At 40.2% G+C, this 254,347-nt stretch overlaps 4 protein-coding genes and 1 long non-coding RNA gene across 20 annotated transcripts; 3 read left to right on the top strand and 2 right to left on the bottom strand.

Annotated features, from left to right (window-relative positions):
* The first annotated feature begins 3,366 nt into the window (after positions 1–3,366).
* Positions 3,367–34,991, top strand: LOC146761442 (uncharacterized). Its single transcript, XR_014944861.1, has 3 exons — positions 3,367–3,497; positions 7,694–8,602; positions 34,869–34,991. It is a non-coding gene; the product is annotated as an uncharacterized LOC146761442 (long non-coding RNA).
* QRSL1 (glutaminyl-tRNA amidotransferase subunit QRSL1) lies at positions 28,669–40,802 on the bottom strand. 3 transcript variants are annotated; one of them, XM_085543665.1, is made up of 11 exons: positions 40,685–40,802; positions 40,395–40,554; positions 39,967–40,065; positions 38,444–38,540; positions 36,312–36,488; positions 34,327–34,389; positions 34,114–34,226; positions 31,947–32,139; positions 31,475–31,592; positions 29,378–29,583; positions 28,669–29,087 (listed from the first exon to the last, which is right to left on the bottom strand). In XM_085543665.1, exons 6-11 carry the CDS (start codon positions 34,379–34,381, stop codon positions 28,876–28,878), a joined length of 897 nt encoding a protein of 298 aa, XP_085399791.1. In that variant the 5' UTR covers positions 34,382–34,389; positions 36,312–36,488; positions 38,444–38,540; positions 39,967–40,065; positions 40,395–40,554; positions 40,685–40,802; the 3' UTR covers positions 28,669–28,875. The 3 variants fall into 3 exon arrangements, with proteins under 3 accessions (XP_085399791.1, XP_015714140.2, XP_085399790.1); XM_015858654.2 differs by having other exon boundaries at positions 34,327–34,502; XM_085543664.1 differs by lacking the exons at positions 36,312–36,488; positions 38,444–38,540; positions 39,967–40,065; positions 40,395–40,554; positions 40,685–40,802 and adding an exon at positions 34,794–34,921.
* Positions 40,803–40,876: 74 nt separating this feature from the next.
* On the top strand, positions 40,877–57,552 carry RTN4IP1 (reticulon 4 interacting protein 1). The gene is made up of 9 exons (XM_015858656.3): positions 40,877–41,148; positions 41,645–41,796; positions 41,989–42,057; positions 42,305–42,429; positions 44,914–44,962; positions 46,563–46,699; positions 48,160–48,343; positions 49,858–49,950; positions 57,420–57,552. The coding sequence occupies exons 1-9, from the start codon at positions 40,905–40,907 to the stop codon at positions 57,534–57,536; spliced, it is 1,170 nt and encodes a 389-aa protein (XP_015714142.2). The 5' UTR covers positions 40,877–40,904; the 3' UTR covers positions 57,537–57,552.
* Positions 57,553–58,111: 559 nt separating this feature from the next.
* On the bottom strand, positions 58,112–151,790 carry CRYBG1 (crystallin beta-gamma domain containing 1). 4 transcript variants are annotated; one of them, XM_032443287.2, is made up of 24 exons: positions 151,222–151,790; positions 121,040–121,169; positions 99,164–100,632; positions 94,101–94,151; positions 92,239–93,697; positions 91,975–92,151; positions 89,690–89,737; positions 89,478–89,596; positions 87,939–88,095; positions 86,824–86,963; positions 83,538–83,664; positions 83,194–83,229; positions 82,191–82,333; positions 81,386–81,512; positions 81,147–81,292; positions 74,123–74,249; positions 73,900–73,932; positions 72,083–72,192; positions 71,668–71,797; positions 67,913–68,052; positions 65,935–66,058; positions 64,885–65,043; positions 62,560–62,722; positions 58,112–59,685 (listed from the first exon to the last, which is right to left on the bottom strand). In XM_032443287.2, the coding sequence occupies exons 1-24, from the start codon at positions 151,755–151,757 to the stop codon at positions 59,597–59,599; spliced, it is 5,940 nt and encodes a 1,979-aa protein (XP_032299178.2). In that variant the 5' UTR covers positions 151,758–151,790; the 3' UTR covers positions 58,112–59,596. The 4 variants fall into 4 exon arrangements, with proteins under 4 accessions (XP_032299178.2, XP_085399788.1, XP_085399787.1 ...); XM_085543662.1 differs by lacking the exon at positions 151,222–151,790 and adding an exon at positions 150,288–150,441; XM_085543661.1 differs by lacking the exon at positions 94,101–94,151 and having other exon boundaries at positions 151,222–151,788.
* A 13,548-nt stretch (positions 151,791–165,338) lies between these two features.
* On the top strand, positions 165,339–228,943 carry ATG5 (autophagy related 5). Of its 11 annotated transcripts, XR_001554279.2 has the most exons (9): positions 165,339–165,400; positions 166,187–166,347; positions 170,836–170,963; positions 174,889–174,967; positions 180,527–180,689; positions 190,347–190,441; positions 205,471–205,588; positions 213,863–214,014; positions 226,627–228,943. XR_001554279.2 is itself a non-coding variant. In XM_015858736.3 (8 exons), exons 2-8 carry the CDS (start codon positions 166,240–166,242, stop codon positions 226,761–226,763), a joined length of 828 nt encoding a protein of 275 aa, XP_015714222.2. In that variant the 5' UTR covers positions 165,339–165,588; positions 166,187–166,239; the 3' UTR covers positions 226,764–228,943. The 11 variants fall into 11 exon arrangements, 10 of the variants coding, with proteins under 10 accessions (XP_015714222.2, XP_085399799.1, XP_015714221.2 ...); XM_015858736.3 differs by lacking the exon at positions 213,863–214,014 and having other exon boundaries at positions 165,339–165,588; XM_085543673.1 differs by lacking the exon at positions 213,863–214,014 and having other exon boundaries at positions 165,339–165,588; positions 170,836–170,947.
* Positions 228,944–254,347: the final 25,404 nt, after the last annotated feature.

Below are 254,347 nucleotides of genomic sequence, written 5' to 3' on the forward strand. Positions count from 1 at the left end.
CTCTTAACTGTGTGGGAAAGGTCTCTTAAGCTATTCTCTAAACTCTCTACTTCTGGTTAGTGAGGCTGGGAAATGAATACGAATCCACCAAAATATTTGCTTTCCTTGAGTTCTTGGGTAGTACTGGTGTTATTCAAGTGACCTTGTTCCAGCCAGTTCCTGGCATTGTATAGGCAGAGCAACCTCCATGGCTCACTAGATGGGCCAGTAGTTAAGGGAAGAGTTGCCAGCTATTGGAAGGCAAGTGGCAAGCAAATTTCTGTAGTGGAGAAGTAGCTCCTGTAATCTACCATCACATGCCAAAGTACAAATACAGTGACACACAGTCACCTGTCTGCTAAAGTGTAACTTCTCTGTCAACAGTTAGGAGACGTATAAATTAACTTACAGCAAATTAGCAAATCTGTCATTAAATTAGCGTTGATCAAACTTTGTACATCATCATAGAGCGTCCTGGGGTCCTGTGTATGGTTTCTCAGGTCCTGGCAATACTCGATGTTCTGAAGTTCTGATCTTTAGTTTTCTCCATTCAGTTCTCCCAGTCTTTTACTCTTTACATACTTCTGTGTACAATGCAGAACTGATCTTTCTTACATCTAGTCACAGGTTTAATTACATCTGCTGCCAACATCTGATGCTCAGCTTTTCTTTTTAACTTGTTACAGTCTCTAAACTGCCTCCATTCTTACTGCACAAGGTTAAATGCAAGCAAAACGTTTTCTGTGACAAGGTCAGCTTTTTCTCAGATTCTTGCATTGAAGCTTATCTAGTCAGGTTGTTTTGGGACTGATAGTACTGTCTGAATAACAGAACCTCCCATTGCAGCTTGTGATGTACTGCAAAATCTTTAGGAATCTCTAGGTACAAACTGCCTGAAGGACCGTGTTTCTTTGGCTAGACAGAGTAACAGACCCACATCTCCATGAAGGGCAGGAAAACACTTCGTGCATGTCAGGGGATCTTTCAACTTTGTTTTGTCTGAAAGGAATCTGTTCACATAGACCAAAGCTGTGCATGGTACAGCCCAATGCATAGCGAATGGGAATGATTAGAGGATTAATTTTCCAAGTATGGTAGGGTTTGGAAAAAATAGGCTAAGGAAATGGCATCCTTAAGCCTATTCCAGTAGCCAGCACTTGGGCCAACACAAATGTAAGCCGTTCTCCATCCTGATAATGCTGCTTCTTCAGGCCAGCAGGCAATACACCCAGCTCCTCCACTTTACACACTACACATATAAACCTTCCCTGGCACACTCTCTGGAACAAGGCTCATCAGCAACCTTCTCTCTCTTGAATAAGAGCAGTTTTCTCCTGCTCTCACCTTAGTTGTCTGTGTCTCTGCTGCCCACCCCTCTTACCTCACATTCCACTCACAGGCAAATGAGCCCTATACACATCTAAGCTAAGCTGTAGCCTGCACACAATGGTCTTACTTTAGTTCTTGAGTTTTTCAGCATCTGGCTGTAAACTTTGAACTTTGCTGTCAATAACCCTATTCCCTATTAAGCCTGAAAACTGAAGTTAAATCTCCCACTCTCCAGGCTATTCATATTGGTTTCTCCTTACCATAAACCAGACTTCGTTCTCTGCTTTGCTAAATACTAACTCTAATCTTAGCCCTAATCCTGGTCTAAGCAGTAATCCTGTCACTCCAGCCTGAACTGGTGCTGGCTTTATGCCAAATGACATTGAATGTTTTTGGAGCCTACTGCCTAATTATTATTATTTTTTTAAAGTACACTGACTGTAGCTCATTGTACTCAGTGCCATTTCTTTTCTCATTTGTTGCCAGTTGTCTTATTGATGCTAATGGGCAACTAAAAATCACACCTGGTATGGCCTAGCAGTCAAGTTATGGTCATGACAGTGACTAGGATTTGGGGTGCATTAATGTTCAAAGCCAGCAGAACTGGAATTTGGGGATATAATTTTGTGTCAAAAATAGGACTGCCATTAACTGATGCCCAGACCAAATCCCATTCAGGGAGACAGTCAGCCTGACTTGGTGTCCAGGAAGAGAGGCCTTCCTCCCCTCCTAGCTTCCATTTCCTCCTGGTCCCTAGCAATCTGAAGACTTTACTTCACCCTTTCCTAGGTTTTGCCGAAGGAATGGGATGGGTTGGACAACTCACAGAGGTGTGCTACCAAGGATGTGGATAGCCATTACTCCGGAGAGGCCAGATAGATGGAGAGGGATCCTGTTCCCCATCGCAGCAGCTCACTTCAAGTCCCACCACTGCATTTGTTTTTATTTTTTCTTATCTGAGAGTAGATGAAATGAACACTCCATTAAGAGACACTGCAGACAAAATTTTAACCTGCAGAGAAATAATATTTATGCCACGGCAGTGTCACAGGCGAAAGGTAGGCCTGAACAGTCTTCTTTACAATAGGTAAGGTACAAGGACTTCCTTGGTCATCTATGTTGGTTCAGCTGAGCACCTGGATCATTTATACTCATGACAAAGATAAACTGTCATTTGCAGTAATGGAAGCCACAGAATTGTAGAACCACAGAGTGGCTTGGTTTGGAAGGGACCTCAAAGCCCACCCAGTTCCAACCCGCTGCTGTAGGCAGGACTACCACCCACCAGATCAAGATACCCAGGGCTCCATCCAGCCTGGCCTTGAGCACCTCCAGGAATGGGGCATAATGCTCCCCACCTCTGCAGGGACCATTTGTGTATTAAAAAAATTATACAAACATATTACCACGATACCTTTAAAACCTGAATGCAGGTCTGTTGAAACATGTCATGTTGGCAAGCTCAGAAAATGAATTCACCAGTTCTATATGACTAGCAGCAATTTATTTACTGCAGCTCACAATGCAGCCTGTGTGAAGGCTGAATTAATCGAGGTGGGCTTAAAGGCAGCTTGCACACATCTCGGCAGCAGTGCGAGTTTTCTGAGTGATGACGAAACCAAGGGTTTAAAAGGCAACTTCCATTCCCTTTTTCTTTCTTTCTTTTTTTTTTTTTTTTTCTATTTGCACCTCAGAATCCCTGTGCTGTTACCAGAGAGGGGGCAGAAGGCCATGCTGTGAGGCCAGGTTTCAGACTGAGACATTACATACAGTGTCTAATCCTGTAAACCATAAAAATCTCACGTGAATAGTGCCATTGATAAAGCTTGCAGGTAAGGGGCTGCTTGTGTGAATGACTGCTTGAAAGGCAGAGCCCTCTTAATTTGGTCTATAGGAAACTTTCCTAGCTGTGTTTTGTGTAAAAACACCTAAAAATCAGATCCTAATAACACTCTTGGCAGAGCTGCGCTATGGTGTAGGAGGTCCTGCTGATAGCTGTGTGAAATGCAATGAAGTGATTAAGGGCTCTGCCAGAGCCAACACACTGCACCCAGAGCAGAAGCTGCTCCTGAACAACAGTGGGGCTGGGCACCAGGCTGGAAACATGAGGCAGAGACCACCCTTGAAAACCTGTGAACACAGCAAAGCACACCTTCCAGTCCCCATCCTGGATTCAGGGAAAAAAGAAGGTGGGTGAGAGGGGGTGAAGGGGAAAGAAACGCTGCTGTTAGTAAGGCTGTCTGTTAATGACATGAGTCATTCCTCCAGTATCAGCAAAGAAGCACTTAATTCATCCGCCAATTATAAATTAACACTGTAACTGCTTTGCCAGTCTAATTACCTCGTGAGCTGAGAGGAAATGAGGGCTTGTTGTTGTTCCTTAATAGCATTTTCTTCAATGAACTGCTTTAAACATTGGCACTAAAAATAGCAGGGATGCGGAGGTGTGTGTGGAACGAGACCTGTGTTTTGCTGTGAGCAGCAGGGCTTGTTCCTTCTGACGGAAATTGGAGGGAGGAAAGTTTTATTCTGTAAGCTAAACAGGTACATCAGGTGTACGTGACAGACAGCCGTCTCTGGGTGAGACCCTGGAGATAAGCATATTCCTTGCCAAGACTTCTTTATTCCACATAAGGAAGATTTTATTTTCCTAAATATTTTAAATGAATATGAAATACTGGTCATGCAAGTTCACAGGTACATATGATTTTTCTTCTTTTTTTCTTTTCTTCTTTTTTGTTTGTTCGTCTGTAACTATTTAATGACCTCTTCTGTGCAAGGCATGAGTACAGAGGTAATTCACATAATCATTGGGTTTCATATTACAGTACAGCTCTAAAGTTTTTCATCATTGAACACTTTTTCTAAATGTTCTCTGCACCTAAAGAAGGGAATGTGAACAATAATGTATTCTTGAAAGGATGCTTATGAGGGGTCCAGACATCCTAGGCTCGATTTCTGTATCTATTATTTCTTTTCAGGATGCTTCAAATGATGTCACAAATGTGGTTGCAAACACTATGGAAAGTCCCTGGCTATGGAATATGCAGTTGGATTTGAGGAAAGTTGAGAGGTAGTTGTTTATCACACAGCAATCTCAGTCCTCTAGGCTTCTCTGTGCAGAAGCAAACTCTTACGTAGGGTTATAATTATGATTATAAAGACCTATGAACACTCTGCACACAAGTATTGTGGGTGTTCTAGGCTGAAAATGTCACGGAACTAAAATGTTATAGTGTACATAAAGGAGAGATGAGCTTATTTGAAGACAATTGTTGAAGAAGAAAAAAACAAGAAACATCCACTGGGAATATTTGTACCTGCAACTACCCCCTCAAAACTAGTATTTACTGTGAACAGGCTTTCAGAGACTGCCTAATGCGACAGCTTGTTGGGTTAAGTGCCAATTACTCATTGCTTAGTCACTGAAATGTCTGACAGTACATCAGCTTCTTAGCAATTGTACAGCTGGTTAGGAAAAAAAAATCAATAGAACACCTACTCAACAAAATTTATTGACTTTTGTCAAAATGAAAACATTAGGTGGAACTGCTCCTGATTCAAACACATACTTTCTCCTGGATGATTGTGCTTCGTGAAAGGGGTTGATGTTGTTCCCCTGTCATGTGTTGTCTCCTAGCAGAGCTGCTGGCCAAGCACACCCTGATACCCTTCCTGCACCATCACTTTTGGCAGATAAAAGGAGTGGGTGGAGATAATGAGTTTGATTGCTTATATTTGGTTTAAATGAATGAGGGAGCAGTTGAGTAGGATAATCCAGAGGATTATTCTCCGAAGAGGACTCCCAGAGGCGTGAATGTGTTTGAGTCTCCAGGTTCCCTCTCATCCATAGTCTGTTTCTACATGGCCTATTTTCCTGGCTCCTCTGGCAGGTATGCAGCACCTGGGGGTTTCCTGGGGCACCCAGCCAGCTAAAAGCTGATGGCAATATTAAATATTTGGTTACTAACAGAAGTTTGAATTCTGCTAAGGGTAAAACCATTTTGAAAGGCTGAAGTTTTCCGCATGTAAGTTTCATGTTTCATGATGTCTCTGTTTCAAAGGATAAATGATTCTTTTGGACTGGAAGTATAAGAGAAGGCACACTCAAAAAATGCTGAAGACTATATAAAAGTTGTCCCCATGCAAAATGGGCTATTCCATCAGTTGATGTGGGGCTGCAGGAAACTGTAAGGATGGAGAAATGAATTCACGAAGATCCAGTATGTAGCAGTCTTCACAAACCCTACATGAAGAATATACTTTGGACTGAAAAATTGGGCAGAACTAATTTTCACTGGAGTGGCTGGAAATGTAGTTGTGGCACTTCTCAGAACTGCTCTTACTGAAAAAAACCTGTTTGAAATATGAAGCCTTCCTGTGCTATGACAGTAAGGCAGAATGACAGTAAGACAGTAAGTCTTCTACACTAGCGCTGTGGGGTGGGGAGGTTGCTTAGGAAAACGGCACAGTGTCTCGTCTTTGGAATGTATGGATTCTATAAGAAAACAGCAATTTATCTTTACCTTCTATCAGAAATGCAATGAGGCTAACAAAAAATTTTATCTGCCAATCTACTATTGGTGACACGAGGTAAGAATGTTAGATGTGCAAATTTTGCAATTCAGATTGATGTGAAATTCTGAGTTTCAGGGTAAAATTCCTTGAAGCTTGTAAACAAAATATGCAGAAAGAATGATGTGACTGATTGTTTCAGACTGGAATTGCAAAATGTGTTTAAAAACATTACATTTTCTTACCTAAGAAACATGTTAGCATCATAATTGTGTATTTTGAGTAAAATAATGGTATAATTGTTTCACTACCATTCATTCTCTTTCCAATTCTTGATTTTATGTCCTTATTTAATATGTTTTTACGGACTTTTTAAAATTGTTTGTTGTTTTCAAGGTAGTTGACCAGCTGAGAGTAAGGAATCATAGGGCTGGGTTTTTTTTGGTGGAGTTAAAAGTTGCCCATGGAAGGAGGGAAAGAAAACTTTTTGTTGTAGTTTCAATGACAATGTTCATTTGCATTGGTTTTGTTTCCTGGAAAGTCTTACATTGGCCAGGTATGGACCAAGGTATCTCCTATTGATGTTGAATACAGTAATTCTCTTTTTTTTTTTGGTTATCCTTCAGTTTTGAGGTGAGGAGAAAAACTACATTTTTAGAGCATTAAGTTACATCTGAGCATGAATGTTTACACCTATATTTGTTTTCTTTGTTTGTAATACGTTTTTCTCCTGGCACAATTTGTCGTATGTGCTGAGATGTTAGGAAGGTATTTGTATAGTAGTTATAAATCTTATTTTAATCCAAGAGAAGGGAATGAATAAGTAATACCACATCTATCTTAACTTTTTATATATCCCCCTGTTTACTGAGGACTTCCGTAGAAGGTTAGATCTTTGTATACATCAAAGATGTGTAGGTGTGTTGTACTTTTAACATTATCTGTCTCTAGTACAGGAATAGGTGTTTAGTAGTGAAAATCATGAGCAAACATTTTGAATGTTGCTCTGCAATCCTTAGATCTTTCTACTGATCTGTGGAGCTGCTGTTTTTGTATGTTCAGGGCCTTGGGCGAAGATGTGCATCAATTAATCAGTGCTCCTAGGAGAGTGTGGAGGAGTAAACCAAGAACTGAACAAATTAAGAACGTAACAGTAGTGAAATTCATCAAAATGCAGTAATTCATTGCTACTCTTGGCAATATTTGGTGGCATTGCACCTGGCACACTAGTTTTAACAAGTGTATCAGCTGGAATACCTCACTACCTCACAGAGAAAAATTGTCCTACAGAGTTCTTCAGCTTAGAAGGTGGTCATAGGCAAGTCTAGTTTTGAAACCAGAAGAATTAAATGAGAAATATGATGTATAGAGTCATTGAAAATGCTTACATAAGCACAAGTGGTTATTTAATTATAAAAAGTCTTTAATTTAGTAAACTACCTGCTGTTTAGGAAGGGCTGGAATTCAAATAAAGGTTGGCTTGGGACTTAAACTCTATTAAAAAGACTTGTGAATAATTACCTGCAATAAATGTTACTGACCTCAACTCATTGGGCCTGATGTACATTGGCTAAATGTTCCTAATAACAGGTCTTATAAATTCAAAGACTTCTACCATAAAATCTTGAGAAATTAAGTTTTAAATTAAGGCCTCATTGGATTAAAATAATCCAATACAGGCTTTGAAATCTGCATTACTCTTATGCTATATGGTTGGGTACTTTTTATTCAGAAAAGCAATACAGAAATCTCATTTTAAAATGTGGAAATTAATGCTATATTTTGGAAGACAGGAGTAATTCTTACAAGCGTCTTATTTTCCCATGATTTCTAAACAGTGGATTGCTTTGTCTTCTTTTGGCTTTTTCAGAGGACCATTAAGGTTGGAAAAGACCTCTAAGATCACCCAGTCCAACCACAGCCCATCCCCACCATGCCTGCTAACCACATTCCTCAGTGCCACATCCACACAGGCCTTGAAGACCTCCAGGGATTGTGATTCCACCACCTCCCGGGGCAGCCTGTGCCACTGCCTCACTGCTCTACTGAGAAGACATTTTTCCTAATATCCAACCTGAAATTAGACTGTGAAACTCTGGCAAAGGCATGCTATAGTTACAGGCAAAGGATTCATCTTCAGTGTGAACCATCTTCTCTGAAAATTCTCATAGTCAGTATGAGGAGCAAAGTTTTGGATTAAAAAAGGGGAAATTTGCTGTCTCCAGGAAAAAAGATACTAAATAATGACTGATAGTTTATTATGTTATTAGGTACAACAGGGGTCATGCCGGTGCCCCAGATAAAGAAATCTTCTGTGAAGGGGAAAACTTCTGAAAAGTTACATTTGTGCCTATGTAAATGGCAAACATAATATGCCTTATTGCAAAAGTCAATTCAGTATTTCATGAAGGGTGTTGCACTTAAAATGGATAGTATGCCAACTCTGGCACAGTATGGAAATTTCTGTGCAGAAGTCATAATAAGGCTCTCTGGAAATGTTCGTTTCACAGCCTATAAATAGCAGAGATCTCCATCCCATAAAGAGTTATGATGTTGCTGGCACTTTATGAGCTCTAAGGGAAGCTGTAAAATGACGCTTTAACAACTTCGTCATGGAACTGGAAGGAGAAAAACATTACTTTCAGACTCTGGAGTAGAAGGGAGCAAGAGTTCAGAAAAGACATGAGTGAGAGGGTATCTTCAGCAGACCTGGAGGGGAGGCTGCCTGGATATGGTCTGAAGACTTGTGTTTGAAGGCTGAAGACCCCGGATAGCAAAGGTAAAGATCTGAAAAGATAGAGAAGGCTTTTATTTCTCTGGAAAAGTTGTTCGTCTGTCAGATGGTGCTAGAAGGCCAGGTCTCCCTCCTTGTAGTGATTTTGATCAAATGACAGTTTATGTTGCAAAAGGGTTTGAAACTTCATTAATCATAGAATATTTGAGTTGGAAGGAACCTTTATAGGTCATCTAGTCCAACTTCTCTGCAATGAAAAGAGACATGCATAGCTAGATCAGAGTGCTCAGAGCCCCTCCAGCTCGACCTTGAAAGTCTTCAAGGTCAAGGCACCCACCACCTGCTGGGGCATCTTGTTCTTGTGCCTCACCACCTTTACTGTAATAAAGCTTCTTCCTTATGTCCAACATAAATCTCTCCTCCTTTAGTTTGAAGCCATTTCCACTTGCCTTATCACAACAAACCCTATTAAAGAGTCTGTCCCCTTCCTTCTTATAGTCCTTTTAGATACTGAGAGGCATCTTTAAGGTCTCCTATGAGCCTTCTCCAGGCTGAAAAGCCCCAGCTCTTTCAGCCTGTCCTCACAAGGGAAGCATTACACACACTGGAGCGTTTTTGTGGCCTTCTTCTTGATTCACTACAACAGGTCCGTGTCTCTCCTGTACCAGGGATGCCATGTCTGGATACAGTACCCCGAGGTGAGTCCTCAGCAGCACAGAATGGAGAAGCAGGATCCATCTCCCTCAACCTTCTGGTCACACATCTTTTGATGCAACCCAGGATACTGTTGACATTCAGGGCTATGAGATCACATTTCTGGCTTATGTCCAGCTTGCCATCTACCAGTAACCCCAAGTCCTTTTCAGCAAGGCTGTACTTCATCCTTACATATCCCAGCTTGTAATGATGGTGGGGGTTGCCATAACCCAGGTGCAAGACCCTGCACCTGGATATGTTGAACCTCATAAGGTTCACCTGGGCCTGCTGTTTGAGCCTGTTAAAAGTCTCTTTGGATGGCGTTCCATCCCTAGGGCATATTGATCGTATGGCATAGCTTGGCAGAGGCTTGTCATCTGCAAACTTGCAGATAATACACTCTGTAGAGGAAATGCTAAGTCATGGCTTGGAACAGCCACTGAGGTATGAAGGAAGGGCCAATCCAGGAAAGCTCGGGTGAACTCAATGCACCTGACTGACTGGAAAGAGCAGAGCCAGAATCCACTCCTTCCCAGGCCTCGTTTAAGGGCTGGCAGTTGGGATGAGAGTATCTTGCTGGAGATCCCTGTGTACCTGAGGCCTTCCAAAGGTAAGTAGCTGTTTTGTTTTGTTTTTGTATCCACAGCTGCTGCATTTGGGCTTGTCCTTATTTGCCATAGTCAAAGGCTTTGTTATCCCACTGTTATTGCTGTGCTTTCTGTAATGTTATAGTGTTATGTACTTGATTGCATTGTTGATGTCATCATTGAAGATATGAAAGGGCACTGGTCCCAGCACTGACCTCTGAGAGATACAACTTGTCACTAATCTCCATCCGGACACTGAGCTATTGACCACCACCCTCTAGGTATGCTCTCACAACCAGTTCCTTATGTGCTGAACAGTCCAGCCATCAAATCCATATCTTTCTGATTTGGGGAGAAGGATGTTGTGGGGGACTGTGTCAAAGGCCTTGCTGGAGTCCAGACAGATGACATCAGTGGCTCTTCCCTTGTCCACTGACTTAATCCCATGCCAAAGTAGTTTTATGCTTGAATGCTTGAGCTACAAGAATCTAGAGATTATTTTAATTCTATTTCTTGAGACTTATGTATTGACTTAGTACAGGCTGATTATGAAACAACCATTCTGAAGAATCAATGATATGTCACTGGTTTGACTGGTCTCTGTCTGCAGTTACTGCAGTAGTATTTCCTCGAGCATTTCCATTCATGTTTGTGTGGGAAGAAAGGCTCTGTACTACTTAACAGATGCTCTCCCTGAGAGGAGAAATGACTTGGCAGTTAAAGTGCATGGACATTAAGCTTATCAGCACCTGTAGAAAATATTTCTTCATTGCTGCTGGGGTCTTTTTAGATGTAAGAGAGCAGGAAAATGGAATAGATCAGAAAAAAAATAATTGTAATAGCTTCTATGGATAAAACAACAGTTTTATTTTTTTAGAGAGAGAACAAAAATAAGCACTGTAAAAGCGGCAAATGACAATAGTGCTCTGCAGTCATTCATATAAATCTTCTGATTATGACAGCAAATTCAATAACATTTTCTACTCATTTCTGAAGCAGACTTGCATCTTTCAGAGTGAGAGCTCCATTTACTGTGAATAACAGATCTTCTTTCAATTTAGAAAACAATTAGTCTGTGACTACTGATGCCTCAAAACCTTGGAAATATCCAAATGTTTTAAATGCTTATTGTTGGATAGGTAGAAAAGAATGATTTATTCTCTAATTGAGTGTTTTCAAGACCTCAATGAAGCAGCATTATGAGTATCTGGAAAAATTAAAGATGCACTACAAACAGATGATTTAGATTTCATTGATGTGCCATTGCTTGCATTTGCTACAGCTAATGTCTTATTTTGAAAACACCCTTTTCCTTGCAAATTAGCAGAAAGCAAGAAGCATTACTTGCTTCCAGCTACACTTCTACACCATAGGCAGTCTAAATCAGAGGGCAGACTTGCTTCTGATGTTGATATAGGAAAAACCTTTTGATTGCTTGTCTACGGGTCCTTAGGGAAGAAACATAAGGAGTCATTCTGTCAGCTCTCCATCAATGCATGGCAGTAGTGAAGCACATCCTAGTAAGATGTTTATCTCTAACCTGCAATTAATGGTATTTTAAGATATTTTACAGCTCCATTAAGTTATTTCTGCACACTAGGTAAGGCTACAATGATTAATGTTTGTTTATTAAGTATGATGGAGAGCCTCTTTCAGTGATTGTATAACGCCTCTATTTAACAGCACACCCAATGTTTTGTGATTAAAATAACTGTCTATGTTAAAGAACTTCTATAAATACATTAGGTCATCAAAGAACCAATGACAAATATTTTGGGTATAAATGTACTAAACACATTTTATCTGATAGCCTATGTTAGCTCTGAAATTCCTGACTTCTTTCTGGTTTCAGAAGACAATTGTCTTAGCTGAACTCAACCGCTTTCTCTGCAAAAACAATCAAGAGTATAGGCAGCTCTGTTGGTTGCTAATGTGTACAGACTTGACAGAAGGCTGGATGCTGTGTTTGTGTGAGGGGTGTAATGTGCTGAGAGACTGAGGAGCTTGTGTTTACATGCTGTGGGAGTATCGACTTAGGAAACTGCATAATTTTTTAATCTTTAAAGCCTTGTTTTCTTTCTTATTTAATAGAGTTTGTAAATAGTGCTCCTGATCTGGTAGCTCAAAGAATATTTCCCTTGTGTAAACTAAATTTGAACGTACTGTGGAAACCTGATAAATAATGATTGTACTGAGACTAACTTGGAAAAAAATTGTATTGTGTGTAGGCTAAGAAAATATCAGCGGTGGATAACTGTTACTTTAATATAAATCTGTGTTTTAAGGTACAGGGTGTGCAGTAGTCAGAAAGCTACTGACCTGCTGAGACTTGTTTTCCTAAAATCTCTCTGAAATAGTCTTTATCATTTCTGAAGTTCTTTTGCAGAACGGGAGCGATTGGTTTTACTTTGTCTGGGTGAGATATGGCAAGAAATGTATCTTGCATGCCATGAATTGAGGCAATGGGGAAAGATTTCTATAAGTTAAACTAGAGAAATATTGGAGCATTTGACATGAAAAGTCTGTCAAAGACTCTAGACTTCCATTTCTAGAACAGAAAACTAAATATGAGGGCTGCTCCAAAAGTTATGCCTCCTATTTAATTATGTTGACCCACAATGCCAGAGGCAGATGTTGGTGGTATAACAGTAGAGGCTGAACTTTCCTACCTGTGTTCTGTCACATTTTGTCACTGTGTGATAAAGGACAGCTGAGGGGCTGTCTGACAAAGTAGCATCTGACATGGAAGTGCAGAAGAAGCAAAGGTGGAAATGAAATGAAAATATGGAAAGAAAATGGCCCCTATGATGTATGTTAATGCTTGCTGAACTTTGATAGAGACAAAGCAGTGGATGTGAGCACAGTGAGGTGGTTGTGTGTTTCACCACTGGTAACAACAACATGAAAGAAAAGGCACGTTCCAGATAGTTATGTAGATTTTTACTAGAGCATCATACAGTCTCTTGTTCATTGTTGGCACAAAAATGCAGAGCAAATGACAGTGACTATGTTGAAAAGCAGTGTTTTAGGGCAAATTCTCAGCTACATCAAATAGCATTGTTTTATTATTTGTATCTGTTGTGGTTTCTGTGGAAGTTAATAGGAGGCATTACATTCAGAGCTACCTATGTATGTACTCCAGTCTTCCCATGTTGAAACTGTGCTGATTGACCTCCAGCTTTCTCTGGTAACACCTGGTAGTCTTCTTTAGCAATCAAGTAATTCACTTGCTTTCTGAAACTTCTGAGACTGCTTTGTGCTTGTCTAAACAGTGATATCTTCACATTCCTCAGACTTTGTTTTCATTCTTGATGTTGCCTTGTTGCTATTTATGTGGTATTTAACTAGTAAAGCTTGTCTTTGCTGCATTACACTGTAAGTTACTTAGCCATAGTGCTAGCAACCTTACAAAGAAAGAAAAAGGACAGTCTCTTAGAAAACACCAGAGTAAGTTTATTTTAATAGCTTTATGAGTGGGGAATTCAAAGTTATATTGTAACACCCTGCTTAATTTCTAACTGAATGTAGGCAGTAACTTTCTTATAAGCACAAATATTTATTAATATGAGTTTGTAAGTCTATAACAAATGTTTGGAGATTTGGTCGTCAACCAAAATATATTTTTTCAATTTGGACTTGAAACAGATAGCAAAACAAGCATTTTATAGAATGGCACAGCTGTAGGACTCTTGATGATTGCAACAAAGTGCTTAAACAGATCAAGGGAGAAGATGCTTTTGCTTTCAGACTGGCTGCTGGCTGTGGTGTGGGTAATGCAAGGACTTTGGCAACTACTGCCAGTGCAGTCTTAATGAGAGACTCTACTGAAGCAGAAATTCAATTCTGTTTGGATTTATATTGTTTTCCCTCCCTCCTGAACATCCATACTGGAATCTGGCACTCTGTCAGGGAGGACAGACTCTGAAGGACTCAAAATACACAGTAGGGATCAATCAGATTAAATATAGGATGTGGGAACAATTCAGTGAAAATTAGTTATTTGAACCACAGCCACATCAAGCCTTTCCCCTTCCTATAGGCAGCCATAAATCCATAAAAATTAAACTATCCTCCTCCTCTTCTCAACATTTGGCAAGAACTTTGCCAAAGAATGACACAAATTTTCCTGATCAGCACTTTTTCCCTGATGCTTTTTGCAAGTCTTGATGTTATAAGTTATCTTTATGTATGACTGGAACAGTGCCAAAAGTGGAACTGAAGTATTGTACCTCAGACATTTCAAGAGCCAATGTCTGACTCTTGGTCAGTGCAAAAGGAAGACTCAGAAATGTTACTTGCAATGATTAGGTAATTTCTTACAACTGCAGGTGTAATGCTACGGGTACAGAGCCTGCTTTCCTTGTCCTGTGACTATCAGATCACGTAAGAAGTCTGTTTCCCTCCTGTTTATGAAGCTCCCTATAAATACTGGAAGGCTGATGGCAAAGTCCAGCTTCTCTTGTCCTCTCCTCTACCACCTCCTGCAGGTGTACCTAGATCTGCTGACTTTCTTAAAGTGAAAGGGTGTGCTTTGCCTAAGATTTTCTAGTCTTCCTTCATGGTTCTTGCAGGTCATCATTGCTAAGACTGATAACTGGGTATTCCCTGGTTTCATCTCTCTGGATCAATACAATTGCATCGGAGATTGCTGGTGCAGGGAGTGGGAAGCTGTGTATGGTACTGTGCCAAGCTTACAATACTAAACAAGCTGTGTGACCAGAATACAGCAGCATGGTGTGTTTGCAGTACACAAACCCTCAGAAACAAAGACCAGTAATGTTGAAAAGGATCCGATTGTTGAAAAGTACAGTCCAAACAGCTCTGCAGCTTTTTGGAGGTCAAGTTTTCAAGCCCTTGTATTTTGAGTGATGCTTAGGCACAGTAGAAGTGGCCAGGATATGAAAAGAACAAATAGTTCAATGTCAAAATCAAATCGTGTGACTGCAAGTCAGCTTGCTTGCACTAGAAGTGCAGCCAGCTTACAGTTGGAAATTCCCATTTGAGACACTGAGAACTGCTTTGCCCTCAAAGCAGCAGGGTGGCATGGAGACAGCTGTAAGACTCTCACATTCTCATGAGGGCTTCAGAAAGTCAGGTTTCAGGCAAAGCAGTACAACTATCTCGAGGCTTCACTGCAGCCCATTGAAAATGCTGAGTCTGTCACCAAGGGCATGGCTCCAACACAGCTCCAGGCTCCTCTGAGTGCAGCCCCTCTCCTGGCTAGGCACCCTTTAACACACAGCCCTGTCAGGACTGGCTATGGAGACATGATTTTCATTGCAAACAGAAGGAAGCCACAGAGGCCTGGGCAGGGTTTTTGCTGTAGATGTGCCCTCACTCTTCTTGCTATTTTTTTGGCAGAGGTGTCTCCTACTATGCTCTCTTTAGCAGAGGATTGATGACTTATAGCAAAGCCCTTCTGACGTTCCCAGGGAAGTGAGGCTCTCCCTCTTTAACAGTAGAAGATCTGGGAAGAGAAGCAAGGGGTAAGGTGACATTGGCAGTACTGCAGCTTGCGGGGCAGGTGGGCTGTCTGTGGGAGCTCAGACCTGCTCTGGAGATCCTGGTGCTCCCTGGGCCTCAGGGATCCCCGGTGGGAGTATTCTGTGGTAAGAATAGGGCTGGTGCCCCACGGGGCTTGCAGTGAGATGCTGAGCAGGCCAGGAGCTGTTCTGCTCTTTAAGCAGAACAGTTAAATAAAGGCCTGCACTATGGATCAGATCTTGCTGCTCTCATAATGCCACTTATAGCATGATTTGTTTTAACATCCATGCTCCTGTGGTGAAATCCCCAGTGTAAACACAGCTGCACTGGCACAATGAGGTGTATTGGCAGGGCTTAGGCTGAGCTACTGTGAAGCTGCTGTGAGATGCTTCCCCAGAAGCAGCCTTTAGTACAGGCTCCTAGAGAAGCTCTGGCCCAGTGTGGGTTCAGTGTTGGTGTTTTTCTTGTTAGTAGCAGTGAAGAGACAAAGCAGCAGCACGAGCCACCCCCATAAATGCTTTCTCATTTCTATAAATGTATTGTTTCCAAAAGTAGCTGGTCCCATTGCATCTTTTATCTTCAAGTAGTACTGAGGTATGCAGGGTATTTGCTTTGAAAACTATTATTGGACAAGTCTTTTTGGCCATCCTGGACTCTCAAAAGATGCCCTGTCAGAGAGAAAACTACAGATGTTTGTGAGCTGTAGAAGTGCCAGCTGCTGTTTTCAAGTGATCAATGTGTCACAGCTGCTCAGGTATGAAGAATGTCAGCAATACAGCAGGGTGACAGGAGCAAGGCACTCTGCCTCCTGCTCTGGATTAAAACACCATGTTAATAAGTGTAGCTGTGATTATATTCTCATCCTTCTGTTTGTAGCTGAGAGCAGGATCAGAGGTGGCAAGGAATTGCATTTCAGTTTTACACTCTCCGATATATTTCTAGTGTATTTATATTTCTGAATTGGGTAAATGGCTTGGAGATGCAAGGCTGCGTTTCTTCTCTGGATCCAAGTAAATGTCTTAAAATCTAAAAATAACTAAAGGGATTAATAGTTATTTACTTTAAAACTCACAGTAGCAATGTTATTTGGAGAGAGTGAACTATGTTTTGTTGGCTTTTAAGTTTGCAGTAGAGAAGATGAAGCTTTTCCTGCTCAAATTCTTGATATCACAGTACAAAACAATAATGATCATTGCATCACACCAAATAAATGTTCACAAAGCCAGCAGCTCAGTTCTGCTTGGTTTGCAGCATGCTGTGGGCATTTCAGGATGCTTTCTATATTTGCTGGTGTGATGGAGGTGTTCTGCTTGGCAGCGTGCTGTGGTACTTTAGCCTGGAGATAACCAAAAGATAACTGCATGGCATTTTCAGTGAGACCTTCTCTATTTGTGCCTTCAGCCCCATTATACACGTGTACTCTCAATGCTTATTATTCTGTTGTAGTGTCAGTCTTGTTCTTGGCTTGTTGTTTCTGGGAAAAACAATTCTACTGCATATATATATATATATATGCAGTATATATATATATATGCAGTGTATATACATACATATATATATATATATAAATATATATATATACACACACACAAACACACACACACACACACACACATATATATATATATATATATATTCAGATGGATGATTTAAAAGAAAAAAGGTCCCCAGGCTGTAGAAAAATGAAAATGTTGTTGGTTCAGGTGCTTCGTTTCAGAAAGGTGAAACCACAGCAATTCTGACTTTTCACTTTCCCTTGTCTCATCATGTGAGACACCTTAGGTCAGGTTATTTGATCTGGAATGGTGTGGAGCCTGCACAACCTGCTGTCACGTGTTGGAGAAAGCAGTGAGAGCTGTCTGTCCACAAGGACACACAGTGAGAGCTGTCTGTCCACAAGGACATACAACAGCCTTGGGGAAGGAAGGACCTGGGGGTTAGTAGCTCTTTTCTAAGTCTTCAAGAGCTTTAGGATATAAATCTCCCTGTCTGTGGGCTGCCCAAAGAAGAGGAAGGGAGTAAATTTTGATTAAAATGTAGCTCTGAAATGCAAGAACCTGTTTTAGTTTCACCTGCTCCTTGTGACATGCCTGCAGAGTACAGCTGATTTTGCCACGACTGCTATGTAGATAAAATGGTACAAGGTCAGTGTGAGTATAAAATGAAAGAGCAAAATTTGCAAAGAAAAGTCACGATTCTCATCATAGAATCCCTAGTGTTGAAAGGGACCTTTCAAGATCATCTTGTCCAACTCCCTTGCAGTGAACAGGGACATGCACAGCTAGATGAGGTTGCCCAGGGCCTGATCCAGCCTTGTCTTGAATGTCTCCAAGGGCAGGGCATCAACCACACCTCTGGGCAACTTGTTTCAGTGCCTCACCATCCTCACTGGAAAAGTCTTTTTTCCTTATACCCAGCCTAAATCTACCCTCTTTGAGTCTGAAACTGTGTCCTGGTTTAATTTATTTTTGCTGACAGACCAATTTACTTGTTGCGAGTACACTTGGGTGCCTGGCAGCAGATGGGATCTGAATGTTCTTTCTGGACTCCTGGCTGCCATTTTAGACCAGGTTGGGGTGGGCTGGGAACTCCATGCAGCTTTGCTGGTAATTGATGAATTTCTTTGTAGATGTGAAAAATGTATTTGTACTTTTGCTACTTTCCATCTTCTTGTGTATTGTTTTGTGCTATTTAAAATAGTCACAGTGCTCATTCATTCATATACTATAGGAACTGTGCAGGATGAACCTTGGGTCAGGATTTTGACCAATGGCTAGAATGCAACTGGCACATAGAGAGGATAGAGATGTTCATTGTTTTAGCAGCAAAATCAGTGACAAAATAGCTGAAAAACTCCTCAGTCCAAATAGTTGTCGGCAGTCCATTGAAATGCATGAGATGGTTCATGTGTTCTGAGCACCATTGATCTAGTCTAGCTGTCAACTTTGGGAATTAACATTGTAGTGATTTGCACTTGTTTAATGTTTCCATAGCCGTAGATGTGGAAACAGGTACAAATCAAGACCAGGCCCCTCAGTTTAGGAAGGTTTGAGGATCTACAGCTCCATGGACTGCTGATGATGGAGTGTAAATAAAGAGTCCTGAATGTCATGCAGACATTCTTGTTTAGTGCAGCCAGTACCCTTATTCTTAGTGGCTATTTTCTAGTTTGTTATTTTTCTTTCTCTAGGCAGAATTGCAAGGAAATCCTTGAGACCTGCAATATTCTAGTGGCGGGATTGGCCTTGAGTTGAATCTCAAGTTTCTCGAGGCTCTTGAAGCAATATGGAAGCCATTAAATGCGAGTTTGTATGGACTAAGCAAGCAAAGTAAAGAGTGGTTATGGAGAATGCAATAAACATTTCCTAAGTAAGAAAATGCTTCAGATGTGGGATGGGAAGAAAGTCCCAGCTTTTAAAGTGACAGCAGTTTCTCCAGGACACCCCCACAGAAAAGTTGTTTATTTGATCTCAGCTGATGTAAGATCTCCCAGCTCAAAATGCTGAGCCATTAGAGAGAAGATCTGGATTAGGAGGGAATCATTTCTCTTTTGGGAGTAAGGGAATACTGCAGCTGAGGTTTTTATTCTATGAAGACATATAAAGGGCTGGAAGTAGAACGCTGCTACTGTATTGGCAGGACGACAAGATCTGAACGTGGCAAACACATAAAATGAATAGGTGGAAGCTCAATTACTTTGAATAAATTGCCTTTTCTCTCCTTTTCTTTCACCATTTTTCTCACTTTCTTTCCTTATTGCTGTTAAGTAGTAATTACAGTATGATTTGTATTACGGTCTGCAAGAATAATTGCTCCTGGTTTAAAGCATATCCTGTGAAAGAACCATTTTAGAAGGCATTGATAGAAGACTGCAGAAGCTGTTCTATTTCAATGTCCAATAAGTCTCAGACAAGACCAGGCACGAATTCCAAGAAGGAATATTTGTGTGGTGTAACCACCCTGATGCAGTTTTGTAGTCTACTAAAAATCAAAGGGCTGAACTGCACTCATTAATGCCTGGGGTTTATGCAGAATGTACCAGTGTTAACCTTTAACTGGGCTCCAGTGCTTTTAACGTTACGTTTCCTATAGAACAATTAAAGCTGAGCACAGCAGCTCATGGATACATGATAGATTCAGAGAGTGATTGATTTTTATATATAGCTTTAAAGACTCCTTTCTTTTTGCCCCCTTCTGAGGCACAATGCTACTCATGTAGTGAAGTTTTATCTATTTATTTTTAAGGGGAGAGTGAGAGGCAAAGCATCACACTGTCAAGTATTAACCAGAGTAACAACAGGAACCACTTTGTGCACACCTCAGGAAGCCTGCAGGCTTCTTACTGGGCAGGGTGAGCACCTAATGCTTCCAAAAAGGAAAGTTTTCAAGCAGAGTGTCAGCATGACCCCCAAACAAATGTAGTATTATAGTTGTCTCCTAGATTTGCTTGAGGTTTATGGAGGAGTGAGCAGCCCCTAAGCAGATCAGGGGAGACTGTTGCTTCTTCCCTTCTTGGGAAAGGGAAGATGCAAGTGTGGGATCTCTGTGGCTTTATAGGAAGTGAAAGCAGTGTGTGTGTGGGGGGGGGACATACCCTGGTCCTTTAACTACGTTCCAGTGAAGAAAACCAGCCCATTTCCCAAGGGCATGAAGAGGAGAAATTATTTAGCTGCTTAAACCAATATGAGGATCCTAAAAAATAAACAGGCAAAGTAAAGTTGCTCATTTATGACCATAAATTCAGTAGAGGTGGCATTGCTGAAACTCTGATGGGAGACTTCTTGTGACTGAAGTCTTTAAATCACTGGTTATGACCTCTCGGGAAAGGTCTGGTGGGCAGAAGGAGATGAGAAATGGTGCACTGTAACAATAACAACAAGGAAAAAAAAGGGCCTGATTTATTTACTAGTGACAAATGACAAAAAGAAAATGATCTCCTGGATTAATTTCCCATCATAAAAAGCACAATATGCGGTGTTAGTTACTGTCTGTGAGACAGTAGCAGTACTTATGAAGGAACAGGCGAATGGCTCCTTGAGCTACTACTCCTAATGTATACGACGAAAAGGAAACTTGCACCTTCATGGGAGACCTCAATCCAAGCGATGGATGCTGGCAGTTTCATTTGGCCAGGACTGAAGTATCTTCAAAATTACTAAATAATTCTCTTAATTTTCATGCTTAAATAATACTGCACCATAGACCAGAGAAGCTATAAGAAAGACTTTTGACTTAACAGAGGAAAGGTATCAGGATAAAAAAAAATGCTGGTATAACAAGGAAAAATGTTTGTAGTGCCGTTACGTTTGTTGAAGGCAAACTTAATTCAAGTCAGTAACTTTAGCTGATATAATTCACAGAGGAAAAATGATTCTGAGCTAAGTCAGCTGCAAGGGAAGAAAAATGTAAATGATAATTGGGAAGTGTCAAAGGGTATTTTACAGGTAATAAAGCTGTAATTGGGGGCAGGGGTGGAGGGAGGGTGAGGTACAGTGGTTTCAACAAACACTTGACTAAAGGGCAGCTGCTAAAATAATGCTTCTCCTCTTTTTGAAAGTAGAATAAATAGAAGAATGGGGAAACTGATATTGGAAAAACATGAAATGGCCACTTGTAACTGAAAAAAAGAAATTGATACCTTCTTTCTGTCAGATGAGGTAATAAACACTTGAGATCAGGTATGATATTAGATGCTTGAGCTCCTAGCTTTTTTAAGAACTAAAATCAACTTTCTCAGCCTAACTGAGCTCCTGTTTGCCACACAGTGCCATGGGCAAAATGGGAGCTTTGTCAGCAAGAGCAGAGAAAGGACTTAAAAGTATTGTCAAATGCAAAGCAAGAATGTTATAGCTTTGTTATACAAGCGTAGAATATCTTCCCTTTCCATAGTAATCTGAGAAAGTACTAAATAGCAGCTGAACCTGCTCTGTGAGGAATGACTGAAGGAATTGGGGCTGTTTAGTCTGGGGCAGAGGAGGCTAAGGGGAGACTTTATTGCTCCCTTCAAATACCTGAAAGGTGCTTACAGCAAGAACAGGGTTGGTCTCTTCTCACTGGTGACAGGGTGAGGGGAAATGGCCTCAAGCTGAGCCAGGGAAATTTTAGGTCGGATATCAGGTAAAACTTCTTTACAGAAAAGGTTGTTAAGCACTGGAGTGGGCTCCCCAGGGAGGTGGTTGAGCCACCATCCCTGGATATGTTTAAAAACACTTTGGATGTGGTGCTCAGGGACATGACTTAGCAGAAGGTTGTTTGAGTGAGGGTAATACAGGTAATGGTCAGGTTGTGGTTGGACTCTATGATCTTTAAGGTCTTTTCCAACCTGAGCAATTCCATGATTTTATGGGAATGTGCAGTTTCCAGAGCACTGTGAATGACTGAGAGGCTTTCATGAGCATCACTGTAGGCACTGAGGAAGATGCAAGGAAGGAAGGAAGCTAACATGTTAGTGTTAAAGTGGGAACAGCCTATCATGAGCCTATTGGATCTTTGTTCAAGGAGAAATAGTGGAAGGTGTGATAGGGGGACTGGAGAGACAGCACTTCAAAAATTATCAAAAAGCAATCAAATACAGCTTCCTGTCCATCTAACCTGAGGCCTTTGTGATCTTGTTATGGAAGGTGTCTAAACAAAAATGTTGCTGTATTACATTTAGATTTGCAGAGGGATGTTTTTCTTGAATATCATTTGCTACTTGTTCAGGAAATAGGAGAGATACAAAATCAGTATAATGCGCTAAAGTAAGCACGGCCAGCTGGCCTGCTTCAGCAGAATAGTAAGAAAAGCTGTTCATCACAAAGTAATGCTAGTGAGGCTTCTGAGTGCTGGCCTTGTCCTTCTGACGTTTTCATCTGGTTTCTGCAAGGCAACTTCAAATCTGACAGCTGATTGAGCTTTCCAAAAAGATGCAGTAATGATGACTTGAGGAAAAATTGCAAACAAGCAGTTACTTTCATTTTGTTTTTTAACCCAAATGAACTTAGATACAAATTCGTTGTGAGGAAATTATGTTTTCACAGGATAATGGGCTATGAGAGGCTGGTTGGTTACACAGAACTGCTTTCATAGGGAAGAGAGAGCAGAAAAGCACTTCTTTCACAACTTTATCACACCTCAAAGCAAGAAAAAAATATGGATCGTTTTTCCTGTTTACTGAAAAAGGTAGTCCTGGTAGTCCTAGTAGTCCTAGCTTTGACTTCAGTAACGTGTCTCAGGGTGTCTAAAAAGAGGTAAAACAAAAGTTGGGCACAGAAGTCCTGCTAAGAAATGTCACAGTGTTGTAAGTGAGGCAGTGCTGCACCAACACAGGGCTTCTAGCCTTCTAAAACCCAGTCAATAAGGAAAGAAGCAATTAATACAAAATCTTAGTGCCCTTGTCTGGCTGCTCTTGCAGCTTGTAAGGCGTGTGTGCCAATGAATGAACAATGTACGAAGTGCATGGAAGAGATCAGATTTGGACTTTGAATGGCAGGTGGTGAGCAGATGCTTGTGTATCGCTTCTTTTGTGCATGTCTGTATGTTTATGTATTATGTACGTACATAATTATCAATATATTTTCCTCTTTCCTTTCTTAGTAAATAATTTTTTTTTCTCAACCCACAAGTGAGGAATGAGTGGATGACTGTGTGCTGCTTTGTTACCTGCCGGGTTAAACCACATTGTTTAGCCTTACTGAAATAGCCCCAAAGGCTGCTTATGACCATTTTTGCATTTCTGCTTTGTTTTCGGAATTTACAATTTTTCAGTATTATTTACAGCACCATTTCCTACCAGTGCTCCCTAATGGTAATTACATGTAAAGGTTACAGCTCACAGCAGGTCCTAGAAAGAGACTTTAAGTAAGAAATAGATCAACAAAGTAATCAAGTGCTGCTTGGTTTTCTGTTCTCTATCCATCCACTCTGCTGTTACTTAAGGCAATGACAGCAGTTTCTGACAGTGAGAAATGGAGTTTGGAATTAGTTATGTTTTTTACATCTTAAACAATGTTGAAATAAGTGCGTTCAAAAATGGCTTAAAGTGTTGTTAATTCATTAGCACATTTACACTATTAGGACTGGAGAGCGTGGAAATATAATATCCATTTAGTGAGTGCGGTCATGAAAGCCTCAGGTGATGGTTTAGGGAACGTCTGTGCTTTTAGCAAGAGTGGCAGGATTTTGGATGCCTGTGTTGGGAAGTGTGTACATTGCTATGGCTACTGACTGTGAGATGCTGGATCTTGACAGCAACACATCCAGTCTACTGACAGCAAGTAGAATCAGGTTTGTCATTTTCTCACTCTTTCTCCATCATCTCCATTCTGTCAATGGATTCCATGTTGATGGGCCAAACTCATTAGGATGTCTTATTTTTAAATGGAATGCATTTGGTACTGAAGGGGAAGAGCAGTAGTCACAGATGGGTTGCTTTCATGGCGTTGGTATCACCCAAAGCAGAGCAATTGTTCCATGAAGTTCCTCTGTGTTGTAACTTGTCAAAGGGTCTCACTTCAAAAATAATAATAAAAAAAATCCTTAGTATCTACAGTATGTTGAGCTGGGATGCGAGCTCAGTGCAGGCTCAGCTGAACTTGCTGTTAGCAGTTCATCTTAGTGACAAGGCTTCATTCTATCTATTCAAGGCTTTGTTTTAGTGTTTCAGCATTTTTCCATTGTCTGCAGTTGAGAGCAGATCATTCAAGCTCTTACATTTCCAGTGCTGTGGATACAAAGCAAAAAAAGGCAGCTCTTGTTCAAAAGAGCTTATTATCCTGGGTGTTTTGTTGTTGCTGGGGCCTGGGGGGGCTTTGGATAGATGCACAACAGATGCTCTTTCAAGGGACATGTTCTTTATATTCTTCAACTGTGTTTGTCACAGGAGGGTTGTTTTTGCTTGTAGCCTTCAATATAAGGCAGTATAAAACTGGGGTTTTGGTCCCCACTCTGACTTTGTTAAGGGTAGTTGGAGCTCCTCAGGCTGTAGCCTGTTGTCAGTAGGCAGCATGTTGGCCCAGTTAATCGATGCACTGGTGACAATTACAGCGACCACTGGGCGTTACTGTCAAAATGGTGGAGGGTTGGACTCTCCAGGAAAAACAGGAAAATGCTGGTAACATGAACAGCATTAAGGAAAATGAGTGCAGAGTCATGAACCTAGAGGTTTAATAATGAGCTTTCAGCTCATACCAGAAATTCTCATCCATTAAAACGCCATGGCGACAGAGAAAACCTTGAGAGTATTGGTTAATCATAAATTAGCCTTGGGCTGCTGGTCTAGTATGAAGTGTCTGAGTAAAAGCTAAGTGCAATTCCAGAGTGTTCTGCAGAGGAATTCTTCAGGAGAGATGGGGAAGTATTAAAGCAGTTCTGCTTATAAAACTGCACCTGGAATTGTCTTTACAGTACTGGTCACCCATGCCAGAAATATGAATTCAGCTGGGGCAGGTGCAGTGAGCAGCTGTGGGGATTAGCAGTGGGGCAGTCTAATATAGAGGAGTAAACTGGAAGAGTTTACCTTATTTGTCCTAGTGGAATAAATGCTAAGGAAGAATGCAACGGTAATTTATAAATACAATAGTGAATTAAACACAAGGAGTGAGAAGGCATATTTAAGCAGAAGTATTGCCTTGAGCAAACAGGTGTGTGTGGCTTGGCTGCAATCAGTTTTTAACAAAACATTCAGAGTGGGAGAAAGAATCCAGAATACTCCATAGATGAGACAGATTTTAATACATTTATAGAGATGATTGTGTGCAACTTGTTACCTGTAAAGAGAGATCTGGATCACAAGGTCCCTTTTGCTGTGCATTCCTAAGCTTCTTGTTGTTAATGTTTTCATTTTGATGTTGGTTAGGCAGATATTGTGTAGCAGCCTCAGATTATGGGACTCCCTTTTGAACTAAACACTTGCAAATAAAAGTCTTAACTACTTTGATCTTGGACTAAGTCAAGCAGACTTTCTAGTTCAGAGAGGTACAAGTCAAAAAAGACACACACTTTCAAAGGTTTCAGCACAGGGACATGAAATTGGGGGCCCTCTTTCACCTCACTGCCCCAATTGTGTGGCAGCCCCCTGGCTTGCCATTTGTTTCTCCAGGTGCCCTACACTGCTGAGCTGAAGAATCCTTTTACTGCTGTTCAACAGCAACCATGGGAGGATGCCCATGCTAGGTGGGAAAAAAAAAGTCTTGTTTAAAAGCAAACAAGTTAGCTTGGAATTTCTTAATTGCATCTAGACATTAATCAGCCGAAGGAGTGGTAAACTAACCGCGATAATAGTGTTTTTCTTTTCATGCCTCTTTGTAACACTGGTGTAATTGGATACCTTTCTCTTCATTTGAGACACAATGAAAGTAGGTACCCTTTCTTGCTCTTTCTTTCTTGCTTCTTTTTTCCTAACTTTTTGGAGTGCTGGGCAAACTGATCTTGTGGTTTGCAACCCTGTCTGTGGTGGGGAGGTTGGAACTAGAAGATCATCATTCTCTGATTCTCTGGTAGTTTTTTAGTCACTGGATTAAAAGAAAGTTTGAGTGCCATATAACCCTACCAATCTCAGCTCTTCAGACATGCTCTATACACCTCTCTGTCCAATTCAGTTGCCCACATCTTGTAGGAAGGCAGCACTACAGCTCACAGAGGAAATGTTCTCTGGGGCAGAGCTTAAGGGCAATGCTGGGATGCCCCAGGCAGCAGCACTGGTATTTTCTATTGCTTCCCAGACAAATTAAGTCCTAGCTACATCTTAAAAGTGAAAAAATGGCTAACAAACACTATGTAATATAAAGCAACAGTGAGGCCACAGTCACTATTAAGTGACCTACACCTGAAAACTGAGAAATGTGGTAATAGTGAAGTAGCTGCACTCAAAAGCTTGCTTTGAATTTGCTCTCAGTGTGAGCCCATTAAGGAAGATGAGAACAACATGTGCACAGAAAGTATATGAACACCAGAATGCAGTTGTATTTAAAAACACCTTATAACAAAAGGTCTTAATTTTCTGTTCAAAGTAACTTCTCCATTACACAATACCCTCACCACTTCCCACTGCCTGGAGAAAAGATACCACACGCTCAACCATTTGAGCAGATTGCTTGTTTGTTAATGTTCTAGCTATTGTTTCCTTCTCGAAGCACTGGAATTATCCTCTAGCTACAAATCAGAGCTGCCTGTGTGATAGGGTTACACCTGGCCACCTGCTGTGGCTGCATTACAATACCATAAAAGTTTCAACTCTATTTCAGAAATAGTTTTTCAAGACAACTGTACAAAATGTTCATATGATTTTTGCCTTTTTTTTTTTTTTTTTTTTCCCTCCCAGACTTACTGCTTCTGTAAGAAAGATTGTAGAGCTTTTAATAATCCATCATGTAAACTTCTGCTGTTTAAAATTCTGGAGCTGTGACTCAGCACTAGTAGCAGCTGCACAAAGATCTGATTGGAGATAGCACTCACCATCCTTCTACCATCACGCTAACTCAGGAACTCCTGAAGGGCTCAGAATCAACTGCAAAGGAGAAATTTCTAGCACAAAGACAGCAAAGCTTCCTTAGACATTCTTGCTTACCTCCTGAAGTTGCTCAGCCACACTGATTCTTAAGCTCTAACCTCAGGCTTGGTGAAATTCCAGCGTTCAGAAAGTGCAGAAATGGCATCTGGTACATGGTCCCCCAAACCACAAAACAGCACAGAGTAGGTGGAGGACAGGAACCTTGTCAGGGCTGCTTTCAACTGACTGACCCAGAAACTTACTAATCTAACCTGATGTTTTGTTTCCAAATCTTGTCATCATGTAATTCAAAGGTGGGTCTCGATCACTAACAGAGTTTTTAAACACCATGCTACTCAGGGCTGTAGGATAGATATCCGTCTAGTTTCCCCTCACCTACCTCTTGCCTGGCAAATGTGCCTTGATCCAGGTTTTCCATCATATTTGTCTCTTTGTGCTTCCCCTTCTGTTAAGACAAGTTGTCTAGCATAAGTAGGCACTTTCCTCTGGGCCAGCAGTCAGTCCAGAACTAACTTCTGATGTAGAGCACAATCTTCTATTTGCTTGTTCTCTTCCATAATACTCTAAAGCTCTTTATGCTTAAGGAATGCTCTCCACGGTCAGGATTTTATCTCTATCTCTCATCAAAACACACTGATCCTTACTTTAAGAACTGCTAAGCACATGGGAGATGTGGACTCGAGACCTGACTGCAAATCAAGAAGTAGGGATTTCAGGGTGGATACTGGATAATCACACTGACAGCTCTGGCTTGTAGGCAGCTAGAGCACAAGGCACACATGGTGACATAGAGTATAACTAAATTATTAAGCAAGACAGTAGTTAAAGTAAAGTAGTCTCCTGGGACCACTATTTATCACCATCCACTAACAGTAAAACCAAGTACCCTGAAGACTGTTCTATGACAAGAAGATAACACCAGACTAAAACAAGGCATACCTTGTCTTATATTTACAAAAACAATACAATTAATTGTGCAGCACTTAATTGTGTGGGAAAGGTATCGGTACATCTGACATCAGGCTGAGGGAGATTATTATTTTGTTATAGGTGACAGTATGGTCTAAGACATGAAACATTCAGGAAGATTCTACATGTTACTGTATCACAAGTCTCCCTTCACCCTGCACTCCTTACATCTGCACACACTGTAAACTGTGACTGAAAATAAACCTGATGTTTTAAAGTCTGTAGATTTGATTTTACAACTCCATGGCTTTTTCCAGCTTAAGAAAGACAGAAACTACAGCAATAACAGCTTCTCAGCTGTTTAGTATGTCTTCCAGTGTACTAATATCATAGCTAGGAAACTTATCTCAAACTGCTTTTGTTCTGAATAAGCTTCCATGATGGAAAAGATGGCATTACTTGTATAGAGAGGTACACTGCAGAAAAAAATAAAAGAAATTAACTGCAGATTATAGAGAGTTATGATGAAGGCAGGAAAGGATTAATCAGCATCTTTCCCCCAAGAAGCCTGAAATTCATCCTTCTGATGACAGATGTAACCAGAGATCTGCAAGATCTGTACGTGTAAAGGTACTTCATCTCCTGCTATGAGAGTCTGTTAGAATGAGGATGGGGTAGTTGTTTGTTTGCTTTTAAAATCAGTTATCTATATGCCATTTTCTTGATTTCATTTGTATTTACTCATTGGCAAATGGACTCTCAATAACTTTGTTCCATTACAGCTTGTCTGGTTGTTTCCATTACCAAAGCCTATGTTCCAGAGAGAAACCAAGCTCCCTGGTAACCATGCAATTTTCACATGAAAATTCAGGCTAGTTCTTTAGTAGCCAGATACCTCACATGCCCTCTGGGGATGGAAAAAAGCAGCTCCACAGATGAAAGACAAATAACTTCAATCTGGTGTTTTTAATATCAGTAAGAAGTGGCTCTTAGTAAGATATACATGTTTACTTAATGATTTGCTCTGCCTTAATTACACAGTAACAGGCTCTCATTATTCCATCCTGTATTACTGCATATTGTCATCTTAAACTGTTTTGAACATTAAACTATCCCAACAGCTTTCTTGCTTTCACTGACCAGCAAATCTCATACTAGGAATAAGAAGCAGATTCCTGATGCTGAAGGACACCATTGTCATATTTCTTCACTTCTTCTAGCTGAATCATTGGGAACTGTACTTGTTTTTCAAACCATTTGGCTACTGTGAGCAGCTGCTTCTCTTGGAATGAGCGCCCAATGAACTGAAGCCCAATTGGCAAACCTCTTCCTGAAAGAGCTGTAGGAACATTTACGGCTGGCAGTCCTGAAACAAAAGAAGTTATGCACACATTGGCTTACTATTAAACAAATCCAGTTAGAGTCATTTTTGTAACAATTCTGAGAGAACCAGAGCAGCTCAGCAGCATTTTAAAATCTAGCCCTACACTGTAAAGCATTTTACAAATGCACTGTACTTATGCATAAAGTTGTTAACTTACAATAGCAAGTTAATGAGAAGGGTGAGGTATCTCATTTCTGCGTATGAGATTAAAAAGCTGAAGGGAATGAATGGTATAGGCAGGAGAAAACAGCTGAATTCCTATTCCTACTCACCAGCCATGTTTGCAGCCTGTGTTAGGATGTCATCTTGTGTGCTGCGGGTTCTGTTGTCTTCTTTGATGAATTCCACATACGGGACTGCATCGCTCAGAGTGGTAGGAGTGAGTAAAATATCAATACCACTCCCAAAAACCTTCACAAAGTCATTGGCAATGAGACGTCTGACTTTCTGTGCCTTGACAAAGTAATCCTCATAATTCCTAGAAAGAAATATGGGTGTGAGGGTGAAATGCTGTAATACTGAAAATACGGAACAATTTCTTGGTTACTATAGAAAAGATAAGCTCCATATTCCTCCTGATTAAGAAGCTGACATGTATTTGAGTTTCTCATATACCACAAGCTTAGTCACCAAACACTGTGTTTATGCTCTCAGAGCCATGAAGATGTCAGAGAAAAAAAGACATAAAATTCTGTTGAAGAAAGGTGAAGGGAAAAACAAAACCCTAGTTTAAAATAGCTGAACATCAGAGTAATAATTGCTTTTATGGCCCTCCTGAAACTAAACTGTATATTGGATTTCACTGCAGAAAGGCACAGTAAAGTCTAGAAATAATATGAAGGCAAAGCAAGTTTGCAAAATAGGCATTAAACTCTAGGATTCAATCCAGCTAGTCACTTAATGGATGTGAAAAACTCCTATGACCTATGCAGACATCCAAATGGACTTAAAACCGAGAATGTGGTTCTAGTACGCTTCTTACTAAACTATTATCTTTCCTCATTTTTTTTTCCCTCATACAAGTATTGGGTTCATGGCTTTCTAAACTGCCTTTATGCAGTTCTGAAGCAGAAACAAATTAGTTTTACATTTATTGTCCTTTTTAATTTCACTTGTGGAATTGGTAAACGTGTAACAGAATTCATAACTTCAGAGTTTAATTTCTAAAGCATTCACCAACACTTAACAAAAAGAAGGAATAAAATACTGATAAATCAATCCTACTCGGTAAATTCTGATGCAATACCTATAAACAACCATAATTTCATAAACGATCACATGGCAATTTTATAGAAAGCAAGAGCAAAATATCCTGTAAAAGGCAATGTTTTACAGGAAACACAGATGTTTGTACTTTGTCTCAAGAATGCTTGAAGAACCCTTGAAGAACCCTGGATTTTGTTCCTCAAAAATAACTTACTGTTGATAGAAACAGGACTGTCTTGTTCAGGCCTGATGGAACACAATCTTATGCTCCTTCACAAAAAAAGTGAGTTGCATGAAATTTAAAGCAGTCTTTAGAAAGGTGACCTGGACAGTTGCGACCAGAATAAGCACACTTGGCAGGAATATCGGCATTCCATAAAAGCTGCTTCTTATCTATTGACTGACAACATTCCTATCTCTGAGAGCAACTACAAGTCACTTCTGATGAATGTTGCTGCTGACAGAAGGAGCTTTGTCATGCACTTGTTTTGAGACAAATTACAGGACCAGGTTTTTCTGTTAGTATCTAAACAATTTAAGTACGACTCCTGCTTTCTCTAGCATACTAGGATACTAAATAAGGAGTAAAAATGGAGATGAAAAAATGTTGAATTGATCCATTCACCACATTCTCAACACGAGTTGGATAAAAATCTACCCTCTATAAAAACATTAGTTCAGGCAGCTTTGCCTTCTCTCCCTTGCATACTAAAGCAGGGAGCTATAGTTAATTTAACTGCTGTATCATCTGCCTTGCTCTAGAAGGCCTCAGCAGAACACACCAGCAGTGTTTCTCTGGAGCTTAAATGAGATTAACAGCTACAGAACTTACAACACTGCAAGAAGGACACGATTTCAGTGTCATTCTAGAGGATACGTTTTCCTTCATTTTAACTATTAGGTGACAATAATGCTCCGTTGGGAAAAAAAACAAACACAAAAGGTGTTTCACTTAATTCAGAAGGCTCCCTGGTACTAGTAAGGGAAAACATTTTCATTCACTGCTAACTGTTCACTAGTTACCACACAGCTAAAGCAATAATAATGATAGAAGTAGCTACTAGCTTGAGGACGTATTTTTTCATGTCTTGATGAACAATTCTTTGCCATTTGCTTAACGAATTAACTTAATAAATTTGAGTTTCAAGATGTGTTTCGCTTACTGTTTCAACAAGAAGTAGTTTCCTGATAGAATTCTTCCTCTTACAACATCATTAAACCCTTCTCGTCGTGTTGCAGCATACATGCTTTCTGTGGACTTGTTCACATCAGAACGATGTCCTGGAAAGAAAAAGCAATTTAGAAATAGTTTTTGTGATCCTTAGGATTCAATAATGTAAAGGTACACATAATAGTACAATAGGCTGCAGTTTGCTGCAGACCAACATGCTGCTATTCTGGAAAAATTCACAAACCACATTCAGAGAAGATTTTAACCCCAGACACTCAAGTGTGTACAAGTAAAACAATAAAATATTTATTTCTTCAGTTTTTATGTGCACAGGGTTTTTATATTCCAATCCCACCAAACATTCAACTGTGAAATGCATACTATCAAAACTGGTAATTCTTAATGTCACTTAGCAAGGTTCCTGTTGTCTGAGAACAACAATAAAGTAATGTAAAAGGCCTTACCATATTCCAGTCCGTCAAACCTGGCCATATTTGACGCCACTTCTGCAGCGCAGAGCACATGATAGCAGACAATTGAGTAACAGGTGTGTGGTAAACTCACTTCAACTACTTTAGCACCTGCGTTCTTAAAGAGGTCAGCAGCCTTTGACCAAACAGCCAGAATTTCACTAGAAAGCCCTGGTACATGGTACTCCTTAGAGAAAATCAAGAAGAAATGATGTTTACTCTTACTGGCAACCAACATAAATACCATTTGCTAAAAATACTTTGAAACCATTAACAATACATGTTTTTAAATACTACAGCCTATAACATCTACTAAATATTTTAAAAGCAAGCAGTACTAAATAAACTGGACTCCTTTATCTGAAGAATATTATGTTCACCTTAGTAAATTATAACCCATAAAAATCCATAATGCAATTTCAGCAGTTCTCTTCTGGAGTTGTCCACTCGTTCATCTAGTCATAGAGACCACACCACATGGCTCTACAGTTCATGGGTTGAAGCTGTTCAGATGTAAGCCTTAATACTAGGGATATTTTACTGCAAGAAAGACATCGAGGCCCTGGAGCATGTCCATAGAAGGGCAAAAAAGCTGGTGAGGGGTCTGGAGCACAGGCCATATGAGGAGCGGCTGAGAGAGCTGGGAATGTTCAGCCGGGGAGAAGAGGAGGCTCAGGGGAGACCTTATCACTCTCTATAACTTTCTGAAGGGAGGTTGTAGTGAGCTGGGGGTCAGCCTCTTCTCTCACATCATTAGTGACAGGGCCAGAGGGAATGGTTTCAAGCTGTGGCAGGGGAGATTCAGGCTGGACACTAGGAAATATTACTTCTCAGAAAGGGTGGTCAGGCACTAGAATGGACTGCCCAGGAAGGTGGTGGAGTCACCAACCTTGGGGTATTCAAGAAACGACTGGATGTTGTGTTGAGGGTCATGGTTTAGTGGGAGCTATTGGTAGTAGGCAGATGGTTGGACTGGATGATCTTTTAGGTCTTTTCCAACCTTGGTGATTCTATGATATCTAGCAGTGAATAACCTATGCTCACAGTACATCAGCAGCTACTGGCATGCCTCAGCCAAACAAGCAACCCAGCAGAGAACTGCAATCACAAGGCTGGGATAGAACTTAGACAATCAACACTCCTGTTTTAGGATATCTGCTTTAGTTCAGGCTCAAAACATCTGGGTCAAAATACCCTGTGATCTCTGAACAGCAACGACTCATACGTATTATCATAATATATGCATTAACCTGTTTGGGTTAATCTGTAGCAGCAGAAAACAACTACCCAAGGGCTATGAATAATTTATCAGTACTGCTATTTTAGATTTACCAAAACGTAAACAGTATGGAGAAAATTAATTTTCTACACATACTTTTTTCTTATTTTTGCATTTCACAGATTCTGAATAATTAATTGCCAGCGGGCAGCTCTTCTTACAAAATTCAATCTTCTGGTTTACTCGTTCTATCACAGGTTCAAGTGCTGAGAATCAAACCAACAGACATTACACACTGTCTCTTTGAAGACAGAACCTTTACAAAATTATAATAGGTAATTAAAAATAGGCTGCAGCTCCAAATGTCACGCTTAAATTACAAGCGTACTTACAAGAATGACCAAATTATATGCATTAGAAGCCAAATTACTTGATAAAACCATTAGCGGCTATCACAAAATTTTCTTTCCATCCCTATTAGAGCTCTGTGAGTCACAGCTCCTTGTGCCATTCAATTGCCTTTAGAATTATGCTTTATCACAGTGCCATTTACACAAGGATTTCAAAACACTGCACAAAGCAGTATTAAGCTCACTGTTTGAGAAGTCACTAAAAGTAGCTCACATGCAGTTGTGGAGGTATCTGATGAAAAAGCCACAGAGAAGCAAGAACTGAAGCCCCCCATTTTCCCTGGAACTTCCTGGCAGCGTTTCCCACAATGATGACAAAGCAATTTAGACAAAGTGTTGCAGATGCTCCGTCTGAATCACCTACGTGGGCAACAGAGCACACACTGCTCTTTTCTGGGAGCTGCTCTTACCATCTTCACTGTTTCAAATGATGAGAGATTGAGTGGTGACAGACCAAACACAAATGCTTTATTTTGGAAGGAGTTCTATTTGCCATCCCTGTTCACAGCTGCTGATGGGATTTAAATGTTACCTTAGGAATTCCTACACAGAGCTTGCTGACATCAGTCAAACTTGGCAGTGCAAATGGCTGAAAGGTGTCTTGAACTGTGGTAGAGTCTTTAGGGTCATGTCCAGCAAGTGTACCTGAAACATGACATGACACATTGAAGAATAGGAAAACCTATATTGGGTAGATTGAATTCAGCTTGCTTTGAGCATACGAATATATATGTAGTAGTAATACCTAGCACAACTGCTGCATCATCCACACATCTGGTTAGGATTCCTGGCACATCCATGGAGTTCACTAGAGGAATGAGACCATGGCGAGAGATCAGTCCATATGTTGGCTTTAAACCTACTACACCACAGTGAGCAGCAGGGTTTCTGGTAGATCCTCCTGTGTCTGATCCTAAAGCTCTATGGTTTCAAAAGGATTGCCATTAGTAAAATGATTGAGAACATCTCCAAACAATAAATATTTATGGCTTTATGATGCCTGGACTTTAAAATGTCTGAATTCTTCCCAACTAAAAGTCTGGTTATGGCAATCTAAATGTTAGTCTACTCCCTACATCTGCTATTTTTCAGCTGTTTTCAGCATTTTTCTTAGGGCCTCTGAATTAGCCACAAGGAGAGACTGGTTCTCCCTACAAATCAGAGGTAGACAAATAGAAACCGGGCATTCAGAACAGGGCCCTAAATACCTACTTCCTGCTTCTCAGTTGGTCTGTTCCAATTCTGTGGTCTGTGAAAGATGTCTTGTGCTTATTTTATGATTTTCAGATATTCATGATTATTTCTTCACTACTGAATGATGATATGAAGTATCACGCTCCAGCATACAAAGCAGCAGTGACACAGTATGCTTTTTGCCCCAAATAACAAGGCATGCTTTTCAAAGTCCAGGTAAGAGGTTCTTCCTGTTTCCAAGCCTACAAAGTACAGTAGAACTTCCAGTTTAGTGTAGTTTCAATGCAATTCTTCTTTAAGTTGAATTCTTTTACTGCTCCTTCACAAGTGAAACCTGGTTCTAAACTGAAATTGTCACTGTAAAAATTTCAGTGGAATTTAAAGTTGCATTGAAATTAAAGTTCTCTTGTTTTTAGTGACTTTAAACTCAAAGACCACTTAAAACAGAAGTACTATAATCAGGCAAAAATAATATAACCTTAAATTTTATACATAAAAATGTGTTTTTTAAAGCAGTAATCACTGGGAGCAAAAATAGTTTAACAAGCAGACACATACAGTACAAGGGTAAACAAAGACATAATAACTAAAGATTACTTAAATCATCTCCCAGTTAAGAACACAACTGAAAATATGTTCCAAAACGTAGCTCTCAAAACTGCATAAAGTGAAAAGTGTCAATTTTTAAGGAACAGATTTCTTTTAACAGATGGGTGAGGAAGAGATAAAAACAATCAGTCAGTTTAATAGCGTGTTGCAATTCCATGCAGATAATTGTGGTTAAAAAAATATGATCTTTTTTTAATAAACTAAAACTCTTCTTCACACTTCTTTATAAACTGGCTTCCTGTTTTCAAATTGGGTATTTGAAAGCTTGTGGACGTCAAATCTCACTTATATTATCACACGCTCAGCTATAAAAACAAAGGCCAGAAGGAAAGATTTCTATACTGTTATAAGTTGACAGGTATCGTGTCATATGCTGAATTAAGTTTTCAGTGTGTACGTCTTTAACATAAAGAGGTAGAAGATATGTCTCAAACTCCATTGTTTTATTTAAGAGTATGTGGGAATAACAATAATGCTGTCATTCCTTTACTGCCATTATCACTTTTTACCTCACGCAGTGCAAAGCAGTTACATCACTACATTGAACAACATTCTAAATGAATAAGCCTAAATCCGCCTACAAGAAATCATGCTGGCTTCAAGGACAGGTTGGATGGGGCCCTGGGCAACCTGATCTAGTAATTGTAGAAGTTTGGTGGCCCTGCCAGGCAGAGGGGTTGGAACTTCATGATCCTTGAGGTCCCTTCCAACCCAGGTCATTCTATGATTCTATGATTCATGCTATGCCATAAAAAACCAATGATGGTGAAATAAATTCTCGCATGCCAGCGCAAACAATGCTCCCATCTCAGAGAAGATCAACAGCTTTTCTACAGTTTAAACTACATTATTAGAAAATTATTAAGTCAAAACCTTGCAGCATATTTCAAGGCATTTAATTAGAAACAATTCTAAAAAGCTTCTTACGCAAAACACGTGAAAGCCGATACAGCAGCTGCACTGCCTCCAGAGCTCCCTCCTGCTATTACCCAGTAAGAGTTTTCAGGCTCAGAATCAGATCTGGATGCAACTTTTTCCTTGTACTGTCTTGAATAACTCCAGGGATTTCTGACTGGTCCAAATACCCCATCTGTACTCCCAGACCTACGACAGAATGAAGACAGACAGAAGTGACAGACAACACGTTGCATTCTTCAAGTTTTTCTTTATCCAGTTCCTCATTCATTTTCAACACAAAAAGTCTGACCTATGTACAGTCTAGTACAGACAGACAACATGCACAAGTTGAGATCTTCAAAGGGATATTCATCCTTCACTACCACAGAACCTCAGCATCTGTTAGTGGGTGGTAACCCTGTCGGTGGCCAGGGGTTGGAAGCAGGTGGGCTTTAACATTCCTTCCAACATGAGCCTTTCTGTGATTCTAATGCCACTGGAAAGGACGCAAACAAAAATATGAAACAGATTTAACGTACCTAAAGGTAAAACTATCTGCTACAAAACAAAAGTACTCTGGCTTCCTGAGCCTGCATTTGGAAAAAGCACACAAAGATGACCACAGCCTTGTGGGACACTGGAGGAGGGGGGGAAAGCCCCACAATTAGTGGCAACAAGTGCTCCAATGTAAATAACCCACTATTCCTTGCTCTATAGCACTCCCCTGAGGTCACAGTTCAATGCTTCAGAGTGTTAGACTGGCTTGTTGGAATCTGGTTTCAGACTGCGGTAATCTAGATGCAGGCAGCCACCAGAAGCAGGGAGGGGCTTTCCATCTTCCTTGCAACTGCTACCTCAGGTTCTCCAGCTCCATAGTGTTGGTGTTATTAGCCAAATCAGCTGAGCTGGCAGTTGAAAATGAACCTAATTGAGACACTGCTTTTCAGCTGGATCAGCTTTCTCATCAAGCCGATGGTGCAGCCATGTTGGTGATGGCATGAGACTGTGCAAACACACAGTACAGAAATGAGAGGCCAGGGGTGAAATAACTCTTCTTAGCAGAATCCTGTGCTCAAGCGAGCTTAAATTACTTCTAACCCTGCATAATGTGTATGTTTGATGGCCCTGCCAGGCAGGGGGGTTTGAACTACATGATCCTTGAGGTCCCTTCCAACCCGGGTCATTCTGTGATTCTGTGATAATGGGGGGGTCGGGGTTGGTTGTTTTTTCTTCTCCTGTGCTTTTTCCCTGCTTTCCCTCTGAGGCACATCTCTGACATGGAAATGACTTTATCCACAATGATCCAATCAAAGTGTTTCAACCCAACCAAACCCATGCCTTTGGCTTAGGTAAAATAAAAACAAAGCCAAAACGCAACACTTAATTTTTGTCATTGGTAGGTGAAGCCCTGGACATTGATAGAACTGTTAAGATTGGAAATGACCTCTAAGATCATCTAGTCCAACTGCCAACCCATTACCACCATGGCCACTAAAGCACATCTTTTCAGTACCCAGTAGATCTGGTGACACAGGCTTCTGTTTCTGATTAGGGCTGTCCCAGGCTACTGGATGCTGCCTTCAATGATTTGTCAGAGAACAAATTTGTGACGGTGTCTTCCAATTTTTCCTAGCAGAATTCACCAATATTAGGCAACAGTACCACAGGCAAGTCAAAGTGTTGCTCTTGATTATCCTGTTCACAGCAAATCAGAGTACTCATATATGTTAGTCCTGTGGTTGGGAGAGAGTAACTGTCATCAAGGTCATAACAATAATTAGTTAAGGGTAGAAACCACTGGTAAGAGGAAAAAAAAGGCAACAAATAGCTGGTGCAGTAACCAGATCTACTTGCTACTGGATATGCAAGTCTGCTTGTCCTCTGCTTTCTACAAAGGTTATACTAGTCCTTCCCCTCAAACACAGCCATAGTTGAAGTCTATGTTCATAAAAAACTGACATTTAGATCATTTACCCAGCAGTAAAAACGTTCATGCAATATCTGTGAAGTTCAAGCAACTCTAAATTCTCTTTGCAGATCAGCGTGCGTTATTTTCTAACTTGATAGAAAGATGAGTTTAAGGATTATGGACAGATCGGAACAGATGGTGTGGAATCTGTTTAATGTGGAATCACATGTTAAAAATCATAAACATCACTCACCCCATTGCAAATTCATCTAGGTTTGTTTTTCCTAAAAGCACAGCGCCCTGATCCAGTAATTTCTGAACCACTGTAGCATTGTAAGGGGGAACATAACCTGAAAGCAAACAAAACAGTTAAGGGAGTGGTTGATGAGATACGGTTGATTTCTAGAAGTAGCTCCTCTTCCAAGCACTTCAAGTATGTCACTATTGGTGCATAAAAGTCACCGCTGCACAGTGCCCAAATTTTGCTCCAATAGACAATATGGGTAATTCTCAACATTTAGCAAAAGTAAACTAAATACTGTTTTGTCTGTAATGGTATATTTTTTTCCCTTCACAATTTACAGTTCAGTAACCCTGGATTGTCCATTTCCAGAACGTGAAGTTAAACCTTTACACAAACAAGTTACCACAACGGCAGCAAATTATGGCATTTGGGCAATTTGCAGAAGCGGTCTAAAATGAGAAGAAATGAGGAACAGCTCTTTACAGACAAATGCTAAGCTATCTCAAATCATTCCCATTACCATGAGATGTGGGAGCATATAATCAGTCACAAGCTGAAACACAAGTTGGCTAACCTGTAAGCAACTCTATGCACCTTCAGCCATTTTGACTGCATATAAACTATGAGTTCTGTGCCACTTCCATGAGATACTGGGTTGCATACAACTTCTGTGAATAATAACAGTGACTTTTCCACCCCCCGCTTTCAACTGCACAATGGATGCTCAACCCTAATGGAAACATTAGAGTGTCTGAAAAATTTCCTTTCAGTGGTAATAGAAACAAGCTTCAAACATGTTCATGAATTAAAGTCATACAAGCCTGTTCTACAAAGTGGGAATATAGAGAATTGTTAACAGCTACTCTTCCTACAGCCATACGAAAGCACCACGTAAGGCAATAGATACAAACAGAACACAAAAGAATGTGTTTTGCTGGACACAACAGCAAACACTAGTGACTGCTCTCCTCTGTAAAACCAAGTACTGTATTAGTAATGGCAGCATAGCTACATGAATAAAATGAGAAAATACACTTGCATTAGAAAAAGATACACCCTTATACAGTTACAATTGTACAGTTATAAAGCTGACGGATAAATGGAGGTCATGTAATAGGAAGAGGATAAATGCCCACCACTGTTGAGGCACATTGTAAAACTCCACACAGGAGTGATCTGTAGAAAGAGATGCTACCTTAGTGGTGGTCAGCCCTTAAATGAGATCTAGGAGAGGTGGACCCAGGCTCCACCCCCTTAGGTAGCACAGCTGAATTACCTTCACCTGTGCACCTGCAGCTGATTCATCACTTGCCTCAGTTGGTTAATCGGAGGTTCAGGCTGTTTCCTATACCACCTGTAATACTAGATGATCTTGACAGAGGAAATCAGATAAACACAGCTCCTCAAATCAGCTCAGCTCATTTTTGAAAATGTTTGGATCTATGGAAAATTTCACTCCGCTAAACCTCTCAGGAGAAGAGCCAGAGCTCCGATTTCACTTTAAAAGTTCTACAGCACCTTTCATACGGTACCTTTTAGCATGTTTGATGCGCATGTTGTCTCAATGCCAGCTGTATTGAAGTTGTCCTTCACTGCAATGGGAATTCCATCCAGCTCACCCAGTGGCTGACCTGTGTTAGAAATTATCACAGTATCACACAGTATCACAGTCTGGTGTGTGTTGGAAGGGACCTTAGAGATCAAGTCCAACCCCCGGGATTCAAGCCTCCGTGTAGCAGAGCAGCACTTCTACCACTTGCGCCACAGGGGGATTCGAATTATTGCAAAGACCACAGAGGTTACATCAGTGTGCTATGTAAGTCAATTTTACCCTATGTACTGCCTGCACCCACTGCATCCCGAGAGCCAGGAGTGCCCACCCGGCACACACAGCAGATGCAATGTACAATAAAAGCGCCCTTCCACCACGATTGCCACCCTTACAAACAGCCTGACATACCTCTTCGGTATCTTTCCTCCGCCTCCTCGGCCTGCTTTAATGCAGTTTCTTCCGCTACCGTAATGTAAGCATTGAGAACCTGCGTGCTCCTGATGAGAGCGAGGCACCTCTGGCAGAGCTCGGTGGGGGTGACCCGTCCTTCCTTCAGCGCCAATGAGATCTGAAAGGGGAACGCCGACTGTCAGAGCTGCTACCAGACCCCAACCCAGCGCCGGGACACGGCAGGGCCGACGAGCCGCGGTCACCTTGAGGCAGCCCCGCAGCACACAGCCCGCCCCGAGCCCGCTAACCTGGCGCAGAGAAGCTCGCAGCATGGCGGCCCGCTCCGCTCCACCACACACCGCTACGACCCCTCTCCCGTCCCGTCCAGCAGCCGCGCTGAACCCCTGAGTGCCGCCATCTTGATGCAACACCGAGCAGCTCTATTGGCGGAGCGGCCAAGACGGCGGCCGCCCATTGGGACGTGAGTGAGAACGGGCACCGGGCTGTGGGTAGGGGCTGCTGCCGGCCATGCTGGTGCGGGGAGCGCTGCGCTGTGCGGCGCTACGAGGCGGGCAGCGGCCATCGGTACGTGGGCTCCATGGTTCTGTACGGGCACGGTCCGCCATGCCCTCGTGGGTCATCGACCAGTACGGCCGCAACGAGGTGCTGCGCTTCACCCGGGACATGGTGTTCCCCGTCATACACTACCCCAACGAGGTCATTGTTAAGGTGCACGCCGCCAGCTTGAACCCCATAGACCTTAGCATGAGAAGTAAGTGGCGGGGCACGAGCCGCCCTAACCGCGAGATGGACTAAGTGAACCGGGTCTGTTTGGCACTGAGAAAAGAAGGCTGAGAGGGGGCTTGATCCAGGTTTATAAATACCTGAGGTGTGGGAGCCATAGTGGTGAGGCTGGTCTCTTTTCAGTAGTGCGTGGGGACAGGACTAGGGGTAATGGGATGAAAGTACAGCATAGGAAGTTCTGCACTAATGTGCACAAGAACTTCTTTACAGTGAGGGTGACGGAGCACTGGAACAGGCTGCCCAGGGAGGTGGTGGAGTCTCCTTCTCTGGAGATATTCAAGACCCGCCTGGACGCCTACCTGTGTGACGTGGTGTAGGGAGCCTGCTTTGGCAGGGGGGTTGGACTCGATGATCTCTAGAGGTCCCTTCCAACCCCTACAATTCTGTGATTCTGTGAGATGGTGGGCATTGACTGGGCCTTAAATCCCACCAAGGTCTGTAACGTCTAATTTCACATTTTCTAGGTGGTTACGGTGCAACTGCTTTAAACATGAAGCGGGATCCCCTGAAAATCAAGAGCATGGATACTGAGTTCCCACTAACGCTTGGTCGGGATGTCTCAGGTGTTATCATGGAATGTGGACTTAGTGTGTCTTATTTCAAACCTGGAGATGAGGTGATACCACTACTCAGGTTTTTTTCTCTAAAAACACATAGTTAAAATACACCATGAGTTATTCAGCTGCCTTTCCATAGTAAGAAAATAATTACATTGTTGCGCTCTGAATCTGGGCTGTCTTCACTGCGTTTTGATAACGGGTTTGATGTTGTGCACAGATGTTGATAGTTGTTTTCCATTTGTTTTTAGGTATGGGCAGCAATTCCTCCGTGGAAACAAGGCACGCTCTCAGAGTTTGTGGTAGCCAGTGCTAATGAGGTAAACCTGCAGATAACAGGTGAAAAACCAAAGCTGTAAATACTGATGTTCTCTTTTATATACTTTGATGCCTAAATAGATGTCTATTTCTTGATATCTGACTTGATCTACACTCCTGCTAGACATGAATCTCCAAAATAGTTGAAAGTGTACAAGAGTCAATTTGCTGTTCAATGAAGCTGATTTAAATATTTTGGTGTCACATAGCATCCGCTGTGTGATTTAGATAAGACTGATTTTATTTCAGGTGTCTTTTAAGCCAAAATGTCTCAGTCACGTAGAAGCTGCCTCCTTACCGTATGTAGGTCTCACAGCGTGGTCTGCAATTAACAAAGTTGGAGGACTGAACCAAAGTAACTGCAGCGGGAAAAGGTAAGTAACTAGTGCTGGTGCTAAAATAGAGTGTTTCTTTGTTGTGCTGATCAGCAGCTGGTAAGATGTCTATCAGTGCTGAAGGCTGCTACACCATGGCATTCACAAAGACCTGCTGGCTGAAGATGCCAGGTTCAGACTGCGCAGCTGCTAAGGAAGAGGCTGTTTCAGAGGGAGATTCAGATGTGGAGCCTAACTGAAGTTTTACAGCCACTTGCTGGCACTGCCTCTCTTTCTTTAAATAGTGACTATATAGAAGCAGTCTAATATGCATGTGCTGTGTGTGATGACCTTGTTTAATAAGGTCTGGAAGGTAGAAGAGGAGGGGAAAACAGGCAAGACTAGCCGCCAAACAGAAAAAAATTGGCTTGCTTTGTCAGCCTGTTAGCCTGAGAATGGTGGGTGGAGGTCAGGAGAGGATAAATACTTAGAAAGTCTAGAGCAGATTTTTCACCTCATAGCGGAGATGTGTAAATAGGTATACAAATAATCACTAAAACTATGATGCTGTCTCAAAAGTTTAAGTTATAAAAGAATAATTGGGCAATAGGAATCTAGTTACCTGACCTCCTTGTGTCTGGGATGTGAACTGTTGTAATGCAACACATAGCAAAGGATACCAGATTTACTGAAGTTCTTCGCCCACCTCTTTAGAAAGTAACTGAGAGATCAGTTTTTCATCTCATGGTAAATTTCATCATAAAAATGATGAATGTGTAACATTTACTTTTAGGTTCCTAACAAGTATGGAATTGTTCTGTCACTGAAAGAACAACAATTCAAAGCAGCAACTTTGTGAGGCAAGAATTTACCTCACATTTCTTAATTTCTCATAATACTTGAATGTGTCAGTAAGAAGTTGCCTGTGTGAGTAATGTTCTGTTGGTCTTTTTGTCTCCTATAGGTGTGTGTAAATAGCTATGTAGAAGGGTGTATAAGAGTGTGTCTTATTGTGAAAGAGTACCCGTATTCCCTGAGGAAAACTCCTTCACTGGTACTTTATTGCAGTGTTAAGACAGCTTAGAAAAACAACAAGTGCTGGTGTGTATTGTTTTCTTTGCCTCTCTAAGGTGGAAGGGTGGCTTAACCACAGTACTTGCTGTCAGTGCCACAGTGCCTGTACCTTGATCTGACAAGACAACCTGCTGCAGCTGCTGCACTTTCCCAAGCTTTATTTTTCCGAGTTACCTGAGGTGTGCTCACATTGTTGGTGATGTCTCCTGCTTCACTGCGGCTCTAGTCATTTTGCCCCAGCTTTTATCCTAGGTCATTGTAATTTACGTCAGTGTTCTAGCGCAAGGTAAAAGTGAATGTGCTGGTTATCCAGCATGTTGAGAATAACCGTGGTTTTCAAGTTCTCTCTGGGTAATAACCTGATGAACTCCTCATGGGTGGGGGTCCTGCTTCAGCAGAAAGTATGTTTGTTAAACAAAAGCTGTTAAACCATCCTTGCTGTATTCACAGTGATAATCCAAGGAGTTCTGTGTTGAAAGTGTTCATGCACAGCCTAGTACAAGTGCTGTGCAGTGTGTATGAGGGCGGTGGTGACCTGCTTTGTGGGCCTGGGTCACTTGGCCTGGAGGGTGGCACATTACTCAGTTAAGCTGAGACGCGCTTAGAGCATAGGCATAGTTTGTAAAGCAAAGAGCTTTCTTTGCTTTTTCTACACTGCGTATGAAGTTCTAACAGTAGCTGTCTTTTGTAACAATAAAGATGAGCTTAACCCGGTACCTCGAGCAAAGTATTCCCTGAGACTTTTCAAGGATAATCAGATCTGAATACAAATGTTGTTTCAGACATCCGCAGTTAGAAGCACGGTTCTGAGCGTAAGTACGTTTTGGCAGGTTTCAAAGCAGCAGGCATTGTGGTTTCAAATTCTTCATCTGAACTCTACAAGTTTAGATGAGAGAAACAGGGAATAGAATCTGATGAGTTTCAAAAGAGTATCCGATTTAGAATGGATACTGTGACCAAAGCCAGGTCTCTTAGGTTACTTCGAAGAATTTTTGTCAGCTGATACTCTAGGTTGTCTAGTGCAATTTTGTGTTGTAAAAGCCCTCAGCATCCAGCACGGGGAGATACAAAACAGGAACATCACCAGCTCTTGAAAATACTGAGATTTTTCTGGCAAATACTGTGGAGAAACATGATTCTCCACAGCCCTGTGCCAAGACTTCACCTTGGATGTACCTTTGGTTCTAGAATTAGCAAATGAGTCCAAAGTTGAAACACCATTTGTAGCTTCGCCTGCAAGGCTTTCTGACTGACTCCCTGTTTGAGATGATGCTCTTAGCGCAGGAAGCAGGATGAGAGCTGTGCTAAAATCACATTATTAGGTATCTGAAGAGTTAACCATGAAGTAATACTGAATGACAAATAAGTGTTTTGCATATAGTAATTTGATTTTGGAGATGTATAAGAATAAATAGTTGCTATGCTGTTTGTTTGAAGAGCTATTCAATAAGCGTTCACTTTCTTTTACAGAGTGTTAATATTAGGAGCTTCTGGAGGAGTTGGCACATTTGCTGTACAGGTAATATAACACAGCATGCCCAGGGTGCAAAGGAAGGGAGTTGAGGGACTGAAATAGGAAGCCACCCATTGAGCTGCCAGAGCTCCAGAAGTTTTGGGACTTGCTCCTTTCTGTTTGTTACATTGTATTAGTAGGAAGAAGGGGGCTTCCACCACGATTGCCACTTTGTTACTAAAAGAACACAGTTCATAGTTTAGGTGCAGGAATCATAGAAACATTGGATGGTTTGGGTTGAAGGGGACCTTTAAGATCATCTAGTTCTACCCCCTTGCTATAGGCAGGGACACATCCCTCTAGACTGGGTTGCTCACAGCCCCATCTAGGGAAGGCACATCCACAATCTCTTACTTTGAAGAAATCTCTTAATTTGAAGAAATCTCTTAATTTGCAGCACTTGAAATTTGTCACTTGTTTTCATTTTCCTTCAGTCACTTTTGCTCCGTAAATATGGAAAGAACTTGGCATATGAGTAGGGAAATGATGGAGAATGTAGATGATTGCAGTTGTGATTGTACTGTAGTAGCAATTATAGCTGTCGTGGGTGGACAGTGATACGGGAGGCACGAGGCTTTCATGAGCAACTTGAGGAAAGCACAGTGGCTTACACTGACATTCCATTATTGTCTTTGCCTTGTTGCCTTGCATTCCTTCTTTCTAGTTGCCCTAATCTTTGGAGACTCAACAGTCTTTTACTGACCAGTCTTCTACTGAGTATCTTGAATTGTGAAACATTCTCCTTGTGTGTTCTCATTTAATTCAGGGATTTTTATTCTAATTGGTATCACCTGGTGTAGAAATAGCTTTCTCTTGAGAATATAAAATAAATATATATGTCTTGAGTGACTGCAATGCTGTGTTCTGTTTTACTAAACTGGAAACATAATGGTTTTAAGAAGCTCTCAGGAGAGTTTTAGTGGGACACCATTTGCCTGAGCCACAATAAAGCAGGTGGATAAGTTAGATCAGTAGGAAAGGCTGTCAAACCATTGACTAGTTATGATTTCTACCTAATTAGTCCTATGATTAATTAGTAATTAATCCAGAGTCAATTAAAAAAAGATAAGTGCGAATCTTTTGAATTAAATCTACAGAAGAGATGAATAACTAGCAAAAATCCTTTGCTTTAAATTCAGAAGCAGAAGAGCTAACCTGACATACTCCTGGAAATAAATCAGAGCTTATTTCTTCCTCGTTATTAGTAATTTATTTACAGTGAGATAGAGGTTTGGATTACTTAATGAGCAGATAGGAAGATAAAATTAAATCCCTGCAGTGGTTGATCTGCTGTTAGTTTTATAGATTGTTAGCTTTATAAATGCATAGGCTAAGTTGCCAGATGCAGAAGACGAACTGAGTATGTTATTTGAAGTCTTATCTATCCTGAGAGCTACTGTTCGCAAATCGCATGGGAAATCCCTCCTCACCCACCCCAACCCTGTCCTCTACCTTTTGCCTTAAATATCTATAAGTTCTAACCATTGTTTGATTTGTGATGTGTTACCTTGTGTAATGTAACGACGATATCTTTTTCTTTTTAAGTATCCCTCGCTCAACTTTAAACCTTTGCCCTTTTGTTTTACTTATTTTCTTCTGTTTGTAGCTAGTGAAGGCCTGGGGTGCCCACGTGACAGCGGTTTGTTCCCACGATGCTGACACGCTGATGAGAAAGCTTGGAGCAGATGATGTGATTGATTACAAAACTGGAAATTTGGAACAGCAGCTTAAAGCCTTGCCCTCGTACGTGTTTGCGTTGCTTAATACTCAGATGAAGGAGTTAGCCATCAGTCCTTCTGCCTTTTGGTTCTGGGCTGCAGTCTGTCAGGACTCCCTCTTATTTTTTTATGCTTTTACCCACTTATAAAGCCATATTTTCTAAAGCAAATTTCATTCCAATTCTTTTTTTTTTTTCTTAATATAATGTGCGAAGTGAGTATCTGAAGCACAGATTTCATTGTAAGATTAACCGGTTATTGGGTTTGTGGAGACAAGCTCACACTTTTGTGTGCTTGTAATGACTGTGATTTGATCAGCTTTGTCAGCTTCCATTGTAGGATCTGGAAATGCTTAAAAAGGCATGAATAAATCAAAACAAGTTTCAGGAATTGTCTGCGAGGTTCATAAATAGAAAAACCTATTTTCTACAGGGAAGAACTATGTCAAGAAGCAGCTAAGTGACTTGCCTCCAGCCCTGTAGCTACTGCACAACGTAGCTGGGAATGAATTACTGTAACATTGTGTATAGCTGCCTCTGAATAATCATGTTTATCTGGTCACAGCTGATATGTTTTAAGAAGCTTGGGGGGTTTCTTTAGAACTGAAGGGTTTTTTTTCCTTTTTGATTTTTGCAGTCTTCTGTTTAAACTTGGTCTTCTGTGACTTTCATTTGAAGATGGTATTTACATTGCTGTTTTTAGCTAAATTGAACTAATGTGGGGGGAGAAATAGAAACCATTCACTTGATAAAATAATCTTACTGTTAACTGCTCTACGGAGGTGTGTACCCTTTTATTGGGTAAAAGGTTCCTTTACAGGTTCATGTGCTTGGATAATAAGAACGAATGGTAAAAGTGTGGCCTGTTGCCAGTGGTTGCATATAACCATAATGTGAAGAAATAGTTTTAAACCCTTTGCTTTGTGAAGTACTATTTCAAATGGGGAGATGCAGTGAGAAGAACTGTCATTCGAGATAAAATGTCAGGAATTTGTTTATGTAAATTCGGCCACTGGAACTGGCTTCCATGTAAGTACAGCATGAACAGGAGACGTTCCTAGTCAGGGCAGGAGCCTAGGTCAGAGTTCTGACGCATAGTATTCTGTTGAATGCTAGGACCAGACCTCAAGGATGTTTCAGTAATTACAGTCAGAGGGATGAAGAGAGAAAGCTCTAGAGGGCTTTGAGCAAGTAGAGAATGTTATTGTGCATCTGAGAGTCTGCTTTTTGGAGTTAGGGGCCATTTAATTGTTGAAATAGTCTCTATCTTCTATGCAGTAAATGGACAATAACCTGTAATTTTAACTCCCTTTCTGTAGTAAAAGTGGGGTCATAGGGTTCGCTTGCTGCTGTCTTGCAGGCAGATTGTTTTAATGTACTGCCACGACAAGTAGAAATGTGAACTACAACCAGTTTCATGTATTAGTTCATTTATGATTATTTTCCCTGTATCGTGACTTTGAGCCTGTTCTTTACATGTCTCCAGATTTGATTTCATCCTAGATAATGTCGGTGGATCCACTGAGAAGTGGGCACTGGATCTCCTGAAGAAATGGTCGGGAGCAACGTATGTTACCTTAGTGACGCCTTTCTTGATCAACATGGATAGACTCGGAGTGGCTGATGGCATGTTGCAAACAGGAGTCACGATAGGCTCCAAAACCGTGAAGGTATTTGACAAAATCCTGTATTTTTGAATGTTGTGCTATATCCTCATGGCTTCCTTTGGGGCTTAGGCAGTAGTCATGTGGTTCATCTGGAGACATCTTTCTCATTTTCCTCATATATCATTGAGTATGCTTAGATGCGTTTTGATTCTGTCTCCTTCTGTGTTGCGCAAAAAAACCCACAACCAACAAAAACCAGCATTGTCCTCATATATACATGTGTATATATAGTATAGGGTGCTTCGTAGTTTTGATTCCTTATTGTGTGTTGCCTTTTCCTTGTGGCCTCCTAGTGAGTCCTGCTGACGCCTAGTGCTTCATAGTAACCAGAAATCCCTGCCTCATTGAATTACATGTAATTTTACTGCTTGCCTTAGGCTGGTCAGGGTTTCTCTCAAAACATTTACTGATTCTCTATATACTATACCAGCAACATGGAGTAATAAAAGTGATTGAGAGTGGCTAAAAAGTCTTTCATCTCCTCCATATTCATGTGGCTGGATGGTGATACTGATTTTTCTAGTTTAAAGCGTTCTCCCAGTGAGGCTTTTTAGATTTTGTTCTTCTCTCAACATGTGCACTTGCTATCCAAGTGATGGCTTTTCAAGTTGTTTCCATGGTATTTCTGTAATGAGGCTGAGTGAGATTCTAGGTCCAGTAATTGTGCTTTCAAATGAAACCTCAAAAATGAAAGCCTGGAAAGAAGTCACATAATATGATTTCTCAGTTTGCATATTTTCATGATGAAGGACACTGTGTGGCACACATGGTTTTGGCAGATAAAGACTTATGCCTGTAACAGCTTTCTCAGAGAGCTCTTGACTTGTGCTTGTGTGATCTTCCTGGAACGCTTTTTGTGTGAGCCGCCATCTGTCATCAGATGGTGACAACTTTGGCAAATATGATGGTGGAAAATTTAATCACTGACACTGAGGTGGAAAGTTCTAAATGTCATGTTGGTAGATTTATTTCACCCTCCTTGTGAGTGTGCATAAATGTATAGTGCCATTTTTCTTACATAAGAAATAATGCTATTTCCAGCTGCAGAGACAAGGTGGTTGTTTTTCTCAACTAGCTGACTTGTGCAACTGGACATAAAATTCATAGTTTCATAGTTTCGTGCGGGTTGGAAGGGACCTTAGAGATCATCGAGTCCAGCCCCCGGAATTCGAGCCTCTGTGTAGCAGAGCGGCACTTCTACCACTTGCGCCACAGGGGGGATTCGAACTCCGGGCCCCAGTGTTGCAAGGCGGCGTCTTTAACCACTGCACCACCGGGGCACACAGTTCACCCTGGTCCTATTGTGGTGATACAGCATCCCTGTCTGTACATTTAATCCATGTGCTTAGATAACTTTTCCTTTTTAGACACTAGCAAATAATATCCATATTTTTCCATTAAATTGTTTCCCTGATGCTTTGTCACGGGTTACCTAGATTTACCTGTGTCCTTACTTTTAGTTCCTGTTTCAGTTTCCTCTCATTATTTAAAACATATATTTGTGATCTTTCTTGTAGCATCTCATGAAAGGAGTCCATTATCGGTGGGCCTTCTTTATGCCAAGTGGACCAAGCTTGGATGAAATAGCACAACTAGTTGACTCAGGAAAGGTATGTCAGCAGTGGTTATTTAGGGTTTTGTGCTGAAAGAGATGCTTCTTTTCTCAAAAATGGTTTAATTTGCAGTTAAGTAATGTATTGCTACAAGTCACAGCAGAGGAGGGAATTTAACAACTGATGTGCTCTGATTTCTAACTTCTGCCTTTGGCATTGAGTTTAAGGCTGTTCTTTTTCCCTCTTCACCCTACTCCTTTAAAAAAAAAACCTCAATTGTAGTAAGTTGTAAGGAAAGGGTGCCCAGTCATTTGGCTCTTTGCTAGAGGGAATTATTAAGTGTAAATTCTGCTGTTGAAAATGATGAACTTTTAGAGGCCTTGTTTGGTTTATTTGGTCAGGATGAACGTGGCTGTAAGTATGTCTGCGTATGTAAATTCCATGGCACGGATGATCAGGAGCTCTGCACGTAATGTGCACAGAACAAGAATATTCAGCCTATTGCAGACAATGAGTGAACTGCATTGGTAAGCTGGTGCCTGATTATTTCAGTGCTTCAAAGTATGATTGTGGTGATTCAACACAATGACCTGAAATCTTGTGGGTGTTCATAAGCTTTTGGGGAATCTCCGAGTACCTGGTCTTTTCAGGTCTACGAACTTGTTACAAAATGCAGATGAGATTGAGAGGTCAACCACCCGTTTGTGTATTGGATACGTGGTGCTGTAGGTCCTGGCACATTCTCTTCTGGGGAACTTCATGTAAACATTTTCAGAGCACAGAATATGGACAGTTGTTGTTCATCTTTTTGCATAGTGCCTAAGTAGAGGAGTATGCCCTGCCAGCTCATCATGCTGGTAAGTGAGCTGCCAGGCCATCTTGAACTCAAAATCTGTGCATACTTAGAACAATGTAGTGCTCTCAAGGACTACTGAGTTGGGTTGCCTTTATTCTTTATGCATTATGTTATAAAGATTTGCATCACAGTCTCTGCTTGCTTATATCCTTTTTATTCTGAGCAGCAGCACTGAAGAATCTCGCTAAATTCAACCACTCCTGTGTTGTGAACGCTGCTGATACAGTCTGCTTCCTAAAAAGTTATCTACTCATTAACAAAGGCTATAGAAGCAAATAAGGTGTGGTGAATGGTGATCCTTGTTGGTTTTACACCACTCCACATTGCGCTGTGCTCAGTGCTTTATGCCTTATTTTACAATCTAGATAAAAAACCCTGGAAGATGCTTCTCATCCTGTGAGTTCAACTGATCACATGACTGAATTACAATTGACACAGAAACAGATATGTCCTTGCCTTTGTTCTTACTGTTTGTCCTGATCCTTAGCTGGTCACAACTTGTTTTCTGTTCTGCTCCTACCTTGTATGCACAACAGAAATGCAAAATATGTCCGTGAAAGCCTTTGGAAAAATGCCTGTTTATGCAATAGAGATGGGGCTTAATCAGTATGCATCTGTCTAATAATATGGACAGCTGAGTTATAGTGCCTTTTAAAATGTACGTCAGGCATACATGAATATCCCAGTGTACTTTTTGTTGTAAGATGACCATGAGGATAAAGATGTTTGCTTGTTTTTTTTTTTCCCCTTTTCTTTTTAAATCTGTGTTGACAAGACCAGGTCAAAATGACACGCTGTGTATCTGCATTGTCGTCATCCTATGAGTACTGTGCTCCACTTGGTGAAATATTGCCAACACCGGTGTTGTAAACAGTCTTGTATGTCCCAGATGTGATCCATATATACAGCTGTTACTAAGACTGAGTTTTGTTGTCAAGACCTGGGAGTTTCCTAAAACGGACAGATCATCCATTCAGAAGAGTAGGTACTTGGAAAAAGGGGAAGAGAGAGATGTGTTACAGTGAATTATGGAGTACTCCCTCCAATAAATGTGTGTTTTGGTTGGAGTGTAATAAATGAGCATTTTTGTCCCTAAAATGGCTATTGAAGTGTAGGAAGAAGGCTAGAGGATGGGTAGCAAAGTGAGCTTGTGTGGTTGAACTTAGTTTTGAGTGAGTACAGATTTGAGCATTGCAGATTCTGGTTATACTGAGATTATACTGAGATACTGAATTGTCCTTTCTTCTGTTACAAACATGCAACATGAACAGGAAAAACTGGAAAAAGGGGCATTTTTTAGCATACCCTAAGTCTTGAAGGTGGACTTAAATGAAAGAAATGAAAAAGAGGTGATGCTGTAGTAAGTGAAGCTTTGAAGAGCATATAGCTCAGATCTGTATGTCAGGTTTTCTGTAGTTCTTCTGCACCAACACGGGTCTTTAGTTCTGTTGTGTTCCATCATCTTCCTCTGTGAAAGCAAAAAGAGTCCCCATCCTTTAGTGGATGAACAGGCACAAAGCAGGGTATTTCATTTAAAGGTACTTGGTTTTCACACAGATAACCTTTGCTTTGCAACCAGGAATAGAGATTTGCAAAATGTCAGCTGTGAGGATGAGTTCTTTGAGCAGCCTTTTTTAATGGGGAGAAGAGGGAAAGAATTTGATAAACTGGTTGGGCGAAGAAGGAGCATAATATTCTCTTTGTAATTCACTGCACTTCAGCTCAGTTCTGGGGATCATAAAACCATTTTCAGCTTATGAGCTGTTTTGTCTGCCTTGCAGCACAGCGTCTTGCCAAGCGCCTGCTGTGAGACTGATGAGCTGGGAGGCTGCTGCGGCAGTGGTGGGCACAGAGAAAGCTGAGCATTTCCTTCTCAAATTTTAGAAATACCTGCTGCTTTATACACTGCTGGGATGTCCCTGTTGTGGGTTCAACTTAGTCAGTTAATTACAAGCCAGTGAGGGTTGGCTTAACGTAGGCTCCACCAAATCAATAGATGAAGTGCGTGTCAGAAGCAAGGGATCTCTTCCATGGCAGAGCATTCATCTTGAATTACAAAGTTCTCAGTTAAAGACAACCGAAATCAATACAGTATTTGGTTCAGAACATAGATTTTCTGACATACTGGTTGCTGAAAGGTTGTCACTGGTTTCTGCTGGCAGCGTTGTCATGGAACAGCTTTTTAGGAATTAGTTTGATGTATTTGTTGTTAGTGTTCCGTGTTTTACATTGATAGTCTTGAATTTTTTAGTTTTGGGGTTGTTTGGTTTTTTTTCTTGCTTGTTAATTCAACGACCTCATCCAGTTTTAATATAAACGTCTGTAGTTATAATTGAGCACTTACTTTGCCTTTTATGAAGCCTGGGGGAGGAAGACAGGCTCAAGAGACTCACTAGAGTATTAAGGGGAAGCGCTGAGGATGTTGTATGCACTTGCTGGGCCTTGGCAGGGTAAGGGTTAATGTACAACCCTACAGAAACTTGAAGGTTTCATTTTAATGAGTGTCTTTTACCTACAGTGTAGGTGCGTGTGGTATTTTGGTGGCTTAATACTTTTCTCAGAGCAAAGTTGCACCAGATGGGCAAAGCCTGATTTCAGAGAAGTCAGGCTGAAGGAAGCAGCAGAGTCTCAGAAAGAGAAATGAACAGGGCGTTCTTTGTATTGTTTCCTTTCTAGATAAACGTTACAGCACAGATACACATAAGAAAAGCAATTGCACGTCTGTAACTTGTGTAATTTCTGTGCAGTGTCATGTGTACGTGTTGCTGCAGGGAGAAGCTGCGTTGGATTTAGCGGCCTGCTTTACCAGATTGAAGGATGGGATGCTTGCTGCTCTTTGTCCTTGCTGTGCTTCTTCCTGTGCAGTGCTGTACAGGTTCATTCCGATGATCATCCTTCCCTGTGTGCTAAACTGCAAAGCTTGTACCTTTTCCATTGATTTAGATTTTGTTGTTGTTGCAGTGCTTTTGCTTGCCAGGTTGGTTGGCTAGAGCCTAGAAATATTAATCAAGGATGGGATGCCAAAGACTAATCAGTCCTTCCGTCTCTTCAAGAAAGAACCTCTATCTGCATTTAATCATAGCCAACAAAAATATAGTGATTTGAGCATGAGAGCTCATATCAACCATAATGGGGTCTGGAAAACTTTCAGCAGATGTCTGGTATTTAATCAAATGTGCTGCCTGAGCCTGATATATTGCACATTCTGTAGCAAGTTACTATGGGTCTCCTACCATAGCCAGGAGCCATATCTAGCACAACAGTGAAGTGTAGGATCAAGGAGACAGCTCTTACCTTTGTGAATTGAGTGAATTCTGAGACAGAAGACAGCGCAGGTCAGACAAATATATTTTTATACTATTTGTAGAATATATAATATGCTTTCAGATGTTTCATGCAACTGTAGTAAAGTCTGTTCTGTCTTGTTGATACGATCCTGTTGCCCACAGATCAGTACAATCACCAGCACAAACAGCAGAACGTAACTGCTAGGGAGTTCTTGAAGACACAGTTGCATTTTGCTGTACTTAATAATTTTTCAGCACAGTTCAGTAGTAGCTAAACCCAGAATCTTCCTCGCTTTTGCTGATGTAAACTTGGCCTAGCTTGGCACGCGCTGCCCCTCTGGGCTTGTTCCGGCTTCTTAATGCTCCTTATTGTGTTCTGTAGAAGCTGCTGCCAAGGCCAATTAAGGAACATGAGATTTTTAAACCTCTTCTACACTCTGAACCATAGCCTGCTTAATTGGGAATTATCTTCTAGCATTTTAATAATTGTAGTCGATACTTGCGAGTTACTGTGAGCTGCTGTTACATGTTTGATAGTAAGGAATGCTTCTTGGCTTGACGAACTAACAAAGAATGTCTGGTAACACAATTGTTTGTAAGAGGACCATGGGAGCAGGCATTTTCTTTCCATGAGATGACAATGAGGTATTGAGCAGATAACTGCGTGTTTAATTACGGGATGCAGGCTGTTCTTTGTAACGAGTTCTGTTCAAGTCTCTCATTGATGCTGAAGGGATACTCACTGAAGGCCAAAGCAGAACATCAAGCACTGCATTTGTGCGCTGGCTCATACACTGCATCTAGGCACTGTGCTCATGTTGTACCTTCCAGCTCAGCTGAGTCTAAATGGCACGCTGGTCTTTTCCGTTATGTTCTACATTAGAGAGAATGGAGAGGAGGAAAACACCTTTCAGCCCAGTCTGTTTTCAGATAAACATTTCAGTGCAGGTGTGTGTAATCCTTTCTCTCTCAGACTTTAGTTTAATCCCTTTTCCCTGAACAAATAGGTGTCCTCTGGCAAGGAACTGATGTGTGGCCGTAAATAGGCAGTGTTTGTATTATCCAGTTAATCTCCATTATTTTTTATCACACATTCAACAAACGGCAGACGCTTCCCTGCTTGTTTGTCTGTCCACAGAAAGAAATTTTATCTTAGTCAGTGGATTATGGTAAAGGCTGAGTGAATCACTGTGCTGCGACGTGGTCAGCCCTTTTGGGGTTATTCAAACAATGGGGCTGAGCAGCCAGCCAGATAAAATGTTTAATGCTCTAGATTGTCAGGATCATCAATTCAGTATTCATGTCTCTCTATAGCGTTGCCTAAAGCCAGCGTTTAAATGGAACTAGAGGTTACATCAATGGAGCAGATGGGCTTTCAGTGCTTGGTGCTTGCAGTACTTACAGCGTATAATCTGTTGGCTGGATTTGGGGTTCCTCTGAATCCCTGTGTCACCACTTTTCACACGTGATGCTTTGAACTTCACCTAAGGGTGAGTTGTGTCAGGGCTGTAAGCCACAACCCACACTACATGTAGCAGAATGTTAAAGTTTTCTTTTTGTTCAGGTATTGCATGTGTCTGAAGCAAACTCCTGGCACCCCTGTGCCTGTCAACACCGCACAGCTGAACTGCATCCTTCCTGTGATCCCTTTCCCTCATCCCAGCCCCTTGCCCTGTGAGGGTCAGCTCTGCCCATGCATTTCCATACTCTTATTTTTCTGAACTGAAGCACGTCTCTCTTTGTTGCTGCCATTAATAGTAACTGCTTGTGCAAGCGCTGCACGTGTGCTTGGCTCAGCAGGGTTACTGGATTGGGTTGTTGTTTGGTTGTCTATTTTGAAGGCTTCTGCTATGAAAGCAAGAGTTGATCTTCAGAGCAGTGGCTGAGGAGCAGCACATTCCTCCTTCTGATTGTCACAGCAGCTGCAGTTTACTCTCATGCTTGCTTTACCCACAGACATCTCATGCAAGTGGTTTTGAGGCCGCGTCCCCGACTGCTGACGTTCAAGATGTTTCCATTCTGAGTTAAACATGATTTTTGCTTGAACTTAGTTATGACCCACATCTATTTCCTAATTAAGTAGCAGTGTTAAAGAGCATCTTTCTGTCCCTTTTCTTGCTTCTTACTCCTCCCTTTGCTAGGGGTTTGGCTGCATAGGTTGCTGTTAAAACAAAGGGAAGGCATTACCCAGCCTCCTGCCCTGCAGCCTGGCAGATGGAAGGCACTTAGTGAATTTACTGGCACGATTGCTTTCTTTAGGAACCAGCTGCCAGTTCTTTTTCTTGGAGGGGATTCACTCCTTTTCTGCCATGTGACATTTCTGCTAGACGTGCATCAACATAATAAAAGGGAGAACCTCAGAAACAAAATTAAGAGAGCTAGCGCTATAATAGTCTGATTACTGATGTTTAAGAATACTGTTAAAACAACAACAAAAAAAAAAGTAGCTACCCTAGTGCAATAATTGGACTTGAAGGTAATAAAGATAAGTGAGAAGATGTTTGTATGAGCGCAGACAACTTCTGGATTGCAGTTGTGCTGCTGGGGAGGGTGCTGGATGCCTGGAGCCCAGCTAGGGGAGTGTATGTGGTGAGAGACCTTTCCTTGGTAGCGCTGTGCTCTGAGCATCAGTCTGTGTAGGTACTCCACCTTCTGGTAAAAGAAAGCTTCTGGAAGAAGGCAATGCTCTGACACTGGCACACCGGTTGTCTCATTTCCTAGCAAAGCACAAGTCCTACTGAGACTGGTGTACTGCAATTTCCAAAGAAGATGCTGGTGGGGTTTTCTGGCTCCTTAGTTGCTGATGGGCTCAGTGGATTGGTACTTTCACCTTCGTTATTAGTGATTACTCTAAAACAATCCAGAAGGCTACTCTAGAAAATTAACGCCTAAATAGCAGTGGATGCCAGCCAGCCTTCAAGATCTATGCCAGCATGAAGACACAGTGGCTGAGTTTTCAAGTGTGTCCAAATGATTCAGCAGCAGTGTACTCTCTACTGGTAATTCATTCGTAGCCAGGTCTTTTGAAGATACTCAGGCACAAACTGGTGCAGATGGGCACTAGATTCCTAAGTATCTTAAAACATTCAAACTCTTAAAAGGCTTTTGGTTTAACAAGAAAACTGTATAGATATGTGGGAGGTTAAAGTTTGCACCATGCTTTTAGTCCTGGGCTTGGGCTCTGAGCTGTGCAACTAAAGAGATTTCAAAACCCAGGGAGAAAGCAAAAACTCTTCTGCATGCAGAAGAAAAGAAGTTAAAAGGTGGTGACTGCACTGAGCAACTTCTGCCCTAAGTGCAATTAAAAGTCCTTTGTTTAAACAGTGTGAAGGTGCTAAAATGATGCCATTTCATTCCTAATGCAGTGATGATTTATTCTGCAGATTCAGCCAGTTATCGAACAAGTCTTCCCATTTTCTGAAGTTCCAAAGGCCTTTCTGAAACTAGAAGAAGGACACGCACGTGGAAAAACAGTGATCGATGTCGTTGATAAAAAATAAAGCAACTCCAATCGTTGTTGTGCCTTCAGTCACATGCTTAACTGGTAAATGACACTCAAACCTGAACCGGTATGTAGCATCTGCTATATATACCATGTGTAACAACTCAAATCTAGTCCATTCTCAGAACTTGTAAACTTCTCCTGTAGGAAATGATTGCATTGCTGTCTCAAGACTGTACTTCAGGTCAGATGTACTTTGACCAAATCCCTTATGGCACAACTAATCTGAGTAGAAGCACAGAACAAAATCAGTCTGTAAGTGATAATTCTTTCAGTTGCCTGACTCATGGTAGCAATTCAGCTGACTGTGGTGTTCATGCAGAATGAACACTGAATGTTCAGTGGCCAGTGATCAGGTCCTGTTCCTTCCATGTCCCCTGTTAAATGGCACTGGGTATAGAAGTGAAGCTGCTGGACTGTTTTTAACATTACTAGTGTGTCAGAGGCGCATGTGAGTTACTTACCTGCAGATGCACAGGGGTAGATGAAAGGAAAGTGGCATCCTCCTAATTGAGAGCTGCACAGTTCCTGCAGTGTCACCTTTCTAACTTAACTAAAAATAATTTCAATAAGTTGTTATTTAACTTATATTTATTTGTAAAATGCTATATTACATATAGCAAGAGCACGCTGGTATGACAAAGTACCGTTTGGAACCAATAACAACATATTTTCTATGAAGAACTAAAAGCAGCACATTTCAGAGCAATGAAACTTCAGTACTTCTGTACAGGAGGAGGAAAATTAGTAAGGCACTTCCTCTGGGGTGGTGACAACTCAAGCACCAGCGTCCTTTGAGGCAACACAATAGTAATGAAAATGTTACTTTTGAACAGACTTACTGTGCAAGACAAAGGCCTGGGTGCTCCTAGGTGCAGCGTGTAATAACACTGAGCTAAGCCAGAACAAAACACAGCAGCATAGTACAAAAGTTTTTTCATATTTTACTTTTCTGCCAATAATATTATGGAAAACTAACGCAGGTTCAGAGCAGGGTAACAGAACAAACAACGCTGCCATTGCTCTGCAGCACCACCCAGAATCCCAGGGAGCCTGGCATTCTCCACAGCAAGCCAGAGCATAGGCCAAAAGTTGGTGGTTAAAAGGCTTGGTAACCAGGGTGCTTAGATGCTTTCGCAGTCATGGTTGACAGTTTTCTTAAGAATTCTTCTTTTTTTTTTTCTATATAAGAAATGATTCTAGAGTTAAAGAAGACTGCACTTACTGGAGCTATTTTAAAAGATAAAATTTGTCTTGGCAAAGAAGTAAAATATATGTAACAAAAAAAATTAGGCAGCTTAGGAAATGGGCAGGCAAGTTCTTCACATTCTGATGAGTTCTTTTGTCAACCCTCTCTTTATCTAACAATCATCTACTCATTTATATCCTCGCTCTACATGAGCAAATCTAGATTATTTTTCTTCTTAATTTAGGACTTACTACTTTAGCATACTAACTATATTTGAAACCACGCGTTAAAAATTCCTTGGATCTGCTGTTTGCTAGTGGTCTTAAGCTTTCAGTAAACATAAGTTTGTTACAGTAAGACAATATATTAAGTTTTCAGTAGTGAATATTCCTCTATGCTATCAGCCAACAGGCCTAAATTGCTATACCGTATACACATTGCACTCCTGTCCTGTATTAAAATAAGCTTTAATTATTTTAGCCCTTAGTTTAAAAACAAACAAACAAACAAACAAAAAACCACCTTTAAAAATAATTTAAAGTTACACATCTTGACTGTTCTGGATTCAGTACTCACTGATCTGGTTTTATCTCTGGGGCCTCTCCCACCTCTGGTTCTTCCCTCTAATCTGAAGCATGCTACCGTTCTCTATCTCACAGAGTTGCAATGATTTAAAAGAACGTTGAGAGATACCCAAGCTTTGATAGGGATCATAAAGTTCGGTAGAGAGACAGATATGAAATCATTCTGTTGCTTGTTCTTTGTAAAGCTGAAAAGACAGAACTCTTGATCGTCCATCCTTCAAAGCTGGCAGTGCTTCCAATGTCCAGAACAGTGCCCAATTCAGACATCACCTTCCTCATTTGGAATTACACAACCACTGGTTCCCAGCACTGTGTTAACTTTTCTTCGCTGACTGCGTTGACAACAACATGATCACGATCGTATTGTGTGCCCCCTGTAAAGAAAAATTCAAAGTTATAGATTAGCACTGAACTAAAAGGCAGACTGTGCTCTAGGTTTCACGGCTACTCTAGTAGGTACTGATGATGTAGTACTGTAGATGGCTTTTCCTTCTCCTGAGGCACTGAAAATACAAATTACGTTCATTTTTATCACCACCAGCTTCTGGAATTTCTTTTGAAGCAGGGAGGTCTGCCTGCTCTTCTCCACCCCCTTCAGCCTATTCAGCCTGAATGGAGAAGGAAGAAAACACTGTAATACAGCCACATCTGACTCCTAAAAGACTGCTGCTTCCCAAAAGTCCAAGTCAACTGTTTGTTTTCCCTTCAGTGGTTGTCACTTTGTTCTAAAGTTACACTATGAAAGAAGTCCTGCTGTTAACAGCCAGTAGAAGCAAGACCATACTAAATAAATAAAAATAGAGCAAGTCAGGGGATGAGGTTGAGTCTCCTTTATTCTTTACCACTGTTGCCTTACATTTTGATCAGCTGCACCATAGGTTGCCATACACAGAACACAACCAATGCTCAGCTGTTCCCAGTGGCAGCTGAGCAAACCTGAATGTAAAATATATCAATTTCTTAGACAGGCTTAATTTACGGTACATAGTGCCAAATGTGCTCCATAGAAGAGTGCTACTACTATTTTCACTTGGACGACTCAGAAGTGGAGGAAAGTTCAGCTAGAACTGAAAGTCAGAGCTGACTGCTTTAGATCTTGGATGTACTGCAGAAGCGTAAGTTGCATGCCTTTCACGTGGTACCACACCTGCTGTAGCTGGTACATTTCCCACTGTAAGGAGCCATGTGTACAGAACATTGGGACACTCCTGTCAATGCACCCTCTCTCCCATGCTTCCCTACAACCTCCTTATAGGAGAAGATGTGCCCAGCAGCTGAAAGCCTCCTCTGAATATACAAATATAGACTCTTAACAGATCCTAGAAATAACAGGTACTTGGAGCCCTAGGTGGTCAGGCACATTTCATAGCAACTCTTTTGCACTAAGGAAATGCCATCTCAGGCACCTTCGCTGATCTCTGCTTCAGAGACCTGCGGGAGGCTTCCCAAATCAGAAAGTGTCTCTGAGAATCACAGAATCATTAAAGTTGCAAAAGACCACTAAGTAAGTTCACCTGGTCCAACTGTCAGCCCAACCCCACCATGCCCACTAACTACGTCCCTCAGTGCCCTGTCCACATGGGACGGTGACTGCAGCACCTCCCTGGGTAGTCTGTGCCAACATGATTCACACCTTCCCCATCACCAGTGAATGATTAAGAAGCAGCAGAGACACACAACATAAGTATTGGGAAATGTCTTCAGAAATGAAAAACTGGAGGAAGAATACCAGATCAAATACATCCAAAGCCATAACCTGCAGGTGCAAAAACCGATGTTGGATACATTGCTCAATTATCACTGCAGGGCAGGAAGCAGTGCTGCTTACTTTGTAAGCAGTATTCGGTACAATATAAATGTAATAATGGGAAGAGATGAGATTTTTTTCAGTGGAACCCAGGCTATTTGCTATGGTAAGAGCCGCACTCTAGGCAAGCCACTGCACCACGCCAAGTCTCCACTGGGTGGCATTGGCATTGCACAGCCAAACAGCCACAGCCATTTACTGAAGAATTCATTACTGCTCAGTATGTGGGCAAGACTGGATCAGCAGAATTGACAGAAAGAGATGATGTTCCTACTATGCTTTCTCAAATAAACGTACCTACAGAATGGGTCTGTACTTTTGTCATCAGAGCTATCCATTATGAAGTGCATCAATTTTAAGTGCAAAATGTGTGATGCACTGTTAACGTGATTAACTGAAGTCAGGTGGGTGTGCTAGTGCTCCGCTTCCTGCCGACCCAAAGTGAATTAGGACTGTCCTTTGAACTACAGTCCTTCTGATAAGTTTTACATTAATCACTGCCAGCTTTATAAGGCTGTAAAGAGAATTTATGAGCGCTTGTGTCAACACTGTATCACAGTCAGACATTACACAGCCCTTGTCTCACCGTTCTGCCTGTCCTTTTTAGTCCCAAAGTGCTGACCGGTGGCTGATAATTTTGTTTTGCTTTGTGATTGTTGTAGGTAGAGCCACAACATGAATCCAAAATCCACTTTAAAACTGCTAAAAAGAAATCAGCAGCAATAAAAATGACTATTCACCCCCAAAAGATGCAGAGTTACGTAGGAACACCTGATGATGATCACACTTGATGATGATCACTGTGCTGCTCTATCAGACCTATGAAATTGTGAAGGCAAGGACTGCTCAGAAACAGCACCTTCATGAAGCAAATTGGCTGTGACAACAAATACAGTAAAGTGTGCCTTGAACGCACACAGATATTAGTCTGCTGTGACAGAACTTCATGCTCACAATATAGGTATGGCCTAAATGGAAAAACTTCATGTGTCTTTTTACGTCAGATTACAATGCTGCCTTTGCTTTCCTAATATCCTTTGGTGATTGCATCTACAACTAATGTATAAGAAAATTTGCTCTATACAAATTGAAGTTAATGAGAAGCTAGGTAAGGAAAACTTAGCTTCAGCGTTTTGAAATAATTATATTCACATTACCCAATGCTGAGTAAAATTAACTGAGGGTATCTACAACACTGAGTGGACACTGGGAAGACAAGATAAGCCAGTACTGTGGGTTCCTAAAGTCTGTGCAGGAAAAATGCAACAAAGTCCTATGGCCTGTATAATTCAGGAGGTCAGACTAGCTCATCGGGTCTTTTCTGATTCTAGATTAAAGTAACTGTAACACCATCTTTAATTTATAGGCACGTTTAGTGCCTATCCCACTGTAAACACCATGTAATTAAGCCACAATGTAATGAGATAACACATTTGCTTACCTTTGATATCTAAAACCAGCTTAGGTTTCATCTTGCTGTAAATCCTGCCATCGGGACTAATATGCCAATACTGTTTGTCTTCATTCCGCTCAAACGACAGACCGAGTTTAGAGCCAGGAGTTATAAGATTCCCAACGATTGTCAAGCAGCAATCCTCTGCCATCTATATAATCAGAAAGGCAACAGTAATTATTCAAGAGGCCTTACTTCTAGCATGCACTATTTTTTAAATCAGACATAAGGGATGAAAGCAGGTGAAAACAATCTAATAACTCTGTTCCCCTTAAGGAATACATTTTCCCCCTAAACTCAAGGCTATTTATTTTTATATCTATTACTGTTTCTACTGACACTCTCCATTAAAACAGCCATGCTGTATCACATCAAAATGTGCAATTAGCACCTCCCTTTATCTGTGGATGATAACAGCTGCTATGGAAGATTACATTCATTCTGCTCCGTATGCTGAATGTTCCCAGTACGTTCTCTCAGTTTATAGCACTTTCTAGACCAGAGACTTCTCCACACAGAGCTGGTATCTGTAATACCTACATGTTTTCTATCCTGTGTATGAATTTGTTACTACTCACTCATATCAATACAAGCTGTTTGAACACACACCAATCCACATCATAACCCTTCTGTAGCAAGCAGGTCCACATAAATATGGACTATATAAACTACTACAACAACAACAAAAGAAAATTGGCTTTATTTGATGTTCTCTTTCCTGCACCCTGCCTTATGTTAAGGTGGCTTGTCCATACTACATGTAGTCCTGGCTAGTTAGTCTCTTCCACGCATCACCTCTGCTGTTTTTTTGTTGTTGATATTCTTTAGTCTTTTCCAGTTCTGCAATAACCTTTTGAGCTTGAGGAAGGACACAGCCTCACACTGTATTAAGTGCCGCAGTATATCACAAAGGTATTTTCCTCTTTGTTCTGTAATCCCTTTGCAGTCATCTGTCAGATGATACGATGTCAGAACTCTGCAAATGTCTTTACTGCTAAGATGACTACTGGCAAAAATCAAGCTGATTTGAAAAGAATGCTAACGTGGTGAAAAACACTTGTTTGTGCAAAATACAAAGACCTTGCTGCCATTCAACATAAAGATGGCAGAGTTTCATTACTAAGATCAGTGCTGCCCCCCTGCACTCCATGCTGAGTTACCTGACTCCTATGCAGAACAAGCTGTGTAGTTTCCATGTACAACAAAATTGCATTATCAAATACAAACACAGGGAATAGAAATGAAAGAGCATTTATCCAGAACCATACAATACCACACTGTCGTGATGTAAGAATTAGCAATGAAATGTTTGAGGGAGACAGTCATGAGAGAAGTCTTTTGTATATGATATTCAAGCTTTTAGCTTACTGGGCATAATTTCCCTGCCTGCATAAATCCTTTTTACCACTGCATCTGTCCTGTAAACACGTCCAAACAATGTCTTAGCTTATTAACAGCAAGATTCTTCCCTCCAGCATAGATGACGTGGTTATAAACATCTGCTTTTGAAGTTATACAATCCTATAGAAAAAGTTCACATGATTCTTTGCAGTCAAGCTGTTTAACAGTATTAAAGTAACTTAATTTTCTTTGGCCTGCATCCCTACCTAAGACTGTTCATGCTTAAACATTATGAACTGCAAATACCTCTGCTCACCTCAATGACAATTTGCACAATTAGTTTTATGAACTGTGAGAAAAGTAGGACCTCATTTGGGAAATTGTATGGAGGCATGGAAAAAGGATGGAACTTGGCAAACATGGAATAACCAGCAAGGGATAGTGGGGGGTGGGGGTGGAAAAAGGGTTGAGGGAAAGCAGGATTTCATCCTTAAGCTTGTCTGAATGCAGAAGAGGATACAACCCGATACTCCTCTAATGTTTTACTGTGGAGTTAAAGGAGCCCATTAAAAGCACAATAATGGTCTTCCAATGCTGTTTGTGTTTTGTTCATCCCATCCCTGGAGGCACTGAAGGCCAGGTTGGATAGGACCCTGGGCAGCAGAGCTGGGGGGTGGCAGCCCTGACAATGGCACGGGGTTGGAAATGAGTGGGCTTTATGGTCCCTTCCAACCCAGACAATTCTGTGATTTTATGTTTTAAGACAAATTTTCTTTAGGGTAAAAGTATATAACTGAATCTCAGATTTTCAATTACATTAGGAAAAAAGGACCATTTAATTAAGATGCGTAACAGTGCAACAAACAGCCACCAAACACATGCCAACCAAAAGCTCCACAAAGACTGTACTACAGCTGAAACTGAATAAACCTAGACAATCAATTAATAACTCACATTGAACTTGAATCTTACCCGGCATCTTATGAATCCATCCTGATAAACCCAGATTTGATCATCTGCCTCTACATCTTCTGTAGCCTGTATTCTGAGAAGATTCAAATTGTCCAAGTTTCCATCAGTTGACATGAACTTTCCTGTTTCCTTGTTTCGAAGCCTGAAGTACACACGTTTCTATAGAAAAAAAATACAATAAAATAAAAAATGCCAACATCAACAGAACTCTAACTGCAGTTTCTCTAGTGCACAACACACCCTGCTCTGGCAAATTTCAAAGTAGTCAGTACTCAGTGCTGAACGTGGTGCATCTCTTTCTTTCAGAAAGCTTGCTTTTCTGTTTTAGAATTGAATTACAAAGTCCCTACCAGTGTAAGCTTTGAGAACCTGCCATTCTGCATGGAGACCTAGCATTAGGCTTGTGGGATCAGCACACAGCGGGATGCTAAGAATGCTGAATTCAGAACAGCAGCAAATTTCTCTGTAGATGCTCCTGGTCTTCACAAAGGGTGCACTTGTGCAGTGCTGCTTATTTCACTAGCACTGGGTGTTATGCTTCACATTCATGCTGTGGCTTGTTTCACATACACACTTCTGTTTAGACAAGCTCTTGGACAGGGCAGTCAAAATCCATTATTCCTAGCTCTGCTTAAGGCTATACAAAGACAGCTCCATGACGGTAAGCATTTGTTACCAGTACAAGTAATCTGTGTGTAGCTAAAAGTTGCTTCCTCAATAACCTACAGCTCGGCAAGAACTTCAAAGGCTCAGGGAATTGCTGCAGCATTTGGACCAAATTACAAGGTCCCTGTCTGAGAACAAAACAAAAAGGACAATATGGGAAGTTTTACATCAGATTTCTGAATTATTTTTCTATGTATGTAGTAAGCAAGGAAGGATTTTTCATCCCCTCAGTCTACACAGTATCACTCCTATTTGAAATGATCCAATTTGTGATCCAAGCTTGTGATGTGCAGCAAGATCTTAGCATTGCTGCCATCTGTATAATACCACCTCATCCCACACCTAAGTAAGTCAGTACTTCATAGCCTCACGTCAGCTACCCACCTGCAGTAAAGGTCTCAGAGAACCTATCTGACAGCAGCCACTCAGTTTGTACCAATCTGGAATTTCATTTGGTGACAGCAATATCTGACGTCCCCTGTAATTACTATGCTCATAAATTATCCATCTATGGGGGGAAAAAAGAAAAACAAAAGTGAAAAAAAAAATAATGCTTTTGCTACTAAATTCTGCTTAATAATAATAATAATAATAAAACCAACAACAAAAAAACAACCCAAAACAAAAAGACCCCAAACAGATTTAACAGATATATAGCCCAGAGAACAGTAGTGTTAAGTATTTAAGCCAATGACTGACACTTGCACTTGGACTCCTCAAGAAGCATATACATATATGCTAAGATAAGCAGTATATGCTAGATTGCAAAAGCAGAAGTGCTGTGGATCTTAACTTGGACAGGCCTGATGTATGTGGGCAAGATCTGCTAGGGAAACAGCGCAGCAAGCACTGCAACAGAGTGAAATGATCTAGAGTACTTCGGTAGAGGTTTTATTTCAGAACATCTTTCCTCTCTCCAAATTACCCAAGAATGGAAAGAAAAAAGAAAAAAAGAAAAAGAAAAAAAAAAGAAAAATAGCATACAGAAAAACTTTTAGCTTTTCCTAGAACCTGTCCAAACATGCTTACACAGGCACATTTGAAGCAACCCATCAAACCTGACATCTGCATCTCTACCATTAGTCCAGATAGAAGAACACAACTAGACACTGAAATAGGTTGCAATACAGCAAAATCTGATCAGTTTTCTCACACAGATTTGTTGTCTGATAACCATGGGCAAATTTCCAGTACATGAACACTCAGTAGAAACACCTTCCCATTACCTTTTCTCCTCTGAGTGATTTGTCAGTAGCCCTAACATATCCAGAAGCAGCACACTCACCTTAATGTCGGAGCTTTCCCATAGCCTATTACACATCCATCCCCAGACATGGAATTAAGAGAATTATAAATGGATCTCTCTTAGTCATAGAAGAGAGAAGACAAAAAAAGCCCTTCAAAGGGGGCAGATGGTAGGGATAAGAGCAATAGAAAAAAACAGATAACCTCCAGTGGTCCTTCCAACCTAAACCACTCCGTGACCCTAGGCAGGAACTAATCCAGCAGATGACACAGATATAATGAAATCAGAGTATTCATACCATAACCTGTATTTTCACAGTGAACAACCAAAAAAGATTCGTATGTTCATTGGACAGAACATGGATGACTCATGACTCCATTATCCGGGATCGTAGTAACCACTTTCCTGGCCAAGAAACAACCCAACATTTGACTTTATGTTACTTCTTATGGGAAATGTAAACCAACTATATTGTGGTTATGGTGAGAGATACAGAGATCTCATGATACTCAAAAATAAAGTGCATGCACCTTCTGGACAGCTTTTCTCATGACCTATATATTTTAAAACTTCAGTTCAGTGAGCTAAGGAAATCCCTTGACCTGTTCCTCCAGATGGGGAAAATGGTTTGTACTTAAGACCAGGTATTAATTAGCCACTTGAGGGCAATACTGAGCTATCCAACAGCATCTCTCCTGCACATGCTTGGGAATTTACCTCTTCAAAAGAACACATTTAAATGCAAAGGAAGAGTAAAAAAGAAGCACGATTCTTCAAGGTAGAAAACCTTGGGGCAAGCATCTTGGTGGTAAAAACTAGCTCCAGGAAAAACACAAGAGAAATTTAACAGAACAGCTGAGATATTGAAAGTTTTAAAACATCACAGACTATTATTATATATATTTTTTTAAATGTAATCTTCTTGAGAACAGGGAATACAGCTTAATCTAAGTTTCTGTAAGTACAACGTGCATTAATGCACTATGTGCATTATGGTATTACAATTTTATCCTCCTCTGTTTCTACTGCCTGTATTTGTCGTAGTCCCCCCCACCCCCCAATAAACATGGAATAAATACATTATTCTAAAGATGCAAGAAGTGAATTTAAACTCACGTGCCACCAAGGACTTGTACTGAAGCTATTCGAGGATTATATCCCAGGAACTGGAGATTTAAGACTTCTGTAGTGAATTCGATTTTTTTTCCTTGGAAACCCACCTTTTCAAAAAGAGCTATGCATGGCTCAGACAGCTCCTGCACAAAGAAGACAAACACTTTAATAGGATTTTAAAAGCCAAAATGCTGACTGTGAACATCATTATTTCATACAGCCCTTTGATATCAGTGTTTTTGGATAGTTTCAACTCAAAGACCCTGAAAAAAGATTTTTGCTTTGCAATAGGATGCTTAAAAGAAACAAAAGAAAACATCATTAAAAGCCCTTACAGAAAGCACACATGGGGTCTTCTTGCACGCAACGTCATACTTCCTTATCATAAGGCACACAAAAATCTGTGGACAATTCATGCATATCTTAATTATATTTTAAAACACATTCTAAGTAATGCCACGCCTTTCTTCCATTGCAGTAACCCCCACTCACTGTAGGAATTTTCATTTTCAGATCTCAACACACAGATAGGACTGGTTTCTACAGTTTCAAATTAGGATAGTCTTGTCAGCATTGCTTATTCCTCACAGCTTTCATTTGTTTTAGCTTCTGTAGTAGACTATGATAGTAATACAAGACCAAAGTATCCAGATTCATACTTCTGAGGTGAAATTCACAACTCAGACAAAAACTAACATCTGAATTTTCCAAATGGCCCTGGGGAGATGATTCTTCCCTCCCTCTGTCAAAATGCTTCTGGTTTAAAAGGTTCCTACCCACACAGAATTCCCTGCATCACTAAATCTACTTTAAACGCTTTCTGGATAACGAACCTTGGATTCTTTTCTGTGCAGCAGGTACCTGTAGTGGATTGGAAACAGCCTCTCATCATTATGGCCCTTCCCTGGAAGCTGGGAGTCAAGGGTTTGAAATCCCTCAGGGTAAAGTTAATTAAACATGAGTATCCTGGTGTCTCAATTTATAGCCACAGATAATGAGTGGCAGGGTCATTTATTTTTTTATCACCAATCTTCCAGTCACAACTGAGTAAACTCAATACCACAGCTCCTTACTGCTGAGACGCATTTGCAGACTTGAAACATATCAACACAAAGCAAAGAGACTCTCAGTGATCTCAGTCATGAAAACAAGCCATGCCAAAACAGAGATGGCTCCGCATGCACACAGCTATGAATACCTCTGCTTCCCTGTGTTTTTGCAGGGAAAAATCTAATGTCAACCAATTTCTTGACAGTGCTGAAATCCTCCTCTAACCTCCTTTTTGATGTTTAAAGGCCCAGGTGATAATGTTACGTTAGCATCACTGTCATCTCAGCAGTAGTACAAATTATCACAAAGCAGCTGAGCTCTGTCTCCTGTTTGCATGCTCATTAGTTTGCAGAAAACACCAGAGATCTTCCAGCTTACTCCAAATTCAGAGCAGACTAATCCCACTATTAAATGTTAACACAAGTTAGACTATCAAGCATAAACATGGGTAAAGAGCCCAACATGGACCACAATTAATTCCCAGCATCTCTGAATCTTCAGCCCTTTTACAGACCCGCACCTGCCTTCTGTGATATAAAACAGGTCAGACAGCAACCCTTGAGCCACATGCAACAGTTCGGAAATAATCTACTTACAAAGAAAGCACAGAGAAAAAAGGAAATCCTCCAATTTTCAACCACACCTTCCACTCTGGGCATTTTTATTATTATTATTATTATTATTTTAAGACTCAGCAGCAACATTGTTATACAAAACATTCCCCACAGCAAGAAGTGCAAGGTCATCTTTGAGTTTTCTATCTTGTAGTTCTTCCCATGCATTACACTGTACAAAGCAGATTTCGTGTATATCTACATATAGCTATTTCACAGAGTTGCTCATTAAAAACAAGTATTTTCAGCATGACTATTCAAATATAAACCACATCCATGGTTGCATTTATATTATGTTCAAGGAAAAGAACATGTAGAAAATTCAAGAAGGAAAAACACTCTTTTCCATCTGTAACAACTACGTGGAACATGCAAAGTAAGGACAATCAAGCAAAGATACAAAGATCATGAATAAAAGCCCTTTTAACTTTCACTTCCAAGTTTATAAAATATCCCTTATGATTTTCTTTTATTGGTCCCTTAGAAATGTATCTCTGCAAAATGGAGCTAAACTGGGTAGTTACAGCAGCTTTGCATATTAAAGCAAAAGAAGGTGCTTCTTGGATAGAAACATCACAGAAGAATCATGTGGAAAGTTGTAGGCCCAGCAAATGGTGGAGAGGATTTGAGAACGTCACTGCCAAAAACCAGCCACAAAATAAATGTGACAGGTGAAACTGGTACCAAGAATAAATTCAAGCTTCCATAAAATTATGAAAAATGAACAGTACAGTATAATCACTTCCATCTAGCTTCTTACTCTCTGTACTATCATTTGCTAAAAACAACTGAGTAAAGCAAGCCATTTTTCTCCTCTCAGAGGTAAGGAGCCTCTGAAGAAGAAAGCACCAGCACATAACCTGCAGACAGCTCGTTACCACTGCTTGAAGTGTGATAAATTGTCGGGCAAGAATAATTTTCAGAAGATTTAAGAACTTCAAGAAGCACAGAACTGTCATTAGGCTGTTTTAACACAAGAATCTCCGTCACAAAGAATAAATCTTTCAGGAGAAAAATCCTACCAGTATGAAATAAGCATTTAGGGCCCAGGAGCTTGAGACTGATATGTACAGAAGGGCCTTTTTTAATGCATGGTGACCACCCACCAAGTTTGGCTAGAACAACTTCTGTTGTTTTTAATGCCATTTGTCTACAGGATAGTCAAAAGAGTTCAGAAGGGAGACATACTTTTTGGGAGACATAATGTTTGTTTGCACTGTACCAGAGACAATGCTCCAGAGACTTGAAAGAGGATGACACATTTTAATTCTCCTTTGTCAACTGCTACATTTATACTGCTACAAAATTATAGTGGACTGCAATACAGTTGCTAGATTCAAAGTGGAGAGCCAATAATGCACTCCTCCATTTTTAGAATGAGTACCATCTCTTTTGTAAAGTTGCATTAAGTTCCCAGATTCTTGACTATGTTTTGCCAGTAACTACTTTGATCGTAAGAGATACTTGAAGTTTCCACAAGTGATCCATCATAATGATTGGTTACAGGCTTGAACAAACTTGTTCCTGACCACTGAGAAGTTACAAAATATGTAAATATTGTTTAGGTTTGTATCCAACGCACAAAACAACAGTGTCTGATTTTGCTAAATGGCATAGGGTGTTCCTTTACGTTATCTAAAAGGGAACATTATTTCATGATGAACACAAATTGCATTTCCCTGATGACACAAATGCTTCATAATTTCATGCAAAGTTCCTTAGCTGAAGCTTACTCTTCTAACACGAGTAAAAAACAATGATCACAGCACAACTTCACAATGTCCTGCTGCCGTCTGTCAACTTATTTTAAGTGATCCCTTTTACTGGGAAATAAGAATCTAACACATCCTTAAGTATCTTGATGGAAGCCCTTTTTAAGCTGTTATTGAGAATAGCAACGCGAGACAGCTGCTCCTGTGAAGTCCTCTCTTTTGCAAAAAATGGTACAGAGGTACAAAACTGATTGCAGATAGGATGTTTTACAGCTGATGCATGTATCCCTAACAGTTTTTATTGTCACAAAAGGAAAAAAAATGGAAGGAAAAAGAAAGAAAAAGGGGGGGAGAGATCACTGTACTTATCTGCTTTACTTACTATATTTATTATCCGTAAAGATTTTAGAGCTGCTTGGGATGAACATCCCATTGCCATTAGATCTGGATAGACTCCCTCTTCTAACACATGCTGGTTACCAGAGAATTCTTCCTGGTCAAAAATTATGCAGCTGCAGGAAGAAGCAGAGGAAACTGTCTATTAGGAAAACTGTAGAAGTAAAATGATGGCAGAGTTGGAGTCTTCAGTAAGAGGTATTGGCAGAAACATTACATACAGTGTTTTGTCCTGATAAGTTCAATATCAGCTCTTATGTGTGTATACGACAAAGCATCTTTCTTTGTAAGTTTCCATAGGTAAAACTATTTCATATGTTAGAAAGCTGTTTGATTTTTTTTTTTTTTTTTAGACTTTTACCATTTCAGTGATTTTTCAACATTCATTTGATATAACTTACCTGCCACCTAAAACTTTTGAAGACTTCACAGTAAATGAATCAATACATCCTGTGTCTTTTTCAAGTATTTGACAGTTACCCTTGAATTCAGGCTCTGAAAATAACTGGACCTTTAAAGAGTCATAAACATATTTAAAAACAATTAATGCTTTAACCTTCATCAACACATCTCTACCATTACTTCTATAACTATAATACTATATATTCAATATCCAGATTAATTCAGTTTCATAGATTTTTTGTTACATTTTCAGTGCTGTTACTTGAACAAGGACTGCAATGCCAAAGACAAACTCTAGTTGTAAATAATTAAGTAATATACAGAATAATTCAAAGAACACTAACAAAGGTAGCGACTTTGACTGTCTGCTGGAGAAGACATAAATCCCCACACAACAGATAGAACAGGCACATGATTAGCTAATGGTGATAAACTGTTCTGTTTTAGTTTCTTAACCCATTTAATCTCAAAAATACATACTCTTCCCACTAAATGAAAACTGTTTCTCAGAGCATAAATGGTGCTCAGTCTTGGCAAAGTGTTCAGACAGCATGCCAACAGGTGTGGTAAGTATTCTTGGGGCAGATGGGCTCTATGTGCCTCTTGTGACTATAGCTGAAGTCACTTCAGTTTTTTCTTTCTGTACTCTGAGGATGAGAGGGTATGAAAGGATAACTCACCCAGTCTTTTGTCCTTGTTAAAAAGAAAGAAAAAATTCTAAGTAGCAAGCCTCCTAATTTGGTTAGGGGATAATTAACTCTGATCACACAGAAGTCATTCACATTATCACATGCCTACGAGCTTTATTCACTCTCAGCAGAGATACGAGTGCAGGCATGCACAGCATTTTCCAAAGAGGAACATGCTGACAAAGGATACAGTTTGTTGACTACAAGCCATTATTTCTTAGTTTCCTTAGGATAAGGTCTATAGTCGTAAATATTTTTTCATGCATATAGAAGAAAATAAGCAGCCTGGAGATTTCTATTCCCCAGAGTTCATACATATTCCTATACTGGATACTCCAGTAAGGCGTGTTACTAATTATGAATGCAAATTGAAAAGCCAAGACTTTTCTCCCTGATTTTCAGTTCCATGACATATTCACTGTTCTGACTGAAAGTAACAACTTCCTTAAGACAAAAAGGTTCAGAATTATGAAAGACTGAAAAAAGGCCCATCTTTAGTCTCACTGTCAAAGAACATTCTAGTACTTGCACACAGGAGAAGGTCTAGCATAAAAATTTTGTTAACCCACTGAATAGAAAGATTAACCTTCCCTTTTCCAAATACGATGTTAACTTTTAAGTCCAACTCAGGAAGCAGCATTTGTGACTAAATGAGTTTCACTTCAAGTGCAACTGCCACTAGGAGAACAGTTAACAAAGAAATTAGGTCGAAAACAAAGTCACAACTATAGAGTACAACTAACTTGCATTGCCCTTGGTTCTGCAACAGACTCAGGTAACTTCAGCTGATCACTGAAGCTCTCCATAGATGTGCATAGGCTCCAGCTCCTCAGAACAGTTCTGATACTCTCAAACAACTCACCTACTGACTCAAAACGCTGGCTTGGACCCAGAAAACTTCTGAGGACAGCTATATATTGCATCCTAGCTTCCTAGGACTTTCAGTTAGGAGGTTCAGAAAGCAGCCCTCCTTCTTCATTTAGCATGCTCACTAATGGACTATCTATGCAAATACCTGGGTATATAGATACAGATATAGATACAGTATACAAAAAGATTGATCCCATTTGTTGATATTGCATGGACCACCTCAGAGTACGTTTCCTGCACTTTGAGTAATAGCTTACCTTGACTTTACCCCTTTCACTTCCACCAATATCCTACAAAAATTTGGAGAACAAAAAAGAAAAAAATATTAAGAAGTACAAAATTAACAAACACTGAACAGTTTATTATTAATTCCTTCTTAAAGAACATATACAACAGTATGTAAACTGGATTCAATAGAAAAAGGCTATCTAGAAGTACTTCAAAGAAACTTGCAAAAGCAGCATAAAATTGACTCCTTACCATAACAATGGGTTGAACTGAAGATATTTTGCAATTCTTCCCACCCCATGCCTCAATGCTGGGATATAGTCCTTTATCCAGTATGTACTGCTCCCCTGTAAACTCAGGATTCTCATAAGCCACCCACCTAAGAGAAAGAGAAGAAAAAGGCAGTGGGTAAAAGTCATACTACTTTTTCCAAAATGCAAGACTGTATACTCATTATTATCTTAATGTAAGAACAAATCAATGGTTTATCCCTTTAAATGCAATGCCATTAAATCTCTAAATCAACAAAATTATAAATCTGATTCTCCAAAACTCTTGCAAATTCTACTTCATTTTGCTCTATTATTTCAATATGATCCAGAGTAAATAAACTAAATCAGACCACGAGTTCAAATATACCATCTGTCCTGTTCAGTATATTGAATGATGATCTGGATAAGGAGATTGAGTGCATTCTCAGTAAGTCTGGAGATGACATCAAGCTGGGAGGAAGTGCTGATCTACATGGGAGCAGGAAGGCCCTAAAGAGGGATACACTCTATGTAGCCAGGCTGAGGCCAGTGGGATGAAGTTCAACAAGACTAGATGCTGGGTCCTGCTCTTCGGCCACAACAACCCCAGGCAATGCTGCAGGCTTGGGACAGAGTGGCTTGAAGACTGTGTGGAGAAAGTGGACCTGGGGATACTGGCTGATGCTCAGCTAGACATCAGCCAGCAGCATGCAGCCAAGAACACCAACGGAATCTTGGCTTGTATCACAAATAGTGCTGCCAGCAGGAGCAGGGAAGTGATCATCTCTGTATACTCAGAGGGTACTGTTTTCAGTTCTGGACTCTCGCTACAGGAAAGAAATTGAGGCACTGTAGTATGTCCAGGGAAGGGCAATGAAGCTGGTAAGGGGTCTGAAGCACATGTCTTATGAGGAGCAGCTGAGGGAGCTGGGATTGTTCAGTCTAGAGAAAAGGAGGCTCAGCAGAGACCTCATCGCTCTCTACACCACCATGAAAGGAGGCTGGAGCGAGGTGGGGGTCAGCCTCTTCTCCTGCATTGCTAGCAACAAGACAAGAAGGACAAAAGTTGCATCATTGGAAGTTCAGGAGATCTGAAAAAAATTTCTTCTCTGAATGAGTGATCAGGCACTGAAATGGGCGGCCCAGGGAGGCCTTTGAATCACCATCACAGAAGTTGTTCAAGGAACGTTTAGATGTTGTACTAAGGGACATAGTTTACTGGGAACATATCGATGGTATGTGGATGATTGAACTGGATGTTCTTTGAGGACTTTTCCAACCTTGGTGATTCCATAATTCTATGATCTGTTAGGTATCTTAAAAGCTGTCTCAATTAAAATCATTTTAAGATGTTCTGTTGTTTTATCTAGATTAAGTTTTTCCTCTAGAGTATCAGGCAGATACGAGAATAAAACTGTTTGGTTAGAACTAACTTTCAGAGTAGTCTGAGTAAGATACATACAGTCAACATTAAAAGTCAATATTCCAAAACTTCAGATGCTTTTAAGCAAACACACAGAAATTTGCAGAAAGTTAAGGTACAACAAAAGGCATAAATGCTAATGGTGGTACACTATTCCCTATTGGGGTTCACAGACAGCAGCAGGAAGAATGTCCTTGACAGTTTAGTAATAAGGCCACCATAAATTTAACTGGATTAATGTATATAAACTGAAAGCAGTTATTAATGACTACTTAGTCAGACCTCATTCCTGATAAATGTCACAAACTCAGATTTCTGCCTCAAACCCACTACTTCAGTCTCAGCCAGAAACAGTCAACTTTTGAGAGAAACACTTGAACGACGAGAAAAGCAACCAAATCACTGCACAAGACTCTCCAACACTCAACTACCACTGCAGTGCTTTATTTCTGCTCTGAAGTACCTGCTATCAGCTGATCTTGCTGTGTAGCCTACTACACTCAAGTGAACTTTTATGGCATCCTTTCCAATCCAGAGTAAGTATTGCAGGTTCAGATAAAGTGCTCCTGCATCAGTACTCCCTTGTTTTCGTCACAAGCTACATAAATTCTGTTGCTTTTCACTGACTTCAGAACTGGTCACAGTAATGAGGGGGAATGCTTTTAAACTGAGACAAGGGAGGTTTAGGTTAGATATTAGGAGGAAGTTTTTCACACAGAGGGTGGTGACGCACTGGAACAGGTTGCCCAAGGAGGGTGTGGATGCCCCATCCCTGGAGGCATTCAAGGCCAGGCTGGATGTGGCTCTGGGCAGCCTGGTCTGGTGGTTGGTAAGCCTGCACATAGCAGGGGGTTGAAACTAGATGAGCATTGTGGTCCTTTTTAACCTAGGCCATTCTGTGATTCTATGATAGCAACTGAGTTTCATTCTTTCATTAGTTATATTTATGCGTGGTTTGGAACATCATCTTGGTTATACAAGACAAACTACTCATAGTTTTTCATTTTGGCCTGTGCATTACACAAGAAGTGCATGTTAACTTATTCCAAAACACACTTTTCATTGAGTTCTTTATACAGAAGGTCAACACCATCACCACCAACAAAAATAAAAACAACAAAAAACCCAACATCATTCCACATATTGAGCATCCATATTCCATTAAGCTGAAGTTTTAGTCCAAGAACAAAAGCCAGATTCTCTGCAGAGACAAGAAGCAGGGTGACTTCAAACCATATAAAGCTATAAAGCTAGAGCAACACATATGCGCTGCGAGTACGGACTTCCTGTTATTTGTCCATGGCAAGCACTCATAGAGTGATTCACATTTATCACTATTCACATCTCTTGGTTTGCCTCAGATATAATCAATTATTCTAAATCGTTATGCACTAATTACTTAAGACACTTTTCAAGGCACATTTCAAAATTGCCTCATGGTAATTCATCAAAGAGACACTGGTATGTAGAATAAATTAAGCCGAAAGTTCAAATGTCTCAGGTGTGTTAAGACCTGTATGCCACATATACCAAACAAAAACTAGGTTTCATTAATCAGTTTCTTGAGTGGATTCACGTTTGATTTTTCAGTGCACTAATACCAAGGTACAACTGCAACGCATGCAAGTTTAACTTAACTGACATCTACGAAAAAAAGTGTTTCTGATATTAAGTGAATGACAAAACATGCCAGATCCCTTCCAGGGGCCTCTCAATAGCAGGTATTTCTTTTCTTCCTCTCTAAAAAAAAATCTTAGTACAGAAGCAGTGAAAGTATCTTACTTTAAGCTCATATTAATTTAAACCTCATTGTTTTCAACATAAACAAGTATTGCTTTTCCATGCAAGTCAGCCCATGTTGGAGAATTCCTCGAGTCAGAGCTTACTGATGAAAACCCTGTTCTCTTCCACTTATTCAGAAGCCCACCCAGCCTTCCAGCAGCACCAACAGCAGCAGGAAGGGGAAAGCCAAATGCAGCACCAGCTGAACCTCTCAAACCTCAAGATTATCCCCAAGACAGCACAGTTTTAGTCCAACTTCTGACCAACAGGAAGGCTTGCACAGCAAGACCTAGCCTCCGTATCTAAGCAGAAGATTCACACCTCAGCATCAAAAGAACTGAAGTTTTATGCTGCAGCCTGTCCTACCCCACAGAAAGCAACTTTCCTTAACATAATAATTTAGTAAACTTCATGCCAACAAACTGCCTTAAGTAGGCCAAGCACCAGCCTCATCCTAAGTCATTGCCAAAACTGTGCCAAACTCCTCTGTATTGTCTGTCATGCTGGAATTCTGCTCTCGGTGTTGCTCAGACTCATACAATAGGACAGATCACCTGCTGCAAGGACCTGCTTCTTTCTCTGTCAGCTACAGAAGAAATCATAGAATCATGGCAACACCTTAGTAGTAAATGACATGACACAGCTGCAAAAAGTTAAGCTTTCAGACAAAGAGGATATCCTTTAGGTCTGAAATAGAATCCATAACGTTTAAACCTTAAATACCCTATGTAGACAACAGGTTTAAATTGGTCTATATGTTAATCTTATAGACCATGCAGAACCAGCCAAAGAAAACCAGCACTTGAATGACTAACAGGAAAGAAAAGGTAATTAAATTCAATTTATAGGAAAGAGAGGAAATGGGTTATTTGCCATACTTGTTTGTGCTTGTGATTTCCAGTGTCCCACAGACCTGTGAACTTTTTGTTCTCTTCAATGTCAATTCAGCTCAGTTCAGAGATGGAGGGAAAGAAGAAACTTTGTTTGAAGTGTTCCTGCAGGCAACCTAAGGGCTCTTACCTATCCAAATACCCAATGGGGGTTTGTTCTTGTACAGTGCCTCCTTTGTTCCACTCACATTACCATCCTGAGTGCATTCAGATTCAATATATTATATTTTGACTGATATCTACAGACTAACCATCACCTAATGATTTCCTCACAAAACAGACATGCACTAGAAGCAGACAAATCTGTGCCATGGACTAATTACTTGAAAATCAGAAGGAAACCAGTGTGAATTACAGGACCACAGTAAAACAAATACCTACACAGAACACACCCCTGAAAAAGTTCTTCCACCAACTTAAACAAAGGATCAACTAAAATACACGAGCTTTTTCATTAATTTTGGCAAAAGCTTCACATTTTTATGGATAAAGAAAAGGCACATTCGGAAACATGCAATTCTTGTGATTTTAATAACCATGAAATATAAGCTTGAAGAATTACTAAGCAAAGAGGAAAGCCAAAATTATACAAGGCAGTTGCTTTAAGTACTTGCTTAAACTTGTAAAGGGTGTTACCTGTTGCTATTAAATACTTTCATTTTCCACCACTTTCAGTTCTGCCAACTTAGGAGTAAAGATCAAATCCGACTTAAAAAAAAAAAGAAAGGCCTCTCCTGTTTTCAAGCAATCTAAGCTTATTTTCTCCTAAACCAAACAGTAGAATGGAATACCATGCATTCTGTGCTTGGCCAATCTCTGAAGAATGCTCGAAAGCAAAACATAAATCAAAAGAAGTCAGTACTCACTCGTCACTCCTGTATATATTTTTCAAGATGTCTTTACAATGGATTTAGCTAAGACATTAAAATATTGCTTAGAAACATTTCTCAGAAACAACAGCTGAAAATTGTAATGCAGCTACCTCTCCACTGCCCCAAAACAAAATATTCATTCCCAAAAGGAAAAGCTGGGCTGTCTTCAGCATACAGTCTAGATGATGCAGTTTAGCTCACAAGTTGTTCAATAGTATCTATGTTCTGCAGTGTCAGCCTTTCTTCTCTTTGAGATACCCTTTAAATTACAGAGCAATCAAACTCATTATGTGGGAAATACAGATTATGCATTATCTGTTACTGCTATCACTGCTTACTACAGATACCTTTAGTTAAAAAAAACCAAACACTTTAGGGAAAGGTTCAGGGATTCTTACAGTTTGGTTTTTCTTTTTTAAATGAAGTAATTTCAATATGATACCAGGAAGGTTACTTAGAAATATTATGACAAGTTTTTATTGAACCTGTAACAGTCCATTATGACATCATGTATGTGCTAGTCTAAATAGCTCTAGGAATTGCTCAATGGATTATTCATCGCAGTATGACTGATTTCTTGGTAGGAAAGATTAAAAAAAAATTCTACTTGAAATTACCTAATGCCTAAAATAAAATAGTTTTATTGCCAATCATGACTTGACATGATTCAGCTTCCCGTCACATTAGCATTTACTAAGACCACCACCCCAGAATGCTGTAACACTCGCAACCTCTTTGGAAACATAAAGCTCATACAAGACTGTAATAGTGGACTGATAGTAACTTGTTACAATCAGAGCAACTAAACAAGAAACAAGCTTATTGCTACAAATTACACCTTTAAGAGACTAGCGAGTAAGATTACAGGAGCAAGAGCAGAGTGTGTGGGACAAGGGTTTTGTCTGTAATAACTTCTAGTCAATTGTACCATCAAAGTATCGGAGTCACCCTTAATTACTAGAATACTCATGCTAAAGTACGATTCCTATCTCGGCTGCAACAGTCACATTTACTAGAACAACTACACAAAGGGCGTGATAGGCATCCCACAATTTGTTTCCCAACCTTCAGAGGAGACTCTTTCCCATGAATCTTCCTTGCATGATACAGAAGACATAAGGGCACAGTGGCTTCAAAGGTCACTATGCAGAAAAAACTGCTGTCACATCACATTTGTACACAAATCAAAAGCATTCCTTTGGAATGCACTGAGCTCGATTCTGCAGTCTTTACTCAGACAAAATTTGCAGAGATATCACATAGATAACAAGCAGAAAGGTTTAAGGTGTGGCTGGGTAAGGCAGAGCTCTCAGCAAGTCACCTGCATTCCAGGCAGAGAAAGCCTGTACATCTCAGAATTTGTGTACTTGGAGACACGGCTGCTAATATTTGTTTATATTTCCAAAATACTTTGATGCGGTCTCCAAGGCTGTGGAATTTAACTAACAATTAATGTAACCACTAAATCAAACAGTAAGATACACCAACTTATTAACTGCATGTGACAGCACAAATGGTACCAAGAAGAGGATCTGGCCAAACCAACCAACAGTTTTAGGAACCCCAATGAACAACAAAAAACCCTCCCTCCACCTTCCCCTTCCCCCCAAAAAAGCAAAGGAAAAAAAAAGAATTAAATATTAATTGTGGTATTCACTGCCAAAGCAATTCTACTCTTCAGAAAGAAACACCCACTTATACATTACTCAAAGAAAGAGTAGGTAATCTGCCTCTGGTCAAACGCAAGAAGCCCCATATAAAAATGATAAATTAATTCCATAACGATTTTGCTGCTGAAATGCTTTCTAAAATACATCCCTGAGAACAAACGATTTCTCTCTCTCTGATGCTATCTCATCCACTATCATACTTTGCAAGTCAGCAAACCAACATTTCAGTAAAGCCAACATGCTCCAGTCAAAGGCAGAACTTTTTTATCTGAAGACATCACAGAGACATTAGAAGACCAAATATGTGTTTACAAGAAAAACAGGATCAAATTCTAGAACTCTAGAAAGTGTACATGCACTATTAAACAGCAGTTAAAATAGCACTTACACGCCACTTAGCACATTTATAGATTGCGTTCTCAGCCCATATCCAGTGTCTTTCAAATTGGAAACAATTCCTAATACATTAATGTTGGAACCTTTTGATCCAAAGTCTTTTTCACTGTACATTATCATATGTGAGCTTGTAAAGTCCTGTTAAAAAAAAAAGAGAAATGCCATAAGTAGAAAGCTATGCAATGATTCAATGCACTCAGGAGATAACAACTCTATGTCCTCGGAACTTACACCAACAATAGGTCTCAGTGACTGCAGCTCTTCATCATAGCCACCCCAGTCTGTCCAGTCCCGATATTCTCCTTCTTCCAGTAAATACTGGTGGCCTTCAAACCCAGGCTTTTCATATGCGACCCAACTAAACAACAACAGAGACTGTGTGTGAAAATGGACTATTGCCACTATGCGTCGTTACGTGTGAAATTTATTCTTTCTCCCATTTTCTGTTAAAGATATAGGTGTCTCCTAAATGTTTCTCCCACTGGCATTAACATAATTACATTACAATTTCAAAAGGAGAAAAAAAAAATCTAATAAAACTACTAGCAAAACTTTCCAGAGGTGGAAGAAAGAAGTGAAGATTTACATTATGATGACCACTCTGTTTTGATACAGTGTAGTCAGGTAGAAAGACAAGGCATAAAAGAAATACATCAGCTCCTCCAGGCTTGTAATGATATAGGACTTCCAGGTTATTTTGAGAATCTTCGTATCCTTCTCTAACCAAAGTTAGATGAAATTCTGCAGCTTTTCAGTGCATGGAGTTTAAAGCAGTTAAACAATTAAACAACGCTACAACAGGTGAGAGGGAAGTTAGCAGACACAGGCTGCTTTGACTGCTACACAGCCCTTCTACCACTTCTCTAAACACTGTGAAACCACAGTTACAAAAGTATTGACTCTTGTTGTGACTATTTCCAAATTTAACCCAGATGTAAATCTAAAATAAAAAACAAATAGTTTCTGAATGTATCTAATGCAGTTAACACTTAATGCTGAAGAAGAAATACCGCTAGTGTTTTTTTCCCATACTTACACTCCTCCCAGTACTTTGATGGAACCCACTGATGTAAGCGAAAGTTGTGTCTTTTCTTCTGATTCCTTCTCACTGAGCCTAAAGATCTCTGATTCTACTTCCACATGTCTCCCTTCAAAGAAAGGCTTCTCATAAATGATTACCTGTCACAGAAACAAAATAAAAGAAAAGCTGCAAAGAGCATGATCAATTCTGATAGCGGTCAATTTCTTTTGCGTGGCTGCATAAAGGGAGAAGGATAAGATTATCTCTTTTGGAGAGGGTCCAGAGGAGAGCCACAAAGATGACTGGGGGCTGGAGCACCTCCTCTACGAAGACAGGCTGAGGGAGCTGGGCTCTCTCAGCCTGGATAAAAGAAGGCTGCACTGCAGCCTTCCAGTACCTAAAAGGAGCCCATAAACAGAAGGGGAATCAACTCTTTACAAGGTTTGGTAATGGCAGGACAAGGGGAAATGGTTTTAATTTGAAGGAGGGAAGATTTAGGTTGGATGTCAGAGGGAAGTTCTTTACTATGAGTGGTGAGGTGCTGGAACAGGCTGCCCAGAGAGGTTGTGGATATCCTGTCCTTGGAGGTGTTCAAGGCCAGGTTGGATGGGGCGGTGGACAGCCTGGTCTAGTACTAAATGTGGAGCTTGGTGGCCCTGCCTGTGGTAGGGGGGGTTGGAGATCCATGATCCTTGAGGTCCCTTCCAACTCGGGCCATTCTGTGATTCTGTAATTATGAGAGTAATTAATGAGGGTCTCTCTTTTCAGGACGTCTTCCCTCAGACATGCAACATTAGGATTTAAATGTTCATTACCTGTCTGCATCATGCAGGTAGCTGTTAATACTGTTATTTGCATATGTGATAGATACCTAAATTAGACAAATTGCAGTTTCGTGGTGTGGTCACATGCAGCATGACCAGCCACTAAGCAGGCAGTATGTGATCAAGATATACTTATCTACCCACATGTAGCTGATGTGTGATAACAGGACAATCAAATAAACACTGATTGTTACCTTTGGGTCTCCAGGACATTCTACTTTGCGGCCACCCTATTGGAGAAGGAAAAAAAAAAAAAAAGAGAGAGAAAAAAAAAATGAATAGTCTAAGTTAAGTTGTCTTCAACTCTTCATAAAAATCTGGAATTAGAATGAAACCTATTTTGTAGAATGCACATGAAAACTAGGAAGATCAAAAGCAGAAATGGATGCAAATCAAAAGTTCAAGAATTTTAAAGATTAAAATTTTGTGTTTTTTCAACTTAATTTTCTATGAGTCTTGAAAACAATTTACCACCGTAAGACATTGCTTCTAACACAAATGAAGGTCACATCGCTGGCAAATAATAATGATATTTTACCATTTTCAAAGGCCTCATAGACCTAATGTAGGCTTCCTTCTTCTCCCAGAAAGCTAAATTGGGATATTCACCAGGCTCCAACATTAAAGGGACTCCCTGGAAACCGGGTTCTTCATAAATTAGCCATCTAAAGTAAAGGGGGAGTAAAAAGCAAAAAGTAAAAAAAAAGAAAAGAAAAAAAAACCAAAAAAAAAAAAAACACCAAAAAAAAAAAACAAACCCCACAACAATAACAACAACCAAACCATAAACAACAAACCCCAAATAAAAAAAAAACAACAAACAATGATTCCTGAAATGAACAGAAAAGAACAAGGCAAACTTGATTCAGGAAAAAAAAACCACAATAATAATAATTAAAAAATAGTGTACCCCTAGAACTTTGTTTCTTTGTCTTTACCACCAAAATTTTCAACTACAAACTGGTGCACTTGTAAACTCCTGTATCTGTGCAGGGAAGCACCTTACAAATGCATGTGTCATGTCTGAACAAGTTAGAAAAATTTAATACCATGAACAGACAGTCAAGAATTTGACTGTCTTATCTGGAAGCAACACCAGTTTTGAACTGAATTTTCAAGAATTAGGGCTACTTGTATTATTTTAGAGTAGCCTTAAGATATTCAGATCAGACTTTCTAGAAGTTGAAAGATCTCTATGAACCTAAACTTGCATTTGTTGAAAAATCTACTCAATGGGGAACTCGAAACTTGTATTACAAGCCTGTTAAAAAAAAAACACCACAAAACCCAAACCAAACCAGAAACCCTACAAAACACTGATTCTGTTGAAATCTACTTCTTCATAGTCTGTATCAAAGCAGACTCTTTTTCAACATTCCTGACTTGAAAAGCAACAGTAGTTTTTCACAGCACTTTCAAGAAAATCTTAACCAGTAATCACCTGCTGGAAACAAAGAAATCTACTGCTAACATCTGCATAGAGGATCACAATGTGTATCTCCCAGTTAGATCTACCAGTCTCTCAGAAGCAGAGCATGAGGCAGGTTACAAAATGCTAAACAAAAATACCTTATACAATCAAAGAGTTGCCTGCTTAAAGATCATAATGTATAAATCTGGTGCCATGAGAAAGATAAATAATTAAATTAATCTAACACTTTAAGCTAATGTAAACTGTCACATGCTGGTCTAGCTTCACTGCAGGCACATGGTTCCAAGAAACAAAGAACTTTGCTTTTACTGATATGCTCAGCCAAACACTGAATATATTGTGTGCCCTAATAGCCACTCAACTCAGTAAGCTCTCAGCTTCACAGAAGAATTTTAAGTACATGGGAAACCAAGAAGAGAGTACAATCAGAAGATAATGGTGCATTGCCTCATTTTTGTTGGCAGCTTTTAATAAACACACTTAAGCACGCACGGTGGGAAACCTTCAGATACAACCACACCTACATGGTGAAGTGACTCAGAATCAAACCTCCCTCAGCTGCCAGTACAGTGAACTATGTCATGCTTGTAAACTAAGGAAAGAAAGAAACCTGCAACATGCAAAAAAAAAAAAAAAAAAAAAAAAATTAAAACAAAATAATAAAAGCAGTAGCAATTTACTGTATTTCTTATGCAACCAATTGGCAGAAGTAACAACTTTCCACACTGGATGAAGAGTTGGTAACTGAGAGTTACCACCAGTTGGTAACTATTTTGTTTCCTAGTGAAAACAGTAGTCCAGTTTTCTTCTAGAGATCAAAATACAGCTGAGAGAAATAAAAACTTCAAAGAGTTTACACCAATTTAGTGCAAAAATGCTCCCACAGTGATGTAGAACAGGGAACAATCAGAAGTTGGGGGCCACACACAGGTCTTGCTTCTTTTGCTAAAAAATGGTTACTTCACTAGTCCAAGAATGCTTCCAAGTAAGGAACAGAAACAATGTTGGAAGGTAGATGAAATAAATTAATAATCAGCCTCCAAATAACCTCTTATTTTATTACTCTTGGTAAACATGTAATTTGGATTGAGTTTGCAGTTCAACATTAATAAGCTTCTATCAAAGAACTATGTTGACATTTTAAGTTTTTCCTACATACCTGAGTGCCTCAATGCTTTCCTCCGAAATCAAAGTGTGAAAATTCATCAGATAAAATACCTTTATCTGATAACTAAAGCACCTCATCCATCACAAGGTGTATTTGAATATCTCTTTGCAGTGATACGTAATACCAATTCTTAGTTGGGCAATTTTCAACGGTTAAAATATACCATTAGCAAAAAGACAAATGCTACCACAGCCCAAATGTTGCACAGCTGCCAGGTCTGTACACCCTGCAAAACATTCTTCAGGATCCAGGACCACTAGAAGTGGTTACACTCCCTGTTTCTAAATGCAGCCTCCCTCCTTTGCGCACCAATTTTGCTGGTGCCAGTTTGAGGCATACTTTAAGTACTGATTTACTTATGGATTTAAGCTGCTCCAGGGGAGATTCAGGCTGGACATTAGGAAGTATTACTTCTCGGAAAGGGTAGTCAGGCATTGGAATGCACTGCCCAGGGAGGTGGTGGAGTCACCGACCATGGGAGTGTTCAAGAAACGTTCGGATGTGGTGTTGAGAGATATGATTTAGCTGGGAAGTATTGGTAATGGTTGCTCTAGATGATCTTCTAGGTCTTTTCCAACCTTGATAATTCTGTGATTCTGTGATTTCGCTATCAAAGTTATCTACAGTAACTGGCTTGTTCCTTGGTCTCCTTTGTCACAAAATTTTGCTTAGTTAATGGCACATTATACACCTAACTTATACGGCTGTATGTTTTCGGGTGATATATAGCATACGTTCTTAGTTATCAGTATAAATACATCAATTAAAATGAACAATGAAATAAAAGGACACTTTCAAGAAACCACACTTCACGTTAGGCCTTACTTCATTACAATGCAGCTTTAAAATGTTCTTTCAGTACAACTATTTCAAGTTTAGAGATGAAAGCAGGTAGGAAACGTGTTTTATCATAACAGTTTACCACCACCTCTCCCATTTCTTATAAGTTTGCCTGAATGTGAAAAAAGCAGCATAAGAAAATTCTTGCTTCTACTGCAAATTCATTTACCCCGCGCAATTAGAAGAAAAATAAAACATTATAAGGTATCATCCTAACCAGGTGTAAAGCATTAAAATGATGTAATGATGTTACAGTCAACAAGAACTACCAAATCATCTGACTGGAATAAACACAGCCTGCTTGCATGTCTGATAGATGTAATCAATGGTTTAAAACAAATTCCTTTCATAGCAGTACACGTTCACACAAAACTATGCACTTACATGCCCCAGTGTACTTTGATAGAACAAGTCTTCTGAGTGCTGCCAAACACCCCTGTTTCCTCTGTGTCGTCAAAAAAGGAAGTCACAATTCCAAGCCCTTCAGGTTCTGTATACAAATCGATTTGACTGACCCTGTAATCCTGAAAAAAATGAAGATCGCAATAATTACCCCATCTGTGCTGTAATTTATGGGGCTAACTAAAACAGCTTTGTAACTCCTGTTTGTTTTAAATTGCTTCCCCTTCTTGTCAATTACTACTATTATCAGATTCCTGTCATAAAAGTAAAACTAGGCCAGTTGCCTGTCTCTGTTTGGACCAAGACCTCAGCCAGTCAATCTTTAATCAGCATGTACATTGTTTACATTCTGCCATGTAGGCAGGAATGCATCTTCTTTCATCAGTTAATATCTCCTCCAGCAAATTAAATCCTAACACAACAAGCAAGCCATTCTTGTGAAGAACTAATTTAAACAAGAACTGTAGTTACAAGCAATATGTATTCTTCTCTTTTTCTTTAGTAGTCAAATCCCTTTATAGCTCATGGTTACTTTGGCAGTCTGCAAACATATATACTTAATGGTAGGTTAAAAGTGCATGTAGGAAGGCTGTTTCTACCACATACGAAAACCCTTGACAGGTCTGTACTCACAAGTTTTATTTTTGACTAACAAAAAGGATTTGAACTTGTTTAACACTAAAGTTTTGTTGGGTGTAAGTTTGGTTGATACACTGGAAAAAAAAAAAACAACAAAAAACCAGCCCAACAATCCATGTGTTTTCAAAATACAAGTCTGTGGAATTACTGATAGTTTTCTAGAAAGATTTTCCTCCCAAGGGATTTACCACGCCAAAAAGCATATCCATACACAAGTTTCTTTCTATAGCAATTACTGGGCTATTCCAGTGAAGAGCAATTTTCTTTCTGATGCATTATTTTGCTGCATTTTAGCAAAATCCCTATCACAAAACAATCAATCAAAAGAAAACAACAGAAACCCCCCCCACCCACTCACACTGTGATTATATGAGAAATTCACTGTGTAAGACTGATTTTTTCCTGTCAGTATAAAACACTGGGACTTATACAAGACTTTCTTTACTTATCTTACTTGCCTTAACAACATGTCTTATTGAACCAATCACCGCAGGCTTTAGCGATCCACTTTCATTTTGCTCTTCACCTGCACCCCAAATATCTGGGAGTTCCAGTTCTCCTTCTTCCAGAGGAATAGAGGGACCTTCAAAATTTGGTTTTTCATAGAGTATCCAGCTTAAAATAAAAAAAAATATATCAGTTTAAAGTGTTTTATCAAGTGTGAGTTTCAAAAATCATTTTCCCATTTAACAATTTCTTTTTTCACAAGAAACACTATTTCCTCTCCACACCACCCCAACACAGCTCATTCACCCTCCAGACTCTCCATGCCACCCCAACACAGCTTACTCACTCAACAATGCTGATGCAAGTCATTCCTGGGCTCTGTGATATTTTTTAAAGCAATTATAAAAACAAAGGTGCCTACTGCTGACTTTGTAATTTCACCAAAAACTTCTCCACCCTTTTCAAACTGATGATGTGGGGCTGCAGGAGTGCTGTTAATGTACTCCAGTCTTCTGCACGAGATACTAATCGGAACCAATCTGTAGGTCAGAAAATGTTGACACTACAGACTGCTGTGTCATGTATAAACAGACGGGCTACTTGGATACTACGAACAGCATCCTGAAGTTCTACAGGGGCTGAAAAAGATTTGCTGAAGAACGCTCAGAGGCAACTTTATTTTTAACTGTAGGTTTGAAGAAATAAGTAGATAAAAACTATACACATTCACAACTTTAAAACTCTCCCATAAAGTTCTCAGTTGAAGGGAACAAAAAAAATAATATACCCTTAGTGCAACTGAAAACCAGAGTGCTGTGATTTACACAGGCCTGAAGATTTTCATTCCTATTTTCTGATGCTAAACAGCAATCAGAACACTTCCTAGGATCTCCTACAGCAGCTAGTCCTTGTTTATTCAGCTTGCTGAATCAGGTCATTACTTTTGAGAAACTACTGTGTGACCATATTATAGCTTGGTAACAGCTTAAACTACCATTCTATCCAGGCCAGTAATGGCTGCTCTTTTAACACTATAAAGAAGGTAGCAGATGAGCTGTTTTTTAAATAGCCTCAGCCAATCCAGCTTTCAGAGAAAAATTCCTTCTAGACTCACCAAAGAAACATTTACAGTATCACATCATATCTTTGGCTAAGTAAGGAATTCATCTCCCTCATCCAGATTAACGCAGTCCTAACCCACATCAAACCTGTCTTGAAAATTCTTAGCTATCCTGTTAACATAACTCGAACACTGTTTAAGAATCCATAAAGGAGAGAAGAACTAAAGGGCAGCACGGACAGAATTTGTCCTTTTATCCCATTGAGGTGAAATGCTGAATTCTTCCAGATGGTAACGCTCACTTCAATTCGTCAGCAAAGTTAGCTAATACAGAACTTCATATTGCAGGAGGTAAAATACCACATTTCCTTTTCAAAGGTGTCTTACATTAGATTGCCAACTGAACACTGGTTCAGTTCCAATGTATGTCCAGACAGATAAAAATCTCTGGGTAGATTTATCAATGATAAAGAGTTAAAATTCATCTTACCATCCTCTGATAACTTTAACTAAGATTGTCGGTGACAGAACCCAAGAACTGCAATCCAGAACATCGTGGAAAACTTCAATAACATTCTCTTGATTGTCTGATTCACAATATATCACCAGCTGTGTTTAAAACGAAACCAACAACATGTATTTTTATCTTGCTATGCTTTTACATACGGAGAGGTACAGTGAAGAATATAAAATTGGTCTTACCTTCCCAGGCCTGGGATTGATTTTACTTTGCCCATTTCTTGAAAGTGTCTAATAAACAGCGGGGAGAGAAAAGTCACATTAAGTCATACAAAACAAACCAAACATCTATTCAATAAAGATGCTAAACTATAAGTTACTGAAACAAAATGAAAATTGCACTGAACAGTAAAAAACTCCACCTACACCTCGCTCCTGCCATAGTTCCTCCTTCTTCCAGAAGAATAATACCTTGCCATGAATACACACTTCCTAATTATTATTTCTTTTAATTATCATCTCACTGAAGACAAGTATTCCCAGGTTTTAAATGTTCTAAAATTTCTTTTGATCAGCCTTCTACTCATTCCAGGAGTTTCAGATACTGAGCGACTAAGAAAACTGACATTACAAAAGTACATGTTCTACAATTGTAACGATTTTAATGAACATGTTAGTGCCTGGTAACCATAAATAATTCAATAATTTTGAAGGAATACGTGATAAAACTGAGGAAGCATGGTGGCATATACACTTATGAACTAGATATTATAATCGAATCCTTTGTTGAACATCTTCTAACAAGGTAGGTATTCTTCAAAAAGTATGAGGGTCTGTAATAAGCAATAGACTAAAAAATGCAGAGAAGGAATAAAATACACCCAGGTATACAAAAATCTATAACACTACCTCTAAGTCCACAGCGAACTGTATGATATAAGTAAGTTATCTGGGAAAATCTGTGGCTGTATCATGTGATCTCAAAACAAATAAAGAAAGGGTTGTAATTACATGTGGCTTTCTAGCAAGGACAGGAGCATTAATTCTTGGACAGGGTCCCACTCTGCCAGGTACTATTCATACAAACCAAAAATGAGACCCTGCCCTCAAACAGCTTACAGATGAAGATAAGCAGAAACACGTGCAGGGAACTAATGAGAACATATTAGTCACCATGCAGGGCTGGTAGTGGTCTCAAGACAGAGTTCCTAACCACCACAGCATTTCTGTAGGCATCATCAAGACAAGTTGAAGCATGACTGGTCTTTCAGCCTGTGCTTCAATTCCAGTTAGAACTCGCTCTGTGCAAGTCACTGAGTGCCAGAGTTGTTTTAGGCTGCCCCTACTCTTTCCCTTCATACTGCCCATCAGTCTCTTCATCACCATCTTCTTCATCAGATGAAGATGCACACTATGTACATGTCAGACAAACTTTTTTGATACTTGTCTATCTTGAGCAAGACACTTCAGAGTCAGCAATGGTGCTGCAGAAGACTTGGAACCCAACAGAGCCTAATGAACTTCTCCCAAGAGCAATCTTACGTGTGTATATAACTCCTTGCCACATCGTGCCTCCACACTCTAATGAAATAGTGAAATCCACTCTGGCACAACAATTTAAGTGGCAAAAAGTCAGCACCTACATTAGTCATTTTGTTTTGAAATCCAAATAGGACCACTTAAAGTCAGAACTCCTTTAGAACTGGCAGTGTGAGCCAGCACCGCTGCAAGTAAACCACCTCATTTTCAACCCTACATTAATTAAAAACTTCTCATGAAAGAAAATCAACATCTTCAAAACTGTAAGGTAGAATGGATGACTTCCTTCCACAAGGTGTACACTTATTTCTACTTCCCCAGCCATTTTAGTAGAACTGTAACAGCAGATAATCTGCTGCGTTAGCAAAGAGCTGCTCAAGTTTCTCATATGCTACTTCAATCCCACAGATCACATTAATATGGCTATCAAACTTTGGAAGCTATTTCTCTTCCTGGAATAATAAGGACCAACATCTACAGAAACAGCAAATACTGTTGGTTCAAAATTCTGAGAGCAGAAATCAGTTTTTACATTGGGGTGAAATTGGCTCTGAAGGAAAACACAGGTCTACCTTCACTCTTGGTGAACAGATGCTCATAATCAAATGGAGGGGCATCCATCCTCTGTAGCAGCTCTTTCAATAAACGCTACTGTTCATTTGTTAGGAATACTTTAAAAGTAGATGATGCATGAGATTTGTTTAAAAAAAAAAAAAAAGAAGAAGCATGAAGACATATTCAAATGTATCCTTTCAATCCCTACTCGTGAAGAGTCTTGGAATAAAGGCATCACAGAGAAACATAATCATTTTAAGAGATGCCATACACACATCATATTTTCATGTGTAGCAAACATCAGATGAACCTGCTACTTCACCCATGCTCATTCTGTGCAGTTGTAATCTATGTGTAACCCACTGTGAAAAGAAACAAAACAAAAGCTATGTGCGGTAACTTTCAAGGTAGATTTTCAATGGCATAATACTTACATCTACATCTAATAAACCAGTGGGGACATTTGATTCATATCTGTTTGCCCCTAACCAGCTGGAAAAATTTTTTTCTGGGTTCCCATAGTTAGGCATTTGTAAAGTTAGCTCTTTTTTTGCACTATCTGCTTGTATGTACTTCTCCATATAACTTGGAAACTTCATATCTGAAAGAGACTGGATAACAAAAACAAAAAATTAACAGTCATTCAGCAGTCAACTCATGAAATGCAGCCACGTAAAATGTTGTTCATCTTTTATTACCTCAGGTTTTTGAGGCAGGCTGAATGGCCCAGAAGCATCCTGTTGTAAAGAAGGTATCCCTGAGGAGTCTGCCATAAAAGCTGTGTTATTTACTGAGGTCACAGAAGGATTAAGAAACTTTTCTTTAGAAGTAGATGACAGCAAACTCGAGAAGAGTGAGCTTTTTTCCAGACGGGATCTCTTCACTTCACCATCTGTACCATCCGCGTTCTCTTTTCCATTTATTTCCTGAGTAAAGGAAGGTTCCTCTCTATTACATGACTGAAGGGCTTTGAATATTATACTTTGCTCTGTTGATGCACGTTTGGGCCTGACTCTGGCTATAGTTTCCAGACTTTGTATTTTCATTTGTTGGGTTGGTAACAGATCCTGTGCTTTTTCCCTTCTCAGTCCCAAACCGAAGGTAAATACACTAGGATCAAATACTTTCTCTAAGTTGTCTTCGTGAATCGGAGGCATTGCAAAGTGGGGTGCTGGAGACTTGGGAAGCTTTGACCTTTTCTTCTTCTGTGGTAAACAAACTGAGCTGTCCAAGTTTTTTATTGTTTCAGCAAACTTCTTCATGTCGGTTGGAGAATCAAAAACAGCATCATCTTCAGCAGAGCCATTACAAGTTTTGCCTGGGCTCTCTGGAGGATTACTGCTGTGCTCCGACACCAATATACCATCAAGACTGCCATCATCATACTGCTGTGATGCAAAGGTCATATCTCCCAGCTTTCCATTTTTATCACCATTTTCCACCTTCTGAGATTCTGGTCTACAAAGCTGATGAGACTGTAGAGGATATTTATCACCATTACAGGCTGATAAGACCTCTGTGTCTGGCGGTACCTTCTCTTCATTTCTATGGAGTTCTGAGCTTGTGTTATTTTGATGGTAGGAAATATCATGAACACTTTCACTTTTAACAGGCGAGTGCAAAGACGGTTTAAAAGGAGAACTTTCCTTTTTAACTGCACTTAATTCTGGATCAGGTTGCTTCAGAGAGGCACCAGTGGCATCAATTTTGCTGCTTTGGTTAAAAAGGGATATTGCAGCTTTTACTTTAAGCTCTGTTCCTTTCCCGACGTCCTCGGAAGATGCAGAGCCCTCTTCATTTTTGCCTTTTAATTCTGCAGTGCTATCTTTCTCTGCTGTGCCATTCTCAAATAACTTCTGGCGACTGTTTTGTTTATTTAATGTTTTATCAGGCTGCTCACTTTCCTTAGGTTGTTTTCCAAATATCAGCTTTGCTCTACCAACAAACGTGCTTGGTACAGTACTATTTTTTGAAGCAGAGATATCAGTAGGCCTCTGGCTCTGATTGGCACATTTATTTTCAAACAAGGAAATTTTGTTGGCAATGCTGTTGTTAGTTTTATTAACTGGTTTTTCAAGAGTATCCTGCTCACTTTCTAAGCTGTCTTGATTTGCAGGCGCTTTAAAATTCAGCTCTACATTCTTCGGTTTGGCTGGACTATAGGAGGCAAAGTGATACACAGTTACATCTTTCAGTAATCTTGAAGAGACTTGTAACAGTTTGTAAAGCAATAAAATGCAGCATTAAAATCATTTTCCCATAGTCGTGATCAGTTTAAATTTCAGTATCTCAAAAGGAATTAAAGATGACAAAATAATCAAACACTGAATAAGGAAAATACATTTCAAATGTAAGCAATTCTTTAATGCTCAGCAAAACAAAGATGCAGAAACACAGCAGCCTACAGCATCTGCAAATGAGGCAAACTTATGACTGACAGAAATTAAAATTTAATAGAGAACAGGCAGAATAAATTATACGCATGCAATTCCCTGCAGAGTTTAGGAAACAAATCCCAATTCATTAAGGTGATAATGAGTTGGTTAACATTAGAATATACCTCTCCAACAAGTTTTGAAGACATCTGCCCAGATTCTTTTCAGTCTCTGTACTGCAGAAGCAATCACAAATCAAGTGAGAAACCTCTTCTGGATATTGCTGGTAGAAAATATCACAGTCCCTGATTCACTGCAACTGCTCATCACTGTTAGATTAAGCCAACACTGCATGGGAGGACTCTCCCATTTCCCTCAGGTAAAGTCAGCTAACATTTTAAATAGCATACACTAACTCTGCTGTTTTTACAAGAACTGAACTGGGAAATACTTTTAAAATTTTCTTTAAGAGAGTGGATAGAAAAGCACGTACTATGAGGCTACAGCACATATCACTTGAAGAAAGCTGGTGACACACAGCTGATAGTTTAAAAACCTCCTTCATCTGAGTATCTACATCCAGAGAGAAGCATTTGTCCACGTCACCTGCTACTGCAGGTATGTGAACAACTGAGAAGAAACAAGGCATGTTTTCAAAATGTATCATCCAGAAGTAAGGAGCCCACCAGCACCTCAGAGTCAGACCCGCTCTCAACAGAGGAATGCAGAGGCATCCAGCAGTGACAGATTGCACAGAAACAAAATCTTAAAAAGGTGGGAGATTAAAGAAACTCGCTTGCAGGGGCCTCACATGCTCTATCAATAATTCTTGTACTCATTGGTTTTGCTCTTCACCTACACAGCTATTCACTGAGCTGTGACACAGCTCTTCAGTCAAGTGAAGAAGGGCGAGGTACAACTGAATTAACACAAATGTAAAAACTGAATCCATTCCCTCCCTCTCTTCCTCAAGAAACTCAGCCCATGTAAGAAAGTAAACCCTGCCAGAACATCTTCATTGTACAAGCTTTTCTTCTTGAGAAAAGCACAAGGAACAAATATACTGTGGTAACACAAGGAAGCCCAAATCAGCCGCCTAAGAAACCACACAGAAAGTAACTGCTGAAATAACTATTTTAGGAGAAGACTTCCTGACAGTGCTCACTGCTTGCTCAAATTGCTCTCAGCTGGAAGGTTCTTATGAAGAACACAAGACAACTAAAAATAGCAAATAGTGAACTTACAAACACCTGACGGACTGTACCTCAAACAGAAGCTAAATACAAAGCAACTGGAAAACTGAAGTCTGGAAGCAGGAAAAGAAAAATATTCTTGAGGCAAACAAGGTGAGGAACTATTAGATAATACATTTCAAGATACCTACACCCTAGTTTTCATTTGCAGTAACTTTGGAAAATTAAGTTACTTCACATTCTTTCTTTCCTGGAAATGTAAGCAAGTTGAAAGGAATCTCTGATGGTCACCTAGTCCAGCTTGTCACTCAGCAGATGCAGCTTCAATGTTAGATCAAAGTCACTGAAGGTTCTGTCTGGCCAAGGGCTGAGCACCTCCAAGGATGGAAAATCTGCACCCTTACTAGCTAGGGAAGCACTGAAGAAAGTCAGCCACTTGCCCTATGAATTATTTTTATTTTATGTTCCATTTGAACTTAATTGTTGCAACTTGCAATCAGGCTGCTGTCCTTTCATTGAAAGATCAGAGGAGAAACTGCTCTGCCTTCTCTAATGCATCTATGGAGATAATGGTGAGATCTACTCATATCCTTCTCTCTGCTGAACAAAGCAAAGTGCTTCAGCTTCTACATGTACTTGGCATATCCCAGTGACATTCTTGTCTTAAAAGTACACTGAAAGACTCATTCCATCTTGTGAAATATCACTTGTGTTGGGGAAAGCAAGCTGAAAGGAGAGAGAGAGGTACAGGTCACCACAAAGGTCCAGCTTCTTCAAGAGCAAAAAACCCCTTCCTTCTCCTTTGACACACTGGCTGTTTCAAGCCAGTATTGCCCAGCACGGGCTTCACTGCCACTTGCTAGAAGGATGCACTAGAGGAAGAAGATACACTTTACTTCTACTTGTATTTTCAAGTGGTATCACTAGCACCTGGTAATCTTAACAGGCTCATTTCCATACCATCCTCCCGTCAGTCTGTCACTTGCACTACTACATGTGTTTCAACACAACAAACAATACATAGTTCCCTAATAAGATCCTTCTTTCCTTGTAAGTCTTGACACAAGCAAGAGCAATGGTTAACACTGATAGTTATCAGCCACACCTAAAACTTATGACAATGAGCAACTAACACCTCAAAGGTATAGTTTCAAGCTTTGCAAATTTACACACAAACAACAGCTTTGGCAACCTGTATTTTACTCTGCAGCATTTTTGCAGAGCAGCAGACAAACAACAGATGCTAAAGAGCGACGAAAAGCTCAGCCTTGGAGCTCCGTCCACCACAACCTGTCACGTGCAGCCAAGCCTTTCATTTTGCCACTGAGGAATGCTGATGTTCCACACTGAGAAAGACTGATTTTAAATATAGCTGAAGGACGTGTCTCTTTGCAAGTACTGAATTTCTAAGCTTGTCTAAGAAACTGAGAAGCTGTCTGAGGACCCTTTCCCCCTGTAGCATGGGGGGAAAAAAAAACCACTGGAAGATGGATTCGTATAATGGTACAGACACTTCCTTATAAACAGCCTGATGCAGTTGATCATTTCCACCCATCGCTGGCCAGGAACAGGCAAGCACAAGTGAAATACCAATGTCCTTCTCTTAGGCTATACCTTGCAGCTAACCTGTGTGAGCAAGCAGTTAAGTCTCCTCTAATATAGTCATAAATTGAAGGTGACTCATATACTTGAAGCATACTGTTCAAATGTCCTCATCAAACACGTAACCGATGCCAAAACATCAGACTGAGGCAAGCAAAGTAAAATGGCATGTTAACAGAGCAGAAGAATTCAACAAGTGGGGATAGGCACACAAAGGCAGCTACAAAACCAAGTCTGAAAATCAAAAATGACAACTAAAGCTAAGGCTGATGTGCTTAGCAAAATCCTAACAGCTGCCTGAGGTTTTATGTGCTGAATGAGTTTTGAGTGAGGTACCATCAACCTAAGTTTAGACTCAGGCCTAGTAAATTCCTCTTTGAAAAGCTAAAGGCAAAAGTATCCCATGACTCTCAAGTTCCACTGTACACAGACATGCAAGGAGCAGACAGGAATTGCTATCGCTACTTGCTGAGAACTGGCAAAAACAGCTTCTTAAGGAGTATTTCTAAAGAACCTCAATCCTCAGAATTGGTACCAGCACATCATTAGTAACAGACGTCATGCATTCTTTAATTGAAAAGCGGTTTGATTATGCTAAATTGATTTTATAGGAGGGAAATGAATCTCTCCTTGTCCATCTTTATTCACATGAGTGAACCAGTACTTTTCAAACTGAAGGAGTTTCAGGTAGAGTATTTAATGGTAATTTTTCCCTTTAAAAAAATGGAGAAAGCATCCGATCCCTAGTCCCAAGCAGTAAGAAGAGAACAGAAACACGCCTTCTTCTAATACCACCATTATATTTTTCCTTTCCTGTTTTACAACTTAACTCACATCCAGGTTTACAGCTCACATGCCCTCAAAGATGACCACAAATTACAGCAGATAATCCCACTGTATCCATTTATCAGGCTGAAGAAATGGTGTGATTCTGTGCAACAGTATCTACCAGAAGCATCATGAACCTGCTGAATGCAGCAGTCCCCACCCTGGGCTAAAGTTCTTGGAGCAGCAGATAAGGTCAAAACACAAAGCAGCACTCAGTCCACACTGCCAGGCGAGAAAGAACAGGCTTTTATCTATTAAAATGAAGGCTGTCAGAAGGGGTACTTGTCTATAACTGTAAGAGCAAAGCAGAAGATAATTCTCTATGCAAGGAGACAAGCAGATACCAGAACAAACAAAAATCCAGCCGTGCAAGTGCTTGTAACTTCATCATTGCTAATGGTAGTGACACAAGGAGAAAAATATGCAGGCTACTTGCATTCAAAGTTGTAAAGATACAAAACTTCAGTGCTGAACATTTGTGAGCTCTGTCACCAGATGACAAAGCAGCATCATGTAGCAAAACACCACAACTTAACTATCAGAATGAGGCGTTTTCAATCCAGTTAAAAAGGCACAAATCAGAGGTAGCATTTCACAAACTGCAAAGAAAATGTTCCTGTTATCTCTATACTTTGCAGATGTGGGAAGCATAACTGGAAGTATATATAGTTGTTAAGCTTCAAGGCTTTCATGAACCTCTAGCATAAGTGAATGGCAATTCTGAACTCAGTGTACCTCAGGTGGACTCTGACACGGCCTACAAGTGAATGCACCACAAAGAGGAAAGCAATGCTGCCTATTACATACCCATGAAAACTAAACAATAGAAATGACGAGTACAATAAAATGATTCACGGAACAAAACTATGGGGGAGTCCAGGAAATCAGTAGCTGAAATCCTACTAATGATCACACTGCAAGTACCAAATATATCCACATCTTCCTAAGGAAAGCATAGATCACATCTGCCTGACAGAGAACAACTGCTTAAGAAGTAATCATGCAAACTAACACATGTATAATTCTGCAAACGCCTGATCTACATCCCATGTGTAAGAATTTACATCCTTTGTCCTGCAAGTACTTATAAAGGCAGCTAAATGCATTCAGATTTCTGGAGTCAGATTTATCGCATCATTTGAAGTACCTACACTTGAAGTATCTACAACTGCATCCTTCATTTCTTTGTAAAATAACTGCTGAGCAGAACTGCTCCTTCTTCAAAGAATAACCTGAACACCTTCCTTGGGCAGGGATTTTAGAGTACAAAATCTTCAAATGGATCTTTCAGTAGCTACAAACAGCAAAACCACTTGAAGGTCAATGAGAGCCAAGCTAATCTGAGCAACAAAAGGGGCAATGATGACAGCAGAGCAGCTTTTACACGTTAAATTATTCTATACAACATGACAGGCATAGAAAGAAACAGCCTAGACACAAATTATTCTTTTAACACATGCATATCACAGTGTTAGTGAGGTGTAAATATGATTAAAAGAAACAGCTCTTAATTGAAAATAATCTAGATAGCAGATATATAGCCAGCACTCCTGTATAATCCTAAATACAGATGCTGGCAAAATTACAGCTATGAGAGTAAGGTAAACTGTAGTTATCTTACTTACAGGCTAATTTTTGTTGTGACTATTCTGGAAGCATCCAAACTCTTCAGCTTCAAGCTGTCTAAATCAGAACTCGTCTGTCTCTCAGCTGGCATACATAGGTCTCCATTTTTAATCTTATCAGTACGCAAGAAAGCTCTTCCATCAGAATCATTACCATGCTTGTCTGTCTTGGTTTCATTTCTGCCTTCAGCAAACACCACGGTGTTGTCTTCTGCTTTATCGGCCAATGAGACTTTGGAAGACTCCAAGCTATCTTCCCCTTTTTCCTGCAAAGTTCTTTTTGTCATTGTGTTACTCTCTGTTGACGCTAAAGGTTGCCTTTTGGAGGAGTAATCTTTCATCTGACTCTTCAAACCAGTGGGGGAAGTAGGAACAGCATCCAACTGATTCTTTTTATAAGATCTTCTCCTTGCAGGGGTTGTGGTTGAGGCTTGCTGTTTACCTTTGTCAGCTTCAGTCTTGGACGTGCCTTTGTGAGCAGATCCAGGTTTTAGTTCCGGATTATTTCCTGAAGAAAAGGAATTCCGTTCAGGAGTCTGCTGAGGAGACTTCAGTTTTCTTTCGGAGGTTATTACCTTGTCTGGAACCCCCTCAGAAGACGCATCGTCCTCAAAAACAGAATCTTCTCTTGCGGTATTCTCAGTCTGGTTTCTCTCTCCATTTGGAACGTCACTGGATGACTGAGACTTCCTCCTTTTCCCAGACCTTTTACTAGAAGATTTCTTATCCATTGTGTCTGAGTCACCACAATTTTCTTCCGATATAACAGTCACGGGTTCATTAAGGAGTTCGTCTGTTTTTCTAAGATAAATATCAACTGTTAGCACTCTAGCAGGCTGTGGGTGTTCACTTGCTAGAGTTTCCAGCTTGTATGGCAAATCCTTTGGCTTTGCATGCCCAGGCTCCTCAGACACCCACGTGTTCACCAGATGCTTGTGGCTTAAGATACTCTTTTCTAAGTCTTCGCTAGACAAACTCCTCAAGCTTTTTATAAAATCTGGAGTGGTGGAATTATTTATATCTGTGACAGACCCCTTCTCTGGTTCCCGGGTGTCCACATTCAAGCTACTCTCAAAGAAAGAGTTTTTAATTGTTTCACTGCTGCTGCTCCAGTCTGGTGACCACTCGCTGTCAGAGGAGACTCCTCGACCACTCCATTCTGAAATGGTATCGTGGTACAGAGGTCCTACTTCCCCACTGAAACTGTACTCCTGTGTCTCAGGAACGACACTCGTATTTCTCACTTGCTTCTGTACTGGAGGAGATTCAGGACCTTGCTGTGTATGTTTACAGTAAATGGGCTGAGCTGTGTGAGGCGAAACCGATCTCTCTCCTTTCCAATGAGATGCGTGTTCTAATGAACTCTTGACATTCTTCCTTCTCCCCGTACCAAACAAATTTCCAAGTCTTTCCAAAACCGGTTTCTTTTTATGCTCTTCTCTGGAACAATCTGGAAATTGTGAGGAGGACTATGAAAACAAACAAAACATTTGGTTAAGGTCAAAAGTGTTTCTTTAATAAGCACGTCTGTATTAATTCCATCTTGGATTTGAAAGGATACGATGAATGAGAAAACAAAACCAAAGTGAAAAACACATACCAAATGATACTAGTTCTAATAAAACAAACAAACAAAACTCAAAACACAATTAGAATCCCAAGACTCTCCTTATGTGTTTGCCTGTGTTTGTTTACAAGCACACTTAACTTGCCCTACAACACCAGCTTTGTATGTCCTAGATCTCAAAGTATTACACAATTAGTTAACACCACCTGAAGTAATAAAGCATTCTGGAGTCAGTAGGGCTGGGGGAAACGGGCTGCTTACTCAAAATCACAACACGGTGTTTGCCAAAAACACAGCGTGGAGTTGAACTGTCCATATTGGTTGACAGTTCAGAGGCTGCTTCTGGTAGAAAGGAGCGTAAGTTACACTTCATTTTTTACATTTTTCCTAACTAAGCCCTGTAACTATCTGCTCCAAACAACAGGAGCCACTGCAACATTCAACGAGCATTACCGGGTCAAACGCTGCCCTGCATCACTCCCCGTGAAGTTTTCCCTTACAACTTCTAATTAACATGGTAAACAGGAAACACGCAATAGCATTACCGAACACAGAAGCCTATTTGCATATTAACATATTAACACTTTTTGCATGCCGGCACGATGAATACGTGTTTGGAGCTGTGGATTTCTAAACACCACCAACATTTCCTACTCCGTCCCTTCGCCCTTCCCGATGCTCTCCACGGTTTTCAGCGCTTCCTAGTGCCCGCAGACGCCGCTTCCCTCCCAGCGCCGCGCCCTGCTCACACCCGGGCACGGGACGGCTGCGGGTTGGATGCGGGTTGGATGCGGACATCGCTCCCGCTCCCGGCACGGCCGAGGCAGCGCGGCCGCCGCTCCCCGCCCCCGGGGACGCCCACGGGCACCCGCGCCCCCGAGTCCGGCACCGCTCTTCCACTGCCCGGGACGGGGCGAACGGCGGAAAGAAGTCGGACCTCACCCAACCCTGTGCCCCGGCCGCCCCGCAGCGCAGCGCGGCGCCTCCCCGCCCCGCCGAGCGAGGCCCCCCGCACTCACCGCCCGGCCCGACCCGGCTCGGAGCTGCCCGGCACGCCGCTACCTCGGCGCCGGCCGTCTGGGCGCTCCGCCTCGGCCCGCCCCCGCAGCGCGCCCCGGCCCGCCCCGAGCCACCGCCTGTGCCGCGGGCAGCGGCTCTACCTGGCCGAGCGGCTCTACCTGGCCGGGCCGCCTCCGCCGGACGGCAGCTGTTAGAGATGGCGGAGGACGAGCGGGTGCTCGTCCCGCAGGAGCTCGGGCGGTGCGGTGGCGGCCGCGACGTTATTGAGGGCAAAACGCAGCCGCGGGCAAAACCGACACGCTGCCGATGCTGAAGGACGAGTGCCAGGGGAGGCGGGCCGGGCTGCGCGCAGTCCCACCTGCGGAGAAGGGAGGCGAGGCGGCGCTGCCGTCCCGACACCCGCTGTCGTGGGCTCAGCCCGGCTCAGCCCGGGACCGCCTGGGGCAGCGCTGCGGGGCGCGGGGTGGTGGTTCGCCCCACGCCCGGGCGGCTCCCCCTCCTGCCTGCCCCGTCCCCGGCCGGGCCGGCGTGAGAATGACTCCGCTGCTTAATGGTGCCGGCGCTCTCCCCGGGCGCTCAATTAGTATTTAATGTTTAATGAATGCTAAACTAGTCCTCTTCTAATTAAAGCTTAATGACTTAAATGAAGTGGAACAGCTTCGTCAGGAAGGACCACCGCGTAAAGCCCTGCTCGGGACCAGCGCGGAGGCGGAGAGACACCAGGTCAACCCCTGCGGCCCGGCCCACAACGAGTCACCCTCCGGGGTAATGTAAGAGATGGGGCGTTTTTTTGCGCAGTAGGTGATTTATTTTTGCATAATCAGCAGAACAGCTGCTGGCTTCTGTTCTAAAACTCCTCCAAATATGAGGAGTTATAAAACATTGTCCTGGACGGCCCCACTGAGCCTGTCTGTTGCTGGTGTAACATTATGCAGCCCAATAAGTTTGCCCAAGCACCCCAAAACTTCAGAGGAAATTCATTTGTACTGTTGGCACATCACACCCCAACCAAACAAAAATCCCCCCATCCTTGCCTGCCTTTCTTCAGCATTTTGCTTATACAACCAGTAAGCAACTGTACCACCACTGAAGTCCTGTCTCTGTGCATGTAGTGACCTCACCAGCAGCTCTCAAACAGGCAAATTAGTGATCACGATCAGGACTCACCATCAGCTCAGATAGTTTAGGTGCTTTTGTGATAACAAAACCAGCCGTGAATTTCCCTATCACATAAAATAATCTTGAGTAGCGTAGCCCAATTACTATCTGTTATTATTATTATTATTCCACAAATGCATTGCCAGTACTAATTAACTAGAAGGAAGGTATAAGGACTGAACATTGTTATCTAAAAAGAGTAAAAATGAGAAATTTGCACAACCAATTAAAGCAGTGAGTCATCATGTCTCTGCAAATCCATAGTAATTGCAAGCCTGAGGAGGATGCACTGTATTAGTCATGTTAAAAACTGCTACAAGACCAAAACAGGGGAAATTTAACCTGATTATGGTTTCAATCTGCATATTACTATTCAGCTGAAAAATAATTGTCAGTTCTCTAAATAACCTGGGATTATATTATCAACCTGACGGCCATTATTACACTTGCAGTGAAGCTTTGGGTTTGCAAGATTACGCTTGGAAGAAAAAATTAGTTATTTGAACTGTGGATCTGGATTTCTCACTTCCCAGTGGTTGATTTTCATAAAGTCCATGGGAACTTAATTATCTTTGAGACGTCTCCCCCTTTCAAATGCAGTTTAAACTGTCCAACAAGTTCAAAAGGTGTTGAATGGAAAGGAGTAGGGGCAGCCAGCCAGTGCAGTCACATAAGCCTTGTTTCCTCAGGGAACAAGGCTGGATATTTTTGCTTGATCTTGAAATAGCTGCCCTATGTAAACTGTTTTGAAGTAATTTCTTCATACAAAGTACTTTAATTACATACAGCTCTTTCAAAACACATAAAAGGCCAGGCACTTGCCCTGAAGAGCTTGTATTTTAACTCAGATAAATGTAGATGAGCCAGTATTGCCGGTGCAAGAGGGCAAAGAGACCAAGGTTCTCAGGATACAAATACACCGGGCCCAACTTGACGGAGAACAACAAATAAATACTTGATTTTCAGAGAGCAAAAAGTCTCCTTTCTCCTCTGAACAGGTTTCTTCAGCGTGTTTAACCTTAAGCATTCTCAGCATGGAGAAATGAGCCATTTCAGAAATCGCCCATCAAAGGCTATGGCAGAGTCAACTTTTAAGAAAGGGGAAAAAAAAGGAGAGCTTGTCTGTCCTTGGCCAGAATGCAGGAAGCTGTTTCAAGAAGACTGCAGCAGTCTTTCAAGTTGTGTTCTAATCTGAAAGCAGGATGCTTTCTTCTTAATCAAGAAATGTAAACCTTGTTTGTGTTTATATTCATACCTCTTTATGTTAGCATCAAAATATTTCCTCTGTTTTGTCTGTTTTGTTTTTCTGTGTGTTTTTTTTTCCTTCTCAATAATGAATGTAAGATGCCACAGCCAAACCCCTAATTTAACCAAGTAATTAAACATGTGCTTTGCTGGTCTCCAGCGGAGAGTATGCATAAGCAACTGTGATTTGTTGAATCAGAGCTTCAGGCTCAGTCTTGAGGGATCAATGGGGTGTTATTTTGCTAGATTACTTCATCTGAGTCAGTTGAACATGACTGAGAACTCTTCTTAGGGCATACATTATAGAAAAAAGTAGTATCTTTACTAGTCATTAGCAAGTCTGTGGTAACTAATAGGTGGAAATATCTAATGTGGATAGCTCTCCTGCAATTTAAATGTGTTATTTGATAGCACATGTCAACATTCAGAGGAAACAAGAAACAAAAACCAAATATTTAGTGAAGTGTAAGTTTGGCTTTGTCATTCACTAGAAGACCATAGATTTCAAGTAACATGCCAACTTTTGATACCCCTCTACTTTGAACCTTTCTGATACTATAGTTACCAGCCTTCTAAGTTAATACTGGAACGCCAGGAATTTTGGATCTCTTCAAATTCATAGTATCATAATTCTTAAAACCACGAGAAACAGAAAGCCTGAGTTCTATTAGTCATAGGGTACACCAAAAAGTGCATTAGCCAAGAGCATTTAAATAAACTACTACTCTTTGGACTGTACTGTTCTTCACAGTGATTGACTCAAATATTCAACATTAGCAGTGCTAGGCTTTGTTAGGATGAAAACTTTGCTGGAGTATTGCTGCTAAAATGTGCTGGAAAAGTAGTAGGACTAGAAGGAAAACTATACAAGGAAAAGCTAAGAGAAGAGCTTGAGCAGCATAAGAGCCACTCAGTATCCTGCTTCCAATGCTACTGAGGGAAGATCCCCCTGCATTCCCACTTCTCACGTGAGTGCCCTATCTACTGGCAGAGGGAAAGAGGGAGTTGTAAACACAAATGAAAGCTTGCTGGTTTTGCTTGTGCTCATACTTAAAAGCATGGGAAAAAAAATAACAAAACATTTAACCATTGGACCTGAAACAGTTTGGGGAATTTTGTGATTATGAGGGAGAAAAAAAGCAGTTATATTTCAAGTTAACCTAAGTGATTTCTGCTTTTACCTGTTAGCTTAATAACATCAGTAAACTGAATGTGAATCATTCCAGTTCACTAAAATAACTTTTCCTTGTTTATGCTGACCCTTCACGAAGCCACAAAAGAGGGGTTACTATTACAAATACTTTACCCCACACGCTGCTTTCCTCCAAGTAACAAAGGTTTGGCACGCACACGCTAAACATTTTTAGCATTTCTTTTAAATGCATCAGATTCCAGGTTGACAGTTTCCTCTTCAGACACAGAGAAATACGTTGTAAATATAACATGTTCATCCAAGCATGGAATTCACTCCCCCCGTCTTGCAACTCTTTGACTGGTACGCTTACGTAAGAATAACATCCATCTACTGCTGTTTCTAACAATTTCACTTCTACCTGAGCTCTTTATACAGGGAATGCAGTTACAGAGACCGGGGAGCTTATCTGAGTAACAAGGGAGCTATAAAAACAAGACTATGAAGCAGAATGAACTTAAATGAATAGAAGTTTGTACTGACAGTGGTCTGTTTCCACACACTACCTATGTATCCTATTTTCCGCTACAGGTGTTCAAGAGAACAGGACCTGTCTATTTCCAATTTATTTGTTCACTGTTAAACTAAATCTGTAACTCAAACATATACTGAAAATTGACCATTTTGCAGCAGCGTCTTGAATAACGCTAATATTGAGCGTACATGTTTAACTGACTTTTATTTTTGAAAGGAAATTATCAGCTCATAAACAGAGATACAGAATCATAGAATCATAGAATTACCCAGGTTGGAAAAGACCTTGAAGATCATCAGGTCCAACCACAGCCTAACCAGAACCCTAACTCTAAAAACCCTCCACTAAATCATATCCCTGAGCACCACATCCAAACGGCTCTTAAACACAACCAGGGATGGCGATTCAACCACCTCCCTGGGGAGCCTATTCCAGTACCTAACTACCCTTTCTTTAAAGAAGTTCTTCCTAAAAAGAATAAGTGTAAATTCTGTATTATTTCTTAGATGCCAAAATAAGACATTTTTATATTGAGCATATAGTTATGTATGTATATATATAAGCAAACTAGCCTGAAAGCAGCAAATTGTGCTCAATCAAATAAAAAGAATTACTCAGCAAAAGCAAAAAAGCACAAGTACAATTTGAACAGATAATTAAATCATTATTTAGGAAAAGAGGTTGATAAAAAAGAACGGGCATGTCAGAAAAGACATGCCTGCTCCCATCTCCTCTTCCCCAGAGCTAGTTATTTCCATACACTGAGATCTTTACCCCCTCCCCTTCTGTCAGCATCTGTTATTTAAAGAGACACTCTATTAAACTAATGGTAATCAAATTGATACCACAATTAAAAACATCAGTTCTGTAGTAACCCAAAGATTTCTGCTGAAGTTTAAAGAAAAAAAGAAGTACCATTTGCCTTACCATGATGATGATAATTCTTTTTGCTGTTTACAGAAGAATAAACAAACTACGGTGTGCGTGAGGTGCAGTCCCGGTGTCATTAACCAAACCCTTTTTCTCAGCAATCCTCCCACGCTTTAACCCCTTCTTTCTTCTGGCAGCACTCAGTTAAAAAGAAGCAAAAAAAGGAAGTAGTGTCTGAAACAAGCCTTTCCAACTGATAAAGTCATTAGGCAGACAAATTATAGCTATGAAAGGGACTCAGTCAGAGGACAAGAGAAGAGCTGCAAAGGGTGGCAGCGAATCCCTCGGTAGGCACCACAAAAGAAGTGGAGAACCTGCTGTGAGGAGTGATGAAGTTAGTGTTGGGCAAAAAGCTTACATGCATTCATTAACATGCAATACCGGGATGTAGATATGCAACAGTAGGAAAAATATACCACACACGTTGGCTCTCACAAACTTGATTCAAGTTTTCTGATCCACGTTTAAGATGGCTAAAGAAGAAAACATCAATTGTGCCTTTATTCTGCAAGTGACTGACTTATACAGGTATGCGCGGTTCTTCACTTTCCTAAGGAGTAAATCTGCACTTTTCTAGGGTCTCAAGGACAAATGATACTAAGATGGATATCTAAAAATCAGAGAACAAGCAGCACTAAAAGTACAAGCAGGGATCATTCAACATTAAAGAACTGAGAGAATATTTAAACTCTCCTGAACTTGGAAGACCTCCAGAATTAAACCTATATGTAAAGAAAATAGCATTAACATAAATAATAGTAGTAGTTGTGTTTCAGTGTGATGAAGTTTTCAGATGAAAAAACTTCATATTAGCTCATCTCTTTGCTCTCGGCATTTCTAGCTTTGTTCTTCAGTCAGTATCATTGAGCAGTATCATTAGATAACCTACTCTGTAAGACATCACGTCTCTTGAGGTAAAAAATGGAAATAAATGTACATTCTCTGTGTTTTATTCTGAGAGACAGAGACTTGAAAGCACTTGCTCTTTTAAGCAATACGGTTAAAAAGCAAAATCATTCTGTGGGGAAGAAGTGGCCTTGGAATTTTCTTAGATCTAATAAACAAAACCTATTTCCTTTTTTGTTTTTTTTTTACTTGCAATTCTGAATCTGATTCAGAATGACAAAGAATCTGACACAGAAATATTTTGTTTTGTGTGAAGGTACAGTATCCTGTCACTAACTCTAATAGTTTATCTGTACGTGTGGGTTTATCATGAGATTTCTAATTCAGACATACCGCTCACCATAACACTTCTCAATTCTTTTTAGCTTATTCAACTACTGGAGACAGGAAATAGGTTTCTTTTGCTCCACATCTATGTGTCTGTGTGACAGATTAAACACTAAGTATCTGGAAATCAGTTCTTTCTCGAGCACTGTGAAATGCTGCTCTTGAACTCTTTTCCTTCTTTTCATGTAGAATCATTTAGATCAACAGGAGCTCCCCAGTACTGAAAAGCATATGACATTTGAACAAATTCTGCTATGTTTCAGAGCATGTACAGGTGTCTCATAAAATATCTGTAACTTCCACAGGCAACCCCAAACTGGCTTCTTCAAAGAAGACAAAAAACTGCAATTTTCACTAGTACTACTGAGCTTACAGTAAGACAGACCTGCTAGTTAGGTCTTACCTAAAAAAACATTTGAAGTAGCAATCTGGACTTCTTTGCTAAGCACACAGAGTAAAACTGATGTGTATTCCCAAAAGGGAAATTATGCACACTCAGGACTGTTTATACATTTTTCCATTAGATGATTATTGGACAAAGAGGAAATAACCCTAAGGAGCCACACACGTTATTAGCTTTTGCCAAACGCTGCACTGATGTGGCTACCCTGTGCCGACTAACTGAGTTGGCTCCTTCTGGGCTAACATAGGCATCTCTACATGATTCTGCATGTAGCTGCATTCCTAATATGCTTCTGTGCTCAGTCTTTCTTCTTAGCTGGCCCTACGTATCAACAGATGAAGGATTTAGGTTGTCTCGCTCTCTGCATGTATTAAATAGGTTACCTAGATCCTCACCTGCATTTTTAATTCGGTGTAGGAAAAACATGCCTCCAAGTTAGTTAACTAAGCCGCCAAGTCTTTTAGTCCTTTACTGGCTCTAGCTGTGGATACCTAAAGATAACTTACGATGTCATTTGAAATTTGGAAAACGGGTTTCTTTCAGTGGGTAAAACAATTTGAAACAATACCTGTAGAACTGAAAGGCCTTTTGCCAGCAACACAAGGATTTTCTCCAGCTCTGGTACTGTAGATATCAGGCAGCCATATGTGCACATGGCAAGAGACAGAAAGCCGTCACTCTAAGCACTGCGTTGTTACTGCGACTGCACAATTGCTGAAGAATACAAGCAAGCTGGACAGCTAAACTGAGAAAACCCACATTTCATAAACCTAACAACAAAGAGAAGTGCATGTTTGACATGCTGGCTTTGGGAAGTAGATGTGATGGTCCTTAATTTGGAAAAAGTTACTGCATGTTTGTGACTCAAAAAGCCATTCAATAGGATGAAAAACGATGATATTTAATCAAGCATATTTAAATATGAAATTAAAGAATCTCTCTTCTCCACATTCTCATTAAATAAATCAAAATTGCACAGTGTAACTTGTATAGTAGTTTATCCTGGGGTACCATTTAGTATCTTTAAACAAACAGAACCTTTAAACTGAAGCACGTCTCAACCCCACCAGTATGAAGGCACCCAGCAAAGTAGATGCTTTGGAAAATTTGGGCTTGATAGCCTAGATACTTCAAAGAGCCTATTTCTAGAATGGAAGAAGTGTTTACTCTCCTTGATCATTTCTTTGATGTACAGAATTTTCATCATGTATGAAGAGTATGAAATACAAGAAACTATTATTACTAAAATACCTTATCCTAACTTTATAAAAATGGCTGGACATCTCATCTTACATTTGAATTACAATTTTATACTGTACTGCTTATTCTAAATAACAGCACACACCTGAGGCTCCCAGAATTCCCTCTAACTAATTATTATAATAATTGTTAAAGAGAATTGCCTTACCATAAATTACAGTAAATTTTATAAAACCGTGATAGAGAAAATAGGAGTGACTCAGGACCCACTATTTCCCTGCAGTGGGCAAAAATTAAATTGAGCGGAATACTCCTATAATCTCTTTGCTTTTAATCACACGATTATATCACTATCACATAACATTCACCATTAAGCAACAGAAACTTCTAAGAGAACTTTTTGATGAAATACATTTACATTCTTACGTGCGCTTATTTTATGACTCCAAACAGATGTAGTTAGTATATAAAGCATTAAACTAAATAATTTATGTGCCTATCCAGAAAACAGACACATTATTACTTCTGAAGAAAATGAGAGACACGTTTTCCTGCTATTACAGATCTATTACTACAGACATTCTGCATTAACCTGCTATGCACACCAACTACTAAACGTGAACTGCTAAAGAGACATAACTACAGAAGCATTTAAAACTTGCTAGTATTACTAGTGGATTATTGGATGAATGTTCAAACTTTACTGACTCTTAAAAAAAAAAAACACCACAGGTTTTACCCCTAAAGTCAATATATTTGTTGATAAGGAGTGATGAACAAGGAAGTGGATCAAAATGGGTTAAGCTCTACAGTTCACAAATACCAAAATTTCCAGGAAACATCAAGAAATATACAGGGTTACTGATGACAGACTTGAATCTTGGAGTAAGGCATTGGTTTGGGCACAGGCCAATCCAGTGTACTAGGAGGGGCACTGGTGCCTGCGGTTTAGAAAAAAGAGGCATGACAAAGAGGCACTTTTTGTGTTAATCCTTAAAAGTAGCAGGATTCAGCAAATGCAGTTTTAACTACCACAGCTGCAGTGTTGGGCTTGAACCGCTTTAGAACCTGTCTAAACACAATCTGGTAACAACTTGCCCCATTAGCAACTTGCTCCATTAGCAACTCTGGGGGCACTTTGTATGAGCCCAGTCCACTATTCCTCAGCACCTGAGGACATGGGAGGCACCTGGGAATGCCCAGTGAAAACCTGGCAGGTTATAAGTGCTTCCTCTATACCGAAGGAATGAGCGTGTGTGTTCTCTCCTGTTGCCACTTCACCACTTCCCTCCTACGCCTTCTTGGCAGCAGGTTGGGAGGGTGGGAAGAGAAATCTTGGCTGTGCCATATGGTTTCCCTCTAGCTACCCAACCTTTTTGTCTGTAAATGACTCTATCTTTTGTCTCTACTGCAGCTCAGGCTTTCCCAGCCAGCTGCACCATGAGCCTGACAAGTCTCTTCAGTTCTTCAGCTGCTCCAAACATCAGCCAGCAACACGCAGGGTGAGCTTCTGCTTTGCAGGGCAGCAGCTTAGGAAAACCAGGACACAGAAGTACACATACCTTTCTCATGTTTGGAAAGTTGTTTTGTTTTGTGTTTTGTTTGATTTTATTTTTAAATTTCAGCTCCCAGAGTCAGAAATTTATCTGACTAAAAAGAAGTTTTACTTGCCCAAGAAAAACATGTCCTTGGCGTTCCCAAAAGCAAAACAATCTAAACTCCTCTGGAGGACAGTGGAAGGGAACATGCAGAATTACCTCTGATAAACCTTCTGAAAATCACAAGTTTCTCTAAAAGAAATACAAAAAAGTAAGCAGGTCTCAATATTCTTTTTATCTAAATACTAGTTCCTAGACAGTTGAAAATGGGAGGAGAGTTAGTAAGGGTGGGAGAGGAAAAGAGGTTCTATTTTTGTTTGCATGTCAAAAGGTACAATTTAGAGGGAATTATTTTGTCCTGTCCCGTACTGAAAAGCGATGTTCATAGAATAAAACTTTATATTCCATTGAAATCCTTAGATACTGTTTGCAACTGTTACATTTAAACAGATGAGTTTTGAACTTGCAACCCACCGTGACTTAGAAAATTCTGTCAGCCAAGCTAGTTTGTAGGTATAGTGGGTATATTTTAAAATCTCTAAATCTTAGTCAAACAGTTGTTTAGCCAATTCTTTATTATAGTGGATTGCTCTTTACACTTGCAGACTTAAAGCTATGGCAGACTGAGAGCTTGTTTCAAAGGGATAAATGAAGAAGCATCTCAGCTTGCTTACAGTAATTCAGTTCTCAGAATAAATCCAGAAAGAAGTTTTTCATGACTACCCTTTGCAAACCCATTATTATACTGCAGATGGAACTACAGAGCAATAAATAATGTATATATACATTATACATATATACACACTTTTCTAATTGTCACATATATGGAGAGTACAAATGGCAAAAGCTTGGTCAGGAGGAGTGAGCTTTACTAAAAGCTTTGTGTCACAATCTCCTCAGATCTGAGGGTGCACAGGTGTACTGCGGATATGCTGAGCCACCTGGTCACACAGCACAGCAAAATGGAAATACAGTTACACCCAAAGAGAGAGCTCAGCTGGCTGCCAACCTCCTGAAAACCATTCCAGCACATTGTGCAAGTGTGGAAGTGGTACAAGAGCATGATGCAAAGCAGTCTGCAGATCACTGTAAAACAGCCTAGCATGGGGGCCAGGAACAGAGTCCTGGTGATTCAAACATTGACTTAACAGGACTGTACTTACCAAGGGAAAGAGAAGGGAGGAGTATCGCCTGGTGCCTTCCTAAGAGTTACAAGGGAGCATGAGCAACAGCAGCAAGATGTTGAAATGCTAGCTAGGTTTTTGGCAGGACGATATGCAAGGTGGGGTAGATAAAGGATGGCCACTGATAACAGTGGACTGCCTGGTGCATGCTCCCACATCACCAATACCAGACTTATTTTGCTTGTCTGCATTTGATCACTGACAACTGACCTCCTTACCGCTTTGCAAGGCACGCTGCCTTGCCTGGGCAGTGTTGGAACACTATTATCTTGCTCCTGCACAGCAGAGCAGTGTGTCTGTTTAATAGACCTCCTATGTTGTCATTGCCTGGTGACAGACTATAGATTATTCAGTGCTTCACTTCTCAAGAACTCGGCACTATCAAACATTCTGCTATCAAACAAATGCTCATGTCACTGCCTTTTCAGCAGTCACCAACCATCCCAATAGAAACTTTTGCTGCTTGTATCTTGTGTCCTCGGTAAGCTTTGAGTGCTTCAAAGATGTCTATCAGAACAAGAATTAACTGGTATTTCTATCATACCTTCAAATTTATTCATACCCAAAAAGGGAGGGGGGAACCTATATGACTCAGTACATCTAATGCTATCTTGAATGACAGTCTTAGAACACATGACAGATTTTTCTCACATCAATACTCCAGAAGTCATGTTACTTCTATAAAAATACTGAGTAATTCCATGCCATCATCCCTCCTGCCTTTAATACTTCTCTAAGGCCCACGTTAGCTGTCAGCTGCAGTTCTGTACACCTGCAATTGACCACAGCTTATTTACTCTTGTGCTGCAGCTCAAAAGAAAAGTCCTCACCAAAAAGCCACAGAACTACGAGACAAAGTTGTTTTCAAGGCTTCTCACAATCAGCTGGAAGAACTGGATATTATTTTTAGGAAATAAGAGAGTTGGTGTCTTGAGCCAGACTGCAAATAACAAAATTAAACCCTTTTAAAGTTAATACAGAAGTGACTTTGTAGTTCATATAGGGATAAGAGGTATAATGAGCTGGGAATATGGAAAAAAGTGGAACGACAAGGAAATTGCAATGATGCCATCAGTCTAGTCAGCAGAACGGTATTTTATTAGGCAGAGAAGTAATTGTTGAGCAATGCTCACAGAGCTCCTGTCGTGGATAGCTGAGAACCTCTCGTGCTTTAATTACCCCTACATTTCAAGAGTTTTTGAAAGATAAAAGGAGGAGCATGTCTTCAGTGAGCTGTGTGACAATGCCAAGTAATAATAATCAGATAGTTTTATAATGCACCTGGTATCTAAGCCTTTTTATTTTGGGACTTCTCTGAGTTTTGATCTCTGCCTACACAGTACACATGCCTGCACACATGTAACTGGCTGCTGGATTCTTCCTCCTTCATTATCAACAGATGCAGTTGAATTGAGGGCACCTTGTAATTTTTCTTCTATGAAAGAAGAAATCTAGGCAGAATGATTCTTGACCAAAAGCACATACCATAGTGGATACTCTTAAGTTAGTAATTCCTGACTTCTTTGTATATCTCACATCAATCATGCTAGCATGCATGGCTTAATTTAGTGTTAATGCAGTTATCACAGCAGTTCTAACCAAGAACACAAAATAAATCAGAGTAACAATAAGATCCCATTGGTGGATTCCTAGAGAAGTGCAACAAAACACGTAAACTGGAGCATTCAGAAGACATTTTACTCAACACTCCAGTTTATGCATTTTGTTTTGATATATTTCCTGTCTGCTATGGATTTCATCTATAAACAGATGGTTTTTTTTACTTTGTTACTGGTCTTCTTTAGTTTCATCTTCCCACTTGTATCCATCTTGTCCCCTTTCTCTCTCTTATCGAGGCCTTGACAAAGCACAGATACAGATAAAGGAATGGAAATGCAGCCACCAGAGCTCAAAAGCAGAAGTGCCTGATGTACAGTTTCACACTGTGTTTACCTTTTACTTCTCTTTAAGGTAAGCATGATATCTGAGTTCTGTCAGCCAGCAAATCATCACCGGTGTTCATTTACAACTACAGGTGGCTGCCCACTCCTGATTCAGCACTCCTACAGGCACGCTGGTACACATGCGCTATAAAAAGTAAATTGCTTGTATAGGTGCTTTGCTGCATCTGTAGGTTTCAGTGTTAAATGCTAAGAAATATTTACAACAAAAGTCAGTACTAGGAGTCACTTAAGCTGAAAGAATTAAGCAAATTGTAGTTCAGTCTTCCACTGATTCTTATTCCCGCTCCTTAGAGAGAGCAGGCCAATGTGTGGGCTCATGCCAGCAGGTGGTATTACATAATGGCTGTTGGGACATGCTGGGGCCAGTTTTGCCTTGTCTGTGCAGCGGTGAGCATCCCTTTCCATCAGATAGACTCAACAGTAATCAACGCTGCTATTACATCTCTGTAGACTTCACTCTCAGACATCTTCTTAATGGAAAGCCTACTGACAGAAGCTATCTCCAAGTTATACTCCCTGCAATCCTTTGTGGGTTTTCGCACTTTACCAGATCATTTAAGGTTACTGCTTTATGACACTACTCACCAAATACTCAGGACAAGCAATTTAAGATATAATGGCTTCTCAGAACACAAATGTCTGTGGGAGACATCACTGTGACTTAAGTGGTCAGCTTTTAAATTCAGTCCCAGTTATGTACTTTCTGGCTCCCATGATGACTTCAGTACTATTTACACTTTACTTGTAATTGGTTGGTGTGTTGTTGGTTTTTAATTATGAATTGCATATTTATCAACTAAGTCACTCTGAAAGAATATTTCAGTATTAATCATCTAAAACTATTGCAAAATATAGCATGATTCAGAGCTAAGCATCCTATAAAAACTTTAAAAGTTTAAAGAACAGACGGAGTAAATTAAATATTTGCTAAGTGTAGCATAAATCCTTTGCCAACCATATAAGAAATGCTGGCAGGCCCAGGACAAAATGAAGCACTCGTTTTCCCTTCCCACATCTCTTCACCCTACTCAACTGGTTTGGTTTGAAAACTCAATTCCTTTTTTTTTTTTTTAAAAAAAAAAAATAATAATAATTCAACACCTTGAATTTCAAAGCAAAGCAAAGATTTCAGTGCTCTTTTCCTATTAACATCACCTTCTTGCCCAAACCACAGCATGGTTGGAGCCTAGGAATAGGTACAAATTGCATAGATAGGATAAAAGAAAAAAATGACTTAGATAAGCTATTATAACTTTCTCATGTTTTCATAGACATTTTTGACCACAATAAAGAATTACTGTACTTAGCAGCCAGCACAATAACATCCTATTAAAATCCATATTAAAAGCCACACAGACAATGAATAATGTAGCTGCTCTAAGTTTTGTTAAAGAACTCTCACGTGATTTGATTTTTTTATTCATTCTTTCTGTATACTGATCTCTTCAGTTCACACAAATACATCAGGAGAGTGATCCCGAATCTATGGCTCATGGATAACATCTTCCAAACTGTAATAAATGTCATATATACATTTAAAAGTACACTTATATATGCATTCAGGACGAGTGGAAATGGCCTCAAGTTGCGCCAAGGCAAGTTTAGGTTCGATGTTAGGAAGAACTTCCTTACAGTAAGGGTAGTTAGGTACTGGAATAGGCTCCCCAGAGAGGTGGTTGAATCACCATCCGTGGTTGTGTTTAAGATCCATTTGGATGTGGTACTCAGGGATATGATTTAGTGGAGGGTTTTTAGAGTTAGGGTACTGGTTAGGCTGCGGTTGGACTTGATGATCTTCAAGGTCTTTTCCAACCTGGGTAATTCTATGATTCTATGATTTAAATATATGTAAATAATTTTTTTAAATCTATCCTAGTCTATAAAAATATCTTTATTTCTGTATTTTTGGCTCACTTTAAGCATAGGTTAACAGGTTTCCAACACATGAGTGGATTAGAGGCGGGTGACTGTTATGAGAAGATCTGGCTGTTTACAGAGGTTAATAGAGGATAAAAATTATACTTTAAAATTTAAAATATGGGAGGCTACACTTTTCTCTGCAGGAATGACACTGGAGAGCAATGTCATTAAAAAGTAGCCCTACTGGAGTGACCACAAGCATGACTAATTGAAAAGAGAGCAAGTAAATTTCCAAGTTTTTGTTGAAGAATGTCATGTGGGGATTATCAAGGGATTTTGCACCTATCTGCCAAGTAACAGGGGTAGTTCCTTCTGGAACAAAAAGAGGAAAGTGATTCAATTTGTTAAGCCTGTGAGGTACAAAGTGCCATTACTTCAGGGAAACAAGTCACATGTGGGAGGAGGGTGGCTTGAAGCATTATGTAGCAGCAGTGAATAATCTGCACTGAACAAGGCCTACAACCCAAATTCAGAGGCCTAGGACTTTAGTTATAGGGATTTATTTAGTTGTTTGATTCTAGGCCGAGGAAAGATTCCTTCTTTCTTTCTGAAGCGTTGGGAGAATGGTTAACCACTGTAAGGCCGTATCTATTGAAAACTGCTGTGATCCTCAAGGCAAAGACTTGTTCTCCTCAGGGCAGGCTCCTCTCACCCATGCACAAACGGATAATTTTGTTTAGTGGTTCACCTGCTTTCACCCTCAGTGCTGGGAGATTATGAAGTGTCAGTACAAAATGCTTTGCATCCAGTTTAAAACATCACCTTGGCAGGTGATTTTGCAATCCTCTGAGATCCCAAATAGACCGAAGGTTCCGATATTTCTTCAGAAAATAATGCACTGCAAGGAAAAACACTTTGAGAACCTAGGCTTGATGTTTTGCTAGCATTACCCTGAGCAAAGCAGAAATGAAACTGAAGACGCAAAGTGGTAAATTGAAAACACCCCAGATATTGACCAGCTATCATCCTGAAAGATGAATTAAAGAGCAAGGGAACTTTCAGATCTGCCTATCTGCTGTCTCAGGAGCACAGCAACAGCAGTGATAGAATAAACTCATTTAATCCAGCAATTTGACACAGAAGCAAAATGGGCTTCCATAGCCACACCTGGGTGTTAGAAGTACTCCACCCAGTTTCCTTAGTTAAATATTCATGTCATTGGACTGAATCTTTGTGTGAAAGGCAGTGACTGTATTCAGGTAGCAAGTAGGTGTGAGAACTCTTATCTAGATGGAGAATCCTGAGAAACCTTTAGACAGATATCTGGTTATATGTCTCAAAAACTGACTAATCAACACCTTGATGTAAGAGGAGAGACAGCATTAGAGCACAGGTATCTGACTGTTAGAAAAAAAATGGCATTTTAGAAAGTCCTGATATTTTGTAATTGTTGTCCTGGTGAAGAGGAAATGCATAAGGAAGGAAGGATTAAGAGCATTCTATTCATTCACTCATTTTACTATCAGTAGAAGCCAATCTAAATTTAAAATTAGTCTTTACAGGAGCAAGTATCTTTCAGCCTAACTATACTGAAACCTGTCAGATTAAAGTCTATTTGTCTCTATGTAATTTAAGGTCATTTGAGTTTGCCGTGTTACAGGTAAGACTCCTCAACTTTTATTAACATCCATTTTATTCCTCTTGAAACTCTACAACTGCAAAATGCATGTTTATCTGTTGTTTGATCCTCAAATTATTATTTTTTTGAAGAGAGCTGAATGCAGAAGCACTCAGTTGTTTCTTCATCTGTAGTAAAAGCACTGGTCACACTGGTATATCAATTTGACCAATCTTAAAAATATTAAAAGTGATCATAAAATTATGGTCATAGCTGTCTCCTTTAAGGGGTATAGTCTATATGACACATAAAATCATCTTCAAGGTAGCTCTGCACAGACATTTTAAATACAAACAGGAAACCAATCAAGTTGTTTTCCTTCACTTACACACAAATTCATAAACACAAATTCCTTTCATATGGCTCCTCCGAGAGTAACTACGTTGTGCAAACATAAACAAGGACAGAATGCATCATGTGGATGAAAAATGAAAAATAGTTGAGTTTTATAAATCTAGTGATAGAACACTTTGCACAACTGATTGAAATTATTATTTTTTTCAGTGCTTAATAGTGTTAACAAAATTCTACTTGCAAAGATACCAAAAGGTGTTTTATATTAAAAAAAAGAATATTTTGCACATTAAAAATAAAGAAAATTAAATATTTTTAATCATTTATTAATTTCTCGTAGATCTCCTTTCCCCACTGAACACACGCAATTTGCGTATTTACTAAGTACATTTTGAAAAAGCTCTTAATGATTTTTATTTAGCTGTAAAAAACAGGAGACTGTAATAAAACATAGTGATAAATGCCAGACGGATTTGCAAAGAAAAAAGTGGAAATCTTTAAACAAAACCAGGAATGCACTTGAATCAGCACAAAAGACATCCGATGAGAGAATAATATTGACATAAAATGAGGTAGGTTTTTTTTTTCAAAAACAGTGTAATGAAAGAAAATATTTTAACTTTGTAATTTGGGCAACACAACATTTGTTCACTGAATAACATTATCAAACAAGTGAACTTCAACATTGTTTTAAATTTCCTTCTGCTTTACTAGCACTACTTGTGAAAGGAGTGAAAAGGAGAAACAAATTGCACTGTGTATCAAGGAGAGCTGCTCTGAAGCGCTAGGATGGGTAAGATGAAGATTTGTTAAACAACTCTGGAAGAAGATGAAAGGAGAAAACCAGGGTATACTGTAATAGAGGTTTATTATACACTAGTTAATTGGGTGGAGGGAAGACTGTTTTTGATCAAGCAAGGGAAGCATCCAAAAGGACAGAACCTGACGGCTTTAATTACTTCTTGGAATTATTTCTTTTTTCCTGTTGGAAAAGAAATACAAGACAGAGACAGTCCAACAAGTTCTTGGAATATGCTGGGGACAGCTTTTCTTCAGAAGGTGAAGAAAACTATTAAGGGAGTGGCTATTTTAGATCCTCTTAGTAGGCATGAACTGGCTGAGAGTGGAAGGGGATTTAGGTGAAAGTGAACTCTGTCATATAGTGATCGCTATTACAGAAGGAGAAAACAGCAATGTATATCCATGTACACTTTTTTTTTTCTTCAGAAAACAAAACTGAATGTGAACAAATTCCAGAGAATGATAAGCGAGGTTTCTCAAGAAGACTGTTTAATTAATAAAAGAATGCAGGAGAGCTTGTCTGTTTTAGTCATTGCTAGAGTCAGCTCTTAATTATCTGAGGCGAAGGGAAAAACCTAATTTAGACCAAAAAAAAAAAAAAAGTAATACAAACTAGACTTTATAAATTAGTCTATGAGACTCTATTCAGTACATTCACCTTGAAAGGGCTTATGAACAGATTTCTGTAGAGAGGAAAGCAACAGAGAGGAGTCTGGTGCAAACTGCTCATTTTCTGAGGTGTGCAGTTTTCTACCATTCTCCCACAAGTGCTGAGGGAAGGCAGAGTTTCATTAAAGCCCAATCCCCATAATCCATCTGTCATCATCAGGTGACTACATTATTATATACTATACCAGATTATCCTAAAACAAAAGAAACTGCTGAATTCTCTCTCCTCTCCTTAGACTCTCCTTCTCCTCTCCCTCTCTCCCTAATTCCTATGAAAAATAAAATCAATTTCCTTGGATTTCTTTTTCTTAAATGTATTTATCAGATGATCAGACCTTTGTAAGAATTCTTTGCAAGGAATTAATATACAGAGCTACAAGAACAGCAGTTTGCTCTGTTAGAAGCTAAGTCCTAAGCTGGCTTCCACAGCCCATTAAAATACTTCATTTCATAATGGCAAAGAACTGCGCTCTGTTTGTAGGTGTGTTTCTACAGTTCCAATGGAACCAAGATGTTGAACGAGACCACAAGGGATGTTTGGGGTTTGTATTATTTGTCTATTCAATTAAGACCAACAAGTCTTTTCCAAAGGCTTCATACAGAAATTAGTAGATAAGATTTCCGTGTTTGACCAGACTAGACGAGACATTTATTTGTTCTAAAGACAGAATACTTTAGGTCTTCATCAAATATATTCAGATGAATATTAGTTCCACAAGCAACAAAAAAAAATCAGCTTTTGTAATTACTGCGCTTTTGTTAACATGAAAAAAAAAAGTATTTCTCTCTCCACAGAAAGATTAAAATAAAGACAAGAATGGTATTGCACAACATTGTCTGCAATCTGAAATGAAGTTCTCACATTAGAGCAGAAACAATTAGCATTTTCTCTAGCTTGCTTCCACGAAACAATACTGCTGCCAAGCAAATGAGTAACACGACATGAACTAAATGAACTTTAGAAAATTAACACATAGCCCTTATTTCCTTCTCTGGAATAAAACTTTCACAGAAAACAGTGGAGGTTAGGTGAAAAACCATGGAACTGTGACTGCTGTTCATTTATTATTTTGGCTTATGTATATTTTATAATCAAAAGGAAAAAGTCATATGGTTTGCGAGAACATGTGGAAGATCTCCTCGAGCCATTTCCTTTGTTGGCTGTTCATGCTAGCTTAGAGTAATTATGTACCTTCCTTATTTCCGTATATGACATTTATTTGAAAGATTTCCAGTACTCCAAATACACTTCTTTTAAAGGAAGATTATGTACAATTATACCTTGTATTAAATTTTGTTTTCAGAGCAGTCATCCTCTTTATTATACATATATGTATATTTGTACACCTATATCTATATGTACATGGATGTTTTTTATAAACACAGATACTCAGTTTTCTCTTACCTTTTTAAATGCTGCTGGTAACGAGGCGGTAGACATTGATATTGATGGAAGAACGTAAGAGTGTGGACAGATTACTGATGGTAGTTGGCTTTCTTGAACGGTATAGCGTGTGCCTGATATATCGTAGTACCTAAAAGGAGAGTAAATATTGTCCAATTAATACATCCTAGTGAAATAAAAGTCTGAGCTAATACCCACTGTATTTCTTGACAAATATGCTAAACTCCTTTCTCCTGTTGTACTGGTTCCAGGCCTCCATTAATTCTAAATCATATAGCTCTTTTTAATCCAAACTACTCACTGCTCTTTCTTAGATATTAATTAATCCCAGCTGCTTCAGCTATCTGTAACTCTGATTTGTCAGCTCTTTCCTGATACCAAAACAAATGAAAATGATTACAATATTCAGCAAGATAACCACATCAGAGCCACAAGTGAAGAAAAGTACTCTTATTATCCTTATGACACTCCATCTTTACAGACAACAGCAGATTACAACATTTGGGGCTTACTGTTCCACATTACATCACATGCTGCTCACCTTCCTTCCTGAAGCTGTCTCAATGAAGTATCAGATGAATTATCAAAATAAAAGGTTATTTATTGGAAAGATACTGCCATGGTGACAAACGTATACAATCTTTACAACAACGCAGAAATTTTGCTGCTTTATTTTATTTTACTTTATTTATTTATTTATTTATTTTGCAATGTCAATTCTGAATTTTGGAATCCAAAGAATGTGGAAAGTTCACATGGTTTATTCATAACTGAGAAATAAAATAGTAGGAAACAGTGGATAACTTGTATCACTCCTTTCATTTGCTGCCTGAAGAACCAAAGTAGCAAAGAACCAAATAATTCAATGAAGATATAAGTTAATTAAAAAGCTTGATTGAAAATGACATTTTGTATATTTAATCCTTTAGATGAATCAACAATTAGTTAAAATTCAGGTTTTTTTTTTTGTTTTTTTTTTTTTTGGTAGTGAATGTATTTTGGTATCTTCATTTTCAATTTGGACTGCATTTTTCTTAGGTTCATTATAAGGGATCCCAGGAGGTCTCTTGGCCAACCTGCTGCAGAAATAAAATCAGCTATGGTATAAGACCAAGTTGCTCAGTCCTTTAACCATACAGTTCTGAAGATAAAAGCACAGAGACATCATCTCTCTGGGGAAATAGTTCAAATATTTGTCCAGTCCAAATCTTTTTTTTCAATTTTTGGCTGTTGTCTCATAGTCTCCCACCACCCTGACTTGTAACACTACAGAGAATCTGTCTCAGTCTTGGTGACCTCTCTGATTATACTTAAAGGCTTCCTGATTCCTCCTCACACCCCAGAGCTGTTTCTTCCCCAGGGCTGAACATGCCTCCATCCTCCATCAGCCTCACAGGCACCTCCCCTTCCTCCCATCTGTATCAGATGCCCTCCACTCAACTCACTCCAGTCTGAAACACTGATAGATGTTTAGGTATAAAATACCCTCCACCCTGTCAGCAGAAACAGTGTCTCAAATGTTCTTGTTTTGTTCTTAATTTACGTGCATTTTCCATTTCGGTTAGCTCAGAACTCCTTTTCCTGAAGGCTTTTCCTCCAGACTCATCACAATGTTCCAAATCCAGCTCTGTTTGTACAACTCTAGTTGCAAATTTAGTCTTGTGCTTGACTGTCATAAACTTTTCAAAGCGTAAATAAGAGAGCAGAAAAGCCTCGGGCTTATTTATAGAGGTGTTCAGTTTATTGCATAATTGTGGTGAAAATGTTTTGACATTTTAACACATATTCCAATAAAGACATGCAAGTGTTTTGTTTATTTACCTGTTTTTAAGGAAGAAACTGTGATGCTCTCAATGGCTTGTTGCCTTCCCCAAGCCACAGCTGACTTTAAGCTGTCTGCCTGGATTTGCACTTTCTGCTTGCTGTCTATAGGGCCTTTGACAATGGAAGCTGCTTTGGAGTGGTTCCACACAATTGTGTTCATGAGAATTCAGAAGTCATGTTCACCACCTGCTCATCTAACACTGAAAGACTCTGTTATATCTGACCCAGTCTAGTATACCTAGAAGCCTCTGTTCAAGGAATAACAGTACACTGCGGACTCGGTGACCAAGTGGTTTTATTGGAGCAGGAGAACAAGTGACACAGAATGGGCAGGAGGGTGGGAAGGTGTTTGGTTGAAGTCTGAATAAGAAGGAAAATGCAAAACAGTGCAGGAAGCAGATGGAAGCACTGTCAAGTGCTGGAGGTGATACTCACACCCTGTGAGAGGACACGTTTTGTAATGGTGCTGCTCAGCCAGTGCCAGGCCTCTGTGCTACATAATGTATGTACATAAAAAACATGCCACCAGTCATGCATATCAGAATGCCAAAAGGAGGAAGACAAGCTGTGGGAGCAAACACTTTCTAGGTAGGAAACACAGGGCAGGACCACTCCAGAGCCCCCATCAGGCCTCACCCCAGTGTGGCCAAAATGAGGAGCTCAAGGCTATCATGCTCATAGTAAGGGCTATCAGGTCCCAGTACACCATTATACCTCAGGGTGCTGACAAGTCCACCACTCAGCAGCCAGGGAGCTGCTCTATTCAGAGCACAGTGAAGTGTTTCATTCAGACACCTTTCTTTTACAGAATATAATTTCAGTTCAAAAAATTGGAGCTGACAAAAGCAGCAGAAGCTTCAACCTGAAAACAAGGCATAACCAACAGCGTCACTTCAGATTTTGAGACAGGATAGCAGATGTTTAAGAGTGTGCACAATTTCAGGCTTATTTTCCCAATGAAGTACTGATGGCTGAGTTCCCCGCTCTCTCCCAGAAGCTTTAATTTTAGGCAGCAAGCAGTTTTCCAGCACAGTGCAGCAGTACACTTCCTGCCTCAAGGCATGGGCACACAAGCAAGCTGCCATGGGGTAAACCAGGGTGTAAACTCTGTGGTAACCGCCCGTGTAAATTCTCATGTTCCAGCCTAAATGTGAAGAAGCTCGCTCCAATTCACTGCTGCACACAGCAGGGTGAGGGCAGGCGGATGGACAGTTACCGTGGGGCAGCTGACGCACTGCGAATCCACACCCTGGCTTTCCTCACCCTGGCTTGTTTGTGTAACCATACTCACTCGTTCAAAGCCCCGCAGGCCTGAGGGGGAAGGAGCGTTTGCAACACGCTAGGAATGTTATGAAACCCTCCTAGACGTTTTGCAAGGCCCATCAATTGTCTGCGGCACTCGGAGAGGAGGTTGTCTGCAGAGGTAAGAATTTTAACATCAGGAGAAATGGTGGGTTGCATATTTATGATAGACCGAGTTGTTTATTGTTTGTTTTGTGCATGGTTACTAAATAGTGTGACTAATTATGTGAAAAACACTCAGAATATGTTTACCTCGTGCACAGCGATGAGTGTCTGGAATGTTTTCATGTAGCTAATGAAAATAATAACTAATTCTGCAGTGAAGCAAAAGGAAGAGCGAGCAGAAGACCTTAGAAATTACAAAGCTTTTGAAAAGAGAGCAAGGAAGGAGAAGCTTTGTAGGTAGAAAAATATGCTCTTTGTAAGTACAGAGACACTGGTTTGCAATGGAGCTACTGACTGGAAGAGTAATCACGAACTGCCAAAGAGGAATTAAACTGGGAAGTGCTCTTTTTATGCTACAGACACACACCACAGACCCATTGCTCTTCCTTATCCATGCCAAAGTCTCTGGTAGCGACACAATGATTTCTATTAATTGTCTTTAAATGTCATCTTAAAGCATTAAGATAATTATTAAAAAGCACTGTGAAGGGATTTAACCTGAAGACAAAACCACACAAATACGTCATGGCAGGAACAATAAACAAAACTCAACAAACAAAAGAAGAGATTGCCAAACATTTCAAATTAATAATGCTTACTGTAATGGCAAGCTTATAATTTTACAGCCACGGCTTCCCTCATCATCCATCACATTCAGCCCTGATATCCATCTCCAGTCTGCTATTTTCTATAGCAGTCTTCAGTCTGCATCCTGTAGATGATTCTTGAATATTAATTCCCATTTTCAATCAACACTTTTACATAGGATGAGATCATGCTTTAAAAAAGAGCGTGTAGGAGCAAGAACAGATACATAGTTTGTTTATTCAGGTCCTCTGCCCAGACTCCCCACTCCCATGCCATATCAGCACTTCATTTTTTCTCTGGAACAAGTAAATACCAATCCAATCAGCAAAGTGCCAGCACTAAAGAGTTACTCCACAACACAGAGCTGTGCTCAGAGGAGTAAACAGTCTTTCCCTCAGCTTGCCCACTGCCAAGGTACTCTTAACTACAATAGGTCCACCTATGCTAAGTAATTTATCACCCCGTTTCACTCCCTGGTCCTGGTCTTCTTGTCAAACACAGTGCACATGAATCACTCTGTGCCTGAGCTCTCTGGAGGAAACCAAAGGTTTCCTTTTAAGGAGGAGCTCAGGAGCAGCTCTGAGGATGGACTGCCCAAGAGGTGGCAGAGCAGGGATGGGGCTAGTCTCCTCCTGCCCTACACCACCCCAGCTATCCTCCTGCCCTCAAACACCCCTTGTGTGCCCACACCACACCCCACAGCAGGCATCATACCTTTGGCATAATGCTATAAGAACACCAGTCTCGCAGGCAGCAAAGCAGCCCTCGCATTACCTCAGACGCTTTGAACTCAAGCCACAAAAATATAATTATGGTCGTAGAGCCACAGGGGCATCAGACCCAGGTCAAGTGTTATGCAGCACAAACACAGCCAGTTCACTCCAGAGGCGTGTAATCTGGAGAGGTGTGGATGCATATATAAGGATCGTTCCCTGAGGCAGATCCTTTAGCAGTGCAGACTGTTTTAAACAAGATTTGATTTATTTATTTATTTATTTTATTGCACATGATGTGAGTTGTTCTAGCTACAGTTTTAATATATTTTCACCATTTCAAACACCCTGCTCTGGACTGAAGAAGTTGCCATACAAAGCTACTGCTACCAGTACATAGACTTCCTCAACAGTCTGTAGCAAGCTCTTCTCACTGCCTCAGCATTCCCATTATTGTATCCCTGGTTACAGCTTTTTCTCTTCCCCTCATTATATGTTTGTTCAGCTGACTTCAGGTCCTATACAAAGTAGTTTGTTACACTTGTGTAGCTTAGCACCTCTTCCATCTACACAGAGCTGCACACAGAGAAAAGCTGGAGCACACACACACATCCTGAAAGCACGTGTGGTAGACAGCAGTTGTGTGACTTTTGCTGTGTGTGCTGTGTGCTATGTAGGTGTGGTTTCAGGGGGAAAACTGAGCATCTCCAGCCTCTTCTGGCCACTAGGATGGATTAGCAGCCATGAGATCTGCCTGAGGTGTGACACTGACTGGAGAAGAGCAGGCACCTATGCTCAAGTACCTGAACCCTGCCATCTAATGGCCAGATCTCTGATACACAGCTGAATCAAGCTTAACATTTCTGCCTCCACCTTTTTTGATCGTAGAGATTGTCTGTTTCAGTCATCTTAGGTCACATCTTGTCACAGCAGATGTATTCCTACCAGTCTACTTAGAAGTGTCCTGTCATAGGTCTTAATAATAACAGGGTTAGTACCTCACCTAAAAATTCCCTTTGTTATAGTTACTCCATTCTGCCTTATGTCAGCCTAAATAATTTACTGCTTTGTTTGGCACATTCACACAATTTAAATATTTGCAGGCTTCAGCTACATCTCTCGCTCGGTCATTATTTAGCATAATCTTCCCTTTTGTAAAGGAATTCCTCTGTTCTCCTCTGTTTCCTTCTGACAACACCTCTCTGACAAAGACGTGTCTGGAGTTGGACACAACATCCTGCTTCCAGCCATAACAAAAATCCCAAAGAGTAGGTCTGCTGCCTCTTTGCTTTGTTCCACGATACATTCGTACACACAAAGACCACGTAGAACCTTTTCTGAGCAACTGCAACACCACAAACTTGTCATACTCGTTGTCCACAGCCAGACCTATGTGTATTTGTTTTTTCAACCCTACTGCTTTCCCAGTACAATATATTAATTTCAGGTTATTAAGAGTATTTGTTTGCATTTGGCAGTTTGATGAAGCTCTGAGCAACTCCTCATGAAATGAAATGGTTTCAAGCTTCTGGCTTTCTTGAGCTTCAAACAGCATTCAATTGGGAGTACTACACTCATTAGTCCTTCAAAACATGTTTTCCTGAGTCCTAATACAGATGCACAGTGTCACTCTGTAGCCAAATCCCTAATATAGTGAATCCAAGCAGCTGCCCATTTCTTCTTCTAAATATTCTTTTCCTGTTTTATAGGATTAAAAAGTAAAAATAAAAATAAAAGTAAAAATGCAGCTGTCCCAGAAATTATTGCAGCAATTCGCTATGTTTAAAGTTATCTGTCTTCTTCACCATCTCTACTGACTGGAAACCCAGTGCAAATGCTTCAGATTGAGAATAGCTTCATCTGAATTGCAAGGTTATCTTTCAGATAATCTGCAAACTTAATAAAGACTGTTTTCAGTCACACCAGTCATTACACAGCTAGTTAAAAACCTTCACGAATAGCAGCATAGAGCTGTATTAGATGCTCATCACTGTATCACTCCACTGTCTTCCGATAATCTCAGTGAAGGAATTTCATCACTGCAGTAGGTTTCATTTTGCATTTTGCTGGTATCATAAGTACCATCTTACAACAAATCTACTTTTTCCTCTTTTTACATCTACTATCAGATTATCATTCTGTATGAAAGTTGCTATGAGGAGAAGCATCATAAACTGCAGTTTACACCTACCACAGACAGTCACAATTTTCTAGTTGTACTTCTAGCTCTTGTTTGCATGGGAAATAAACACACAATCTAACAAAACCATCAAAGACAGCACCTTGGTTTGCTACAGAATCACTTGAGCATAATGACAACATTTCTAAAATGAAGTTTCAAAGACAGAACAGTTTTTCATTTTATTTTTTTGGTTGTTTTATTTAAGTGAAGCTCTTCTTTATTGTAGAATTTGGTGACAATTTAGCAAACTGTCAGCTACACCTTTGAAAGAAACTGGAACCTCTTCTGTTTATGTGCCAATCACAAAATATAAAAGACAGAGACCAAACAAATTATTTGAAATATTATTGTAAGATGACCTCCTTTCAGTTTTTTATGTCAGAAAAACTCATCGTTGCCATCTGGCCACTGGGTGGCACCTCTGCATATAGGCTAGATATGCCCAAACCAACCCATGACTTGTGATGACCATTCCATTCATTCTATAGCCATGTTTTGACTCTACTGCAGCTCTGCATATGCAGCCACGTTTCAAGAATCATAGAATCACAAGGTTGGAAAGGACCTACAAGATCATCTAGTCCAACTGTCCTCCCATTACCGCAGCTACAGCAAACCACTAAACCATATCTCGTAGCTCCTCATCCAGACTCCTCTTGAACACTGACAGGGATGGTGACTCCACCACCTCCCTGGGCAGCCATTCCAGTGCCTGACCACTCTCTGAGAGAAAAAGTTCCTTCTTATGTCTAACCTAAGCCTCTTCTAGTACAACTTGTGGCCATTTCCTCGGGTCCTGTTTGTTGCCTGGCAGAAGAGGCCAAGCCCCTCCTCAAAACAGCCTCCCTTCAGGAAGTTGTGGAGTGTGATGAGGTCTCCCCTGAGCCTCCTCTTCTCCAGGCTAAACAATCCCAGCTCCCTCAGCCGCTCCTCAAAAGATACCTAAAGTCTATTACTAAAAATTGACTTTGCAAAATGTTTTCCATTATTTTAACTTTTTACTTGCTTCTTCGGGAATACAAAACTACAAAATAACCCCTTAGAGAAAATCTGATTGCTTGAGTATGTGTAAATGTTGGAAGCTTTTGAGAATGTCTGACATTTAATTGGCAGATGAGACAAAGAAAGTATTTAATGATATTTTTTTGTCGTGTAATGACAAAACATGAATCATGTCTATGGTTGGGGGTTGGAACTAGATGATCTTCAAGGCCCCTTCCAGCCCAAGCCATCCTGTGATTCTATGTCTGATATTATAGTAGCATCCAGAGACTCCAAGCAAAGTCAATTTGGTAGGCAAGAAACAAATATGCACTACTAACATCCTCAGCCCCAGAGACGATTTGGAGCCATGGTACACTAGAATATCTTAGTGAGTGTAGAGCTAATCTTGATATTTATAATCTGGTCTAGCTTTAAAGCATTGTATAAACAATAATCATTAAACACACTTGCCTAACAAAGGTAGTATCTCATTTTATATAGTAAGAAGTTCAAAGAACCAGATGAAGCTGTTAGACTGAGGAGACGGAAATCCAGCATCATTCATTTCTTTAAACACATGATGCTTTTCTTTGCTCACGTTGACTCACCCTGACTCAATGAGCAGAAATATCACGTTACCACATAAGTTTGCTGTCTTCTGTAACAGCATCGACCGAAAGGTGTTTGTGATTTCAGCGACATAAAAATACTTCTGAGCACAGACTTGCGCTTTCAACCTGCTCTTTTATGTACTAGCACTTGGTTCAAAGCAGTAGTTGGAAAACAAATAGCAAAGCTTGTGCTCTTTCCTCTTTAAAGTTTGTAGTGTGCTCTAGTGATCTGCCTTAGACTAAGTCTCCACTTCGAAAAAGTCTGACTTCTAAAGACAGTGCTACTCCAGCAGCAAATAGGAGACACTCTTTGAAGAAGAACTTCAGGCTTCAGGAAGGGATGAAGCCAGGATGACACACCAGAGCAGGCCTCTCAAGTTCCCATAGGCCAGATGCATAAAAGACTGCACAGGACGGGCAAGCAAAGGGGGACAATCCAGGAAATACACTTTGAGACTTGGCCTTGTGGTGGAGCTGCATTCTGTCCCACAGGAGTGACCACAGTGCCAGGCTGTGGCTGAGGACTGCAACTTCCAGCAAGATTCCTTTCAGTATGAGATCCCATAGGATGACCCCCCATAGAGCAGCCTGGTGCTTCAACCCAGTGCTCTCATCTCTCCTGCTCCACCGGGTCCCCTGAGCTGCCCCTCACAGGAGAGAGAGGGGCAGAACAGGTGAACAAGGTGCATGCAGGAAGTTTGGCTTGTGCCGTATAAACTCACCAATTTATCTGTTCATCAAATTCTTCATAAAGCACACCCTACAATTACAGCAAAGGAACTCTCCCAAAACGAGCTGATTTCAAGAGCAAGATTAGCCCACTGCCTAGAACAAAGGCAACCAACCTGTGTGGTACCAGCTCTTGTACACTCTCATCCATTATGCTAAGCCTAATTGAAACTCAGGCTTTTGGCAGGAAAGCACTGAGCCACTTTTCGCTGAGAAAATAACAGAGCAGCACATACTCAATGGAGATTTGTGATTACAAATTGCTTTCTTATATTAATTTACTATGTAATTTCTGAATATTAACAATCTAAATATCTAGGAAACCTAGAAAACATTTCCTAACATACAATAGAATATATATATATATATATGAAGTGGCATATAAACAGAGTCACCACCAGCTAAGTACATAGACTTGGAAATTTTGTTTTGAAAAGTGATCATTAAAGTTTTACTGAGCTTTAAGTAGAACAGAAGAGCAATTTATTACAGCGGTTGACCAACTGTTCTTTGATAACAGGAGTGGAAAGTTGAGTTGAAATGATATATACAGTAAGAAGTAATATGCAAGTATTATACTTAGATAAGTCATCTCATGTAAGATGAGATGTTTTCTTTGCTGTTTCCAAACTAGATAATGGACTATAATTCCAGGTTTCAAGTAATGATAACTTCATTGCATGTGGTGCTAATCTGCATTTTCTCATTTGCCTAAAAACATGCACCTGCGGAGATTTTAATATAAATCCCAACATTTTACAATTTTGGTTTAAGAAACCACTGATTACACTCATTCAAGTTCTCTGCATATTTCTATGTTAACAACTGAGTGAATTGTGATTTAAGGTCATAGAATGACAATACTCAATCAATTTACAGACACGTTCAACAGGCCTGGTCTATGACTCTCATGTCTTTGAGCAGCCTTCTAGTTGCCGGTGTGCTTAGTTATATGCATGACAACAATTTAAAAATGCTTTAACACAGACACAGTTTAAGGTACAGCTTTTTAAAATCTATTTTCATACTTCCTACAGCTTTATAAATCACAAATCCAACAGAGAAAACTGGTTGGGGAAATGTTAGAAATTGCTAAGCCTATAAGACAAGAGAACAATGAAGAAGGTGAAAAAGCCCTCTGCGAGCAATATACACCAATCACGCTCACAGATGCAGCATGAAAAGCACTTCTGTCACAAACTCTAGCACAGCACCATAATGAGATGCTACCTATTGCACAGTACATCCTGTCACCCTACAGATTACCATCACAGTCCTTCATGTCTATTTTTTTTAAGATCAATGAATACAGATTTTAAATTCTTCAAGTTACATCAAAATAAATACACAGATATGGATGTGCTCTCTTCATACCTCTACACAAAACAGGCATTCTGCCAGCTTGAACATCATAAAGATCTACATTATGAAGTGCTTCTTTGAAGTCTTATTGCCTTTCTAGAAGGGACTAACTTACACAGCATGGAGAAGCAAGACTTCATTATTCAAGCTCACTGCAGGGCATCTTAACACTACAGAGTCAGGGATCACAGGCTTTGGCTTCAGAATCTCCTTTGCTTCATCTTCTGAGGAATGACAAGTTCTGTCTGTGTTTTTGCTTCTCTTCAAGTCCATTTATCACTCCCCTTTTTCACCTCCTCCTTTTCACAACTATACAAAGTCACGTTTCAGGTAAGGAGGAAGGTAAAAGAAAGAATGTAAAGAATGGAAGAGAGGGGAAAATGAGAAATGAAGACAAGCAGATCCTGGGAAAGGAGCTGCAGACACACTATGGAGAATACATATATATATATATATATATATTTAACAAGGATACTGTCTGTCCTGTTAACATTGTGTAAAACAGCATTTTGTACAATTCAGTACACTTACTGCTGCTTCTACTTTGCTCTTTATCAGTTCTCTCCAGGGTAACTAAACTACAATGTCTTCAATTGTTGGTTATGGATAGGTCATCCTCCATCCTCAATGCTTGTTCATATCAGGGGGCTTAAATACCTCCTGAGCAGGAAACACCTTCAAGTTAATTCTGTTAAGTGGCTGGGATGGATCCTGCCAAGAGGTCCTGAACAAAGGAAAGCATGCAGAGACTCCCTGTAATGAATGAAGTTTTTAACTTTGAGGAAGCCAAGGGAAGCTTTTTATTTCTTGCACTGATCTGTAGCTACACCTCATAAAAGAACCACCCGTATCTTGCCTCTTAGATTTACCAAACAGAGAGTGAGAACAGAGATGGCAATCAGAGCACACATGCACTACTTAGTGAAAACCAGTTTGATTTGTCCACCATTAGCAATAACTGTCAGCCACACCTACTTCTCTAATTCAATCAAGTCTATTAGTAATGAAAGCTTCCTCTCCACGTGACAAGCAAATTTAGATACAGTCCTGCTTATCTTTAGTTAAAGATATCATCTGTAAAATTATAACACTACAACATTATGCTTGAAGCTGAATTAAGAAGAAAAACTTATGGGAGTGAACTAGCCTGTGGCTATGCTGTCACATAATCTTAACATGTCTACCCAGCCTGGTCTGTACCAGCAGTAACTTCTAAGGTATCTGCTGAAGGAAGTAATTTTTGAGTCTCAGTGTCATGCTTCAGATTTCTGTCACCATTAAATAAATTATTTGGCATGGTGCTGAGTGACAAACGGCATCGCTCAAGTGAGCCTGTATGTTATCTCAGTGATTCTCATGCTTTGTGTACTTCCAGTGTATGAGCTCCTCATGTTTGGAGTCTTGACAAGATTGAGTATCCCTTTAAAAACAAACAAACAAACAAATAGAAGGATCACATGACAGGATTTCGGGTGTTCCTTTGGAAGAAAGGGGTTTTATACCACCGGGCTCAGGTGGCTCAGTTTGGATCTGCGTCTTACACTGCACAAGATGACTAACTGAGAGTTAGGTACAAAGAGTAATTAAGTAAACATCTCAAATCACATCAAATAATTGTACGATTTCAGTCACATTTAAATTTTAAAATAGTTCACACATTAAACTTTATCCTAAAGCATCACTTGGAACAAATGTATTATGAGTCTTGGACTTTATACGTGAATTACAAGTCATCCTGGAGCCAGTTCAAAGACTGATTAAGTCACTTAGGATGTCCTATTTACAACAGCTTGCTATAGAGTCATCTGCCATCAGCTCTGTAGTTACATGCTAAAACCTTCTATTTTAATTCCTATATTTGCCTACTTTCAACCCTCTAAGGTCTAGAACCAGTTTAACAAGGCATTTATCTTGTCATTTGTGACACAGCTGGGTCAACTTCTTCATGAGGGATAAAGAAATTACTAACTCAACTCCCACACATGAATCCTCTGGATTTTGGGAAAAACATTTTTAGTGCTGGGTTTTATAGTGAATCCTGATGATCTTTCAAAGTGTAAGGTAAAAAACCTCCTTTCACAAAAGGCGTACTTACAACTGAAAGAGATTTCTTTGTAAAAATGCAAGTAAACCATGCCCAAAAGAAAATGATAAACAAGTAAAGTAATCAACCTGGTTACTACAATAGCATATATGGGAGAAAAGAAAGCAAGCACTCAAGTTTTTGTCATATTAAATACACAGTGAAACAAATGACAGTTTCACAGTCTTTGGACTCAGCCTCCAAACTCAGACCTTCAGGCCCTCTGGAAGCCTGCTCCAGGCTTCTGCATACAATTACTGCACATATGAAAACACACTTAAGCTGGCAGCAGACCTTTCAGGCTGCAAAGCTTCTCCCTGCAAAGATACAGACTTCAGAATCTCTGCCAAGAGATTTACAGGCTGCCCAGGTGGAGTCTCCTTCTCTGGAGATATTCAAGACCCGCCTGGACGCCTACCTGTGTGACGTGGTGTAGGGAGCCTGCTTTGGCAGGGGGGTTGGACTCGATGATCTCTAGAGGTCCCTTCCAACCCCTACAATTCTGTGATATTCATTGTCAATTACACAGAGCTGTATTTATTTCTATCTTCATATGAGATAACACTCACTTCAAAGAAAACAAGAATCAGCAAGAGGAGGCAGATGAGGGTGAGAAACAATCGCTAAATATTGAAGTTTATTCTCTGGATAAAGAGTTTGCTTTACTAATTTAAGTGCTGTATATTGCTAAATTATAGATGTAAATATAAAATGGCATGATTTCGTTGGAGTATCATAAACAAATGACTTTACTAAAAGACTTGATCTGTACTCTACTTCCATCAAAAGCCAGAGCTGTAAATCTGTTAATTACAAATCTTTCTTGTAAAAGAAACAAAAAAAACCATATCATTTTCTATTAATGCTTCCATTAATTAATGTGAATAAAACAGTAACTATAGAAAGGACATCGAGGTGTTAATTTCACTAATCAAAATATTATCCCAAGTCATTCTTATCCTCCCAGTACTGATGTTTTATCAGCAGTCACATCCTATATCAAAGTGCAATGTCAGAATCCTAAAATAAAAGGTATAGCAAAAACTTGTATGTGTTAATTGGCATAATACAAATCAATAAAAGCAGTAAGGCTGACCTCATTGCAGCCTTTCAATACCTGAAGGAAACTTACACCCAGGAGGGGAGTAAACTCTTCGAAAGGGCTGACAATAGCAGGACACAGGGAAATGGTTTTAAGTTAAAAGAGGGAAGATTTAGGTTGGATGTTAGGGGGAAGTTCTTCACTAGGAGAGTGGTTAGGCCCTGGAACAGGCTGCCCAGCGAGGTTGTGGATGCCCCGTCCTTGGAGGTGTTCAAGACCAGGTTGGACGGGGCCCTGAGCAACCTGATCTAGTAAATGTGTATGTTTGGTGGCCCTGCCAGGCAGGGGGGTTGGAACTACATGATCCTTGAGGTCCCTTCCAACCCGGGTCATTCTGTGATTCTGTGATTCAACTAACAGAGAAATGCAGGAAGAAAAGGGACAAAACAAACTGATTATGTTATTTGTGCTGTTTTTAGCTTAATTGTATGTCCTCAGTCATTCTTTTTTAAGGCTTTACTACAAAAATATTCAGGAGCTGGCTCAGAGAATAGTTTTGCTATAGAAACCTTGGCAGACACTTCGAAAACCACTTCTCTTAAAAGCCTCTGCTGGTACCTCACAGAAGCCACACAGGTCTCATTAAGGAGAAGTTTCAGTCCACCTCTCTTTCACAAAGCGTGTACAGCGGTAGATCTGTGCCTCACTCTGTACGCAAGTACATGGGCACAAACAAGTGCCCTGCAAAGCCTGACCAGACTGAACCATAGACCACAACAACAGAAGATGCGAGATGACTGAATGGTTTTGCTTTCCAGCTAACTTTTGAAACTGGAACCACCCCTCCTCCCCAACCCTCACCTGCATTATTAAATTGTAATTTGGTCTAGATTAAAGGACAGTGGAGTGGCATAAAAGAAAGGGTGGAAAGCTAACCAAAATAAGCACATTGGTAAAGGGACTTAGGGAGACAAGCAGATTACTGTGCAGATGAAAATAACGAGGCTGTTCCAGACATATGAGACATACAGAAATCACAGAAGAAGTAAAACATTTTGGAATGTATGAGAGATGAAAATCGTACTTTAAGAGAGGAATAATAAAAGAGGCTGAAGACTTTTTCAACAGTAACTAGAAGGTCTCTTCAAACAATATATTTCTTACTCTTGGAGGAAATTTCCCGTAGTTGCTAAAGCTTTTGCAATTTGTTACTCTATTGCATACGTGCTGCGTAGGCGCCATATAAAAACACTGACCCAAATACTAGTCAATGCAGTGTAATCCTATATTAAAGGGGGGAAAAAAAGAAAGGGGGGGGACATAAGAAGTAAAATCTATCATCATTTGTGCTGCAGATATGCTGAGAATCTCACTGCGGGAGGTCCCGTCCCAGAAAGTGGCTATATCCAGTAATTGGGAAGGGAGGTGACATAATGATGCTGAAACATCTGCAATTATCTTAATGCTTTCAGAATAGCAGCTGCTTTATCAGGTTTATCACCACCACGACCCAGCATTTGACAGGGAAGATTGTGGCATTAGCACCGGGTAACTGCAGGTATGAACATCAAAGCCAATTGACAGGATGTGAGCAAGCTCCTGGGATTAATCCAAGTTACACAGCACACGTGTACGTCTCCAGTCTTTCGAATCAAGATCAACAAGGCAGTGTTGACAGCCATCCATTTCTAGTAACCTCTATGGTAACAGATGTGTCGACTGTACCACTCCATTAGTAGCTACATAATGATGCAGGATGGTAGGGAATGTCACACTACAGTAAGATAGGTCCAATACTTTGGATCTGAATTTGTATTCATGTTTACATGCATCAACAAACACAAACATATAAGGTCATATTAAATCTACAAGGAACAATAGAAAATAACACAAGAAAAAAATAATGGAAGTGAAAGACTATTAAGTGACTAAAACTGCATTTCATTAAAGCATTACAAAGTGTATATTTAATTTAGTGTGTAAATAAAGAGAGGAAACATCTCCATGAGATAATTATGCATTAGAGGATATACCAGGCAAAAAGTAATCTTTCCTGTCTTTCCTAGGCAATTTTATTAAGCTCTGAAGTCTATGATTTATTTTTACTTATAGTAAGTTTACTAACTAGAAATGTTTTAATTTGCAAAAATTATTCAGGACTTTTCTAAGACTAAGCAGTATTTGACATCATGTGCACCCCAGGTGATTCATTTCCAGAGCTGTCAAAAGACAATGTCATATATTCTTCCTTAATAATAATAATAAAATCCATAAATAATTTTGTGCTTCCTTCATTAAAGATCCTGCGCTTCTTTGGTAACTGAAGTTATTTCATAGAGACCTTTCTGATCTTCAGGTAACATCTATTTTTCTCAGTCTTCACAGCTACACATGTACATAAATCTTATTGTGCATCTACTTCTGGTCTTTCCACCATCCTTTCATCCCAGTCATTCCTTTAGTTAAGACAATCTACAAACCAATATAACAAATAGAGAAGGATCTTTTGTAAGAGGACAAACATCATTAACTACTGAAAAGTACCTAAGAGTGTCCTTGGTCTGACTGAGACACTGAGCAGGTGGGGTGGGCAAGAGGTTGGGAGCTCACCGAAGGGACAATCCGTGCTATGGAATATTATGCTCAGCAATAAAAACTGCTTGTATGTGTGGTGGCGGGATGTCATTCCAAAGTAACTCTTGCTCAGAAACTGGCTGGACACCTGTCTGCTAGTAGATGTTGATGAGTAATTAATTGTGCATTACTTGATGATGATGTTTTTTCCCCTTTGCCTTGCTGATTAGACCATCTTTATCTTGAATGAGGTTTTTTTCTCACTATTGCTCTTCCTATTCTCTCCTATAACCTGCTGTAGGAGTAAGTGAGTGAGCAGCTGGTGGATGCTTCATTACTGGTGAGGGGCAACCTACCACAGACTGAAATCACTCTCATGGAACTATTATTATGATCTCTTCACAATGATCTGTCCTCACGTGAGTTAATGTGTTCGCAGATCTACTTGTGCTTTTTTTGCTACCATGCACATACTTACAATGATCCAGTTGGAATTCATTGTGTTTCACTGTTAATTTCAATTAATGAAGTAATGTTCTTTTTATTCAATTCTGAGTGACTTTTCTACATAGCAAAAAAAAGAAGCCACCTGATTTAAATCAGTACTGGCCATAAATGTGGTCCAGTTTAAGTGCATGCACCAAATATTCAGCTCTGATGAGCTTTTTGTAGCAGTACCTGTGTATATGAAGCTCTCCAGGTGTAGCTTAGTGTTCTTTGCACCAATGTCATAAAGGGCAGAGCAGAAATTTCAGTTTCATCACAAGTACACAAGCTTTACCTGTAGAAAGAGTAGCTGTAGAAGGTGTCCATGGACAACATGTCTTCAGGAGAGCTAAGTAACACACGCTACAAATATTGCTTTCCTCTATTTGTGATAGTCCATAGGCATACACACACATGTATAATTACAGGGGAATAAACAGTCAACTCAGAGGTGGGAAGTAGCACAGTGACTTAAATGATTGTTTTGCTGAATACATTATCAAATCTGGATGCCCTGAGAAACCATATAGTGTTTTATGAATGCCAAACTGTAAAACTGTCCTTTGGAACTCTTAAAGAAGATACACACAGATTTTGAGCGTGCTGGAGGCCTTACTTCTGGGGCTCTGGAAGCCTTGGTGAATTTGACACATCTATTATTCAGAGGTCATTTGTTCCCAAGGCTGTTTGCTGAACTTTCAACCAACACTGGCTGGCTCTTTGATGTGGTGACGTGTTGCAACTGTCTTAAACATCAGCTCCCTGAAATCTACTCATTTGCAGGGCACTCATCCAGAGAACCACTTCATCTTGAGAGGATGAAGTGGGAATAAGATCTCTAACACCTGTCTATCATTGAATTACACCTTCTTTGTCTTGGGGACTACTCCTGGGAGATACAGGCCTGAAGGGACCTTCATTGGCCCATCCTAAACACCACAAATGCCCTGTATCCCTACACTACAACAGAAACAATCTTTTCCTTCCAGGAACCACTCACTTTGGTAAAGATAGAGAATATTTACAGCTAGATTTGAAAACTAAAGTCATAAAGCTGACTACAGCACCTGTCCAGAAATGAAACTCTAATCTCCATAAAATCACAGAATGGTTTGGGTTCGAAGACCATCTGGCTCCAACCCCCTGCCACAGTCAAAGGACATCTTCTACCAGATAAGGATGCCCAGGGCCCCATCCGACACTTCAAGCATGGATCATCTACAGCTTCTCTGGGAAACATATTCTAGTGCCCTGCCACTCTGTGAGTGAAGAATTTCTTCCTTATACCTAATCTAAGCCTACTCTTTTTTAGTTTAAACCATTACCCTTTGTCCTGTTACTATACTTGATAAAGAGTCTCTCCTCATCTTTCCCATAGAACACCTCAAAGTACTGAAAGGCTGAAATGAAGACTCTCCTTCTCCAGGCTAAAAAACTGCAGCTCTCTCAGCTCTGTTCCACGGGAGAGATGCTTGAGCCCTCCAACCTTCCTGAAGGAACTCAGAAGGTAGATTCCCATCCAGGAGGTTCTTCTGAGCCTGTTCTCCTTTACTAGCAGGAATGATCTGGTTTGATTTATGAGGTCTACCTGAACTACGTCAGAGACAAGGTATCATGGCTAATTATAAAAGCTTAGGGAAGCAGGATGAGAAAATGAATTGCAACCTATCATATCCTTCTAGATTCTCACAAATGGTGAGGAGTCATAGAAATGGGGAACACCCTTCCGCCACAGTGATAGCCTCAGTGCTACAGGCAGCAGGGACATCATGGAAACTGAATGTTCTCAGCAAAGCAGTTTCAAATTTTTGGATTATTAGTCAGTGCTCCCCACTGCTCAGATGCCCTGAAGTAACTTGGGTTCTTGGTCAAATACACCAAGCATTCCAGGTTGTGACAGCACTGGTACTGGTGACAGGATCACATAACAAGATGCCACAGTCAGGGTCAGTGTCGGAACTGTTTCCTTATTGTCATTTGTTGGTGATTCAGACAAGCAGAGGTCACTCGCAGAACTATAGCACCTCTTCTTCACCAGGCATTTTGGAAGCAGGTCACCAGCACCAGAAGCTGCATGAGCACCACTGGAAAATATTCAGTTATAGTTCTGGGAGGTGCTCACTATGTTAGATGCCCTGATCACTACCTACATTGTTTGTGTATCCTTCTTCAGCTATGTGAAATCCATTGCAAGGAACACAAACCAATGGACCCAGGTTGATAAAAGTTATTGAAAACTGAAGTTAAAAGCTCTCTGACAACAGGAAGCTTGTGCCAAGGCTAAGAAGTAACTGAAACACATGGAAACCTTTATTCCTCTCATATGAATCATGAGTGGTAGCAGCAAATCTATGGACATCTGCAGATACCATCACACTAAAATGTCCCTGTGTTTAAGCACAAGGGTAATGGGGGGGTTCAGCTTCAACTGGAAAAGCACACTCAGTCCAACACATATATCTGACCCTGAAAACAAATGACTATTGCTCAAAGGCAAACCAGTCAATTTAGAATACTCGTGCAGAGAAGTAAGTAGTTCTGCCAAGCCTTCTTCCCAGGGCCCTGATTTCTCTCTTTTAGATCTATTTCTGACATCTCCTTTAACAACTAGACCCTAAAGCTCAGAAAACAAAAGTTTCCGTGTTCATGGACTAAAATTCAGATGACAGGAAAGGCAACAAAGGGCAACCCAGTGAAGAACTGCTAAATTAAACAAGCCTGCCTACATTACAATATCCACTCAATATTAAAATTCATGTCGGCCAATATCCTTCATTTCACAGCTCTTTTCCCTCACACTCCTTATATTATAAAATAATTTTGTGTTAAGAAATCATTCAGTGTGGGATTTTTGTTTTCTTTAATTGGCATCCAGACCATCAGATAAAGTGAACAGATCTTTAAAGCAACGGAATACACTAAAGCTCCCAACAGTGCCACCGATTAATGAGAGTTGAGTATACCCACAGAGAGCTCAATATACAGCTGAATATTGTACTGCCTAGGAAATATGGAAAACACGATTCACAGAGCCATGGAATCCTCCGAGTTGGAAGGGACTAGTTCATCTCATCCAGCTTCACTGCAATGAACAGGGAAATGCACAGCTAGATCAGGGTGCCCAGAGCCTGGTCCAGCTTGGCCTTGAAAGTATCCAGAGATGGAGTAACCACTATACTGAAGATGTGCAGGCTTTGTAATATTTTATTATATAACTTATTTATAGGAAAATGTGTTCTTCTTATACGCCACTTGGGTTCAAAACTCTTCTGAAAGGTAGGACTGACTCAGACACTAGATGCAATATTCCCCTGCCCCATAAAAGCAGCAGAGAACACCACCTGCCCTTGGAGAATCACACCCTGGCTGCTTTTCAAAGTCAAAAAGCAGGCACCACGGCCTGCTATTGCCAACACGTGGCTGGTGACACCTACCTCATTAGATGACAAGGACATTTCATTTGTAATCAGAAGCTAAATTTATTTATAACCATCTTCAAGTGTAATGGACATCCTGCCAGTAAGAAAATGCAGTCATTAAAGCAAAATGTATGCATCAGAATGAAAGCAAGTATTACACTGTAGATAAAATACAAAGCTAGTAATTGTATCAGATTAATGCTGTATAAAAAATTAATGTCTAAATTACTGATTTATATTCAGTAAGTCTACACTAAACATCTACAATGCAATATAGACTGCAAATTGATGAGACCCCTGAAAGTAGACAAAAATATCTTCCAAAATTCTATGAGAAACAGATCATCCAGCAGACAGCCTGGGAAATATTCTGTCCAGAATGTATGTTGGTAAAAATCACACAGCATTCCTGATGAAAGAGAGACATGTCGGTCTTAGTTACAGACAGGTACAGCTGAAAAAAATAAAGATGCTAGACACAAACAGCTCTGCAATTTTTATGGAACAAAGCCAGAGCTGATGCTTCTAAGTGTGGGAAGGAACAAATACGTGTTAACACATTGTTGCTTTGGCAGAGATCCCAGGGGAAAGACTTGGGGGGGTTCGGGCTCAACTGGAAAAGCACATTTAGTCCATCACTGGAAGAAAAGGAATTCCACAGACTGTAATAAGGAGCAATGGGAGCAGAGAATTTCTGGACCTTGATGATTCTGATGAACCACAAACCCATGGATTATCGAGACGTGGAATCCTTAGAGCATAAAGGACTTGCCTGAAGACGGGTGCAAGGAGAGCGTCAGATCTGTAGACAACCACATGGCGGGGGGGATGGGGGAGGGGGAACACTGTTTAATGTAATTGTACCATGGAAATCTGCCAAAAGCTGGCAGGTAAATCCGATCTGAGAAAAGATAAGACACGTCCAAACAGGTAGACAGAGGTTCCTTTTTCTTTTTAAAAAGAAATCAATCACCAACACAACACTGTAGAGGATAGCAAATTAGTCAGAGAAATAGAGGGAACTGACAGTGAGGTAACTGAGGGTCCTCTCCAACAGTAAAAAGAACCTCTCATGAACTGACTGCATTTCATATTTAAAAGGAAGTCCCCAGAAAACTCAAACATAAATGCCCATCTCAAAACACTGGTGTCAGTGTGATGAAAACACTGGTATGTTAAATATTTGAACATGCTTGAGCTCACTGAGAGAAGGAATTTGAGCATTTAAAGCTGCCAGGTTTTGCCAGACACTTCCTGCTCAGTTCCTCCCCAGCAGTCACTCCAAGCAACGTGCCATCGGTGTGTGGGTACCCACGTGGAGTTATTCCTGCTCCCTCTATGCTGCCCCACAGGTTCAGCAGCCAGCGGGACATTCCTCAGTGCCAGCTCCAGGCAGGATCTCACACAGCTTCCGGGAATGGAGTGATAAAGTGGGGAGGAAAGACAGACATCCAGTTTTAGCAAGATACCTTAAGGATGCAGAGGGCTTCTAAAAATACTCCAGGCTGAATTACTGCACCATTTCACAAACTAATAAACTTTTACAGTCAAGGTCACTAGCTGCTCATGCCTCCAAGCTGGACATCTTACTATCACATTGTATGTGTGTGTGTATATAACTCACTCAAGAGTTTTACAAAGATTTCTATTTGTCCCAAATAAAGAAGATATCATCTAAATCATATTAAAGAACTGGTTAGTTCAATTAGCAGTTGCTCCAAGACACAGATATAGGGTGTGAAACAGTGCCAACAGCCAGGCAGACTCCACAGTGACTAACAGTACTGCCAACAGAAGAACAGAGTGGCAAGCAACCTCCATAGAATCATAGAATCACCAAGGTTGGAAAAGACCTAAAAGATCATCTTGTCTAACTGTTCACCTATGACCGATAGCTCCCACTGAACCATGTCCAAATGGTACCATGCTGTGTGTTAGCACCTACTAAGGACAAGCATCTTCTCAAAAACACCTGCAAGTTTGATCCCAAATGCAGGTGGTGAGAGCTTCCCTGAACTTCAGGCCATTCTGTTTCCAGTGCATGTGACAGAAATGGGTATCGAGCTATTCAATGGAAACCAGGCAGGCAACTTCACACCTCCAGACTTACCATCTGCACAACTATCATCCATACACCCCGTGGAACTTTTATGGGCTGCCTCTCCGCCTCTTTATTATCTCTTCACCTCAAACACGCCCTTTAAATTACACAAGGACTATAAAGCCCAACGCATTCCATTCTGAAATTTCAGATGATATGTATTCCTTCAGTGCTTTTGAAAGGTGCCAACTGTTTTTTTGGTCTTTCCTGCTGTTACTCACTATTTGCATACAGAAGCGGGTCAAAATGAGACTCCATTATTCCAGGCATTTGATAAACACACAGCACAAGCCTGGGAGAGACCAGTCACTAAACCAACAACACAGACAAAAGTTGTGAGAAAAAAAAGTCTTATTGTCTAAACAGAAGACAGGCAAGGTCTCCTCCCACTGAATAACTTAAGGAATCCAGACTCAAATCACAAGAATCACATGAGGTTAACTCAGAATATGTCTGTAAGGTGGGGTCAGACAGATGCGTCTTCCATGCACCCAGGTTCAATACAGCCAGTTGAAAAGCAGGTCTGGTCTGTAAGACATGTCACTTAGCAGAGTGCTGCGTCCGCATACTTGTCCTTGGGGTCTCAGGGCTGGGAGAAACAAGCAAGCAGCCAAATGATCAGTCAATAAGCTGCTTCTTGGAAGGAAGTATAACACGAGCACAGACCCAGAGCTGTGTACTCCTAGGTCACTTCTACCTAGGAAGACCACACACACACCTGGTTCTCAGATAATTGTAAGTGAAATGTTAGCATTGCTTGTCACAGAGCACTTCCTTCCCTCTACGGAACACCAGCTATGGAATCCCAGCTGATGGTTTCAAGGAATTGAAATGACAGAAACCAAAACAAACAAAGAAGCAGATCAGTCAGCTCTTCTGGGAGTCAAAAGCTAAGAACCCAGGCACACTCACACCCACAAAACCCACAGGTTTACAGTGACTCGGCATTCTCTTGTACTTGTCAGCGGCCAGTATCTGCAAGCCCGTTGTTTACAAATCACTCTGCCATCAGACATGATCAGCAGCATGCCCTTGTGACAGTGCAGGCTACCCTGCATATCTGCAGTACTAGAAAAGCGCTGACAAAATGCAGCAAGTACAGGACCAAAAAGATGTTCAGGTACTGGGGCGTGTGGCTTAAGCAACTGGAAGAGCAGAGACTGGCTACCGAATGGGAGCCAACCTCACCTTGAAGGTGAACGGGGACAGACAAAGAGGAGATGGACACAAGGAACAGAAATTTGTATTAGAATTGAGGGAAAAAATTCACAGCCTTCATGAGTAAGTTGTGGGGTTTCAGCCTCTGCAGATATCAGAACCCTGGTTAGACGATACCCCCAGCAATTCCATTCAACTTCACAGCACAAGCTAACTTCAAAGTTGACTCTGCTCTTACAAGAACTGAGCAAGATGAGCTGCAGAGGTTTCTTCTAACTTAAATCAACCTATTCTGTACTTACCATAAAATGTGGAGAGCGTTCTTCTAGTTTCCTGCCAGGAGAAACCATATAACGCCTCACTTCCTAAAAAGCAGCCTCTCTCACAAGTAACACAAATGCTTCCGCTAAGAGGTTCTCTCTACCTCACGATGTTAATTAGAAGCCACCTGAGACTTTGCATGGGCCTGAGCACCTGTGTTGTGGCACCTGCTCCTGGCCACAGCACAACAGACAAAAGGAGAATGATGGTTTCCACTAGGCCATGAAGCTTAAACTTCTTCTTGCTGGTTAATTACAGCCTGATACTGATCTGTGAGCTGGAGCACAGATCCTTGTGGACACTGCATTCCTCATGCGCAGCTTTCTCTCAGCAACAGTATCAGACAATCTAACAGTGGCTTACCACAATGAAACAGTAACTATAAGAAGTCAGTTCTAGGATACATTATGGCCCCTTGGTCTGCCTACAGTTCTCAAGGTACTTGCGGAATTTCTCTGACAGTAGGAGCACAGTAATTAAGATAAGGAATAGCTATCAAGAAAAAACAGCATATTTTATCAAAACACCAGTTGTGCTTTTCTTTAAATAAATTAAATATGATTGTTTTTGGCTGTTTTTAAGAAGACAGCATAGGAAAAGGATAACCCCTTCTATCGATCAGCCTTTGCCTGTCTTTCCCTCCTTGTTTTGAGGAGCACTGGGTGATGAAATATTTGATGACAGGCTGAGTTAGCTCACAGTACGTGGCTGCGCGAACAAACAGGCGTGAGAAGGAAAACTGTACAACAGAAAGTCTGCAAGGTGTAAGAAGTGACTAATATAGGAATAGTATGTACAAAGATACACTGTTATCTGATAACATTATATGTAGGCAAGCCATTAATTTTTTTTAATGTTTGTTTTGAAAGCTAAAGAGGAGGGATTTTCCCTTCCATGGGAAGATCTGAGCATAGAACAGCTCCTCATGTTTTTATTTTAAAATGCAAGCTGCTAAAGGAAGAGCTGCCTAATCTTAATAGTTTCTCATCCTTCCCACTAGAAGATTCCGTTTCCAGCAGACATAACATTGCCTTTTTGGCTATAACTCTGCAGATCAGATCCTAGGCCAAGGAGTATCCTCTCTCCTCTCTCCTGCTTCCCCCATTCTCTCCCCACCGCCATCTATGAAAGGTTTGTTCTCATGACTATCCCACAACTTGCCAAGCTTCACCTAGGAAATACAGTGCAAGCAGGGATCAACCACAGTTCCTTAAAGAAACCTGAAAACTCTTAGCTACAACCAACTGAAAACACAGGGATTCTGTGGAAAAAACAAAAAGCATCTTCAGCAGGAGATTGCTTACAAGCAAAGAAGGTGCCTTAAAGTTGCATGTAAAAGATGAGAACATAGATTTTGAAGCTCAGAACTTTGCGCTGTAACATCCTGCATGAAGGTGTCAGTTTGTGGATTCACAGAAACACAGAATTGTAGGGGTTGGAAGGAACCTCTAGAGATCATCGAGTCCAACCCCCCTGCCAAAGCAGGCTCCCTACACCACGTCACACAGGTAGGCGTCCAGGCGGGTCTTGAATATCTCCAGAGAAGGAGACTCCACCACCTCCCTGGGCAGCCTGTTCCAGTGCTCCGTCACCCTCACCTTACCAGGTAACACAGAGTGCACTCTACTGTCCAATTCCAGATGCTGGAGCTTCAGGTGACCTTCAGGTGCATTTTAAAGCAGTGAGTTCAAACTGGCCCTTCTAAATGGCAATTCAGTTAGCCTGCTTTAGACGCTTGCCCTAGGGTGAGATGAATTGCACACCAGACGTGCCTATTTGTCTTCCTTGATTATAAAGAGAGCAACTAGTTCAGATTTAGATAGCTGAAATTAGAGGATAAGGATTCCATCTCGTATTTGTACATGAAGTAACCCTAATTATATTCACCGTTTCAATAACATAATAATTTTGCTCACCTATGGCATTTAGTATTACCAAAAATGATGCAAAATGTCATCTTAAGACAATGACAGGCCTTTCAGACAGGTTTTCTCTCATTCTAAATAAACTGATCCAGTGCTTTTTGTATAAAGGCATTATTTACCAGCACGTGAAAAGACTTCCAGCATCTCACTTGTTTGTCTAACATGTTATTTCACAGTATCACAGTCTGGTGTGGGTTGGAAGGGACCTTAGAGATCATCAAGTCCCACCCCCGGGATTCGAGCCTCCTGTGTAGCAGAGCGGCACTTGCGCCACAGGGTAACTCCATAACCTCAGCAAAGAGAGGATGTTAAGGGAACAAAATAATCGCCTTCTTCAAGTCCCCTGTGCCAAAATAAGCTCATCTAATTCTTCTGATTATAGCATTTTACCTACAGATACTACTTCTATCTACAGATGTTGTCCTGCCTATGTCCTGAGGCTATTTCAGGCACAGTAAAGAACTCTTCTGCATACTCAATGCAGGCAGGAAGCCACTAGAGAAAGAAGGCTGAATTGCTTGGTACAAATCCCAAGAGGAAGGGAGAGATGGAACAAGGGAACATGACAAAGAGGAAAGGAGCAAATGATACAGCAGCATTAACAGCAGACCATGAAAACCGGTTTTCCACATCTAGACAAATGATGTTCACTGAAGAGGTGTTCATTCAATATTTAATAATCATTTTAGCACTCCATGTATTATTAAATGCCAGCTGGATGCATTTGCACTCAATCTATTGGGTTTTTTTACCTAGGTGTTTTTCAAAATGATGTTTTATCTCTCGACAGTTTCCCAACTGTTCTCCACTGGAATGCACTGCCCAGGGAGGTGGTGGAGTCACTGACCCTGTGGGTGTTCAAGGAACGACTGGATGTTGTGTTGAGGGACATGGTTTAGTAGGAGCTATTAGTAATAGGTGAACGGTTGGACTGGATGATCTTTTAGGTCTTTTCCAACCTTGGTGATTCTATGATTCAAAGCATCTTTTTATTTGTCGCCATTACAAAGTGTGGATCTGACACACTAAAACCAAAAGTGTCGTGTCTGGTACCTGATCTGAAAAGGCTAGAATCTGTTTTTTCAGAGCAGTCCTCATTTTAGTAGATATTTACCCCTTCAGGACAGAGCTTATATTGCCTCAGTGGTACTCAGCACTACTGTGGGTCAGGTTCACCTGAATATAGTGGGGTACATCATCCCCACAAAAATAAATATGCAGCAAACATAGAAGCACTCACAAACTAAGGAAAATTCTTTGATTAGTGAATGGCATGGATACATTGCATTCTTTATGATCCCTTTTTTCTATAATTAAGGGAGAACAAATGAAAACAAAATACTATTGTGGATTAAATTTTGAGCAAAACTCTGCATTTTTTAATCTTGATAGTTTAACGGAACTTCTTTCCTGTATAAATCAAAACGAATAAATCTGTATTCCTAAGGCACTATGGATGACCAAGAATTATACTGCAGAACTAATTACCCTTTCTCATTTCCATCTTCCACAAATTAAATGCAACCGACAACCCTTCTAGACACCCACATTCCATCTTGCAAAAAGCACAGGTGAACAATTAGGTACTGGAATAGGCTCCCCAGGGAGGTGGTTGGATCGCCATCCCTGGTTGTGTTTAAGAGCCGTTTGGATGTGGTACTCAGGGATTTAGTGTAGGTTTTCTAGAGTTAGGGTACTGGTTAGGCTGCGGTTGGACTTGATGATCTTCAAGGTCTTTTCCAACCTGGGTAATTCTATGATTCTATGATTGAATCTTTCTTTCAACTACACAAGCATAAGTTCACACACATACCCGAAGTACACTGAATAAACAGTTCCTATTTTACCATGCAATGCAGCTGACTGTGTGACAGTTTCCTGCATTTTGTTCTTGTCAATCAATCAAGCTACTAATATTCTGCCGCATTACGAGCTCTGTTTTTAATAGGATGAAACACTTACTATTTCCACAATACAATGTTGCACACGGGCTGTAGAGCATGATTACCTCAGTTCTTCTAACACAGAAATCAAAGAAGAGCAGCTGAAAGGAAATGGTCCCAGTACCACTTTCTCTGCTTGCAACACATTTCCTCACCCATCTCTTGAATGTGTGTGTTCCTCTCTGAGATAACATCTAATTATTCCGCAGTCTGACTAACCTTGGATGCAGCCTAATACTAAGTTTCTCATTGCTTTTTTTTTGCTTCCTACCGATCCTAATTCATGTTTGCATCCCTGCCAAATCAGTGTAGAATAACAGTCACAGAGTTTTCTTTGCCTTCGTGTTTAGTATGTTGATGAGGATGAGCTGAGTTGAATTTAATCAGGAGAGAGCACAGTAAAAGTAAGACGGGCTATTGCTGATGGTAGCAGTCCAAGCAGTCCCAATACTAATGCAGAGAATTACCTGTGCTTCTTGAAACTTAGGAATTAATAAGCTGCAAAAATGTTTTGATGCCAATGTGTTTTGGGCAAGAACCAAACTATTGTGATTTATGCATGAGCCAGTTTAGAGCTGGACTGAAATAACGAGTCTGGTCTTGATCAACAAATACCAAAGGCTCCAGAATAACAGCGTAGCACCACACTAAACAATCACACCCCAAAGACAGACAATCTTCTTTGTCCTCCGGTTCCCAGCTTCCTCCTCCAAAGTTCAAACCAAAGTCATTGCCTTCATTTTTCAAGCTGCCCTTGGGTGGAGATCCTTCAATGTCCAACACATGTCAGCTCTGCAGGCTGTCTGATGTATGGAAGTCACAAGCTTCATGACTTTCAAGGGACCGAGTGAAGTTTAGTTTCTTTAAATGGTGCAGTTTTCTAAGGTTTGGTGGCAACTGTCATTCTTTCCCATTCTCTTCCAGTCACGCTTCTGCTGTTCAGAGGCTCCAGATTGTAACTATTACCTCTGGCAATGAAACTATAGGAGTTTGTGCTGGAAAAAGAGACCAGGGGAGTTCATCCGGAGACACTCAAGAATATAAGTAGCGTAACACAAACTGTATCAAGGCACGAGAATTCACACTCACCGCCACAAGTTTAAAGGAGTTGAGCTGCTCTCTTGCTTTATTAATGCTAGGATACCCGCTAACATGCTGGCTACTGCTCTTCAAGATAAGTAACCTAACAGCAAAAATAAGTATTGGCTACCTAAAAAAAATAATAACAGACAGGTAACACAGACAGAGCAGCCTGTATGCTCTGAAGATGACCAAGTGCAGTTAATGATGTGAACATAAACAAGTACGTCCATGTGCTCAAGCACAAGCCCAACCTGTTGTCAATAGTAGGACTGGTTCCCCGATCAGAAGGCAAAGAAAACTATTTCATAATGAGAGTTATAAACCTATTCCAGAAGCCTTGCAGTTAGGAGATTCCACTCACATTTTAAGCACAGAACTTGATAACATTACACAGGAAAGACATTCTCCCATTTTTTCCAGGTGTAACAACTGAATCTGAACTCCTTTAACACACTGCTGCCCTGGTTTGGCACTGCAGAGCTAGTGAGCTATCGATATGGGAGACTGAGGAACTGGCAGCTTGATGAAAGATCTCTTCCCTTTTCCTCACCACTCACCTGACCGCATCTCAACACCAGTTCCGGGCCCCCTCAACACGAAGCAAAGCAGACAAACTGCAGTGCCTCAAGGTGCTGGGAGCCTGCAGCACTTACCCTGGGAGGAGAGGCTGTGAAGTGTGGCTTCTGCAGCTCAGGGAGAGGCAGCCTTGGTCCAGCAGTACCTGCTGACACCCAAGTGAGGGTCTCCAAGAAGGGCCAGCAGGTTCCTCAGTGGGACACAGCCAGAGGAGAGGCCAAAACCAGAACGAAGTGATGTTCCAGCCTTGTACCAGGATTAGCTTCCCTTGATGCAATCAGCAATGCAGCTTGCCTAGAGAGGCTGCTCTCTGTTCTTTGAAGGTCTCAAAGCCCAGCAGGGCACAGTGCTGTGGTCTGAGCGCAGAGCCCGCCCGGCTCCCCTCCAGCTAAGCTGTGATCTGCTGCTGACAGAGCACCGGGATTCACTTTATCAGCCTTGGGGGAGGTGGAAGAGGGACCTGTTCCTGGTTGAGGTCACCTGCAGCAGCGCCCTGCGCTCGGATACCCAGTGGCATCATCAGACCCAGATTTCCTGGATTAGTAGCTCTGTAAATCAGACTTCGCAGTACTTTCCCTACACAAACACGAACATGAACTACCTCTGTCTTTCATTCACGGAATACTTTGGTATTTGAAGTTTCCAGTATTTCATCAGAGTACCAAACACACGCATCATTAGATCATACTTCAACCAAGTCTGCCCACCTGCACCACGTCCACTTTTAGGCACATACCAATGTTTGCAGTGCAACTACTACATACACGTTTAAAACACCACACAGAGCCACCCACAGAGCTCAGTTTCCTCAGCCCGGACCAAACACCCATTAACGCTGCCGTGTACCGCACAGCTCGCACATCGCGTTGCCAGCTCGGAGCAGCTCGAAGTTGCCAGCTCGGAGAGCCGTGAGCTCATCGCTCCCTGCCGGCTCCCACCTTCCCGTCGGGGGCCTCAGCCGCTCGGCAGCTCCCGGCTCCCACCCGGCCGTGCCCTCCCGCCCGCTCTTACCTCAGCGGCGGCGGCTCCTGGATGCCGAGGGGCGCGGCGGTCGGCGTGCCGCGGGCGGGCGGCTGCGGCTCCTTTCTCTTCGGGCGCCACTGAGGGAACGCGGAGCGCCGCTTGGGCGCGACGGAGAGGGGCCGGCGGCGGGGGGAGGCGGCCGCCCCTTCGGGCTCCGAGTCTTCGGACTCGCTGCGGCCGAAGAGGCGCTGGAAGCGGCCGCGCCGCGCCATGCCGGGCTCCGCTCCGCGGCGGCGAGAAGAGAGGGGCTGCGCCGGGGTGCCCGCCCGCCGGCGGCCGGAGCCGGGGCGGCAGCGAGGGCAGCGCTGCGCGGGTGGCGGTCTCTCCGCGGGCATGGACGGGGCGCGCCGGTGGTTGCCGCCCGGCGCGGTGTATGCGTTATTAAGGCGATCGCCTCCCGCCGTCCCTGCCCACCGCCGGCCGGCCCGGTCCCTCCCCGCCGAGGGAGCCGCGCCGCGGCAGGTTCCCCGCCGGTGGCACAGGAAGGGAGCGGCTGGCGCGCGATCCGTGCCCAGGGTGCGCATTAGGGGCCATTATCTTGTTGTTGCGCTCCGACGGCCCTCGGGGCCGAGCCGGGCTCTTGCGCCACCGGAGGGAAAAGGCAGCGCCGTGGGGGCCCGACACACAGCGGAGCCGCGGCCGGGCACGGACCCACCGTCGGTGGACGCCGCCGAGGGGGCTCCGCCAGACCGAGAGCTGTCCTGGCCCTGCAGCCCTGCTCTGTGCACCACTGCCCGCCGCGTTAATTACTGAGCTGCTTATCCATCTCCCTGGGGAGAACTTCTGCCATCCGGCCGGCTCTTCGTTAAGCCGAGAAGTAAAAATCGAGCCCTTTGGTGGGGGCGGGGAGGGGTGGGGGAGGGTAAATGATTTTCACAGAAATCCCAAGTTGGAAGGGACCCACAAGGATCAGCGAATCCAACTCCCGGCTCCACGGAGCACCAACCAATATCGAGCCGCACGTCTGTGAGTGCTGTGCCAGCACTCCTTGAACTCCCGCATCGGGACCATGCCCACCGCCCTCTGGCAAACACCCTGTCCCTAACCTCTACCCCGACCCTCCCCTGGCACAGCTCCATGCCGTTCCCTCGGGCCCTGTCGCTGTCACACAGAGCAGAGCTCAGCGCTGGCCTCCGCTCCCTGTGAGGAGCTGCAGCCGCCATCAGGCCTCCATCAGCTCCTCTGCTCTGGGCTGAGCAAACCCAGGGACCTCAGCAGCTACCGGTATGTCTTTGTAGCTCTCCTTTGGATGCTCTCTAATAGTTTCACAGTGGAGAATAGCGTCTGTCCTAAATTCTTACAACCAGCACATATCTGTGCACAACACAACACAGCAGCGCTAACATTTTGGCAGTATCTTGTCTCTTCTGACATTGCTCATTGCTGCAAAGACATTGAGATTATAGTCTGTCAAAAATGGTAACGTGAGCTAATGAAAATGCTGAAAGTCTGTGCGCTGGAAAATCTTTACGTTCACTGTTAAGAGATGGCCACAATTGGCTGATAAATGACAAACACATTACATCAACATGGATATAATTTAATGCTGATTTATTTTACAGTGGGAATACAAAGACATGAGCAAAAAGACAAAATACAGAAAGAGTTTAAATGAGCAGCCTTTCTTACACTACTGTTTCATCCAAAGCAATATATACACTTGTTTTGGGGGTAAGTTCAGTTATTCCTCCAAGTTGTGTATAATTTACTTGACTATTGGTTAACTAAAGGGACTAATCTATGAAGAAAGGGATTTTTCTCCAGCTTAAAATAGTTGTTGAGTACTATATAATGTGTCGTGACAAAACTGGGCAGAACCAGAGAGGTGGGCGGTTGTGCCCTCGGGAAAAACATCAAGTAACACTGTCAGATTTAGTGAAGCAATTTATTTAAGTAGAATCATGGAATGGTTGAAGTGGGAAGGGACCTCTGGATGTTGTCTCCTCCAGCCCCCCACTCAAGCAGGGTCAGCTAGAGCAGGTTATTCAGGACCATGTCCAGCCAGGCATTAAGTATCTCCAAGGAGGGAGACCTGATGAACCAGCCACCCTCCAATGGCCCTATGCTCACCTGCAGACTTGGCAGTGTCCACCTTATGGTGATGGGCAGCAATTGTTGACCCTCAGTTCTCAGCACACCAGATGGTTGAGCAGACTTGAGGAGACTTGTGTTTCTTCGTTCCACAACAAAAAGATGTGTATGGGCTTAGAACATACATGTTAAATCACAGAGCAGAGAAAAAGAGGAGTATGAGAGGAATATCTTATAAAATAATTTCAGAGTGTCTCAGAAGGTTTAGAATCAACACTGGCATCACTGAGGATGTTGTTTGCATGCTAAAAAATGTGCAGGGTAAACCATCTCTCTGGAGGGACAAATACAACATCAGTTCTAATGTATCCAGCATTTATGCTTCAGTGCTAACATGAACTATAACACACTAGTACTCAAAAGTGGGTGAAGGATATTTTTTAGATCCTTATTTAGAGTTTGGTCAAAATTACGTCTGAGTGTTATATGTGACATTACCAGAACAACATGTGAAATCAGTCCTACCAGATTTATGTAATTCTAGTCCTTGTTTCTATGCTCATTTAGAAGACTTGGACCTTTTTGTTTTTTAGGAAAGGCATTCTAAAGACCATTACTCAAGACAGAAATTCATTAGAATTAGGCAGTCATTCAGGAAACTTCAAATGATGATCATGTTTATGTCAGCAGGCCTGACATATGTGACAGAACAAGTCAGTCTAGCTTTTATCTGAAGCAACTCAGTTTTGCAACAGTTCGTAGTAATTCCTATCATAGAAAGATATTGTGCAACAAAGCCTTCTCCTGTTTGGTTTCATTCCAACATGGTGAAGAAGAAGATGATTGGATATCTGGATTAGACTGCATCATATTCAATATCCATCTAGCTTGACAGCACACTGTGTGCAAGATAGACAAAAAACAAACAGAAGGATGATAATTTTGGAACATCAATCAGGCCAACACAGACTCAAAACCTGTAAAGCTGTTATGAATCAAAATAAAACACTATTTATTATAGCATTATTTACTCAAATCATTGTTTCTCTCTTTTGACTATTTCAAAGCATTGATCTAATATGAAACTGTTCCGATATACGACACAATATGCGTTAAAAAAAAATCTAAATCTCATAATCGAATTATAGGAAAGTAACTTCTTTTTTGAAAGTATATATTTATCATACTGTATATGTAGTTGCTCATAGGAAACAGTACCCAAAAGCTAACATTTGAGGCTCAGGTGACTTGCTGTCAGAGTATACAAAGAGTGTGCTTGAATTCCCATACTTTAGAGATACTGATAAAGAGCAATAAAGCACACAGGGGCCAGAATCCCGACTATCCCACATAAAACGTGCAAGATCCAAACTGTGGTCCTGCAATCCCACATTCATTTGACACCTAGCCCTAAGGGCACCTAAATTCCAGAAGTGCTTCCCTGTTTGCCTTGAAAGTGCCCCAGGTGCTTAGGCACTCACCTATTCCCATGCCCAGAACTGCCTCAGTCTTGACAAGACTGAATTTATTGACTACTTCTTGCCTAAGTCAGACAAAGAGCTAAGAATTAGGTTTACTTGGCCTAAATCTCTGTAGGGACTCCCTTTGGTTGATGTATTTAAAACACACAGTAATACCAGACTCTCAAAAATTTTCATGTCAGCTTCCTTTTTTTGTTGTTTTGTTTTTTTGTTTGTCCCAAGAGTTCAGTGCCTTTTTGAGGTACAATAGAGAAATAGTGGCAGAAGTAGTAGCCTTAATTCAGGAATATCCTACCTACAAGGTAGGAATTCTCCCATTCATGCCCCAGTTCTTCCTCACTGTCATATTAGCACTCACATCTTCTTTCCGGCTCAACATGACTACAGGTTCCCCGGCTACATTTGAAAAGAGAAAGAGTGAGTCCCACTCCATAACTTGAAAGAAAAGGCACAGTTACATAATCTTAGTAAATTATAAGACACGGTAGATGAGATGTGAGTGATCACTCCTGTTGTTTAAAGACTGCCTGGAACCAGAGCTGGAAAATGCAACTAAATGATATGACAAGGGAAAGCCAAGGCTAGGCTAGGCTCACAGAACTAGCTCAGGGACATCCCAGACAGAACTGCAGCCACAGGAGTAGGTAGCAAGTTAGATAAGCCAAGACTCTTAAAACAAAGAACAGGACGAAATCCATGAAGGTTAGCAAATCCATATTACAGGAAAGGGCTTTGGAAAACAAGTAAGTAGAAATCAAATGCGACTAGAACTAGCCAATCTGGAAGCAACACCCAGCGGCTTCAGATTCAACCAGGAAACAAGTTTGAGAACTAAGAAGTGTTTCTGGAATTGCCTTATGTGCCTGGTAGGTGGGGCAAAACATCTGTCATGCTAAAAGGAGAATATTCAGGTAGTCGATGTTTTTGCTGTTCCATCTACCATGATTTACCCAGGTCTGTCTGTTGGCCATCGCCTTGAGGACACACAGGTTCTGGAGCTGTAGCAGATAGAGACACCTCAGATTCTGAGAGAAGTTTTGAAGTGGGGTGAATTTACACAACCTCATGCTCTGAATTTCTTTTTACTTGTGCACTTTGCATGACTAAAGATAGTCATAGAATCATAGAATCTTAGAATTACCCAGTTTGGAAAAGACCTTGAAGATCATCAAGTCCTTCAGGTTTGTGTGTTGGTCAGTTTCAGTCTCCTTTTAAGGTTCAACTCCATCCATGACCCTTGGACAGGTTCAGGATTTCACCCGTGTTATTCGTTCCTCTCAAAGCTTGGACATTATCTGTGGTCCGAGTGTTCAAGGATAGTTCTGCCAAATTCACTGATATTCTAAAGAGTTTTTTTCTTTAAATAGTGCAGTCCACAACAGATAGAAGCATGTAGAAATTGTAATAAGAATTTAGCACAGTCATTATTCAATTATTCAATCCCCATGTTTTTGTTGGGGTTTTTGTGTGTATTTTGTTGCAGGGTTGTTTTTTTTTTTAATGCAGAAGTTCACTATTTATGCATTAGTCACTTCTTCCACATAATAACCTCATCATGATACTAACAGTAAAAGTACTCTGCTTGATTTTTAGTGCCAACTAGATGCAGCCAAGCAGATAGTCAAATTGATTTCAGTTACAAAATACTCAGGAATTCCCAGTGTAGGACATTAATTCTTGATAATACAGATATGGCAGTAGTTCTCATTCCTTCTCCAATTAATGCACAGGAAACAAAAAATCCCACAGGAAGGATTTTTTTTTCAGTGTTTTTCTTCTGTTCCTTTTTAAGTCCTTCATTCATTTTGTTAATGACAATCCAGTGCAATTTTCTGTTAACATAACAACATTTCATTGAAGTGTGGTGTTAAGTATAAAGCCAAGACAACACGTATATCTCACCTCAGTCTTCCTCTGAGTATCCAAGTTCTTCTGCTCCCCTTTAAGAGACTTATTTTTTCTCTCTTCATTTTTCAGCTCACATTGTGCTCAAAGATTCTATCTCTGGTCTTGTCGGTTTGCGTAAGGAATTTACATAGAGATGGATCCATGCCTGGGCTCAGGCTGAACACCAAAATATGTAAAACACTACATGTACGCTATGTTTTTCATACCAGCCCCTTTAATGTCAACATTGATTCACTATGACATTTGTTTAATATCTGAGGTTTTTCAATAAGCAGTTATTCCTTCCTGAAACTATAACAAGGAAAGATAAAACAGCTACGAGAAAACAAACACTGTAACTTGACTGAAGCAAATGCTGTGGATGTTATTCATAGAAAAGAATGTTCTGTGTTATGTTAAGTTATATCTTTCTTAGTCAGAGAAACCGAATGAGAGATGGGAGATGCTGCTTCACAAGAAGGTAGGATACCTCAGACTGGCTGGCAGTGATGTGCCACTCAGTGAATCAGGGCCTCTAGGCTCCTCTGGAGTATGATTAAAAGAACTAAAAGCAGCATTCTGTTTTCCTGTAGTCATGTCATTTAAAAGTATAATACTAACAGCAGAAATGAATTCAGTTAAAAAATACCAAAATTAACATAATAATGAGGCATTGGGAATATAATGCCAGCAAGCTGTTAATTTACTGCTTAGCAGTAACATTAAACAAATAGTTACCAGTTATTCATGATTATTTACGGTATCTAACAGATGAGCTGGGAAATATACAAGCATGCAGGAAGGTAGGTCTCTATCTTCAGTACTTTACAGTCAAAACCCCAAATTCTAAAGACAAGAGTAAGCATAGCTGATGAAATTGTTAGGGGATATGAGTGTTCTGTGAGAAATTTAAGAGCTATCTAAAGATAGCTATCTTCTGTAACCTAATTAGGGGCTAAAGAATCTTCAGTTAAATATTAAATTAACCAGTTGTAATTAAAAGCATAACTGTTCCAATATGTTCACAGATAATATAGGAGAATGACTCGGAAATTGAAACTCTCTCTTCATAGTTACATTCATCAGTCACTTCCTCCTGTTCCCTGTATGTCAGAAAGCCCATTCATTTGTATGGAGACTGTGTGAAATGAATCAGCCACCAGCCCTGTGCCCTTCAGAGGCCGAACTAAGTCTTGCACTGTCCCATTAAAAGTTATCAAAACCATTAAAAGTTACAAAAAAGAAGATGTGTTGAAACAGTCTGATAAAATAAACCAGTTACTGAGAGTCACAGGGAACAAAAGGATGAAATGGCAGAGCTGTTCATCAGCATTTGCTTTTCCCATGATAATCAACTGTGATCCCTGAGAATAAGGATGTAATATTTAGAGCAGGCACAGACAGAGATGATGAGAATCCAAGCCAGGGAAGTTCTGCTGTCAATAAACAATAATTAGTGAGTTATCTACTAGCTAGACTACAGAAAAAGTAGACAGAGGGGGATGAGTAAGCTGAAATTTACTCAGAATTTATAACCATGCCCTTCCCAGTGGGTTAGCAAGGAAAATATATACTTACAGTTTGGAACAACAAAGAACTGTTACAGACCATTAGAAAGTGATAATAATCATTCATTAATCACCAAGAACTCAGAAAGTGAATTTTCCCCAAAGCCTCTAATAATATTGTTCTTATTTAAAATACTAATTAGGTATTATATAAACATGGTAAAATTTATGTGGGGCAGGAAGTTATGAGAGATAGCTAAAATTAAAGAAGTTCATGGGAAATGCTAGTGGGATCCAATAAAAGCCCCAGACTGGCTGAAACAGCACCATAAGGGTGAAGTGATGGGTAACAGTGGCCACAACTGCCTTTAGGGGCCTTAGCACCCACTTGCAGATCACACCCACTGTTTCAAGAGGCTGACTGCTTCCTTAGGCTGTTGGTATGGGACACTAGAGAAAGTCTGATGAAGTCTTTGGATCAATATATTTGGATATAATCTTTGGATTAGTATCTACTGTTGTTCACCCATCTGGGCACAAACATTGCCACCAAAAGAGACCCTGAGGAGATTACAGCTGACTGCTGTACTCTAGGAGCAGTGGTAAAGGGGCCACGGTGGTGGTCTTTTTAATCTTACCAGTCAAAGAGATGGCTTCAGTAGCTGAGGAGGATGAGTCCTGCAGATGAAAGTCTGGGCATATGGCTGGTGTCACAGACAGGATCTTTGGCTTCTTTGACTGTGGACTATCTTCTGAGAACAAGAACCACTGGGGAGTGATGATACATATGTGAGAAAGAGAGGCAAGGGCATCTTTCCGCAAAGTCTTGCTACTGAAAAAGGCTTTTTAGCAAGTTCATCATGGTTTTGAGATCAAAGCCCAAACAGAAGTGGAGAAACATGATGAGTTTATGATGCTGAGTGGGGAAGGTATGTAGCAGGTTAAAGACCTGAACTCCAGGAAAGTGGACATCAGCCCACAAGAGCTGATCTGCAAATAAAACCTCACTGAAGTATGAAAATTGTCCATCATGATTGCTCAATAAGATGGAAAGATATAGCTGAAGACAAGTTGGATAAAGAGGGAACTTCCAACTGATCTCAGACACAGAAAGGAAGTATAAAGAAAGTACAAGCAGGAACAGGGTACTCAGAAATCCAGCAGCATCACCTAGATATGCAAGAGTCAAATTAGGAAAGTCACGTAGGGCTGGGGTTAAAACCACTGAGAAATGTGAAGGTCAACAAAAAGGGCTTCTAACAAGTGAGCATACTCAAAAGATGAAAGAAAATGTAAGCTCACTACTAAATAGTGCAGGCAAGCTGGTGAGAGAGGATCTAATGACAAAGCTGTGGAAAAAAACTGAACTACTTAATGCCTCCTTTGCCTTCCATCTAACTGGCAAGGCCAGTTGTCTGTGCCTAGGAGCAAATAGAGGGATGAGCTGCTAACCATTGCTTCTAGGATTAAGCTGGGGAGAATTTCATAGTATCATAGAATGGCCTGGGTTGAAAAGGACCAGAATGATCATTGAGTTTGAACCCCCTGCCATGTGCAGGGTCACCAACCACCAGACCAGGCTGCCCAGAGCCACATCCAGCCTGGCCTTGAATGCCTCCAGGGATGGGGCATCCACAACCTCCCTGGGCAACCTGTTCCAGTGCGTCACCACCCTCTGTGTGAAAAACTTCCTCCTAATCTCTAACCTAAACCTCCCCTGTCTCAGTTTAAAACCATTCCCCCTTGTTCTATCACTGCCTACTCTCATAAACAGCCATTCCTCCCCCTGTTTATATGCTTCCTTCAGGTACAAGAAGGCCACAGTGAGGTCTCCCCTGCATTGAAATTTACATGATTTCAGACAGGTGACCAGGTGAGATACTTCCACCCAAGCTGAGAAAGCAGAGGTCTTTGTGAGGCTCTTCTTTATCATCTTTGGAACACTGTAGCAACTGGAGGAAGTTACCTGTAAAAGGCAAATGTTTAATCTCATTTTAAAAAGCTGAGGAAAACCCTAGGGTACTAAAGCCTGATCAGTTCTGGAACAAGTACTCCCTATTTCAGGCACACAAAAGACAGAAGGATGATTGGAATCAGGCAACAAATAATTCATGAAGGTCAAATCATCCTTGACCGACCTGATTGCCTTCTATTATGAAATGGCTGTCTCTGTGGATGAAAGAATTACAGGCTCAGTTTATCTGAAGCAAGACTTTCAACATAGCCTTTCATAGTATAGTGAGAGTCAAACCGAGGAGATATGAACTGTATGGGTAGAGTGCTGCATCAGTGAAAAGCTTGTTGGACTGCTGAGCTCAGAGAGTAGCCTTTAATGGCTCGAATTTTAACTGGAATCTTGTTACCAGTAATATTTCTCCAGTGTCAACAGTAGGATCATTTAATATTTTTATCATTGACTCGGCAATGGATGGCATGCACAGCTGTTGAGTTTTTGGATGATATGAAGTGATGTGATAGTGAGGTAGAGAGTGTTGATATGAAGGGGGGGACTGGAAGCTGTTCAAAAGGATCCCAGAAAATGAAAGGAGTAAGCTAGCAAATAAACCCAAGCAGTTGAACAGAGGCACATGCTAATTCCTTCACCTGGGACAGAGTGTCCCCACACAGCCAAATAGGCTGGTTGGAGACTGACTGGCTGCAGGGTTCTTGGTGCTGAGGTGCTGAATGTGGATCACAAGTGCACCCTGGCAGCAGTGAAGGCCAAGCACGTTCTGGTGCAGCCAGTAAGCCAAGGGCAGTGATTATTTCCTTCCAGTCAATACCGGCGAGGCCACTGGTAATTACACCTGCTAAGCAATCTGACAGACTTCAGGATTTTTATTTTTTCCCCCAAAAAGAGTAACATCCATCCTCCTTCTTTATAAGCACTGTATGCTTCTGAGAAATCAGAGTGATTTAACAACTAACTCACTAAAGAAACGTTGTGCCAGTACAACAAAGAGAAAGAAGAGCTCACACCTGATATTAAATCCAAATATGCAATGGAAAGTAAACAAAAACACTGAAAAATTCTTTCCCTGGGTAAAAATCACCAAAGGACTTCCAGTCACACCATAAGAGCAGTTTTGTCTGGATGGAGAAATCACGGAATCATAGAAGGGCCTAGATTTAAAAGTACCTCAAAGATCACCTAGTTTCAACCCCCCTGCCACGGGCAGGGTCACCAAACACCAGACCGGGCTGCCCAGAGCCACATCCTGTATTTCACTTTGAAAGTGGACTAGCAAGTGGACTAGATTATAGTAAATATCTGAATGACAGTATCATCAGATGCTTGAATTTATGCAATGTGACAAAGAAAAGGAATGAAATTCTTTTTGGAAGGACTACAAACTAGCTGTACCAATCTCAATCAAGCTATACAAGGTTACTTGTTGATGAACAACAGTTACTGTTAGCTTCAGTTCTGTGTATTCTCCTTATTAAACCAAGATGCCTTAGTGGAGCTACTACAAAGTAGTGACCACAAGAAGTATTGGGCAAGATGAATAATAAGCAGCAGACCTAAAAGTTTCTAATGTCCAGTCACTTGTTTTAGCAATAAAGGATTACTTGATAGTCTGAAATATGGCTTACGGATATTATACAGAATTAAAATGGGAAGTTGGTGAATTGAAACAACCACTGTGAAATAAAACTAGGACAGTTGTCTGCACAGTTCAATTATTTAAAAACATCTAGAATATCTTCACCTGTTATAGAAGGAAAATATTAGTATGTGCAGAGAGCACAAAAGTAGAAATATATACAAGGGTGATTTTTTTTTCTTCTACAAACATATGAATTCAAATTGTATCTGAAAAACATGATGTGCCAGCAGACTGGGTACTTCTGCCTTATAATATTATAATATTTCCAGAAAGGTCTTGGACGAGTGAATCAGCTTCTCCTATAATTAATCACATTAATTCTTCACTGTGACTAGGCAACAATGAGCTATTTAGTTATACATAAATAGTAGCATTATGAGTTTTGTTTTACTTACTCACCATTGCACGTTAAATACTGTATATTAATTATTCTCACAATCTGCTTTCATTTGCATACTCAAAAGGCAATAGCTAGGAGATGAAAGCAAAACCTTTGTTGCTTGTTGTGAAAACTGTTAGAGAAACGAAGGGAAAAAATACTAATGATTGCTGACTAGTTCCTAAAAAACATCATTGGAATAAGTAAAAATTCACCCATCTTTGGGAGTTTTTCTGTTGATTTAATGGTGTCATGATTTTATACAGAGATGACAGAGGCCTGAATAAAAGGAAATTTTGGTCAACCTGCTGGAGATCTTTGTTGTATATAGGAATAATCCTTACTTTGCGTTTATATAGGTGCCATAAAATATCAATTCTATAAAAGCCACGTTAAATATATTCCATGTGATCAAAGTAAAGAACACAGTTATTCTAGCTACAGCAAAATATGCATGGGAATATTTTTTTCATCTTTTGTCCATGTAATTTTGCAGTAACCAAATGTTGATGGTATCTTCACCAGCATGATCTCCCTTCGTGGCTTTCTAACCCTGCTTTGAGAAAGGGTGTTGGTCTGGAGGTCAGGAGAGGACTTTAAAGGTCCTCTCCAACATAAATTACATAGTAATTCTGTTTACAGATATTCATCTCCACTATCATTACACAAAAACATAACTACCCACAAAAATGTATAGCATCTGTTCCATTTCTCTTGTTTCTGTTAGAATTAATGCATCTTTAATTATAATCTTGTTCTTTACGATCATCTTCACATTCCATACGTATTCACTAACAGGTGTTTTGGTTCAGCTGCCATTAGGCAGTGACTCACTGTGTTGTCTGATTATGTAGTTTAAAATGGGGGAATACTGGTTGAGGATCTCTGGAATTGGAAGTATGTGTGTTGAGCTCTGGGAACCTCTCCCTTTCCAATTCAGACTGGTTCCTTCTGCTGAATCATGATGCAACGTGAAGCATTAGACAATATGAAAAATAATATGACAAAGAAGGTGATGCCTTTTTTATTGCATCCATTTTGACATGCCATCTCAGCCATTATTTTTAATGTTAATTAATTATAGTCATATTAATATACCAAAGTTGGCATTCACTTCAGGTTTACTTTATTCATTCCGTAGCTACACTACATCTCATGCATTTGTCTACATTTCCCCACAGAATCACACAGAATCACAGAATGACCCGGGCTGGAAGGGACCTCAAGGATCATGTAGTTCCAACCCCCCTGCCTGGCAGGGCCACCAAACATACACCTTTACTAGATCAGGTTGCCCAGGGCCCTGTCCAACCTGGCCTTGAACACCTCCAAGGACGGGGCATCCACAACCTCCCTGGGCAGCCTGTTCCAGGGCCTAACCACTCTCCTAGTGAAGAACTTCCCCCTAACATCCAACCTAAATCTTCCCTCTTTTAACTTAAAACCATTTCCCCGTGTCCTGCTATTGTCAGCCCTTTTGAAGAGTTTACTCCCCTCCTGGGTGTAGGTTCCCTTCCTGTACTGAAAGGCTGCAATGAGGTCACCCCGCAGCCTTCTCTTCTCCCCAGCAGTGGATCAGCATTTGTGTGTGGAACTATTGTCTTTATAATCTCACACACTGTACAATGTATCCTGCTGCATCTGTGTCTATTAACTACATCAGCAGGTTGCCAGGAAGCTTACAAAGTAAGATTCTCTAAGTAGCATGATATCACACTTTAGAACTTAATAGGGTTTTCTGTTTGTTTTTTCTCTACTTAGTATCTTGTATGCAAATTCAGAAAAAGACTTGGGCACTCCAGTGGTGTTCAGTGTTCAACCTATGAAGTGGAGTGAGTCACATGCCTACATTCCTCATATTCAACATGAGGGTATAATGCAAAGTAAACATTTCATTTGTTTCGAAAGTGCCATAAATAATCAACAGAATACTGATTACACAGCACAGTCTGCCAATGATATGATTCAAGAGATGCAGCAGTCGACATTAAGTATGGTCTCAGGATATAAGTGCAGGGAGTACAGGCCACACGCTCGGTATGTGCACCCTGCTGGTTCTACTGCTAATAACAGTGCTGGTAGGCTTCCTGCCTGGGAAAAAAATGAGCGGGAGCAGCTGGGCCAGTGGATGCTTTGGGGATGTTTACTTCTAAGTATCAGCTGGCATTAGCTGTAGTGATCAGGCAAAATCTTTAACAGTCCCCTTCTACAGAAGAACTCTGAAGACACACAAAAGCAAAGGATAAAGAAAAAAAAACGTGTAGTTCTCATTGATTTCTTGTAGGGAAACCCATACGTGCAATGATTTCTCACTGATCTTATAACCAGGACAAACTACTATTGTAATTACTTTGAGATCCAAATAGAGATCTCCATAAAAGTGGCCTTCCACATCCAGAAGTTCCTGCAGGTCCACAAGACAGTGGTCTCCATGCCGTCCACGTTGGTTATGCTGTTCTGAGTGCATGGATAATGCTTCCAGAGGAACTCCTGCCCTTTCGTCTGCTTGGTGCCAGTGTGTCTTTCAGCTGTGCTGCCCAAAGGCCATGCCCAGAGCATGTGTAACCTGCTTGTATTTAGGAGCATAAGGGAATGTTAGAAGAATCTCTTGCTTCTACTGCCAGGCAGCTCTGCTGTGCCACTTGGGAGCATAAAGTGCATGTACTGTGTTCCATCCTCCCTATACTCTGAGGTGGACCGTGCTGAATGCAAAATTACTTCAGTTTTCCAGTAACTTGATTTTAGTGATTTCAGCTAAATGTTGAGTTTACCTGGTTTTGAATCAATATGTCACAGAATCACAGAATTATCAAGGTTGGAAAAGACCTAGAAGATCATCTAGTCCAACCATTACCAATACTTCCCAGCTAAATCATATTCCTCAACACCACATCCAAACGTTTCTTGAACACTCCCATGGTCGGTGACTCCACCACCTCCCTGGGCAGTGCATTCCAATGCCTGACTACCCTTTCCGAGAAGTAATACTTCCTAATGTCCAGCCTGAATCTCCCTGGCACAGCTTAAAACCATTCCTCTAGTTCTATCACTGATTACACGAGAGAACCTCCGTCTCTCAGGCTGTTCCTGACATCGCCCTCATGTGGCCGCAGCCCCGCACCACAACATCCGCCCCCTCCCGCCCCCTCCGCCTCCAGCACCACCCCGGAAGTTCCGCCCAGAGTCGGGCGGAACCGATTCCGGAGCTGAAGTGGTTGGCACATGCGCGGCAAGGTGGGGGCGCGGAGAGTTGGTGCGGGCTGCGTGCAGGTAACGGTGCTGCTTGTTAGTGCCTGGGGCCTGGTTTACAGCTATGGGGCGCTGCCCGCACCTTATGGGGCTGCTGCTGCAGGGGCCGCTGCTGTAGCGTCCCTCCTTGTGCTCCCGTGTGCGCCCCGGTGTTGCTGATTCACCCCGGTGTCCCGCTGTGACACCCCGCGGTGTGCGGAGCTGCGGGGGTAAGGCCTCGGGCCTGTGCTAGGGCGGGCTGGGGAACGGCGTGTGTGCTCCTTGCACGCTCTGTAGGTGGGGAAGTCGAGAGCTGAAGGCCGCTGTGGTTTGACACACCGGGTACCTTGGCTCCTCAGGGTGGTGGTTATAGCACTGAGCTGCTGGAGTTCCAGATACATTGGGAGGGTGCTGTCAGGGGTAAGGTTTGGATTTTGGGTGGTGCTGTGTGGAGACAGGAGCTGGAATTGGTGATCCTTGTGGGTCACAGAATCACAGAATTGTAGGGGTTGGAAGGGACCTCTAGAGATCATCGAGTCCATCCCCCCTGCCAAAGCAGGCTCCCTACACCACGTTACACAGGTAGGCGTCCAGGTCTTGAATATCTCCAGAGAAGGAGACTCCACCACCTCCCTGGGCAGCCTGTTCCAGTGCTCCGTCACCCTCACCGTAAAGAAGTTCTTCCTCACATTCATGTTGAACTTCCTATGCTGTATTCTGTGTGTGATGCACTGTTATTGTTGTTTGTGCCTGGAGATGTGTGGTTGTGGGCAAACCTTGTTCAACAGCAGTGGTGACTTTGTTTCTTTTGGGGGAATGGGGTTTCAGTTCCAGCTGAAGAAACAAACTGATCTACATGTGCTTCACCACCCATTGGAAGAATGACAGATGACAAAGATGTGCTTCGAGATGTGTGGTTTGGACGCATACCAACCTGCTTCACTCTGTATCAGGATGAGATAACCGAGAGGGAAGCTGAACCTTATTATGTGAGTATATATGGACAGTCTGATCCCATGGTTCTGTTTGTTTCATTTAGGTTCATTACACATGCTGTTAGCTGTGTAGAAAAAGCTTTTCTCTTTGTGTTCTTGTAGCTTTCTGGATATACCTTATGACCATGCTGTGCAAGTCATCTCTCTTCTGAGGAAGTTCAAAAACTTATATTTGTTTCACCAATGAGATTGATTTAACAGGTAGTTAAGATTTGGAAAACTTATGAGAAAGTTCAGCAAAATATGAAATGGAAGACAGAGGCTGTACATACAAACTCACTGTGAGTTCTTGAATATGCTTCACAGAATCACAGAATTGTAGGGGTTGGAAGGGACCTCTAGAGATCATCGAGTCCAACCCCTCTGCCAAAGCAGGCTCCCTACACCATGTAGCAGGCTCCCTACACCATGTTCAGAAGAGGGGAAAGAACATGTATGTTGCTTACTGCACAGATGGCACAAAGCTCTAACTGGAGCTATTTTAAACACAAAAATTAGTCAATTCATAAAGAACACTGAATGCAGTTTTTCTTTTATGGTTAACTTCTGTGTGTTTTCTTTAAATGCCAGTAGCTTTGAGAGATCTTGTAGGAAAAGGATCTGTGATGTATCAGAACTGGACTGATAGCTGATGATACAGACAAGCGTGGTGGATGTGTTTGAGTTGTAAGCTGAAGTGCTTTCTGTAACTACATGGCTGTTGGTTTAGAGTGTTCTCTGCAGCTTTCATCTTTGCTGTTCTTTATAGGCATTTGATTGATAGGGAAAGTTAGCTGGTTCAGTGAAACTTGGTTTGGGAAAGTAACAAATATGCGGGAGGAAAAAAATCTTGCACTGAGTTTGTGATTCCAGAATCCTTCTATCTTGTCATATTTCATTCCACGCTTTATTGAAAATACTACTGGATAAAATAGTATTTAATTTCTAGTATTTCTATTTTGTCAATTACTGATTTACATGTGCGCTTAATATGTTTTTTGAAACCTAATAAATCATTAACGTGTTTCATTCAACAATGATAGTGCTCAGCTCTCTATGCCTTAGTTACTCCACACCACTGGTGATACAGGAGTACTTTTACTTCAGAATCACAGAACTATCAAGGTTGGAAAAGACCTAGAAGATCATCTAGTCCAACCATTACCAATACTTCCCAGCTAAATCATATTCCTCAACACAATATCCAAATGTTTCTTGAACACTCCCATGGTCGGTGACTTCACCACCTCCCTGGGCAGTGCATTCCAATGCCTGACCACCCTTTCTGAGAAGTAATACTTCCTAATGTCCAGCCTGAATCTCCCCTGGCGCAGCTTGAAACCATTCCCTCTAGTTCTGTCACTGATTACATGAGAGAAGAGGCCAACCCCCAGCTCACTACAACCTCCCTTCAGGCAGTTATAGAGAGCAATGAGGTCTCCCCTGAGCCTCCTCTTCTCCAGGCTGAACAATCCCAGCTCCCTCAGCCGCTCCTCATAAGGCCTGTGCTCCAGACCCCTCACCAGCTTCGTAGCCCTCTGAACACGTTCCAAGTCCTCAATGTCTTTCTTGCAGTGAGGGGTCTGACTTAAAACTCTTTGAAATATACATGTACTTCTAATGTAACTCTTAAACAGTGTACACAAGTTTTAGTGTAGGGACGTGCAGTCTTAATCAGTTTAACGTACATGTGAAAACCCTAAAGCCATGTTAACTTCTGCATAGTCAGGTTCGTATGGGAATTGACTTCCTATGCCATCCTATAAGAATGGCAGTGTCTTTTATTTGCTCTGCTTCAAGCATGTGCAGAAAATTTCAAGACTTAACTCTGCATTCTGCAAAATCTAGTTATTAATAGATTATATTTCTCAGATTTTAGGTTCTCCCTTCTGCAGATCACGTTGGCGCTGATAATATAGTTTTGCTTCTTGAAGAAACCAAGAATCCATTTTAAGATTTTTACATCATGGTTGAATTCTCATGGTTTCAATGTGCTTCTGCATTAATATGTTGGATCCAGTCTGGAGAGTGTTTCTGAAGGTCTTCCCCACCCCCTGAATGAAGCTGAATTGAAATAACCCTCTCCAAGCATATTTGGCAAACATTCCCAGCACTTAACACCAGTTTTTCACATCTCCTGTTATCACACCTCACTGCTTGTTAAAGCAGATATAACGTCTGTGTTCCACACTGCTTTCTGTAAATGGGAGGGAAATACTGGTGTCATGTTAAGGGGAAAACAGCTTCTGCTCTGATGAACTTGCCTTATGAAGGTGGGAAGACAAAGAACTGGAGACTTGAGGGGTTAGTAAAATAACCCAAAATCTCTGCAGTTCATTTCAGCTTTAGTGGTATAGTTGGTACCATATTTAGACATGTATTCTAGATATGTTGGCACAGCAGATAGGTGATGTGTGCATATAACACAACGTGGCATTGTATAGGCATAGCAGAGCTAACTTAAAATGATCTTGTCCATCACTTTGGAAAGTAGTGACATCAAGATCCAGCTGCTCAAGTAAGGCACTGTACTATTTTACCAGGTGGGTGTCTGAAGAGTTACGTTGCAAATAGATATAGCAAGTTGCTTTAAAATGGATGTTTCCGTTTGGAGTGGAAGCGTAGTTAAGAACATGTAGGTTGAACTGCTGTTATTGGTGAATGATCTGCTTTTCTCCTCAGTCCTCAAAATAGCTATGATTTTGATTTAAAAAATAGTTTATGGTGCAATGAAGAGTCAGAAGCAGCACGTACTGCATACTGGAAGCAGAGTACTCGTTGGCTGAGATTCACTGGGTGTGAAGAACAAAACCATAGCAGAAGACAGTCATGATTATTGCAGGTTTTTTTGCAGTCAAGGTTATTCCAGCCTGAATCTCCCCTGCCGTAGCTTGAAACCATTCCCTCTGGTCCTATCACTAATGACATGAGAGAAGAGGCTGACCCCCAGCTCACTACAACTCCCTTCAGGAAGTTATAGAGAGCAAAGATAGGGTCAAAGGCAGTAGATTATTATTGGGTCTTAGATTTTAATCAAGGGCTACTAATTGATTTATTTTTATTTTAAAAGGGACTGAATGATTCTAGTGGGCATGGCTATTGACTTGCTGGATGGCCAGCAGGATGAAGCAGGGTGAGGGGGATGGTTGACTCCCTTTACTCTACCCTTGTAAGGCCCCACTGTTAATGCTTTAATAAAGAAGGTGTAAATTTCTTTCCTGGATGGTTGTGCCACATGCAGCATTTATTATTATTATTCCTTAGTCTGTTTTATTATAAATTGGGAAATAAAAATAACTGTACAGGATGTATACAATTCACCTTAACTGTCTGAAGCAAAGCTAAATCTTTTACAAGGAGGTTAATCTTTTCTCATTAGATACTGAAATGCATATATACTGTAGTTGTCCTTTTAATGATTGATGCAATCTCTTTGACCTTTATTATTAAACACAAACTGTGTTTTTAAGGGGGGATGCAATTGGGGGTGCAGATAAAAAACAAAACAAAAAGCCAGTGTTCTGTTTTGGGTAGTATGTAACGTTACAGTGGGGAGGAAAAAAGTAACACACCAGGAAGCTGTAAGATCGTTTCTTATTTCAAATGATAAAATACTGATGCATTTCTTGGTAGTTTGAAACCATTGCCAGTTCTCCTAAAAGAGAGTAGATTTAAATTAGATATAAAAAAGAAATCTTTTACGCAGGGAGTGGTGAGGTGCTGGCACAGCTGCACGGAGAAGCTGTGGTGCCCCATCCTTGGAGAGGTGCTCAAGGCCAGGTTGGATGGGGCCCTGGGCAGCTGAGCTGAGGGGTGGCAGCCCTGCCTGTGGCACTGGGCTGGAACTGCATGGGCTCTAAGGTCCCTTCTAACATGAATGGTTCTTCCTGAGTTTAGTAGCTGGTCGGGTTAAGTACTAGAAGAATTACGAATAGCCTTAGCTAACACGTTGAATGGCAAATCAAGAGCAAAGAAAACAGAAATTGCCACCTGTTGGAAATACAAAATGCACTTGCAAACCAAACTGCAACTGTTTTCACTTATGGCTTGGTGTTTGTTTGTTTTTTAATTAATTTTATAGTAATTTTAGTTTAGGAATTTTGGCTGACACACACTCACTCATTACATTAGGTATGGAACTTGAGCATGTATTTATCTGTTGGTATGAAAAAGTGACCTTCGTTCTTTGACCTACTGGAATAGGGAAAAGGAAATTAGATTCTAGTCCTCTGCCTTCACTCTACATGATAAGAATTAAGCACTTGTTTTGACTTTTTTGTTGTGTTGTTAGACTACTGGATACTGCTATTATGTAACTTTTAGGTGCATCGTTTTGTAGCTTTTCATTAACCATTAATAAGAAAACTGTCAAACAGAAATCATTGTTTTTTTTCCTTAAGAGCAAGAACGCTGAATTTTGGTTATGTAAATAATTTAAAGCTTGTGATTTATTTAGTAACTTTTATGTAAACTTAAAAGGTGTATTTGGTTTTTTTCTTTCAGTTGCTTTTGCCAAGAATAAGTTACTTGACACTAGTAACAGACAAAGTGAAGAAACACTTCCAGAAAGTTATGAGACAAGAGGAAGTTAATGAGATATGGTTTGAATATGAAGGTACGCCACTGAAATGGTGAGTTTAAGTTTGTGCCTTTACTCAGTTTATTGTGTGGATGCTTTTTGAGTTTAGCACGGTGTCAGTACTTTTCCTGACCTAACCGCTTCATTGGGCTTCAGAGAAGGCAAAAGAGGAGGAAGATTGGGAAGATGCTGACTGGAGGAAAATCTGAAGAAGGTTTAATATTGAACATAGTACCGATGATTCTGCTTATACTTTATGTATAAAAAAGAGGCTGTGCTGTACCCGTTGTTTTTGTTCTTGTCACTGTAATGTGTTGAATCTCTTCTATTTCTTGTATCATAATAGAAAAATACAACAAACACAACAGTGACAGTTGTGGCTTCTTTAAATTGGCTGTAAAAAGTAAAGCTGAGCATTTTATTACTATCAATGTAGCATGGAATGTCTTGTGATTAGTGAACTTTACATCATTGAGCAGTGAAACACTGGAACAGGCTGCCTGGAGTGGTGCTGAGTGTCTTTTTGGATGGTGCATCCAAAGGCAGGCTGGAAAGGGCTCTTGAGCAACCTGAAAGCTGCAAGCATCCCTGTTCATTGCAAGGGGAGTTGGAAGGGACCTTTAAAGGTCATTTAGTTTAACTCAAATGTTTGATTCTGTGATTTATTATAATATTTCTAATTACTTAGTTTACACTCTAAGGTCATTTTTCTTGCAGTCTGCTTTGTGTAATGTTTGGCTGGGATACAGCGTATGTCTTTTCAGCCACAGCTCTTCAGTTTTTAAGTGAGTACTGAATAAGTTTGAAACGGTTTCAAATTTATGCTCTGCTGTACTCAAACCAAGATCTTGGAAGAAGGTGCAATTCTCACTGTTTGGAGTTCCAGGGTGTGCCTGAGGCCTCCTATCAGATTGTTGAGGCACAGCAAGATGAGTTCCTTCTCTGCAGGTGTGTGTGCTGGGGGAAGGTCTGTGTATAAGGAGTTGCCAGAAGAGGTCAGCAGACTCCATAGCAGCGTAGGTAAAAGTGTAGTGTTTCAAATACTCTCAGACACCCTGCAGTTTGAGGAGCTTAAACCTATAACTATGTTGAAGGAAATACAGACAGAATATGTTTACTGGATTTGGAAGATAGTCTCCCAAGATGGGAAAGGGCTAGAAACATGTAACTTCTGTTAGTGGGAGGAAAGCTCCTTCTCCACCTGCATTTCTGTAATTCATTTCTCATTTTAAGATCACTCTTGTAGCTGTCAAGCTTTGCCACTTGCTTTCTATCTATGTCCATTAATTTCTCATTGGAATGTGGGTTATTATTCACAGCCCTTATGATCATAGTTGATAGCCACCAGACCAGCCAATCTGAAGGCTAAGATGCTTTTGCCCCACTTAGTTGTCTTCCATCTCTCCCTTGCAGCCCTTTATCCATAAGGAGTGTCATGTGATTGTAAAAACTAAGATCCTCTTGCCACATGAGCTGCACAACCAGTTACTGACATGCATTTATGTCTCCCTTGAGCACTTCTCTCTCATGAAACTGAGGGCATGCCACCTAGCCCCTGAAGCTGTGTTTCACTTTTGACACATTCAAGAGTCCCCTCTTCAGCAATTACTGTTTGCACCTGTGTGGATGAATAGCAGGGACTGGTTGTCCAAGTTCAGGGCAAAACCCGCCAGATAAACCTTCCTATAGCAAGTGAAATTGGTAGGTGGGACTTGAGTCCCATCCAGGACTGGGAGTAGTGAATCTCCTCTCACTATTACTGCTTTCTTTTTAGTGTGGATGTGCTGTTCAGGCTGCTCTACAGTTTCCTTGGAACTTCCAGCCCTCTGCTGCTGGAGCACTAACTGCAGGTGGAGGCAGGGGTTTCCTTTTCTTGCCAGAGCTCATAGCCTCTTATCTTCCTCTTGTTGTGAGTCTCCATTTGGTGTGCCAGTGTCTGCAGACCCACCTATTGTGCAGCTTGGTATTCAGGATCTCATCTCTGTGAAGTCTTGCTGAAGATGCCATCCGTGGCCTCTCTTCCCTGACACTGTGCAGTCTGCTGGCCTCCCACGGCTCAGCTTACTGACAGCCCTTCCTCCATCAAGACCTCCCTTATGTAGGCAATGCCACCACATCTGCCTGTGGTAGCCTTCAGGAGAGATCCCAAGCACTCTTAGCAGCTTGAGACCTCTCTCAGCTGCTTGAGCTGAGTGGAAGCATCCGATGCACCAGGGGAATTTTCTTCAGTGGATATTGGGGGAGAGCACCTTGTAGGTTGTGACCATTCTTGTGCAATTGCTCAACTTCAGTGGAGATTCCATCCCCATTCAGTGAATTAGGCTCTATGCTTGGCACCTGTGTGGGATGTATGTGGTATCAGTGGAATGGGTGCTTTACCCTGCCCGATTAGAAGCTGGCTGAAGGTGGAGGGCCAGAGCACCATTTGATCACTACCCATCTGACACTTTCAAAAGGACTTTCAAAAGGACTTCAAAAGTTCTTAAAATCATGTTTTCGAGGGCATCTCTCACACCTTGAAACCACCTTCTGTGTAATAGCAAAAGCAGTAATAAACAGAGAGTGGCTTTTCTTTTGGGGTTTCTTTGTGTATGGGGAGGGAGAGGGGGGAGCTAGATAATACTTTTGTGGGTTGGATGTTTCCCTTAGCTGCTGTCCTGTTTTTCTCTATTTTTGGTGGTTTTGGATGATTATTTTTTTATTACTGTTACTGTTGTTTTCTTTTTTTATTCCCCGTTTCCTCCTTAATGCCTCTCTTAATTTTCTGTTTTGGTTAAGAAATACAGTATTATTATGAAGGAAATAAAGAATAGTTTTGGTCTTACGTAGCATGCTATTTATTACAGGCTCTTAAAAAATCATGCTTGTAACTGCATCTCAAAAATAAATGAAATACAGCATTGTGTACAGGCATTAAGGGTTCTGTGGGCTTCAGATTAAATGCCAGTATGTGAACTGGAATTTGAAGCATGAAGAATCTTACTTGTCATTACTAAATCACTCCTGTTGCGAACCTTACTCATAATGTAAGACTTCATTTCAGAACAGAAAATGATTTTTCTCACAATCTGTTGTCATCACCAGTCTCAGATATCAGCTGTGAATGAAGTGATTTCAGGGCTGACCTCTTGACAATGAGGAGCATATATAATCTGTGCAAAGCACTAAGATTTCGCTTAAACTTAATTATGTTTATTTTGTTATCTGTGCTTGATAGAAAATAGATGTAGGCCAGTAAGGGCTTGGTGTCTTTGTAGCTATGCATACATACATACATATGTATATATACATAATATAAATTGGAGGGCTTTTCTTATGTTTTTTTGTGCTGTTTTTAAAGTTTTGCTGTTGTTTTTGGCATTGTTTTACATGGGTTTACCAGTAGAGGGTACCAAAGCCCTGTTTATGACAGCGTAGAAGTGGGTGAATGGGCTGTTCACAGGTGCTCTTAGGGTAATATTCTGTTACTGTTTTTCTGGGCTTTTGAAACTCATTCTTGCTTGACTTTGTGTCCTCTGTTCAATCCTATTTAATTTTTTAATTTATTGAAGTTGCTGAGTTTAGAGCTAAGTGTGCTTATCTTTCTAAGATCGGGAAACTAATAAGGCCTTTTCAGTGTGTTGGTTTTTTTGGGTGTTTCTTTTTTTGACAGAGAAAAGAGAACAGAGCTTTTCAAAATGACTGGAATTATTCTGCATGTGATATATGTAATTTGCATTGCCAGAGACTGCATCTTCTAGTGGATTTAAAAGGGATGATGTTACAAGACAAAAGTGAATATTTGGAGAGAGCAGATCTATATGTGTTCTCTACTTGTGAATACCATTGAATTTCGAAACTCTAATCTGGTTTTCCCGATTAGATGAAAAATGAACTGTGAGAAGATAGCCGCTAATTTATTTGTGTAGATAGTCAAACTGTTATATGTAGAATTAAATGCTTGGTTCCTATGCTCATTTAATCTTTTAATTTTCTAGGCATTACCCGATTGGTTTGCTGTTTGATTTGCATGCATCAAATACAGCCCTTCCTTGGAGCATCACAGTGCATTTCAAGGTAAAATTGAAATACACCTCAGTTTAAGACCAACTGAGCAGAGGATTACATGAAATTCAAAAGTTATAAGAACATTTTATAATAGTTCTTATTTTACAAACAGGTAGATTATAGGACTTTCTGATAAGGAGAGTGTTTGTTCTTCGGGAAATAGCTAAAATTTCCTGAAAATCTATAGTTGTTTTCCATGAGTTTGTATGTGCTTTCAAAATAACCTTTTGAAAATGATTCTTTTATAATCTGAAAGTCCAAAGTTGTTTTTCAAGTTAAGTTATGAGATTGTATCAGTACAGTTGAGGGGATAAAAAGGAAGAACTTTCTGTAACGTTTTTGATTCAGTCAATTCAAGTTGACTGAAGATTTGGAAGATTGAGAAGTACTCATCCCTTTGGGCACATTAACATAGATACGAGATACTGCAGAAATCCTTGAAGTCGGGGAGTTGCTATCATTCTTTGAAGTTGTACTTCATGTGGGTCCCCTTAGAGAACTGAGTGAAATGGGTTTGGTCTTGTGACAGTTTAGTCACAGCAGAGACGTTACTTTGATTACGCATTGTAAAACCATTAGGGATGACTTCATGGCACTACTGATCTTTGCTCAGAAGAGTACTTGTGCCAGATTCTTTCATGCTCTGAAACACATTGAGAAGGGGGTGCCAGGTATGTTTTGAAGTGAGAACCGCAAGGAGAAATCATGATGTTTAACTATGAAGTGTTAGTTTGTTGTTGTTATACTATAGAGATATAAAAGAAATGATAAAACAGGACAACATACAAAGGAAAGCAGTAAATTAGTAAGCTTGACTTCAGTGTGTGAGATCTGAGCATACTGGAAGGCATACTGGGAAGCAGTGTTAATGAATGTTTTCATTTAAGCTATTCCTCTCTTTATAAATAATATTTCTAGTAGCAGTAGTATGATTAATTTTTGAAGTACACACTGGAATTGTGTGTTCTTATGATGTATAATTGTTCTTAGGATATATAATTTTGCATGTTGAAACATTAAAAGTGAATGAATGTAAAGACAGGGATGTTTTTGAAATGATTATAATTGCTACACTTCTGATATATGTCAAAGAGGGGTGGGGTAAGGAAACTTCCAAGCTGTTTTGAAGAAACTGTAGGGTGTCTGGATTCATAGATTATGATTTAATTGTTGCACATCCTGAGAGCTCTGGAAGACTAACAGTGACAAGGGGAGGATGTTGCCATCTCGAAGTAGAGCTGCCTTGAGAAATAAATTGCAGCACCACAGTGAATTTCAGTTTCACGTAGTAATGAGAACTGATTTCAACTGTCCTTATATTGCTGCTTGCCCAGGGATGGGCTAATTTGAGTTTTTCTCAAAGGGTTACATGGAAGATCAGCAGAAATAATTTACTGCTAAAGAAGTGTTATTTTAGAAGTTTTTCTAACTTAGATTTTAAAAACTTAACAACTTGGATTAAGCACCTGCTTAATCTCTTTTCTTGTTTATGATGTAATTTGAAAGCTTGTTTAAATTAGCCCACCTTCATGCTTAAAGTGAAAACATAACCAAAGCGTAACAAAGTATGTCACAATGTTGAAGACATTTTTACATGTTTTAGTTCTTTACAGTTTTAAGAGTCTTGGTGGATTGCTGCCTGGATTATTCTTTTCATTTGTGTGTAGTTACTCTTCAAAGAACCATACATTTTATTTATTGTAGTTACTGTTAGATTTTTCCATGCTTTAATTTTTGCTGTCATGGCTTTTCATTTCTTTTACAAAAGGATGAAGTCAAATAAAGAACAAAAATATTCCTTGTTGAAGTAACAATTTATTTGTATCTGCTACTGGAATGCAATGAGACATCACTGATTTATATCTCTAGTAAAACTGAACTGTAGTTGCATTAAATAGTCATAGTTGATGTACCTGAATGGAGCACTAAGGTCTGAGAATCCTGTGATATCGTAGTCTAGAAAGTTGCTTATGTTACCAAGTTGTGGCTTTATGGAGAAGAGGGAAACGTTCATCCTTTCTCATTAAGTTCAGCATGCATTGCATTATTTATATTCTCAGTGTGGTAACCAGCCCTCTGGATTTTGAGTAGTTGGCAGGAGGTGATGAATTGCTCTGGAAATGCTGTCTCTAGAAGAGAAAAGTAAATCAGATATGCCAGGTGAAAGGCAAACAACTTTCCTCTGCTGAAGCCCTTACCTGATGACCCCTGCTTTTCCACGCACAACCTATTGTAGAGAAGCTCCATCTGCTTTTATATAGCATCAGCTGTCTTCCATTCTTGGTTTTCTTAGTTCAGTCTGGTGGACTGGAAAAAAAAGTGCTTAGCAATGTAGTATATAAAGTATAGAACAGTTGGGAAACATTGTGAAAACCAGAAGTTTAAGTGAGGTGTATGTAGGGTTCGTTGTTTGTTTTTCTTAAAAAATGAATTTTCTCAAAGAAAGGACTGCTGATGGTAACTAAATACAAACATATGGACCTTTCCACTGCCACTGGATATGTTCTTTATGACTTTTAATACCATATTATTGGTGTAATTTTTGTAAACAATTCCCCTAATACTGATTGTCACCGTATAAACAGGTGTTTGTGAACTGGAACTGATACATAAGTCTGGGTGGATTGGAGTTGCGAAACCAGACTGATGAAATTGCCTGCTGTTTTGGTTTTATGTAAGAAGTCTCTTAGTGCTCCTGTCTGTACAGATGATACTTTCCTCTTTATGACTAAAATTATACTGTAAATATCTACTGATACGTGAAGCAAAACCAACAGTACCTCAGTTTTCTAAGACAATCCTGGTCAACTGTTATAACCTGTCTTTTGAAGACATAGGGCATAGAGGGCATGGGACATCAGTAATAGGAGTATTTGAATTAAAGCTTCCAGAGAGATCTCTTAAAACTTTTTGCAAATCTCATAGTTGCATAACCAGAGGTGACTACCTGCTTGTTTATGATTGTCTGTTTCTTCAGGGAACTGAGTCAAGTTATTTACATTTCACTATTTCCTGTATAGGCAAGTAGAAATTAAACAAGAATGTGTTACGTGCAAAACTTTCTTCTTCTGTGCCCTATTTTATGTAAGTGAGGATGCCAAATTTTATGTTGGTAGTCTCATGTAGGTAAAATTTAGTGTGTCTCTTGGTGTAGAAGTGCTGTTTTATGTTACCTCTTCTGTGCTCAAGTTTTTCAGCTTCTACTCATAGTACTAAATAGAAATGTGACAGTGTTTTTCATTTAAAGGAGAAGAGATAGTGCCAAGATCATGGGAATGTGTTCCAGTGCGTTACCACTGAGAAGCTGGGAAAGTAAATTCTTACACCTTTGTACTTACTAGTTCAGCTTGCTTTGATCAGTTTTAAATATCTCCTTGCTATTCTGTATATGTACGTACTCTGTGTATATGCTTCAGAACACATCCTCAAGGAGTGACATTTGCTATCATTTGAAATTCATTGTAAGAATATCAGCGTGGAGATCTTTGTCTGTAGGCAAACTTTGAATATCTGACCTGGCAGTTCAGTATTTAGACACATGTAACAAAATAATTCTTGAATCTGTCGTTTTCTCATAGCTAGCTAAACAAACATTAAACTGTGGAAGTCAGTTTGTAGGTTCCCATATTACTTGGCTTAGGTACGTTTGTTCTTTCATCTTTTTTGAGGGCTGCTGGTGTCTTGCTTTGAATTCTTGCATGTAAAGAACTTTTTGATCTTGGAATGTAATATTTCTGATTGTTCTTGTCTTCTGGATTGGTTACCAGAATATACTTCATTTGAACAAGTCAGTTAAACTTCTAAAAGTATTTTACAGGCTCTTGCAGATGTCAGCAGGCAAATAGCAAACCCAGTAATGTGTTCCATTCATCTTGGAACCCATTAAGCTTAGATGCTCAGCATTGAAGGAGAGAAAGAGAGCGAGCTGTGCTCTGGAAAGAACTTTCATTTCTTGCTTGTCCTCTCTGAAGTCTTTGTGGCCATACCCATATGAGAAACAGGCTTTATCTGTGTCCTGTGTGTACTTTCAGGGGAAAGAAATTGGCAGTCTTCTCTTCCCATTTGTGGTTTTGGAAGATAATCTTCTTGATGTGCAGATCCCAGAGTCAGGGTTCAATGTCATAGAGAAAACACTGTGTGAAATGCTAAATCTAGAGAAGGGAAGAAGTTGGGGAAAGGATCTTTCCACTATTTGTTAATACATGAAGGGAGGTTGCAATGAGGTTGGAGCCAGTCTTTTTTCAGTGGTGCCCAGTAGGCACAAACTGGAACACCAGGAGATCCTTGTTACTAGTCTATAATTCAGAAACTCTCTAAACTGTCTTTGATAACCTAATAAAGGGGGTACTATTGTTCTTACCCTTCTAGGTAAGGCCATCCCCAACTCTTCTTTATATTGCCAGCTGTTACAAGTGGAGGGAAGGTATACGGGTTACTCCAATAGAATATTGTTCCTACCTGTTAACTGTGTTGTAAAATCCTTTGAAAAATCTCCTATTACATGCATTTCCAAAATGGTTTTGACACTCCTTACAAAAATGTTTTTTTAATCAGCTTATTTCCAGTGGGTTAAGAGGAAAGAGCCCATTGTAGAGTATGAGATGAGAAATAAAAATGTAGATGTGGCAAGCCCATGTTTTAAAGGGGACTACTAATGATGCCGCTTTGGTTTGATTCCAGAGGTTGTGCTGTTCAGTGTAGTCAATAAGCAGCTATGAAAAGGGAGTGGATATGGAGAGGATAAAACATATAGGGTTTTTAAACTTCAGAAATACAAACATGATAGATTTGTGATATCAAGTGCTTGTACTATAAGATGGCAAATGATGTTATCTATAAAAGAAAAACTACACCTATACCTATGCAGTGGTAAACTTCTGAATAGTTAATGTCCAAAAGTGTCTGTTTTGTACCTGAACAAGATTAGTGCTGTGCTTCCTTAGCAAATGAATTAGGAAATTCAATTACTACTTAGGTTTACTGAGTAATAATTGTACATCTGCAGCATTGAATGCTCTGCACCAATGCTAATGAAATAAAAAGGATATGGAATTATGTTACATAGTCTAACAATAGACAGGTGTATTAAGTAAAATTGGACAAAGCTTTCCAGCGTCTTTGAGAATAAATGTTTGCTAATGGCCTCTATGCTGTAATTCATATATGTGGATGGTGATAATTGGAGGAAACTTTTCTACATAAACTTCATTGAGAGGTGGTAGGAGTTGCTAAAGAGTTGATCATATGCTTGAAAGCAGATTAAAACACTTTCCTGAATTTGGAAGGTAGGTAAGAGCCTAAATATTTCCACCTATGTATTTAAATGTTCAAGTTGAGGTTGAGTAAATTCTAGTTTTATGGAAAATTGTTCAACTTTAATTTATTTTAACATTTTTCACTGTTAAGCCTTTTTTTCATCAGTGAGAAAATGATGTTATCTTTAATAAGTAGAAAGCTGCAGTCTGCTTCTGTTGTATAAATACAAACTGGGTTAAAATAATCTTTTATTCTTCATCTTCTGAGGTCTGTGATACATTTATTTCTCTTGATCTGTCTTTCTCTTTGTAGAATTTTCCAGAAAAGGATCTTCTACACTGCCATTCTAAGGATGTGATTGAAGCTCATTTTATGGCTTGCATAAAAGAAGCAGATGCTTTAAAGCACAAAAGTCAAGTCATCAATGAGATGCAAAAAAAGGATCATAAGCAACTGTGGATGGGGTTACAGAATGGTAATACACTGCATCAAATATTAATTATGTTTAGTACTACCATGCTGATAAATATGTTTACGTAATGTCATGGAAAAGATCTATTTTACTAAAAAAGAACAGTGATTATGTGATAGCCCAAAAGTTTGCTTGGGGTATTCAAGGAACTTGAATTGAGTCACGAACTGAGTCATTACAGTTTAAAGAAAACAAAACCAGCAACAAAGTACTTAGTGTAGTTTTGTGCAACAGATGGACGGTCACACCTGGGATATAAGTGGTGTTTACCTTGAAGTATCTTAGATTGTAAAAGAGAAATAGCTCTCCTCTAATTTTTACTTAACAATTGTCATTGATAGGCAGTAGATGTGGACTTCAATAAAGCAATTATTAATAAAATTAATAATTTTTCTTCCTCCACCCTTGCCAAAGTTTAGTTTTTATTCCTGGTTTTACTGTGGCTTTCACAAAAGTCTTTAATTGGTAAATACTGACTTGGAAAAAATCAGCAAAATAATTCAGAATAGAACGTTATAAAATTAATGCTCTTTCTTTAAATAGAAGGCTTGAATCTATATTGCAGTGTAAAACATAACTTCATTTGTTTTCAGTATCTCTTCCTATTTGTCATGGTTCTCAGAGGTCTGTAGGTTGAAAAGTTATGTGGGTTTCAGAAGCTACTGGCTGGTAAAATAATTTTCAGTATGTTTTCCTGATCTCTGAAGGTGTTTTTAGATAATTACTGGTAAATTTGTGGAAGACTTAAGGGCTATCACATTAGCATTAAACAGTTAGCATTAAATTCTTCCTCTGTGCAACCTGGTGTAGGGAGCCTGCTTTGGCAGGGGGGTTGGACTAGATGATCTCTAGAGGTCCTTTCCAGCCCCCATGATTCTGTGTGTTAAACAGAACAGGAGAACCTCTGAATGCAAGAAGTTTTGAGGCATGTGTTTGTTTTAGACAGTGAGGTGTTAAATTATTTTGGATTTGGTGTGTTTATTTAATGAATGGATGGGTTTTCAAAACTTTATTATATGGTAAAGGTACTTCTGTAATATTTTTGAAGTCTAAGTGCTTGCTTGGAAACTGGTTTCTAGTAGTGATTTAATTGAAGCAGAGTTATAATTGAAGGGTTATCTTAACTTGACATTTTGACTAATAAGATATTGAGGGATGCATTATGTGTGTGTAAAATTTCTCCTATATTGAGAAATATTAACTTTACTGAAATCCTGTCCCTTAGACCTGTTGCTAGTATGTTTGCAGCAGCGCACTTTGTGCTCTTTATATTAACGCTTGTTACAGTTAAAGCCACACGATCTCTAATGTGAGTGAACTGTGTTAATGGCAGAACAGATAACTGCACAAAGAAATAGAATGAATTAGGACTCTTTTATTTCAGCAGAACTTATAGAAACTCTTAATGGATGCCTTCAATATTATGAGATAACAAGTAGGCAGGGTGTTCTTTCTGTACTCATCTCAGACTCTTTCAGTTGATTATTTGTCTATCTTCAGTTCTAGGCAAACTGGATTTTACTGTTTCTTAAGAACAGAGGTTGCCTAGCAAGACTGAACTGTATTTAGGCAGGTTTCACTGTATTTAGTGAGAAATCGCACCTGTGGAATCTGACACCTAAATGTGAAGTTTAAACAATCTTCTGAATACTTTCAAATGCTAATTTTAATTTCTCAGATCGTCATAAAAAAGAAACAAGAAAAGCTTGTGAAACCAAGAAAACACTTTTTAAGCACGTTATATTTTTCAGAATGTTTTTATGGGCTTTCGTTTGAGATGTAATAATTTTAAACCTCTTTTTGAAACAAGAAAGAATCACCACAAAAAAGAAAAGAAAGTAGCATTTGCGATAACTGCCTTCCAAGTTATGATACATCTACAGGGTTTGTTTCTGTGAAACTTCAAATAATCTCCTTCTTTTCTTAAATATAGGAAGTGTTATTCTGTTTAGCGATTGATTGCAATGCTTACGGGACGTGTTACTTCAGTATTAAACTTGGTTTTGGAAAAAGAATCCTATCTTGCTTTTTAGGGGGGAAGTGTAACTACCAAATATAATTTGATATAAATGTTTCTGCTGAGAAGAAAGTAGTAGAGCAGGTAGCATGATAAACGTCTCCAGTTTCTGTAGGCTCCCTATAAGGGGCATCTACAGAGCTGTGTGATAGTGAATTTGTGTCTGTTAGCAACTGATAGGTATTCCTAGCACCATTAATATTCCTTCTTCCACTATTTCTGGTTTTTTATCAGTCTGCTACTAAATCAAGCAGGTAACTTTCTGCCTATTGGTTGTGCTGTAGTTTTGCTTCTTCCTCATACTTTGGTTAGTTGATTTTTGTCCATAAAGTAGATATTTCCTTAGCTGGAGCACTTCTTTGAAATGGGTGCATCTGTGCTGGCCTAATTTTGACCAGTATCGTGGGTTCCTGAATGTGGTAGGGAAGCAATAAAGGCAGGGTATGTAGCTCCACTGACCTCTGCTCCTTTGTAAGAATTGCTGAAATTCCTTGGTCAGAAATAATGGAAAATGTTACTACTGTTCTCGCTATAATAATGTTATGGCTGTTTTTATCATGGGTAAAGAGGATTTTCAAGTGGGTGGCTGTTTCTTCTGGCCTTTTGTGGTAGAAAAATAAAGGCAGTCTGCTTTGAAATATTCAGACTGTGGGCCTAATGATGACTTAGGATCAAACAAATGAGATTTCGACTCTTTTTAGGGTGAGAGCTGTATTTCTTGCATGGTTCAAAGAATTGCTGTCTATAACTTTCAGTATATAATAGTTCTGATAAAAGAAGGTTTTTAAGATTAAGCACAGCTGCATTTCATCAGATGTGGATAGAGAAGCAACCATACCCTGAAGTTTTCACAGGCATCCTTTATAGGTGGTAAAAGCTGGGCTTGGTGTTTCAGATGCACGAGTGGGCAAAATGAACAGTAAAATCTCATGACCACTTTTAAGACTTCTTTATGTATTATAAAATATAATGAAGTCATTTTACTGAAAATATTGTGGAAAAAGAATGTAATGCTTATTCATACTGTAGGGTTTACCTATGGCATGAATGTGTGGCCATGTTGAATTGTTCTTTTTAAAGAAGAAAAGTTCTACAAACATTCAGAATATGCAGTATTTAGTTTTTAAATTCACGTGATCTTTTTCTCATCTTACAGACAGAATGGGATCTATGTTTTCTTTAATTCTCAGTTCCATGTTTAAAGCAGTCCCGTTCTGTTTGTTCTTTTTCATTTGAGGACCATAAGTCATGTTTTTCTGGGTTATCACATTCAAACTTCTGAATAGGAGCTCCCCAGAGAGTGAAACTGTCATACCTTATCAGTATCTTTTGTGCTGTGGGGCTCGCAGGTATCATATGATGCGTATATGTTTTCTCTTGTAAAGAACCAGTGGAAGTTGATACTGTTCTTTACCTCAGTCTAAGATGATAAGCATGTGTAGGTAACTGAAGAAATGTCATCACAACTTCTCATCTGAAACCTGAATTAGGCAACATATACTTAGAAAACCTTCAGAAAATTTGCTAGAGAATGAATGAACAAGCTGTTAGTTTTGACATCACGAAGCCATCGCTTTTCTTCTTCTCTTTATCTCTACCAAAATAGTAATGTTCTGTTTGCAGAGATCTGTTTAACCTTAGAAAGACAAAACAACTGCTGTTATTTGAAAATGTGTGTATTATTTAAGAGGATTTAAAGGAAAGCAAATCATTACCGTTCTGGGCTGGTCATTAAAATTTCTCTTGAAGTGCCTATTTTTTCTTATAGTAATTGTCACTACCTGCTTATTTTGGAATTAAGATGGTATAACATACACTGAATGGTGTTGGAACTGCCTGGTGAAAGCAGGATTTGAAGAGCTCTGCCCAGAACTGTTTTGGTGCTGAGCTGGGGCCAATAAACCTGGCTAGGATCAGTCAGGCTAGACTAGCAGAATGAATCAGATGCATCTGAGCAGGCCTTCCCTGGGATTTTCTGGAGAGGTGGTGTCTTTTGCTTTTTGTGATAGTGGATTGTTACTGACTTCAGCATTAGTTCTGTAGTGTTTACTGGCTTGTTACCCTGTATGCGTAAGTGACTAACCTAGTGATGCACTCACAAAAGTGCAGTATTGTGGTTCTAAACTGTCAGCCCACTCCCCAATGCTATTTTAGTTAGATAAAAGTGATACAGAACCTCTTTTTATTTTTTTTTTTTCTAATTTCTTTTGAACTGCCTTCTGTTTTCTTCATAGCACCTTCTCCCTGAAAAGAATTTCATTTCCTGAAGTATGCAGATGGAGGCACAAGTCTAACCAAATGTCTAAGTAGACCATCTCTAAAGAGCAGACTTCATTTTGTTTGAAGTATGCAGGCTGTCTGGATTTGGTCCAGAAGACTGGAGATGAGTAAAATTGTCAGGAGTCATTTAAAGTTTGACTAATCCAGGGAAGTCTATGACAAGCCCTGCTGTTCTGTTTTTATCTAGCCTGCAAGTTGTGTTCCAGAAATGACTGGCTTTTTGTTTGACAGTCAGCAGTACTTTCAGTTAAAGTCACAATGTGTACTCAGATCTCCCACTTTTAGGCTGCAAAGAAAGTTTAAGTAGGAAGTATGTGTTTCTACATGTCAATAATAGAAGTTAGGAACAAAAGGGACTACTTTCTTCCCAATTAATAGGTGACCTATAAGAGAAGGGAGGTAGTATTGAGGAAAATAATATAGTTACTGGAACTGCTGTGTAGGGAGGATGTTTAATAAGTGAAAAGAATGTTGGTAAGGTGTGGCTCCTTTGTGGAGAAAGGGGAAGACAAGCCCTTTTCACATATCACATTATCTGTCAGACCCCAGATGCTGCTCTGTCATATGGCTTTCAGAATGTCCTGTTAACCTGCAATGCTTAAGCAATATGTTTTGAACCTTTAGTTGTCTTTAGAATGCTGCTTTTATTTGAGAATTAATGGAAAGAATATAGCATAATAACATGCACGTGAAGTATGCTGGCCTTAAACCTGGCTATATATTATTAGGGGAGATGTGCCCTCCCTTTTTTCCTTGGGTTTAATCCATAGTTCATCTTACACTGCAGCTTATGAATTATTATTTTTAACTAGAATTTACAGCTAACAGAATGTGAAGTTTCTCCTAATTCTTCTGCCACTGGTGGTGTAGTTGCATGCAGGCAAGATGAGCTGAATTAATTAAATTTAGATGATACTAGTACTAAAAGGTTTTACCGATGCTGGTTGCCAACCTTGAATCCCATGTCCCCTCTACTTTATTATTGCTAGTACTTGATCTACTGCATCTGATAGTCACTCTTGCCTAATGACATCCTGAAAAGACAAATGAACATTGTGTTCCCTGGTGTAATAGTTATTATATAGTAGTTATTCCCATCGACTCAGTAGTGAAGATGCATTGGGAATCCTGTGTCCTCCACCTTGGATCTCCAGAGCAATAGAAATGCTGGCAAACAGCAGAGAATCCAGAGAATGCTGGTAGGACAACTAGGGGTCTGGAATATATGCTGCCTGAAGAAGAGAAGATTGAAGATGGATTAAGCAGCAGCTTTTCACTTTCTGAAGGGAGAAATTGAAGAGTAGAGTTCTGTTTCCTCTTGGATGTGCCTCCATTGCTGATAGAGTTTGACAAATACAAAAGGGGGTTACATGTGGAGAGATTCTGTTGGGATAAGGGCGAGGTGTGTGAGAGTGGTAAAATATGAACTCATTGCCCAGAGAGCTCTCTAACCTTGGAGACAATCAGAACTTGGCTGTATAAGGCCTTGAGCAAGCACATTTAGCTTTATGTAGGCAGCTCCGTTTTGGGCAGAAGCTCATATTCCAAAGCCTCTTCTCCAAAGGCACTTCAAGTCTAACTTTTGCCATGATTGTGTTATGTCAGTTGTTAATGTTACGGTTGATTCTGCACAAGCCATACATCATTTCTGTGGTTCGTATGGTTATTGGACAGTGGTGAACCACTGGGAATAGAAGAAAAAATTTAGGGTTTTTCGACTCGATAATTGGATACACTTTTATGCTAGCTGCAAATTGCAATTGTTTGTATAGAGTTAGAGCTACAATTCAGTTCCAAGCAACTTAAAAAAAAATAACCAACAAGCCAACTAGATGATTTTAAGAAGAAGCAATGAATCACACAGGCAAAATCAGGCATTAATGATAAACTGGGTGCTACATTTGTTTCTTTTTTGGCTCTTTAAAAATGTATAGGGAGAGTAATGCCCAGAATTACCATTTCCATTTTGAATTTAAGCAGTGATCTTTCCCTCATTTCTGCATTTAATTCTTTTTGTTATTTAAACTTTCTCTGCAGCCGTCTGGAAAAATACTGAGTTCTGGAATCAGTATTGTGTTAATAAATAATTGTATAATTGTCACATGCAGAGACAAAATAATTCCTAAGTATTGTAATTTTTCTGCTGTTAAATTTAAAACGTGTTTTATTGTTCTTTTTATCACCTTTCTACATTGAGAGCTTCATTTTGACTGCCCGTACACAATGTCCATTGTTTTACTGGAAGCTGCTCTAGATAAAATTTATCATTCTGTGATAATTACCCATATTGAAGTTGTTCATTTGAATTGTGACAGCACTTGGGTTTCAGGGATTGACTGTAACACACTAATGTGAATGAATAGTGATTTTTCTGATTGACTGAAGAGCATGTCTCAGCCTGAGAAAGCAGTTTGTCCTTAGAAATTTCAGTCTGGACTAATCCTTAATTAAAGCTGCTTAATGTTAAAAGATTCAAACGTTACTGCCTATTAACAGCAACAAAGCTTTTTTAAGCTATGACTGGAGATATTAACAGCTTTGTAATACAACCATTATGTATTTGGATTAATTTCAATGACTTAAATGATTTCCAGTCCTACTTAGCAGAGGAAACGATAATTCTCAGTGTGGTGTGTTGTTGTCTTGGTTTTATTTGTTTGGTTTTTTTTTTTTTTGTATCAGTCTTAAACAGTTTTAAAGGGAGTTTTGAAGGCATTAGCATTTTCAGTGAGATATCTAAGCACCAAGTGCTTATGTGGCTTAATTGACGAATTAATTTGTTGGCTAGTAATTTTGTGTACTGATGCTATGGATGACATTGCTCTTGTGGATTTGTTACCTCTTACTATTTCTACATATACATACATTTTCAAAACTTTTTGTAGATTTAGAGCATATCTGTTGTACTGAAAACTGTCTATTTGTTAAGATGTGCACTGGCTGCATTTCTAATAAATATTTATAAATGTAAATGACAACTGGTAGGTTTCTTTCCGCTGGATTTCTCTTCCATTATTTGGTTATTAACTTTCTGATTATTGACATAAAATTCAGAGAAAAAGGGGTTTTGTCTATTGCTTGTGGCAAATGCATATAAAGCTCTTGTTTAAGTAATGTGATCAGTAGTCATGTGAAACTTTTCTGCTATCACTGATGTAATACTTCTGTTTGGATTTTATTATCATCAATTGAAATACTGTTTTTCAGATACAAACATCTTGTCTATTGCGAGTACTGACTTTGCTAATACAAGAACTGTAATATATTGGTTAAGCAGTCTCTTTAAAACATCGTGGAAAACAAAAGTGGTTGTTTTTGACTGACTGCATGGGAACGCAGATGTTACATAGCCTGCATAACATTCTCTAGAGGGAGATGAGCACGTGAAGTGCTTCTGCTGATGGGTACAGGACTCTTCCATGGATACTGGCTTCAGGAAAATCCATTTTTTGATTGTTAAACTTCTTCCCAGTAGCTTTCTGCCTTTAAGTCCTATCTAGTCAATGCTCTAAAAAGTTGTTATTGCTTATAGTATTGTTAATAGCTTCCTTATGTCTGTTTCATGTAAATGGGAGGCACTGACTCAAAAATAGGAGAGTGATGAATCCTTTTACTCATGTTTTCAAAGGAATTTGGGGAGGATTGGCTCTCTTCATTTTTTATTTTTTAAGCTTTGAATTTGAAGTTTGCTGCTAATGCACTTATTTGATACTAATTTGGAATTCTGGCATTAAGCCTATGTGCTTGTAGCTAATAAAAGCTCTTGCTAGGTTGTATGTATTAGTTTACATGCAGACTAGATAACTTTTAACTGTGTTCTTTAAAATTTTGGGATAGTTTTCTTACACTACCTTACTGCTAGCAGAGCTCGTGAGAAGGCTACTATTATTCTTTGCTCATTGTATGAATAAATGTCTGACTCCATAGTCTGGGGTTTCCAGATGTAGGTTTGCTTGGGAACAGCCAGCTCCAGGGTCATTGTTGTCACAGCTGAAGTCTCCAGTGGCTTAGCTGTCAGGTACCTTTCAAGTCAGGCAAGTACTTGTCCAGAGGTGCTTGATGCTAATCAGGAAAGAAAGGTGTGGAAATGCTTTCTGAGATAGGAATCAGGAAACGCTCTTACAGAATATCTGGCAGAAGTTTTGTTGTTTCTGTGAAATTTTGTCATATTCAGTCAGGAAAAGCAGCAATTTAGGAACTCTGCTCTGTGTGTTCCCTGAGTACTTGAACACACTGACTGAAGTCTGGTACTGTATGCTCAGGAGAAGCAAATCTCACATTATTTTAGTTTTCTGCAGTTGCAACAATTTTGGAAGCTGGAAGCTTTGATCAGTGAGCAGATTTCTCAATTTGACCTTGACTCACAGTAGTTGAATAACACTGTGCTCTCCATCATCGTTCTGAGACGCAGCATTGCTCTGAGGAAAGAATGTAAAACTATGTTCCTGCTGCAGACCCAGCCACTGTGTTTTGTGCCTTATATGTTGGGGCCTATAAGGAAACTTACCCCTTGCTCTTCTCTTCTTAAAGCTGCCTCTCCTTGAGGTTAGTAAGTTAGCAACAGCTTTATTCATCATAGCCCTTCGCATTCCTTTCTGTTTATTTTTCTATTGGTTTTTTTGAATTGAATAATTGATTTAAATCTGTAAAAATAAATAAATAAAATAAAAATTATTACTTTGGACCTGTGTTGACCTTAAAGAATTGTAAGCACAATATACTATTCAGTTCTTGTATTGTCTGAACAGGATGAAAGTGGTGTGCTGCCTATCGCTGTTTTGCTAAACCTAGCTATATGGATAATATTAGCAAAAATGTTTTTCAAACAAAGTTTTATTTCCAGGCTGCCTTTGAAACACTATACTTTCTGATTAGATTGTGCATCATTGGGGATTATTTTAAGACTTACATATCCAAATGTAAACCCTCTCAGAATATTTTTGCCTGCTTTTTAGTTAATCCGTGCTTTGCACCTATTGCTCATCTATAGTTAAGTGGACATTTTTAATAAACTGGGAGGCCGTGTGGACCAGAACTAGCGAAGAGTGTAGATGCAGACACTGTTCATTGAGGTAGTAGCTCATTATTTCTCTAGCAGTGGAAGATGTGGTGTGACTTCAAGTTGCTTTCTCTTTCTGTATAAGTCTTCACATCACCATTTTCATAGGAAAATGCAGATGGCTTTTCTCTGGCTTGAGACTAAATAGGGAAGAGAAATATGGGTAAAATAAGTTTGTACAGACTGAACTCCTGTAAGAAAGGTTTGCACTTGCATGTTGTTCCAGTCATGCCTTATTTATCTCTTAGAGCTGAAGAATTAGGCATGTTATGAGTATTAACAAAATCTGCTTTTACCTTCACAGATAAATTTGAGCAATTTTGGGCTATAAATCGAAAACTCATGGAGTATCCTCCAGAAGATAGTGGATTTCGGTACATCCCATTTAGAATTTATCAGGTAGGAGACAAAATAAAACCAGTTTTATCAGACTCTTCACCTAAGGTGTCCTATGACATCATCTTGGCTTTTCATGATTATACTTTCCCTTTTCTAACATTATGGTGAAAGTTTGTATGAATTAGTAAAGACAAGCTGGATTGTGTTTATTCTAATAGATAATTACCATTCACTGTGTTGTGATTAATACTCGAGAATGTGCTAAAGCTAGTATAGATGGTAATTTGATGTGTAAAAAAATTAACATGAAGACTACTTTGAATGCAAAATGTGCTTTGAAATGGCTAAATCAAACACTTGAGAATCAGCACTTTTTCCTTTAAACCACTGTGTAGGCTTCTTTTTTTGCTGGTATTATAAAGTGAAATTTAGAGGCATAGATCCTGTGTCCAATTCTTACATTTTTTTCTTTCATTATGTACTTTACAATACCAAACAGTCTTTGATTTATATATTATAGTATTTGATTTATATATATATATATATATATTTGCTCTGATCTTACACTCAAGTGCTGTTTTTTATAGAATCTCAGCATTTTGTCTGAAAGGATTCCAAGGAATACGTCTCCAGTTTCTTGATGTACCCTTTGTTTTTATAGCATTATGGTCATGATGAACTTCATAACTAAGTGTGGTTAAAAGCTGTGTTGTCTCCCATCAATTAGAATTATGCTCTGATCTGGCTTTGATGCATTTTCAGCTGTTTACATTTGTTTTACACCTGTCACGTTAAAAAAAAATCTCATGGGTTATCTGCTACTGCTTGTTAACAGCTTTTAATGGCAAATTAAAATTTGTAGGACTATCAGTGTTGCTTTAAGAATGAAATATTTTTTAATGTTAGAGACAAGATGCTTACTGTCATAGTGAAACCTTAAGCTGAGAACGGTAATCAGTTACTTTGGTCAGATATCATAGCAGATGACAAGGTTAGTCTAGGTATCCAAAAGTACGCATCAGGAAAAGCACTTTGCTCAGCATTATCTCTGTTTGACAGCTTTTTCTATATGCATCTATATCTTCTATGCTCTTCTTTGGGTAAGGAGCTGGCTAGAGGGCTATGCCCAGTGGGTAGTGGTCAATGGAGTTAAGTCTAGCTGGCGATTTGTTACAAGTGGTGTCCCCCAGGGGTTGGTCCTGGGGCCCATCTTGTTTAATATCTTCACTGATGACCTGGATGAGGGGACTGAGTGCACCCTCAGTAAGTTTGCAGGTAGCACCAAGTTGGGAGGTGGTGTCGATCTGCCTGAAGGTAGTGAGGCCCTTCAGAGGGATCTGGATAGGCTGGATCGTTGGGCTGAGGTGAATGGGATGAGGTTCAACAAGGCCAAGTGCCGGGTCCTGCACTTTGGCCACAGTAATTCCATGCAGTGCTATAGGCTTGGGGATGAGTGGCTGGATGACTGTGAAGAGGAAAGGGACCTGGGAGTGCTGGTTGATGCTCGGTTGAGTATGATCCGACAGTGTGCCCAGGTGGCCCAAGAGGGCCAATGGCATCCTGGCCTGCATTAGAAATAGTGTAGCCAGCAGGAGCAAAGAGGTAATCATCCTTCTGTTCTCAGCACTGGTGAGGCTGCATCTCAAGTATTGTGTTCAGCTTTGTGCTCCTCACTACAAGAAAGACATCGAGGCCTTGGAACATATGAACATTGTCCAGAGAAGGGCAACGAAACTTGTGAGGGGTCTGGAGCACAAGTCTTATGAGGAACGGCTGAGGGAGCTGGGATTGTTCAGCCTGGAGAAGAGGAGGCTCAGGGGAGACCTTATTGCTCTCTATAACTTCCTGAAGGGAGGTTGTGATGAAGAGGGGTTTGGCCTCTTCTCCCAGGCAACGAACAGGACCTGAGGAAATGGCCACAAGTTGTGCCAGAGGGGGTTTAGATTGGACATAAGGAAAAACCTTTTTTCACAGAGAGTGGTCAAGCACTGGAATGGCTGCCCAGGGAGGTGGTGGTGCGTTGCAGTGTTCAAGAGACGTCTGGATGAGGAGCTACAAGATATGGTTTAGTGGCCTATGGTAGCAACAGTGATGGGAGGACAGTTAGACTAGGTGGGTCCTCTCCAACCTTGTGATTCTATGGTGAACTGAGTTGTTATTCTTTCATAGTTTTCTGTTTGTATTCAGTCTTTCTGTAAAATTAAAACAAAAAACAAAGCAAACAAACAAACAAAAAAAAAAAAACAGCATACACATGGATACAGGAAGCGAAAATGACGTTTTTTGAATTGGATAGAGGAATTAAGACTTGAGTGAACTTTTGATATCCTGTGATTCCATGCTAGAAAGTTTTCTTAAAAAAAAAAATATTGTTTTCTAGATTTATACTTTTACTCAGTAGTGCACATCTTCGTGTTAGCTTTTCAACTGGAAATCTGTACTTGATAATAGTTTAAACCCCAAATATCTGATTAGGAATAGAAGAAAACATAACTAAAGATAATGCTGAGACAGCCTTTGAGAAAGTTGCTGAATATTATTTTCAGTGCTGCCATTCTTAACGCTTCTAAATATTTTCAGTAATGTTCCTCTTTCTTAAAAGGTGGATGCAGGTGTTTCTAGCTTTTTTTGTTTGTCTTGTTGCTTTGTGCACTGACAACTGCTCATCATAAAAGGTGATGTTCAGAGGAATTTTCAGAAAGCCTTTCCCTTCCCTGTGGAGGGAACTGTGTGGGGAGTGGTGGTTGGTGGGTTCTTCTTGGCTATATATGAGTTTGTTTTCCTTCAGAGAAATGTTCTTAGGTGATGGTAGCTGAGAAAAGTCAGTGTTTATGGCTCTTAAAAATGCAGAAAAAGAAATGCAATAAAGATCTGATATCAGAACTTCATTGGAAAGTATATCTTCAAAACTCAAATGCTCTCTCATTTGTCTATTAAAAAGCATTTCTGAAGAATAATATGAATCATACCTCTTGTGGTATCCAAATCTGATGGCATGTAGAGGAGAAAGATGGCTAAAATTCTAACATAGTACTTGAGTAAGTCAGAACTAAATTAACCACAGATAATTTTAAGCCTTTGTCCAACATTTATTCTTTTAAGAGCAGCAGCTAAGATTGGGCTGGAATCCTAGCATCTACCATAGAAGATGAAGCAAAAGATTGCATGTCACTAATTTTAAAGTTAAGTTTTTCTGGTATGGTACTATAGCTAGTTTGTCATGAGGTTGTCTTACCTATTTTAAAGATTGGTGGGTTTTGCATTTTACAATTGGACAAACTGTGAGGTTGATAACAGACAAGAAGTTTCCTTCAATCTGCAGTAGGACCTCTGGCTCCAGGCACTGCAGTGTTGCCTGTTAGTCAGATGCTGATAGGCTGGTCTGGTAAACCACTGCATGCTGTCTTGTGCTGCAGATGGGAACACTGTCTGGTTGTTGTTGTTGTTGTGCACCTAGTCTATACTCATCCTGGAGTTTTGATATCAGAGAGTCACGCCAACGTGCCCGCACTCTCACCAGGTCATGCTCACCCACTTGTTCTTGGTTGTGCTCTGCATGTTGCTTCCTGTTAATCTCTTTCCCTCCTTCCCTTTTTAGTCTGTCCTAAGAGTCTTGATGTCATGATTAGTCTTTACAAATAGTTATGGTGTATATTTATTTTAGTAATGCGCTTGAAATTCACCATACTTTGTAAAATACAGATTAATCGAGCACTTTGCTCTTTATGTCAAAGGTGTGGCTTTGAAATGTCTAGATAGATTTACATGTCTGCTGTGACCTCTTCTCTAAAAATAGCAAAGTGATGGGGTGATTAAACACTTCAAGACATTATGAATATCTGGCTCTGTATATAAATTTTAAGTCCAAGCACCACTCCTTCCCAAACAAGGAAAGACTTTTTATTCCTGTTCCTACGTTATTATGTAGCTCAAATGGTCAATACCAAAACCCATTAATTATCAATATTAATGTAGCAGTGTGGCTTCTGTAATGATAAGCACTTAAAAACTGACCAAAAACAAGTTTTTGAGGCATCCACCTGTTAAGTTTTCATGTTACTTGACATGATGAATCTGTCACTCTGTACTAACAACTTAATAAAATATTTTTTGTTCTTCCTTTGAGTGAAAAGCATCCCCATATTTCAAGGTTAAATACATCAGACTTCAAGTCCAGTTTCTAAGTTTTACATCGCCTTCCACCTCTATAAAGCTTTCTGACCTCTGTGTTCACTAGCAGTGAGTTGTGTAGCTTCATTTTACTTCATGAAGTGAATCAGTGCAGTTCTTCAAACTTGCTTACCAGTTCTGAAGTTGTTTTGGAGTTTTTTTAAATGCCAGCTGATACTTTGAAAATCTTCAAGATTGATATTGAAGCTCAGGCAAAGTAGAGACAATCTGTGAAGTGTTTTGATTGAAAACCCTGTAGAAATAATACTTCAAGTTTAGGTAGGATAGAGTTAGCTGCTACTTGAAACTGCAGATTGGCAATTTTACCTTTTATCCTAAGACTGTTCAATATCTAGACAAGCAGGACTACAAACGTGATTGCTATTGACCTGAAGAGGGCATCACAACACAGCCGGTTTTGTTGGCTTATGCAAAATGCTCTTGAATATGTTTCTATGTAATAGTATATCTGCCTTTATATCTTTTAATACATAAATAATTTTTTTGTAAAGAACTTGCTGATTTATTTCTTTAGAATTTTTTTTTACAAAGATTGAGTAGATAATAAAATAATGTGAAATGGTCATTGATTTGACTGAGTTTTGGTGCTTGAAAGGAAAAAAAACATTGCTGGTTAATCAGCTACTGGGTACGCAGAATGGCTATTCTAATTCTAATAGCTGGTATTTCACAGAATCATAGACTTACCCAGGTTGGAAAAGACCTTGAAGATCATCAAGTCCAACCACAGCCTAACCAGAACCCTAACTCTAAAAACCCTACACTAAATCATATCCCTGAGCACCACATCCAAACGGCTCTTAAACACAACATTTCAACACTGAAGAAGGGGTAGTGTATTTTCACCAGTTTTAAATTACTTAAAAAATGAAAGTTCTCTGAATGAGAAAGTTTTTAGATATGGGCAAATACGTTTCAAAGGGTCTCAGGAAAGTTCTGTTGAAAGTTCTGTGTAGGCAGGAAGATTCATAGCCTACTTTGCAAATTTGTTTACTGTGAAGATACTTTATGGAACCTATGGTCAAGATCAGCCTTGTGTCTTTAAGAACCTGCAGCTGCAATCAGAGTAGAAGAAAAATTCTGAGATTATATTTGCTGTCAGATGTAACTAAAGTTTATGTAAACATGCCTGAACTGTCTGTAAAGCTGTCAATCTAACTAGTTCAAAGCTGTCGTAGAAGTTGCGTATGATATAGGAGGGAAATGCAGAAGAGAGGAGGCAATAAAAACCTCAATTTGCGTATTTTCTCTGAGCTGTGGTTGAATTGTTACCATGCTTGATAGTTCTAAGTTAGCTTCAGTTTGTAAGTAGGAGCTATAGTAATACTTCTGAGTTGAATATAGATGTACTTTGCATAAAAATAATACTGTATTTGTATGAAAAACAGCTTCTTCAGTTCCTGAAGCATATAACTAGTTCAAAACTATGTAGGGATTTGCTCTGTTCTACCTGCTCGGAACAATTGGACAATATTTAATTCTAAGTCCTTCATCAGATACTCTTAGGTCCTGGAAGAGTCTAGGTGTATTGAAAATCAGCAGCATCCCAGCAGTTAATAAGGTCACTTTTAAATAATTATATCAACTTATTTTATTGTTAGCAGAATGTAAATCACATTTTAAGTTGTGATGAAATAATTTGCATTTTTGATGGGGAAAAAGGTTGTCTATTCCTGACTTGAAAATGTGATAATCTTTCCAAATATCTTATGTGCTCCTTAATCACAAATTGGTAGGTTATTTCTTAAACTGTTTTTGCAGAATACTTAGTTTGTCATCTTTTCTCTGAGTGGATTTATGATAAAGAATTTGTACATAAAGAAGTTGATATTTCACAGTTAATATAAGTATATAATATATATATATAATATATATATAATATATATATAATAATAATCACAGTTAATTCTGTGATTCTGTGATTCTGTGATATAAATGATCATGTTACAGATTCAAATTCCAACAATGAGATTTGAATTGCTGTGGCTCTATTTCCCTAAATTGTTTTAGCCAAATAGTTGGTTGTATATTTGTGTATCATCCTAAACTTGTAAGGATATTTGCAATTAAAAGAAAACAAAGTTGCACTCTTCACCTTCACCTTGAATGTTAACTCTTTAAGATGAATATGTTGAGAGGTTGCAATGATGGCAATAAATGAAGCAATAATTCAATTGAAGTAGGTGTGTTTAGATTTACTGTTGGATTCTGTCATTTAAATGCAGTGCTTTTTTTTATTATATTATTGTGTTTTTTCTGATTGTTAAATTGATTCATCTGTTTCACTTCTGTCAATGCAAACTGATTTGCCACTTTATGTACTTTTGTGGTCAGCTCCCTGTATTTTTCAGTCTGTAGCCTTATAGCAAGGGGAAAAAGAAAGATGTAGATAAAATGTGTTAACTTCTTCACAAAACTGAGGGTCAATAAATACAGAAAGTGTTTGTCTTTTAGAAAGTGCCCATATTTGTTTGCACTTTCCTGAACTCTGCAAGTAAGTTGTACTCAGGTTAAGTATGACATGAAATAAGCCTATGAGGAACTAGGATGTGGCACCATTCCATTTGAATGCATTATGAATTAACAAGCATAAATGTCTGTGGTTTTGCTACCCATAATCATAAGAGTTTCTTCTAGTTGATCCTAATTGTAGAAAATTTAGGAGAGTTACTGGTTTTAATATGTAAGTAGAATAATATCATGTACGTTACTGTATAAATTAATGCTTTAAAGCAAATGACATAACATTTGCTTTTTTTGAATGTAAATCCATACCTAAAGTTGTTTTCTTCATAGCTAGTCAATACTCAGTTGTTTACTTTTATTAAGACCTAGTTCTGTATATGCAAACCACAGTACTGCGAGTGTGAAAAGCACTATTCATTTTTTTGTCACTGGTGAATCAGATACCTTATTAATTGCAAATATGAATTATCTTCTGGACAGGAAATTTAATACTTTGAGGATATGTTTAAGTTGCAGGTGGCTGTCTTGCCAGCACTCAACAAAACCTCTCTTGGAACTGCTTGTACTGTTTGTGTTTTGTTACTGTTTGACCTTACTGACTGTTGCCTGCTGGCTTTTCTGTATGAAATGACTCTTGAATGTTGACCTTTTCCTCTTCATAGGAGCTGTGCAATTTATTTAAGGTTAAATACTGCTAATTTAGTTGTTTAGATGATGTAAGTCTTCACAAACAAATTTTATGGATCATTTGAGGGACAAAGCTATAGCCAGAATGTAGTTCAACTGTGTTTGTTATGCATCTTGTAACATTTTGTATGGAACTAGTATTGGAACTTCTGGTTTTACGTATACACACCCTTGCTAAAAATGACCCATTATAGTGTAACAGCACATTTGCTTTGGATGTTGTTTCTTCCAACTTGTCTTAAAAAAGAAAGAAAGAAAAAAAAAAGATTTTTAGGTTATTCTGTCTCTTGATTTCAGTGCCCCAAACTATACCTCCTTTCCTCAGGCCATGTTTGTAAACCAGCTGAATGAACATAGTTTTTCAAACATTTGTTCGCTTTTTCTTACAACACATTCTGCACAGTTTTTAGTATGACAGATGTATTCTTTCCCTGTCAGAAAGACTGCAGGGCAGATGGTATCCAATGAAACACCTATAAAACAAAACAGTTCAATTTATTTATTAATTTATCTATTTATTTTAAAATCATTGTGAGGCAAAAGTGTTGTCTATAGGTAAAAGCATTTTGGTTTACAGCATGTTTTGTTTTAGTTCTAGAAGTTTTTAGCTCTTTCTGGTAAGGTTCGGTTAGTTGGACCTATTTACTGAAAGTCTTCAGATGAGTTTCTCAAGGTTTTTCATTTACTTTGCTAGTGATACGTGGCTTAGAGATCTTGATCTCTGTCTTTCACCCTTTAAGAAATGTTGCTTTTTTTCTCTGGAAATCTGTAGAATGAGTGAATATGTTCTCAGTGTTATGTTTTATTAAAACTACAAGCAATGTTTTTAAACCAAAGGGAATAGGACTACACAGCTCTTACAGCTGGTTCTTTTTATGTTGCTGCTTGTAAGAATAGGACAACCCTTTGAACAGTCCTAAATGCTTAGGCTTTTTCAGCTCAGTATTCAACGCACAGTGTTGTCACAGTCTTGTCCATAACTGCATTCATCTCTAATAGAAGCTCTGCTGCACATTTTGGTGTATTGTGGTCTGTTCTTTTAACGGTGAATTAGGAAGGGTCCTTAAGGAGAGTTCATCATTTGTTCAGGAAAAAGCCTAGAGGGTTGGCTATTTCAACGCAGTGTTTTTAATGACATTGCCAGTTATGAATCTCAGGGGACAAGCAAGAATTGATTAAGGAGTCTTCTTTATCTTTGCAGCGTTAGGAGGCATCTTGCAAACTTACAGGAACTACTTCACACTTGTTAATTATTATCATGTTATGGAAACCATAATGAAGTGGCTTTGGTGTTTCAGCGTTCATTGAACAAGAGGCTTTGGGACCATTCTCCAAGTGATTGTGCCTGTGCGCCTTCAAACCACTCACAGTATAGAAGAGTGTCTATAATGGTGTTCTTTAACACACCTTAAACGACAGATATCTATCTTCATCCCACCATCCAACTGTTTAAACTTTCTCAAAGAAATCTTGAAATATGAAGCTTTTCATTGAGAGCAGAAGAAAGAGTAAGTTACATTCTTCCGTAGATAATTTGGCAATTTGCAGAAGGAAGATTTTCTGTGGACATGGAATAATTTCTCAGAAGAACTACTGTAAAGTAATCCGTATTTTTCAACAGCAATGGAATTCTTCAACCAGCTGCAGACTTGCTTAGAAAGTTTTAAATTGAAGTGTTTCCGTTGTGGCCTTCCTTAATTTACCCAGTCTGCAGCTACTCTGCAAGTAGATTTGAATGTATCTACAATGAGAACTTACAAAACAGATGGAAAAGAATATAATCATTGAAGATCTCACAAGATTCTCAGTTCCTCCACGCAGTGATTAAAGTTTCCCCTAGGTAACTTGTATATTCATGGAATGCAGGGAATTCAGCCATGGGCCCTTGCAGCAAGGAATGCTGGCGGGTGTCCTTGGCTGCATTGGGAGGAGTGCTTACTTCTGCTCTTGGTGAAGACTCTTGTTAAGTATTGGAGTCCCCTGTGTGAAGGAGATGTGGAGCTTTTCGAAGGAGTCCAGACAAAGGCCATGAGGACGACTGAGCAAATTGTGCATCTACTTACATATTGAGCTAGGAACATATTTGAAATAGACATAATGTTAACATGAACTGGATGATTCATTTTTAGAAGGCATTGTAGAAGTGGAAGCAACATTTTATATCCTGAAGTGTTAGAATTAAGCGGATCTTTGAAATTTTGAATCACTTGACTTTCGTAAAAGATATCTTCTAACTAGGCATATATTTTTCAGGTTTGTCAAACGTTTGAAATAAGTTTAGCTTTCAAGTAATTTTCATGATTGTAATAACTGGTTTTGTTGCTATTACGCTTTTTTTTCCTAAAAGATTGTAAGGGAAGCACACTGTCAATTTAAATAATGCGATACAGGGAAGCATTTTCAATGATTTTTTTCATCGTTTGAGAAGATGAGCAAATAAAGGACCTCAACAGTGAGTGTGAGGAAACTAACCTAAATAGTTGCCATATTTCTCTGTAGGTTTGTAATAAAGGGAAATTATTTTTAATTATGTAGGAAGTTAGGCTAGAACTGCAGTTGCTTCATACAGCATTCTCTGTTCAATGAAAGACTTCAAGGAAGGTATGAGTGGTTGCCCCTATGTTATTTGGGGAATAGTCTTTAACTATTTGTTACCTAGAATTGTTCAATATTGTTTTCTTGAAATAACTGCAATAAGCCCAACTATGTAAAATTTTAACTTTATTCCAGATGTGCTTATGCCTCTACTTGTGGCTTCGTTTTAACTATAGCCTCAGCTAAGATACTAGTTAATTTTAACGTAAGTATTAATTATGACAATTCCTGTTTATATTTTCTTGATCATTTAAATTATGTAAAGGTAAGAAAATCAGTTTGGGTTAGTATGGATACACACTTGTGTAAATGAAAACATTAATCCACAGAATAAGTTTGTATATATTACATGCTATTCAATATTCTTTTTATAGACTAAGTTATTTTCATAATTTCACATGAAATCGTAGGGCTGTGCTCAGACTGTAGACAGATTCAAACTGTAGTTTCTGCTACTACTGAAAATATATAATTTTTAATGGTGTATTGGGGAAGATAAGTCATTTGATTTATTCTCAGTATTGACTTTACAGCTAGTCCTGCAACCCATATTGCTTCATGTCAGTGAGTCAGTATTTCTGGTAATTTTAGATAGATGCACGCTGAACATGCTCACATGCCTTCCTTTCATTTTACCATGTTGTTGCTGCATACTGGACATATACGTGAATTACTTAGCTCTTTCATTCAGAGTTCACCAATTAAATCTATTTTGTAATGTGATCCATGTTGTGCTTGGAACTGTGATGTGACTTTGCTGGTCAGCAGTGCAGTAATTTGAAGCAGTATGAGACATATTCAAAGGAAAAAAATATTATCACCATAACAAATGGATGTAGTAGTTGTAGTTCCCTTTCTCTTTAGACTACTTAAGGAAATGTTTGGAAGACATATATATCTATTTTTTTGAATGCTGTTCATGTCCTAATAATTTAGTGTGAAATAGAAAAGTTGTCGAAGGTGTACAGCAAAACAACGAGATGTCTAGAAGTCCTGTATAGCTTGAAAGGTTTGAAGAGAGGTGAGAAATAATTACTACAGTAGAAAAATAAATCGCATTACCATGTTTCCAGCCTTACATCATAATACAAGTTCAAATGAAAGATTATAAACTTCAAGCAGATAAAACAGTAGATCTTCGTAGTTCATTTCTTTTCTTTGTTGTTTTTTTTTTTTCCCCCCACTGCACTAGTATGGTTTCTAAGAGAACGGTATATCCATTTTATTAAAGAAATTGGCAGGGATTAATTGTACGTGCTAGCAACAATGTAACAAGTGCTTCTAGGGAAATTATTATAAACGATTAAAGCTATTTTAAATAAATACAAGAGTTAAGTCTAATAAATTTTGATTCAATCCTGGCTGAGCATACAGTTTCTTGAAAGTAAGTTCCCACTTTGTCTCCAGAAAGTGCCTTGTAGTGTGACATTTTGTGCTCTTCAATGGCAGGGACAACCTTAGCTACAGATATAAATTACAAGTTGTTTTCCCATTATTTTTCAAGTGGAACAGGCTTGTAGAAATGCCTTGTTTAAGCACTGTTGTAGAATTAATTTTATCAACATTTGAATTTCCTTCTTTTTGTGTCTGCCATCAGAGTAGCGATTTGGAAATGTACCCTTTAGGTGTTCATCTGGAGTGTTGCGTAAGTCATGAATATTATAAGTGCAAAATAGTTACCTCAGGGCCTTCTCACAGTCTGAGTTGAAAAGAAATCTACAAACTTAAGCCTATGTTCATCTGAAAGTTTGTTGTTTTTCACACTAGTATTGTTTCATCATGAAGCTGTGGTCAAATGGGACAGAACAGCTTTGCTTGGAACAATTTGCATGTGGGCAGATTAGGAACTCATACAGAACCAGGAAGGAGCAAAGAAGTCAGTTGGACTGGTTTGTAACAGAGGATTGCGTTTACAGTGTCTAAAATTTCCTCCTTTGGAAAATTCTGTGATAACACTTTGATTCCATGGAAAGTCACCCTCTTGTTGTTTTGGAAATCAGTTTGTATCGGAATTTTCATTTCAGTGGGGTTAAGAATTAGAAGCCTAGGTGCACAAGCAATTTTGTTTATAAAGCATCGTTGTCTTCTGCCGTAATAACCAGCTTTTGCAGCCTGTAGGCATCCCAGTAATACAGAATAATAATCACGAGTTGGACTAAATCTGCTCTGAGACTTGTTTACTGTGTACTCACCTGTTTGCATTTTGTGGATGGTAGACAGTGTTTGGCCTGCAGTTCACATGTACACCTTCCTACCTCAGATGATGTTTGTTGCACAGACTGACTTCCTGGCTTGTTCTGGCTGTGGAATGTTAGATGCTTACATGTATAAAAAGCACTCCGTTATAGTACTATCAGTACTTGTGTTATTATGTATTTCCAAGAGCCGGTTAACTGTTTTTATTGGCCATATTCTGCAGGTAACAGGATATGTGAAATGAGCTTAAGAGTTAGGCAATCTCTTGATACGCTACTAGTTTCTGAATAAGAGTAAAAATTACACAGCAGTTGAAGCAACTGCAGATAACAATATTAAAATTCAGAACTTGCTTCTTTACACGTGCAAATATTTCTCTCTGACACAAGTTCTTTCCTGAGGTTATTGGTGATTTACCATCTTAGCTGTAATTTCCACTTAAACTTTCAGTCTGATAATATGCCTGTATGGTGAGTTGGATTGGGTGGTTGCTTGCTTTAAATAAATAAAAATTCCTTGTGCCTTTTCCACAGTGAAGGAATCAGTCATTCTGGTCTAGCGTGAGGCAAAAAGAAGCTAAAGACACCAAAATACTGCAGAAAAACAGCAGCAGCAGCAGCAGCAGCAAAAGAACAGTTTTTGGGTTATATGGCTTGGCAGTATTGTGCTCCTAGACAGGCACAGCTCTGTGACTACAGTAATTTACCATTTTTTCAATTAATCACTTTTTCACTACTAAGATTTTTAATTGGAAACACTTATACAAAGCAGAAGACATCTTAGAACATATTTTTCAGTCAAAAATCAATTTTAAGTATAAAATATATGACACTGCTTTGTTTTCAGGAAGTAATAAATGTTCCTATATTTTCCATTTGCGTTAAGTATCCTGAATCACTGTACGAACTCTTATTGATATTTTTAAGCCTTCTTGGTTGAGTTTAAACTGGCTAAAACAAAGTAGTAGACAGTCTTTTTTTTCTTTTTAGTGGAAAGCAGTTTATTACAAAACAACATAGACTATGAACTCGGCAACTTTCTGTAACTACAGAGCATGTAGCAGTGTCAAAGCTTATGATTGTAGGCTGTCAATTTATGCACATGTGGAAATTAAGAGGAAATCTTTCATTGTGCGCCTTCAGCAAGTATGGTAGCCTTTATGTGTTTGAAACCAGCTAGAGTAGCAGCAGAACTTTCAGTCAGAAAGTCAAAATCCCTTCCTTTGATTGAAAATAATGGTAACTGTGATTTTTCCAGATTAGACCCAAGCAGTTCATGAGTTAATTTTTTCATTTTAAGATGCATCCTGTATAAAATGTCTAATTAAATTGTGGATTTCATGCAGTGTTTGATGTTCTGTCAGTTCTGAAAGGGACCAGGCACGCTGAATACTCTTTTTTTTGGCAGGAAGATGATGAAGAAAGTTGTAATTGCTAACACAATATGTTACTATATAGCTTGCCTCTGATCTTCTGAGGCTTTAAACTGCCTTAAAGGTCGTCTTAAAACTTTAACTCTCCAGTAACTCTGTAGGAAGTGTAGAAGATTTTCAGTTGCAGTAAGTCCAGCTTTCTAGAAGAGAAGGTATGTTAGCAAAATTGAATATTTGCTTTAATAAGGCAAACAAAAAGCAAAGAAACTTGTTACTCAATTATGGACATGATCACTGTAAAATACACCCAAAATATTGGGGCTGTAATTTGTCTTAATACGCTTGTATACTTGAGGGCATTTCTCTTCTAGATCATTAGCAATTACTGATCTGCTCATCTGTAGTAACCTTCAAATGCATCCAGCATCTTTTGAAAAGCTCACTTATGACTAAGATACTTTAAAAAATTATCCTCTAAACACCCTAGGTTGTAGGATGGGACTTTTCTTTTGACTCTTTGAACGCACAAAGCATCTGCTGTGTTGCAGGGAAGAAATGTAAGCATGACAGGGAAATATTCTTCCTGTAGAATTATGTGTGAGCTGAGGTCTTTGTATAAAAATTAACTTCTATCAGTTTAATATTGATGAAGACCAGTGGTTTTTATTTACAGTACCACATCTGTATTGGTCAATGCTTAAAATATGACATTGAATTCATTTTCTGTAATGTTTTGTGATAACTGCTGTGGGCATTGCTTTGCAACAGTCAGCAACGATGTGCGAGACCTGTTGGAAAACACCTCTGATTCCAGCAGCCAGGCAGCTCCACCTGATCAGTTTTGATAAGGAAAATTTATAATAAATATATAATAAAACTTATAATAAATATATAATAAACTCAATTTATGGAGGCTGTTAGCAAGAAGCATCTTTGGTCTTTTATCTCATGTTTTGTTTTGTTGTTGGTTTTTTTAAGTACTTTTTAATGTTGACTTTGTGATTTGTTTATATATAAGCAATCATTTTAGGACAGGAACAACTTTTTTGAGTGATAAATTTGGAAGGAATCACCTGCTTGCATTGTTCTTTCCCTTCTTGATGGTACATGATGGAAATACAGCTTACTGAAGCCCAGTCTTCTGGGACTCTGGCTGCTTCTGCTCTGTTTCTTGAGGCTGAAATAGTTAGAATTTTTGAACAAATGCGGTATAAAAAATCACTTGTTGAACTGTGAAGATACTTGTTTGCCATTCAAAGTGCTTAATGTATTTCTAAAAGGAAATTGCAGGAAGGTACTGGATATTTATTGCAGTATTGATTTGACTTGGTAAATATGCTGATCTCTTTAAGTTTGTGCTCACTGCTTATTTACTTAAATGAAGTGTCAGTTTACTTAAAATTGTTAACAAACTAATTTCCCTGAATTTCATTGTGAATAAAATACAGGAAGATAAAAAGCCAGGCATTTCTTCTTCTGCAGCCTCTTATTCAGTCCTGTCTTATCCATGTCTCAGATAGTGTCACTGTTTATTTGCATGATCTTTAAATTGTTGTTTTTGCTAATTTTGTTATTAAAACAGGCAACAACAGAGAGACCTTTTATACAAAAGCTGTTTCGACCAATTGCTTCTGGAGGACAGTTGCACACATTGGGAGATCTTCTAAAATATGTGTGTCCTAGTGCTATCGCCCCTGAAGGTACTGTAAAAATAACTTTTGTCCGATAAAATTATGTACCGTTATGTATTTAAGTACTATGTGTAAATAATAAGCAAAATAAAAAATAAATTATTTTAATGGTTTGTTTTTTTTGGAGGCAGAATTCTGTCTCAGTATCAGTGTTTAAGATTTCACTCTTCCTTGGCCAATTAGAGCACCCACTGTGTATCGCCTGCATTGTTTGGAGAGGATAAAAGTGAGTTCTTTGGCACTGCTGAAAAATTTATCTCAGGAAATTCTAGTTTAAATTTCCCTGTGCCTTTGCCATCGTGCTGCTCTTAAAAAAAACACTCATATTTTATCTTCTGCAAGTTTAACAAATATTCCTAAAGTAAAATCCACGCAAGTTTTAAGCTTGTTTAATTTTGTATTATATTTTCATTCCTCAGACTCTAAAATGCATTATAATTTAGGGCCCTCTTCCTGTTGAAATCTGACCTTTAAAAGCACACCAGAAAGTAAGAGATTTATGCATGGTTACTAACAATTCTTGTGTGACTGGATACCAGTTACATTATGTAGCATCATATAATTTCATGCAATAGCATTTGTTAATTAGTGCATATAAAAATAAACATTTTTGGATTCTGTACTAGCTTAGAGATTATGACTGTTGGAACTCTGATTTCCTTTTAGATGGGGTAAATGTGAAAGTTATGTGCTTCTCCAAGTGATATCAAAATTGTCTAATGTGAAGCTTTTTTCCATCTTGTTCTTACTGTTGTCTCTTATCAGTCCCTATAAAAGAGGTGATTGTTTGGGGGGCTTTTGGGTCAATAAATGACAATTAATTTTGAGAAATTTATGGTAGTTTAGAAAAGATTGTGATACAATTTACTGGTGCAGTATTAGCATCTTTTTACAGTAGAACAATAATCTTGAAATCAGTGTAAAAATTTATGAAATGTCATAAAAATTTCTGTGTATAAATCTCTTTAGATTTGGCCTACCTTTGATCCTTAAGATTCTACTGAGGAACTTGCAAACTGGAGGGTTTACTAACTTGATTCTTCATGTAGATGTGAGCTATCTGGGATTCTTTTCCTGCAGTGCAGTTTCTTATTACTTGATTGTTCCTCTTAAACCCAGGCTGTTCGCCTCATCTATTAGGTACAGAAGGAAATTTGTCTAGGTTAAATGCAGAAAATGATATGAACTCTTTGGGAGATGTGGATGCAGATTGGTTCAAAGAGCCTGTGGAGGGAGACTGAGGAAGTAGTCAGGATGACAATGACAGAACATCAAATGTGGTGGGGAAAGCAACTATAAACAATGCAGTACGTTGAAAGAGATTGGTCTAAAGGCAAAAAATGACATAACTGAACACCTGGAGAGAGTAATTAGGATATGAGATGATAAAAGAATGAGGGAAGAAAAGAAGTGTATTTCAAGTAGATTGTGTACCTAGATTATCTAAGGCATCTGTGAAAGATTAGGACTGGAGGTCTTGCTGGTAAAGTGATTCAGGTGGTCTAGAGACCTGTTTGGAGAAATGAATTAAAAATTGAGAAGTCTCTACTGGTCTGATGGGAAGGTGTCTCGCTCCAATTTAGGAGTGAGGCAAAGGTTCTTTTGATAATGTTATGCCCGGCGTGAGATTAAGAAGAAGAACATTCAAATGTTGATCCGACCAGTTTATTGGAAATAATAGACAATTGAGGGGATGGGGAAGGGAGAGTGACGAATGCCAAAATTAGGGTGATGGGGAAGGGAAAGTAGGCGATAGAAAAAGGTAGAAAAGAGCAAGAATTACGTTAAAGCGGGGAATAGTCACCTCCTGGATGCAGCAGCGTCCCGTAGCACGTTGTTAACGTTGGTCCGGGGCAAAATAAGCGTAGGGGAGAGCAGCAGCGAAGTAGCGGGCCACAGATCGATGAAACACAGAGAAGATGGTCAGAATAGCAAGGTCTCAGGAAGTGGAGTCTCAGGCAGCGAACGGTATGAACGGTAGCACTGCTTTAGGTTTGACTGCTTCAATTCATTGTACACTGTTCACTGGAGGTTCAGCTTAGCGAAAAAGTGAGGGATGGGACTTAAGACAATCAGGCATCTACTCATCTTAGCCCACTAGGAAAATGTAGCTGGGTGACATGAACAGGGAGGAAAAGAACAGAAAATGCTGGTTAATCTGAGTAATCATCTTTGTCCAGTCAGCAGCTACCTTTTCCCCCATGTGCTTCAGTTCAATCTGACCTGTCCCCCCCAGCTTCTGCTACTCTTCTCTGCAGTGTTCTCCAGTGACCAGTATCCTGGTGATACTCCCAGAGTGCCATTCATCCTCAGCGGTGTAAATCTTTTTTATTCTTTTAAGGCTTTTTTTAGCCTTAGCTATATTCTTGCTTCTTGCTGCTCTCCTACACCTACTAGACTTAGCTCTACACTATTCTTATAGTATACCCGCTTCAGTTTCCTTGTCTTAAAATTAGTCCTACTAAGAATCACTGCAGTGCTCTCCTTCATGCTTTATCTCATCTGTTTCTAGGAATTCCCTCCTGATACATAGGTCACAGTTATAGTCTTTCCATTCTCAGAATGTAAGAAGCAGCTTTGATTATTCTCTTGGCTTAATGTACTCATCTCATTTTGTATTTGTATGGGTTGTATACCGGATTACATGGTCATGTTCTCTGTATCAGTGAGCTAAAAAAAAAACCCACAATAAAACAAACAAAAAAACCCAACCAAACAAAAAACCCTCAAAACACTAACTCACCAGTCTGCATAGTGCCACTATCAAGCTTTAATTATAGAAATATTAGTGACTACAACTAAGACAACTAGGACAACTTCTTCCTTTTCTGGTAGGTAAGAATAGAATTGTGCTGCTGCTGCAATCTCCATTTAGCCAACTCAGTCAACTCAGTTCCGCTCTTGTTACACTGAGAGATTAACAAGCTGCCTCTGTCAGTAGATGCCCATCAAATAAAAATGCAGAGGAGATTGTGGAACTGAGTAGTTTCTGACCACTTTGCTGGTAAATGGGAATTTAGAAATTTTTTGGAACTCTGGGATGCAGTGTGCAAATGTTTTCTTTCAAATGTGGTGATACTTTTTAATTTTTGTTCTTTTAAATGTTGTCTTAATTTACAATTTAAATTCCCTCTGAGTCATTGAAGTAATGTGACAAAATAAAATACACTGTCAAATGTGTATTAGAAAATGATGGCAAACTTTTTTCCAAATCTCAGTAAGTCTTACCAAAGTTCTGAATCTACTTGTTTTGTGAGCAAAGAAAATAGACTAGTAGCTAACCGAAAGCATGCTTGAAGACACACTAGATATCGGTGAAACCGTTTTTTCAGTCTTCCTCTTATTTCCAGAAAATAATTTGGATAATTTGTTAAGGCTGTTTTATAACCCTCTTCTTTGGTGGGTTAATGTGTTGGTGACACTTGCTACATCTTTTGACAGTACAACACAGTCAGTATGAGCTTCTTTCTTTCCATTTTCCTCCATCTATTGTACTTTTTTCTTTTCTTTTTCCTGTACGGCCTTGTCTTTTCTAATGACTTTTCAACTGGAAGCTTCGTGGTAATTTCTGTCTATGGTGACATCCATAACAGAGCTTCATGCCGTGGGAACACGGAAGATATAAGATTTTCAGGCACAGCATTTGTAGCTGTATATGTGAGCTGTTCCTGCTGCCAGACACTTAATGACCACCACAAGAAGAGGGAGGGAACTGTTTCAAGAACCACCCACGGTGTCTATATGCCTTTTCTTTAGGAAATATGGATGTAATTAAGACTCTCTTTCAACTGCGCTGAGAAAATATTTCAATGAAAATAATTTTTATATACATGGATTTAATACACACATTGATTATCAACTGTTGAAAAAAAAACAATGTTAAGATTGTTGTCAGGAGTAGAAAACATTACACAGTGACATTAAAACACATGTAATTAAAATGTTCTTGGAAAATACTGAATCAATATTACTGTGTATATTTGTTTTTTATTCAAATTAAGAAGCTGTTTATTCAAGGCATTTATCATATGTTGAGACTGTCTAAGGTGTAACCTGAGGAATTATTAGCACCAGTTGTATATATTATCCCACTCAATGAATGATGTACAGTACACACTTCTCTGGGTTGCTGAATACTTTCATCTGTGTCACAGAGAGTATAGCAGTTTGTAATCCATTTGTCAAAACACTGGCAAGCAACTATTACCTCACTAATGATGATAAAGTGAGAAGAAAAGCAGTAGTTTGAATTAGAACAAGCACCAAGAAGCCATTGAATTTCTTAAACTTTTGGAATTAATATTAATCATATTGGTCATATTTACCTGCAGATCAGATGTGGAAGGTCTGTGGTTCTCTAGGTAATATATAAAGGTACTTACTATTCATACACTACTATTTCTGACTTCTGAGAATTATTAGCAATCCTTGCTGGATGATGATCATTTTAACTTCATTAAATCTTTTGAGGTGAATCTTTGAGATTTCTGCAACTCAATCACATCAATCTACTTGTGTTTAGTTTGCAGTTGTAGTGATTTCTATACTCTAGAGTTTTTTGTTTTGTTTTGTTTTCTGTTTGTTTCTATGTGGTTATTCATACATAAAATGGAGGCAAGCTGTTTGTTTAAGTTTTGGGCTGTGTTAAACTGTTTCTGATCTTGATTCTATTGTGGAAGGGTAATGCTACTTCAGATCACTTTATCAACAGGTATTGACTCACTTTATTTTCATACTGATAGTTCTACAGCTGTTTCCTTTTTTCTGCATCACATTCCTTCAAACTTTTATTATAGACATACTTATTTTGCTGTTAGTTATTGTTCTTTTAATAATCTACTGCATCCTTTGAAATTCCTCAGGGTTGGATCTCAATGATCTTCAAGGTCCATCCAAATAAAACCATTCTGTGTGACTGTAAGATTCATATAACTATTTTTGCAGTTTTTCAAACTTTAACTGGTAGATATTTCAGTGAACTATTCCAAGTTTTACTTCTTGTAGACTGTACTATATTGTCTTAAATCTAAGTTTCTAATAGACGTTTTCTAGAACCAGCAGCAGTTCTGGTTCTAGAAAAGCAGCCTTCTTTAGAAACAAACAAACAAACAAAAACACCGTGAGATACTGTTGTTACAAACATGATCCAATGAACTATGGAGCTCTGCAGGCTGGGGTGAACTTGATACTGCTTATGGTCTCTTAGACTAGTTTGTTGCAGTGTGTATGCACTTAAGGTAGAGCAGAGTTTAAAGACCATGTTGCTTATAAGTAGGGCATGAGATCATATGGATGATGTGGCAGAACATGTTACATAAGGGTATTCTAAAATTGCCAACTGGCAAAACTAATTGTGTCTGAAGGGAGATAAAATCATGGCTATTTTTCCCTACCATCTTACTTTATCACTTTACCGTTGTCTTTTTGCAATTAGTTAGATTAAGCTATGTTGCTTACAGTGTGAATGTCATTTATGATGGATAAATAGAATTAGATGTCATCTATCAGTTGCAGCTGATTTTATGTACGTGATGATAGGGGTTCCTGCTGCCAATTAAGGGACCTTCAGTTTCAGAAGTATCAGTAGGGAAAAACATCAATAATTCCCAGCAATTGGAAAATGTTTAGCTCATGTTTACAAGATTTCCCCTAGAATTATTCCCAAGCATTCTGTTAGGAATGGTGATTCATCTTATTAGAAGAGAATGTACACAGTATGATCCTGTGTTCAATAGAATGCCTTGAAAATGCAAAGGGTTAAAATGGTAGAAAGCGGGATTAATGTGGGGGAGGGAAAGACTTCTTTCCTCTTCCACACCAAAAAGTTTAGACACTGTGCGTAATGTTAAGATAAAAAATGGTATAATGCAGAAGGAAACTGCTTTCTTCTATTACTATCATGTCTAAACAATTCTGGATACAATTTTAATTTACCAGTGTTGTTGAAGTCCTTGTAAAAGTTGTTTTGATTTTTGTCTCATGCTTCCTTGAAGCCCCAAATGGTAAACATTTGGACGTAATGACGCAAACAGTAGGCTATCAATCAATCCCAGTTTTCACAGCATTGTTGTTCATTCAGAAAAGCTGTGTGAACTGACCTCTTTCTACAGCAATGTCATTAGTTCTTTCAGAAATAAAATGAGGATCAAAAAGGCTTCCAGAATTTTTCTCTTAAGGCTTGGTGTACTGAATGATATTGTAAAAATTAGTGATCAACTGTTTTCAATTAACTCTCGGCTTTTTTAAATGTATTTTGTATAAGAGGCTACACATTAATTTCTTTTGTTCTCCCTCAGTTTTGTAAGCATTGACTTCCAGGAAATTAGTCAAACAGAAAATACAATTTCGATTAGATTTGACATGTGGGCTCTTAATTTTGATGCAAGCAACAAGTAATGTAATAGAGAAGTTAAGTATATACAGTATGAGTGCCTTCTGGTTGAAGTGAAATAACCATCAGAGCTCAGAAACTGGCTGGACTGTGGGAGTTAGAAAGCAAGGAGAGGAGCAACTCAGCAGTGTCCAGGTCCTCAGTGCTTCTTGTGAACTGACTTGGGAAGTTTTTACTCTGCATCTTTAGCTAAGAAGTCTGATTGTGCCTTTTGAACAATTGGCCTTTGCTTTTCAGTTCTTTTTGAGGTGGTGATGTTGAAATACTTCTCCAGGCCACCTAGATACAGAAGTGTAATGAGCAGTCTTAGGCAGTTTAATGGCTGCACTCTTTTCCCATATGGATATGATAATAATGTAAAGGGCTAAAGGCCTTGTAGTGTGCAGACATGCAAAAAGATATTTAAAAGCTCAGAATTTGATTACTGTTAATTCATTTTCTCCTCACTACTGGTATAAATTCCAGTTCACTCTGTTTTCTACTGCAAGACTCATTCTGTTAGGTCAGAACTGAAATTTAGGCTACTACTTAACCCATTATGCCTTCCTTGTGTGTTTGACTAAGTGGTGCTCTCCATGTCAGTGGGTGTTCACAAACACTGTCTCCTGTTTGGTGTGAGTTGTCATTCGTCTGCCAGGCCATATGCTTAGATCATCCTTCTGTAGCTGATTTCCCTCTTCCTCCCAAAGTTCTCATACATATTTAACCCAGTTCCCTATTTTAAGTTGAAGTGGAAAGAATTTTTATCTTTCTGTATTAAGATTACATGCCTTTTGATTTAGTAGACCATTTTGATGGTTTACTAAAGGGATGTAAGTCCAGAGGCTGGCTTGAGATTACTGAGCTAATAGCTATTAGTCATGACCATGTATGAAGGTACAGATATTCTGATGGTTAGTACTAGGGCAGCTAGACTGTCTATGTAGCTTTTTGTTAACTGTCTTCATTTCTAAACAAACTCTTCGTTTGCAGTCGACTTCCCTGTCTAAAAAATGTTCTTGCCCTCAAAAAAATGGAGATCTCAAGCTGGTTGTGGTTTTTCTGCATGGAAGTTCTCAGGAAGCAGCAGAGGCTGTTTTAAGGCTTGCTCCGACTTCACCTCAGTCAACCGTATGAGGATTATCTTCATCCCCTTTCCTAGTCTTTTCCATTCAGCAGCTTTGCTAATATCACAAGAATAGCATGCGGGTTTTTTTGTTGGTTGTTTTTTTCTGTGTGACTTAAAAGTGGTTTCTAGGCATGCACTTGCACGCACATTCAAAAGAGCTGAATGCAGAAAGAGGTGTAGTAAATAAAGAAATAATCCTGTTTCTCGGACAAGCCTCTGGAAATTTGTTAAGCTTCAGCTAAAATTGTTCTGTCGGCCACCCAATAAGTTTTATTAGTATCAGACTCCAGACTATTCTCTTTAAATTTGTCAGAAAGCCAGTGACTTTATTCAGGCACAACAAAGTGAATAGTTTTTATATGTCTGTTATTAACAGTAGTAGTACAAAATGGAGAAAGTAAAATTCTCCACAGAACAGGGTAACTTTTTTTCAAAATTGAGTTTATTCCATTTGGAAAATATAAGCCAGCAATTCTAGAATTCTCTGCAGATGAGAGTTGTTACTGCCATCCCAGTGCTGCATACTTTGTGGGCTGTGCTAGAGATGCACTTCTTGAAAGATTTGAGGTGCCATCCCCAAGTTCCTCACTGAATGCTGTGGATTTGAAAATCTAGGCAGTCAAGAAAAGACTGGGAAACCTACTAGAAATAGGACAAGTTATGTCAGTAATATGCTTTGCATATGTGTTTTAGTTGGAAATCTGTTGGAATCAGAAGCATCTTGACAAAATGTTTTGGTTGTGGTGAATTTCTAGTTTTAAAAAGAATATTTTTTGTGTTTTAGGAGGAGACCTCAGGTTCTTTATGCACTGTATGGATATTTCAGTGTGTTCCCACTGAATTTATCACTTAGACAAAAGATGAGTGAAGAGACAAAAAGGAAGGAGGAATTAGAGGCGCAGAGAGGTGATGTGGCTTGCACCTGGTCACACTGAGGTCAGTAGCAGAGTTAAGAACTGGACTTTCTTTGAATTCTGGTCAACATCACTCTCTCACATCTCAAGCACAGTTCGTTCAGTATGAGAGACTGAGGCATCAGAAACTTCACAGGAAATAAAAGCACTTTTCTTGTAGCTTCTCATATTTTTGCTCTTGGAAGCGTGACCACAGCAGCTATAGTATACAAAGTATGTAGACTAACATGTTTGCTGTTAGTTTAATAGAAGATGTAAAAATGCTCCAAAATACTTTTTTTTTTTTTTTTTTTCAATATAGAAATCATCCTGATAATCATATCACAGAATCATGAGTTCATTTGCTGTGTAATTTATGCTGCCTTTCATACTGTAACAGGTGAAGATGTGACTGGAGACTATAGAAGATCTCCCAGAGCTTTCAGATGGTAGTAAGCCTTTGTGGAAGTTTACTGATGTAAATTTCTCAACCAGGATGCTACAGTGACAACAGAATTTTGTCTGTGCTTTCAGTTATACTAACAAACAAAAGAAGACAAGAACACCTGGTGTTTTCACGGCGTGACTATTACCAGTTCTCTGGTGTGATTGTGCGCTAGGCCAAATAATGCTCTACCAGAAAACTTCGCTGTTCATGTGTTGATAGTAGGGGGTGTATTCTCATTGAGCGGTGTAGATAGTAGAATTTTAGAATAGTTTGTTTTGGAAGGGACGTTAAAGACCATCCAGTCCAACCATCCTTCTCTGAGTAGGGTTGTTTCCTGCTAGATCAGGCTGCCCAGGGCCCCATCCATCCTGACGCTGAATGCCTCAAGGGATGGGGTATTCACAGCTTCTCTGGGTGGGCAGTCTGTTGTAGTGTCTCACCACCTTCATAGTGATTAATTTCTTTATCTAATCTAAATCTAACTTCTTTTTAGCTTAAAAGCCCAGTCCTATCTTTACATTCCCTAAATCTCTGTTGTGGCTATGGAGATAATTTTGGCTGATCAGGCTCAAGCTGGCTCTTGCCTTGAGGTAAAGAGAATGTGTACTGGTCCATTTAATGAGCTACTTCTATATCTTTAAATTAGCTTATGTGCTGTAGTCTTATTTGGGGGGGAAGGGGGGGTGGCTAAGTAAAATCATTCCTGTTTTCCTTGATTCTCCTTTGCAATCTTTTTCTTTCTGCCTTTTTGCATATGTGCGTAACCTGATTTTCACAGGAGATAAACATTTTACAGGGCTAGAAAGAAGAAAAGCTGCAGAAGGAGGAAAGATTTTAAACTGTGACAAGGGAAGTTTAGGTTAGATATTAGGAGGAAGTTTCTTCCTACAGAGGGTGATGATGCACTGGAACAGGTTGCCCAAGGAGGTTTTGGATGCCCCATCCCTGGAAGCATTCAGTGCCAGGCTGGATGTGGAAAAGTAATAGCTTTACCAATAATGTAAGCTGAAATAAACAACTAATAAACACTGTATTGTATTTACTCCATTCTATAAGGATTCAGCAGTGCTTGTTAATTGTATTTACTCCCTTCTTGAATAGCTCATCCTAATCAAAGATGTTGGAATCTTCACATTTCATGGGTAAATTGTATTTTTGTTTTGGAGAATATTTGCAAGAAAGGTAAAATTTGTTTTTTTATCAGAGCTGGTCTTATGTAGTGCCTTGGGATATACAGAGATCGTAGAATCATGCTGTAGTCATTAAAGATAAGAATGTATCTTGTGCCCCTTGCCCTTTTTCCTTGTTGGGTATTGTCACCACACTTACCATGGCAAAATATAATGAGAAGCTTCACCGAGTCCCATATCTTAATGCAAACAGTTATTCACTGACAGTTTGCTCTCTTTGTGAAGAGGTGAATAGACTGCAAAGGGCTGTGTCTGAGAAACACCCATGATCAGATTGAGGGTTTGTGGATTAAAATTAGGGACCAGACCAATAGAGTACTTCTGGTAGTTGAGGTCGGCTGCAGGCTGCCCGTTGGAGAGCAGCCTGCTGATGAGGCCTTTGTGCTTCCAAAGTAGTCAAAATAGGTCTGAAAAGATAATGTGATAATGTATGAGTTGTTGAAGCAAACTCTTCAGGTCTTTTGATATGGAAAAATTAAAAACAACTTCTGAGGAAAATTAATATGTAATCTTACCTTTGAACAGATAGCTATTTTGTGACTTTATTAAAAAAGTTACTGTTCTGTTTAAAAAGCTCTTCAGGTATTTCATCACTCCTTCATCTACTCTTTCCTAGTTTTCTCAAGAGTAAATTCTTTAATTGTGTTGTGGTAGAGATTTCTAAATGCTTTAATCTACAAACTGCTTAAAATAACATACAGTATGTGTACAGAAAAGGAAATTTTATGTGTGCAAACCATATTGCCAACTCATTAGAGAATTTATTTTTCAATGAGTAAGGGCCTGGAAGAAGCTAATGTGAGTATTTTAGCAAGAGTTTGTATTTCTCTGATAAACAGCACTCCCCTTCTGTTTGTGATCACAGGATGAAAGCTCTCTAAGCTTGTATATGTACATTTTTACTGCTACATCATGTAGGGTGCTCTTAAGATTGAGATCTCTTTCCCCAGGAAGCATTTCTGTCTAAGATTAATTGCCCTTTTAAAATCGGTGTTTGATGTATTCCTTTGGCTATATCCTGACTCACTTTAACCCTCTTTGACCTGACCCCACTGACTATTACCGCCATGGCTGAAGGAGAAATACTTCAGCTTGATGTATGCAGTACAGATTTGAGCCTGTGGTTTTTCACATCAATGGATTCAATTAGCTGGGTTTTTACTGATCAGCTTAGCAGAGGATGGAGAATTTGTCAGACGTGGAACAACATTGCCTGTTCTTATGAGTTAATTGAGTAGCTCATCCACATTTTTATGTTTACGTTGCTTGTGAAATTCACTTTGTTAACCTTCATAGTAATATTGTTGTAAGTAGCATTTTTAAAAAGGCAAAACTGGTTTATCTTCCTCCCATTAAACGGAGGAAGTTGCAAAACAGAAAATAGCGACCATTAAATCTTTGATCTGTATGTATGTCCAATCACTTTTCAGGCAAATGTTTTAAAATTATGATTATGTCAGAAAATCCACACGTGAGTTTGATTTATTAAACCGAGCAGATAAACTAAAAAATACTGTCATGACTTTATGAAAACAAGTAAAGTTGCTGATGCTTTCTCAATTGGGTGTTGCAGCAATAGCAATCCTTTGCTTTGTCTTGCTAGTAGTTCATCATTTGAGTCGCTGAAATGTTAATTATAATAAGAGGGCGATGGCTACAATCAAATAATATTTGCAGGCATTATGTGAATTATAGTAACTTGAAAATGAAGTAAACTAGAGGCTGAAAGTTCAAGAATGCCATTAAAAACCTTTAAAAGTGCATACATGTGCATATGCATAGGAAATATAAGATTGTATAAATAATTTGATAGATGCTTAGAAGAACCATACTGTGGAAAACAATGACTTTTTAAAAGTCTTTATGAACAGTAAGCAACAAGAATTCTTTCAGCAAATTAACTTGGTTTATACTAATCTTTATCAAATGCTTCAATTTTTCAAGAACCATCTTGGCTACATTTAGCTTGCTGCCTGTGCACGACTAAGCCTTACATTCTGAAGGTCGCCTGTAGGAAGTTCAGAGAGAAGGGAAACCTTAATTAATTACGTGCATGGTGCACGTAAGGGTTAACTCATAAGTCAATATTCTGCCATTTGAAAAGTTACTCGACTCGTAACCCAAGCATTCCTATTCCTTGTGTGTATAAATATCTTGTTTGCTTGCTCATTGTATGGACAGTAGCTCAATATGCATAGAACTTCATGTATGCACAGCCAAACTTAAGTGCTTTGCAAAAAAAAATGTTTCAGTTGTGAATTCGAGTATATTATAAAGTGACACAGATTCATTACTAGGTCAGGGTTTAGACTAAGGCATGGATACTAGGAAGGGATTTGTTCTTAGGAAGAAGGAATATATAAGAATATTTGCTGGTAGGTTGTTTATAACTTTTTCCCCACATTCTTAGATGTTTGAGAAGTATTTTGGATGCAGGATTCTAAAACTCCTTCAATACAAAAATTTTCATGGCTGAAGAAAAGCACTTTTGGTCTGTCATAAATTATCTTGGGATTACCTGCAACGACTTTATTAAGAGCTTCTAATAAAAACACAAGAATAAATTAAAAAATTAAAAAGAAAAGGCTTTTCATGCAACCTGGATTTACTGGTGTTTGAAGCTAAATGCTCTCTAGGAACTTTTTCAGTGAGATAGAAAAATGTTTTCTAGTTTGTTTACCTGCTGCCCAGCTGCTGTGAGGTTTGAAGCACATCCCAAATCAGCTCTGAAGCTAATTCAACTTTTGTAAGCGGTCATTGGCCACACTGTTGTGTTTCAGAAATGCAGCTATTCTAATGTGAGGATTGAATTGCAGTGGAGGATGGCAGGAAATTGAGAGGAAAAATTGCATGAAGAAAATAATAAATAGGAATAATGCCAAATGCTTTATTCTTTTTTTTCTTTTTTTTTTTTTTTTTTCCCACAGTGTTTAATGATGCTTAATGTAGATGGCAATGTTGTATATTCACCTACTTTCAGTTTGTAGGTAGTGAAGTCTAGGACTACTGGAGTATCATCCAGAGAATCTAATCATACTAAGAATAGTGGCAAGGTAACAGTTTCCTCTCCTTTAATGTTATAAATATCCCATGCACAAGAAGATCCTGAGGAGATCATCCAAGTGGCCTGGATCAAAAATGCATAGAGCAATACAACACTGTTTCAAGCGTAGCTCCAAATTAGTGAATGTGGACTTCACAGTGGTATCACAGTGGAGGAATAATTGGAATTCCTCCACAGTGGAGGAAGATATTTTGTACAGTTTTGCTTTTATAGTTGGGTACTTTGCTAGAACAGAATTCACTATGGTTGATACAGGTCCTGTTCTGCTGTAGCCTTTTGGTCTAAGAAGCAGCAGTTCTTAGGAGGGGCTCTGGTAGAATGACATCAAGGCACTAAGAGAGAAATTGAGACAAATTATGTAAATAACAATATGATCCAGGGTGGAGAGAGATTGATATTTTGAACTGTTCATTTTGGAGCATAATAATATTTTTTGTAAAAAAGTAAAGGTTATCTGCATGGGGTTGTTTGACAAACTGATTAAAACTTAATGTTCCTTTAGTTTTGTTTTGTTTTTTTTTAATTAAAAAAAATAAATATTTGTGTATTTATAAAGTATTAGATTTAATTTACCTTTGGTTTTCTTTGGGGCAAGGAGTGTGCCATGGTTAAAAGTAGTGTGTGATATTTATGTAGATATCAAAAATAATCCAGAGCCTTGAACATATTTGGGAAAGCTATGACCATTGGTCTGAGCAATTGAACTTGTGGTACTGCCAGTGGTTAAAATGAGAGATGTATTGCTGCCTGTTAAAAATGTCTGACTGATGGTTAAGTTATACTCATGTTGGGCAATTAAATCTTAACAGAAATTCTTCCCCAAGTTGCTCTTTTATTTGGAACAACGTTTGTTTCAGATTCAGAGAAATTTTGAGGGGAAAAAAAAACCTGGTTCTGGCCAGTGTATTCAACATATATTTCCATGTATGAATTCTTCACCTCAGTCAGCATCAGTGGCTTTCCCCAGTGCTGGCAGGATTTGCAGTAAGGAATGACAAGTCACTGCTGTGCCATCGTGTCACACATCAGCCTCTAAAGCTTTGAGGTCAGACAGAAGCTTTTGTTGTGGCTAGGCTATTTTAGAGTCAGCTTCTCAGATTTTTTATTTTCTCATTATTGCTCAGAGTATAATGAACAGCATATCTTGCCATTTGTGATCCAGTATATCACCTGTGTTTCTCTTCAAACTGCTCATTACTCCAAATTAGGGGAGTGGAAGGGAATAGTAATTTTTTTAGCTTACGTGTAATTAAAGGAAGGTGGAAAATATGTTAAGATTGCTGTGGGAATGAGTTAACTTTTGGCAATGGTGATAGTACTGTGAATAGCAAGGTTAGTCCTTTTTGCAGTGAAGTTGAATTGACAGAAGTAAGCAAAGCTTTTGGCCTGTGGTTGAAGGACACTGTTGTGAAGCTTCTGAAAACCTTTACTAAGATTTTGTTCCTGTTTAAACAGTTTTTAAAGTGAAAGTATCCTCCTCAATATAGGATGTGTTATTCCTTTGGACTTGGAAGTAATAGTTGCTTAAGTACTTTGTATCCCTAAAGACACTTTTAACGTTCACTCTGAGCACATTAGGAAGCGCCTGTGATCGGTTGGTCTTGAAATGAGACTAAGCTCATTGTAAAACTGTGCAGGTATTGAGTACCTGGGAGTACTCAACTGAGTAGGTGGGATTTGTTCCAAATGCTTTTGTATTGGAGACGTTTATATTGAGGGCGCTGCTGCTGCTGTGAAATCTGAACTACTCCCTACATTTCTGTACTTCATTTTTGTTGCAAACGCACCTGTCAGAAATGGATTGCAGAAATGTTTCAGAGCCATTGGAGTTTATAAATGGTAAAACTGAAATGTTTTAACATATCTTATTAAAAAATACTTAAAAGAATGGAAAGCATAAATATTTTATTTTTACATGGGTTGATTTCATTCTTCAGCTAAGTTTGCTGACAAAGCAAAGAAATATTCTGCTGTAAATGAAAGAAAGATTTGGTGTCTGACTAAACTAAATATTACAAAAGTAGTGTTAAAATGTTAATAAATACCCCTAAGGTGGTTTGGGGGGGGGGGGGGGGGGGAAGGTTGTTGTTTGTTTTGTTTTTTGAGAGTTTACAAATATTCTATGGGCAGGTGCAACTTTGCTCTTAACCAAAATCAAACCATTAGTTCTCAGGGAAATCTTAACCTTTGCTTGCCAGAGGTTTGCTTTAAAAACAGTCAACAATATCTGTCGGTGATGAATTTGGTAGTAGCAGATACATGTGAAGTGCAGCACTGAGCCTTACTTATCTGTAAATAATTTCCTAAGGGATCCTAAAGAGGCAGATTAAAGTCTGCCCCATAAAGATGTCAGGGTGTCTTTTCAGATTCTGAGATGTCCGAGGCACCATCTGTGAGCACACATGGTCAAGGAGTGTTTTGGCTGCTTTGAGGTACCTGCGCCTAAAGAGCTGTTCAGCTGCCTGGTGATGCGAAGAGCAGGAGGGGTGGAAAAGAAAGCAGCTACAGAAAAGTCACATAAGAGGGAAATCTCTGCTCCCTGTTATACTGTGTGGTATAACCTGTTGTCAGGAGTACCATTAGTGATATCTAATCCTGAACCTGTGATGTGTTCTAAAGATAAGCAAGCAAGTTTTTATGGCCCATTTCACATTTGAAAATGCTGGCAACTACTTCTTTTACATTGTTCATAAGGTTGATAGTGCGTGACATTTTCCTTGTTTATTCTTAGTCCCTACAATTTTTAGTATCGCTGTCTAATATATTCCTGTGACCATGTGTCCTGCTAGAAGCACATGATTTGATTTCCTAGTTTGGAGCACAAGGTACTGTTTTCCCTTTTTGGGGTTTTAAAGGCAATTTAGTTAAGTAGTGAGTCCCTGAATAATAAAGGGTTCTGTATTGTCCATTTTAATGGCTGCTGGCCGGTTCTGGGACTTACTATGCATGGGACTTGCATACAGAGGATTCTAAGTACGCTGGGGAAATCCTCACTCAATCCGAAAAGTCTTGCAATGTCTGTCAGTGAAAGGATTTAAGCCAGCTACGCTGTCCTGACCTGTGATTGCTAAGAGGCAGCAAATCTGAATGGGGGCATTTTAAGCCATGATGGGTTTTAAGTGGTACATCACAGTGGTGCAATTTGGGTAGGTGAAAGGGAGTTTCTGGCTGAAGGTTGCTGAGCATTGTGGTGCAAATATGGGTGAAAAGTGGCTGAAATATGCCACTTTGCCAGGAATAGTTCCTCCTCACCATTCTCCTTATAGACACTTGAATCCATCTGAAAAGCAGTTGGTTTTCTTCATCGTATTTAATTATTCTCTGAATAGAGATCTTCCAGTACTATTTTAAGTTACATCAGGAGCATGGATAACTATCTGAATTGATGCTGAATAAGCTCATTCTCTTGCTCTGATTTTGAGCGTTTTAGTTAGCAAGCAGTAATTTATGTGGCTAATGGAAGTAGAAGAACTAATCATGAATTACCACGACACTGACATCTTCCTAACTTCCCTGAAGATTATGTATTTTCTCTTCTTTGCTCTTTGTTCTCTTTTGAGATGCAGCAACCACCACCATCTCATTTCCTTCCATCAGATGCCTAAGTGCAAGAGAGTCCTATAGCAGTGCTTTCTTTGGCTGGATCAAGGTGGGCTCCTGATCAGGAGTACTGAGATAGAAATCTGTTTCTTTCCTTTCAATCTGAGCTGACTATTTCTCTCTGTACTTTTTGTAGTCTTGGAAAACTGACTAGACGTGGTATGCTTTCAGGTGCATGCTTCAGAGCATCCAAGCAATCTGAAACATCCCAAGAATGTGTTGGTACACAACAGGTAGTCATAGTTGTGTGCCTTCTACAGATGGAACTTCATGACGTTTTACCAACAAACTTTATTTGCCACTAGCAACTTTCAGGGGCTTATAGTGGATTTTAATTCACGAATTTTCACAGGGAAACTAAGGGAAAAATCACTTAATTCTTCAACAGCCATTCTGATAGCAGGTGGCTTAATTTGTCTTGAGGGTTTTTTTTTTGTAAATGCTAAAACAGTATTTATCACTTGAACATCAATTCCATCATACTGTAAATGCTGTGATGTAAATAGTTGGTGTGCACACACGTTGTAAAATATTCTATGAAATGTTTATTGCCCTGCTTTCATTTTTCTGATATTTTCACTTCTTCTTCTTCCTTAATTTGCAACAAAGTAAAAGAAACCATCTGTATGTCATATGATACCTAGCATGTAACCCAACTTTATCTTGACTTAAAAGGAGAAGTCAGTGGGATGACTAGAAAATTTTAGCATTGCTTTTGAGAAAATTCCGGGGGTTTTACTACATTACTCTATATTGTAAAATGGGTGCTGACAGTTATGATCTTTCCAGGTCTGGACCTCGTGCAGCACAGATGAGCTAAGTTATTAGCTCTAATTTTTATAGACGTAGTCCAATGACATGGCATTAATCTTCTACATAATTAAGTAGTTTAAGTCTTGTGTCACTTATTTAAATATATGTTTAGAAACTTGTACTCTTTTACAGAGGTATTCCAACAGTCTATTTATACTTTGTGCAACAGAATATGGAGTGGGGAAACAGAGAACAATACTTGGTGCGTCAGATCTGCAGTTCCTAATAGTTTACAAACAGTAATGGAAAGGAAAGTATTGTGCAAATCTGTTACAGATATAAACCAGGTAGATGAAGCTTTCAGAAGAAGCTAGCAAATCATCCAGGACCCAGAGCAGAGTGGTAATGTGGGTGCTAACTAGACAGGCAGCTCTTGAGAAAATGAGTATTTTTCAGCAAAGTTTTTAATGTTTGCTGTTTTCAGCTCTTGTTACATAGGGGAGCCATCTATGAGAGAGACTGTATGTTTTTCAGAATGGGGAAGTTACTCAAAACATGAAAGTTGAAGAAAATGTGGGTAAATGCAACTTAAGTGAGAGTTTATGGTCTGTAGTAATGAAAGGAAGGGAAAATGCTGAAGTGAAAACAAGGGATTTTGTGGAAGGAGGCTACAGTAAATATGGATTTAGTAGATAAGATCTCTTTAGTCAAGCCTCCAGGGGAGCAAGTCTTAAGGAGAAGTGATGCTTTGTCAGAGATAATACTAAGGCACAAGTAGCACTAGTGCAGAAATGTAGACTCTTAACTGCACCATAGATTCTTCATTAACCCCTGAGACTTTCTCAGTTTTCTGAGAAATGGAGTAAAAGATTTGTATGAGAAAGGGGCTAAGTTGAGTAGGGAAGAGGAAATGGGGACACACAGATAAATTACGTTTCATTTTTAAGCAAAAGGCATTAATACACACAGGCACACATCCAAAAATATTGTTATATAGAAAAGAAGGAAAGCTTTTCTAAGATTTTCCAATAGTCATTAGAAGGAGATGTTCAAATTCTGAAATTTCTCATCCATTATAATGCAAGGTTTTGCTAAAAACAGCTGCTCATAAGGAGCTAGCACAATCTGGATTTAGGCTAAACTGTTCATGAACACTGACGTGTGTAATAGCCAATGTGTGTTTGTCACGAGCAGAGTGGTTTCAGATTAATCTTTTGTTTTCTCTTACTCTTTTCTTTAACATGTAAAATTTCTGGCATTAGATTACAGTGCATTCTTGAAAGCTGTAAGGAAGCCAATGGTTTTTTTGGTGAAACTTTAGAGGTACTAAATTGACCAGATAATGTCCAGGTGGAGAGTGATTGTGAATGATTCACCGATGAAAAAGGAAGAAAGAATTGAAGACTGTCCTGACAAGAATTGAAGAAGTCCTGGCCAGACTCTTAATGTTTCTATCACTCAGCCCATTAATAAGAGCATTCTTTCTAAATTTACAGATGAAAGAGATGTACGAATGACTACAAGTTATATTTAAGGACAGGGTTAGAATCAGGAAGAAGTGGAAAATGTATAATGTTTTGGTTTTTTTTTAAGGAAAGAATATGCATGGTAATACATTTGAATTATTGTGTGAGTTTTATTGTGTGATGTGATCAAACTTTGCGGTAACGCATCTCTTTTATTGTCATATAACAAGAAATTCTGTGAGCTGTGTTTAAAGTTGAACACTTGTTGAAATGTTTTCTTGAGCTTTGAAGGCTTTTTTCCCTGTATGCAGTGACAAAATTGCTGTAAATAAGTCTGCAAACTGATAGTATATTTTCTGCCATCTCTCTGACAATTAACTAATATTGTGAAACACAGACATCTGTCATCAATGTTATGGCTGATTCATAGAATACCACCAGTTGACTTCAGTTTGAAAGTGTTAAACATATATTTTACTTGGTATCAAAAATATGGGATGTTCTCAGCTTCTCAGCGTGAAATCTTGATTACTGGGAACTTTTTCTTGAGGAGATTGTGCACTTGATGAGTATCGTTTCAACCCTGTAAATACCTGTTCTGGTTGAAAATAACAGAAATTTATTTTACTTTTACATGATCTGCTGTTTTCTGACTTGTCTGCCATGAAACCAGAAACCAGCAACTGTTCATACTTAATCAAGTGTAATAACCAGTATGCTATGCTATCTATGGAATCCAGCTTTCATCAAAAAACTTTACAGAACACAATACCATACATAGTTAACGTAACTAATATATGATGCTTTATTTTAGACATACGTAATTGTCAGCTTCTGCAGTATGAATTGTTTGTAGTATAAAAGTTAACAGCATATTCAGGAGCGATTGTTTCTAAAATAAATATCTGGAATAGATACCAACTTAAAATACAGACTTTTTCAGGCATCTTTCAGAGTGTTTAGGCTACTGAACACAAATAAGATTTTATCTGTCCTATAAAGTAGGAGTTGAGCTGCATGAAAGAGCCAGTAATGGTACTTCTGATATCCTACATTCCACTCTCTCTCATGCAGCTCTTGGTCAGCACAGTGGTTTGGTCTGTTCTGTAGATGGTAAAGGGATAAAATGCCAGTTAGAAAAGACACTGATATTTCTGTGCGCTGACTTTGGATTTCACTGTGGTAGGTCCATGTGAGAAAGCCAGAGTATAATATAAAAACAGCAGAAGGTCACTGCTTTCTATTTTTTTTTTTCTTCCTCTAACCATTATTTGGAGCATATTTTAAATGCACTTCTCATATCATGACTCTGAAATAAATTTTCATTTTCAGGTTTTTTTTAGTTCATTTTGTGACAGTTATGTCGGTTGCTCTAGCTGGTTCCCATCATTTGAATCAAAGGATCAAAGTACTTGCATCCTCCGGGACAAGTATAAATAAAAAGAATTGAAATATTCTTAGAATATATTCTTGCCGTACTGGGAATCATTTACAAACATAGCTTTTCTGAGAGATGAAACTAAGTGAGAAAAAGCTGGTGCCAACTCGTCCTTCTGAGTAACTCTCAGTAATATTGCTAAATTCTCAAGTAAATTATTCTTAGCAAAACAAAATTACTTCAGGAACATTACATGTGTTATGAGTTGCTTTTGTGGGGTTTGGGTTTTTTTTGCAAATGCTCTTTACTTTTTCAGCAGAAAGCATATTAAGTATTAAGAACACGTCATCTGTAATTTTTGGGAAGCCTAATACCTTAAGCATACTCATAAACCATATTCATATGGCCTGTATCTGGGAGGGATAGATATACCTTAACCGTGTTGACACCAAGCTGTGATTTCTGCAGGGGGAAAGAAAAGAAAATACAAAACTTGCAACTAATGGAGAAGAATGGTGCTTGGATTAAGTTTCATTTTAAACTGATTTTTAATTGGAATTATTTTACCTTAGTTTCTTTCTTAGATGATGCTAGTCTCAGCTTTCTCCATACCAGTACTTCCTGCTTTTCATTCTGTTATAGGCTGTACTCTGTAACACCAATTAAGTCTACTGTAAATTAAGTATAAGTAAATGTTTAATCCTTCTGTGAACTTTGAATGATGTACTTAGTGGTTCCTCTTTTTCTTTGAATTAGATGGAGAGAAGACGACTCAAGTGATGATTCATGGAATTGAGCCAATGCTGGAAACACCACTACAGTGGCTAAGCGAACATATGAGCTATCCAGATAATTTTCTTCACATTAGTATCATTCCCCGACCTACTGATTGAAACTTGGCTATATTGGTATGAGGATCATTCTCCAGGTGGAATTCTAGGGGCATGTTAAACACTTGCTTGTATCGGTCTTGAGACAGGCAGCCTGACCAGAAACAACAAAAAATGAAACAAAACAAGAAGTCCTCACTGCTGCAAGCCAAACAGGAAGAGAGATCCTATCATCAGATAAGGGCAATTGGGCTGATCTTATTTTGCATCACTGCTGCTTTTCTTCACCGCTGTAATTAAACTTCAGTTGCGTTATGAAAGAATTTACAGGACCTCTGCAAGTCTGCTGTTTTCTTGTAAAAGGTAATGAAGCTGAAACTGTCAGCTGAAGAGCAAATGGAAATATGCTACTCGATTGTATTTCTGATTAACACATAAGCAGGGCTATTTCCTAAAGTGGTAATGCTTCAACTTTGAGAGTGGAAACATTGGTTTAATTTTCTAGAAAAGTTAGGCACTGACAGATGTAGTTACCAATAGCTTTTTGTAAAAGATCTGATTACTGTAAACCCATCTTTCCTTAATGAGAATGTCGTGTTTACAGTATGTGTATCGGTATGCAAATGATCTAACTTTGATAACAAACAGCCAGAGATCTTGAAAGCAAACCCATCAAGCATGTTTTGCCATTTAAAAACATGCACAACTTGATAATATACAAATACTTTGGATTTGTGTGCTGTCACTGAGTACTCCGGTATGTGTGTTATTCCAGCCAGTTTTCATAGACCAGCGTTGTTGTAGGATAATTTGTCTCAGGATTTCACATGACGTTTCTTTGTGTTGGTTTGTTTTTATTTTTTATTTTTATTTTTATTTTATTTTTTTTCTCTGAGAATATTTTCTTTAATTCGTTCAGAAAGTTTGGGGAAAAAAAAAACAACAACAACAAAAAAGTAAATGAATGCTGCAAACAACAAATGTTGTATCCTGCTGTTTATTCCCATGGACGAGAAAACAGTCAAACTGGAGGATGACCAGCAGATTTTATTGCTTTGTAATAGTTCTGATTTTTTTAAAACTGAGGCTTTACCAAGCTAATACTTCCTTGCTTTTGAGTTTACTTTTCCTCTGTGATCCTTGGGCAATCAGTCTGAAAGATTATCATCTCATTGCACAGAACTTTATTTTGGCAAGTCTTTTCTAAGGTTATTGGGGTGCTTTGCTTCTGAATGTCCTTACCATGACAGCTGCTGCTGGGATCCTGATGCTCCTTGTGTTACGTTGAATTCATCCCAGTGTGTGCCATATTGCTTTGTCTGCAGTCTGGTTGTGTGTGGCACAACGCTATGTTTATAGTAGACATATTATCAAGTATGTCAGATATTATCATATATATATTAAATTACAAAAGAAAAGCATGACATTTTTTTCTATCAAAAAGAATGTAGCTGTTGAAGTTGCTACTCAAAGTTATGGCTTGCAGATGTCCCGATAGCTCCCACTGCTGTTCCTGTTCTGCTTGTTTCTGTTCTTTTTGGTAGAATGTTTACCTGTAGCTGAAAAGGAACAAAATGGAAATCAATCAAACAAACAAAAAACTCTTTTAAAAGCAGGGTGGGGGGGAGGGATCTCCTGGGATGAGGGTCGAATTGAGACTAGAAATGCCCAAAGGGCAGAAAAATGTCAAAGGAACAGATTAGATGGTGTTTTAAATGTAAATAAGGAAGCGGTATGAAGGAAATGGAAGGAAAAAAGTAACAGGGAAATAAACATGTGCTGTGTTCTGCGGGACATGACAGTGCTCTACAGAGTGACAAAACATGCGGGTGTATGCAGAACTGAAATATACTGTTCTTACAGTGGGATGGCCTGGTTGAGTTGTTCTAACTTCCACTTCTGTTTGGAATTTCTGTTGCAGGGCTGGATTGGCATTTGTAAACTTTCTTAGGCGGACACATTTAAGTATTCTGGAGAATTTCAAAGTCCTGCCAGTGGATAAAGCAAATATTTTGTAGTTTTCATATTTTAAAAAAGTATTTTGTAGGGATAATTTTTTCCATTGATCAGGATAGCATTATAAGAGGCCGTACATTATAAAAACCTATAGAGGTTATTTCTGTTATTTGCTAGAAAATCCTACTTTTAAGGCCTAGCATGAAACAAGTGGCTTGGCTTTAAAACATAGTCTTTCCTATTAAACTAATTAAATTTCATTTTAAAATAAAAGAATAAATGAAAAAGCTTGGGTCTGTCTTCATTTCCAGCTAAATAAGGGTGACAAAAATGATTTATCAGCATTTGAGAAGCAAGAACTGCTTAAAGAGCTGGTCAGATGATGCACCTGAGCATCACGCATCACAACAGTGGAGTCATTGCTTTCCCCAATTGTAATCACATTTTACAGTTCGTGCTGCTTAGCGTGTGAGGAACAGGAGGAACAGGAGGAGCACGGTGACTTTATTGCTTTTCTTCACTTTGAAATGCCACCAAACTCCAAAACAAAACCAACAGTCAGTCTAAAATAATCAGAATTTAAAGCAGTGCTCCCTAAACTTACTTCAGTGCCAATGAAAAGCAAAAGGTCCATAAACACGTTTCTCATGTAACATGCAGCGTTATAGCATGGTTTAGAAAGGAGTGAGACACAGAGCTTGTTGTTCGCTGCATTTCACGTTTGGCAATGTCTGCCTTGGTCTTTGAATGTTTGCTGAAGAAAGAGAGAATTTTCCAGTGCTTTCTTTGATCTTTGATACCACTGGCCGTCACTCAGCGCGCTGTCGATTAGCACACAAGGCGATGCCTTTTCATTAAGAGCTAGAAATCGCTTGTTTTGATTTTTAAATTATTTTCCATGAATTCTTTTGGTTGAAAAAAAAAAAAAAAAAAAAGTAAGGAAGCAGAAATTATGTTCAGGTTGGGGGGGAAAGAAAATGGATGTTGTGACTACTGGTGAGAATGTGAAATGGATATCCGAAGGACTGGTAACCATGAAAACTGAAGAATTAGAGAAGGTGCAGAATTGTGTGTATGGGGTGTGCATAGACATTAATCAGAAGGATTTCTGCTGCGGAAAGAGTAGAAAGACCCAGTAGCCATGCAGTGGTGTATTATGCTGCTGATGTGCATGTAATTCTGGCTTCACACCAAGTACGGAGAAGGCAGGAAAGTTACGTGTCTGCAGAGACAGTAGTTCTCAAATGTGACATTCTGGTCTCCCGTGTACAAAGCAAAGAGATTCAGACTACAATGGACTGTGTTGCTTTAGCGGCAGCAATGCAGATACTGCTGGGAATCCGCATTGGTGCAATTAGGAAATCTTGCCAGAATGTGAAGAAATAGAAGATCTGAAGGACAGATCAGACACAGGAACGTGCAGTGGGAACAAACCATTAATAACCGTATGGAAGGAAAACTGTTGAGCTACATCCAGATCCATCTCGACTGAGGGCTTTAGGAGCTGTGGAGCAAACCAACATGGGGTTAAGTTACAAAAATGGTAAGAGACTCAGTGACCGGGAAAGTCCTTTTAGTTCTGTGTTCTGACAGCCAGATATCTATCAGATGATGAAGACTCTTAATCATCACTTCCAGTATTGTTTATGTGCTGCGTAATTATGGCGTTTTTAATTTCCTTATATGGTGAATGACATCTGAGTGAAAATCCATGTTTATGGTACTGATGGTAACTTCTGGTCGGCTTTTCGTTCTATTTTGATCTTCAGGAAAATCTGTGTGTCAGCTGTATGAACGTATTGGCATGTTCTTTGAGGACTTCTAGGGCTAAAAAGCGACTGCACTTTTGGGAATGTTCTAAGCAAATGTCACAGCTTGCCAACAGTACGTTAGCGAATCAAGAGGCTTGGCAAAAAAAGGACAGATCCCTCTCGTAGGTACTTCACAAAGTAGTATTAGGTTTAGTAGTGATTTTAAACTCTTTGAACAATATAGAAATTTACCTGCAAATTTATCAGTAGCATAGAGAATGTATTGTGTGGTATTCTATGTAAGTATGCCATCAGTTCTGACATCCGCACCAGCATAACACTGAAGGTTATCAAATGCTGTAAGGAGTGCCATGCGGGTGGCTGTGTGGGATCCCATGAGTGCAGTTGTTCTGGTGCTGCGCTTGGACCAGGTGTGCAGTTGGAGTGGCTCTCCAGTGCATGCTACTGTGTTTTCCAAATCTGACCTTCCAGCATCAACAGCATTACTCTGTAATGTCTTTATGGAAAAAAGATCATGCAATATTGTCAGAAAATATCGTAGGAGACAACGTTTCCTACCTCAACCCCTGAGGTATTTTTGTTTGAGAGTTTGTGCCCGTATTGGTGTAGCAAGGCTTTTGGGAAGTGACTGTAGTCGTTGATTTTAGCATTTCTGGCTCACTTGGACAGGAAAGAGATTCTTTGGGTGATTTGAGCGGAAGCTTTTAGAGTATCGTATCACATGCAGAACATCTGACTCATCAGATGCAGTATTTCTGAATTACAGCAGGTAGGAGGTATCTGTTGTGTGCTAAAAATTCTGGTTCTGAAGCAGGGGTAGTGACATTTCAAAATATCACACTAACCCTGACTAATATCTCTTCAGAGAGGTAAAACGAAGTGAAGTTTCAAATGCTCAGAAGTAGATTTCAGGTTTCTAAGTCATACTGTTGAATTCGCTCGTGGAAGAAGAGTTTGAAGTGAGATGGATGTTTTCCTTCCCCCCCCCGCCCTGCTCCCCCACCCACCTTTCACATCTCCAGGATTCATGTAACTGAAGTTCTCTTAACTGCGAAATGAAACATCAGTCTTTCTAAATGAAAGATTAAAGAATGTAAAAATACAAAGCCTCTTTCAAATACAGGTACACAGACCTGAATGAAGGTAAGTTTTGTGTAGCTCAGGTTTTCATACGTATGTGGGGGTTTGAAGGTGTGGTTTCTCACATGGTTTAAATAATATTTATATCGGATAAGAAACGCTGAGGGTAGAAGAGAGGTGGCCATGTTAAAGTTGGACACTGGTGGAGCTCGACTTTGCTGCACTCGAAAATGCCAAAGTGCATCGAATTTTAAAACAGCTCTTTCCATTGAAGATGTTGAAAGCCTTAATCCTTGCATCATTTTGCTAACATGGGTCAAAGGATGTAATAAAACGAATGTGCTGTGGGAACAGATGTGTGATACAGTTACTAATGTGCATTATATTGATAGTTTTCATGGTATTTGTGAGTATTGTAGAGGGGAGAGGGTAAAACCACTACATGGTATATTGTGCATAGAATCATAGAGCCATAGAATCACCAAGGTTGGAAAAGACCTGAAAGATCATCCAGTCCAACCGTTCACCTGTTACCAATAGCTCCCACTAAACCATGTCCCTCAACACAAGCATCTACCCATCTTTGCAGGTTTGCTTACAAGACTTTGTGTTTTGCAGCTTTACATGACAAGCTACTAAAAGTTGGGTTCTCCTTCAAAGAAGATGAAAAATCAGTAGCATTGTTTGGTCGACCCATCCCTCCATCCACGACCCCTCCGTTTCATTGTGCCTGTCTTAAGTACAAAGTAAACTTAAGAGAGAAGCAGCTTTTTTGTTTAGGTTGCGATTTGTGATAAAAGCACAAAATGTGCAGTAAGATTACTTTTTTTCTCTGTCTGAAGACAAAAGTTTTACCTGCTTTGCCTTGTGGAGACTTTGCTGTGTTCCTTGCACTCAAAAAGCCTGCAGACGAAGTGCTTGTGCTCCTGATGCCAAGCTGCTTCTGTCTTGGTTCTCGCATGCAATAGGTCTGTGCCATAAAATATTTGGGGTCTAACGTGGCTCAGTGGTTAGGGGCCTGGGGTGGGAGCATGGGCTGCATTCCTAGCTATGAGGCTGCTGTTTACTTATTTTGGAGTGGAGATTCTTCAGGGCATCTCTTGAGGGCTTTGCAAATGAAAATCAACATATAGAAGCCAAGTGCTGCTTTGCATTGTGTTCTTTTTGCCTGTAATTAAGGTTTTGTTGCTTAGAGTTGGTAGTGTCCCAATTGCCATTAAAAAAGAAGAGACAATTGGTAATTCTGTCCCTGTGAGAGTTAAACAGGGTCACTTGAATTCATTTTCATCACTGCAGAATTAAAGATCAGGATGGAAACTGCCTGGCTGAAAGTTGCATCGTACGCGTTCTTCTAGCTTTAATTAAAATGATCTGCACTACAGAGGTTTGATTTCCATCAGCCGCCTGTGCACACGCCTGCCCTGGATGTTTTTTCCACACTTCAGACTGAGTGAAATAAGCTGGTGTGCCTTCATCTGAACGCTGATCCAAGCCTGCACAGGGCTGATGAGAGCAGAGATCAGACGGGGGAGTGGCACTGAGCCCTGGAGTGCCGCTGTGACCCAGGAAGTTGTACACGGGCTGTTCATCATTTCCACTCTAACTATTTTATTATACGAGTTTTGTCGCTTGCTAACACTTCTTTCCCCCCCCCCTTTCTTTTTATCTGCAACTTCTCTGCTTTGCAGTTAATCCATGACCTCATCTGAACAGAGATTAGCTCACGGCTGCCCCTTGCTCTCTAGTTTTCTTCTCTCCGTTGCAGGTTTGTTATCAGTAACTGTAAAAGTGAGTGTGACTAAAACCCCGATCCCCAGAGCACTCTGTGACCCTCGCGTAGGGCTGCTCCTGTGTCTGAGGCATGGCTTGGTTTTGCTGGCGGTTACCACAAACTGAATAGCCCTGCAGGAAAGCAGTGAAAGAAACCAGCGGAGGAGGGGAGGGGGAAGCGAGAAGAATTAAAGAACAGTGAAGGTGGGGCTTGAGAGAAAAATAATCAGTGGGGAGAGAAATGACAGGGCTGAATTCTGTATCTCACCCAGATTTCTCGCTCACTCATAACCCTACAGCTCCCACCACGTGCCTGCCTTACCCTCTGGGTGCTGGCTTTCACGTGCTAAGTGCAGCGTCTGGCACCTGTAGTGTCACCATCTGGCACGACCTTGTTCCTGGAGTGTGCAGTGCAACTGGGAAGGGGCATTGACCTCCTTGCTCAGGTCTGCTGCTCAGGAAGGTTGTGGTGATGTGGGGGTTGGCCTCTTCTCCTCGGTAACAGTGTTAGGATAAGAGGTAATGGCCTTAAATTGCACCAGGGGAGGTTCAGGTTGGGTATTAGGAAAAGCTGCATCTCAGAAAGAGTGGCAAGGCACTGGCACAGGCTGCTCAGAGAGGTGATTGAATTACTATCCCTGCAGGTGTTGAAAAGAAAGGAAGATGTAGCACTGAGAGACACGGTCTACCGTGATCACAGGCATGGGCTGGCGGTTGGACTAGATCATTGATCTTCTGTGATTTCAGGGTTAGTTGTAGAGAATGATGTAAATATTCCCATCCAGGCTTCGTAAGCAGCAGAAAGAGGACATGCTGGTTTTAATGGTTAGCTGTCCTGCTCTCACCATTTTGACACCTTTGAGCAGGAGAGCAAGCAGAGCCTTGTACCTTTCTGCCTTTCTATGTGTTTCTTGCTGAACCACCAGGGCAGTTTCTCAGCAGCTTCTCTGCCAATCATAGGGATCCATTCCCTCATGGAATCTGGCCAGGTTTGTTTTACTGTATATAAATTCACATGTGGCAGTTGTTGAGGAAATCGCTGTGGAACAAGGGTCCTAATGGCAATTAAAAAATCAGCTTAATTTATCACACTGGGAAATAGTTTTTAGTGAAATTAGTGATGCCCCACTTCTGGTCGTGTGTTCAATTATTTCAGTGGTAAGAGGGGCAAGATCATAATGGGTCAGCTTGCAATTTCCTTGAAATATATTGTGTGTTTCTTAATATGCCAATAAAAGGAACTAATCTTAATTTCATCCCTTACTGAAGCTTGAATGCATCCAGTGGTTCTGCTGTGATCAGGACTCATCCTTTCTATGACCTCTATAGGTCATGTTGGGTTCGGTGTCTTTCAGATTTGGGGCATGGGGAAAAACATTTTAGTTCTCTGGAGTCTACCTGCATGTACTCTTGCCCCCTCCACAAACAAGATGCCACATTCTTCACAGTGTGGTCTGGTTTTATATTGTTGCTTTGAAGAGTGAAGCAGGTGAGCTGTAGCTGCTGGGCATGAAGGTTAATTCTTGAGTGTTCCTTTCAGTGTTTTCTGAAATTGAGATCTTTCGAGTTTTTGAGCCACACCTCTAACAGACACTCGGTCTGGGTAACCACACAAGCTTCCAGCAAGATAACGCAAGGTGTAAATTAAATTCTCTTTTACAAACGGCATTGAAGTAAATGGGAGCACTCACGAGGGCTCTGTTCATGCTTGTTTTGCTGTCTTTGTGTAATCAGCTTTCTGTAAACTTTCAAGAAGAAAGCCTCATCGCATTGCCATGCTGGCATATGGAAAGGGCCGGTAATGGTGTTACGCAGCTCCCCAGCCCGCACCCCACTCAGCCCTCGCATGTGTCACTGCAGGCAATTAACAGTGCTTCAAAACCACGCGCGGCTGCTATTCCAAAAACACCACTTGATGGTATCGGGTGGTTTGAGAATGCAAGCAAAAATATGTTTGTTTTGTAAAGGGTGTTTATTCATCACTGGAAGATGCTGAAATAATCAAAGACATCTGCAACACCGTTTGCAACATCAGCAAGTAAATCTTTGCTGCAAGGTACTGTCTGCATAGGATAAAAACGTGTTCTTAATCTTTATTATAATATTGCATTAGAATGCACTGTAACTTATTTAGGTGTTCTGCTTTGATCCTAATGTGTTGTGAGGTGCTACGCTGAACTGGATGCGGATACCATCAGCAGAGGAGGAGATCCTTAACATCCAAACACGTGGGCATGTGCCGCAGTTGCCACATCACAAAGGAGGGCAGCAGCCCTGCAGAGCTGCCCCCAGACAGGGCACTTTTACTGCTGGCTGTGCCTGTGCCAAGGAATCAATGTGGTTTAATGGGAGCAGGGTGCTTTTCCTGGCTCTGCCCGGAGAGGGAGAACATGGGACTGGTTGGAAGCTCTGCAGCCCTACAATAATGACTTTGGGCGTTCACCTTTGCTTTCGGTATTTCTTCTCAGTTATTTACATCAAGGGATCTTCTCCTTAACTCTGGCATTGGTGCTAATTATGTGAAGCAAGTCAGTGACTGGGATTTTTATTTAATTTCAGTGTGCAATGAGATACAATTAAGTGTGAGTTGTGTGGCTGCATATTTTCTGAGAAAAATTCAAGTTTATTTTGCAGTGGCAAATGGGGTCTCAGAAACAAGAAAACATGACAGCTTATGTCCTTTTGCTTAGCGTTTTGGTGCTCGCTGTTTGGTTGGGGTGCTAGTATCCTCCTGCCATTCAGATCATATGGATGGCTGTTGTACTGGTGGAAAGATCACCTTCCCCAGATTGAGAGCTGACCAAGTCCTGATTCTCTTTCCTCTGAGTTCTGACACTAATGCACTCTCCAGCCTTTTAGCCCCCTGAATACAGCTGTGCTGGTGCTTGCTCAGCTTCATCATTGCCATTGCTTTGCAGGGAGAGATACCACTTTGTCACAGTAATAATAGTAGTAACAATTCTACCTCAACAAAAGAATAACATCTTAAAGAGTTCTTAAGGCCAGAGCTAGAAGGAGCTCGCAGTAACTCCCATGATTTATGAGAAAGAGGGAAGTTCAGACCCTGCACTTTCAGTCACTTTCACAACCTTCTTGCAGCAGAAGAGGCAGATTGCTCAATGAGTTGTCCAATATTTGGGAGGATACTGACATAAGTGGCTGTAAAGTAGTACCTGCCACTTTGCAAGAAGTTTCTCTGCTTGTGAAATCTACTGTCCTTCCTCTGCAGGGATGAGGGATGTCAGCTTCCAGGAGAGCTGCAATCCCAGTTTACAGGGGGAATAAACTGGTAGAAGTTTGGGAATAAAAGTTGATACTGAAACCCTACTCACGGCATAAGGTCCTTCTCAAAGCATGAAAGATGTGCTGCATCTTCTAAAGATGGCCTGGTGTTACTAATGAAAGGTGCTTTGTTTAGTTCTGTTTTCTGGAAGAAAAAAAGTGGTGTCTCTAAAAGAAGCCTGCTTTGTCCCCAGCTCAATTTTTGGAGACAGTGTCATCCAAGAGACGCCTGATAAATTCAGTGGTACACAGGTGAAATTTCAGTCTTATTTCTAATACTCTCTTACAGAACTTGAATGAAATCTGTAAATCGGTCCTTTTTTTCTGCTGATAAAGAGGGACTTGAGCAAGGGTCCATCTGCTTGTGGACTGAGCAACAGGGGACTCAGGCAGATACATCCCCTGTTCTGGCCTGCTCTTTGAGCTGTGAGCTTTTGCTTGTGTACTGCATGCTGACAGCATTGGAAGATGGTTATGTGTGAGGTATGCTCTGACACCAGGCAGTGTCACCCCCCTAAAGCTTCTGTGAAGTTTCTGGAAAGAATAGTGGGGATAGTGATGACCTAAGAGGCTTTAGAAAGCAAAACCATTGCATAATCCCGCTGTGTTTCAGGCAGTGAATTGTAGATACAGAATCAAAGAATCCTTAAGGATGGGATGACCAGTAAGGTCATCTAGTCCAACCATCAACCCATGCCAGTGGCTGCTCCATACCATGTCACTCAATGTGACATCAACCCTTTACTTTGAAAATCTCCAGAGATGGTGACTCCTCTTAATCATATTGAACAACCCTCGGTGTGTCCAGTGTGTGTCAGTAATTTCTTGGTAATGGTTGAGCTTTCAGAGAAGCAGGTGCTGCAGTGCTTTGCTAAAGCTTGAAATGCTGTTATGCAAAGGGTGTTGGATGCTAAGTTCACAAAATGGCACAGTCTGATGAACGATGCAGTTTATTCATGGAATCGCTCTTCCATTGCGTGTTCCTCCATTAACATTTAAAGTATTTTTTAATAATCCCAGCTGACGTTCCTCTGACAGTGCTCGACAGGCAGCTTCAATGGGCACTGCATGGAGATCCTTGTAGCAGCAGGTACAATTGCTGCTCTTCTTACCTGCCTACAAATGTTCCAGGCGATCAAGTGTGACACCTCCCTGCAAATGAGGTAATTCCCGCTTGGCATTTAGGTCTCTAAAGAAGAAAACTTTTATATGGTAACATTAAAGGCAGACGCTTTGTTTTAATCATTTGCCAAAACAGCTGAAAACAATTATTAATTAATAGGAAACATGGACTTTTAACTTCTCAAGCTCTCCAAAGAAGTGTCTGTGACAACTTGCATCTGGATTTATGGATTATGTGGATACAGGGGAGACGGGCATCAAGCTGCAAAGGTTGACTGCTTTAAATTCATTTTAAGTGTACACATAGTGCTCTTAAAATTAATACATTTATAAATCCAAATTGGTTGAGTTGAATGCCTTTTGTTCTGCTTCTGGCTTCATTTGAAGCAACAACAAAAAGCTGTGCTTGTTTGTGTGTTTAACCAGAATGCTAAATGCAATTACTCTACCAAAAGCACACAAATATGTTCTTGAATAATAGAGGCGCCCCTTTCACAGTGCTTTTGGTATTTAGCGCCATGCTTTGGAGACATGAAGGCAACTTTTCACATCTCATAAATAAAATGTTAAAAATCTCTTAGCTGGCTTATTTAATTCAAACCAGTGAGATGCAGCGACCTCCAAATTTTCTGACTATTTATTTCAACAAGGTTGGAATGGGGGAGGTGGCATTCCCAGCGTTCTAGATTCTGGATCTGACTCTCCTTTCTGGAAAGCATCGCATCTGGCAAACGCAGCTCCCGATAAATAAGAAGGGGAGGATGAACACAGCAGCCTGAGACAGAGCTCCCCTATGAGCTGACTCGGAGAGGGTGGATATGTGAGGATTCATCACGCACACCTTCTGTTTTCGCCTCTTTTGTCAAGCGAAATAACAGAATTCCTTGGACTGTCAGAAACAGATAATACCCAAAATATTTCAACAAGATGAGACCACAATAGTTACTTTATTATCTTAATTGAGAATCTTGAGACAGTCCAATTATTCTAACAATGGGAGAGTGGCTGCCGAGCCTGTCTGCTTCTAGCCAATCCACTTTTCATTTATTGAGAAATGTATGGTGAATACTGTGACAAGTTTAGCAACTGCAGATTTTTCATCAGTTAAGATTCTCTTTTCTAGCAAACATGAGAGCTTTTCTTCACATGTTTATGCATTTACTCCTACCAAAGATTCTGTTGCTTGTTTGTTTAAAAGAGCGCATGATGTCATCTTTTACTTAAAATTCTGCTAGTCCTGCTAAACCAGCAACTCGCCCTTTGCTGGATATCTCAGACTGAAGTCATCTTGTGTACATCAGACTAAGTCTCAGATGCTGGGAGTTGGTTGGTCATGCGGTGTAGCTTGTATGACTGCTGATTTGGGTGCACCCCATGTCTGTGTGTAGAGAGCCAGATACCAGACTTCCACGTCATTTGGAGAAAGGTCACCTATTTCCTCTGTTAGCACACTTGCTTGTTGATTATTTATAAAGGCTGGGAATCTGCTTAGATGTCCTTGTCCTTTGAAGAAGATGCAGTATTCATTGCTGTTCACCAAGACGTGGAAGACAGAGAGGTTGGTTTGTGTAGTCCCATATTCAAAAACAAAATTGTCACAGTGTTCAAAACTTGAATTGTGCCTTCACTTAATAAAGCTTTGGTTTTCCTGGGGGAATTTTGCATAAAGTGAGTATCAAGAGATTGTACAAGTCCCTGTTTAAACTATAAAATTGTTAAATAGCTACTTGTTCAATAGCTACTGAAACGATGCTCTCCCTTCTCTTTCCCAGCTCATACTGTGCTCCGAGTGGAAGGGAGGATGACTAAAAGTTGGAGGGAGAGGAATGGGAGACGTTTGTGGAGCTCATTGCTCTGCTCCCATCTGCAGTGACTGACAACCTGCTGTCACTGACCAGCTGAATATCTGGAGGCTTTACGGACTAAACTATGGCAGCTGCAGAACTGACATTTCTGTTCGTACTTGCTGAAGTCCCACGCATGTATCCTGAAATTATACTATGTGTGGGGGCTGTTTGCGAGAGGAACGTTGTAATGTCAATGCAGTTATGTCCATGCAAGTCCTTATTTGGGCTGATAGTTTTTAAATGCAGACTGAAAAAGTAATTTCTGCAGAGGGACAGCATTTTCTGTCTTCCAGTTCTCTTTCACAATTTGCTTAACATACCCAATAGCCTGGAGAGTGGTGTTATCATTCACCATTCCAGGTGTAGGGGAATGGTGAACTGCACAGGTGTCAGCAGAATATTGTGACCAGTCATGAAAGAAAGCAGCAGATAGCTTCTGGTTACCTGCTGGTGTATTAGATTTTTACTAGCAGAACAATTTTCAGGTTTTGGGCCTGCACAGCATATGGAAATAGCTGCTTTTAATATACTCTAGGGTATGGCTATCTGACAAAAAGACGGCACTGCTCCCCTCTCCTGCCACCCCGGGATGTGCTGACTACAGATCTGGGTTGGCTTCTGAGTTTCATTTTGATGGTTTGTTGGTTTTTGTTTTTGTTTTTGTTTTTTGTTTTGTTTTGTTTTGTTTTCCATGGAAGCAGCTGAAGGATAAATGCAAATTTCCAGAGAAGGTATTGATTCGTTCTGCAATGACACCCGTTGAAAATGAATTCGAAGCTCTGTTACTTTATTATCTGGTGGGTTTAGCTGGGTGCCTCCAGACTGGTGAGGATCTTTTCTGCAACTGGAAACAGTGTTGATTTATGCCCTTTGATCAGTGTGCTCTCCAAAGGCTTTACCTGAATGCCTAATCCCAGGAACAACACTTATGCAGCAGGAACCATCCCCAGTTCTTGTGTTTCCAGGAACCACTCTGAGGTTGCAGCATCCTCTGAAGCTTGGAAAAATGTTATTTGGCTTTGATCTAATCCTCTCCAACTCTCAGGATCTGCCCCCTCTGTGGAAATAATGGGATGTTAGCATTTTAAATTTAAATATATATGTATAATGTGAGAAAATGACTGATTAGATATGCCTGCCTCAGAGGTCGACCTCAGATATGCCAACCTCAGAAGTACTGACTGCAGTACACTTCTCTGTGCTGCACCCTTCTTGACTTCTGGCTCCTGTTATTGTGGCAGGTGAAATTGGACAGTCTCACCATTATCCCATTCTTATGGGAAATGAGAACCCACAGATATCTAGGTATAGAAGTGTGGTATTAAGTGAATGATTTGTTTGTTTTGCAGAGTTGTCCAGAAGACAAAACGCACTGTTGATGCAGAGGAGTTCTCACAGTGTTTGTTTGGTTTTATCTGGCCAACTTGCTTAAGGCGTAAATGACAACTGTGTCTTCTTCTTGGTGTGTATACACACTCTTTAGTGTGTATTTTGCAGATCATTTTGCAAACAAAAGCTGAGGGTTTTGCCATCCTTTTAAATGACATTGTGAATCCCAGTTTCAGTACAGGAAAATGTCTCTCAGTTTATATAGGCAGAGCTGAACAGATGCTGGATTCAGCGGTTGTTTTATGTCTTGTATCCTAAAAGTCACAGCACAGATGCTGAGGAGAGGCCCTTTTTCAGTCAAAACTCTGAGGTGAAGCAAAGCTGCTCCTCCTATCCTGAAGAGAATGTGATGTAGAAGCAGGCACTTGCAGCAGTGGATGAATCGGATTTCCTCTGACCGGTCTTTTTCCTTCCATAAGATCAGCATTATACGATTTGCTGTGCTGTGTTTTTGAAATCTTCAGTTGTTATGAATCAGAGCTAAAAGAAGCACCAATGCATTTTCTCTTCATAGGAAGAAAGAAAGGCTGATTTAAAGAAAATCAACGGAACAGAATGCAGGAAGCTGCCGATGTGGAACATTTTAACCTCTTGCCAATGCAGCCTTTTAATCAGAGGTTGCTGTGTTTTTCTGTAAGTTGTCACTTTGAAAGGCCCTCGCTCATTAACTGCTGATGAAAATGTTCTGTTGCTAAACGTGGAGGAAATGTGGCCGATGTAAATTTTCTGTGCTCAAGCCTTGGCTTCAAATAGCAAAGGTGAAGGTGACAGAGATGTTCCAAAGGAATGCTGCAGCTCTCAGGAATACAAACAGAGACGTGAGCATTTCTCTCCGATTTGCATAGAGATACGTTGATTCAAAACAGAAGGATTTTGATGAGCAGAGATTAGCTTTAGCCATAGCTGAGTAAAGAGGAAAAAAGGTAGGTCAAATTCAAAACAACGGAAACTCAGCAGCTTAATTATACGCCTCAGATGGTCCTACTTCTTCTGTCAGCTGAGATGAAAAAGTCCTTTGTTAAATGTTATTAACACACATGAAACTACCCTCTTCAAGCCAATGCCAACTGCTTCTGAAATCACGACAGAGAATCAAGTTATGCTATGCTTTCTTTTCTGGAATTCATGTGTTACAGGTTGCGAGTGAAACTTAATTGTGTCAAGTGGGAATACTTGGATTTGAGAAATGAGTTGGTATGTGTTCATATGAACTTCTGTGGATGTTCTGCCTTTTCAGTCAATAAATTCTGATTCGGACTAAGTAAGTTAGTGAAAGTAATGCAACAGCTTAGATATTGTAACTTTTGTGATGACAAAAGAATGGCTCAACATCAATTATACATGATCAGTAATAAGAGCGAACTAAAATTATAGCCTGACACTGCTTAGGAGGGGACATGGAGGATGTGTGTAATGCAGTTCCCTCATTCTAAAACTTGTCAGACTAGCAACCTGACTACAGGAAAATCCTTGTAATTTGGCTTTTGTTGGCTGTATCTCCAAAGGAATCTAGGGCACAAATGCATTGCCTTGTACATATCTCAGCCCAGATCTAACATGGGAACAGGAAAATATGGAAAGGCCTGCATTGCTGTATCTTCTCCTGTTCTTGAACAATAGGAGGAATAGCACAGGTTTGGTCATGCTGCGAAGAACACACTTAAAAACATTGCCTTTGCTTCAGCCCAAATACCCTATTGAGAGAGAGGCCCAAATTTTTGCCTGTCTAGCACAGGTATCCTCTGACAGGCTGCAGAGTTGCTCTCAGTCTGCCTCTGAGGAGGCACTGGAGAAATGCCTTGGTTCAGTGTCTCAGGTTTTCCCACTGCACCTAGGCCCCGCCTGGGACAAATGCAGTGATTGCTGCTCACTGGACTCTCCCTGTGCTTCACATCTGACATGAACATGCCCCTTTCCTTCAGTCTGGCCACCAAGAAACATTTAATGCAACTCATGAGCTTTGCTTTGTGGTGGGTCTGAGTCAGAATTTGTTTCCTTGTTAAGTTTGGGCTATAAATAAGAAGTTCTAAGGATCTTGGTTTTAAATTTTGGGAGACAGAGCAGGGTGGCCAAGTTGTACGCTTTAAGCATTTGGTTCCAGTACCTGTGAGCGAAGGAAGTGTATAAGATGATAAGTTTTGCCAAAAAATTATCATTAACAACCTGAAGGTCAAGCTCAAGTGTGTCACTATCCACTTCTGTGCCCTCCTGCCCTACTTGCGAGAAACTGAAGAATCACTCTAATCTGAAAAGCCAAATGTTTGATTTTATGCCAGCAAGCACCTGTTAACAGGGCTTTGCTGAGGTCTTTGACCTGCAAACATAGATAAGCTGCTCTTGTGGGTTAGGAGATTGAAAACTGTTGGGCTGGACTCCAGCACATTACATCCCAAGCTCTTTACCTTTTCCTTGGTTAATAGGTGCTTGAACTATTTGGCAGGGGGCCAATGAGGTCTGCCGGGTCTGCAGTGGGGCAAGGAGTTACATTAAAAGACCTAGTTTCTAATTAATCCAGAGCCTTGTACCTCTTTAAGTGGCTTGCTCAGAACTGCATAGGTTTTGGGTCACCTGCTCTGAATGCAGAAAGGGGTAGACGAGGCCTCCAAGTCTTCTAACACTGAAGACACCTTTACCATTTTGAAACTGTCCATTGAAAACTGCTAGAAGATTATCTGTGAGGTTATAGCTGAGGGACAGAGGCCAGAACAAGGTTTAACTGACTGATGTTTCTCTCATGGGAAGGAGTTCGGTGTTGCTACATGCTGTCATTGGCTTAAATAGACCTTTCTTTGGCTGTAAATGTTGCTAGGTGTAGGTTGTATTTAGGGGACACAAGAACGAAGGAAGAAATCATAAACAAAATTTAGTCTAATGATTTTAATTCTTTCTGCACATATTGATGGTAATTACTGGACGTGGTGAAATTGCTTTGCTCCACCACTCTGGAATGTTGCCATAGCTTTGGCAGAGGTTGCAGGAGGTGGCTTCGGATTGCTCAGCCATGTGGTTGCTTTTGATATGCTCTGGCTTCATGGCCAGTGAAAGCCATCTGTATTCTCTGATGCTGAAGGACATCACATGAGAGAATATTATGACATTGTTAGTCTAATATTTGACAGAGCTTTTTGGTGTAGAATTATCACAATGACATCACTTTTTAGAAATGAGGAAGGGCTTTGCTTGGAAAGGGCCTGACTAGTATGATCCTTGTATGGTCAACTGACCAATAAATGCAAAGCAGTGCAGTGTTTGTGGTACAGATTCTTCTGCTGCTGGTTACCATTGAAATGATGATCATCTGCAATAAGCAGCAGTTCCATTGAGAACTTGTTAAAACTTCTTGTTTAAACCACTTAACCTTACAGGGATCTTCAGGTCCCTCAAATTAGACTTACTCAAAGAGAATTCATTAAAGAAAAAAAAGCAGGCAGACAACAGTATCACACAGGAAAGCCATTTTGTTCATTAATAACATCTTTGTAAACTTAGTGTGTTTCTTAATGTGGTATAAATTGAGCTGAGATAAAAGAGATAAGAAATGGGACTCAGGTTGCCTGAGTCCTGTATATCGTACGTTTAATAAGTTTTCACTTAATCAAGCATTAATATGCATAACAAGAGTAAATACAGCAATTGAACAGCGCAGTGTTAAATGCTGTTCTGAAAGAAAACCACATTGGGTAAACTAAAACAACTGCATTTCTTACTAATCTACACAGTGCATTTCGTTTAAAAGGAGAATTTATAGTATTTGAAATATCCTACCACATACTGAAACTTTTAGTGTAAACTGCCACTTTCTGACTATCACATATTGAAATACTTGTGGTGCATAGTGAAATTTATGTTACATAGTGTAAAATATATAGTGAAACCGAACTGATGTATAATGAGACACACATGTGCCTGCAATGACTTATCAGTTCCATTATTTTCTAACTAACATTGTTTTCATGATCAAGTTTTTCTGGGTCAGAGGAAGACAATGGTGAAGACCAGGACTGGTGTTATGATGGGGAGTGTAGGCCTGAACTTGCACAAAACCCCCACCAAGCTGAGTTATCCTTTTGTCCTTTTTGGAGATAAATCCTAGATGCAAAGTCTGCTAATGGTTACAGCATGTCTCTGTTTCTCTGCCAAAGCTTCATTATGAACATCAACATTGCCCAGCCAGGGAAATACCACCAGCCACAAGTGGAGAGGCTGTGTGCCTGATTCTCAGCTGTTTTCACCAAGACAGGGCTGCCATGTGGAAGGCTCCCAGGTGTGCTGGGCCCTGCAGGAGCACCTGAGTGCAGGTCAGGTCATCTGGGACATGACAACCTGTTCTGGTGCTATGAGGAGGCAGATAGGCATCTCAGACCTGTCCTCTCTCATCCATCTCTTCTCCCAGCCTCCTGTGAAGGACAGGGAGATGGTGGCTGCAACCTGCAGGACTTCTTCCTCTGCTGCTTAGGTTTGTGTTTGTTTGTTTTTGGTTAAAGCCTGACTGTGCAGCCAAGCATCCCTTCTGGGCAGAGTGGGCTGGCTGCCCTGTGTATGCCCTGCTACTGGTGGAGGAAGCCTGTAACATCCAGTCTTGTGGCTGCTGGACTCCCTGCAACCTGGGGCTCCTCTACAAGGGTGTCATCTGCAACTCACCCTACTCCCCAACCTCAGCCACAGTGAGGGCTTAGGATCTAGGATCTCATCTCCAGTTCTGGCTGTGCAGCTTCCTTTGTGTGCTGATGGACTGCAATCTTGCAGGCCCCACTTAGCACAAGGCTATGAAACTCCTCCAGCCTGGCCCACTCCTGCCCAAAGCCCCCCACCAAACAGCTTAGCAAAGAGAGGGGAAAATGAACAACAAATCTCACATTTCTTTGAGTGGCACAAATCCTATCTCCAGAAAGGCTTCTTTTATGGATATAATTTTGACTGGTTTTGCACCGGTGCCAGCATGACCAAAGGCTTTAGCATTCAGAAAGTGGTAATGGTGATGAAATTCCCTCTTTGTGATCTCCATAACTGCCTTGATAGCACGCAAGTTGAGGTGCGTCTGACCCCTCCTAGTCATCGCCGTATTGGCCTTTTGCTCAACCAAAACAATGTAGGCCATCTTGTAGTTGAAAGAAGATCTTCCTACCTCATGGCTGTTGTGCAATCAGTGCTCATCAAGGATGGCTGAAGGCACAAGACAAAACACACCCTGCGTTTGAGGGTAATGTATATTAACCTTTCCACTTGGAATGCCTAATTGCTCAAATATTGCCAACATTGTTCAAACTGCCAGATATGTCAGGGAACAGGCAGAACTGGAGGGACAACTCTATATAAGGGGTATGACAAATTTATTGGGTAAACTGTATGGGAGTGCTTAACCCTTCTTTCTGTTCTGTTTTTTTGTAAGGACAACTGCCAGGCAGATTTGATCATGACTAATTAGTGTGAGGAAATAGCACAGAGAGGTTAAACAGCAACAACCAGTTTAATTTCACTTGTTACCAATAAGGCCTAACTTCAGTTTCAAAAGGAGATGAAAGGTAAGTCTGCCATTTGCTCTCTATGTTTCAAAAGCTGCAAGAGATCTTGAAAAGAGACGTGCTCTTTTCTATTGGCCCAACTTCTGTGTTTAGAGCAGAAGGAGGAGACAAACACCATTTAATTTGCGTGTGTATTATGACAAAAGGTCTCCAAAGCACTGAACTTGTCTTTTGCTTTGGTTCTTTCCCACTCCTGATTTTTGGAAATCATTCCAGAGAGGTATGTTAGTTCATGCTGAAGCAGAGCAGACAGAGTATGTGCTCCCACACATATCAAGGCCTAAGATGACCACGATATCACATGATAATGAAAAAATTATCTTCTGGGAGAAAGAGAAACAAGCAGGAAATGCAACTTAAGTATCTGAGCAGCAACTCTAGCAAGCAACGCATTAGGTGTAAATATTTTGGAGGTGGTAGAGCCATCTGCTACTTCTTTTTGACCTATCTCCTCTGAATCAAAGAGATAAGGAGTGGATGAGGTGGTACATAGATAACATTTTAGCAGATGATTTGTGATCGGGGAAACAGAAGCACTCACAATACCAGGAGGAAAATCCATACAGTCATCACAGAATAATAAGTTTTTAATCCTCGATTGTTTCCTTGTATGATACGCACTTTAGAGCATCACCACCCCTTTGAGGCCCTCTGCAACTTCACTGAGATAGACTATGGTCTTTTGAAAGATACCAGATCAAAACACTTATCATTCCCCTTACCTCTGTGGATAGATTGTTCTTTTGCTAAAGCAGAATAGAGCAAAACCACTTTACCTCTTCAAAGGCAATGAATAGAATTATCATCCCAGTGATCCAGCCTATGTAAGACGGGCACATGGCTGAGCTTTCATAAACTCAGGCTCTCATCATTTAAAATACTTCGGCATAAAGAAATACCAATTTACATCTCCACTGCATGGGTTGTAGGTGAGGACTCCAAAATCAGGCTGCCAAGCTGGATCTGCCCTGTGCTGGGATGGGTGAATCCCAGTGGGGAGGCTGAGGTCAAATCACTCTTGCCTACATTAGCAGCTTAGCAATTTTCTCAGCATTTAGAGGAAAGCTGGTGGCGGTCGCTTGTAGTAAAGGGAGTGCTTTACTGGTGTGGGTTCTGTTCTTTTCTTCCTTGTTTGCCTGTGTCCAGCCATAGAGATGTCAGTGTACTTACAAAAGCATGGGCTCCACACCGCTGGGTTTTAAGCTCCATGGGGAATTGTCAGTGCAAGATACATCAGAATAGGGGATACTCTAAAAAAGGGAGTAATTTGACAATACCAACCCAGAAAAATGCCTAAGATGAACTTTGGCAGGGTGGTAGCAGATGTCTGATGAACCTCAATGCATAGTGGATGATATAGTTTGTCAAGTCATGGGTGAAACTTCTTGTCTTTAAGTCAGAGATGAGAAATTCTGGGCCTTTCAACGTGGGAGAGCTGAATCTGTCAAAATAGTTTCATTTTGCATCTGCAAACTGTGAAAAGACCTGTCTTCCTTTTTTTTTTTTTTCTTCTTTGCTTGAAGTGTTTCATCTCACCCCGGCCTTCAGTTGCATGCGTCTCTTTGCTCAGAAGGCACTGGGTTTTGCAGTGAAAAGGTGGCATTTCATTGCTTCCTTCTGCCAGGTCATAGCTGAGGAGACTGAGTGGCCTTCTTCCTCCATGAACCATAGGCTGGGAGCTGGTGACACTGAGAAGAAGTGGAGGCCCCAGCCAGTGCTAACCAGGAAAGAAGGGGGACAAGTCTGGAAGCGGCTACGTGGGGCTCCCCATCCGCCCGTGCAACCCAAAAGGGTGCCAGGCTGCTCCTGGCGGAAGAGTAAGCTGCTTGATTCATGGAAAAGCTCAAATCCTCTGTTAAACCAACATCCTCTGGGCCAGCCACAGTGTTTTGTCATTGTGGGAGCTTGCCCAGAAAGCTAGAACAGCACTGAGGCTGCAGTCTCGGGCTCTCAGAAGCTAAGAAAAGCCAGTACTATGGCTGAGTCAGACCCTTGTAGATGTATGTAGTGATGTGGTCTTCACAGGATGTGTGCTGCCTCTCCCCACCACCTTTGCCATCAGAAACCAAGAGAGGCTCTAATTTGTAAAAACTTGCATCTTTGTGGTTGTCTTGATGGAGAGGGGTGGGGAGAACAGGGGGATCCCCCTCAGCCAAGGAGCTGGACATTGCCTCTGAGAGATGCATCCCTCACCAGCTGAGCTCAAAGAAACCATTCCTAACACAGAAGAAGTCACCGAACCTGAGATTTCATAGACCATTAAATATAGTAGTCCTTCATTTTAGGTGTCCAGTTTGAGAGAGCTGAGTATACCCGGTGACTCTTATGCTATAGTCAAATAATACTTGAGAGAAAAAAGCACCCTGATAAACTTTGTTTTGTTTCTTCTCTATCATGCACAGGGATGTCACCTCCCTGCCCCGCATAGGTTTTGCATGACACAGGTGCAGCTGGTGAAGTCTTCAGTCAGTCTCCTGCTGGGCCCACCAAAAGCACCAGGAAGCAGCCAGACCTGGACAGAGCTGGAGTGCAAGGCTGGTGACAGAGGCGAAAGTAGAAGGAGGGCTGTCCTGCCCCATCTCATGGAGGACAAGCATCTCTTATCCCATGTGCTGATTAATGTGTCCATTACTATAAGAAGGATGCAAATTACTTGAGTGTGTGTGGAGAAGAGCAACAAAGATAGTGAAAGAAGTAGAAAACAAGAGTTACGAGGAGAAGCTGCAGGAACTGGAGTTGGTTAGTCTGGAGAAGAGGAGGCTGAGGGGAGACCCCATCACTCTCTACAGCTGCCTGAAAGGAAGCTGCGGTGTTGAGCTTTTTTCTTGAGTGAGAGGCGATAGGATGTGAGGAAATGATCTCCATTTGCACTAGGAGAGCTTTATATTGAGGATTAGGAAGAATTAATTCACAAAGAGGTTGGTCAAGCTTTAAGAGAGGATGCCCAAAGGAGTGATGGAGTCCCCCCATCCCTGGAGGTGTATAAGAAACATGTGGATGTGGTACTAAGGGACCTAGGTTAGTGATGGGGTTTTGTATGTCAGGTCAATGGCTGGAATAGTGAACATGAAAGTATTTTCTAACCTAGATCATAGAATCATAGAATTGTTCAGGTTGGAAAGGACCTTAAAGATCACCAGGTCCAACCACAATGATTCTACTACTGGAGCCATACTCACACTGTTTTAATGTGTGGAGAAGAGGATGTCTGCAAGTGAGTGAAAGTTGTATTAGCATTTTGATTCAAGCAACGTTTCCACCAGACACAGATGTATGTCCAAGACAATACCCATTTATTTCCAGACAATGTGAAGTGAAGGCCCACTCAGTTTCAGCATACTTTGGGGACCCAAGCTTTTAATCGTCTGTAATATTCCTGGCAGCAGATGAGATCTCATATTATTGTGTTTAAATCTGGAATAAGTTGCTGACCAGCTGTGGTCTGTGTGAGGAGATACCAAACACTTCTCTACGGCAATTCCAGCCTGCAGCCCACATGTGGGTCAGAAGCAGGAGCAGGGACTAGCAAAAACGCCCCCCCTCTACCTTGGAAAGCCCACTCTGCCCTGCAGTGTGTTTCTACACCTGTCCCCTAACAGCACAGAAAATTCGGGGCGAAGTGACTCCTGTTTCAGTGTGCATGTCAGCTGAGGTTTCTTCCCTTCTGTCTGCACCCAAGAGGTAAATTAGTTAAGCAGAGGCATGAATTATTTGCATGCAGCTGAGGTGGCAAATGTGTTATCTTAACAGCAGAAAAGGAAATGGTTCTCTATAGATTATTAGTTACTGAAAAAGCAAAGGCATGTCTTTTGTTGCTGCCACACCGCTGGTCTGACTGTTGAGTAGATACAGATCAATATCCCCCCTTCCTCCTCACCCCCCTCATTCTTTGCATTTTCACTTAGGCTGAGGTGAAGAGGTTTCACTTTAATTTATGTCATTCTTGTATTGCCAAATGTCATGCCAGAACAACCGAACCAGGCGTGATCTGACTCTGTGTTGTGTGCTCTCACATGCAATGCCCTCGTGGGAAAATGCTGAGAGAAAATGGAAATTTAAGTTCTGCATCTAGCCACTGTGGTTTTTGGGTTTCTAATAGTGCTTAGTTTGTAAGCTCCTTGGGGCAGAGAGAGTTTTTGTTGAGTTCGGTGCAGTTGTAGCCCGTAAGTGAGGAATTCTGAACCCTGCAGTATTGCAGATTGTAGTACCAGCAGCCTGTTCTCTCTACAGGCAACACAAATACACTCTGCTGCAGAATGGAGGTTCTCAAAACAAGGTACAAATATTGGTTATGCATCACAACTTGTACAGGCCTTGTACATATTCTACAGATGAGTCGGGTGCTGTATGGGAAGGTCAACTGATTTGTTCCAGGCCTTGCAACAAGTTAGTGAAGGGAACAGACCAGAACCAGTGATCCTGGCTCCTGTGGCACTGCTCTCAGTGCAAAACTTGGCTTTGGTCTCAAAATACTGAAATTTCTAAAGAGAAAAAAGTCTGTCTTTATATCTCCATTAGCAGATATACTTAAACTTGGCTACTAGATTCCCATGTGTAGGTGTTTAGCACTGAGTTAGTGTTTAGATTGATTAGAAATGGCATCAACAGGCATTCATGGACTCAGATACCCTAGACCAGGGGGAAACTGAACTGGGAATCTGTAACTGAACCCTGTGACTGGGCCTGCCTCTGAATGTTTTTTGGAGTCAGACCACCCATGCATTTGGGGTGTTCCCTTCCTTGTATTCACGTGTAAATAGAGTTCATAGGCAAGAGGCAAGTGAAAGAGAATTAGGATTCAGAATGTTTGCTTTTGTAATGGGGCTCGGAAGAATTCTGCAGTTGTACCTGCTGATTCAGAAGAATGGGTTGGTGGTCAGAGAAGGCCCTTGTTCTGCAGTCTCCTAAATCTGAATGAGCAGCTGAGGTTCTGAAGGCCACCAAGGAGCCCTCTGTGCTGCTGGCACTTCCATTTCCACCTTCTTTGGATGCTCATCCATGCTGCATCACCCTGGCCCTGCAGCAGCCATGAGTGTTGGGGCAGCCATGCTGCAGGGGCTGCTCTGCCCCAAACGCTGGGCTCGCTTTTGAGTGTGAAAAGTGACTGTGAAGAAACCGACACAGTCATTCCTGAATGTTATAGCTGCGGGAGGGGGGGGAGGATTGAAAACCTCGAGCAGATCTGAGGGGGGGAAGAAATCTGCATATTGCTCTTAGCTGAATGTAGGTCATAACTTCATTTGAGAACCATTCAGATATTTTACAAACAGGCCTCCTGACAAACTGTGGTGTCTGACACTGAAAGAGGGAGGGAGGCAGTGGGGTGGGGGTCGTTTCAGCAGTGCTGCATTGTTTTCATGCAGATCCAGAGGAAAATTTTGTCATGCCATCATACTCATGGATAAAATCATTGGGGATCTGGTGAGGACCGAGCTTCCAGAAGGGCTGTGCAGGGCACCAGGGTGCAACCATGGGGGTGGGTGCTCATGGGGACACCCTGGTGTTGCCTTCTGTTGGAAACAGGCTCTGGGGTCTCTGAACACCCACAGCACCAGGGCTGTGTCCATGCAGGACCACAGGCAGGAGGAACAGGGGTGGAAGATGTGAGCACAGCCCAACAACCTCCAGCACCAGAACCCAGCACCAGGTCCTGAGAGGGTCCCGTGGGGTTTGGGACAATGGAGATGAAGGAGAAGAGCCTGAGTGCTGGACTCCTGCAGGGCATCTTAGGGCAGTGCCGAGGCTGCATATTTGGAAGGAGTTTAGGGCCCTGCTGAGCACTAGGGCTGCTTTAGAATGGGGGTCTTGGTTACGGAAAGGCCCCCAGCCATCATCCCACTCACTTGGTTGCATTCAAAGTACCTTCTCTCAGCTTGCAGGAAGGTTGGGCACATGTTGAAGCTGTTTGGATGCTGCGTTCATAAGGCAAGAGCAAACTGTCCCTGTGGCTCCTGAGAGCAGAATCAAACTGAAACTCACCACTCAAAGTAGAAAACACATAACACCCACAGCTACAGACATGCACGATTTGCTGCAGGACAGGTTAGAAGAGGAGCCTCGTCTTGCACCCTCGGGTCTCATTAGAAGAAAGTAAAAAAACGGCATACACAGACAAACTGGTGGCTGCAAGCACTGGTGCGTGTTCCCTCCTCAGCATTCAGCTGACATCTATGGCTTATTAAAAAGGCACATTTTCACTTTTCGTGTATCCCCACTCCTTTTCGCACCTGGTTACGGTTTCTGTACCACTTTTAACTTTTGTTCGTTTCATGACCGGTTGCAGGCCAGGTGACAGCCTTCCAAGGAGCCCCCAGCAGCAGAACCCCAATCCTTCCCTACTGGTGAGGGCCACAGGTGCTTATAGAGAGCTGTGAGGCTGGCAAGGAGCTGGTCTGGTTCACAGCAGCCTGTGAATATGCACAGAACCTGCCCTTAGAAAAATGCTGCCTGAGTGCACGAGGTAGGCTAAGGACAAGGGAAAGCAAATGCTGCCTGTGGCTTGCAGGGGGACGGTTCTCATGCAGAAAGTTTTGCCATGAAAACCTGGGAGTCTGGGAAACAGGACCACAGCCCAGTTAGTCCTATGTGGGCTTCTGCCTGCTGTGCTCATTGTCCCACTGAGAACTCTCTCATTTAAACTTGGACTGAATGGGTAAACTCATCTGGGATACACATCAGGTCCCCTATTCCATCCCGACAGGTGATCCTCTCAGCACAGGGGAAGCAGAGATTAGACTTCCAGCATTTGCTTTGCTGTGCATGTTTCAGTGGGAACACAATCACTGCACTTCCCCTTGAAGCATGGCCACTTTGGGTCTGGAATGCTGTAAGGAATCTCACTTGGTACTCGGATAAGGAAATGATCAAGGACTTGCCTAGTCACAATTAATGGGGGAAAAAAAAAAAAAAAAGAGCTGAAGGCCCTTATTAATCATTGCACAATGAGGAAGTCATACTGGTTTGGCTCCCTTCAACAGAGCTATTTGGTCACACCTACCTAAGTGGTTCGGCATCCCAACCATGTCCTTGCACACCTGACGAGGTGAGGGCCACCCACTACGCCCACGTGGCACTGGGCTGCCTGACCCTGGCAGCCAGGCAGGGGACCAACACTCAGAAGCCAGCATCTCTATTAAGGGTGTGCCCTTCCGTCTCCAGGCAATGGTTTCTGCCCCAGGTTAGTGCTTCTCAGCTAAAGCCTTTTGAGTGTCCAGCTGTGCTCCACACATCCCAGCCCCTTGTCCCCACCAGCCTTGGCCTCACTGCTGTGTCAAGTGCAGGAGGGTGTTCCACTGCGGGATGGGACGGGGCAGCCATTTTGGGGAAACCTATTGTCAGCCACCTTCAACATGTCGCGGAGCTTCTCTGAGGCTGCCATTGTGGCTTCTGTTTGTCAGATACCTGCCCCGTGACGGATGCGTTCCACAGCCCCGCCACAGCCACTCAGCCCCAGCTCATGCAGTAATTAGCCAAGTGTTTCCTGGCTGCCTTTAATTATGGTCAAAACTATTGCCCTCTAATGTCATGCCTTCACACAAAAGCATAGGCCTGGGCTCGGTCTCACAAGGAGCACGGTCCCGGCACGTGTTGGGATGGCTCCACATACCCACAGCTGCTAACTGAACATGACAGGCTCACGTCCCATGGGTGAATCACATAATCTCTTTCAACCTCACAGGTTTAATTGCCCACATTTGGTCTTCCAGGTCATTATAAACTGGCCAGAATGGTAGGGCCCTCCTCATAGCCAGGTTTCATACAGTCCCAGCACCCGTGGTGAGGCAGCTCAGTTGGCAGCACCATGTTGTGTTTGGTCCCCCATTTCTGTGGTGATGGCGATGAGGTAGGCATCAAGTCTGCCAGCCCCAGCCAGCTCCAGGGGCACATGGCTCCACAGGGCTGAACCC

This window comes from Coturnix japonica, chromosome 3 (assembly GCF_054131305.1).
Source record: "Coturnix japonica strain WE chromosome 3, WE-NBRP24, whole genome shotgun sequence".
Lineage (NCBI taxonomy): Eukaryota > Metazoa > Chordata > Aves > Galliformes > Phasianidae > Coturnix > Coturnix japonica.

What these genes read in the sequence shown, in the direction of transcription:
- QRSL1 (XM_015858654.2), bottom strand. Translation starts at nt 40,708, where the DNA reads ATGCTGCGAGCTTCTCTGCGCCAG. An exon ending in GGAGGAAAGATACCGAAGAG is followed by an intron (nt 40,066 to 40,394) that starts GTATGTCAGGCT and finishes TTTCTAACACAG; the next exon opens with GTCAGCCACTGGGTGAGCTG. An exon ending in ACAGGCTGCAAACATGGCTG is followed by an intron (nt 29,088 to 29,377) that starts GTGAGTAGGAAT and finishes CTTTTGTTTCAG; the next exon opens with GACTGCCAGCCGTAAATGTT.
- ATG5 (XM_015858736.3), top strand. Translation starts at nt 166,240, where the DNA reads ATGACAGATGACAAAGATGTGCTTCGAGATGTGTGGTTTGGACGCATA. An exon ending in GGGAAGCTGAACCTTATTAT is followed by an intron (nt 166,348 to 170,835) that starts GTGAGTATATAT and finishes TTTTTCTTTCAG; the next exon opens with TTGCTTTTGCCAAGAATAAG. An exon ending in GTGGATGGGGTTACAGAATG is followed by an intron (nt 180,690 to 190,346) that starts GTAATACACTGC and finishes TTACCTTCACAG; the next exon opens with ATAAATTTGAGCAATTTTGG.
- RTN4IP1 (XM_015858656.3), top strand. Translation starts at nt 40,905, where the DNA reads ATGCTGGTGCGGGGAGCGCTGCGCTGTGCGGCGCTACGAGGCGGGCAG. An exon ending in TGGTAGCCAGTGCTAATGAG is followed by an intron (nt 42,058 to 42,304) that starts GTAAACCTGCAG and finishes ATTTTATTTCAG; the next exon opens with GTGTCTTTTAAGCCAAAATG. An exon ending in AACTAGTTGACTCAGGAAAG is followed by an intron (nt 49,951 to 57,419) that starts GTATGTCAGCAG and finishes TTTATTCTGCAG; the next exon opens with ATTCAGCCAGTTATCGAACA.
- CRYBG1 (XM_032443287.2), bottom strand. Translation starts at nt 151,757, where the DNA reads ATGCGCACCCTGGGCACGGATCGCGCGCCAGCCGCTCCCTTCCTGTGC. An exon ending in ATCAAAGTACTGGGAGGAGT is followed by an intron (nt 81,513 to 82,190) that starts GTAAGTATGGGA and finishes GTTGTTGTTTAG; the next exon opens with TTGGGTCGCATATGAAAAGC. An exon ending in CTTTACGGATAATAAATATA is followed by an intron (nt 68,053 to 71,667) that starts GTAAGTAAAGCA and finishes TTCTTTGTGCAG; the next exon opens with GAGCTGTCTGAGCCATGCAT.